This window comes from Silurus meridionalis, chromosome 14 (genome assembly GCF_014805685.1).
Source record: "Silurus meridionalis isolate SWU-2019-XX chromosome 14, ASM1480568v1, whole genome shotgun sequence".
Classification (NCBI taxonomy): domain Eukaryota; kingdom Metazoa; phylum Chordata; class Actinopteri; order Siluriformes; family Siluridae; genus Silurus; species Silurus meridionalis.
Genome location: NC_060897.1, coordinates 5,724,709 through 6,013,066, shown reverse-complemented (window position 1 = coordinate 6,013,066; position 288,358 = coordinate 5,724,709). Strand labels below are relative to the sequence as shown.

The 288,358-nt window shown below is 37.7% G+C and overlaps 19 protein-coding genes and 5 pseudogenes across 24 annotated transcripts; 9 read left to right on the top strand and 15 right to left on the bottom strand.

Annotated features, from left to right (window-relative positions):
- Window positions 1-2,995: 2,995 nt before the first annotated feature.
- nkiras2 (NFKB inhibitor interacting Ras-like 2) lies at window positions 2,996-6,835 on the bottom strand. 2 transcript variants are annotated; one of them, XM_046866885.1, is made up of 4 exons: window positions 6,699-6,835; window positions 5,441-5,566; window positions 5,115-5,356; window positions 2,996-3,604 (listed from the first exon to the last, which is right to left on the bottom strand). In XM_046866885.1, exons 2-4 carry the CDS (start codon window positions 5,532-5,534, stop codon window positions 3,362-3,364), a joined length of 579 nt encoding a protein of 192 aa, XP_046722841.1. In that variant the 5' UTR covers window positions 5,535-5,566; window positions 6,699-6,835; the 3' UTR covers window positions 2,996-3,361. The 2 variants fall into 2 exon arrangements, with proteins under 2 accessions (XP_046722841.1, XP_046722842.1); XM_046866886.1 differs by having other exon boundaries at window positions 6,695-6,783.
- Window positions 6,836-10,593: 3,758 nt separating this feature from the next.
- dnajc7 (DnaJ (Hsp40) homolog, subfamily C, member 7) lies at window positions 10,594-27,168 on the top strand. The gene is made up of 14 exons (XM_046866879.1): window positions 10,594-10,742; window positions 19,936-20,024; window positions 20,191-20,315; window positions 21,467-21,580; window positions 21,933-22,007; window positions 22,126-22,244; window positions 22,382-22,535; window positions 23,449-23,613; window positions 23,924-24,015; window positions 24,099-24,172; window positions 24,306-24,452; window positions 24,635-24,784; window positions 25,182-25,244; window positions 25,442-27,168. Exons 1-14 carry the CDS (start codon window positions 10,672-10,674, stop codon window positions 25,477-25,479), a joined length of 1,476 nt encoding a protein of 491 aa, XP_046722835.1. The 5' UTR covers window positions 10,594-10,671; the 3' UTR covers window positions 25,480-27,168.
- Window positions 27,169-28,848: 1,680 nt separating this feature from the next.
- Window positions 28,849-35,558, top strand: odad4 (outer dynein arm docking complex subunit 4). Its single transcript, XM_046866880.1, has 12 exons — window positions 28,849-29,064; window positions 29,230-29,361; window positions 31,258-31,411; window positions 31,932-31,993; window positions 32,156-32,300; window positions 32,671-32,895; window positions 33,690-33,818; window positions 33,918-33,996; window positions 34,089-34,175; window positions 34,277-34,473; window positions 34,599-34,699; window positions 34,874-35,558. Exons 1-12 carry the CDS (start codon window positions 28,948-28,950, stop codon window positions 34,907-34,909), a joined length of 1,464 nt encoding a protein of 487 aa, XP_046722836.1. The 5' UTR covers window positions 28,849-28,947; the 3' UTR covers window positions 34,910-35,558.
- A 163-nt stretch (window positions 35,559-35,721) lies between these two features.
- LOC124397326 (2',3'-cyclic nucleotide 3' phosphodiesterase) lies at window positions 35,722-44,115 on the top strand. 3 transcript variants are annotated; one of them, XM_046866883.1, is made up of 4 exons: window positions 35,722-35,871; window positions 41,884-42,606; window positions 42,686-42,813; window positions 42,956-44,115. In XM_046866883.1, exons 2-4 carry the CDS (start codon window positions 41,904-41,906, stop codon window positions 43,430-43,432), a joined length of 1,308 nt encoding a protein of 435 aa, XP_046722839.1. In that variant the 5' UTR covers window positions 35,722-35,871; window positions 41,884-41,903; the 3' UTR covers window positions 43,433-44,115. The 3 variants fall into 3 exon arrangements, with proteins under 3 accessions (XP_046722839.1, XP_046722837.1, XP_046722838.1); XM_046866881.1 differs by lacking the exon at window positions 35,722-35,871 and adding an exon at window positions 39,734-39,972; XM_046866882.1 differs by lacking the exon at window positions 35,722-35,871 and adding an exon at window positions 39,734-39,972 and having other exon boundaries at window positions 41,783-42,606.
- Window positions 44,116-51,438: 7,323 nt separating this feature from the next.
- aclya (ATP citrate lyase a) lies at window positions 51,439-73,142 on the top strand. The gene is made up of 28 exons (XM_046866013.1): window positions 51,439-51,567; window positions 54,705-54,892; window positions 55,789-55,911; window positions 56,602-56,664; window positions 57,099-57,289; window positions 58,475-58,554; window positions 60,089-60,219; window positions 61,653-61,771; window positions 62,691-62,827; window positions 63,397-63,458; window positions 64,441-64,558; window positions 64,747-64,901; window positions 65,508-65,601; window positions 66,309-66,450; window positions 67,286-67,454; window positions 67,641-67,745; window positions 67,951-68,147; window positions 68,426-68,507; window positions 68,635-68,745; window positions 68,861-68,988; window positions 69,076-69,169; window positions 69,318-69,472; window positions 69,599-69,749; window positions 69,838-69,981; window positions 70,683-70,796; window positions 71,637-71,719; window positions 71,804-71,880; window positions 72,352-73,142. The coding sequence occupies exons 2-28, from the start codon at window positions 54,734-54,736 to the stop codon at window positions 72,444-72,446; spliced, it is 3,279 nt and encodes a 1,092-aa protein (XP_046721969.1). The 5' UTR covers window positions 51,439-51,567; window positions 54,705-54,733; the 3' UTR covers window positions 72,447-73,142.
- On the bottom strand, window positions 72,351-78,245 carry si:ch73-141c7.1 (coenzyme Q-binding protein COQ10 homolog, mitochondrial). The gene is made up of 5 exons (XM_046866014.1): window positions 78,020-78,245; window positions 76,167-76,316; window positions 75,874-76,066; window positions 75,243-75,344; window positions 72,351-74,004 (listed from the first exon to the last, which is right to left on the bottom strand). The coding sequence occupies exons 1-5, from the start codon at window positions 78,121-78,123 to the stop codon at window positions 73,864-73,866; spliced, it is 690 nt and encodes a 229-aa protein (XP_046721970.1). The 5' UTR covers window positions 78,124-78,245; the 3' UTR covers window positions 72,351-73,863.
- Window positions 78,246-80,737: 2,492 nt separating this feature from the next.
- Window positions 80,738-83,644, bottom strand: hsd17b1 (hydroxysteroid (17-beta) dehydrogenase 1). Its single transcript, XM_046865777.1, has 6 exons — window positions 83,265-83,644; window positions 83,009-83,170; window positions 82,419-82,598; window positions 81,932-82,025; window positions 81,284-81,464; window positions 80,738-81,154 (listed from the first exon to the last, which is right to left on the bottom strand). Exons 1-6 carry the CDS (start codon window positions 83,359-83,361, stop codon window positions 80,987-80,989), a joined length of 882 nt encoding a protein of 293 aa, XP_046721733.1. The 5' UTR covers window positions 83,362-83,644; the 3' UTR covers window positions 80,738-80,986.
- Window positions 83,645-86,100: 2,456 nt separating this feature from the next.
- LOC124396619 lies at window positions 86,101-88,821 on the bottom strand (annotated as a pseudogene).
- Window positions 88,822-92,769: 3,948 nt separating this feature from the next.
- On the bottom strand, window positions 92,770-95,423 carry LOC124397269 (annotated as a pseudogene).
- A 3,062-nt stretch (window positions 95,424-98,485) lies between these two features.
- LOC124397268 lies at window positions 98,486-101,140 on the bottom strand (annotated as a pseudogene).
- Window positions 101,141-101,966: 826 nt separating this feature from the next.
- Window positions 101,967-104,630, top strand: LOC124397271 (annotated as a pseudogene).
- A 3,073-nt stretch (window positions 104,631-107,703) lies between these two features.
- Window positions 107,704-110,404, top strand: LOC124397266 (heat shock 70 kDa protein-like). Its single transcript, XM_046866799.1, is given in 3 exon segments — window positions 107,704-107,853; window positions 108,209-109,877; window positions 109,880-110,404. Coding segments are annotated over 2 exon segments (1,929 nt in total). The 5' UTR covers window positions 107,704-107,853; window positions 108,209-108,229; the 3' UTR covers window positions 110,161-110,404.
- Window positions 110,405-113,478: 3,074 nt separating this feature from the next.
- On the top strand, window positions 113,479-116,103 carry LOC124397267 (annotated as a pseudogene).
- Window positions 116,104-124,073: 7,970 nt separating this feature from the next.
- atp2a1 (ATPase sarcoplasmic/endoplasmic reticulum Ca2+ transporting 1) lies at window positions 124,074-136,985 on the top strand. Its single transcript, XM_046866798.1, is given in 25 exon segments — window positions 124,074-124,187; window positions 124,322-124,459; window positions 125,014-125,031; window positions 125,575-125,657; window positions 127,096-127,200; window positions 127,981-128,119; window positions 128,720-128,800; window positions 128,916-129,001; window positions 129,169-129,304; window positions 129,307-129,465; window positions 130,003-130,169; window positions 131,462-131,550; window positions 131,639-131,741; window positions 131,914-132,045; window positions 132,253-132,378; window positions 132,465-132,683; window positions 132,911-133,022; window positions 133,196-133,419; window positions 133,651-133,871; window positions 133,980-134,182; window positions 134,290-134,375; window positions 134,612-134,745; window positions 135,326-135,443; window positions 135,529-135,646; window positions 136,649-136,985. Coding segments are annotated over 24 exon segments (3,015 nt in total). The 5' UTR covers window positions 124,074-124,187; window positions 124,322-124,341; the 3' UTR covers window positions 136,687-136,985.
- A 681-nt stretch (window positions 136,986-137,666) lies between these two features.
- Window positions 137,667-143,900, bottom strand: rabep2 (rabaptin, RAB GTPase binding effector protein 2). The gene is given in 14 exon segments (XM_046866800.1): window positions 137,667-138,462; window positions 138,464-138,513; window positions 139,138-139,254; window positions 139,650-139,748; window positions 139,842-139,897; window positions 139,990-140,001; window positions 140,091-140,169; window positions 140,251-140,364; window positions 140,511-140,609; window positions 140,826-140,921; window positions 141,766-142,107; window positions 142,672-142,760; window positions 142,903-143,073; window positions 143,658-143,900. Coding segments are annotated over 14 exon segments (1,410 nt in total). The 5' UTR covers window positions 143,695-143,900; the 3' UTR covers window positions 137,667-138,413.
- Window positions 143,901-145,657: 1,757 nt separating this feature from the next.
- On the bottom strand, window positions 145,658-153,396 carry LOC124396408. 3 transcript variants are annotated; one of them, XM_046865528.1, is made up of 12 exons: window positions 153,183-153,396; window positions 150,610-150,721; window positions 150,392-150,485; window positions 150,247-150,301; window positions 149,780-149,920; window positions 149,508-149,668; window positions 149,344-149,424; window positions 148,156-148,301; window positions 147,860-148,025; window positions 146,823-146,935; window positions 146,648-146,732; window positions 145,658-146,554 (listed from the first exon to the last, which is right to left on the bottom strand). In XM_046865528.1, exons 1-12 carry the CDS (start codon window positions 153,274-153,276, stop codon window positions 146,498-146,500), a joined length of 1,305 nt encoding a protein of 434 aa, XP_046721484.1. In that variant the 5' UTR covers window positions 153,277-153,396; the 3' UTR covers window positions 145,658-146,497. The 3 variants fall into 3 exon arrangements, with proteins under 3 accessions (XP_046721484.1, XP_046721486.1, XP_046721485.1); XM_046865530.1 differs by having other exon boundaries at window positions 150,610-150,672; window positions 153,183-153,281; XM_046865529.1 differs by lacking the exon at window positions 150,247-150,301 and having other exon boundaries at window positions 149,780-149,923; window positions 150,394-150,485.
- Window positions 153,397-154,442: 1,046 nt separating this feature from the next.
- si:ch211-11k18.4 lies at window positions 154,443-161,368 on the bottom strand. Its single transcript, XM_046865452.1, has 12 exons — window positions 161,044-161,368; window positions 158,997-159,108; window positions 158,818-158,911; window positions 158,662-158,716; window positions 157,732-157,872; window positions 157,404-157,564; window positions 157,222-157,320; window positions 156,398-156,543; window positions 156,119-156,290; window positions 155,916-156,028; window positions 155,245-155,329; window positions 154,443-155,151 (listed from the first exon to the last, which is right to left on the bottom strand). Exons 1-12 carry the CDS (start codon window positions 161,159-161,161, stop codon window positions 155,095-155,097), a joined length of 1,353 nt encoding a protein of 450 aa, XP_046721408.1. The 5' UTR covers window positions 161,162-161,368; the 3' UTR covers window positions 154,443-155,094.
- Window positions 161,369-164,133: 2,765 nt separating this feature from the next.
- ypel3 (yippee-like 3) lies at window positions 164,134-168,174 on the bottom strand. The gene is made up of 5 exons (XM_046866923.1): window positions 167,925-168,174; window positions 166,522-166,640; window positions 166,400-166,443; window positions 166,200-166,308; window positions 164,134-165,028 (listed from the first exon to the last, which is right to left on the bottom strand). The coding sequence occupies exons 2-5, from the start codon at window positions 166,636-166,638 to the stop codon at window positions 164,939-164,941; spliced, it is 360 nt and encodes a 119-aa protein (XP_046722879.1). The 5' UTR covers window positions 166,639-166,640; window positions 167,925-168,174; the 3' UTR covers window positions 164,134-164,938.
- A 2,819-nt stretch (window positions 168,175-170,993) lies between these two features.
- gdpd3a (glycerophosphodiester phosphodiesterase domain containing 3a) lies at window positions 170,994-179,779 on the bottom strand. The gene is made up of 11 exons (XM_046866916.1): window positions 179,064-179,779; window positions 178,802-178,988; window positions 176,030-176,072; window positions 175,731-175,866; window positions 175,154-175,199; window positions 174,920-175,038; window positions 174,610-174,699; window positions 174,177-174,310; window positions 173,564-173,623; window positions 171,808-171,859; window positions 170,994-171,672 (listed from the first exon to the last, which is right to left on the bottom strand). Exons 2-11 carry the CDS (start codon window positions 178,947-178,949, stop codon window positions 171,544-171,546), a joined length of 957 nt encoding a protein of 318 aa, XP_046722872.1. The 5' UTR covers window positions 178,950-178,988; window positions 179,064-179,779; the 3' UTR covers window positions 170,994-171,543.
- Window positions 179,780-186,730: 6,951 nt separating this feature from the next.
- mapk3 (mitogen-activated protein kinase 3) lies at window positions 186,731-199,853 on the bottom strand. The gene is made up of 9 exons (XM_046865899.1): window positions 199,356-199,853; window positions 197,948-198,130; window positions 197,417-197,606; window positions 195,020-195,136; window positions 194,800-194,914; window positions 192,444-192,575; window positions 189,542-189,651; window positions 188,783-188,912; window positions 186,731-187,716 (listed from the first exon to the last, which is right to left on the bottom strand). Exons 1-8 carry the CDS (start codon window positions 199,577-199,579, stop codon window positions 188,793-188,795), a joined length of 1,191 nt encoding a protein of 396 aa, XP_046721855.1. The 5' UTR covers window positions 199,580-199,853; the 3' UTR covers window positions 186,731-187,716; window positions 188,783-188,792.
- A 3,042-nt stretch (window positions 199,854-202,895) lies between these two features.
- On the top strand, window positions 202,896-208,059 carry nudt9 (nudix (nucleoside diphosphate linked moiety X)-type motif 9). The gene is made up of 8 exons (XM_046865380.1): window positions 202,896-203,075; window positions 204,034-204,264; window positions 204,350-204,439; window positions 204,537-204,623; window positions 205,663-205,774; window positions 205,877-206,023; window positions 206,115-206,199; window positions 207,451-208,059. Exons 1-8 carry the CDS (start codon window positions 202,984-202,986, stop codon window positions 207,594-207,596), a joined length of 990 nt encoding a protein of 329 aa, XP_046721336.1. The 5' UTR covers window positions 202,896-202,983; the 3' UTR covers window positions 207,597-208,059.
- Window positions 208,060-210,229: 2,170 nt separating this feature from the next.
- cln3 (CLN3 lysosomal/endosomal transmembrane protein, battenin) lies at window positions 210,230-219,134 on the bottom strand. The gene is made up of 15 exons (XM_046866866.1): window positions 218,897-219,134; window positions 218,766-218,802; window positions 216,132-216,228; window positions 215,868-215,945; window positions 215,546-215,625; window positions 215,150-215,235; window positions 214,953-215,025; window positions 214,628-214,771; window positions 214,370-214,512; window positions 214,240-214,292; window positions 213,798-213,866; window positions 213,616-213,671; window positions 213,387-213,480; window positions 212,406-212,546; window positions 210,230-212,311 (listed from the first exon to the last, which is right to left on the bottom strand). The coding sequence occupies exons 1-15, from the start codon at window positions 218,943-218,945 to the stop codon at window positions 212,195-212,197; spliced, it is 1,317 nt and encodes a 438-aa protein (XP_046722822.1). The 5' UTR covers window positions 218,946-219,134; the 3' UTR covers window positions 210,230-212,194.
- Window positions 219,135-220,746: 1,612 nt separating this feature from the next.
- Window positions 220,747-223,434, bottom strand: si:ch211-198p11.6 (guanine nucleotide-binding protein subunit gamma 4). Its single transcript, XM_046866402.1, has 4 exons — window positions 223,237-223,434; window positions 222,354-222,464; window positions 221,877-222,014; window positions 220,747-221,471 (listed from the first exon to the last, which is right to left on the bottom strand). The coding sequence occupies exons 1-4, from the start codon at window positions 223,243-223,245 to the stop codon at window positions 221,385-221,387; spliced, it is 345 nt and encodes a 114-aa protein (XP_046722358.1). The 5' UTR covers window positions 223,246-223,434; the 3' UTR covers window positions 220,747-221,384.
- Window positions 223,435-226,201: 2,767 nt separating this feature from the next.
- On the bottom strand, window positions 226,202-234,166 carry zgc:100868 (uncharacterized protein LOC554458 homolog). The gene is given in 11 exon segments (XM_046866829.1): window positions 226,202-228,045; window positions 228,134-228,231; window positions 228,359-228,612; window positions 229,245-229,416; window positions 229,701-229,968; window positions 230,067-230,212; window positions 230,409-230,615; window positions 230,618-230,676; window positions 230,789-230,951; window positions 231,345-231,365; window positions 234,018-234,166. Coding segments are annotated over 11 exon segments (1,965 nt in total). The 5' UTR covers window positions 234,088-234,166; the 3' UTR covers window positions 226,202-227,538.
- Between the last annotated feature and the right edge of the window lie 54,192 nt (window positions 234,167-288,358).

Here is a 288,358-nt window from a genome sequence, read left to right as displayed (position 1 = left end):
TTTGTCTATGTTTACAGTTTTACTAATAATAAACATACATTTGCATGAAGCATCATTATTTAAAAAACTTGAAAAGTATTAATATAATTCATTTAGAACAGAAAAAATGTGTGATTAAGTTGTGATTAATCATGAGTTAACTCCTGACAATCATGCGATCCCAATTCCAATCATATTGTGTTTATATAGATAGAGATGTCCATTAAGGGGCTGAATTTAGGTTTTTTTTGTTTGTTTTTTTCAAATTTCCCCCAAGTCATGTTTATTACTTCTTGCTATTAGCCTGACACTAATTGGTCTGTGCTATGTTGGCTGCAATTAACGATGTCCATTTATTTATTTAATAACTTGTTGTTTTAATGATTTATTAATATACTTATTTAATTCTATAGATATCCTACTATTCTAACTCTAAGCCTAAAATGGCTGTTTAAAACCTTTTAAAGTTTAAAATGGTGGTTATAGATCCAGACCCTAATCAGGGACCACATGCCATTCACTCAGAAAGCATACAGAATAAAACTTTGTGTACCATTGAAACAGTCTTTCCCACATCATGATGAGAAAGTGACGGTGTTGGTTATTACACTTGGTTATTATAACACCAAACAAAATTAAATTTACAATGGAAATTTACAATCATTTTATTATCTCATTGACTCTGCTTTCTTTCTGTCCTCAATTTTAATATCTTCTGCTGTATATGCAGTATTACTTAAACCATTTTAGAACATTTTTCTCTCTACTTCTCTCTCTCTTTCTGACTGTCTCTCTCTGTCTCTCTCTGACACACACATACAGTACAAGGACATTTTTATCAGACACATACTGCCAGGTGTGAGCAGCCCCCATTTTAAGGTCACTGCAGGATTAGCCAAGAATGAAATGAAATACCCACCCCATAAAAAAAACGAGATAAAGGGCAAACAGAAAGCAATTCTGCTGCTTTGTCTGCTCAAAAATAACGCTGACAGGCTCACGACAGGGTTCAGAGCCAAATGGACTCAGTTGAAGCAAATGACTGGAATAAGAAAGACAATCTTAGCTGGGATTTGCTGGCAGGGTGTAAAACAGATCTATATAATTACATAAGATTTGCTAAATGTAAAAAAAAAAGTGTGAGGATATGGTGTTTTATATATATATATATATATATATATATATATATATATATATATATATATATATATATATATATATATATAGTTTTATGCCTTTTTCATTTTTTGTAGGCATATTTTGTTGCGATATCCCCTTTTTTTAGAATGCAACTTATTTATATATTTGTTTCTGTATAGTGTAGCTTTAATATAAAAACATTTATATTATCTTTAAGTGTATGATTTTTTGCCATTTCTAATTAGTTGTTTTCAGGTTACTAAAGTTGTGTTTCAGGAAGGTGATGTGTGCATTTAATTCTCTGAAGTAGAAATGATGATAGGACATGATAGCTCTAATAAATCATAATACTTTGGATACTTAAGTACATTTAAAGGAAAATATTTTGTACTTTTACTCAAATGAAATTTTAAAGGGAGCACTTTTACTTTTACTGGAGTCATATTTAACCTACTGTATCTCTACTTTTACTCAACCACATGGTTTGTGTACGTACCAGTAGAGGCGTGGAGATGTTTAGGAGAGATGGCAGTGGAGTTTTTTTATGATTGTTTAAGAAGATTTTGAAAGGTGAGAGGATGCCTGAGAATGGAGAAGGAGTGTGCTGGTACCGATCTTTAGAATAAGGGAGATGTGCAGACCTGCAGTAACTAAAGGGGAATAAAGTTGAAGAGGTGACTATCTGTGAGCAGCAGTATGGTTTCATGCCGAGGAAGAGCACCACAGACACATTATTTGCTTTAAAAATGTTGATAGAAAATAGAAAAGTATTAAGAAGGTCAGAAAGAGTTGCATTGTGTGTTTGTGGATTTAGAGAAAGCGTACGACAGGGTGGCGAGAGAGGAGTTGTGGTATTGTATGAGGAAGTCAGGTGTGTAAGAGAAGTATGTGAGGGTGGTGCAGGACATGTATAAGGACAGTGTAACAGCATTGAAGTGTGCAGTAAGTATGACAAACTGGTTTAAGGTGGAGGTTGGACTTCATCAAAGATCGGCTCTGAGCCCTTTTCTGTTTGCAGTGGTGATGGACAGATTGATGGAGCAGGTCAGACAGAAGTCTCCATAGACTATAATGTTTGCGGATTATATTATGATTTGGAGATAAGTGGGTGGGAAGAGTAATATCAGGAATGATTTGTGATAGAAGGGTGTCTGCAAGAGTGAAAGGGAAAGTTTATAGGACTGTGGTGAGACCCGGATGTTTGGTTGTATGGTTTAGAGACAGTGGCATTGAGTAAAAGACAGGAGGTGGAGCTGGAAGTAGCTGAAGATGTTGGGATTTTCATTAGGAGTGACGAGGATAAACAGGATTAGAAACAAGTTATTAAAGGAACAGCACACGTTTTTGGAGACAAAGTGAGAGAGGCGAGATTAAGATTGTTTGGACATGTGCAGAGGAGGGACATAGGGTAAATCGGTAGGAGAATGCTGAGGATGGAGCCACCAGGAAGGAGGAAAAGAGGGAGGCCAAGGAGGAGGTTCATAGACGTGGTGAGGGAAGACATACAGGTAGTTGGTTTGAAAGAGGCAGATGTAAAGGACAGACTAATATGGAGACCCCCTAACGGGTACAGCCAAAAGAAGAAGATGGTTTGTGTACTTTATCCAGCACTGCATTTTGAACAGGAAATGACACGCTACAGTAGGACAGTGTATATCCTGAAGGGCTGTAGCATGTCAAAGCTTTCATTTGTTAGCCAAAGTATGTGTTCTGAACTCCTCACACACACACACACACACACACACACACACACACACACACACACACACACACACACACACAAGGATGCACTGTAAAATATCTCCTTTTTATTCTAAGTAGCAACAGCAGTTAGGTGAGGGTGAGAATGGGATATCATTGTACAAAACTAACTGCATTCCTTCACAAAGCATTTAATAGCAAGTAAAAGCACAGGAAATATGTACAGTACATTTGATAATGAAATATCAAGAATGGGCAAAACATGTAATGCTTTTTTCACTCAGTAACAGTATTCTATTTTCCCCAGACATCTCTAATTTGGTTCGAACATGTCCCTTATACAGCAGAATAAAATGCTTGAAGTATAAACACCTCTGTCCTTCACTAGTTTGTACAGAAAAACACAAAAAAGTGATAAAAATGTGCATAAAATACAATTAATTAACGAGCTAATATATTGAAATTGTGAACAGTTCAGACAAAATCAGTTCTTGTTCCTGTCCAGTGTTTCTCCTCCTTCTCGGGTTGCCTCTGTCCCTGTCTAGCTGTCCTGAGAGCCGCTGCTCTTGTTCTTGTTGCGGCTCAAAGGGAAAGTGGATTTGCTCTGTGGTTGGGTCATCTTGCTGGCCAGGTGCACGAAGGGCTCAATGAGAGAACGCCTGTCGGTCACAGAAACCTCCCAGAGCCTGACTTTCTCCTGACGAGCCCACTGCTGAGCCGTCTCGCTGTCCACTCTCCTCTGCTCCGCCATGTCCAGCTTATTCCCCAAAACCACTATCGTCACCTGCATAGACAACAGAGACAATGTGGACATGAGGACCGAGAGGAAGGATATAGAAATCTTGTAAGGGATACAATAAATAGACTTTGGTTTAATACTGACAGTTTTTTTGGCCGTCTCATAAATACACGCATTCATATTTGAAGCAAGCAAATAGCTAAAAACAAAGCATTAGAAGTGTGGTGACCATGTTGCCTTATGTTGCCTTTCCATGATTTTCTTAAAGAAATGTTAAACTAAAGGGGTAGCTCAATGATTGAGATGTAGGACTTCTGATCAGAAGGTCATGAGTTCAAATCCCACCACCACTAAGATGCCACTGCTGGGCCCTTGAGCAAGACCCGTAACCCTCATCTGCTCAGTTGGATGAATGAGGTCACTGTAAGTCACTCTGGATAAGGGTTTCTGCCAAATTAATGTAAATATAAATTTCCTGCTTTGGAGTACAGAGACTGTTAAATGTTTGGAAACACCTGGTCTTTTTTGAGGTACATGCATGATCCGAGGTAAAAACGCAAGAATTGGACTGCAAATGAATGACCGGAAGAAAGTTCTGAAGAGCAGTGGTCCCCAACCTTTTTTTCGCCACGGACCGGATTAATGTCGGACAATCTTTTCACGGATCGGCCTTTAAGGTGTGGCGGATAAATACAACAAAATAAAATAATGCGACCGGCATAAGACTGGTATTTTCTACATATTATAATAAACATGAATCCACTGTGTTGTTTTTTTTGTTTATTTTGCTCGCTTGGGGGTTTCAATTTAGCGGTAATGTATTACGTGTTAGCAGCCGGAGCCCCTTTAAGAAGGTAGAGGATGGAGGTAAGACGTGACTGAGGCGTCTTCATATGCATCAAGAGTCATAGACAGATGTGGCGGAGAGAATCCGGTAATTTTCCAAAATAAAACATAGTTCAGAATCAGATAATAAATAAAACGGAAATAATGTAAATTATGTATTCTTTCTGTGCGGCCCGGTACCAATTGGCCCGGGGGTTGGGGACCACTGCTGTAGAAATTGGACAAATTCTGGCTCTTCTGTAAGACAGAGAACCGGAGTGAAGATATTAGCAGACTGCCTCACCCCTACACTCAAACATGGAGGTGAAATTGTAATGGGTCGGGGTTGTTTTGGCGCAGGGAATGTTGGAGACTTTTTCTGGGTAAAATCCCAAACCCACGGCAAGGCAATGTATATCAGCTGCATGTTTGGAGTAACAAACTATCCAGATGTCAAGAGTGTGTAAAACTGTTATTCATGCTAAGGGAGGATTTATGGATGAAAATAAAGTTTTACATGTGTACATTTCTATATTTGTTTGGTCAAAGTAAATCTTCATACTGTTAAATGGTCTAGTTTGTTGCACTAGGAACATGTGTTTATCAAAAAACAATTATATAGACTAGGGCTTTATTTCAATTTCGAACACAAGACTTTGCATAAGGAGGGATTTTGATGGAATTAAACACGATCACTTAACGTTCATGATTCAAAGATTCACACTCTGACCTCTTTCTTGTCACGGCAGCGGTCGATCTCTTTCTTCAGAATCTCCATGCGCTTGAAGGACTCTTTGCTGTCGATGCTGTAGACGAGCACGAAGCCATCAGCGAAGCCAAAATAATGTCGTGGGAACTCGACGCCTTCACGCAAACCCCGCGTGTCGTAGAAACGCACCTGCTCCCTTGTACCTCGGTCTGTCTCCACCGAGCCGATATAGATGTCCTCCAACGTCTCCATGGGCTCAGAACCTACCACAAAAAAAACCCCATAAAAATTCATAAAAAAAAAATCATATAACTCCTGAAACATTTGAAATTGATCCTTTGGCTCACCAGCAACGTGATTCCCGTACAGTAACTGTTCAAGGACAGCCGTCTTTCCCACAGACGCCTGGCCACACACCACCACCTTACAGCTCTTTCCCATGATCACTCAAACGCTCGTTTACCTAATTTACACTGAAACAAAGAGGCACACAGCAGGAATTATACAGGATTATTTCCAAAATGTTATCTAGATTTCACCCCTGAATCGAATGTGTTTGTATTACATTTATGGCACTTGGCAGATGCCCTCATCCAGAGTAACTTACATTTATCTAATTTATACAACTGAGCAGCAATCGGGTTAAGGGCCTTGCTCAGGGGCCCAGATGCTTGGTGTGGCTGGAATTTGAACTCACAGCCTTCAGATCCAAAGTCCAATGCCCTAACCACCTTCCCACGCTTTGTTATTAAAGCGGCAATATATTATTTATATTTCGATATTTCAGAGCCCCTTGATGACTTTGGGATCAGCTTTTGCCCAGCTAGATGTTTTTTTTATTCGTGGTGTTAAAAAGAACAAATTTGCCTGGCCACATTGCAAATCACAAGTCCAAGTCCGTTGGACATCCGAACCTCTGCAGGTTATGAGTTCAAATCCCAACCACAGCAAGCTGCCACTCCTGGGTCTCTGTAGCTTAGCTGTATGAAAAATAAATGTAAAAATGTGAAAGGTCGCCCTAGACAAGGGCGTCTGCCAAATGCAAATAATAATGGAAATGGATTTGGACTGCACATAATGAATGGACATTTGGTGCCACCCAGATGAGGATGAGGTTCCCTTTGAGTCTGGTTCCTCCTAAGGTTTCTTCTTCATACCATCTCAGGGAGGTTTTTCTAACCACTGTCACCACTGGCTGAACTAAACTTGAAAATATATATTTTATAACCTATTTATCTTATTAAAGCTGCTTTGGGAGAATGTCTATTGTTAATCAGTTAATTGAACTGAATTGAACACCAGGTTTTATGTAGAAGGTTATGCATGCACAGAGAGCATTACTGTTTAAATATATGAGGCTGAAGCTGATGTGAAACCAGTCTGGGGTTTCTAAACGTGTTCCATGACACTTTTGTTTACAGCCAACGTTTCTGTCCAGCACACACTGCGGGTTTCTGCTAAGCTGTTAGCTCGCACACATCTGCATTGAGATGTGACATGAACAGCTGTATGTATAAAATAAAACTCGTATTATCTCGCTGCTCGTTTCACATCCAGTCACTCCTGGGTTTATTAAAGAAAAACCAGAAAACACAAAATACCTACAGTGGAGAAGGTGTGAAAGGTGTGAAAGCTTCCTAGCTTTCCTCATCATCAGCACTTCCTGTTTACTCCAGCCGGGTTGCCAGGTCTTCTTTAAAATTCCTCACGATTGGACTCTGGAAATTCCTGACACGGCTCTATAGTAGTTAAACTACAATACATATGTTATAACACATTAAACACATTTCCTGAATTTCGCTATAACAACTGCCCAGAAAGTATAATGTACGATGATAATGTCTGTATAATGTATAATGTAATACAAGTCTAGTGTATTAACATAAATCTGTAATTTGCCTTGCTTATAAAATTAATCAACACTCTTAAAACCCATCATATTTGAAAATATCAAGAAAAGTTCTTTGGAACAAATTCTAATAACCAATTAATAAATTAAGGATTATTTTCACCCAAATGCAAACCTGGCAACACGGTAACTCTACCCACTCAGCTGCAGGAGAAATAATGCTGATAAAGAAGTACATAGCGCCATCTGGTGCCAGCATCAGTGAATGTAATTACCAAGTAGGTTTTTAAAGTCATTCCAAACATATAGTACAGTATACATTGAAATAAAAAAATTTAAAAAACATATATATATATATATATATATATATATATATATATATATATATATATATATACAGTGGTGTGAAAAAGTGTTTGCCCCTTCCTGGTGTCTTTTTTTGTTTGCATGTTTGTCACACTTTGTTTCAGATCATCCAACTAATTTAAATATTAGTAAAAGATAACATAAGTGAACACAACACTCAGTCTTTAAATAAAGGTTATTATTATTGAGGGAAAACAAAATCCAAAACTACATGGCCCTGTGTGAAAAAGTGTTTGCCCCCATGTTAAAACTGTGGTTTATCACACCAGAGTTTAATTTCTCTAGCCACACCCAGGCCTGATTACTGCCACACCTGTTCGCAATCAGAAAAATTAAATAAACACTGATTATCTCTTCATCATGGCACCTGTTAATGGGTAAGATATATATTACGCAACAAATGAACATTTTGTCCTCAAAGTTGATGTGTTAGATCCAGGAAAAAAGGAAAAGGGTCAAATTGTGATGGCTAGACGACTGGGTCAGTGCATCTCCAAAACTGCAGCTCTTGTGGAATGTTCCTGGTCTGCAGTGGTCAGTGTCCATCAAAAGTGGTCCAAGGAAGGAACAGTGGTGAACTGGCCAAGGCTCATTGATGCACGTGGGGAGTAAAGGCTGGTCCGTGTGGTCCGATTTAACAGACGAGCTCCTGCAGCTCAAATTGCTGAAGAAGTAAATGCTGTTAATGCTAAATGGATCAGGACTGTTTTGGCAGCAAAAGGGGGGCCAACACAATATTAGGCATGTGGTCATAATGTTATGCCTGATCTGTTTTTTTATGTGTGTGTGTGTGTGTGTGTGTGTGTGTGTGTGTGTGTGTGTGTGTGTGTGTAAATGTGTGTGTATGTATCAGTCTAGTCCCTTTATGCAATATTTAATAATTTAATGGTTTGCGGAAAGAAATTGTTACACAGTCTGAGGGCCCAAATTCTATGGGACCTTTTTCCAAGAGCGGGAGAGTGTGTGTGATTTGCAGATGCAGCGTTTGGTGAAAATGTCCATGATGGAGGGAAGAGAGACCATGATGATCTTCTGAGCCGTCCTCACTATACATTGTAGGGCCTTGCGATCCGAGACGGTGCAGTTTTCAAACCAGGCAGTGATGCAGCTGCTCAGGATGCACTCAATCGTCTGTCTTTCTTATGTTTAAGTTAAGTTATGATTGTAATGTCTTACAACAAGTAAACAACTTTTTACGAGAGACTTTATGAAGTTACAGCACAACACCTAGAATCTACTGAGCCCACAAAGAAAGTATACTGTCTGGTTATTTGCTATACTGAACATCTGCATATAACTCACAGTGGCAGGCCGTGCATTTGGTACCTGGGCCTTCTGAGGGGACTTACCCGACTTAATCCACCTCTTAATACCACCACTATCACGTCGCAATTATAGAAACTATCAATACTATACAAAAACGTGATACAACAACGAGTGGCATTACAGAGAGAGAGAGAGAGAGAGAGAGAGAGAGAGAGAGGCATTTCACATATGGAGGGTGAATACCATTTTACTCAAGCAAGAAAAGACTCCAAAACTCCAAACCTCTACACTACAACGGCAACTGTGCCACCTACATCATCTGGTGCAGTTCAGAATCAATAATGGTCTAATAACATGACAAAAAAATAAACATTTTTAAAAAAAAATACACCCTACTAACCAGAGATTCAGACTCATAATTTGCACCGCTCCTCAGAGGCTGTAATCCAGTGGTACCGCTCGTATTCACTGGTCTGGAAGGGGAGAACAATCTAGCTTTTCTTGAAAATTGATTTTTAAATATGTCCGAGACCAAATTAATTGATTTTCCTCTGTAGGCATAAAAAAGTCTTACTCATATATATCAATGTGTGCAGAGCTACACACCTGTTTTGCCAGTCGAACTTGGCTGTAACAGTTTCCCTCTGACCAACCAATCAGACGACGGAAAAATGCTGACACTATTCTGGGCCAGCTAGCTGCCCTGTGGGGTGAATATGAAATCTGATTAGTTAAAGAAACAGACGCATTGATAATATTTTCTATGGTAAAAAGGCCAGCAGTACTGACTTTGAAGGCCCTGGGTAGATTAGATTGACATGGCAGCACATAGAGGCTGAAATCTGATTGGACAAAAAAATCTAACATCCACATACACGTACTGAAAGCAGTGCAGCCACAAGAAACACTACGAAATAAAGAGAATAAACTGTTGGGAATAAATGAATACAATTTCATGGAACAAATATTAGAAATTTAGGTTGTAAATGTAGGTCAGTGCTTCTGATAGTGTTTAGGCCAGCAGAAAAGGCCTTGCTGGCCCTGACCGTGTCGCCACTGATAACTCACCAAAAGATTTAATGACATAATTTAATTTTAATTTTATGTTTTATGAGTGAGCAAACCTTTGGACTTTATAAATATACTTATGGCACTGGAATTATAATGATCTGATTAAACTGTATGAATAAAACAAATGTTAAAAGTGCAAGTGTATTTACATGTAGGCAAGGAACTGAATTCTCTAAATAGGAAAACATAATTAACACGATTCTTTTTTCACTGTAGCCACAGCTGTGCAGCCCATATACATCATCTCTATATAGAAGCATTAATAATTAATCTCATAAAATGAGTCTGAGTTTTCTGTGCATTTTTCTGCATTTTTTTCCAGGCATTACAGTTTTCCTGGGGATTTAAAATGAAGACAAATTGTGAACAGGAAACAAATGGTAAATGGTTAATAAAAACTGTTTTGAGTGACCTTTCCTCATGATGTCCAGCTGTCCATCTTGAAAACGGCCTTGTGATTATATCTGAGACCAAACCAAAGTCTGCATCTCTGTCAGCCATTGTGAAATGAAGAAGACAGCTATTTAATATACCATACGAATATATATTTGAGCTTGTGCACCACTTTGCTATAGATGCGGTTTGCAAGCTCTGACTAGTGCGCTTTCTAACCATCCAATCTAAGGATGTAAAAATGATACATGATGTTACTGTACACCTGCTAAGATGGCCATGAAGTCGGCAACTTAAAATCTAACTCGAGCAACATGTACAATTTACTAATAGTACAATCAATATCTTTATTAATTTGTCTTTTTTCCTAGTTTTAATAGCATCAGCACACCATGACAAATCCAGTGTACATGTGACCCATAATACTTGATTGTCATTGTGATTCACTGATATAGGGAATTATTGCCCTTTCCAACATGGCGGACACGTTGACGGGTCACAGATGCAAGACTCCCACTTCTCCCACTTCCGGAGCTTGTATTCCGAGAAGGCGGAGCTTACGTGTAACCGGGGGCGTGGTCGAGCGACGTGCGTCAAAGCGCTCGCACGCCGTTCGTGGTGCTTGACAGCAAAATGGCGGCGGCTGCATACAACGCGACTGCGGAGCCGGAGATGGACTCGCTCAGCGACGAAGAGCTGGAAAGGTATTATTTTTTTTAGATTTATAGAGAAAGGGGAAAAAGAAAACAAACACATGCAACATGCGTATGATACGTGACATTGCAAAAAAAAAAAAAGACACGCCATTAATTAAAACACACGTCCCAATGGACATTTCTGAGCTGCTGTTTTTGTTGGCCTAAAAGGCTAAACCGCGTATTAGCATGATTTATAGGGTCTTTATATAATCCATCTTTTTTAATTCTGCTTTTAAATATTACATAATAATGATTCCAACTTGGTTTTCAGCGCAATCTGTTGTTATTTTTATTTTGAGTGCTAGCTAAAGCGATCTGAATTGGATTAGCCATGAGCACAGCCATGATGCTCCTTATATGCTTTGTTAGACACTTTGAAACGATTTTCATTAATGGAGTGAGTTAATCGTGATATTTCAGATTAATTTCCTCCATGGTATGTTGATGTGAATCGTGTAAACACGTGCTAATCAGCATGCCGGGCTGCGCGTCGCCGTCCGCATTTAGCCCATCATTCACCGCGCGATATCACGTCTTTAAATAGTTCACACGCCTCCACTGTTCAGTTCGCTATAAAAAGAAGCGATGACCTTTTTAATTGGAGTCCAGTCTCTCTGTTTTTTTCTTTCTTTTTTTTCTTTCTTTTTTGCAAAAGTTTCGATTTGCTGTTTGCCGGTTATTTAATGTCGGCTGAATTTAAATAGCAACGGGGAAAAAATGTGTGCACTCAATCTACATTTATAATATTTATTTGGGAAAAAAAATAATATTCTTCTTTGCGCGTGAAAAAAAAAAATGAATATGACGTCATAAACCGGCGCCCCCTTTTTTTGCTTGCGTCACTCGCGTGTCGGTGAGCGATCCCTTTAAGAGGAAGTGCACCTTTAAATAAGACACCGCTTATAAACTTCTGGAAGTTTCTGTCTTGCTACGTTTTCCCGAAGCAATCACACACACACACACCTTAACATGCCAATCCGTTTTGGGAGTGTAACCCTATGCACAGGAAGTGTGTGTGTGTGAGAGAGATAGAGAGACTCAACTGGGGTCAGTATTTAGGGCGAATTTCCATCCCCAAAATAAAAACCCAGGATATTTAGAGATTTTTATACCTGTCCCTTAGTGTTATTGTCTATAAAAAAGGAAATTCAATTAATTAAGAAAAAAAAGTAAATGTTAATTGTCAATGCCCAGTGCTGTACCAATCTTGTGCTCAGCCAATCAAATTCTCCATACCAGACATGCCAATGTCGAAAACCTTCTTCCGGCACACAGAGCCGTTATGTCCAGGCAGTGAAGTAATATTACATTTCTGTTTTAATTGATAAAGTTTGACAGAGTTTCCACACTATTTTTATTTGACCCCATTTTTATCTACAGGCTGCTCAAACACTACGTGTTTTGGAAATCCAAATGTCTGAGCAACTAGTCTGTGTTCTGAAGATGAACTAAAGCGAACGCAGGCGCCTCGTCTCACCTTACACTACACCTCTCCAATTAGGGATCCCCTCAGCATCTCCATACCCCCACATCCGTCTCCATACCCCCCTGTCCTCTACATCTACCTCTTTCAAACCAACTACCTCACCACATCCATAAACCTCCTCCTTGGTCTTCCTCTTTTCCTGCTTCCTGAGGGCTCCATCTTCAGCATTCTCCTACTGATATACCCCATGTCCAAACCATCTCAGTCACACCTCTCTCACCGTGTCTTCAAAATGTCCTACATGCGCTGTCCCTCTAATAAACTAATTTCTAATCCTGACCATCGTCCTCACTGCCAACGAAAACCTTAACATCTTCAGATCTGCTACCTCCAGCTCCACTTCCTGTCTGCACAAAACCTATACCCAAACTTTAATGAGCTGACAGCCTAGAAAAAATGCCAAGCATCTCGTTTGGGCAAATGGACTGCTTTTACATACTGTTATTTTCTAAATTTATCTTATCCTCTCGGTCTAGTTCATTAAATGTTGCCTGTGTTTGGCCCTCTTCTTAGACAGTGTGTCATTTATTCCCCCTCTGTTTTTGACTCCACTGTTCAATACAGTGTACATGCCCCACCCTGGGAATATCTTTCTCTTTACAATATTAAGCACATTACATTGGCAACAAATATGGTTGTGTTTTTTGTTGTTGTTTTTTTGTTGGTTTTCCTTCAAGAAATTCCCAAGAAAGTCTAGTTGTTGGTTATGTGATGGGTGTTTTGAGGGCTGCTCAGTGCTGGAATGGGTCGGACAGATTGAGAGTGCTACAGTAGGTGCGTTTGCATAGAGCATTGTAATCGGTTTAAAAGTCCAACCCGAATAAAAATGCTCAATATAAACACCTCATTTGGAATAAAGCGGGATGGGATTAAACCTTTCAATAAACCGAACATGATCAAAAACTTTTATTTGAGACAAAATGCGCTTCCTCAAATCTCTTTACGGTTCCGGATGCCGCCTCTTCTCATTCAGCACTTGATTTGCCACAAACTTCCGGGTTTGTATAAAACATCTGCGACATGCATTATTAGGGGAATAGGATTTCTCATGGCCTCTTCATTTCAAACCATAAATCCCTCGACCAGTCCATTTTTCATTCCAGGTCACTAAATTCCAACAATACAACCCACCAGTTCTCACTACCGACCTTCATTCACACGCTTCTGCTTTTCAAAGGCGGGAGGGGGTAGTATTGAGAACCACAAAAAAGCTCATCTTTCTGGTCCCGTCTTTTCCTTATACATTTCAGCAGCCTACAAATTCACGCTATACTATTAAAAAATTGTACGCATAAGAAATAATGAATCTCCATGTTAATGGGAATAAGAGGCTGTTGGTACTCACAAATTACAACTAGAAATTAATGTAAATGAAGAAAACATTGAATAAATTGCCTTTGTTGGCAAATAGCTGTGTTTATAAGAGGAATAAAACAATATAATCGGGGGAAAAATGTAACCACTTCACAGTAAAGGTAACTCAGCCTTGCTCTGGGTCACATCACACTAGAGCTGTAATGATTCTACGAATAATTTAGTCTATTTATCAAAACATGGAGCACTGTGTTTCCCACGGACTATTATTACTGATGCACCACCCGCTAAACTCTGAAGAGCTCTGGACACAGAAGACGCTGCAGAATGAAAAATGGAGGAACAGCGAGGGGTGAGGAGAAGGTTCAGGCCAAAAAACGGCAGAAAGTTTACGATCATTTCAAACCAAAATGTAAAATTACTGTACAGTGCGGTTACCGCTTTAAAAACTAATTTGAAATTGAATTTATTTTTATTAATAAGTCCCTGCTTAGAGCAGGTAGTGGAGCACGTTTTTAAAGCTGGCGATAAACACACACATTTAGTTCGTGGGGAGCAGCCTTTACGGAGACGAGAAAACCACATTGCGATACTGTGCGGGATTTTAATAAATAAAAACATGAGTTTGAATTGTTGAGTTTCAGTAAACGAATAGTCAATGCAATAGGCAATGCATTTGAATTTTAATGTAATATGGCTATTAAATGCAGAAAATCAATTTGTTTTTTTAACAATATTCTCTTATGCTATTTCAGCAACGTACATAAAAAAAAGCAAAACAAAAATTGTTCGATTTAAGAGACCCGTCTTATTTTCTCTCTCATATTTAGTATCGCTCTTTTTAATAAAGAACAAGAACCTCATATCCGATTATTCGATTGAATGATTGTTAGAATAATCTATTACTAAAATAATCAGTAGCAGCAGTCCTACATCACACGATGATCGATAAACTCCAGAAGGATGGAAGGTATTCAGATTTTCGGTAACAATTTGAGGTGCAAGTATTTGCATACTTTATTCGTTATGACCAAAAACCACAATAATGTAAGAAATCGTGAAATAAATGTAACTACATTTGCCATTTTTATAACTTCGAGATGGTTTCTGGCATTTTGTTTGGCACCTAACGAAAAACCGAAATACTTATTTAACCGTATCATGATACTTGAAGGTATGTCTATATTACTCAATTCTGTATAAACCCTTCCTTTCAGTTTCAGCAAGTGTTTGTGTATAATGTATTCTGAAATATCATCTGCAGTATCTCTAAACTTGTCATATCCTCCGGTTCTTTTCACAAGTACACAGGATGTAATATCTACCGTCGACTTCAAGAGTGAGTGACCTATATGCATTTACTTTCCCGCAGTGCAGTTCTCTTTTCAATCCCCCCTTTTTTTTTTCCAGAGTAACTCTCTTCTGAAGCACTTGAACCTGGCCCAGGTGTACCTGCACCTTTACTTCCTATCGTAGTCTAAAGCTAAATGTTGTTAATTGGGTTAATGTCGGCTGGGTTTTTCGCCACTGTTCGCTTTCCTGCAACCGTGTTGATGATAAGAACAGTGTGCAGTGGTGAAAAAGGACCGTAGCAGGGACATTGCTGCTATTTTAATAAGAATAAGAGAAAATTCCAGAGATAAACTGTTCCCAGGCTTCCTGTCAGTTTGATGTATAGCAGGCTCTTAGTCAGGATCGGATCAGGAGATTTCCGATTCAGCGTGAGGTAGCCCCAAACGCAAGGTGATTTTTGGGTTCTTTATTGTCCTTCAGTTAAATCCGTCCAGGATTCTTCTCAGAGACGTTACAGAAACGATCAGATTACAAAAGGTACCATAAACGTATGGAAAGGAATAATGATCCTTGAACAAGAATGACGTCATTGTATTTTTTTTGTCTATTTAAAAATGTAAAAATGGAGAGGAAATGTTTTATTTTGCAGCAGTTTGAGTTTACATAAAATCTGTAAACGGTCACTTTTCATACCCGAGGCATCGAGTTTTGTTAAAAATAAGCGTCCTCTTTGTTCTGAAAGCCTGATTTAGTTTTTCGTACCTCAGTCCGAACACAGGAACAGTCTTTTGTTTAAGCATCATGTCTTGCCTTCACATGCTTCTTTTCATATCTGCTTATGGCATCCCCTGAGGTATCAATGCATGATAAAACGGACTTTATGCAAATTTGAGTTGGACGGTTGAAGAGGCACATCTTTAACCCGTGTTCAGTATCGACACCGAGTGTGTTCACCTCACACGTAGTGGTGTTTTTAAGCTCCTAATCTTCACATGAACTAGGAGACCCAGACCTGTTCCAGCATGAGGATTCCCCTGTACACAAAGCCAGCCGCATGAAGATATGGTTTGGAGTAAAAGATCATGAGTGGCTTCCTTTAGAGTTCAGCGTGTTGGGATACTTGGTTTTTAAGATTGTTAGCTCGCTGACAACCAACGGCAAATCTTTTGTGTAATTTATATATAGAGGACGTGATTAGGAGATGCCTAAATGAATTTTCTGTACAGTACGTGGAGTTGTGTTTGGCCAGGGTCACCAGACTGAATTCTGGAGCCTAACGCTAAAACGCTGCATCATGAGTAAATTAATTTTTCATGACAGATTTTTTTGCTGTTTGGGCCTCAAGTTTTTGGTTCTCTTGAAGACAATGGATTTATATATATTATTTTCACTACATGGGGAATAATGTAACTCGCCACTTCAAATTACTTTGTTTCAAAGGTTTCTTGGTTGCTATTAAAAAAAATAATAATAATTCAGGTTTTCATGGGACTGCAGCATTGTGTGAGCGCTTGTGTGGAAAAAGTCGCGTCTCATGCGACCCGAGCAGCTAAAAACAGTGCTTTTTGGATACATGATTGTACAGGAATACCTGCAAACAATGAGGCAAGACTGTGTCTAAGAGAACAGCTCACTGTTTGCAGGTATTCCTGTACAATGTGTCACGTATCCAAAAACCACTTCTGTTCACACTGCTTGTTTGTTGGTATCAGTCAAGTCAAGATGCTTTTGTCATTTCTACCATATATAGCTGACGCAGTACACAGCGAAATGAGACAACGTTCCTCCAGAAACCCCGGTGCTACATTAAACAAACACAAAGCAACATCACACTACATAAAACTACACAACAGAAGACAAAGCAAGGACTAAAGTGTCCTTGGCACATAAAGTGCAAACAGTGCAGACAAAAAAAAAACAGTGCAGACAGACAACACAAAATAGCGCCGACCAGTAAACCGATCGAGAGGTGTAAAAAACGGCATGTAAACATGGTATAATATGATTAAATATAGCCAACCCCCGATAATTTGCGTGATGAGAGTGTGTTGATCTCGGGTTGTACAGTTCAGTAATACAAAGTGAAGTGTGTGTGTGTGTGTGTGTGTGTGCGCGCTATGTAGAGTTCAGTTCTGTGTGATGAGGAGCCTGATGGTTTGGGGGGGGAAGCTTTTGCACAGTCTTGATGTGACGGCCCGAATGCTTTATAACCTCCGTCCTGATGGTAGATAATAAACGAAAGCAATAAAAAACGCAGGAAATGTGGCGCTTACTGTTTAGCACACTTACATGAACTCAAAGGTGGCAAGGAATTGCCTGATCAATCCATGCTTATAAGGAATTCCCCATGAAGTAGGAACATGATTGTTTGAGCCACGCCATGAAAGCGGCCAGTATCGGTCCCGAGTGCAGACTTGGGTAGTTAAAAAATGGCACTTTTGTCGCGACGCATCCAGTGCCTCCTTAATCAATTCTGGTTTGCTTATTGTTATTGAATGTTTTGTATTAATGATTCTGTCCCGGTTATGTAAATCCGACCCCACCTGTAATAGTGCCATTTTGTTCATACGAATGCGAACCAGAGTCGCTCTGTCGTTTCTCATAGTTCGATCCTGCTACATTTTGCGCAACACCCAGCAAAGCATTTCATTGACCTGATCATAATACTTACAAAAAAAATTATAATAATACTAATAATAAAATATATACTGTAGCATATAAGATATAGAAAATTGTATATTTCTTTTTAACATGATCCACATAAATCACAGTTATATAAATGATTTAGCTTTTCATGGGACTGCAGCATTGTGTGAGCGCTTGTGTGGAAAAAGTCGCGTCTCATGCGACCCGAGCAGCTAAAAACAGTGCTTTTTGGATACATGATTGTACAGGAATACCTGCAAACAATGAGGCAAGACTGTGTCTAAGAGAACAGCTCACTGTTTGCAGGTATTCCTGTACAATGTGTCACGATCCAAAACCACTTCTGTTCACACTGCTTTTTGTTGGTATCAGTCAAGTCAAGATGCTTTTGTCATTTCTACCATATATAGCTGACGAGTACACAGCGAAATGAGACAACGTTCCTCCAGAAACCCCGTGCTACATTGAACAAACACAAAGCAACATCACACTACATAAAACTACACAACAGAAGACAAAGCAAGGACTAAAGTGTCCTTGGCACATAAAGTGCAAACAGTGCAGACAAAAAAAAAACAGTGCAGACAGACAACACAAAATAGCGCCGACCAGTAAACCGATCGAGAGGTGTAAAAAACGGCATGTAAACATGGTATAATATGATTAAATATAGCCAACCCCCGATAATTTGCGTGATGAGAGTGTGTTGATCTCGGGTTGTACAGTTCAGTAACACAAAGTGAAGTGTGTGTGTGTGTGTGTGTGTGTGTGTGTGCGCGCTATGTAGAGTTCAGTTCTGTGTGATGAGGAGCCTGATGGTTTGGGGGGGAAGCTTTTGCACAGTCTTGATGTGACGGCCCGAATGCTTTATAACCTCCGTCCTGATGGTAGATAATAAACGAAAGCAATAAAAAACGCAGGAAATGTGGCGCTTACTGTTTAGCACACTTACATGAACTCAAAGGTGGCAAGGAATTGCCTGATCAATCCATGCTTATAAGGAATTCCCCATGAAGTAGGAACATGATTGTTTGAGCCACGCCATGAAAGCGGCCAGTATCGGTCCCGAGTGCAGACTTGGGTAGTTAAAAAATGGCACTTTTGTCGCGACGCATCCAGTGCCTCCTTAATCAATTCTGGTTTGCTTATTGTTATTGAATGTTTTGTATTAATGATTCTGTCCCGGTTATGTAAATCCGACCCCACCTGTAATAGTGCCATTTTGTTCATACGAATGCGAACCAGAGTCGCTCTGTCGTTTCTCATAGTTCGATCCTGCTACATTTTGCGCAACACCCAGCAAAGCATTTCATTGACCTGATCATAATACTTACAAAAAAAATTATAATAATACTAATAATAAAATATATACTGTAGCATATAAGATATAGAGAAAATTGTATATTTCTTTTTTAACATGATCCACATAAATCACAGTTATATAAATGATTTAGCTTATGGCAGCTCTTTGGAGCAGAGAATAGACTCAGGGCTGTGAAATACACCCTCGCTATGATTAGCGAAGCGCCATTATGAAACAAACCATAGCCACCTTCACTTGCCTTATTTATAACTTAATTGTGATTATTGGGGAAAAGTAAATGTTGTAACCGTTCAGTTATACTAGTTTCATAGTTGTACCGAATCTTATTTGAAGTGACCTGGAAATATTGACATCATTTGGAACACCAGGTTAAAGACCAAACGAAACATTATGAATGCTATGAACACGTCATAAACTAGTGAAATCCTTATATGACTCCAAATACAGCATTTGTCAAGTGCGATGTTTAATAAATATTCAGGAACTAATTTATTTTCAGGATCTTTTTTCGAAATATTTGTTTCTGCAAAGTAAACTTTGTATACAAATACATGGATATTGCTAATAAACTTAATGTCTTTGAGTGGTGACGCTGTGGTTACTCATTGAGCAAATGGGTGATCGACATCGTGGGTGTTCTGTTAATGTTTGTGATGCAGTTGCCATGTTCGAACAGCAGAGGTTGCAATCTGTGCAACTCGGATCAGAATAGAATGCAAGGATGCTAGTCGGCGATCAAAGTTTTTGTCTGCAATGACCAACAAGCATCATGTGTTAAAAAGAGATTGTTTATAGTGATTAGAGCTCTGCAGTAGCTTTCAATCCACACCACAGGCCAAAGGAAATGGCCCTTTTAGCCACCTTTGGAGCTCTATTTCTGCTACAGAATGAATTATGTTTGTCCTGAAGGCACATTTATTTAGTAGTTTATTGTTTTGGGGGGCAATTTATTTATTTTTGTTATAGTGATTGTTTTTTAGTTATTTAATTTGTTTAAAGCCAGTATCTTAAATTGAATTGTAAAATACTTGAATCATTATTGTTTTGTATTGAGCCTTGTCCTTGAAAGGTGTGTGTGTGTGTGTGTGTGTGTGTGTGTGTGTGTGTGTGTGTGTGTGTGTGTATTGTCTTCCCAGGGAAGCTGAAGGTTGCAAAGAGCAGGGAAATGCTTATTATGTTAAAAAGGACTACGCTGAAGCGTTCAACTACTACACCAAGGCTATTGGTAATTGTCTGTGCATGCTGATTTTACTTGTACCACATGTTTTGTTTATGATTTTGAAACGATGACTGAGCAGGTTAACTATTTAATTTTTTTTTAATCATTTTTCTTTATAATTTGTTTCCTAGTTGAATTACCTGGAGCTTACTTTTTGCTTTGATTTGAACAGATTTGTGCCCAAAGAATGCCAGTTACTATGGCAACCGCGCAGCTACACTGATGATGCTAAGCCGCTACAGGGAAGCTCTGGAGGACTCCCAGCAAGCTGTGCGACTAGACGACACCTTCATGAAGGTAAGGGGTCACCTAGTGGACTGAAATATTCTAAGAACGTCCACAAAGAAAGTGTGAAGGGCTTGTCTGTGAGGTAACACCCGCCGTGGAAATAACCGGACTAGCTGTGGTACTTTTGTGTTTCAAAAGCCCTCTGATTAAACCAACAGTAATCTGGATCAGTACACAGTGATTCACACTAATTGTCTGTTCTGAGGCTCTTGGAGGATCTTGATGGTGAGAAAAGTTAACCTAGATCAATTTTCTGCTACTGTGGGTTTTTGAGCAAAGGGCCACATTTGCATTACCTTTTCTAGGTTTTGGATATCTGGTCTTCGTCTCATCTGAGACTAGAAATAATATTTATCTTCTCTTCATTACACAAAGTCTGACTGGAAAAATGTGTTGTCTATTGGCTTTTGGTGGCTTGCTTTCATTTTCCATGATCTTGACATGACCCCAGTCCACTGAAGACTCTCTTAATTATTTATATTTGATGAATTGATTAATCAATCTGACTTAGGGAAAGCAAAAAGAAACCCTGTATATATGCATGCTGGATCTTTCAGGGAACAAGTGTGTTCTTGTTAGACAGACATGAGTTATTTGTGAATTATAGTCAGCCATCACTGTGTTGTAGACAGAGCCAAAAAAACTTGGCAATTGTGCAACCAAGCTTGCAATGTGATCAGTCAGATATTTTCACTGTCTATCTTTCTCAGCACTGCAATATAACTAGAGGTAACATTAATCAATGGTATCTGATTTCACGATCCAGTTGTGCTTTAACAGCTGGCTAAATGCCAAGTCAAAACTCGAGCAAATTGTCTCCTTTTTAAAATCTAAATATTGAAACGCAAATCTTGGCGTAAATAATTTGATTTTGTATTTTTGATGTTTGTTTTATACATTGCTTTTGTTTTATTATTTACCCTTTGGATGTGTTTTTTATTTTTTACACATTGATAAATTGCTGACTAGTGGTTTTAACAGGGTGTATGTGGGTAAGGGGTAAACACCCCCTTCTGTCTGTCTGTCTTTGACCTCACCATTGTGTGGTGCCACCAGAGATCTGAATTAATTCCCTGATCATCCCATGGATGATGTAATGGAAAGATTTTAGTTAATGCCTACATCTGTGTTTGCTCACATTTATTCTCCCCCCGCATCAGGGTCACTTACGGGAGGGCAAGTGCCACCTGTTACTCGGTAATGCAATGGCTGCCAGTCGATGCTTCCAGAAGGTTCTGGAGCTGGAATCTGACAACAGTCAAGCGCAGCAAGAGGTAAGGCATGCAGTCACAGCAGGTTTTTTTTTTCTTCTTGGTGGATTAAAATGTCAGATTCTTTCTTCATTGAGTAAATGTTTCTTCGAAAATCCTAAAATGGCACCGCTGGCTCTCTAGCTAGATTTAATGTAAATTTCAACATGACCTAAACAGTTGCTGCTTTATTAGCAGTTTATTTTACTGCAGCCTGCAATTTAGTTTTAATTCATTTCACAATATAGAGGCTTCCTAAATGGCAGGTTACAGTGTTTAACCCAACCGTAAAGATTTGCTGTTGGAACCGATATCGAAGGACTATGACCCGCAGAGTTTTATGTACGTCGACAACGTGTACGGTTTTGTGTTCCAGCTAAAGAATGCAGAGTCAATTTTGGAATACGAGCGCATGGCTGAGATCGGATTCGACAAACGAGACTTCAGGATGGTCAGTGAGACTCCCGGCGACGAATATAAAATAAACTGAGCGATATAAAGATGCTTTTAGAGCGATGCAGTTACTGCAGAGAGACTCGAACTGTTCTGCGATGCGTGTCTGTGTGTAGGTGGTGTTCTGTATGGATCGAGCGCTGGAGTCGGCCTCTGCGTGTCACAGATTTAAGGTGCTGAAGGCGGAATGCCTGGCGCTGCTCGGCCGCTACCCAGAAGCTCAGTCTGTTGCCAGGTAACCATATAATAATGATGAATACATAAATAAAGCCAGAGAAAAGACTGTATGATTTACTGCTATGAAAAATTTCATTTACATCATGAAAAAAATTTAGTTAACGCCCTGGTTTTCTGCTTACCTCTGCCTTGCAGTGATATCTTACGGATGGACTCTACTAACGGCGATGCCCTGTATGTAAGGGGTTTGTGTTTATATTATGAAGACTGTATCGACAAGGCCGTGCAGTTCTTCGTTCAGGCACTGCGCATGGCACCGGATCATGAGAAGGCTCGTCTGGCCTGCAGAGTGAGTCAGAGTTAATGCCTCTAATCAACTGTGCACATAGTGTTTTATTACATTGAACACAGTGAGTTCTGTATTAACCGAAAATGATCTGTTGGAGCCATTCAAATCTGACATTGGCCTGACTGAGTTTTGGGACACCTTATTTTCCCAGCCATGTGTGGTTCTTTCACAAACTGTTATCCCAAGCTGAAGGCACACAGTTATATAAGACTTATTTGGATGCAGTAGCATGAGATTTTCCCTTCATTTGAACTAGGAGACCCAAGCCTGTTCCAGCATGACAATACCCCTGTGCACAAAGAAAACTCAATGAAAATAGAAAGCTCTGACCTCAACCCTATTGAACACCTTTGGGATGAATTAGAATGCTGACTGCACCCCAGGCCTCCTCACCTCACCTACATCAGTACCGGCTTTACTAACACCCTTGTGAGTGAATGAGCACAAATCTTCACAAGCACATTCCAAAATCTAGTGGAACATCTTTCTAGAAGAGTGAAAGGAATTATAAGAGTAAATTGAGACAATGTGGAGAGCAATGCTCAAAAAGCACAACATAGTTATGACCAGGTGACACAGTGTACGTGTTCCTGTAGCATCCCATACTGAGCTATTTATTTAATAAAGAAATGACACCAGGCACATGGCCCAATGCTTCCATATTTCTAAATGGCTGTAATTTGCAGATCTTGTTTGACTCAAGTTCTCTGCTTTGTAGTTTGCGTGCACTGTATATATGTTTCAGATCCAGTCCTGATGATTTTCCAGGAATTGTACATTTCTATCACATTTTTGTCCTTTGCTATGTCAGCTCTGAGAGATCCCCTCCTCCAACAGTCAACTAGACTTAAAGACCTATAGACCCACACCCCCCAATTACTAAACCTGCATTTTTGTTTTTCTGCCACTGCAGAATGCCAAAGCCCTGAAGGCGAAGAAAGAAGAAGGAAACCAGGCGTTCAAAGAGGGCAATTTTGAGGATGCTTATAATCTCTACTCAGAGGCCCTGACCATCGATCCGAACAACATCAAAACCAATGCCAAGCTTTACTGCAACCGAGCCACCGTTGGCTCCAAGGTGAGACTTTATACATCTTCAATATTAAGAGTTGCAGCAAAACCTCTTCCTTTCAATTTAGCCAGAAGTGTTTGCATAACGAATGTTTATTTGTCATTAAGTAAGACACATGCATGTTTCTTAAATACTGCATTTCAGCATACATACAATATATATGCTTTTAGTATTTGTTACAAAACATTATGCTGACAATGTATTTTTCCTTAATCTTTGTATCTAAACTAGTGTGTTAATCATGATGATATTTTGTGTTTGTGCAGATATTTACATATTACATATATAAACATGTATTTCTCAAATTGTGTCTTAGTTAAAGAAACTGGAGCAGGCCATAGAAGACTGCACAAAAGCCATTAAACTGGATGAATCCTATATTAAAGCATACTTACGAAGAGCCCAATGGTATGGTGTGTGTGTGTCTCTATCTGTCCGTCTGTGTGTTTTATGCAAATGTTTGCACTCATGACTGCATTTGTCTCCTGCAGTTATATGGACACAGAGCAGTACGAAGAAGCTGTGAGGGACTACGAAAAGGTCTATCAGACAGAGAAAACTAAAGGTATGTGTGCTCATCACCTTTTCAGTGCTGAGAATAAAGGTGGGTTCAACCAAAATCACTTGTTGCACCTTTTAAAGCCTGGAGCTAATATGCCATTTATTGCTGCTTTACAACAGTTTGTCCTGTCCCTTAGAACATAAGACTTTATTGAAGAACGCTCAGCTGGAGCTGAAGAAGAGTAAACGGAAAGATTACTATAAAGTTCTAGGAGTGGATAAAAATGCTACAGAAGACGAGATCAAGAAAGCTTATCGCAAACGAGCCCTTATGCACCATCCAGGTACAGTACTAGATATTCATACACTTCATAATATATTAGCTGTTTAGTATAACCTGTGGGCTATATAGTAATGTTATGTTTAGAAATAAATGCTAGAAATTTCCCCACTGTTGGATGAATTAAGTATCTCATCTATAGTTACTATAGGACTTATTTTTTCAAATCTTCTCTGTCTGGCACAGATCGACACAGTGGTGCGAGTGCAGAGATACAGAAAGAGGAGGAAAAGAAATTTAAAGAAGTGGGTGAGGCCTTCACTGTGCTCTCGGATCCCAAAAAGAAATCTCGTTACGATAGCGGCCACGATCTGGAGGATGACGACATGAACATGGGTCTGTATCTCTCTCAACAAATACAAAAGCTGTATTCACTTAGTTATACATTTTTAATGGTATATGACACCAGCAATTCAATTAAATCTATAAATAACCATTTTTTATATATTCTTCTTCTAGTGGTAACTGATGGTCAGTTAGATTAGTCGTTTTAAATTATCAGCATTACATTAAATAATTATTTTTTTTTGCATATGCAAACTGTAATTTGTTAAATGTCTGTGCGAGTATGCTGCAAGCATACTTTTCCAACGCGGATAAATAAACTGAACTGTGAAAGCTTTAATTTGATTCACATTTAAAACAGTCTTGTGTTCTATATGCATAACTGCTTTTCAATTAAAAATGTCAGTCGAAAATTTTAATAAAAAAAAATAAATTATTCTTTCTTCAGATTTCGATGCCAATAATATATTCAAAGCATTCTTTGGTGGCCCTAGTGGTTTCAGTTTTGAAGGTGAGGCATGCAACAAAGAACTGTATTCAGTTTGAGAATTTGCTCCTATTACAGTCAATTAGGCATTATTACATATTCCTTATGCAACTTTTTACATATTCGCTCCGATTACAGTCATAATTAGGCATGATGATAAATGATTTAAAGATGTGAATTCTGACACGTCTCTCTCTGATTTTGTTTTCTTTGTCCCATAGCATCTGGACCTGGAAATTTCTTTTTCCAGTTTGGCTAATTGTCCATTCTCCCGCATGTATGCAGCAGCCCCATACGGCCTCCAGAATCAACTCCAACACAGACTCTCACCAGTCTCTCTCTCTCTCTCACACACACACACACACACACACACACACACACACACACACACACCTCTGTACAACAGCGTGTTGTACTGCAGTGTGCCAGGTCTAGGACCCGCATATGGTCATTCTACAAAATGGTTTTAAACACCGTGACAAGTCCAGCAGTCCTTTCGGACTACACTTTTGACTGCAATTGTTTTTCCCTCCTGGGTGGCATCATGAACAGCTGCACATATGTTTCAACATTGTTTTTCTTTCTTTAAATTAAAAATAATCCTAGTTAATTAACCACTCTGGCGTAATGGCTTTCCCCGGTTTTGTTTGGTCGTGGAATCAAGATTGGGTTCTCCCAATGTAGAAGGTGCTACATTTTGACTGAAATCATCATTTGCAGCTTTCGTTGTACCAATCCAGGATCTGTTTTTGCTCAACACTTTGCTGATTTCAGTGCCAGTTATTGTCAAGGTTTGTGCTTTTGACCTTGTGATGCCGGTAGGAAGGGATGTATTATACGTACCTCATCTCCAAATGTACAAAAATGTTCCCAGTCATTGCAGTTCGCTCTTTTTTTTTTTTATTCTCATTTGCTGATCCATTCTATGCCAAATTTTAATGCTAATCGAGTTACGCATTCTGCGACTAGGATTAAGTCCCAGCTTGTTGAACCACTGCATACACAAGTGTGGAGATTATGATTAAAAATCTGGTGTTCCAGTTCCCTCTGGTGGTTCCCTCCAAACATACAAGCGCTACAAATTCACCATCGCCATTCAACCATTGCTGCATTGTACATTTTAATGGAATGTAAAGTGTTTCTCTTCGTGTTGATAGTTGATGACTGTTTAATTTTTTTAACTATAAAATGTATTCTGGGTTTTTTTTTTTTTTTGATAATCAATATTTATTGTAAATTCTCAAGCCAGGCATGAGCCTTTTGAGATGTTTTGTGAATGTTCATTAGCTACGCTACACGAGGATCTTAGACGGTGATCTTTGAGGCACTAACTGAATTTGCTGAGCCTGATTGGAGAGCACAGCTGTTTGTTTATCTGTGTAGAGTTGCTGGAGGACCTGAGTGTAAATCCCTACACTGCTACTAAGATGTTCTAGGATGGGTTTTTCATTTCTTGTTTTGGAGAACCAAGTTCCAGCCCAGGTTCCTCTGCTTTGTACACATGGTTCAATGTACACCCCGTTTATACATGTTTAACAGCAAGGTGGACAGTGACCAAACTGTGCTAGGCTTTGGATTTAAAGAACCCAGTTCTAAGCTCACTGGTTGGGATGTTGTCTGTATGGATTTTGGAAACTGGAACTCTGGATGTTTAAATGTCTACCCTGCATGCATGCTTACTTGAATTTTATTCCACGATTAAGTAGCTATACAAGGCAGATTCCTGGGTGTAAAAAAAAAAAACGGCTTTTGTTCTCCAACAACTTGAATTACACGTTAAAATGACTCATGTTGCCTGTGCTAAGATCCTCATGGTGCAGTCAGAAGAGAAACATTCACATTGCTCTGGCTAATGCTAAAGGAACAGTCTTGACTATGGACCGTTTTTAAGACAAAAAAAGAAATAACCATGTAAATAAACTTAGCCTGTTTTCTGTTTCTCCCCATGTATCTGACTCTTGGGATTTATTTAAAGTAGTTCTTCTATTTTATGCTAGGGGATTTGGATGAGTAAATGTACAGTACTGTGCAGATGTTTTAGGCACTTGGGGGAACAGTGCTTTCAGAAATAGAAGCATTGAGTGCATTGAAGCAAAGTAATTCAGAAATCAAATCAATATTTCAAGTGAAATTAATTCTTATAGGTACACTCGCATTTCTAGCAATAGAAGCAGGACCTTGACAGGTAGGATGTTCCAAACATTTTGGAGAACTAACCACAACTCTTGTGGATGTAGTAGGCTGCCTCAAAGTCTTCTGTCTCCAAGTAAGCCCAGACAGACTTCATGCTGAGATCAGGGGTTTGTGGGGGCCAATCAGATGCCTCGCTGATGATATTGCGAAATTGATAAGTATCTGCCTGTTGTTGTGTGGGTGTTTCTTTATTAAGTGTTTATATACAGGGTTTGTTTGTTTATATATTCAGGGTTGGCATTGACGATACCATTAATTCTGACCAAATATCCAACTCCATTTGCAGTAATTCTTCCTCATGCTTCAATGTTGCCTGTAGACACTCATTGTGTTGCTCTCCAGCCTTTTGGCAAACGTCTATTACAGCCAAATATTTCAACTTTTAGCACCTTTTTGCACACCGGTTCCTTTTTTTTTTTTCTTTCAGGAATAGTTGGGTCAGTTGACATTGTTTCCACATCAGGGGTATGGCTTTATAGCTGCACTTCTTCCTTAAAGACTATTTCTGGCCAGACTTTTAAATGGGACAGTAATTAGGTCTACCAATGTCCCACTGCTTTTCGTCAGTTCTTTTGCTGGACTCCATCATGCTAAAGGGAAGTATGTATGATGTGTCTGTCAGCTGATTTAGGTTTCCTTGTTGAGATTCTTTCGGGTTCTACAAATTAGCTTAAACAGCACTTCTTAAAAACTTTTTAAATCTGATTTGGGAGAGAGTTTATTGCTATGGTGTATGACCTTTGACATGAAGCTGTCTTCCTCACCCAGTATAGGCCTCCCATACAGCTGTTTGTTTCAGTTCAGTCATTAACTGAAGGTTCAAAGTTTGGATACACCTTTACCTTTGTTTTATATTTATTTCAAATTGTAAATTAATACTGAAGACATAAAAACAATGAAACACGTATAGGATTTTGTAGTAAAGAAATTTGGGGATTCCTAAAAGTTCCTAAAATCATTTTGGTGAATACCGCATGAGGTTGAGAGAATGATAAGAAAGGAAAAAGTGGCTGTTTTGAAGAATGGGAAAATATAAAACATTTTCGAGGTTGTTGAACACGTTTTTGTTTACCATGTAATACCATGCATGCTCTATAGTTTGGATGTCTTCAGTATAATGTTGAAAATTATAAAAAAAAACACTGAAGGAGAAGGCGTGTCCAAGCGTTGACTGGTAGTGTGTGTGTGTGTGTGTGTGTGTGTGTACACATCTCCATCCATCCATCCCTTGGTATAATAACCAAAGAATGAACACACCAAATATTGATTAGATTTAAATTTCTGCTCATTTACTTTCCATTTTGTTACTAGATTAAAAAACCTTTTGTAAAGTTTTATATATTGTACTGTTTGGCATCCTTGCTAAACGCTAGCTAGTTAGCGTAAAGCGGAAGTGTCGGCGTTTTTTTTTTTTTTTTTTTTTTGTATGTACCTGTTGCTAGGATACCAGAGCTAGGACAGTCGTGCCTGTTAAATAGAGCTAGCAGTGCGCGTCTAAGTAAGTTCTGAGTTCGGTACTTACTTAAATGTAAAAATGTCAGACAATGAGGGAGAAACGGCTCCAAAAAGCTCGTTTTCCACCTACATGGCTGAAGCCGACCAGCTGTTTCAAAAAGGAGACTATAGCAAAGCTGTTGAAATCTACTCTACGGTAAGATCTGTGTGCAAGTTTACTTTATCAAAGCCAAAATACAAAAACTCGATATTCCAAGCAAAACTTTGCACTCACAGGCTTTTTCACCTGTTTTAATTGAAATAAATCGTTTTAAAGCGAAACAAAACCAAGGTAATTAAGTAGTGTTTGTGTATGTGTCAGGCTCTGCTATTACAGCCAGGAGACAGGAGCTGTTTGGTTGCCAGATCCAGATGTTTTGTGAAAATGGGTGAAGCTGAAAATGCTCTTAGGGACGCAGAAGATTCTCTCAAAGATGACAAAAACTTCTTCAAGGTAGGCTTTTTGCATTCCATCCATCCATCCATCCATCCTCTCAAAAGTGAATACACTCCTCACATTTAGACAGTACTAGTCAAGTCAAGCGGCTTTTGTCATTTCTACTATACACGGTGGTACACAGTACAGACTAAAAATGAGACAACATAGAGCTACATAAAGTGCATCTAGTGCAAACAGTGCAGACGAAAAACAGTGCAGACAGACAGCACAAGACAAAAACCATAACCCAAGATAGCGCCGACCAGTAAACCTACTGTATACTCTGAGCTGTTACACATACTATAGAAATGAAGTAGCTTTAGAGATGTCAATCTGCAGTTTGTAAAGCAGTACAGGTTTAAAATACAGCCATTGTTTTCTAAATAGCTGCCAACAAAAGAGACTACACCTTAAGTACACTTTCAACATTGTACATTGATTATGAATACATCCAAATATAAATGGAAGAAATAAACACTGAAGGAAAGGGTGTGCTCATACTTTTGCTCTGTACTGTATGTTCTTCATACTTGCTCAGCAGCTTCTGCACATTTTTCACTGCCCGGAGCATTTATATTTATTTGTTGTACATGTATTTACATATTTATCTACACTTGTCAGTTTGCACAATGCTAATATTTGCATTTTTTTGTTGCTGTGTACCTGTACTGTGCAATGACAGTTCTATCTGTCTGTATGTCTGTCTGTCATCTGTCAAATGGCAATATTCAAGTGGTTTCAAATTCTTACATAATTCTTCATGGACACAAACAAAACAAAGCAAATGTTACTAACATACTGCAAATAGAGTTCATTTGGTGCTTAAACATATGTGCAGTTTTATAATTATAAAAAAAAAAATCCACAAACATCCATTTTTATGTATATGTTTTCAAGGTCCTTATTCAAATCCCAATACTTTTTGCAAAAAATGTTAATGTTGATTCATTTAATGCACACATGCATATGTTAACGAACGCCGATCGGCAAGTGCAAAGCACGTTCACAGTACAGCTCATTTTGCACTTAGTGCTGGCCACAATACTCCATAAAAGCACACTGAGAGCTCAAAGTGAGAAATAAGGACAGCACTGTGAAAGAAAAGGAGACAGAAGTGGATGTGTATATTTGTAAGCGTCTTTGTGAGTCTCCTACACTGATGTTCTCTTATGACTTATGCACCCTGTTGCACTGTCCCCAATGCTGTGTTGTAAACGAAGGGAAGCTTGGGTCAAAATGACAACTGATGTATTCAAGATGCTCAATGATGGCATGCTGCACATTACCAGACATACCAGACTGGTCACTTATGTTCCTAGCAGAAGTGTTGCACAGCTTACACGAGTTGAGCTCAAACTGTGAAGCAGCAATTCTGTTAACATGCTGACTGTTATACATATAAAAAGTTATACAGCATAAGAAAGCAAACACAAATGAAAGAAAATGTTGTGGCAAACTGTAACCAACTTACATGCCAGCCGAGCTGCAGCACATCCTTCTTTTATTTGTGTTTGCTGTCTATGATATCTTTTTTTTAATATATTTATTTAGGTAAACTTGTTGGCACAGTTGGTAGCATTGCGGCCTCACAGTTCGAACTCAACTCTGAGCTTGGGCTCCTGTGTGTTCTTGAATAGGAAATGTGCTATTTGATATGATATTGAAACATGATAGTGTAATCAGTGGCTGTAACTTATTTCCAATTATACAAGTTTAAAACAAGCAATCTATGTTCACATCATCATTCTCCAAAAAGACAATGCAGTAGCTCTCATAGGATACCTTTATCCAAACTAACACGTCCTAATTTATGTATTTAGGTTTAATTTTTTAGCCTTGTCTTTCAGTCAAGTGAGTCTTTAGCACATTAGGCTGTAATACTGACTGAAACATTTCTCTCGCCTTGCTCAGGGTGTGTATCAGAAGGCAGAGGCTCTGTACACCATGGGGGATTTTGAGTTTGCGTTGGTCTTTTACCACAGAGGCCACAAACTGCGACCAGAGCTGCAGGAGTTCAGACTGGGTATACAGAAAGCTGAGGAAGCTATCAACAACTGTGTGGGAAGTGAGTGCTTTATGAAGAATTGTCGTGCATTACGAAATAGCAAGATTTGCAGTTATATCAAGCAGTAAATAAAGCAATTTTATACAACGTAATGCTTATAGTTCAAGTTATTTATGGCTACTCATACAGTTGGATCCAAACAGCATAATCTGCAGTTCACTACAGTGATTTTTATTATGTACACTGTAAATGTAACTACTCAACTACAAATCCACCATAATTACATCAAGGAAAAAACACCTTTTATTGTAATTTCATTATTACTGCAATGTCATAAATGTCTAGTGCCAAATATTTTTCAATTTCACTACAGTCTGTGAAAAGGCCCTGGCTTTTGTACATTATCAATAATTTCTGTGTCTATTATAATCTTTTTTTTTTTTTTTAGGGCTCAACAACTGATGTACATTTGCATGTTTGCTGATGATATAAACAACTTACTCATATAAGCAAATGTACAACTGTGGTCTATATAATGGTTTTAATGTATTAAAAAAGAACAAACCTTTTACCTTTCTAGGTCCTTCATCTGTAAAGCTGGAGAATAAGGGTGATCTGTCTTTCTTCTATAAGTTGGATGAGGTAAGTCTGTGTTTTCCCAAAGCAGCTTTGAAAAAGAATGAACACTTGCAAACAAAATATATGCAACTCTGTTTATCTAATTAATCACCATAGAAATAAACCCAGCTGGAATTACCTTCTACAGCAGTCAGTTTGAGCTTGTCACGAATTGTTTTTCGACAGCACAAAAAGGCTCAACCAAAAACTTTTATGCATCCTGTAAAGGAGCAAAGCCAAAAGACACCCAAACGTGAGAGAACAGCAAAACAGCTCCTGGGACAGCTGTACACTGACAAAGAATACCTGGAAAAGCTGCTCAAAGATGAAGGTGCGTTTTATGTACGGTTTATTTGCATATGAGAAATAAAATATGCAATAGAACAAAGACACACACTCATCATCGCCGGTTCTGCATGTCAGTGGCAAGTGGCATTGGTAAGATTGAACAATCATTGAATATAGACAAACCTGAATCATGTTTCAAGGTAAAGTAATCCAAAAGTGCATAAATTAAATTCAGAAATGTGTTTACCATGATTTATTTGACATTTCTAATGTTTAAATGCTGGATTTAAACCTTATGGAAAATCTCCACTTGTCATTAACTTTTTATAAACTCTTACCACGCACACCCCTGACCCCCAGAGTAGGTGGCGATAAATTTAAAGTGGACACATTTTGCTGCTGTCTTGTTTCAGATCTAATAAAAGGTAAGACGCGCTCTGGTGAGAGGCTGCAGGACGTAATCATGAGCTGCATCTCTTATCTGGATACACGCACTGAGTTTTGGCAGCAGCAGAAACCTATCTACGCCCGTGAGCGCGAACAAAAGCTCATACAGCAGCAGTGGAAGCACACACGGAGTCGTCCTCCCACAGAGTCCACCATCTACATCCTTAAAAGCCTGGAGGAGCTAGACACAGGTGACATATTGAGCCAGAACTCACTGGTTGAAGTACAACAAGTATCCTAAATGTCTAAGCATTTACTAGTGAGAGAACTAGTAAACCATTCCATGGCATTCTGTCATTTCATCATGGCATCACCTGACAAACCTGATATTTAGTGTCACAATATTGAAATTATGCAACAGTCTCATTCACCTTGACCTACTACTGTTAGACAGTTCAGTCAACTTAACAGTTCAATGAATTTCATAGCACAACAATATCGTATTAACCAAAATTTAAATGTGTCCTTTTAGAGAATTGGACTGTTTTTTTTTCCAGAGGGATTTGTTTTTTGTTCTGCTAATGTAGTGGATCTGGTCACACACACATATACCCCAGAACCTTTTGTAAAAGCTGAAAGCTTAAATAAACAATATGCACTGTATTGCTGTAATTACTGTACCGGGAGATTTTCCTTGGCACAGTCCCCACCGGCACAGCCATTAGAGATAAACATACATTTATAAGAAACAAATTTATAGCCACTAAACTTATACATTCTTTATAGAAATTTATCAACTTTTTATCTCTGTGAAGCTGTTTTGAGAGAATGTCCAATGTTAAAAGTGCTATACTAATAAAAATGAATAGAAAATTTAATTTAATTAAACATGCAACATCTTTGGTAAGACTTTCTCTCGTGATTGTCTTATTTTAAGTCTGGAAATGTTGCTTTTTTTTTGTACGTTATTAACATACTTAAACAAGAGTCTTCACTGATTTTGTCCATAACCACTTGTTTTTTTTTTGTTTTTTTTTACGTGTAGAACTGACTGCAGGAAGCGCAGCGAATAGCTTAAGGAAGGCCCGAGAGGTGCTGAAGGTGGTTAAAAGCCGGTCTGCCAAAGATCTGCCCAATAAGACCGAAGTAATGGGAAGCCTATACAGCTACATTGGTACGATTTGTTATCTGGTTTCAGATTTCTAATTCACATACATTTCCAAACAAATGTCTGGCAGGAACTTCAGGCACTCATTCTCTGTTTTGTCATCAGGTAATGCACTGATAGATCTGGGAAACATGGACAAGGCCCTGGAGAACCACCTTAAAGATCTGGAGCTGGCCCAGCAAGGGTATGGTGTTTCGGATTCAGTTTTTGCTTACTGTATAGCATGATAAAAATGATAAACAATGTTTTTTGTATTATTATTATTTTTTTTTTTAGTAAATTGACTGACAGTAAATCCAGGGCTCTGGACAACGTCGGCCGAGTGTATGCACGCATTGGCAAATTTCATCAAGCTATAAAAGTGTGAGTATAGCTATTTTAGATTTTTTACACTCGAAGTAGGTAACTGTTATATAAAAAATAAAAACCGTATAAAATTTTTTTTTTTCTTTGCATATGTGTAGCTGGGAGGAAAAGATCCCTTTGGTGCAAAGTGGTCTGGAGAAGGCCTGGCTGTTCCATGAGATCGGTCATTGTTATCTAGAACTGAAGCATCACATCAAGGCCAGAGACTATGGCATGCGTTCGCTCAGTGCTGCAAATGACATCGGCGATGAGAAATGGCTGCTCAATGCCAACGTGCTTGTGGCGCAGGCTGAGTGTGAGTCCATATTGCATTACTTCATTACGCACAGGAAAGTAATACGAGTGATAAAATTACGCGTGATATGCTGAGGTAAGAAATAGGACTCGGGAGCGTGTAATGGTCTTTTCCATCTTTTTCAGTAAAACTAGGGAACTATAGGTCAAGCGTGTTACACTTTGAGACGGCACTGGAACAGGCTAAACTGCTGCAGGACAACGATTCCAAAGATGCCATTCAGAAGGTCAACACAGACATTCTTTCTCTCTTCTATTGTTTGTTTGTGCCTTTGTATCTGTTTATTTTTTTTCACTGTTACACTTTTTGGAGAAATGGATCATCTACATGATCGATTCTCCAACTTTGGTCCTTGAACACTGTGCCGTCATTTCATTTCTCATACTTTCTTATCCTGCAGGCTCTTCAAGAAGCAAGACAGCAGATGTCCCAGTGAGTGAAGACTGACTGCATTAGTGTCCCCCTTCCAAAGGATGTTTCAGTGACCATGAAAATAAATGTACAGTAACGAATCATAATTATCACTTGTACTCATCCCTGCATCCACTAGAATACATTTTGAGTCTGTGTTGTAGCAGGAGGACGTCGTCATGCGTCAACTTCGTTTTCAAAAGTTTGAGGAACATCTGACAGCATTTACAGTAAGAGGTCAATACTTGACTAATAAGGTTAAGGTCGTCATGAAAACTGTTGGACATTAATTGCGTAATTGTTGCTCACATTAAATTAGGTAATGGCTGTGAGGACAGAAATTGTATTTAGCGTTTTTAAAGAAAAGACTTTCTGATGTGGCTAATGAGCAATTTACGCTTCCTTTGTTCATGTGTGTTGCAATATCAAGACTTGTGAGAAACAATTGTGTAACACCAGAATTTTTATTATCTACCTACTTGTGAGAGAGTTATGCAAGAACCTGACAAGCTGTTTTAGCTTGTCTGTATTTGTCCTGAAGATGTTTGCTAACCCCATAGTCGAGTTTGCATAATTTACCTAAGTGCAGTACTTTATTTATGTCAAAATACTAGAACAAAATAACCAGAACAGTAAATGAAATTAAGTATTTTAAATAAATTCACTTCAATGAATGACTATTCTTTGTCATTTCCTCATTCTAAGAAACATCCTGTTCATTTCCATGATGACAACAGGGTGATGCTTGAGTCATCAGTCACATGCCATTATGCATATGGCGAAATAAGGCAGCTGATATTGTATAGTATAGTGTGCACGTGTGATGGGCCAGAACAAGTTGCTTAAAAGAAAAAGAGAGGCGTCGTTTCTGTTTTTGCAACTTGTTTGCCTGTCCTATAATATATTCAAGCCTGTGTGTTTTTGGATTTCTAAACGACAACACACTGACGACTGTAAGCTACAGTGTTTTCAGTAATCGGAATAAAAGTAAGTGAAGAAAGTATTGTTTTCATATGCTATTTGCATTGCTATACTATATTCTGTTTTTTGTAAGACCCTGTGTTCTAGTAAAACTGTGTTTTGTAAAGATAACTCAAGGGAAATGTGCAGTTGACTCCTCCAGTCCTCTCACAGCATCACTGAAGTGGTTAAAGCACTGATGTAGCTATGTTTTCTGGGAACTTTTTCCCTCCCTACCCACTCACTGGATCTCTTCTCCTTCGCTATTCCGTCTTTTCTCACGTTTTTTACAAATTGCTTTTTAGCATAATCTCAGCATAATCTATATCTATGGAATCTGTTCAAAGTCCTTCTTCTGAGGGCTCAATGGATAATTATGTTCTCGGCTTCTTCAAAGCGGTTTCTCATTAAGACTCGATGTTGTATGGTGTTCTACAACAAAAAACATGTTTGAGAGCTTTTTTTTTTAAAGGAAAACCAAAGCACGCCTACGGATGTGATTATACTAGGGGAAAACATTCAGAAGAAAAAGAACAAAATCACATTCACTAAAAACTCACTTATAAAGGCATTTGTATTAAACATGTTTAACATGTCCAAAAAATATTTTACTGTTGGCAGACTCTTTTCCTTTACTCGTACTCTGGTCATTTTATATCCTTTATGATTCGAGGATTATGAGAACGAGGGTTATTCAAGAGTGTCAAGGTTTTGTGCTTTATATGCAGCACAGCGGGAACTTACACATTGAAAAGCAATGACCTTGTTGCTGGGTTGGTATCTTCATTGGGGCGTCTTTGCGCTTTTAAGATGCATGTAGTGAGCTCTGAAGAGAAGATATGACTACAGGAGAGTTTTTTTTTTCTTCACAATGCATGCAGTGTTTTCGGTTTCAGGTTTAAGCAAAGTGTTTGAGGTCTCAAGATTTTGATTTTATATAATATTGGTTGGGTATTTTTTTTCTTTAAATTTGGACAATTATTTATTATTGTTAGACCTTAAACCACCCACACTGGTGCGAGATATATTTTCACATGGAAGGACATGGCTCAAGGTTGCTTATCTGAGGTCGGTTACCTACATTTCCTGTATTAAAAAATGCACCACGTGTATGACAGAGTGGATCAACTACACTGGTTCTCCTCCAGTTACACAAAAGTATACATCTAACAAAGAAATTTGTCACCATGAAAACTATATATAAAAAAAAAAAGAGAAACGCACACGAACGCACGTATATTTCAGCCTGAAGATATAAAAGAAGACGTGCCGTGTATGGGCGTGGTCACAAAGCGTCTTCTTCAGATGAACAGGGGTGGTCTCGATGCGTCTTCCTAAAGAAATGGGTGTGGTCTCGATGCGTCTTCTCTAAAGAAAATGGGTGTGGTCTCGATGCGCCTTCTTGAAAAGAATGGGCGTGGTCTCGATGCGCCTTCTTCAGAAGAGTGGGCGTGATTTATAAGTGGCTACTGTGCTACATTCAAAGGCTCCTGTACAAAGCCCTGTTTTTGATTCCTGGTATACTTTCTGCAGTCACACCTATATATAATATAAGGCTTCATCACTTACAGTTATGAGTATGAAATACAGAAATCATGTACTTTAGGTAAAGTAGTGATATACTCCGTAAAATGTTACTCCAGTAAAAGTGCTTCCTTTAAACTTTCACTTTAATAAAAGTACATTATGGCTTTATGGCTCTGTCATATCATTTTTGTCACAAGACTGCTTAATCAACTCAGTTTACGTGAAAATACTAATATCACTCTTTGCACACCAGTCTGTTTATAGAATGAATGAGTTAAACACTGATTGAAATCTATTAAGCTATCCCAAACCTTCTTTTCAACTACTTCCTAAAAAAAAAAATCATGCAAGAAGAAACAAAGCCTCAGGTGTTGTGACGAGGTTCGAGTCAGGAGTTTCTTCCATTTATTCCTCTCAAAATGTTCTGCTTGCTGTTGAACTGATGCTGAACTGAATGTTGGTGATGAGTAGATACACCAAGCGCCAATCAAAACAAGTGTTTTTATACAGAAAGCATGCTCTACACTGATTGGTGGCCTGCTGTGTGTTTGACCAGTTTTAATCCGCTCATAAATAAAAAAGTAATGACTGATTTTGCAAAATGTAGCTGAGTATGATTTTTGACTTTGAAATGTGAAGTTAAAATCTCCCCAAATGGAAAATATATGCTCTCTTTTTTGCATTATAAGTATATAAATACTATTAAATTGCAGTGGCGGGCTTTGCATTTGGTTCCTGGGCCTTCAGTGGGGACTTGCTTAGTGTTTAGTGTAGCACCAGGGTTCCGGAGGAACGTTGTCTCGTTTTAACTGTGTACTGTGTACCACTGTGTATAGTAGAAATGACACTAAAAGCCACTTGACTTGACTTGACTTGACTTGACTTACCGACTTTATCCACCTCTTAATACCACCACTATCACATCACAATTATAGAAACCATCAAAACAATTATACAACAAAAGTGCAATATAACAACATGTGGCATTACAGAGAGAGAAACCAAACCTCTACATTACAGCCGCAACTGTGCCACCTACATACATCAGCTGGAGCAGTTCAGAATCAATATTTGTCTAATAACATGACAAAAACATTACAAATTTACATAAAATACAACCTACTCACCAAAGATGCATACTCATAATATGCACCGCTCTTCAGAGGTTGTAATCCAGTGGTACCGCTCGTAGGCACTGGTCTGGAAGTGGCGATCAAACCTTTTCCTGGGTTGAGACGAGCTAGCTAGGTTTGGGGTTGTCCGCCCTTCTCACGATGTTTAGCTTTTCTTGAAAATGTATTGTTAAGTATTTCCAAAATCAAATCACTTTCTCTTCCTCCATCAGCCATTGTAGGCATAAAAAAAAAGTCTAACTCTGATGTATTAATGTGTGCAGAGCGCTACAGACGTATTTTGCTAGTCGAACTTGGACAGAAAAAATGCTGATGCTATTCTCGGCCAGTTAGCCGGCCCTGTAAGGTGAATTTGAAATCTGATTTGTTAAAGAAACAGTCCCGTTGCTAATATTGTCAAAGGTACAAAGGCCAGCACTACTGATTCTGAAGGCTCTAGGCAGATTGGATTGACATGGCAGCACATAGAGGCTGAAACCTGATTGGACAAAAAATCTAACATCCGCATACACGTACTGGAAACAATGCAGCCAAGAGAAACGCTACGAAATAAAGAGAATAAACTGTTAGGATTAAATTAATACAATTTCATGGAACAAATATTAGAATATAAGTTGTAAATTTAGGTCAGTGCTTCTAATAGTGTTTAGGCCAGCAGAGAAGGCCTTGCTGGCCCTGATGGCCCACCACTGTTACATTGAATGAAATTAAATATGGTGGCCTGTGATTGACTAAGATCAGTGTTCCTGGGATAGACTCTGGAGCCATCCTGACATTATTGTTCTCACTGTTGCAGTCTTTCGAACCAGAATGATCATCAAAAAGTGATATATATCAGGATCATCCCCAAAGCAGTCAACTTGGAACACGTTCGGATCAGGAACCGCTCTTTGCTAAGGTTCCCCAAAAAAACCTTTCCAGAGGTGCATTGAAGTTAAGGGGTCTGCATATATTTGTGGTTGTATTGCTAAAAAGAAAAAGAATGGGAAGGGAACTGAACTGAATTAAGGTACATAAACATCTCCAGAAATGATCCACTAGGCCCATCACAGAAGGGCACTTATGATTAAAGCCTGGAAAATAACTCCATTCCATTTCCAAGCATGTTTATTTGAACTTTAAAACATTGCATCAGAAAAAAAAATCCCCGGTTTCCCCTCCACTGGCATTTACAAGTAGGGTTGGTTTGGTTTGCTCGTAACTCGTATTTAAGGTCATTTCTTTGGTGTGCATGTGAACGCTGCATCACCAGACAGCTGTCGTGCTCGCGCCCGATCTCGTGAACGCGCTCTTGTGTACTGCGAAAAGCGGGTTCAAGAAGCAGAAGGAGAAGAGTGTGTCTTGGTGCTTGTGTTTCTCCTGATCGCTGCTCAGGCAGGAGGGCGCTTCAGCTTTCAGCTTCAGTCTCAGCCCAGGACTTCATCGGATTCATCTGAATCTTTCTCGACGAATTCATACACACACAGAGGTACGAGTTTGTTTGGGATTTGGTTTTGTTGTTTTTGGGATGTGTAAATATGTGTTGGTGGATTTTGCTCTTGCATGGTGGCACATGGCTGAGTTCACATCAGGGCCCGGTTCCCTTCAATCTGGCACATGTCGTGTCGTTGGCGTGTGTTCAGTGACACGCAGCATTTTTGTCTGCTGCTGTTGTGTATTTTTTTTTTGTTTTGTTTGCATGCATGCAATGTGCCCATGCTTCAGCCACTCCTTAAATCTCCCTCCATGCTTCTATTGCAATCTTTTATTCTCATTTCACATTTAAAACAAATGTATTTGTTTGTTTTTTTGTTTGCTGGATGACTTCCAGGTGCGAATATTTTCTCTCTTCCGTCTTTTTTTTTTGAGCGTGCATGCAAATAATGACACGGATGTTAAAATTAAGGAAGTTTTTTTTTTTTTTTTGACTGGTCTTTTTCCTCGATTTATTTAAAAAAAAAAAAAAAAGGTGGAAAAAAAAAAGCTGGGCCCGGTTTTTCTTTTTATTTCCTTTGTCTGTAAGGGATCAGATGGCGTGGCTGTGTCCTGCTTCCTATCACACTAAATAGTATGCTGAATCCGAAAAGTCGTGGAGCTGTCACTGGGGTTTTAGTGCACACTATTTAGTACGTGAGTATGCAATGCGTTTTTGGGGCGCGTGCACAAAGGAGCGGCCCAGACCCATTTTGCAGGTGCTCGTAATCTCCTCACTCTGGTTCCAAAATCTTTTGAAAATTTCGACCTCATACAGATTGACCTCGTATGATATGCATTTCAAAAAGTTAGACCTTGATTTTAAAAAATCTAAGTGGAAAAAATGCTCTATTGATCTGTTCCTTTGTCTGATTTTTTTTTTTTTTTTCCCTCATGCATTCACAGTGTGCATGGATAATATTTAGTGCAATGATCTGGGTATTAACTAATTGACCACAATTCCTGATTTTAGGGACAAAAGAGCCACCAACCCTGCCTCAACACTGCTGAAGTTTGCTCTTTGCTCGATAACAGGAACATGTCAGCTGATGTCCATGTTTTAGAACCACAAGTTGTGTTTGTGCAATCCTGACTAACAGCCAGTGCATCTGAGCTGAGCTGAAGAGATCAAAAAAATAAAACAAGCCGGCTGCTTTTTAACAACGGACATGTTCTAGATAAAAGGGGTTGTATGTGAACGAGTGAAGGGAGGGAACAAGGTACACATGGAGATAGGGACAGGGAAGGAAGGAGAGAAAGAAAGGAAGAAAGGGAGGGGGAGACGGACACCAGGGCGAGAGCAGACATCATCGTACAGTCATCGGGTAAGTATGGGTGGATCCTAGGATTTCGGGACCAAATCTCTTGGGAGTTGAAGAAAATCGCTTGACTTGACTTGAGTGGTTGGTGGTGTGTTCGAGGCCGAGTGAGTGGAAGAGCCACGTGAAATGCTTGGAGATTTTAGAAACTCATGTGAAACAAGATCATATTTTTCTGGTTTCTTCATTGTGTTTCTTGTTTAATTGGAGACCATGCTGAATCTTTTCTTACATGACTGTTGGAAAGCTCTGATAATCTTAGCATGGAGGTTTGTTTAGCTTCTTGGATGGTATTCAGAATTTGATACTATTTAAGTAAATAAGCTCAATGCCAAATCAGAAGAACGAGTTGAGATTAACTCTTATAAAACCATTTAAGAACTCATGGTAGAGATATAAATCGATGGAAATATTCTTGGCACTTGGAAAAACAGGCCTGTAATGCATGAACTATTTAATCTTCAGGCTTATCAGACACTCTTTTTTTTTTTTTTTATGTTGCTGCAGGTCAGCGTATCAGACGTGCCACAACACGGCCTGAGCACTGGACTGGGTCTCATCTGTGAAGCCGGTATACTGATAGCTATCGCATGTTTGTGTGTTTCTAGAGACAGGCTGCTGTTGAGGAATGGAAGCTGATCAGAATCAGGAAGTGCCCGAGGCTGTTTCTCAGACCCATGTGGAAGAGACCGAGCCGCCCAAATCCGAAGAGGTGAGCGAGACGCCCTTGGCTCAGGACCCTCCCGAGCCAGAGAAGCCATCAGTAAATGATTCTAAACCAGAGATGGAGTGCACAGAGCAAACACCCGAAGTAAAGCCTGAAAAGGAGAACGTTTGCCCTGAGACAGCCAAGGAGCCAGAGAAATTGCCTGAGAAGGAGGAAGTTGCAGAGGAAGTTGCAGTGAAAGCTGTTGAAGTGGAAAAATCTGCTGAGGAACCAGCAGAGGTTGAGAAAAAGCCAGAGATCGAAGTAGTGGAGCAGCAAATCACTGAAACAGCAGAGCCTGAAAAGAAAGCAGAAGCTGAACAAAAGGCAGAACCTGCGGGATTGGAGCCTCCTGCTGCAAGTGAAACTGCACCAAACGAACCGGTGAAGGAGGCAGAGAAAGCAGAAGACAAACCAACTGAGTCAGAGGCAGAAAAGCCCACCGAGGCTCAAGCAGTTCAAGCTGAGGCCCCAAAAGAAGAGACACAACCAAAAGAACCAGCGCTTCCCCTGTTCTATGGTTGGTTCCTGCTGTCTGAAGTTGAAGAGAAGATCAAATGTTCCACGATGGAGTTTCTGAAGACACTGGACACTCTGGAGGCCTTCAAGAAACATGCCAATGAATGTAAGTAAATAGCAGGTCTGTGCTTTATGCTATGCGCCAGATGCTTGTCTTTTTAAACCTCTCATTTTTGTGTTTTCAGTCACTGGAGCAGCGGACAAGGAAGTGGATTTGGAGCAGTACTTTCAGATCCAAACGCCACTCCACTGCACTACTCGGTTCTGTGACTATGGAAAGGCAGAGGGTGCAAAAGAATATGCTGAACTGCAGGTTAGTCATTCTTAGGAGGAAAGCATGAGTGGAAAGTTTTAATTATGGTTTATAATCTATAATTATTAATATTAATTTAAAAGTCTGTGTAAAACATTCTAAGCAGTAATAAAGAACTTGTATATCGTTTTTTTTAATGTAGGTTGTCAAAGATTCTTACGACACAGCAACGGAGCTATCAGTTGTCGGTCTTATAGTGACCCCCCGCACCTTCGGTGCCCGTGTGTCACTGACGACTGAGCAGCTGGCGCTGTGGCCCACAGGAGCTGATAAAGAGGGGATTCCCGAAGCCGACCTCCCTGGTGTCGAGGCTCTCCCAGAAGGCAGTCGTGCTCATGTGACCCTAGGCTGTGCAGCAGGTGTAGAAGCTGTTCAAACCGGTATAGATCTACTGGAGATCCTGATCCTCCAGCAAGGAGAAGAGAAAGCAGCCTCTGTGGAGGAGCTGGAGCTGGGCACACTCTCATACCTGGGCGAGGGTCGTTGGTACCTGCAGTTTAGGGAGGCGGTCACATGTGACGCCACGTTCTCAAGCTTCTCTGAAGAGCAGCCTCCTGCTGAACCAGGCAAGAAGGAGGGTGGAGAGAAAAAGAAGAAGCTAAAGTGCTCAATCCTGTGAGGAGATGGAAAGGGGTGATGACGACGGGTGATTGTGTTGTAGGGCTAAGACTGGTTTTGTGTACGTGTGGTTGTGTGTGAATGTTTTTCAGCTTTAGGCCTGGGTGTAGGCGACTGGTATGCGCAAAACCAATTTACCATCCCAAAGCGACCTTTCTTAGCAGGTGCCTTCTCATTTCGCTTGGCAGCACCAGCACCAAGGCCTTAGAATTTGCCTTATGGTCGAGAATCACCTTGCTGTAGCATGTAGTTCATTCTGCGCTAGATCCTCCCTCACTCGCCCTTACTCCTGTTTTTCTCCTGCACTTCAACGTTCGGTCTTCCTTGCACTTAAAGCAAATAAATTGCTTATCTCAATTTATTGATCTATTTGGTTGAATGCAGAAGTAGCAGTAGTCAGAGTTCTTGGTTTTTCAGGAAGACTGAAACAATTTGACACCTTTTACATATTTGCCAAATTATTTGTTTGGTACGAAGTGTGTATGACGATTGGCCTTGGTGTATGTGCGTGTGTGTGTGTTTGAGTTTCTTTTTTTTTTTTTTTTCTTTCTCTACTTTTTTCCCTTCCAACATTTATGAAATTCAATCCGATTGCATGCTGTTCGTGTCACACCCACTTCATATCCATCTTTAACCCTGTAAGACCCAATTATAGAAAAAAAATAAAATGTTTTTTCACCTGTCGAATGTTGTAGGAAGCCTCTGATGCAGGTATTTCTTTTTCTGGAAATGTAATATTGCAACGTTGGGCCTATTTGGGAGCAGAATTGTAGCATTTACACTTGCTGAAAACAAATACAGACCAATTAATGGTTCATTTGGCGCATGGAATGCTTACATACCACTATAACACTAAATATCATCATAATCACCCAACAGTCATATTTTTATGAATTAGAATTTATCAAAAAAAAAAAAACCCATAAAATATTAGACAAACCGGAATTAAAACATTTTGTCAAAGAACCGGTGTTCGCTTGTCCGACTGCACTTCTCCATTTTGGAGAGCGTCAATGACATGAGAAGCTCTGATGGAATCACCTCTTGCTGGTGTGATTCTGAAGTGGAACTGATAGTTGTAAGAGTTAGAATACATTCAAGAATCCTATTTATGGATTCCCCCAGAACATTAACACAGTCTCTAAACAATGCACCACGCCATCCCCTATATATCTAAACTATCACACACATGTTCACACACATTCTTGATGAACCATTTTCCAAAGCATTCCACAGTGTATGAATTGCAACAAGCAGATTTGGGCAAACAAATATATATAAAAAAAAAATAATTTTACTTCTAACATATGGGAACAATTTTAAATACTGGTACTGAAAGATCTTAAAATACTGCAACCAGAAATGAGTTCATTTACAGTGATTAACTGATCTAAGCTGAAAATTATAAACATTTAGAAATTGTGAATCATCAAATACATTATACTTCTGTATTTCTCCCCTATGCAAACTTTCGAGGAGTGCAACGTATCAATGTAATCCAAAGTGCACATGCTATTTTGACTACCATTCTCTCCCAACGTTGTCAAATTACAACACGTATAACTTAAGCTGAAAATCGAATCTTGGTGCGTTTATTTTGACAATAACCAAGTATTACATGAACTAGACATCACAAAATATTTCAGGGGTTTTACTTCAATTTTGAGATATCCAGTTAACTGTTACGATGAGATGCCCTTGGATTCATGGCCTTATGGCAAGACCTACACACACACGTACTATCCATTGGTATTGCAAGGCTAAACAATTGATGTGTTTTTACAATCCTGAGGTAAATTTGATGTAGTTTTACAACTATGGGCCTTACAGGGTTAATATATACAGTTCCAGACCTGTTAACAGTTTCTCTCCTTTCCTACTAATTTCCTCTCTATAGTCAGTATAGATGGCTGTTTGCCCGTGGGAGTGAAACAAAGCGTCTTGCCTAACTCTCGTGTTCATACAGTGTTGCAGTCTTTCCATTGCAGCTCAGTTCTGATGCTTCTCATGTTGTAAAACTTGTATTATTCTTTCCTTTAGCTTTTGAGCTAGTCTCACTTGTGCTCTTTCCAGTCACTTTTGACAAGCTGCACTCAGAATACTGTGACCAGCCACTGCCTTGATGCCTTTGTCTCTAAAGCCGGGGGTCCAAGGCAGAAGCCGTGCTTATGTAGGCCTCGTATGTCGAGGTGCTGTATTTTTGCACTTATTCTTTTTTTTGTACACTTAATAAAAAATTTGCTTGGCTCTGACAATCGCTTGCTTGGTCTTATTAAAATGTCGACTGTCACTTCCTTTTTTTTTGGTCTGTTTCGATATGCCTTCTATGGACAGTGTGTGTTTTTGTAACCATTTGTCACAAACTTAGTTGCACCAAGATAAACCTCAGGCCATTATTCTGTGTTAGATGGGGTCATGGGAGGTTGTAGATACAGTTTTCTTCAATGCAAAAACAAAAAGCATGAAGTAGTACGCCTCCCCTTTATTTTTACACAGAAATTTAGTATTTCTGTATCTCTGTATTGTATACAAATGTGTAGAAGACGTTACTTGATCATATTTATAGAACCAATTATGCAAATAAATTGCAGGTGTATTTACAATGAGGCATTATCAAGCGTCAAAGTCAGTACTGCTGGATAAATGTATAACTATTTACAAAGAGGCCACAAGGGGGCACTGTACTAAAGCAGCAGAGTTCACTTTGGGTAACTTCAGGGTTGCCAGATAGCGTTTATTATAGACGTTTGTAATGTTTTTGTTTATAATAGCATGTTTAAGCATGATGGTATGTAGTGATTTAAATCAGTTAGCAACTCACTTTTCAGTCAAAAAATCTGGGGGTCATACCTGCCTGAGCTAAGTGAAGTAACTCAAAAATACCCCACAGATGTGGGACAAACAGCATAAAAACAGCTGGCTAAATGTTTATCAGGGATTCAATGCCAATCAAGCCCGTGTATTTGGGATGATTCGGAAAAAATATATAGCACGTATGACGGATGCATAGCATCTTGAAACGCCACACCACTGTTTTACCCACTAAACATGTTATCCTCTGTTTATCTGTATTATTTAGGGTTGGAAATAAATGCTATTCCTTTTCAATAGACAAAGGAATAATGTGTGTATAGATGGTGTGTAAGGATATCCTATGACTTCCTTATGCTTCATATGTCTAAAAAGCTCCCAAAAGTCATAGCTAGCGTAACATTAAAACAGGGAAAGTTCTATGAAATATGGCAGTGCTACAAAATATATTAGTAGCTAACAACAGCTAATAGCGAACAAGAAGAAATCTTGTGTTAGTTATCCAAAATACTGTGAATGTAAAAAATGTTTGCCACACAGTTCATTCACTGCGGCCAGGGAATAGTTTGCTTCCATGTTATCTGACTGAATTTGCTTGTTCCTGTACAACATTCAACATTTTGTAATTTCAAACCAGATTATCACACCAAGAAGTTGTTCAGCACTGATTAATGATAACCATTATAATAACACTAAGTCTAAAGTAACCCTGGTCACCCCTTAGCACCAACCATAGCGTTCCTTCTCTCCACCTCCTACGCCTCTTTTTTTGTAAAGTTAATTCTGGTAAAACACATTATTTAATCTACTCATGTTAAACTGTTCTATCATGGTGAAAAGAGAGAGATGGTTTAGGGGTGATTCTGAATGAAAGAGTGTAGTGGAGGTGAAGAGAGTTTCTGATAGGGTGATGAACGTGAAGCTGGAAGTTGAAGGGGCGATGATAATTTCATCACTGCTTCCACAAGTGGGTTGTGAGAGGATTAGATGAAGTGGTGGAGAGTGTAACTAGGAAAGAAAGATTAGTGATTGGGGCAGACTTTAATGGGCATGTTGGTGAAGGGAGCAGAGGTAATAATGAAGGTGATGGAGAGGAATGTGGAAGGGCAGATGGTGGTAGATTTTGCTGAAAGGATGGAAATAGCAGTGGTGAATGCTAATTTTAAGAAGAAGGAAGATCATAGGGTGACATAAGAGTGGAGGAGGGTGCACACAGGTGGACTATGTTCTTTGTAGGAGATGCAACCTGAAGGAGATTGAAACCTGTAAGGTGTTGGCAGGGAACAGTGTAGATAAACAGCATTGGATGGTGGCCTGTAGGATGGTTTTGGAGGTGAAGAAGAAGAGGAGGAAAATGAGGACTGAAAGAAGAATAAGATGGTGGAAACTGAAAGAGGAAGACTGTAGTGTGAGATTCAGGGAAGAGGTCAGACAGGGGCTCAGTGGTAGTGAAGAGGTGCTGGATGATTGAGCTGGAGGAAGCAGAGCTGATGTTAAGATTTTCATTGAGAGTGACGAGAATGGACAGGATTAGAAACGAGTTTATTAGAGGGCCAGTGCATGTAGGACGTTTTGGAGACAAAGTGAGAGAAGGCCGATTGAAATGTTTTGGACACGTGCAAAGGAGGGACATGGGGTATATCGGTAGGAGAATGCTGAGGATGAAGTCACCAGGATAGTGAAAAAGGGGAAGACCAAGGAGGAGGTTTACAGATTTGGCGAGGGAAGACATGCGTGTTGGTTTGAAAGAGGCAGATGTAGAGGACGGGGGTATGGAGACGGATGACACTGTGGCGACCCCTAATGGGAGAAACTGAAATTAGAAGAAGTCTAATCCGCTCAAGAAAGCTGCAATTAAAATGTTTAATCTCAGTATTTCATCAGTCAGTGCCTTTCCACAGTGATCAGTAGGAACATTTTCCTTTAAAGCTGTTTAATCTTTGACTTATGTCTCCAGGCTGGAGATCTCAGACCACATTAGGTAATCCAACTGGAACCAAAGAGCCAGATTTGCTCACTTTTATGGGCCAAACTTGACCTTGTTGTGTCTATATGCTTATAATAATAATTCAGATCATTCAGATCACTATTAATTAAAAGTACTTATAGGACATACATTGTTTCCAATCCTGACTTAAATTAGATCAGTTGTGTTTTTTTCCTGAAGCATTTTCCACTGTACTTGCAGCTTTCAAGTATATGCAAGTTAATTCTTTTAGCTTTTATACCAGTCCTCATCATGAATATGCACATACAAGCGACATTTTGATTGAGAAAGCATTATTGATTTTGATTATCTAATTCTGGCACAGCTGAGATGATTGCAGAAGATTTTTGGAAATCATTGATTCCAACACTGACTGTATTTCAGTATCATTACAGCACAAATTTCATGGTAATTCCTAAACACTGAAAAAGGAGGTGCTCCATTAGAAAGATTAGATTGATTGTGGCATATTGTGCATCATATTTATAATTATTTTTGAAAACCAGTTTATAAATAAAAAATGTATATTGGCTTGAATACTTAAAACCTATACATTTACCAGTGGCTGGTCATGCATTTTACACTCAGTCCTTCAGTCATGTCTACCTGCATCAATCCACCTTTTAATACCATCTTTATGACACCACCATCAACGTATTACATTTTTTAAAAATGTAATTAATCAAATTATGGCAAATTGTGTGTTTTTTTGTGCAAAGTCTACAGGGGAAAAAAACAAAAGTATAAATGGTTCATGAAAAAGCTTAACAGCTGTTTTGGCTGATGTTTCCTCAAGATAACCAGCTTGGTTTAAAAACACATCTTGCAAATGTGTTTGTATGTCTGTGACCAAATCGATTTCTTCTCCATTGTTGTGGAATTAAAAAGCTATTAAATCTACATTAATATATTTCTAGTGCAAATACCAACATTACTGTACTACTGCTGGATGGCCCCGGTGTCATCTACTTAAAATCTAATTAGTTAAAAAGATTAAGTTTTTGTCTTTGAAGCTTACAGGCACCTGTTCTGTTGATTATGAAGGCCCTTAAGGCAGATTTCTGTGACCCTGCCAACACATATAGGCTGAAAAATGATTGGATAGGAACTCAATAAACATAAATCAAGGCAGGACTTTATGGCCACCGATCAGGTATAACATTATGACCACCTGTCTAATTTTGTGATGGTCCCTATTTCTGCCAAAACTGTCCTGACGTGTCGAGCATTACCAGAATTAACTTCTTCAGCAAATTGAGCTTGTCTGTTGGAATCGGACCACACGAACCAGCCTTCACTCCGCCCCTGATGCTGTCTCCGGTTCACCCCTGTTCCTTCCTCTGAGCACTTTTGATAGATACTGACCACTGCAGACCAGGAACATCGCACAAGAGCTTTTGAAGATGCTTTATAATGAGATAATTTAATGTTTCAGATCATCAAACCAATTTGAATATTAGTAAACAACAAGTGAACACAACATGCAGTTTTTTAATGAAGGTTTTTATTATTGAGGGAAAACAAAATCCAAAGCTCCATGGCCCTGTGTGAAAAAGTGTTTGCCCCTAAACCTAATAACTGGTTGCAATAACTTGCAATAAGTCCGTTACAGCGCTGTGGAGGAATTTTGGTCGACTCATCTATGCAGTTTTTCCTCCATTTAGAGGTGGACTTGGTGCGTTTTGGATCAGAACCCAAGTTCACTTCAGCATGGGGTCACAAACAGATGGCCGGACATTCCATTTTTAGGATTTTTTTGGTAAACAGCAGAATTTCTGCTTCCATTTATCACAGCAAGTCTTCCAGGTCCTGAAGCAGCAAAACAGCCCCAGACCATCACACTACCACCACCATATTTTACTGTTGGTATGATGTTCTTTTTCTGAAATGCGGTCTGTCTTTTACGCCAGACGTAAACACACCATCCAAAAAGTTCAGCTTTTGTCTTGTCAGTCCACAGAGTATTTTCCCAAAAGTTGGGGATCATCAAGATGTTTTCTGGCAAAACTGAGACGAGCCTTAATGTTCTTTTTGCTCAGCAGTGGTTTTCCTCTTGGAACTCTGCCATGCAGTCCATTTTGCCCAGTCTCTTTTTTATGATGGAGTCATTAACACCGACCTTAACTAAGGCAAGTGAGGCCTGCAGTTCTTTGGATGTTGTTGTGGAGTCTTTTGTGACCTTTTGGATGAGTTCTCGCTGTGCTCTTGAGGTAATATTGGTCGGCTGGCCACTCCTGGGAAGGTTCTCCACTGTTCCATGTTTTTGCCATTTGTGAATAATGGCTCTCACTGTGGTTCACTGGAGTCCCAAAGCTTTAGAAACGGCTTTCCAGATTGATAGATCTAAATTACTTTCTTTCTCATTTGTTTCTGAATTCCTTTGGATCTCAGCATGATGTCTAGTTTTTGAGGATATTTTGGTCTACTTTACTTTGTCAGGCAGGTCCTATTTAAGAGATTTCTTGATTGTAAACAGGTGTGCCAATAATCAGGCTTGGGTGTGTCTGGAGAAATTGAATTCCAGTGTAATAAACCAGTTTTACTTTTTTTTTTTAGTTTTACTTTTTCACACAGGGCCATGTAGTTTTGGATTTTGTTTTCCTACATTTAAAAACTGCATGAAGTGTTCACGTGTTATCTTTTGCTAATATTTTAATTAGTTTGATGATCTGAAACATTAAAGTGTGACAAACATGCAAAATAAATTAAGAATTTAGGAAGGGGGTAAACACTTTTTCACACCATTGTACAAGAACATTAAATCATTATGCTTACAGGATCTCTAATGTCTTCCAGACTTTAGCTATTTCACTAGTAATGCTAATTTTAAAAGGGAAGCCACAGAAAGATTCAGTCTTTAGGCCAAGAATACTAACCACTGAACAAAGACTTTTGTCTAGTAAAGGGGGAAAGTCATTTGGAGAGAAGAATAGAGAGCCGGATGATTTGAGGCAGAAATCCCATTTATACAACCTTCTGCAGTGTGCATACTACAATAAATATATTTCTGTAGTGTTGGTTTGATCATACATTGGGTTTTCATCAGGATTTATATTATTATTTGTACTTTAGTACCCTGTATCTTCATCTGGAGTCACGCCTGACAAGGCCACCATTAAGCAACACGAGTCAGTCGCCAGAATGGAGTGGAGCTAAGAACACGTTGGACAAAACGGACCAATCAGAGCACAGACAATTCGGACCAGCCCATCGTGTGATGAAGGGGGGGGAAGAAAACAGAGGCGCTGAAACAGAGCGCTCAGACGGGACCTGGGGAAAGCTGTGTCTGTTTTCAGGAGCTGAAAAACCTCAAATATTTCAATTATATATATAAAAGGGTGAGTATCTTGTCAGGTGGTCGGAAGTCTATTTCTTTTTACGTAATACCCTTTAATTAGAAGTTTATTTTTATGCTTGTATTTGATTCATAATTAAAATAGACTGTTCCGATGTAAATTGGTTCGTCAATTATTACATTAGTAGGAGAAATAACGCTGTTTGGGAGAAGCGCATCATTCATTGTAAAAGCGCAGGATCTGGGCGTGTTTGCAAACATGCTTTACCGGTCTGGCACTTCTTAAAGCAAAAGTAAATGTTTCCTGGTGTTTATTGTTACATCCTTTTTATGCAACATCTTCAAACATCTTTCATTTCTCTATAAGACTATAGTACTTATAATACCACTCATTCTACCATCTGGGCTTATTTATAGGCTTATAATGTATTACCCTGTCTTATAATAATGTTACTTATGCATAGGAAGGAGCTAGAGCCTAGTCATATAGCTGATCAATACTGGTCTAATTGAACTAAGTGTTTTGTTCTCCTTAGAACTACTTTTTCTTTGTTACCCTCCAATTGCCTCCCTGTTGTAAATCAGTGATTAAACACACAATAGATGAGACTAGTTTGAGATGTTATTCTGATGTTCTGATTGACATGTTTTGAACCTTTCTCATTTAACAGTGCTAATGATGTATCCAAGTGGTACATGTGCATGGTGTGTGTGTGCGCGTTTGCCATGAAGAGAATGAAGGAAGAGGTGGTGGTGTTTACATTTGTTGCGTTCGGGAGACACCCTTATCCAGAGCGACTTACAATTATATCATTTATACAATGAGCACTTGAAGATCAGGGGCCTTGCTGGGATTTGAACACAACAGGATACATTTTTAACCCTGTCTTTATTAGAGATATTGTATCATTTTGCCAAACATTTCGATGATTACAGTTTATTACACTTACTTGTTATGACAAGCAAAGCATTTGCAAATGTTTCCCTTCCTTTACTGGACCCCACCCCTCTACTGAAATAACATATTTCTTGCAAGGTGTCATTTGAGGAAATCAGGTACGGTTGAAGTCGGAGTTTATTTCAAGGCCATTAAAATGTAAACAAAAACCTGTAATACAAGTTAATACCTAAGGTATCTCGGGAATTAGATTATTCCCACAGAGGGAAAAATGTTCTTTCATTTATTTTCAGTTTTTTTTTTACCCTGGTCATGGTGTTTTCTAAAACCACTGAGTGGAAGGTGAGATTACAATCTGAATGGAATACCAATCAATTACAGCCCACCGTATATACAAACGCATTCACACACCCATCACACCTGGGGACAGTGTAACAAAGACAGTTTTCTTATTTCATAGTAGGAGGAAACCCATGCAAAATCCTTCACAAGCAGTATATGAGCTCAACTGATCCACAAAACGCTTTAAAACATTTAAAAACAAAATCCATCTTTAGCGCATCGACAGTCAGGTTGAGGGATAGAAAAAGCCGAATGTGAAAATGGGCTCAGATTGAATATTCGTTTCCTCTGACACATTGAGACAGGCACACAAAACACACACCCGTTTTCTGCATATGAATGTCTGTGACCTTTCTGTTTGCTGTTTTTCTGTCATATTTGGGCAGCTCTAATTGCTCTATGCATATGAGAAGGGTTCACTTCTCACTGACAGGTTGTTGTTGTTCTCATTTTTTGATGGAGCCAATGACAGGGTTCAGGAGTATCAAAAGAAACAACAGAGGGTCATGCAGAAGCTCTGGGATTTGTCAAAGAGATACCAGCAGTAGTATTGATTCTTATACAGACTATAAGATATTTATGTTTACCTCAGAATCTGTTAATGAACTACCATTAAACCTGAAAGGTATTTTTGACATGTGTTGTAAGATTTGTATTAAAGGTGCAATCTATACATTTATATTTTTTTACAGTTATGATTAATTTGTATTTGATTCAGCCAAGAAAAGGGAGAATTTTTTTTTTTTTAATGCCAGCATTCAAATAATCAGGGCATGTTAACATGTCCGTCATGATGCACAGTAAATTACAAAGCTCCACCTCCAAAACTAGTTTTCAGCTGTTTTTGCAAAGACAGAATAGATGTTCATATTTTGTCTTCGGTGGATTGTGGAATTCGGTCAAAATCACAGACCATACTTTTAGCTACGCGAGTCATATTTTATTTCAACACCTTTTGATTCATGCATATGGAAAGGGAGTTGGTTTGTTGTAAGCATTACAGTGTAAAGATTAATATTTAGAGAGGGCATCACATTGGACAGATTGTTTCTCAGTCATCAGTCCTGCATGTTGCCTCTGCTGTGCCACTGATTGCATCGATCAAGTCTTTCAGCACACACAGGTCCCTTGCAGAGCTGGACTTGGGCACTAATCATGTTAACAATCACGACTTTTTGTGCAGTCATCTGCTTTTTGTCTTAAGAGAACTTAGGATACAGATTAGAAGGGAGACGGGAAATGGACGAAGCTCAAGTTAAGCAAGTTAAGAAGTGACATCTGGAAGAGGAATATGAAAATATGTTTAACATTTATTGATATGCACCAAGTTGTTCTGTCCCTTACCAATGCCTCATGGAACCATTAGAAATTTCAAGTGGCGTGAGTCTGCGTCAGTAACCCATGCAGAGTTAAGATTTCCACCGGAAAAACATTATCCTACTATCCCAAAATGTATATACAGGAAAAATATAATTATTACATATAGGCTGTGCTGGCACACACATCAACGTAACATACGACTGCACCCTGTCTAACATGTTTTTTTAAATCAATAATAAAGATGTATAAATAAACATTTATAATACAAGAACAAGAAAATATACTGTATATTCATAATAAGATACATATTCTATGCAGACACTCAAATTATCACTGGGGGTGAGCCTGGGTGGCTGTATTGACTATGTGTGGTGACCTGAGGTACCTTGAGGGTGAATGTTGCGCCTTTATTTGCAAAAAAATAAAGTAGCAGGATCCCCATTTAAAAGGTCTTTTGGAATGAATGATGGTATTTGTATTAAACTCATAATTCTTCAGTTGGCAGAATTAGTAGGTGTATTACAGCAGGAACATCACCAAAATTGTTCATGTATGAGGGGAGATACAAGGTCAAAGTTGAGCTTTTTTTAACAGCCACCTAAAAGTGTTATTTTATACAGGTTCCTCCAGTTGTGCGTGACTCAGAAGCATGTCAGCAAAGGCGGTCTCTGAGCAGACGGGGAAGGAGTTCTTGTACAAGCATATCTGCACTACCGCCGTCGTGCAGAACCGTTTCCGCTACGCCAATGTCACAACAGCCACCGACTGGGACCGACTGTTTCAGGAGCATCCATGGCTGCTGACTGAGGTGGGCAGAAGAAGCTGGCATCTTTTGTAAACGACACTAGTCATTAGTATATAAATCGATTCATTATGCTTCATTTCTCATGTTTTTCAGGCCCAATAAAGGAACTGTAGTGTGTTCATTGTAGTGTTGTGTAAGCCAGCAGCAGTCTGCCGCAGAATCTAAATGTGTGGAGTGTGCAAATAATACACTGTTGTGTAGGCTACAGTTTTGGTGAGCTATCAGGTTTGGCTCAGAATAATTACTGCTGGTGCACGAATATTCCTCAGAGACATTCTAATGTGAGGCCACTGAGAAGTAAAGCGCTAAGTAAGCAAATTGTTAAGATGGATTTTATGTATAATAAAAGATTTAGAAGTGTAAATATAAATCGCTGTCTGCCAGGGGCATGTAAAATTAGTCAGTGACAGGTAATTAATATCAGGCCGTGATGGCAGGCACTGATATGTTGCTGTTCATCTGGAAAAAAGTTATGTTTTGAGTACACAGGAATTCTAATACATATGAAATAGGTTTCAGTATTAGGTCATAGTATGTAATTAGGGACGCAGCTTATGAGGCACTGAGACATCTACCCAGAGTCTGACACTAAAAGCACTCTTAATCACCATTATGGTGAGGAGTTCAGTATTATTATACATGATTTACCTCTCTCTCTCTCTCTCTCTCTCTCTCTCTCTCTCTCTCTCTCTCTCTCCTCCCCAGTCTTTCTCTTCTCTCATCCACTTAAAGAGGGGAAACAGGTCACAGGCAAAGAACTGATTAAAAAAAACCCACTCATGTCCACCCTAGACACTTATTTTCTTCTGGTCTCCTCAGTATTCACTATACACTGCTATACTGCATTTTTCTCTTTCACATATTACTGTTTGATTTAATAAAAAATGTCATATTTTCAGAGATTGGTTGTGAAGCCGGATCAGCTGATCAAACGCCGAGGGAAGCTAGGACTCGTAGGCGTCAATCTTGATATACAGGGCGTCAAAGAATGGCTCAAATCCCACCTTATGAAAGAGACCACGGTGAGATCATGCAATCACGTCATCAGAAAGTCTATTCAGCACACAGGAAACCAGCTGATGTGTTTCATATTAAATATCGGAATAGAAATAAGTAAGATGAGAAAATCCTTCTGGATTCGTAGAATTGTTCCTCTGTTATAATACAGAGGATCTGCACTTTATTTGCCTTCTTCTGTGTAAATCTTAGATATTTTAAATTCTTATCCTTGTTAGATTTTTTTTCTCTCACTCTAATTTCTATGAGTCGAGGCTTGGTGTTTAAATGAACTCATGTCTTAACAGCTATAGACTCTGAGCTCTCTTTTCATTTTTTCCACCTCGTCATCCTCCTTTTTTCATCCTCCTCTTAGTCATTTTTTTCTCCCCTCTCGCTTGCTCTGAAATGTCATTTCTCCTGGCTGCCCTACCCCTGTTGATTTATATCTGGTGACTGCACAGCAAGTGTGTGTGTGTGTGTGTGTGTGTGTGTGTGTGTGTGTGTGTGTGTGTTGTGTACTTGAGTGCTTTTCAATGTTCCTTCACCAGTTTCATTTCTTTAAAATGCCCTGAGGTTCACTAATTAAGTTTAAAGTCTTTGGGTCAATTTGTGGCTGCTCTTGTGTATTTGTTCCAGACTTTGTCTTTGGTTCGGTTATTATTCTCATTTTCCAGAGATGAAGCTGATTGCTCATTCGTTTTGTTCTGTTTTAGGTGGGAAAGGCAAAAGGTATTCTGAAGAACTTCCTTATAGAGCCTTTCGTCGCCCATAAGCAGGTAAAATGTCAATTTAATTTATTTTGAAATGAGTTTGTAAGAATATAACTCTACAATTATTCCACAAAAGCAAATACCAAAAATTGTTATCTTATTTTAACTGTGCTTTCATTTTTGGCATTTTTCTACTTTTAAACCTTGGAAGTAAAATGAACCTGATTTGGATTTTTATATCAGAAATCTACACAACATAGCGTAATATAGATTTTTGGGAAAAACATGGTTGGAATGTCAAATCTTCAGTGTTTAGTCATTATTTAAACTAACATAAGGCTTTGCTGGTGAAACTGCTTAGTAGTTTTTTTAACCAGCAATGAATCAGAAAACGAAGCAATATTAATATTAATATTCTTCCATGCTGAATTTTACATGCTGTTCATTCATTGATTGAAGATTTCCATATTGCTTTTCTTTTGTGTGTCATGTCCCTTCAGAAGGAAGAGTTTTATGCGTGCATCTATGCGGCTCGTGAGGGCGACTACGTGCTCTTCCATCACGAGGGAGGCGTTGATGTAGGGGATGTGGATTCTAAAGCTCAGAAGCTCCTGGTGGGTGTAGAAGAGAAACTAGATCTGGACACAGTGAGACAGAAACTCCTCACACATGTTCCAGAAGACAAAAAAGAGTGAGTGTAAGAAGTGGGGGAAATATTAAAGGAAAGAGAGATGGGTGAGCTTGTTAAATGGTCACATTGTTTCTGTTGACTTCTCTCTGTGTCCGTGTGTGTGTGTGTGTGTGTGTGTGTGTGTGTGTGTGTGTGTGTGTGTGTGTGTGTGTGTGTGTGTTCGTGTCCATTAGACAAATTAAATCATCCCTCCTTTTCTCTTCCTCCATCCATTTACCTCGGCATTATTCCAGTCACGTTTCCTGTTTAGTTCACACACACACACACACACACACACACACACACACACACACACACACACACACCCTGGCTGTACTCACTGTCTTGGCTGACTTTGAGATCGACGGTTTGATAGTCCAGGCCAACATTTATGCTTCTCTATTCTTTCTCATCATTCTTATTTCTCTTAAGTTATTGCTCTCTCTCTCTGTCTTTCATTCTCTCTCCATTTCTCTCCCTCCTCTGTTCTGTAGCATCTTTTGTTTGCCTTGTAAAAAAAAAACACTCTCTGTTGATCTTTCATGGGGACTATTGAAGACAAAATGCCACTTTGTTCATGGTTGGTGGCTTCTGCCTATCTATTCTCTCTCTCTCTCTCTCTCTCTCTCTCTCAATCACACTCACTCACTCACACACACACACACACACACACACACACACACACACACACACACACACACACACACACACAATTCTGTGAAAGTGGTGGTGTGGAATAAATGTACTCCTCCACCACATGCCCTCACATTCCTACAGTAGAAAATATAAAGAGGGATAAATATACAGAAACATTAGTAATATATCTTTTTCATTATTTACCACACCACATTGTTCAGGCTTCAGGTTTCTGCCTCTTCTTCCTCCTCCTCACTCATTCATTCGTCTTGTCTCCATGACTTGTCTCCATCACCATTTTCCATTTTAAATCCATATCAAACACTTTCAAACTAACTAAACTGAAGAAATAGCTTTAAATTCTTTTCACAATTTCACTTCACTTATAAGAAATATTTAATATAAGATATAAAAATATATTATAGATGGCAACGATGGGCCTGATGATGCTGTACAACTTTTATTTTAGCACTTGCCAGCTTATTTCTTATGTCTGATTACATCTTCTGGCATGAAATCTGTGTACTGCATGTAATCTAACATTGGTATTCTGTGTTTGCGCATGGTCAGGGTTCTGGCTAATTTCCTGGTGGGTTTGTTTAACCTGTACGAAGACTTGTACTTCACCTACCTGGAGATCAACCCACTGGGTGAGTGGAGAGAAGTTTGCTTGGTTTGTCCTTACCATAACTCTCTATGACCATTTACTCTACTTGAGTCTGTAAATGTTATAATGTTATCCAGATGCTTGTGGTTATATTATAGTACGTAAAATATTATAATAATAAACTTTGCTTTTCTGGTGCATAGCAACTTACAGGTTTATATTAATGCATTTGCACCTAACTTAGAAGGACTCATTATGATTTCAGAAACAACTATTAGATTACGTATGTGTTACTTAAATTTTTTATATTTATAAAAAAACATTTGTTTATATGGTGAATTTTAGAGATGCTTATTTAACATTTAGGTAATCTCTAGTGTCATTGCTTTGCAAACTGTGGGTTTTTTCTTATGAGTCTCAAGAGAAATTAAAGAGAGAAGTTGGTTAGAAAACAACTATTTATAGCTGATATATAGCTGTAACTACACTGTATGGACATACAAATTTGGACACCCAACTTTTCCAGTCATAGTTGGAGGTATGTAGTTGTATAGGATGACTTTGGACATGGTAGCATTAAATATCATAAAATTTCTCATCATGTGAACTTGGAGATCCAAAACTGTTCTATGACGATGCCTTACAATCTGACAAAGCACATATAAATTGTTTGGCCAGGTTTCCACGACGTTTGTCTACATAGTGTACAACTTTAAATATAACCATGAACAGGTAAAAAGTTAGACATGTTCTTGAATTAATAAAAGAAATGTACTATTTAATTTCTTTGGCAAAGTCCTATACTAGAAAAAGAATAAAACACTTAAAGAGATGTTTATGTATGCATATTGCAAGGTTAATGGTTGTGCTTAAGCATCATGTTGTCTTAGTCTCTCATTGAATTTAACCAATTTCTGGTAAAGATAAATAATGCATTAAACTACTTTTTATAAATAAAATTTAGTGATCAACTATATATAAAGCAATCAGTGGTAAACAAATTTACATCATTACATTGCAACTGTATTGCATTACATTACAACAGATGTCATATTTTACCGCTAGATCAAAGTGAATGAAGAAAGACTGCAAGTGCTTCTGAGTCCTGTGCCAGATTTGTGTGTGTGTGTGTGTGTGTGTGTGTGTGTGTGTGTGTGTGTGTGTGTGTGTGTGTGTGTGTGTGAGAGAGAGAGAGAGAAAGAGAGAGAGAGAGTGAGTAATACGTGATTGGTTTGTGTCCCATAGCATCTGCTTCTGTATCTCCTTCAGTTCTATTGATGTTTCCTACCAAGTAAACACACAAGGCCAAACCATTAATGCTTTATTTTCCTGCCTTGAACATCTTTGAGGTTTTGAGTTATATATTTGAGTAGAATTTAAAAGGAGGAAAAATATACATTGATTATAATCTGTGCTTTATGTATATGTGTTTAAATTTATTTATACTGTACTACTTAAGCAATAGCCCTGTGCATTAAAATTTTTATATATATATATATATATATATATATATATATATATATATATATATATAAATTCTTTTTCTTTCTCTCTCTCCCTCCCCCTTTCCCTCTCAGTGGTGACTAAGGATGGAGTGTATGTGCTGGACATGGCTGCTAAGATCGATGCTACTGCTGATTATCTGTGCAAGGCTAAGTGGGGTGATGTGGAGTTTCCTCCTCCTTTTGGCAGAGAGGCGTATCCTGAAGTAAGATTCTGGATAAGCAATAATTCTGATTCACACGTTGCATAAAATTTTTTTAATGTATGCAAATGTATTAGTTGCATTTTATAGTCAGGGAAATGAAAATCAATATATCATTTGGATCATTTTGCTTTTGTAGTTTCCCTTTGGCAATTGACTCTCTGGTGATCATGACGGATTTTATGTCAGAAAATTCATTTTTTCGGTAGAATCCACAATAGAGTTGGTGAACTACAAGTGCTTTTTCATACAGTTGGCTTTGCTACAGTATTTCTTATGATTGGTCAGTTTGATCCACTGAAATTATTTCCAGACTGTGATGAACACATTTTATCATTTTGCATATGCATAAGTCTCTTTTGTACTGTGTATAAATACGTGTTTAGGTTTTGATAGAGGTAGGATATTTATATTCGGTTATAGATTGTCACTCACAGCTATACCTTCCTAAAATGCATGTAAAACATTTTCAATTGCTCTTATACAGGAATATGATTTTAATATTTAATTGGAAGCCTATGAATTATAAAAAATTCATATTGCCACCCATGCATGGGGAACATGGGGTGTGTGCGGTTGTATTACAGATGGAAGGAGACTGAGCTGTCATTCTGTCTGCTATTAAAAACCATGATGTATACACCATGTTAGCCTTCTCGAGGATCGTCGAGTGTTTTATTGCAGCCTATACACACACTTAAGATCTAGAGAGAAAATAGAGGCCAATAAAACAATATATTCAGTATGCAGTGACAAGCTGTTTACTAAAAGATGGGAGGTGGAGCTGGAGGTAGCAGAGCTAAAGATGTTGAGATTTTTGAATTTGAGTGACGAGAATGAACAGGATTAGAAACGAGTTTATTAGATGGACAGCACATGTGGGACATTTTGGAGACAAAGTGAGGGAGGAAAAGAGGAAGGCCAAGGAGGAGGTTTATGGATATGGTGAGGGAAGACCTGCAGGTAGTTGGTTTGAAAGAGGCAAATGTAGAGGACAGGGGGGTATGGAGACGGATGATCCATTGTGGCGACCCCTAATGGGAGAAGCCAAAGAAGAAGAAGAAGAAGCAGTGACAAGCTGACAGAATTAATAAGGCATCATTTTAAATTTACATCCAAATGTTCTATCAAACACACTCCCACATACACAGACATGTTAATGAGGTTTTGGTTGTGTATCAGACAAAGGTCTTTCATTCTTTGTGCACCTTCCCTCCTGTCCCATCTGGCTGTACAGAAATCTTTGATGAACAGCAGAGGCACAGCTGAGAGAGCTTAGCTAATCATGTGGAGTGTCATATTGAACTGTTGGACTCAATAATTTGCATTAAGTTCTAATATTTCAGAACCTCATTATATTATATTGACCAATTATATTCATATGCAATATCAGCAAATTTTAGTATTACCAACATAATGTGCTACCTTGTCATTAGGAGGCATACATAGCAGACTTGGATGCGAAAAGTGGTGCAAGTCTGAAACTCACTCTTCTCAACCCTCGAGGACGCATCTGGACCATGGTGGCAGGCGGTGGAGCCTCAGTTGTTTACAGGTACAGTACATTCGCATTCTGCTGTCTGCATAATAACCAGCATTAGAACTATATGATGGATGAAATAATCATGGGTATGACTTTACACTAGAGGTGGTCTCTATAAAAATTTTATTACAAACTATTCAAGGGAGGCGGTAACTCGGTTCGGAAGGTTAATGAGTTTAAATCTCAGCACCACCAAGCTACCACTGCTGGGTTTTTGAGCAAGGCCCTCACCTTCAATTGCTCAGTTAAAAGTCGATCTGGATAAGTGTGTCTGCCATATACCATAATTCAAAATGTCATGGTTAGTGACCTTACTTGTATCATAATTGAACAGTATTGATGATCTATTGAAAGCATTTAATCGATCTACAGTTACAGTACAGTATGTTACAGTAGTATGCTATTTAGGCAGTTCCACCGAAGTAAGTAAAATCCCTTCAGGCGTCCCTAAATGCAAAGCTTTCTATAGATTGTGGCTAAATTTACTTCAAAACAGTGTTGATTTGTTGTGCTGGAAGCTTCCAGACTGGTGGAGTGTGAGCAGTACCTCTGAAATATAGAGATTGGCCTGTGCTAACTGCTGGTGCCCATTAGAGCTGAACAACATTAGCCAGCTGTGTCTGAGGAAAGACTGTCTGGAGGAATAAAGTTCACTTTTTCAGAAGGAGCTCTCTCGTTTTCTTCCATCTGTCACGGGAGCAAATGCAAGAGCATTAATTAGCGTGTTTGTGTGTGTGTCTCTCAGAGGAATTGGATTGCTTTACATGTAAAAAAAATAACACCAGCCTTGATGTTTGTGCTTAATGTCCTCACCCAATTGCATCAAACATTACCCCACATCTTTTATTTTTTTCCCCCCATGTTTTTCTTCCTTTTTTTTTTTTTTTACAGATCTTATGTGAAAATAATTGTTTACTTCCTCTCTTCATAGCGATACAATCTGTGACCTAGGAGGAGTTAATGAGCTGGCCAATTATGGAGAGTATTCAGGAGCTCCAAGCGAGCAGCAGACCTATGACTATGCCAAGACTATACTGTCCCTAATGACTCGTGAGAAACATCCTGATGGTACGTCCTAACGTTTGGTTATATCAAATTTATTTCAGCTATTCATGAGCAGACATTTCTAACTGATAAATATTTATAAGTGGCATTCTGGGAAATTCCAATTTCTTAAACTGAAAGTTTCCACTTATTTTAACCACTGGTTCATCATTTGAGATATACATATACAGTGGTGTGAAAAAGTGTTTGCCCCTTCCTGATTTTTTTGCATGTTTGTCAGACTTTAATGTTTCAGATCATCAAAACTATTTAAATATTATTAACAGATAACACAAGTGAACACACCATGCAGTTTTTAAATGTGTTTTTTTATATTTAGAGGGAAAACAGAACCAGACTCTACATTTACATATAATATACATATCAAGATTCTGACTTTACTGAGAGACTTGAGAGAACACAAATTTCTCTTAGAAATCTAATTCATTTGCATACATCTGTTTATAGACTGCCACTTTTTTTTTTACCACTTTAGAAGCTTCACTCGTTCAATAGAACTGACATCTGTGAGTTATTTGAAGTTATAATATTTTAATTATAAATGATTATATGATCTGTTCTCTTTTGTGTAGGGAAGGTGCTGATCATTGGAGGAAGCATTGCAAACTTCACTAATGTAGCTGCTACATTTAAAGTAGGAAAAACTGTTTATTGGTACCTACATGTGAAAAAACTTATTGATTTAACACTCCTCCTGCTAAAGATGCCTGTGATTTTGTAGAAATATCTTGCCTCTTACATTGGCAAGAATTTTTAAGTGTATATGTATATCTGCATACAGTACTGCCTCCTATTAGTGATACTATACTGACAAAAGTTTGTGGACACCTGACTATGAAGACAGATTTATATGTGCATATTGAACATCTTTTTCCACATGTAGTCCCGATTAGCTTTTATAATAAGCTCCACACTTCTGGGAAGATGTTCCACTAGATGTTGGAGTGTTTGTGGAGATTTGTGCTCATTCAGCTAGAAGGCTATTGGTAAAGTCAGATACTTTGTGCACAGGGGCATTGTCGTGCTGAAAAAGGGTGTAAGTCAGGTTTGAGTTGTACCAGTAAATTTGTCCATAAAGTGTATGATCCAGCCTGCACATATAATCATGCATGCTGGTTAAATGGGTCTTTACAATAGGATAGTTTATATTCTTAAAATGCAGCATTCTCATTCAATGTTTCGTTGTCTGTAAATAACTAAGTGAGCTGTTTTATCTGTGTATTCCTTAGTCATTCAACATTAGATGTTGCCAAATATTTCCGCTTTACCCTATGACCTTACACAATTTAATTGTCTGGGTTTATAGACTAAGCAACCTTTTAATTGCTGTCTGAATGTAAGAGGTTTATCACAGAGGAGATTAAACAGCTTTTACCCAAATAGGACTTTGGACATTCTCATGTAGATCACCATCATGAACATCAAATTCCATGTCAAAATGACCATTTATACTTTTGTATAAATATAGTAAGCTGCAGAATTGTTTAGAAGAGGATTTCATCTATTTGTTTTTAGCTTTTGTGCACATAGATGTGAGTCTTAATTTCAAGATTTAAATCTACCAAATGCTCTTAAACATTAGCATGTGACACTGTCAATATGTTTTGTGTTTTTAGGGTATTGTTCGGGCAATCAAAGACTATCAGGAGCCTCTGAAGGAACATGAAGTCAGCATTTTTGTACGACGTGGTGGTCCAAATTATCAGGAGGGTCTGAGAGTGATGGGAGAAGTGGGTATGTGTATGAGTTAGTAGTAAGAGGATGAACGATTAAGACTGTATTTCAGCTTGCATGCTTCTTTTTTTTAATTAGCTTGTTATTATAAAGGTTATGACAGTAGGAAGAAAGATAAGAGAGATTTTACTAGCTATTTTTAGGTCATAAATGCTGTAAGATAACTTTGTGCGTGTGTGTGTTTGTAGGTAAAACCACAGGCATCCCTATTCATGTCTTTGGCACTGAGACCCATATGACTGCTATTGTTGGTATGGCACTGGGCCATCGACCAATCGCTTGTGAGCCACGGGTTGCTGCTCACACTGCCAACTTCCTGCTTAATACCAGCGGCAGCTTTTCGGTGTGTTTGATTGGATTTTTGTTCATCGTTTTAACAGCAACAAAAAATGCAATTAATTTATCATAGTCATTATGTATTGTCATGTCTGATCAATTCAACAGACACATCTGTGTCTTCGGAAAGAAATTCCTTAATGTATCTGTTTGCCCTCTGGAAGCAGTGCCTTTTTAATTAAAATGGTGCATTAGCAATAAGCCATGCAATAGCCTGGAGTCAAGGCCTTTACTAAAGTGCACACGCAATATTCTTTTTTCATTTCCTCTTTTATGGGATTTTTAGGCTGCTCTGTGCTCTTTACTTAGATTGTGGAATCTGTGTACTCATAAATCAGCAATTTTGAGTTTGTCAGACATGTGGAAATCAGATACTCTTGCATCAAAAGCTTATTATACACTTGGATATATCTGAAAGGATTGAGTGTACTATTTATATACACCAAAGACAAAACACTAATTTAATAGATATATTCAATCAGGCTGCATAAAATTTGACTAATTTACTCATTGCTTAGGGTATTAACAGAGATCTCACTATATAAAAAGTATATATATAAACTCATATAGATCTCACTGGACACATTTTTTTTTTTTTTTTTTTGGTTTTCAGACTCCTACATCCACTAGAACTGCATCTTTCTCTGAAGTCAAGAGTGAAACAGAGGTCTCGCCTGCTAAAAAAGCTAAGCCGGGGGCTCCACCAGGTCTTTTTCTGACACACACACACACACACACACACACACACACACACACACACACACACACACACGGGTCTATATTTGCAGAGACATGAGCTAAAACACAGACACATGCTGGTTTGTGTCCCCACTGCTGACCACTAGATGTCTCTCTAATGCTTTTTAAATGCTTTTTCCAGGAACACTAGACACTTTGAACGATCTTTACGAAGTCATTTTAGTTGTCAGTATCTTTCATATTCCTTGTTAGAAAAGGCAACTTTCAAGACTATTATCCGGCATCCATGTAGGGCAGAGCAATATGATTATATCAGATTACAAATTAAATGCAGTGTTCATTACATTGAAATGTCTATAATAGTCATCAATAAAAATCTATTCTGCTTTGGTTTACATTTATCGCACAACCTCTTTGTTTTTAAAAAAAAGTACACATACAGTATAGAATGAATGGTCGTTTTGCTGTATTACTCTTTGGGAACATTGCTGTTTTCTTCTAAATAATATAAATAATCAAGTCATGTGAGATGTCTTGATTGTGTCTCAAATTGCTTTCCCTGCTAAAAATTTGGTTCTATATTGTCAGCATGATCAATGTGCCGGGTGCCGGATACATTTACCAAACATGGTTTAAAAAATTCCTTGTTATATTTTTGTTACAGAAAACATCTGAGTTAAATGTTTTTTTTTCTGTCTGTGTTTAATCTTCATAGTGAAGGCCACTACCTTGTTCAGCAAGCACACGAAGGCCATTGTGTGGGGCATGCAGACCCGTGCAGTACAAGGAATGCTGGACTTCGACTATGTGTGCTCTCGTGAGCAACCCTCAGTAGCAGCCATGATCTATCCATTCACGTAAGTATCCTGTTCTCTGGACCATGCAGAAGCTTTGTGTTTTATTGTATATGGCTCCTGCCAGTCAGATTCATACACAGGAAACATACATACATACATTATATATATATATATATATATATATATATATACACACACATACACAGACAGACACTGATCAGGCATAACATTATGACCAGTGAGTGAATAACACTGATTATTTCTTTATCAAGGCATCTGTTACTGGGTGGGATAAATTGGGCAGCAAGTGAACATTTGTCCTCAGATTTGAGGATTGATGCACGTGTGGAGCGAATGCTGGCCGTGTGGTCCGATCCAACAGGCGAGTTACTGTAGTTTAAATTGCTGAAGAAGTTCAGCAATGTTAATGTTAATGTTTGATGGGTCAGGACTGTTTGAAAGCAAAAGGGGACCAACACAATATTAGGCAGGTGGTCATAAGATTGTGTGTGTGTGTGTGTGTGTGTGTGTGTGTAAATAATCACAAAAGTTAGTACAACCCTCACATTTTAGCAACCATTTTAATATTTCTTCTCAAGGGACAATACTATAGAAATGAAAATTGGATGATATACACAGCATATCCCATGTTTAATTTCTATAGCATTGTCCCTTGAGAATTGGGAAGAAATACTAGAATGGTTGCTGAAATGTGAGGGGCGTATTCACTTTTGTGAGTGTGTGTGTATTATTTATATATATATATATATATATATATATATATATATATATATATATATATATATATATATATATATATATATATATATATATAAATAATGAAAAATACAGTGCAATGCAATAGTACTATACTATACTGTACTTTTTCTTACAGGGGAGACCACAAGCAGAAGTTTTATTGGGGTCACAAGGAAATTTTATTGCCAGTCTACAAAAACATGTCGGATGCTATGAAGAAACACCCAGAAGTGGACGTTTTGATTAGCTTTGCTTCTCTTCGTTCTGCCTTTGACAGCACTATGGAGACTTTACAATACCCACAGGTGTGCAAATCGGGCACACTTTTCAGTATAAATGTTTATTAATGTTTATTGTATAATGCTATTTAATACTTTAATACTAGACATTCTGAATACTAGATATCGGTATAGGTGCTGACATCTCTAGTTAATGATTGGTTTGAACAAGAATCCCAATGCTGTAGTGTCACCTTTTCATGTGTTTTTCAGATTCACACTATTGCTATTATAGCTGAAGGAATCCCTGAGGCTCTGACACGCAAGATCATAAAGAAAGCAGATGAGCAGGGAGTCACCATCATAGGGCCAGCAACGGTACGCCACCGACACACATATTTACGTATATTGTGCTATTTTTGTTTTTGTGTACAGGTATATATTAAATTTTTCAGTTCATTATATTTGAGTATATTCAGGCTGTATGCTCTTTTGAATTTAAGATTATTCTGTTATTTGTCTATGTGTGTGTGTGTGTGTGTGTGTGTGTGTGTGTGTGTGTGTGTGTGTGTGTGTGTGTTAGGTTGGAGGAATAAAGCCAGGCTGTTTTAAGATAGGTAACACAGGTGGAATGCTAGACAACATCCTGGCATCGAAGCTGTACAGGCCAGGCAGCGTGGCTTACGTTTCCCGATCTGGGGGAATGTCCAATGAGCTCAACAACATCATCTCCCGCACCACTGATGGAGTTTACGAGGGTGTCGCCATTGGAGGAGACAGGTCTGTGTGTGCATCGTAAAGAAGAGTGTCATAAAGAGACATATTGTCATAAAGCCTTTACAAGTCACACAAGACACAACTTAATCTAATTTCTGGAAATGCCCTGGAGGGATGAACACTGATCTTAACTCATTCGGGAGATGATGGTGGTGTAGAGAGAACACATCAATATCAAAATCTTCCATAGATGTTTATTTGGGTTGAGAACATTTAGTTTGAATGGGTTTTCAAGACCACGACTGTATAAAATGTGTGTATACTGTTTGTTTATGCTACAGGTACCCAGGTTCAGTATTCACTGATCATGTTTTGAGGTATCAGGACACACCGGATGTGAAGATGATTGTTGTGCTTGGAGAGGTGAGAATCTCACATACATGATCCTCAGTTCTGCTCTTTAGTTGTACCGCATTTTGTTTCAAGCAAAAGCGTTATCACTATAAAAGCATTTATTAATATATTCTAACACTGTTCTCACTCTGTGCAGATCGGAGGTACAGAAGAATATAAAATCTGTCAGGGCATTAAAGAAGGAAGAATAACTAAGCCTGTGGTTTGCTGGTGCATTGGCACTTGTGCTACTATGTTTTCCTCTGAGGTGAGCAGGCTGGCAGTACTGATTTGTTTTATCTAATAATTTAGATACAGTAAATGAATTAAATTAGCCAAAGAAATTCTTCTTATTTTGGTTTTTGGCTTATTTATGAATACAGGTGCAGTTTGGTCATGCAGGGGCATGTGCAAACCAGGCTTCTGAGACAGCAGTGGCTAAGAACAAGGCTCTCCAAGAGGCTGGAGCTTTTGTCCCCAAGAGTTTTGATGAGCTGGGAGAAGTCATAAAGTAAAACTGAACATAAATGTTCTGGATCTTTTGATTTGTTGCTGATTAATTAAATATAATGGAACGCTGTACATTTGTATGTTTTAGATCAGTTTATGATGACTTGGTGAACCATGGTGTGATTGTGCCAGCTAAAGAAGTTCCCCCTCCCACTGTTCCAATGGACTATTCTTGGGCAAGAGTAAGTAAATGGAAAAAAGTGGGGCTTTCAGCTACGTCCAGAATTTAACCTAAGAGTTGTACATTTGTATAGATTCCGTTCCTTTTTTCTAGACCGAGCCACGTGTCTACATATATGTCCTAGACCTTTGCTCTCTGTCTTTCTGCAGGAACTTGGTCTGATCCGTAAGCCAGCATCGTTCATGACCAGTATCTGTGATGAAAGAGGGCAGGAGCTGATCTATGCTGGGATGCCCATTACAGAGGTCTTCAAGTCAGAGATTGGTCTGGGAGGGACCTTGGGCCTTCTCTGGTTCCAGAGAAGGTATGACTAAACCAAAAAGAGTTTTTATTATTATTATTTTTTGCTAGATTCATGTTGTAGAGTTGATATTATTACCTTGTTATTTTTCAACTATATCACAGTTAAATGCTTGTGTGTGTGTGGCAGATTACCCAGATACGCATGTCAGTTCATAGAGATGTGTTTGATGGTGACTGCGGATCACGGTCCTGCCGTTTCCGGAGCTCATAATACCATTGTGTGCGCTCGAGCAGGAAAGGATCTTATCTCTAGCCTCACCTCTGGCCTTCTTACCATTGTAAGACCATTTCCGTTTATTTTTCTTCATAGTTTCAGCTCTTACAGTATGTGGCTACATTTGCTACATTTATGTTCTATGTGTTTAGGGTGACCGGTTCGGTGGGGCACTGGATGCTGCTGCTAAGCAGTTCAGCAAGGCTTTTGACAGCGGCATGCTGCCCATGGAGTTTGTCAACAAGATGAAGAAAGATGGCAAACTGATTATGGGCATTGGCCACAGAGTCAAATCTGTAAGTAAACACAGTGTAGGAAATGTTACCCAGTTACAGCTGCTTTTGTAGCATTGATTCTGCAGTCCCGATCTTTGGTTTTCTTGCATGGTTTTACTTTCATTTGTTCATATTCAGTAGGTGATTTTTCCAGATCAGTGTCATTGTGGAACTGGAGCAAAAACTGGAAACACTGGGCTGGAATAAACCCTGTATATGACTTCAGTCCAATCATGCAAATTATCCATAAACTTCAGAATAATATCTGTAGATTTATTAAACAGCAAACAGTAGCAAAGTGAATATACTACAAAATAGCATACCTTTTATTTTATGTAATATTTTTTATGAGCTGCTTGTAAATCAAATATAAATTTAATAGTAGGCCAGTTTGTGATCATTTGACTAATTTAAGCTTTAAATAGTTTTATTTCAATTATGCCAAAGGTGCCTTTTTGTGAACATTTTTCATTTTTATTACAGTCCTATGATAAACACGTCTGCACTTATAGACATTGTCACAGCAGGTTTACAGAACACCACACATAAATTTATAATTAGATCCTTAAAATAAGCAAGGTATAAGTAACCAGATTAAAAATAAAATCCAACAGAAGTAACTTAAATTTTTAAAGAATACAGAAAAAAGAGGAAAGGCATACAGTAAGGAAATACAGCATTTGGTATGATCATATTAAGAATTATGGTTATGTTTATTTCAGATCAATAATCCTGACATGAGGGTTCAGATCCTGAAGGACTTCGTAAAACAGCACTTTCCCTCTACCCAGCTACTTGACTACGCACTAGATGTAGAAAAAATCACCACCTCCAAGGTACAATGCCAGCATTTTTTTAAATGTCCTTATTCATCAGAATTCTTCTACAGGGTTCCCCCGAGTCATGGAATTTCTGGAATATCATGGAATTTTAAAAAGGTCTATTCCAGACATTAAAAGTCTGGGAAATGCCCACGTGATGTCCACGTGATGAAATATCAAAGATTTTTCTTTGTCGCTTTAAATTTTTGTTTCCATTTAGTAAAATTAAATTCTTCTTACTGAATTTTTTTTAATCATGTTGTTTAATGCATTTTGCCTATTTTTATAGTTATTCTATTTTTTCAGAGCAATTTTATTCCCTTCCCACTCATTAACTGGCAATCACCAGCCTGTACCTGTATGTAGCTATAACTTTAGCTAGCTACTTATTATTAAAAATTATTTTTAAAGTGTAGGCTATGTAAGGTAGCATAATTGTTCATTGACCAAATTGAAATTGTAGCTAATTAGGTTGCGAGTTAATTACTGTTACCTGTTGACAATTTCTTTTGCCTCTGCAACTGGTATTTGGTTTTGTATTTAAACTCATAGATTTGTGTAAATTAATCGTTTTATTTTTATTTTTAATTATTTTTATTATTTTTATTTATTTTTTATATATTAATGGACAAGGCCCTTGCAAAAAAATGGATTTAGAATACGGTCTGTGGCTGTTTTCAGCACAACAGTGGCCTGTTTTTCTGTTAATTATAGGTCATTGAAATTCAGATTTTTAGTCAGTGAAAGTCAATGAATTTGACAATTGGCTTAGAGTGGGAACCCTGCTTTTAAGACTCCTGATTGTGTAAATCATGTTAACAACTTATAAAATCTCTGTACGTCTCTCTTCCTCAGAAACCCAACCTCATTCTGAATGTAGACGGCTTTATTGGCGTGGCCTTCGTGGATCTGCTCAGAACGTGTGGAGGCTTTACACGGTCAGCATTAAAGACACACACGTCAGAGCAGTGATTGCTGTGATCCTTTATATGTGCTCTTTCTCACGTTTTCTCTCGTTACAGGGACGAGGCAGATGAATTTGTCGAGATTGGAGCATTGAATGGGATCTTCGTCTTAGGACGCAGTATGGGCTTTATTGGTCAGTGCTATATTGTTTTTTATATAAAACCTTGTCCAAAAAAAAAACCAGTCAACACCACAATTATTGCTACCCTTTATATATATATTTTTTGTTTTTTCTCTCCAAAATATTGTTCTTTCTGTATTTTCAGTAGTGCAATTGCATCTGCAAAATCTTATTATCCGCCATGGTGGTGGCATATTGTATATTTATAAATACTTTTAAACAGAAAATGGTTGTAGGCAACAATATATTTTCTGAACTAAGATCAGCTAAAACCAGTTGTCTTTTCGATTTTTATTTATTTATTTATTTATTTATTTTTTTTGCCATAAATATTTTTTTAGATGCCAGTGTATTCAAGAAAACTATTGAAATAAAGCGATGACATTTTGTGGAGTTAGTTTTTCCTGGTGTTTCAAGCAAAAATTCAGAACCGATCAGCAGTTTTGCTAACTCCCGCTCTTTCTCTCACCTCGCTGCCTTCAGGCCATTATCTGGACCAGAAGCGGCTGAAGCAGGGTCTATACCGTCACCCATGGGATGACATCTCATACGTGCTGCCCGAACACATGTCTATGTAACCATGGAAACAACACCAACAACCAATAATCACTATTTCGATCAGTTTTGACATCTGGGGGAAGGGTCATGTCTTTTTGTCTTAAACATTCTGTCTGTGTTTGTGGTGTTCTGCTTTATTACACAGTCCCTTAGTCTGGTGATAGCAAATGTGATTAAATGCCCTGTAGTGCTGATTTAATGCTGTGAAAATCTTAATATTAGATGTTAAAAAATTATTATTAACACATCAAATAACAGTTGTATTGAAATCGTCTACAGTTCTCCAAGGCTGTTGATCTTTCAACCATTCTCAAATATTCTGCAGCTGCCAATTTGTCATTAACAGTCAACTAGTGCAATAACTAACTATGTTTAGAGGTGAATGTTGTTTTTTTAATAGCTAAAACTATTTTTTTGATGTATTTCTAGAAGTGCCAGGGCATTGTTTATAAAGTTTACGTCACCTGTCGTTAGCCAGCACTGCTCTCTAAATGTAATATTGATGTTGTGCTGTTTGGATGTTTTACAACAACAAAAAACCCTGTGTATATGTGGTGTGTTCCATTCCATTCAATTATTTATTTTTTTACACCTTAATTAAGGTCCAAAAGAAGCAGAAAGCATATATAAAGCCAACCTCCTGATATAACGTTGAAAAAAGTGTGTTTGATTGATTGAACAAAATAAATAGATTTCAGTTCCTGAATTGCACTGCACCCCCTTTGTGCATTTTATTTGTACTTTTTGAGTTATGAAATTCAAAAGTATATAGAAAGTACATGTCGGCAGAGATTTATAATAGCAATTATGTATTTGTTATTTTGTGCTCACTCTTAAATCACTCAATTCCTGATCTAGGCATAATGCAAGTTTCTTGGAACACCAACAGGTAGCTGAAGTGTTGAAGTTATAATACATTTCTAATAAAAAATTATCTTATAAACATAAATACACTTTATGGAGATAAATAAGTTTTTGTAAAAGTAAAAAAGTGCCGCACAGCTTTGTGCTATTACCTTCACAAAACATTTGATGATTATATACAGAAAAAGTATACATTTGTCTTTTAAATACAGTGAAATACATTAACAGTCAGAGCAACTTCAAGGCAAAATTCTTAATTTCTTGAAAATCATTTCAAATTAAAATAGCATTCTTCATGCCCACATGTTCACTTCATTCTCACATTATAATACAATCTAACACTGAATAAAATAAATCTTTTAATTAAAATAATAAATAATTTTTGGTGCATTCATGTGTGCGTTTGTGTGTGTGTGTAAATATATAAAAGTACACACAAGAGAGCAGCAGTTGTATAATATCCGGTACAATATGACAAAAAAGAGCCTCTTTTGGGGGTAAAACACCATGATTTTGATACGTCTTTTATGAAGTTCCCTGAGAGAGTTACACAGCAGTGCTCTCATGTTGTGCTCACCATGCTGTTGTCTCCTGATTGCAGCCGTAAAGCTTAGCTGCTCGGTTCTCAAAAGCGTTCACCATCTGTTTAACCACCTCGTCGAAAAACACCACTGCTAACTGAGTGTGGAGCAAGGACTTGAACTCGAATGACACCTTCAGAGGGGAAAAAAAGAGAGTGCAAACATTAAAAGGTGCTGTTTGTTGTTTTTGTAGAGCCCTTTGTATCTGTCTGTGATGAAAAAGAATGGTGTGTTTTCTTTTTAGGAGAAAAATGCTGAGATAAGCTGAGCAGTTGTTCTGGCATGTGGGCCAAATGTTTAGTAACGTAGTTTGCATGGGAAAACAGAAATATAGTTCTTAAAGACACATTTGATATAATCTGATTGTAACACATAATTAAATAAACATGAAAAAAATAATATTTTGCAACCTTCTGATAAATCGGTTAACCACAAATATTTCCAAAATATAATAAAAAAATATTTGTATTATAATTTGATTAAACCCTCACTGCATATTTCTTCAGTTACAAAATCATTCATGGCTTTGATCATATTTCATAAAAGCCAGGAACGAACCCCAGAAATCCCTTACAAATCCCTAGTGCGCTGTCTTCTGTCCCCAGATTCCCGAAAGTGAGTCAGAAATGTCAGTAATCCTACTTATAATTAGGTCACAGAGTCTCCATCAGTGGGGACACATACTTCCACTGTCGGTTATTTCTGGAGCAGCCAAATTAAAAAAAAAACCCACCAGGTAAAAAATAACCACTTAATCTCTTCTAATCTGTACAACCACTTCAGCAATGAGCTCATAGATCAATGTCTGAGAGCAGGAAACAGAGGCAAGGGTCAAACATGTACCAGTGTTATAATTCTTCTATTTATTGGCAATTAAATAAAGAAGAAATGTAAAATTCTAGAAAAAAATTAGAAAAATTAATTTTCTACTTTTAGTACTCTAATGAGAATTTAAATTACTTTCCTATTACAGCATTAGTTAGGTGAAGACTACTGGTATATTAATTTGATAAATTACAAATGACTATAATCTGAGATTTGCTCAAGTTGATACTAGACAGTATTAGTGTTAAATTTAATATTATTTTTGGGAAAAAGTCCAAGAAATCTGGTTCATCTTTCGAGAACTTTGAGGTAGCAAAGTGCCTTTTTTTTTTAAATAAACCAGATTGGATTTTCTTGTATTTTTTTCCAGCACACTCAAAAATATGTCTCTGGAAACCATTTCTTGAAATTCAACCACTAATACAATAACAACAGTGTGTGTGTGTGTGTGTGTGTGTGTGTGTGTGTGTGTGTGTGTAAACATAATGTCCTAAATAAATAAAGCAGCAGAAAAGAGAACAGCTTGTTTCAAATTACAAAACTTACAGAGAACTCCACGTTACAGCAATCTCCTCGGTTCCCAGAAGCAGGTGTGAACCTCCACAACATCTCGAAGTGACTAAAGAGTGATGAGTCTGTACATACGGCCTGAAATGTAATCATACACAAAGCCACAATAAAAATCAATACCATAAAGTCTGGGATCAGATTGACACTATATAGTGTCAATTATAATTTGATATACTGCACATGGGATTTCATTTTCAGTACTTTTGCAATTACGGTGACTCACAATGTCCACTGTCCGCGGTTAAAGTCAAACAAGGACAGAGGGGGGAAATGTTTCAATAACCGATAAATAAATCAATGGTTTACTTGTTAAAAGAACTGATCGAAAAGAAAATATTTTTCCTTTTATTTATACAAAAGATTTGCATATAAAATATAAAATAATGTAACTATAAAATCCAGTTTACTGATTATAAAGGATTATAAAGATTGATCACATTATCATTGGTTAATCATTATACAGAAATCATCTGATCTGCCACCTAACAATGCTTCTGATTTGGCTACACAAAACATCCAGCATGTTTATCATACCAGTGTTCCAAAATCAGTCTCAACTCTGAAGTGTGAGGATTTTAAATGCCCATATTTAAGCACTTGTACTTACATTGACTTGGTAGTTAGGAATTACTGTGACCTCAGACACATAACGTTCAATGACAGGAGGGAATCCAATTTCCAATTGGGCCAGCATATTCCCATTCCTCCGCTTTATAACGTTTGACCTCGTGCACCAAGGCACAAACTGGTGATACTGGTCCACGTTGGCAACGATATTGTACATCTGAGACGCTGAGTACCTGGTGAGAAACACTTCATTATTTCTATTTTGTTAAAGATTGCAGAATACAGTTCTTTGTGCTTTTGTGTGTGTGTTTGTATGTGTGTGTACACACTCACCCAATAGTCCTATTCTCAGAGTACTTTATTCTTTGTGCTAAAATTGGGCCAGCCAGGCTAATGAAACTACGTTTGGGGATGGACTGAAACTTGACAGGAAATGGCACTAAGCTGCAGCGTTGTGTCAACACACCACATGAACTCAGATGTCTGGGAGGAAAGAAAAATAATAAAGTATATAGTATGACTACACAGTAAACCATAGAGTTTCCACAATATAATATATAATTTCATTTACAGCCACTTGAGTACAAAGGTGTCTACACCTCAGGTTAAATATGTATGACACAGATGTTTAATAAAAATCAACAAGACTATATGGTGCTTTTCTTGTTTGTGCATGATTATGTGTTTTTATTATTTATTGCATGTGTTTTTGTGGTGCATAGGCAAATCCGTATATTACAAATAAAGTGATTAATGTGAGATTAGAATCAGCATATTGGAAGCATCAGTGAGCACAGTGCACCTTAATTCACTGAGAATAATAAATGTGACAGAAAAATCAATGGTCACAGTTTGCGGTGGTTTCCATTTTAGATGGTCACAAACAGGCCAAGGCCTGGACCATGTATAAATCACAAATAGTGATGGATTGGTTTTGCCACTATTATTCTCTGTGGTTCGAAAGAACATAGGTATTTAGACATATTAGTCACGGACAAGGTTGCAATATACAGGTTGCTGTAGACGGTTTGAAAGGATTGTGTATTGACTATGGTTAAAGGCGCTTCCATGGAACTGCAAATATTTTTTTTTTTTTGCTGAATAAAGTCTATATTTTTTGACACCACAACCCTGGATCCTGATCCTGATCTTGTTTCGTTTGACTTTATTATTCAATATGTTACTTATTAAATTATTATTATTAATTGACCACGACAATATTGGTTTGAAAATGTCAAAAGATCAAAAGATCCAGAAGATCCAGAAATCTAATGCGTTACAAATAAATCCCTTCTCTACTGTTTTGGATCACTACATACTTTAGTCAGAAAAGTTTTTTTTATTAGTATTATTTGCAAAATTCATGTGCACACTCTTAAAAACCTCAGGACCAAAACACATCCGGGGAATTTAGTAGTGGAAAAACACTAAGAGCAAACAATGCATCATACCGGCGGCAAGGCGGAGGCATCAAAGAGCGCACAGCCAATCAGAGCTTACCTTCATCACCGTACAGCCAATCACAATTCACTTGCTTAATAGTATTTAAGTTTTCCGAAACCATGGATACGTGGAATGCAGTTTTAACCGAGAGACGCCTGATGGCAATATAGATATCCATGAAATGGCACTAATTACATAATCTAGACCAGCAATCAGAGGGGAATGTGGAAAAGGGTACATGTAGCATACATAAAAACACTACAATTTCTGGTGATCCAAATACATTCATATTAAAAATTCAACTTAAGACTTGTATAGGTTTTAGATGAATTACTAACAAACACCAGATCCTTATTTGTATATGTTAGAATACAAGCAAAAATGTGCAGACACTCAGAGAATGAAAATGCAAACATTCTAAACATATAGAAACATATGACATATAGAAATGAGATATAGAAATATAGAAATATATATATATATATATATATATATATATATATATATATATATATATACACACACATGTATATATATATATATATACATATATATACATATATATATGTGTGTTATATATAACATTTTTTTTTTTTATAAATAGACGTTTTAACATTAAACCAATAAAATAAATCTTATGTAGCCTGTATAAGTAGTTCTAATAATAATAATAATAATAATAATATAAAAAAACAAGTTATTTATATATAAATCACATGTCTATGAAGGTAAAACGCTCATACCTGATGGAGTTTTGGACTGAGTTTTTTCTCCAAATGCTGGAACACCGGCTTTCAGATATCTCAGTAAACACTCGAAAAAATAGTTGAACAGTTTTTTTTGCCATTGTTTCAGTGTATTTCAGTGGAGTAAATGAAAATCAGTCCTGCTTTATTACTGCCGGCTGAAGCGAAAAAGAACGTGAGTTTAACATACACTGTGACATATTACACATTGTGACGCACAGTAACACACACTATACAAACCGACAGGAAAAGGGGAGTCACAATAAAACACCCCGCCCTAGAATTTAACCCGGTATATTATCACCGCTAGAGGGCGCTCAAACTAGAACCCAAAATCGATACATTATATATATATATATATATATATATATATATATATATATATATATAAAACATGCAAACTCCTTGTACTCTTTGTACTCCTTGTTTACATACATACATACATACATACATATATATATATATATATATATATATATATATAAGGAGTATAAAGACTACAAGGAGTTTGCATGTTCTCCTGTTCTCCCCATGTTACAAGGGTTTCCTCTGTGTACTTCGCTTTCCTCCCCCAGTCCAAAGATGTCTTGTAGACTAAATGATATTTGATGGGTTGCCGTCTTGTCCATTATGATCCCCCGTCCTGTGCCCTAGAAAAAAAAAATATCAGGCTCCTCTGCCACCTTGTGTTCAATAAGGAGGGTGGATAGAATTATTATTATTATTATTTTTTCTAACTTTTCTACTTTTTATATTCCAATATTTATTTTGAGTTTTTGGTTTGATAAATGGGTAAGTTCCATAATAACTTCAAATGTATGTAAGCATGTTTTCATGGAGAACTAAATGTTATCAACACAGGAATATGTTAAGAAAATGGTGCCAGTGACAGCAGAAGGAAACAAGAAGAAAGAAAGAAACACTGAAATCTAAATAAATTGTGTTTAAATAAATATTTTGGTCTTTACATACAGAATTACATTTAAAAATAAAATCAAGCACAAATACATAATCTAATACTATAATAATGACAATGTTAATAAACAACTATTTTTTTTATTTTTATACAGAAACAAAACATAACATTTTTTATGTATTACAAAACATTATATAAAGAATAAAACAAACATGATACAGTATTTACTATTAAAAGAGGCCCCAGACAAACAGATAGTTTAGGTGTGTTTCTCACTCCTCCTCTCTCTCTGATTCGAGGACCCTATATAATTTTCAGACTAAACCTTTAGAAGTGCACTAGTAATTTTACGTCTATGGCACTTTTCTAACGATAGACAATTGCAAAATGTTCAAAGTGTTCTTAGTAAAAGTGCACATTGTGCTTCAGGGCTCTTTCAAAGTTAGTAAGTAAATACTCCACAACTAGAACAGAGAAAGACTCAAATTTTTCCCTGTAATTAAGCAGATACCTTTCTGGCTGGTGTGTCAAATATCAGTGGGGTGTATATTTTCAAAAGCATTCAATATGCACTGAACAAACACAAATCCCTAGTGCTGTAATTTACTGATATTCTATTCACTGCTAATTCTCTATAGTGCTGTTTGTAATCTTATGAATAGATCAAATCAAATCAAATTTTATTTGTCATCAGAGTGAAATTATAATTGTCAGAACTGAACATATAACATGTTAGATCATTAGAAATATAGTTATCACCAGATACAAGCTGTTCTTGATTTTATACATATAAATATGTAGACCAAAGATAGAGTAAGAGTGACTAAGAAAAACTCTTCCCATCTCTATAATGGAAAATTCCACAGACAAAACAATAGTAGTTGGTTATGAGATACGGAGAACAAGTTACATTTGATTGTGTTCAGACGCTGAGTCAAAACATACTGATTCCCATGGATCTGACCTTTCTTTCTGGGAAATAGGACCAAAACAATCAAGTAAATAAAAAAATGTGAGCAACAAAATGAAAGTTTCTGAAGATCTACGAGTACAAGCATGTTCTCCGCATGCTACAGGTGTTTCTTCTGGGTAGTTTGGTTTCCTCTCCCAGTCCAAAAACATAACTTGTAGACTGATTGGTATTTTCATATGTACAGGAGTGTGTGTGCAATAGTGCCCCTGTACTGTGCTCCAAGTTCCCTGGAAAAATGTGTTGAATAAGAAGGTAGATTCTTTGTAATACCTTCAATATTCTAATATTTAGTTTAAGTTTTTGGTATGATAAATGGGTAAGTTCCAAAATAATTTGAAATGTATGTAAGAATGTTTCATGGGGAATACATTTTAAAGAATGTAATTTTCCTTGGATTCTTAATGTTGTCAGCATAGAAAGATGGTAAGTAAGATGCCAAGAAAATAATGGTGTCAACAGAAAATTATTTATTCTAAGTATTTACATTCATAGCTTTCGGAGACTTGTTCAAACTATGGCACTTAGTATTGCTTTGGAGAAATCAATTTCTCAAATCTTCCAGGGGAAAAATTACAGTACACACTACAGTCTTGTTTCTAAAAGACAATGAGCGATCAGGTTTGTGTACGAGAGTGAAAGAGGTACTTTTATGTTGTTCATTCTGGCTGGTGGCAAGTGAAGGCTTAATGGCTCATATCTAAATGACCTTGAATGATCATCATTCTAAAGTCTCACTTTAAAGTACAGTAATATGACTTTTCATTTGACTAAATTTGCTCTTGTTGGCCACCTTTATGTCATACATACATATAAAGAAACAGCTGAATCACTGAACACACTGTGCCCCTTGTTTATTTTTATTGCAGTAAGAAAACCTTTTAATTATACATTTTCTTTCATATAGAACATGACCTTTTATTTCAACATGCTAGACAACGCACATACAGTTTAGTTTATTTATATGTGTCCGCAGTATAATGATTATATCCAAGCAATTAGAGCTGAAATAAACTAATACAATATGTAACTTCACTGAATAAAATGAACATTTTCACCTTGGTATTGAAGTGTGTTGTTATTTCTGTGTTTCTGCATTCTCAGAAGAGAATATAAGCTTACTCATGGCTCGGATGTATTGTGAGCCATCAAGCGCTGTCAGCTTAAGGCTACTCAGAGGGAGAAGAGTGCCGTTAGTATAGTACCGGAAGACTGGACACTGAGATTGGATCACCTCCATAAAGACCTAAGGGACAAGCAGAGCAGCTGTAGAATAAAATAAATACTATGCAGGTAGTATCAATTATATAAAATCAGTAACACATCCATATCCATATACAGTACATAATCTGCCTCTATGGTGTTAGCTGCTCACCTGAATGATGTCTTCAGTGTCCTGTGCTGCGTTCTGGAACATCTTCTCACAGTGCTGCAGGTACATCTCATACAGATGGAGGGTGTGTGCGTCCACTTCCACAGACTCATCACTCACCTCTGTTTTCTTCAGGTTCCTCAGGAAGTCTGTGTTCACTGGCCCACACTCTATCAGACTCACACTGCATCGTGGAAAAGGGTGTTAGCATATATAGAGTATTTTTTTAAAAAAACAGCATATTTGCATCTAATATCTCAATGTATTATTATTATTTTTTTTTAGAAAACCTTTAGATTGTCATTTAACTACAGAGTTTAAGACTGTAATCTGATACCTGAAGTATACATCTTAACCTGGCATAATAGTGATGATATTTATAATAATGCAACTCATTTGCCATTTTCTCTTTAGAGAAATGCTTTACAGGTAAAAATGTCAAATGTTTCCTTCTGTCAAACTAGATAGACTATTGATCATTAAAGTAATATTTGACAGGAGAGTGTTTTTGCCATCTATCATAGTGTCTTGCCGCTTTGGAGATAAATATATATTTTTTAATTGCTCATTTAGGTAAATAACTATATTTAATATCTAGCTATAGTGTTCTAGCTTGTGAGTGACGATTCTGAATACAGCCAGAGAACTAACTGGATATTGAAGTGTTGCAGCAAGATGGCCAGACTCTCACAGACTCCCTCTACTGCAAATTTGCTGGCACAGTATACCTCATTAAACGGAAGACCTGGAATATACACACACAAACACACAGCTATAATACCACCATCAAAAGAGAGAAATCACTACAAAATTAATATCATATACAAACACTTTATCTTTAATATATAAAAATTTAGCTAAAATGTTTGCGGTTATTAGACTTTCAATAAAAGAACATGTTAATCAAGCCTATTTATAGATTTAGTTTTTTTCTTGTTTACAGCTTAGAAAGATTATACATTTTATTATTAGTTTCTTTTATATTCTATTCAGTCTGTGTGTAGGATTATATATATTTACTGTAAAAAAAAAAAAAAAAAAAAAAAAGTGGATTTTTTGGAAAAAATCTAATACGCATGGTAAAAACAAAAGGTTTCTTCCTCAAAAAGACCCTAAAATCTTTGTTTTAAATTCTTACCTTGTAGGCCTCCCATGCTGCCAGTGACCAGGATTCGCCCTTGTCTCCTTCTCTTCATTTCGGGTAGGAATGTTTGGATGGTGCGGATTGTACCCAGCAGATTCACCTCTAAGATTCCTCTCATGATGTTTTCTGATTGGGCTTCCAGGGGACCCATAAGCCCCACACCTGCATTACATACTGAAAAAGAAAGAGAGAGAGAAAAAAAGAGATGGAAGAGGGTCAGATATAAAGTAAAATCAATTAAATTAAATTCACAAAATGAATTGTGTTTCTTAAGACGCCAAGACTTTTTGTAAATTTGTTATTTACAGAAAAACATCTTGTTATAATCAAACTGTACACTGTTAGAAAAAAAAGTTCTTTCAAAAAGTTACATTTTTTCAAGGGTATAAAATAAACACATTTCAAAACATTATCAATAGTCATTTAATATGGTTATGACCATGAAATATGTTCATAAGTAGGTTTTTGAAATCATGAAGGTATACTGTAGATGTAGTGCTGTATATTGAAATCTGTTTTTCAGGAAGTTTTATTTTATTTTAATTGTATTTATTTTAAGACTTTGAGACATTTTTTTCATTCACCCAGTATGTCTACTCGGCCCTCTGTGATGCTTCCCTGGACCGTTGTTATGGACTGCTGGTCTGTGATGTCCATTTGCAGAATGGCCATGGTCTCATTGTGTAGATCTCTCACACTCTCCAGCAAGCGCTGCTTCTTATCCAGATTACGCATGGTGGCATACACTAAACAAAAGCAAAATGCAATCCAAATTGGGTTATTTTAACAATTAATCACCATACAAATTAAGTAAGTACAACAGATCATTAATGTACCTACCTTTGTATGTTTTAGAAGGATCTGATGCAAGATGGATGGCCAGACTTAGTCCGATTCCTGACGAGCAGCCGGTGATGAGAACTACCTTCTGCTCCATCAGAACAATTCAGTCTCAGTCCAAAGAGCTGGAGAAAAAAAAAGAGAGCACCACTGGGCCGAGGATGAGAGCAGGAATGGTGTTAATGTTCTTGCAGAAGGTAAGACACTTTTCACAGCTGCTTGCTGTTGTGTCTTTTACTTTGAACCATTTGGGAGGGTGTTTTAGGATTCCTTATGATCACAAGGTCAGCTTGAAAGCAAACATTTTGGTTCCTGCGTTCCCGCTTAAATAGGTACACAGGTGCACTGAGACTGCATGCTACCAAACACACGGAGTCACATGAAATTTACAACATTTTAATGACCTTATGACCTCAAAATACATCAATAATAAAAAATATTTATAATTATAAAAGCTTCCAAAACAACTAATCAATTAAATGAAACAATTGTGAAGCATGACTTTGAAACCTTACTCAAGCTTGATTTTAACTGAATCTAAACAACTTTTGGCTGTATTTTTTTTTTTTTAAGTGTTTTTTTGGTCCAGTGTGAACCAAAGCTTGAACAAAAGTACCTAAGACCAGCTTAAGACAAGTTTCTATCATTTATTATTTTTTTTTTTTAAGGATTTTTGTGTTTTGTGTTTACTGTTTCTATGATGTAGTTTGAATTTTTAATTGCATAGACATATTACAGAATTTAACACACTTGTAAATGTGCATTTGTTTTCAGTACAAGAAAGTGCCTCTAAATTGGAAGTGTATAGTGCAGGGGTCACCAACCTTTTTGACACTGAGAGCCACTTCTTGGGTACCGACTAATGTGAAGGGCTACCAGTTTGATGCACACTTCTGAAATAACAAATTTGCTCAATTTACCTTTAATTACATGTTTTTATTAATAATTAATGATATTCATCTATGTCAGGGGTGACAACCTCAATTGCACAGGGGGCCAAAACTCAAAGCACACTTTAGGTCACGGGCTGAACAGGATAAACATTTACATTGAACACACTAAAACAATGTTTTTTGGACATAAATATGAATAAAAACAGACAGGAATATTATTCCAGAATAAATAAACTTTGAATATCTCCTGTCAAAATTATACAAGTTATGAAAATTATACAACATATGAACATGCTGCGAAAAACCCTGAACAAATCAATAGAAATGGTGCTTTTAATGTTAAAATAACAACAAATCAAAACAATCAGATTCCTTTGCTCTTATGCCATTTTATAAAAAATAATCTTAATCTTAAAATAACTTAAAATATTTTGCTCTCCATAGAAATATCTCCAGTCAAACACCAGACATCTCACACCTTCATCATGCAGCTCTTCAGAAACTCTCCCTCTGTAAATAACCGGCTGATGTGCCTCTGATTTCTCCTCTGTTTTCACACCAGCTTCACTTTGTGATTTTGCTCTGGTGAAATGTCAGATTCTTCTTTAAATCTTCTACTTTCTGTATCTTCTGCTCTGCATTCAGGTTTTTCATCTTATCCTTGTTTTGTCTCGTAGTTTCGTCTTAGATTAAATTCCTTAATTACAGCCACATTAACTCCATTAATAAGACACACATGTTTACCCGCAGTGTCAGTAAACATCTATTCAGAATCCCATCGTTTTTGAAAGGCTCTGTTTTCAGAATCAACTTTTCTCTTCGCCACTGTGAGGCGCTGTTTCACAATAACTTCACAATAGGGTTAAATACATCAACAGAAGCTCGACTTGATTGACGCTGGAATGTTCCCAGGTAGTCTAGCGTTCGGTAAGGCAGCTGAAGCGATGCATTATGGGATCAGTAGTTTGTGTTATCATCTGATTCAGATAATCAAACCAAACTAAATATTAGTAAAAGATAACACAAGTGAACACAACATGCAGTTTTTAAATGAAGGGTGTTATTATTGAGGGAAAACTAAATCCAAGACTACATGCACCTGTGTGAAAAAGTGTTTGACCCCCTGTTAAAAATGTGGTTTAACACACCTGAGTTTAATTTCTCCAGACACACCTAGGCCTGATTACTGCCACACCTGTTCACAATCAAGAAATCTCTTAAATAGGACCTGCCTGACAAAGTGAAGTAGACCAAAAGATCATCAAAAGCTAGACAGCATGCTGAAACACAAATTCAGAAACAAAAGAGCAAGAAAGTAATTGAGATCGAGCAGTCTGGAAAAGGTTATAAAGTCATTTCTAAAGCTTTGGGACTCCATCAAACCTCAGTAAGGGCCATTATTCACAAATGGCAAAAACATGGAACAGTGGAGAACCTTTCCAGGAGTTGCCGGTCGAACAAAATGACCCTGAGAGCACAGCAACGACTCATCCAAGAGATAAAAACACTTTTTCACACCACTGTATGTGACAAATTCCTATGAATTTTTCGGTTAATTTGTTTACAGGTATTTTTACAAAATGCTTAAGACTGGAGGACTGTAATTCAACAGCAGATTCTTGTGGATCAAAATATTTCACAGCTTTGTTAGATTAAATTCTGTTCAATCAAGGCGTTTGTAGTGCAAATGTGCTGAAAAGGCTCTAAGTCAGCTAATACTGACCTCTGCTGTCCAACTTGAGGATCGCACAAGTAGATAACCTGTAACTCTAAACTGGACTACATAATCAATAAAATGATACAATGATTCACAATTCTCTACATTTTAGAATTTTTATTGTTTCAACTAATCGCACTTAAGGCTATTTTAATAAACAAAATTATTTCCTTGTCTTATAGTTTGTCTTATTTAAATTCAGGATTCAACAAGACAACAGATTGGATTCAATTCTGTAAAATATTGACTTTATTAACAAACATTTATTAAAATCTATTTATACAAATAATCTTTTCAGCATTTGTGTCTATTATATCTTATCTCTCAAACTGACAATAAATACGTAAATGAAAGAATATATACACCAGCATTTACAGCATAAATCCTGTTTAAAATTTGCCAAAAGACTGATACAGTATTAAACATGAATCTTATCTGGTTACATTGACAAAAATTATCACCCCAAAATTGTCCAGAGAATAATTTAATATTTTGACGAATCAGTAAAAGTAAAGTCCATTTTTTAATCCACTTCTTCAATAGTTGGTCCCTGGGAGTTTGTTCCTGATGCGGATCGTGCCTGAGCTCCACAGCTTCCAGCTGGCATGCCTCCCTGGTACAGCTTAGTGATGATGGGGTTGCAGACTTTCTCCAGTTCCTTCAGCTCATGTTCAAACTCCTCCTTTTCAGCCAGCTGGTTGTTCTCCAGCCAGCTAATGGCTTTGTTGCACCTCTCAATGACTTTCTTCTTGTCCTCTTCACTGATTTTTGCTTTCATGTTTTCATCTTCCACGCTGTTTTTCATATTAAAGGCGTACGACTCCAGAGAGTTCTTGGCTGCAATCTTCTCTCTCTGGAGATCGTCCTCTGCTTTGTACTGATCTGCTTCCTGCACCATCCTCTCAATCTCCTCCTTGCTCAGCCTGCCCTTGTCATTGGTGATGGTGATCTTGTTCTCTTTGCCGGTGCTTTTGTCCACAGCAGACACGTTCAGGATGCCGTTGGCGTCGATGTCAAAAGTCACCTCAATCTGAGGAACTCCACGCGGTGCAGGTGGAATCCCCGTCAGATCGAACTTCCCGAGTAGATTGTTGTCTTTGGTCATGGCTCTCTCACCTTCAAACACCTGGATCAGAACTCCGGGCTGGTTGTCTGCGTAGGTGCTGAAGATTTGTGTCTGCTTGGTGGGGATGGTGGTGTTGCGTTTGATCAGAGTGGTCATGACTCCTCCTGCTGTCTCGATGCCCAGTGACAGTGGAGCCACATCCAGCAGCAGCAAGTCCTGGACGTTTCCGGAGGTGTCGCCCATGAGGATGGCGGCCTGAACTGCAGCACCGTAAGCTACCGCCTCGTCTGGGTTGATGCTTTTGTTCAGTTCCCGTCCGTTAAAGAAGTCCTGCAGGAGTTTCTGGATTTTGGGGATTCTTGTAGACCCTCCAACCAGGACAATTTCATGGACCTGGGATTTGTCCATCTTGGCATCTCTCAGGGCTTTCTCCACCGGCTCTAGTGTTCCTCTGAACAGGTCCGAACACATCTCTTCAAATCGTGCTCTGGTGATGGAAGTGTAAAAGTCAGTGCCCTCATACAGGGAGTCGATTTCAATGCTGGCTTGTGAGCTGGAGGAGAGGGTTCTTTGGCTCTCTCACAGGCTGTCGCAGCCTCCTCAGGGCTCGCTTGTTCTGGCTGATGTCTTTCTTGTGCTTCCTCTTAAATTCCTCCACAAAGTGGTTGACCAGGCGGTTGTCAAAGTCCTCTCCACCCAGGTGAGTGTCTCCTGCTGTGGACTTCACTTCAAAGATGCCATCTTCAATGGTCAGGATCGAAACATCGAAAGTACCACCTCCTAGGTCAAAGATCAGGACGTTGCGCTCTCCTTTCTTGCCTTTGTCCAGGCCGTAGGCGATCGCTGCAGCTGTGGGCTCGTTGATGATCCTCAGTACGTTCAGTCCAGCAATCACTCCAGCATCTTTAGTGGCCTGTCTCTGAGAGTCATTGAAGTAGGCAGGAACAGTAATGACAGCATTTGTTACCTTCTGTCCAAGATAAGCTTCTGCGATTTCCTTCATTTTCACCAGAACCATGGAGGAGATCTCTTCAGGGTAAAAGGACTTTGTCTCCCCTTTGTACTCCACTTGAACCTTTGGCTTTCCTCCATCGCTGATCACTTGGAAAGGCCAATGCTTCATGTCAGACTGTACGATCGGATCGTCGAACTTCCTGCCGATCAGCCGCTTGGCGTCAAACACCGTGTTGTTGGGGTTCATGGCCACTTGGTTTTTCGCAGCATCTCCAATGAGCCTCTCTGTGTCTGTGAAGGCCACGTAGCTGGGTGTTGTTCTGTTTCCCTGGTCATTAGCAATGATCTCCACCTTTCCATGCTGAAACACCCCCACACAGGAGTAGGTGGTGCCCAAGTCAATTCCAATAGCAATTCCTTTAGCAGAAGACATCGTAATTGTTTTGTCCGATATCTATAAATGACAGACACAAAACAATGACAGAAGTTAATACAGGTACATTTTACAGCTGTACGATTAATTAAACCAGTGAATTATTCATTACAAACAATTAACAACTAACAAGAATACAGAATTACACATGCATATGTCAATTATTGTTAAAGATCTTCAATTTAACTCTAGTTATTACAAATGAAATTATTTATTCTCTGATTGGAAAAATTATTTTTCCTCCCCAGTTACTGAAAACAATTTGTCCTTGAAAGTGATTATAAATACTGCTATATAATGACAGTGGTACTGGAGATAAATGTTGGTACTTACAGTTATTATTCTTCTGAAATATATGAAGATTAAGTGTTATCTCTTGTTAAATGTGTGTCTTTGCTCCTCTTCGGTGGTGCAGCTCTCACTACTCGTTGACGGCTGTTTGGTGAACACGCTTTCATTCTCTCTTTTATATTCACCAGCGGACTCGCTCTTTCTCTTCTCGCTCTTTCTACCCGCTTCTCCACAGCGCCTGCAAAACCGACCAATCAGAGGAGAGAACCAGCTGAATAAACCCCGCCCACCTCTGAGTCAGGAACATACCATTCTGCCTAGAAAAGAGGAGCAACTTCTAGTGAGTTCTGGATCATTTCTCCACTTCCTCCACTACATGATCCACAGATCAAACTCTGAAACTTAAAGTACTGAAATGAGGCTTTCTTAAAATGAGGAAAAATAGATTGGAGAGCGTATTAAAATGTTTTAGAAAGATAAAGTGACTATAGTTTTTTTAAAATATCATCATTTATTGATTAAATATAAACACTGACCTGCACTGAAAGAATGCAATATCATAATATAATCATCATATATAATAGTAACTGTCTGTATATTATCCACCTTTCTGTACAATATTAGAATTAAATGGAAAAGTAAATATTAATCTGCCCCTAACACATGTACATGAGGAACAGTGCACAGTGTGTTCGGTGATGAAGAGAAACTCAAATGTGTGTAAATGAATTATTACTCATGAAATCACAGCCTGGGAGAATTTGACAGTAGACTGTAATATAGTCTAATAGTTAATAGTTAATTATCATACAAAGTCAACATATTTTTTTCTTTTTTTCTATTCCTGTTATGACCCTTAGTGAAGTTCAGAAACTAAAACGCTGGAGAATATTTATTCAGTTCATTCTGCACCTTGCTATTTGGGAATGATATCCTCCAGATTATCCAACCATTCTAATGGTCCAATAAATGTTGTGAGAGTAATTATGTCAGACTGGTGTTCAGTTATATATTGTATCTTTGCAAACCAGAAATTTAAAGTTTGGGTGTTCAAATCACAGCACCACCAGGCTCAACTGTTTGCTTGAGCAAGGCCTTTAAACTTCAACTGCACAGTTGTATAAATGAGATAATATTATGTTGCTCTGGATATGGGCATCTGTCAAATACCATAAATGTAGATACTGTTTTTAAATGGATTTATAAAGCTCTCAAACTGGTTATCAGTATGTCAATATATAATCTACGCTAGGCCATATGAGACTTGATTCTAAATGGTGTGTGTGACTTGCAGAAAAAAATTATCTGTGCATTATTCTAAAAAGAAATAAGAAGTAATGTGCATAAATTATTTTAACCACCAAACCAATTATTGCTCAGATAATGGACATTACAGACCAGATTATTACTGAATTAAATTTGTACAAATGTCACACCAAACATAACAGAGTGAAGTAATGACTTGTGCAGGAAAACTCACAGGTTATGATACAAACATAGAAAACAAGGACATTTATTAATCTTTGTTGACTGATTTTCCCTGATTGTACTGTGTAGCTTAATAATTTGCCATCATTTATAATAGTATAACACAAAAAATAAAAATAGAGGGCTTCAAACAACGTGGAGGCAAGAAAGGCCAATCCTTCTCCCAGTGCCAGGTGCTCCGTCTATCCATAGCTGAAGTGAGGAAAACTCTATAAAGAGTCAACCCACGGAGGTCTCCTAGACCAGACAATGTTCCTGGCAGAGTGCTTAGGGAATGTGCTGAACAGCTAGCAGATGTCTTCACTGACATCTTCAACATCTGAGCAGCAATGTTGTTCCTACGTGCCTCAAGACAATGACCATCGTCCACGTGCTGAATAAATCTACAGTCTCCTGCCTCAATAACTATCGCCCCGTCGCTCTCACACTCATCGTAATGAAGTGCTTTCAGAGGCTCGTCATGAGGCACATCAAGACCCAGCTCCCACCCTCACTGGACCCCAAGCAGTTTGCGTATCATCCGAACCATTCCATGGACGATGCTATCTCCACTACCCTCCATCTGGCCCTCACCTACCTGGACAATAAGGACACTTACATATGACTGTTGTTCATAGACTTCAGTACAGTATTCAACACAAGCAGCCCTCAGCACCTGTTTGAGAAGCTGAGCCTACTAGGCCTGAACACCTCCCTCCTCAACTGGATCCTGGGCTTCCTGACTGGGAGACCTTAGTTAGTCCAGATCTGGAACAGCATATCCAGCACCACCACACTGAGCACTGTTGCCCCCTCTGGGATGTGTGCTCAGCCCACTGCTGTTCACTCTTCTGACTCATGACTGTGTAGCAACGCAAAACTCGAACCACATCATCAAGTTCGCAGATGACATGATCGTGGTGGGTCTCATCAGCAAGAACAACAAGTCAGCATACAGAGAGGAGGTGAAACAGTTAACAGCCTGGTGTGGACCCAACAACCTGTCTCTGAACGTTGACAAAACCAAGGAGATGGTTGTTGACTTTAGGAGAGCACAGAGCGGCCATTCTCCACTGATCATCGATGGATCCTACGTGGAGATCGTCAAGAGCACTATATTTCTTGGTGTATATCTGGCAGAGGAACTTCACCTGGTCACTCAACACCAGCTCGATCACCAAGAACCATCAAGCGCATCCTTAGCAGCTGTATCACTGCCTGGTTTGGGAACTGCACCGTCTCAGATTGCAAAACCCTACAGAGGATAGAAGATCATCGGAGTCTCTCTCCCCTCCATCCCAGACATTTAAACCACACGCTGCATCCACAAAGCCATCTGCATTGTGGACGACCACACACACCCCTCACACACACTCTTCACCCTCCTGCTATACGGAAATAGGTTCCGAAGCATTTGGGCCGTCCAATCCAGTCTGTGCAACAGATTTTTTTTTAACCTTAAGCCATGCTGCTACTGCTTTTTTTTGCACTGCAATGTTGTTGTTTAATGTAGCACCAGGGTTCTGGAGGAACGCTGTCTCATTTCACTGTGTACTGCGTCAGATATATATGGTAGAAATGACAATAAAAGCTTCTTGACTTGGCATCTTGAGGGTTAATTTTGCTCTTCCTACTGTACATAATCTATTGCTTAAATTAAGATATATAATGTAGTGAAATGAGAATTTCTATAAATGGGCAAAAAAATTTATTGGAAAGCAAATGAATATGTATTAGAAACATAAAGCGATTACAATTGCTCCTATCAAATGTAATCATGTTTGATGATATAAAAACACGGCACTGAAAGCCTACAATATCATAATGTAATCATAATTTAGATTTGATGAAATAGGTTCTATTTTGTGCATTTTCAAGTACAGAAAAAACTTTGAAACTTTGTATTGTAGATGTGATTCATGTAGAGATTATTCTGAAAATCTGGATTATTTTGTCACTAAAGTAATTGACTATTCATATAAAGTGAAATATACAAGCATATTCCTTTTATGAGAGCCATTAACATAAAATAAGTGCTACAATGAGAATCGTGCTATTCATAAAAAAAATATATATATATATTTGCTTTAAGGCTGGAAGTTTAAGCAGGACATACATTCAACAACAGGTTCTTGTAAACCAGATTCAGCATTCTGACCTTATGTTCAATTTAATCATTACTTAAAATACTGTGGAAAAAAATTGTCAAACAGACGAATAGGGGGAAAAAACTGTAAACGGCAACCTAAAGTCACTGACTGTAGTCTAATATTGACCTCTGCTGGCCAAATTGAATATAACACTTATTACTGTGTACTTGGTACTGAATATAGCAAACTTCTACACTGAACTTTACAATCACTTTAATAATTTGAACAATGATTCACAATTCTGGTTAAGACATTTTAGTATTTTTACTGTTTCAACTAATTACTACATTAATGTAAGGATTTGATTAGAGAGAGGGTAAAAATATTGAAGTGCAGAGTATTTCAAATGAAAAAAGCATGCTATTGTATTACGCCTAAATTTAATTGTATTTTTCGTCCACAATATATTTACATTTGTCCAAATCTGTTTATGCAAATAAATATTTTCAGCATTTGTTTTTAATATTTCTAATCTCTCTTTAAGTGCAAATGTGTTTATTATCAGTAATGTATGCTAAGACAACAAAATCCAACTTTTTCTGTTGAACCAAACATTTTATTCACAATAAATACCCATATGAAAGAATATATACACCAGTATTTACAGCAGAAATTTTTGCACAACTGTTTAAATAATTTGCCTGATACAGTATTAAACATGAATCTAATTTGGCCACATTGACAACAATTATCACCCCAGAATTATCCAGAGAATAATTATTATATTATAATTATATAATATAATATTTTGATGAATCAGTAAAAGTAAAGTCCATTTTTTAATCCACTTCTTCAATAGTTGGTCCCTGGGAGTTTGTTCCTGAAGCGGATCGTGCCTGAGCTCCACAGCTTCCAGCTGGCATGCCTCCCTGGTACAGCTTAGTGATGATGGGGTTGCAGACTTTCTCCAGTTCCTTCAGCTCATGTTCAAACTCCTCCTTTTCAGCCAACTGGTTGTTCTCCAGCCAGCTAATGGCCTGGTTGCACCTCTCAATGACTTTCTTCTTGTCATCTTCACTGATTTTTGCTTTCATGTTTTCATCTTCCACGCTGTTTTTCATATTAAAGGCGTCGACTCAGGAGTTCTTGGCTGCAATCTTCTCTCTCTGGAGATCGTCCTCTGCTTTGTACTGATCTGCTTCCTGCACCATCCTCTCAATCTCCTCCTTGCTCAGCCTGCCCTTGTCATTGGTGATGGTGATCTTGTTCTCTTTGCCGGTGCTTTTGTCCACAGCAGACACGTTCAGGATGCCGTTGGCGTCGATGTCAAAAGTCACCTCAATCTGAGGAACTCCACGCGGTGCAGGTGGGATCCCCGTCAGATCGAACTTCCCGAGTAGATTGTTGTCTTTGGTCATGGCTCTCTCACCTTCAAACACCTGGATCAGGACTCCGGGCTGGTTGTCTGCGTAGGTGCTGAAGATTTGTGTCTGCTTGGTGGGGATGGTGGTGTTGCGTTTGATCAGAGTGGTCATGACTCCTCCTGCTGTCTCGATGCCCAGTGACAGTGGAGCCACATCCAGCAGCAGCAAGTCCTGGACGTTTCGGAGGTGTCGCCCATGAGGATGGCGGCCTGAACTGCAGCACCGTAGCTACCGCCTCGTCTGGGTTGATGCTTTTGTTCAGTTCCCGTCCGTTAAAGAAGTCCTGCAGGAGTTTCTGGATTTTGGGGATTCTTGTAGACCCTCCAACCAGGACAATTTCATGGACCTGGGATTTGTCCATCTTGGCATCTCTCAGGGCTTTCTCCACCGGCTCTAGTGTTCCTCTGAACAGGTCCGAACACATCTCTTCAAAGCGTGCTCTGGTGATGGAAGTGTAAAGTCAGTGCCCTCATACAGGAGTCGATTTCAATGCTGGCTTGTGAGCTGGAGAGGGTTCTCTTGGCTCTCTCACAGGCTGTCGCAGCCTCCTCAGGGCTCGCTTGTTCTGGCTGATGTCTTTCTTGTGCTTCCTCTTAAATTCCTCCACAAAGTGGTTGACCAGGCGGTTGTCAAAGTCCTCTCCACCCAGGTGAGTGTCTCCTGCTGTGGACTTCACTTCAAAGATGCCATCTTCAATGGTCAGGATCGAAACATCAGTACCACCTCCTAGGTCAAAGATCAGGACGTTGCGCTCTCCTTTCTTGCCTTTGTCCAGGCCGTGGCGATCGCTGCAGCTGTTGGCTCGTTGATGATCCTCAGTACGTTCAGTCCAGCAATCACTCCAGCATCTTTAGTGGCCTGTCTCTGAGAGTCATTGAAGTAGGCAGGAACAGTAATGACAGCATTTGTTACCTTCTGTCCAAGATAAGCTTCTGCGATTTCCTTCATTTTCACCAGAACCATGGAGGAGATCTCTTCAGGGTAAAAGGACTTTGTCTCCCTTTGTACTCCACTTGAACCTTTGGCTTTCCTCCATCGCTGATCACTTGGAAGGCCAATGCTTCATGTCAGACTGTACGATCGGATCGTCGAACTTCCTGCCGATCAGCCGCTTGGCGTCAAACACCGTGTTGTTGGGGTTCATGGCCACTTGGTTTTTCGCAGCATCTCCAATGAGCCTCTCTGTGTCTGTGAAGGCCACGTAGCTGGGTGTTGTTCTGTTTCCCTGGTCATTAGCAATGATCTCCACCTTTCCATGCTGAAACACCCCCACACAGGAGTAGGTGGTGCCCAAGTCAATTCCAATAGCAATTCCTTTAGCAGAAGACATCGTAATTGTTTTGTCCGATATCTATAAATGACAGACACAAAACAATGACAGAAGTTAATACAGGTACATTTTACATCTGTACAATCAATTAAACCAGTGAATTATTCATTACAAACAATTAACAACTAACAAGAATACAGAATTACACATGCATATGTCAATTATTGTTAAAGATCTTTAATTTAATTCCAGTTATTACAAATTAAATGATTTATTCTCTGATTAGAAAAACTTTATTATTTTTTCTCCCCAGTTACTGAGAACAATTTGTCCTTGAAAGTGATTATAAATACTGCTATATAATGACAGTCGTACTGGAGATAAATGTTGGTACTTACAGTTATTATTCTTCTGAAATATATGAAGATTAAGTGTTATCTCTTGTTAAATGTGTGTCTTTGCTCCTCTTCGGTGGTGCAGCTCTCACTACTCGTTGACGGCTGTTTGGTGAACACGCTTTCATTCTCTCTTTTATATTCACCAGCGGACTCGCTCTTTCTCTTCTCGCTCTTTCTACCCGCTTCTCCACAGCGCCTGCAAAACCGACCAATCAGAGGAGAGAACCAGCTGAATAAACCCCGCCCACCTCTGAGTCAGGAACATACCATTCTGCCTAGAAAAGAGGAGCAGCTTCTAGTGAGTTCTGGATCATTTCTCCACTTCCTCCACTACATGATTCACAGATCAAACTCTGATACTTAAAGTACTGAAATGAGGCTTTCTTAAAATGAGGAAAAATAGATTGAAGCGCGTATTAAAATGTTTTAGAAAGATAAAGTAACTATAGTTGCTTCTTTAAAACTATCATCACTTTTTAATTAAATATGAACTCTGACCTGCACTGAAAAAAATGCAATATCATAATATAATCATCATATATAATTGTAAATGTCTGTATATTATCCACCTTTCTGTACAAAATTAGAAGTCAATGGAAAAGTAAATATTAATCTGCCCCTAACACATGTACATGAGGAACAGTGCACAGTGCGTTCGGTGATGAAGAGAAACTCAAATGTGTTTTCTCTTTTCTATTCCTGTTTTGACACTTAGTGAAGTTCAGAAACTAAAACGCTGGAGAATATTTATTCAGTTCATTCTGCACTTTGCTATTTGGGAATATCATCCTCCAGATTATCCAACCATTCTAATGGTCCAAAAAGTAACAAATTGTAACATTTCAAGGATGTTTTAAAAATGTTTTTGAGGAAACAGCTCATACAATGTACTTAATAAAACTTTGACACACTGTTTCTTGAAAAAGAAGAACATATTATTAATCTCTAGCCATATTAAGAAAACATTATAAGTATATTATTGAGGTCTGAGATGACTGAATCATGTGCATTCTGGGGGCCGTGTGCTGTGGCGTGTGCATGCGTATTGATAGTAATGAATTCATCTTCTAATGACCTGATTCAGCACATGAAACTCAACAATTGTAACTATTAACAAAAACAATTGTTCATACCACAGTGCATGCTAGGTGCTAGTGTAGTAATAAACTCCCAGCGTGCATTGCAATAATCAATTATGCAGCTGAAAGTTTTTAATAATTTCTTGATTTGCTTTTTTGTGTGTTGTTTGGTTTGTTGTGACTTTTAGTAGACTGTTCTTGGATGTTCATAATTGATTTTTTCCCCAGTTTGTGATCATCGCTAATGTTAAAAATCCTTGTGCATTTTGTGGATTGATAGCTGTTCTATCCATGGTACAATTGTATTAGTAATGTATTAGACTTTTTAAAAGAGTTTAAGCATTGAATGAGATTCATGAACAAGACCAGGGCATAAATAATTTGACTTCACAGGCCTGTAACCAGCTTCATCTAACCATATATTCTTTTGGCTTTTCTTGCTATAAAAAGGGTGATTGATAAACACAACTATTAAAGCAACTACAGAAAAAAAAAAAGAGCTCAACTTCAGTAAACACTGATCTCCATTATGTTGACTTAAGATGAACGTACAACACCTAAAATCTGTTTTTGTGCTCAGTTTTGTACACATGGCAGAAATAAAGTAATACATTGAGCTGGCTCTGCTGTTTGTTTGTTTGTTTGTTTGTTTGTTTAATATTTTTTTGCTGAGATTTTGAGATATAATTGTAACTGTCTGTATTTTTTCCACCTTTCTGTACAATATTAGTCAACGGAAATGTAAATATTAATCTGCCCCTAACACATGTACATGAGGAACAGTGCACAGTGCATTCGGTCTCTTACAAACTCAAATGTGTGTAAATGAATTATTACTCATGAAATCACAGCCTGGGAGAATTTGACAGTAGACTATAATATAGTCTAATAGTTAATAGCTAATTATCATACAAAGTCAACATATTTTTTTCTCTTTTCTATTCCTGTTATGACACTTAGTGAAGTACAGAAACTAAACTGCTGGAGAATATTTATTCAGTTCATTCTGCACCTTGCTATTTGGGAATGATATCCTCCAGATTATCCAACCATTCTAATGGTCAAAAAAGTGTTGTGAGAGTAATTATGTCAGACTGGTGTTCAGTTATATATCATATCTTTGCAAACCAGAAATTTGAAGGTTGGGTGTTCAAATCACAGCACCACCAGGCTCAACTGTTTGCTTGAGCAAGGCCTTTAAACTTCAACTGCACAGTTGTATAAATAAGATGCTTTTATGCACTGCACTCAAAGCCTATAATATCTTAATGTAATCATCGTCATTTAGATTTGATGAAATAGGTTCTATTTTGTGCATTTTCCAGTACAGGAAAAACTTTGAAACTTTTGTATTGTAGATGTGATTCATTTAAAGATTATTCTGAAAATGTCTGGAATATTTTGTCACTAAAGTAATTGACTATTAATATAAAGTAAAATATACAAGCATATTCCTTTTATGAGAGCCATGAACATAAAATAAGTGCAAACAACGAGAATCGTGCTATTCATAAAAATATATATATATATTTGCTGTAAGGCTGGAAGTTTGAGCAGAAAAAAAATTCAACAACAGGTTCTTGTAAACCAGATTCAACATTCTGACCTTATGTTCAATTTAATCATTACTTAAAATACTGTGGAAAAAAATTGTCAAACAGACGAATAGGGGGAAAAACCTGTAAACGGCAACCTAAAGTCACTGACTGTAGTCTAATATTGACCTCTGCTGGCCAAATTGAATATAACACTTATTACTGTGTACTTGGTACTGAATATAGCAAACTTCTACACTGAACTTTACAATCACTCTAATAATTTGAACAATGATTCACAATTCTGGTTAAGACATTTTAGTATTTTTACTGTTTCAACTAATTGTACTACATTAATGTCAGGATTTGATTAGAGAGAGGGTAAAAATATTGAAGTGCAGAGTATTGCAAATGAAAAAAAAAAGCATGCTTTTGTATTAAACCTAAATTTAATTGTATTTTTCATCCACAACATATTTACATTGGTCCATATCTGTTTATGCAAATCAATATTTACAGCATTTGTTTTTATTATTATTTCTTATCTCTCTAAGTGCAAATGTGTTTATTATCAGTAATGTATGCTAAGACAACAAAATCCAACTTTTTCTGTTGAACCAAACATTTTATTCACAATAAATACCCATATGAAAAATATATACACCAGTATTTACAGCAGAAATCTTTGCACAATTGTTTAAATAATTTGCCTGATACAGTATTAAACATGAATCTAATTTGGCCACATTGACAACAATTATCACCCCAGAATTATCCAGAGAATAATTATTATATTATAATTATATAATAAAATATTTTGATGAATCAGTAAACGTAAAGTCCATTTTTTAATCCACTTCTTCAATAGTTGGTCCCTGGGAGTTTGTTCCTGAAGCGGATCGTGCCTGAGCTCCACAGCTTCCAGCTGGCATGCCTCCCTGGTACAGCTTAGTGATGATGGGGTTGCAGACTTTCTCCAGTTCCTTCAGCTCATGTTCAAACTCCTCCTTTTCAGCCAGCTGGTTGTTCTCCAGCCAGCTAATGGCCTGGTTGCACCTCTCAATGACTTTCTTCTTGTCCTCTTCACTGATTTTTGCTTTCATGTTTTCATCTTCCACGCTGTTTTCATATTAAAGGCGTCGACTCAGGAGTTCTTGGCTGCAATCTTCTCTCTCTGGAGATCGTCCTCTGCTTTGTACTGATCTGCTTCCTGCACCATCCTCTCAATCTCCTCCTTGCTCAGCCTGCCCTTGTCATTGGTGATGGTGATCTTGTTCTCTTTGCGGTGCTTTTGTCCACAGCAGACACGTTCAGGATGCCGTTGGCGTCGATGTCAAAGTCACCTCAATCTGAGGAACTCCAGCGGTGCAGGTGGGATCCCGTCAGATCGAACTTCCGAGTAGATTGTTGTCTTTGGTCATGGCTCTCTCACCTTCAAACACCTGGATCAGGACTCCGGGCTGGTTGTCTGCGTGGGTGCTGAAGATTTGTGTCTGCTTGGTGGGGATGGTGGTGTTGCGTTTGATCAGAGTGGTCATGACTCCTCCTGCTGTCTCGATGCCCAGTGACAGTGGAGCCACATCCAGCAGCAGCAAGTCCTGGGCGTTTCCGGAGGTGTCGCCCATGAGGATGGCGGCCTGAACTGCAGCACCGTAGCTACCGCCTCGTCTGGGTTGATGCTTTTGTTCAGTTCCGTCCGTTAAAGAAGTCCTGCAGGAGTTTCTGGATTTTGGGGATTCTTGTAGACCCTCCAACCAGGACAATTTCATGGACCTGGGATTTGTCCATCTTGGCATCTCTCAGGGCTTTCTCCACGGCTCTAGTGTTCCTCTGAACAGGTCCGAACACATCTCTTCAAAGCGTGCTCTGGTGATGGAAGTGTAAAGTCAGTGCCCTCATACAGGAGTCGATTTCAATGCTGGCTTGTGAGCTGGAGGAGAGGGTTCTCTTGGCTCTCTCACAGGCTGTCGCAGCCTCCTCAGGGCTCGCTTGTTCTGGCTGATGTCTTTCTTGTGCTTCCTTTTAAATTCCTCCACAAAGTGGTTGACCAGGCGGTTGTCAAAGTCCTCTCCACCCAGGTGAGTGTCTCCTGCTGTGGACTTCACTTCAAAGATGCCATCTTCAATGGTCAGGATCGAAACATCGAAAGTACCACCTCCTGGGTCAAAGATCAGGACGTTGCGCTCTCCTTTCTTGCCTTTGTCCAGGCCGTGGCGATCGCTGCAGCTGTTGGCTCGTTGATGATCCTCAATGCGTTCAGTCCAGCAATCACTCCAGCATCTTTAGTGGCCTGTCTCTGAGAGTCATTGAAGTAGGCAGGAACAGTAATGACAGCATTTGTTACCTTCTGTCCAAGGTAAGCTTCTGCGATTTCCTTCATTTTCACCAGAACCATGGAGGAGATCTCTTCAGGGTAAAGGACTTTGTCTCCCTTTGTACTCCACTTGAACCTTTGGCTTTCCTCCATCGCTGATCACTTGGAAGGCCAATGCTTCATGTCAGACTGTCTGATCGGATCGTCGAACTTCCTGCCGATCAGCCGCTTGGCGTCAAACACCGTGTTGTTGGGGTTCATGGCCACTTGGTTTTTCGCAGCATCTCCAATGAGCCTCTCTGTGTCTGTGAAGGCCACGTAGCTGGGTGTTGTTCTGTTTCCCTGGTCATTAGCAATGATCTCCACCTTTCCATGCTGAAACACCCCTACACAGGAGTAGGTGGTGCCCAGGTCAATTCCAATAGCAATTCCTTTAGCAGAAGACATCGTAATTGTTTTGTCCGATATCTATAAATGACAGACACAAAACAATGACAGAAGTTAATACAGGTACATTTTACATCTGTACGATCAAATTAAACCAGTGAATTATTTATTACAAACAATTAACAACTAACAAGAATACAGAATTACACATGCATATGTCAATTATTGTTAAAGATCTTTAATTTAATTCCAGTTATTAAAAATTTAATGATTTATTCTCTGATTGGAAAAACTTTATTATTTTTTCTCCCCAGTTACTGAGAACAATTTGTCCTTGAAAGTGATTATAAACACTGCTATATAATGACAGTGGTACTGGAGATAAATGTTGGTACTTACAGTTATTATTCTTCTGAAATATATGAAGATTAAGTGTTATCTCTTGTTAAATGTGTGTCTTTGCTCCTCTTCGGTGGTGCAGCTCTCACTACTCGTTGACGGCTGTTTGGTGAACACGCTTTCATTCTCTCTTTTATATTCACCAGCGGACTCTCGCTCTTTCTACCCGCTTCTCCACAGCGCCTGCAAAACCGACCAATCAGAGGAGAGAACCAGCTGAATAAACCCCGCCCACCTCTGAGTCAGGAACATACCATTCTGCCTAGAAAAGAGGAGCAGCTTCTAGTAAATTCTGGATCATTTCTCCACTTCCTCCACTACACGATTTACTATTCTAATACAACAAATAATACACCAATAATTCAAACCAAAAAGTGAAAGTGAAATTGTGTGTTTTGTAAACATGTTGCGCTATTATGTATATGTGTATTTATTTATATCAGTATCTGATATAAATAAATTGTGGTTTGGTGGCTGAAGTTGTTCATTTAACATCGTCAAACTAAATTTCATTTATTCTAATTTAACATTTGACATTGTACTGTTTGAGGTAAAATTAGAATAAAAGGAATTTAGTTCAGCCGTTCAGCCACCAAACCACAATTATAACTTTTATTTTATAGTTTACATTCATTTTATATACATTTATGACCATTTAAATTTTTAAGTGTGCAGAAACAGGGTAAGTAAAAGGCGAAGATACTGATATAAATAAATACACATATACATAATAGCGCAACATGTTTACAAAACACACAATTTCACTTTCACTTTTTGGTTTGAATTATTGGTGTATTATTTGTTGTATTAGAATAGTAAATCGTGTAGTGGAGGAAGTGGAGAAATGATCCAGAACTCACTAGAAGCTGCTCCTCTTTTCTAGGCAGAATGGTATGTTCCTGACTCAGAGGTGGGCGGGGTTTATTCAGCTGGTTCTCTCCTCTGATTGGTCGGTTTTGCAGGCGCTGTGGAGAAGCGGGTAGAAAGAGCGAGAGTCCGCTGGTGAATATAAAAGAGAGAATGAAAGCGTGTTCACCAAACAGCCGTCAACGAGTAGTGAGAGCTGCACCACCGAAGAGGAGCAAAGACACACATTTAACAAGAGATAACACTTAATCTTCATATATTTCAGAAGAATAATAACTGTAAGTACCAACATTTATCTCCAGTACCACTGTCATTATATAGCAGTGTTTATAATCACTTTCAAGGACAAATTGTTCTCAGTAACTGGGGAGAAAAAATAATAAAGTTTTTCCAATCAGAGAATAAATCATTAAATTTTAATAACTGGAATTAAATTAAAGATCTTTAACAATAATTGACATATGCATGTGTAATTCTGTATTCTTGTTAGTTGTTAATTGTTTGTAATAAATAATTCACTGGTTTAATTTGATCGTACAGATGTAAAATGTACCTGTATTAACTTCTGTCATTGTTTTGTGTCTGTCATTTATAGATATCGGACAAAACAATTACGATGTCTTCTGCTAAAGGAATTGCTATTGGAATTGACCTGGGCACCACCTACTCCTGTGTAGGGGTGTTTCAGCATGGAAAGGTGGAGATCATTGCTAATGACCAGGGAAACAGAACAACACCCAGCTACGTGGCCTTCACAGACACAGAGAGGCTCATTGGAGATGCTGCGAAAAACCAAGTGGCCATGAACCCCAACAACACGGTGTTTGACGCCAAGCGGCTGATCGGCAGGAAGTTCGACGATCCGATCGTACAGTCTGACATGAAGCATTGGCCTTTCCAAGTGATCAGCGATGGAGGAAAGCCAAAGGTTCAAGTGGAGTACAAAGGGGAGACAAAGTCCTTTTACCCTGAAGAGATCTCCTCCATGGTTCTGGTGAAAATGAAGGAAATCGCAGAAGCTTACCTTGGACAGAAGGTAACAAATGCTGTCATTACTGTTCCTGCCTACTTCAATGACTCTCAGAGACAGGCCACTAAAGATGCTGGAGTGATTGCTGGACTGAACGTACTGAGGATCATCAACGAGCCAACAGCTGCAGCGATCGCCTACGGCCTGGACAAAGGCAAGAAAGGAGAGCGCAACGTCCTGATCTTTGACCTAGGAGGTGGTACTTTCGATGTTTCGATCCTGACCATTGAAGATGGCATCTTTGAAGTGAAGTCCACAGCAGGAGACACTCACCTGGGTGGAGAGGACTTTGACAACCGCCTGGTCAACCACTTTGTGGAGGAATTTAAAAGGAAGCACAAGAAAGACATCAGCCAGAACAAGCGAGCCCTGAGGAGGCTGCGTACAGCCTGTGAGAGAGCCAAGAGAACCCTCTCCTCCAGCTCACAAGCCAGCATTGAAATCGACTCCTGTATGAGGGCACTGACTTTACACTTCCATCACCAGAGCACGCTTTGAAGAGATGTGTTCGGACCTGTTCAGAGGAACACTAGAGCCGGTGGAGAAAGCCCTGAGAGATGCCAAGATGGACAAATCCCAGGTCCATGAAATTGTCCTGGTTGGAGGGTCTACAAGAATCCCCAAAATCCAGAAACTCCTGCAGGACTTCTTTAACGGACGGAACTGAACAAAAGCATCAACCCAGACGAGGCGGTAGCTACGGTGCTGCAGTTCAGGCCGCCATCCTCATGGGCGACACCTCCGAAACGTCCAGGACTTGCTGCTGCTGGATGTGGCTCCACTGTCACTGGGCATCGAGACAGCAGGAGGAGTCATGACCACTCTGATCAAACGCAACACCACCATCCCCACCAAGCAGACACAAATCTTCAGCACCCACGCAGACAACCAGCCCGGAGTCCTGATCCAGGTGTTTGAAGGTGAGAGAGCCATGACCAAAGACAACAATCTACTCGGGAAGTTCGATCTGACGGGGATCCCACCTGCACCGCGTGGAGTTCCTCAGATTGAGGTGACTTTGACATCGACGCCAACGGCATCCTGAACGTGTCTGCTGTGGACAAAAGCACCGCAAAGAGAACAAGATCACCATCACCAATGACAAGGGCAGGCTGAGCAAGGAGGAGATTGAGAGGATGGTGCAGGAAGCAGATCAGTACAAAGCAGAGGACGATCTCCAGAGAGAGAAGATTGCAGCCAAGAACTCCCTTGAGTCGTACGCCTTTAATATGAAAAACAGCGTGGAAGATGAAAACATGAAAGCAAAAATCAGTGAAGAGGACAAGAAGAAAGTCATTGAGAGGTGCAACCAGGCCATTAGCTGGCTGGAGAACAACCAGCTGGCTGAAAAGGAGGAGTTTGAACATGAGCTGAAGGAACTGGAGAAAGTCTGCAACCATCATCACTAAGCTGTACCAGGAGGCATGCCAGCTGGAAGCTGTGGAGCTCAGGCACGATCCGCTTCAGGAACAAACTCCCAGGGACCAACTATTGAAGAAGTGGATTAAAAAATGGACTTTACGTTTACTGATTCATCAAAATATTTTATTATATAATTATAATATAATAATTATTCTCTGGATAATTCTGGGGTGATAATTGTTGTCAATGTGGCCAAATTAGATTCATGTTTAATACTGTATCAGGCAAATTATTTAAACAATTGTGCAAAGATTTCTGCTGTAAATACTGGTGTATATATTTTTCATATGGGTATTTATTGTGAATAAAATGTTTGGTTCAACAGAAAAAGTTGGATTTTGTTGTCTTAGCATACATTACTGATAATAAACACATTTGCACTTAGAGAGATAAGAAATAATAATAAAAACAAATGCTGTAAATATTGATTTGCATAAACAGATATGGACCAATGTAAATATGTTGTGGATGAAAAATACAATTAAATTTAGGTTTAATACAAAAGCATGCTTTTTTTTTTCATTTGCAATACTCTGCACTTCAATATTTTTACCCTCTCTCTAATCAAATCCTGACATTAATGTAGTACAATTAGTTGAAACAGTAAAAATACTAAAATGTCTTAACCAGAATTGTGAATCATTGTTCAAATTATTAGAGTGATTGTAAAGTTCAGTGTAGAAGTTTGCTATATTCAGTACCAAGTACACAGTAATAAGTGTTATATTCAATTTGGCCAGCAGAGGTCAATATTAGACTACAGTCAGTGACTTTAGGTTGCCGTTTACAGTTTTTTCCCCCTATTCGTCTGTTTGACAATTTTTTTCCACAGTATTTTAAGTAATGATTAAATTGAACATAAGGTCAGAATGTTGAATCTGGTTTACAAGAACCTGTTGTTGAATTTTTTTTCTGCTCAAACTTCCAGCCTTACAGCAAATATATATATATATTTTTATGAATAGCACGATTCTCGTTGTTTGCACTTATTTTATGTTCATGGCTCTCATAAAAGGAATATGCTTGTATATTTTACTTTATATTAATAGTCAATTACTTTAGTGACAAAATATTCCAGACATTTTCAGAATAATCTTTAAATGAATCACATCTACAATACAAAGTTTCAAAGTTTTTCCTGTACTGTAAAATGCACAAAATAGAACCTATTTCATCAAATCTAAATGATGATGATTACATTAAGATATTATAGGCTTTGAGTGCAGTGCATAAAATCATCTTATTTATACAACTGTGCAGTTGAAGTTTAAAGGCCTTGCTCAAGCAAACAGTTGAGCCTGGTGGTGCTGTGATTTGAACACCCAACCTTCAAATTTCTGGTTTGCAAAGATATGATATATAACTGAACACCAGTCTGACATAATTACTCTCACAACACTTTTTTGACCATTAGAATGGTTGGATAATCTGGAGGATATCATTCCCAAATAGCAAGGTGCAGAATGAACTGAATAAATATTCTCCAGCAGTTTAGTTTCTGTACTTCACTAAGTGTCATAACAGGAATAGAAAAGAGAAAAATATGTTGACTTTGTATGATAATTAGTTATTAACTATTAGACTATATTATAGTCTACTGTCAAATTCTCCCAGGCTGTGATTTCATGAGTAATAATTCATTTACACATTTGAGTTTCTCTTCATCACCGAACGCACTGTGCACTGTTCCTCATGTACATGTGTTAGGGGCAGATTAATATTTACATTTCCGTTGACTAATATTGTACAGAAAGGTGGAAAAATACAGACAGTTACAATTATATCTCAAAATCTCAGCAAAAACATTAAACAAACAAACAAACAAACAAACAAACAAACAAACAAACAAACAGCAGAGCCAGCTCAATGTATTACTTTATTTCTGCCATGTGTACAAAACTGAGCACAAAAACAGATTTTAGGTGTTGTATGTTCATCTTAAGTCAACATAATGAAGATCAGTGTTTACTGAAGTTGAGCTCTTTTTTTTTCTGTAGTTGCTTTAATAGTTGTGTTTATCAATCACCCTTTTATAGCAAGAAAAGCCAAAAGAATATATGGTTAGATGAAGCTGGTTACAGGCCTGTGAAGTCAAACTATTTATGCCCTGGTCTTGTTCATGAATCTCATTCAATGCTTAAACTCTTTTAAAAGTCTAATACATTACTAATACAATTGTACCATGGATAGAACAGCTATCAATCCACAAAATGCACAAGGATTTTTAACATTAGCGATGATCACAAACTGGGGAAAAATCAATTATGAACATCCAAGAACAGTCTACTAAAAGTCACAACAAACCAAACAACACACAAAAAAGCAAATCAAGAAATTATTAAAAACTTTCAGCTGCATAATTGATTATTGCAATGCACGCTGGGAGTTTATTACTACACTAGCACCTAGCATGCACTGTGGTATGAACAATTGTTTTGTTAATAGTTACAATTGTTGAGTTTCATGTGCTGAATCAGGTCATTAGAAGATGAATTCATTACTATCAATACGCATGCACACGCGCGCGCACACGGCCCCCCAGAATGCACATGATTCAGTCATCTCAGACCTCAATAATATACTTATAATGTTTTCTTAATATGGCTAGAGATTAATTATATGTTCTTCTTTTTCAAGAAACAGTGTGTCAAAGTTTTATTAAGTACATTGTATGAGCTGTTTCCTCAAAAACATTCTTAAAACATCCTTGAAATGTTACAATTTGTTACTTTTTGGACCATTAGAATGGTTGGATAATCTGGAGGATGATATTCCCAAATAGCAAAGTGCAGAATGAACTGAATAAATATTCTCCAGCGTTTTAGTTTCTGAACTTCACTAAGTGTCATAACAGGAATAGAAAAGAGAAAACACATTTGAGTTTCTCTTCATCACCGAACGCACTGTGCACTGTTCCTCATGTACATGTGTTAGGGGCAGATTAATATTTACTTTTCCATTGACTTCTAATTTTGTACAGAAAGGTGGATAATATACAGACATTTACAATTATATATGATGATTATATTATGATATTGCATTTTTTTCAGTGCAGGTCAGAGTTCATATTTAATTAAAAAGTGATGATAGTTTTAAAGAAGCAACTATAGTTACTTTATCTTTCTAAAACATTTTAATACGCGCTTCAATCTATTTTTCCTCATTTTAAGAAAGCCTCATTTCAGTACTTTAAGTATCAGAGTTTGATCTGTGAATCATGTAGTGGAGGAAGTGGAGAAATGATCCAGAACTCACTAGAAGCTGCTCCTCTTTTCTAGGCAGAATGGTATGTTCCTGACTCAGAGGTGGGCGGGGTTTATTCAGCTGGTTCTCTCCTCTGATTGGTCGGTTTTGCAGGCGCTGTGGAGAAGCGGGTAGAAAGAGCGAGAAGAGAAAGAGCGAGTCCGCTGGTGAATATAAAAGAGAGAATGAAAGCGTGTTCACCAAACAGCCGTCAACGAGTAGTGAGAGCTGCACCACCGAAGAGGAGCAAAGACACACATTTAACAAGAGATAACACTTAATCTTCATATATTTCAGAAGAATAATAACTGTAAGTACCAACATTTATCTCCAGTACCACTGTCATTATATAGCAGTATTTATAATCACTTTCAAGGACAAATTGTTTTCAGTAACTGGGGAGAAAAAATAATAAAGTTTTTAAAATTCAGATCTTAGATATTATAACTTTACAGAATGTCCAATCAGAGAATAAATCATTTAATTTGTAATAACTGGAATTAAATTAAAGATCTTTAACAATAATTGACATATGCATGTGTAATTCTGTATTCTTGTTAGTTGTTAATTGTTTGTAATGAATAATTCACTGGTTTAATTGATCGTACAGATGTAAAATATACCTGTATTAACTTCTGTCATTGTTTTGTGTCTGTCATTTATAGATATCGGACAAAACAATTACGATGTCTTCTGCTAAAGGAATTGCTATTGGAATTGACCTGGGCACCACCTACTCCTGTGTGGGGGTGTTTCAGCATGGAAAGGTGGAGATCATTGCTAATGACCAGGGAAACAGAACAACACCCAGCTACGTGGCCTTCACAGACACAGAGAGGCTCATTGGAGATGCTGCGAAAAACCAAGTGGCCATGAACCCCAACAACACGGTGTTTGACGCCAAGCGGCTGATCGGCAGGAAGTTCGACGATCCGATCGTACAGTCTGACATGAAGCATTGGCCTTTCCAAGTGATCAGCGATGGAGGAAAGCCAAAGGTTCAAGTGGAGTACAAAGGGGAGACAAAGTCCTTTTACCCTGAAGAGATCTCCTCCATGGTTCTGGTGAAAATGAAGGAAATCGCAGAAGCTTACCTTGGACAGAAGGTAACAAATGCTGTCATTACTGTTCCTGCCTACTTCAATGACTCTCAGAGACAGGCCACTAAAGATGCTGGAGTGATTGCTGGACTGAACGTACTGAGGATCATCAACGAGCCAACAGCTGCAGCGATCGCCTACGGCCTGGACAAAGGCAAGAAAGGAGAGCGCAACGTCCTGATCTTTGACCTAGGAGGTGGTACTTTCGATGTTTCGATCCTGACCATTGAAGATGGCATCTTTGAAGTGAAGTCCACAGCAGGAGACACTCACCTGGGTGGAGAGGACTTTGACAACCGCCTGGTCAACCACTTTGTGGAGGAATTCAAGAGGAAGCACAAGAAAGACATCAGCCAGAACAAGCGAGCCCTGAGGAGGCTGCGTACAGCCTGTGAGAGAGCCAAGAGAACCCTCTCCTCCAGCTCACAAGCCAGCATTGAAATCGACTCCCTGTATGAGGGCACTGACTTTTACACTTCCATCACCAGAGCACGCTTTGAAGAGATGTGTTCGGACCTGTTCAGAGGAACACTAGAGCCGGTGGAGAAAGCCCTGAGAGATGCCAAGATGGACAAATCCCAGGTCCATGAAATTGTCCTGGTTGGAGGGTCTACAAGAATCCCCAAAATCCAGAAACTCCTGCAGGACTTCTTTAACGGACGGGAACTGAACAAAAGCATCAACCCAGACGAGGCGGTAGCTTACGGTGCTGCAGTTCAGGCCGCCATCCTCATGGGCGACACCTCCGGAAACGTCCAGGACTTGCTGCTGCTGGATGTGGCTCCACTGTCACTGGGCATCGAGACAGCAGGAGGAGTCATGACCACTCTGATCAAACGCAACACCACCATCCCCACCAAGCAGACACAAATCTTCAGCACCTACGCAGACAACCAGCCCGGAGTCCTGATCCAGGTGTTTGAAGGTGAGAGAGCCATGACCAAAGACAACAATCTACTCGGGAAGTTCGATCTGACGGGGATCCCACCTGCACCGCGTGGAGTTCCTCAGATTGAGGTGACTTTTGACATCGACGCCAACGGCATCCTGAACGTGTCTGCTGTGGACAAAAGCACCGGCAAAGAGAACAAGATCACCATCACCAATGACAAGGGCAGGCTGAGCAAGGAGGAGATTGAGAGGATGGTGCAGGAAGCAGATCAGTACAAAGCAGAGGACGATCTCCAGAGAGAGAAGATTGCAGCCAAGAACTCCCTGGAGTCGTACGCCTTTAATATGAAAACAGCGTGGAAGATGAAAACATGAAAGCAAAAATCAGTGAAGAGGACAAGAAGAAAGTCATTGAGAGGTGCAACCAGGCCATTAGCTGGCTGGAGAACAACCAGTTGGCTGAAAAGGAGGAGTTTGAACATGAGCTGAAGGAACTGGAGAAAGTCTGCAACCCCATCATCACTAAGCTGTACCAGGGAGGCATGCCAGCTGGAAGCTGTGGAGCTCAGGCACGATCCGCTTCAGGAACAAACTCCCAGGGACCAACTATTGAAGAAGTGGATTAAAAAATGGACTTTACTTTTACTGATTCATCAAAATATTATATTATATAATTATAATATAATAATTATTCTCTGGATAATTCTGGGGTGATAATTGTTGTCAATGTGGCCAAATTAGAGTCATGTTTATTACTGTATTAGGCAAATTATTTAAACAGTTGTGCAAAGATTTCTGCTGTAAATACTGGTGTATATATTTTTCATATGTGTATTTATTATGAATAAAATGTTTGGTTCAACAGAAAAAGTTGGATTTTGTTGTCTTAGCATACATTACTGATAATAAACACATTTGCACTTAAAGAGAGATAAGAAATAATAATAAAAACAAATGCTGAAAATATTTATTTGCATAAACAGATTTGGACCAATGTAAATATGTTGTGGATGAAAAATACAATTAAATTTAGGTTTAATACAAAAGCATGCTTTTTTTTTTCATTTGCAATACTCTGCACTTCAATATTTTTACCCTCTCTCTAATCAAATCCTGACAATGTAGTAATTAGTTGAAACAGTAAAAATACTAAAATGTCTTAACCAGAATTGTGAATCATTGTTCAAATTATTAGTGTAGAAGTTTGCTATATTCAGTACCAAGTACACAGTAATAAGTGTTATATTCAATTTGGCCAGCAGAGGTCAATATTAGACTACAATCAGTGACTTTAGGTTGCCCTTTACAGTTTTTTCCCCCTATTCGTCTGTTTGACAATTTTTTTCCACAGTATTTTAAGTAATGATTAAATTGAACATAAGGTCAGAATGCTGAATCTGGTTTACAAGAACCTGTTGTTGAATTTATTTTCTGCTCAAACTTCCAGCCTTACAGCAAATATATATATATATTTTTATGAATAGCACGATTCTCGTTGTTTGCACTTATTTTATGTTCATGGCTCTCATAAAAGGAATATGCTTGTATATTACACTTTATATTAATAGTCAATTACTTTAGTGACAAAATATTCCAGACATTTTCAGAATAATCTTTAAATGAATCACATCTACAATACAAAGTTTCAAAGTTTTTCCTGTACTGGAAAATGCACAAAATAGAACCTATTTCATCAAATCTAAATGATGATGATTACATTAAGATATTATAGGCTTTGAGTGCAGTGCATAAAATCAGCTTATTTATACAACTGTGCAGTTGAAGTTTAAAGGCCTTGCTCAAGCAAACAGTTGAGCCTGGTGGTGCTGTGATTTGAACACCCAACCTTCAAATTTCTGGTTTGCAAAGATATGATATATAACTGAACACCAGTCTGACATAATTACTCTCACAACACTTTTTTGACCATTAGAATGGTTGGATAATCTGGAGGATATCATTCCCAAATAGCAAGGTGCAGAATGAACTGAATAAATATTCTCCAGCAGTTTAGTTTCTGTACTTCACTAAGTGTCATAACAGGAATAGAAAAGAGAAAAAAATATGTTGACTTTGTATGATAATTAGCTATTAACTATTAGACTATATTATAGTCTACTGTCAAATTCTCCCAGGCTGTGATTTCATGAGTAATGATTCATTTACACACATTTGAGTTTCTCCTCATCACCGAATGCACCGTGCACTGTTCCTCATGTACATGTGTTAGGGGTAGATTAATATTTACATTTCCGTTGACTAATATTGTACAGAAAGGTGGAAAAAATACAGACAGTTACTATTATATCTCAAAATCTCAGCAAAAAAACATTAAACAAACAAACAAACAAACAAACAAACAAACAAACAAACAGCAGAGCCAGCTCAATGTATTACTTTATTTCTGCCATGTGTACAAAACTGAGCACAAAAACAGATTTTAGGTGTTGTATGTTCATCTTAAGTCAACATAATGAAGATCAGTGTTTACTGAAGTTGAGCTCTTTTTTTTTTTCTGTAGTTGCTTTATTAGTTGTGTTTATCAATCACCCTTTTTATAGCAAGAAAAGCCAAAAGAATATATGGTTAGATGAAGCTGGTTACAGGCCTGTGAAGTCAAACTATTTATGCCCTGGTCTTGTTCATGAATCTCATTCAATGCTTAAACTCTTTTAAAAAGTCTAATACATTACTAATACAATTGTACCATGGATAGAACAGCTATCAATCCACAAAATGCACAAGGATTTTTAACATTAGCGATGATCACAAACTGGGGAAAAAATCAATTATGAACATCCAAGAACAGTCTACTAAAAGTCACAACAAACCAAACAACACACAAAAAAGCAAATCAAGAAATTATTAAAAACTTTCAGCTGCATAATTGATTATTGCAATGCACGCTGGGAGTTTATTACTACACTAGCACCTAGCATGCACTGTGGTATGAACAATTGTTTTTGTTAATAGTTACAATTGTTGAGTTTCATGTGCTGAATCAGGTCATTAGAAGATGAATTCATTACTATCAATACGCATGCACACGCGCGCGCACACGGCCCCCCAGAATGCACATGATTCAGTCATCTCAGACCTCAATAATATACTTATAATGTTTTCTTAATATGGCTAGAGATTAATTATATGTTCTTCTTTTTCAAGAAACAGTGTGTCAAAGTTTTATTAAGTACATTGTATGAGCTGTTTCCTCAAAACATTCTTAAAACATCCTTGAAATGTTACAATTTGTTACTTTTTGGACCATTAGAATGGTTGGATAATCTGGAGGATGATATTCCCAAATAGCAAAGTGCAGAATGAACTGAATAAATATTCTCCAGCGTTTTAGTTTCTGAACTTCACTAAGTGTCATAACAGGAATAGAAAAGAGAAAACACATTTGAGTTTCTCTTCATCACCGAACGCACTGTGCACTGTTCCTCATGTACATGTGTTAGGGGCAGATTAATATTTACTTTTCCATTGACTTCTAATTTTGTACAGAAAGGTGGATAATATACAGACATTTACAATTATATATGATGATTATATTATGATATTGCATTTTTTTCAGTGCAGGTCAGAGTTCATATTTAATTAAAAGTGATGATAGTTTTAAAGAAGCAACTATAGTTACTTTATCTTTCTAAAACATTTTAATACGCGCTTCAATCTATTTTTCCTCATTTTAAGAAAGCCTCATTTCAGTACTTTAAGTATCAGAGTTTGATCTGTGAATCATGTAGTGGAGGAAGTGGAGAAATGATCCAGAACTCACTAGAAGCTGCTCCTCTTTTCTAGGCAGAATGGTATGTTCCTGACTCAGAGGTGGGCGGGGTTTATTCAGCTGGTTCTCTCCTCTGATTGGTCGGTTTTGCAGGCGCTGTGGAGAAGCGGGTAGAAAGAGCGAGAAGAGAAAGAGCGAGTCCGCTGGTGAATATAAAGAGAGAATGAAAGCGTGTTCACCAAACAGCCGTCAACGAGTAGTGAGAGCTGCACCACCGAAGAGGAGCAAAGACACACATTTAACAAGAGATAACACTTAATCTTCATATATTTCAGAAGAATAATAACTGTAAGTACCAACATTTATCTCCAGTACCAGTGTCATTATATAGCAGTGTTTATAATCACTTTCAAGGACAAATTGTTCTCAGTAACTGGGGAGAAAAAATAATAAAGTTTTTCTAATCAGAGAATAAATCATTTAATTTGTAATAACTGGAATTAAATTAAAGATCTTTAACAATAATTGACATATGCATGTGTAATTCTGTATTCTTGTTAGTTGTTAATTGTTTGTAATGAATAATTCACTGGTTAAATTGATCGTACAGATGTAAAATATACCTGTATTAACTTCTGTCATTGTTTTGTGTCTGTCATTTATAGATATCGGACAAAACAATTACGATGTCTTCTGATAAAGGAATTGCTATTGGAATTGACCTGGGCACCACCTACTCCTGTGTGGGGGTGTTTCAGCATGGAAAGGTGGAGATCATTGCTAATGACCAGGGAAACAGAACAACACCCAGCTACGTGGCCTTCACAGACACAGAGAGGCTCATTGGAGATGCTGCGAAAAACCAAGTGGCCATGAACCCCAACAACACGGTGTTTGACGCCAAGCGGCTGATCGGCAGGAAGTTCGACGATCCGATCGTACAGTCTGACATGAAGCACTGGCCTTTCCAAGTGATCAGCGATGGAGGAAAGCCAAAGGTTCAAGTGGAGTACAAAGGGGAGACAAAGTCCTTTTACCCTGAAGAGATCTCCTCCATGGTTCTGGTGAAAATGAAGGAAATCGCAGAAGCTTATCTTGGACAGAAGGTAACAAATGCTGTCATTACTGTTCCTGCCTACTTCAATGACTCTCAGAGACAGGCCACTAAAGATGCTGGAGTGATTGCTGGACTGAACGTACTGAGGATCATCAATGAGCCCACAGCTGCAGCGATCGCCTACGGCCTGGACAAAGGGAAGAAAGGAGAGCGCAACGTTCTGATCTTTGACCTAGGAGGTGGTACTTTCGATGTTTCGATCCTGACCATTGAAGATGGCATCTTTGAAGTGAAGTCCACAGCAGGAGACACTCACCTGGGTGGAGAGGACTTTGACAACCGCCTGGTCAACCACTTTATGGAGGAATTCAAGAGGAAGCACAAGAAAGACATCAGCCAGAACAAGCGAGCCCTGAGGAGGCTGCGTACAGCCTGTGAGAGAGCCAAGAGAACCCTCTCCTCCAGCTCACAAGCCAGCATTGAAATCGACTCCCTGTATGAGGGCACTGACTTTACACTTCCATCACCAGAGCACGCTTTGAAGAGATGTGTTCGGACCTGTTCAGAGGAACACTAGAGCCGTGGAGAAAGCCCTGAGAGATGCCAAGATGGACAAATCCCAGGTCCATGAAATTGTCCTGGTTGGAGGGTCTACAAGAATCCCTAAAATCCAGAAACTCCTGCAGGACTTCTTTAACGGACGGGAACTGAACAAAAGCATCAACCCAGACGAGGCGGTAGCTTACGGTGCTGCAGTTCAGGCCGCCATCCTCATGGGCGACACCTCCGGAAATGTCCAGGACTTGCTGCTGCTGGATGTGGCTCCACTGTCACTGGGCATCGAGACAGCAGGAGGAGTCATGACCACTCTGATCAAACGCAACACCACCATCCCCACCAAGCAGACACAAATCTTCAGCACCTATGCAGACAACCAGCCCGGAGTCCTGATCCAGGTGTTTGAAGGTGAGAGAGCCATGACCAAAGACAACAATCTACTCGGGAAGTTCGATCTGACGGGGATCCCACCTGCACCGCGTGGAGTTCCTCAGATTGAGGTGACTTTTGACATCGACGCCAACGGCATCCTGAACGTGTCTGCTGTGGACAAAAGCACCGGCAAAGAGAACAAGATCACCATCACCAATGACAAGGGCAGGCTGAGCAAGGAGGAGATTGAGAGGATGGTGCAGGAAGCAGATCAGTACAAAGCAGAAGACGATCTCCAGAGAGAGAAGATTGCAGCCAAGAACTCCCTGGAGTCGTACGCCTTCAATATGAAAAACAGCGTGGAAGATGAAAACATGAAAGCAAAAATCAGTGAAGAGGACAAGAAGAAAGTCATTGAGAGGTGCAACCAGGCCATTAGCTGGCTGGAGAACAACCAGCTGGCTGAAAAGGAGGAGTTTGAACATGAGCTGAAGGAACTGGAGAAAGTCTGCAACCCCATCATCACTAAGCTGTACCAGGGAGGCATGCCAGCTGGAAGCTGTGGAGCTCAGGCACGATCCGCTTCAGGAACAAACTCCCAGGGACCAACTATTGAAGAAGTGGATTAAAATGAACTTCAAAACCAAAATATATTTATTGTCTTTCTACTTTTTATTAATATTTTAATTAATTATAGCATTAATATTTTTCATAAATTGCCAATTTGGTGAACCACTTGATATTTTGCACATAATGCATTCTTTTATACTCATTGGTACTGCATACCAGTGTTCCCAAAATTGTTAAATAAATCTAAGTATTGGCAATTATATTTCTGAAAAAAATCTATTATTTATGCTTTTCTGTAGTATTCAGTCATTTTTTCTTTTAGTCTGAGGGGCCAATGAAATAATTGTTTACACTTACCAGATAACTTAATTTTTTTTATGAAAATCTAGCATGCTGAATATTAAACATGCAGTATAATGAACCCATTAATTCCAGTATTCACCAGCAGAGGTCAGTATTACTCTGAATTAAAAAAACCCTTCACGTTCAGGCTACCAATAAAGTGCATTCTGTTGTAGTTTATTTTCTAAAACTATTTGACACCGACAACATGTCCATATTAAATTTCTTAAAAATTGAAAACCACCTGTTGTGAAGCACGTCATTGCAAAGCAGAGTTGCTGATACCAACTCAAAGCTAATTCTTTTCCTATAAAGGCACAGTTTTTTACTTCTACTATACAGTGATAGTTTACTAACGATTATAATATAAATGCTTTTCGAATCCATTTATACACTGGTTTCCAAAATATTATGTAAAAGTCTAGTAGGATTTCAGTAAAAATAAACATTTAGGTTCCAGTTTTTTAAAGAAAGCATTTGTTTTTTCATCATATTTTGAGAAACTGGTATCCATATCACAGATAGGTTTGTTAGTTAGCTTGCCAGGTGATTTTAGTTAAAGAAGAAAGATCACCACATTATGAAGCAAGTTAGAGTTCTCGTGCAATATAAGAAGGAAGAAAGATCTTTCTGAAGATGAAAAGCATGAAATAGTGGAATGTCTTAAAAAAAGGGATGAAAACAATTTATATATTGCAGAAAGTAAACAGAGATCAACGAACTATCAAAGAATTTGTGGGTGATTCACAACACAGAAGAACTCCCACTGTTGAGCAGCAAATCGATATTTGAAGCTACTGGTGTCTCTTGTAGTCCCAAGAACCTTTTGATGCAGGATCCTTCAGAGGTTGGCAGTTGTGCATAAAGCTGTATTTTGCCCACCTCCTAACCAAAGCTCACACCATCTCACTCTGCAAAAACTTTGAAATCATTGACTTTTTGGTTGCTATTGGCATTAAAAAAAGAAAACATCAATGGTGTGGCATCATCTCTTGACCTTAACTCAATTGAGAACCTGTGGAGTATCCTCAAAAGGAAGATCTATAAGGGTGGGTGGGTGGGTGGTGGTATACCTCCAAACAACAACAAATACATGCAGAAACTTTACATGGACTTATAAGTTCAAGAGTTGGTAAAATCATCTTTATGAAGGGCTCAAATATTAATATGTAACATGAAATGTAAATGGTTTTCTTGTTTTTAAATTGTATGAAAATGTATTTGGAACAACATCTTTTTCAATTTTTCTAAAATGTCAATAAAGCTGTAGGCATCGTCAGTTCTTTTACACATAATGACATCCATGTTGTGATATAATTGTTGGGGATTAAAGAAAATCTTTAGACATACTGACTGTTTTGGAAAAACATCCAAAAATATTATGTGCAAAATAGTTTGAACACAATGTAGTTACATACAGTGACATTCGTTTTATATTTTGCTTAGATTTTTGTAGTGTCCACCACAAATCCTGAGAACTAACCGTTATCATACAAAGAATAATATTGGGGTAAGCATTTTAATTATTCCTGTGATTTGCATGGGCATCCAATATAAAAAAAAGAAGAAAAAACTAACTCAGACAGCAATTTTAGACAAAACTGTACATGCATTTCTTTTTTTGTGACATAAAATGAACACAGAATCTTGGATCTCTAAACAAGTGCGAGTGCCTTGTTCTTTACTGCCATGTGATTCTTGCTAGCACACTCCATGTGTCTCTAAATTAGAGCGCTGTGAGATCATCCTCGCCAGCTTTAGCCAAACATTGTGTGAGCCCACGGATACTAATTAGTTGGCTTCCTCTTGGAGAATGCATATGCACAAGAGGGACATTTATTAATAGCTGTATCATTTAAATGCCAAATGACTGAAGACATACTGCTACTGAATGTTATATCAAACTTTTTTACATTTTAAGATAGAAAAGGGTCATTTTGAATCTTTGACTGCGCCTCCTTATCTGGAAGAATTATTATTCCCATTTAAGAACACAGCAACCATAAAATTGCTGTGGCTAATTTACAATAAGTGACCCTTCCCAGAATCAGGTGTACAAAGGACTGCAGGGAATCTTGTGGTGTTCGTCTCGCTTGCAAATGCTGCGAGAAGAAACTCTTGGCTCTGGCCAAGTATGCAAGGTATGAAGTGTAAAGTATATTCTCTTTGTCCTCTCGTAAACCCCCCCTTAAGAAATTTCTCTCCATGTCTAAAGTTGTTTTAACATGAGTGGCCTTCTCCTCATGGAATGCCAACCCTGAAATAAAACCCTGTCAAGGAAAACAAAACTCTTGAGGAATAAAACAATAAGACCAGCTAGCACTTTGACACAGCTAGTAAAGTGTATTCCTCTGTGCACGCCTTTATGACACGGACATATGATCCTTCCTGAACAGGTGGTCCTTTTATATCTAAAAATGCCTGCATACATAAGCTTTGGCCTCTAATTATTATTAGAAAATTAGTTAGGATGTATATATACAAGGCGTAATTCTATTCACATAGGCAGACACAATGTTCCATCTGGGCTGTGGTTCTCATCCGCTGTTATCTAAAGAACGCAAAGCAAAGTGGAGCACAGGTGTATATATCTTTGTAGGACAACAGCGTAAACAATATCCTAGTTTCCATCTCGACATCTTGACACATCCGAACAATACACTGTTGCTGGACTTGCAGGAACATAAAATGATGTCGCATAATCTCATATTTAAATATATTGATATTTATATATAAATATATATATTTGTCAGATAAAGTCACAGTTATGCGTGTACTCTAAGATCACAATTTAAAACCACTTTGCTGTGAATCAAATTGAACTACAAGGTAAAAAGGTCGTTTTGGACGTAATCTATTTATTCACATATTGAGCCTATTATTTAAATGTGTACAGTAATATTCTTGAACTGTTCACTGAGCTCAGGAAAGTCAAATAAGCTAATACCTGTAAAAAGTAATAAAATAATAATTACTAAATTAATAATAACATTGGTTTTGATCATTGTGATTCAACTGATTTAGCTGTTCCTTTTCTTTTTTTTTTTTTTTAAATAAATATGCTTTTGTGCACTACAAAATCAATGGAAAAAATAAAGCATGAGCAGAAATCTTATGTATACCAATAAGACAATGTTGTGTCCCTGTGTCTTCTTCACATATCAATTCAAAAAATTTTCAATCAGAATATGATTTACGATGTTATATGCAAGACAAATGCTCATTTTTCCAAAGCATCCAAATCAGAAATGCTTTATTACTATATTTCATGTAAAAACCATAGACGATGCAAACTTTTGCACCTGACAGCACATTGCTACAGCTGCTGAATCCTAAGCATTGATCAAATCAGAGATAAGATGTCCTGCATTTTTTGTGTCAGTGATTGATATGTTTGTGTTTCCTGTTACTTCGCAGTAAACAATTCCCCCACCCTCCAGCCATAGTCCTGCAGCTGTTACTTCTTACTGAGCTTCTTTGTGACCTCTGTCACACATTGTCTTCTTCCTGATACTCTTTCTCCCGATCATGTGCTCAAAGCAATTAAAACAAAGAATAACCAAACAAACTGTCGCATTAGAAAAAAACTGTCTAGAAACAGACAGTTGGAATAGTGCAGTGTGAAGGAGGAAAAAAAAAAAGGGTTTCTTAATGACCTGTAGTGGCGATAATGCTCCTGGGGCGGTGATGAGAAAATAATTAGTCCATTAAGCGAGGTTGATTAATGAACTCTCTCTGATTCAGTTAAAACACAGAGTAGCCAGGCAACAAAGACATGGGGCCTTGTAAGGCTTGATACTCAAAGCAAGGGGTCGAAAAGCAAGCCTGTCTAAAAATAACCCACAATGAGAGAGAGACAGAGAGAGAGAGAGAGTGTGAAAGAGAGAAAGAGAGAGAGAGAGAGAGAGAGAGAGAGTTATGGATGGTGCTTTCTTTGGGATACCCTCCACCCTCTCCTCTTTTAAGAATACCCAAGGACATCCCTCACTATAATTAACTAGTGTTAGCAACTGCCCCATCAGAAATGCTCTCTTACAGTCTATTCCTAACAGTCCATTCCCTCCCTCCTCAAACACCTGATCAGTTCACTCACACACGCTTATAAAGCCTTCTGCATTCCACAGTGCCATCTGATCCTCCTCTGTCTTTCAGCAGCAGTGGAATTATGAAATGTCCATACTCTTAACGGTGTGGTAACGTAATGTCCAGTGACTCCCGGATCATAGTTTTTGTCTCCCATGCCAACGCACACGTAATAAAGTTTGTTATGTCCAGTGCTGTTACAGTTTGAAGTTATCTAATCAACACACTCTGCACATTGTTTAACATCATTGAAAAGGGTATTATTTTTTTCTCCCACAGACTGATATATTTCTCAGTGAGCTAAAATTCAATGTCAATAAATAAATAAAATTATGTTCTCTTGTGCTTGTTTTAGACTAGATTGGCCACTTCGTACTTTAGAGCTGTGTTTGGATTTTTTATTACTTTCTCACATCTTATAGGACCATATAAACATCAATCATTTAAATTTTTCCTTTTTTTATAAACTCTTGGAAACACTTGGGTTTTAACTCTTAGAAATTTCTTTAACCAGTCATACAAATAATATTTTACTGAGCCAGCTCTTACAATCCAACACAATGACTTATGTACAATTTCACGACAGCAAAAATGACAAAACGTATTTATTCTATCATTTATTTTCAGTAACTAATCTATAATGATCAGGAGTGAATTGAATCTATAATATAACACAGGAACACTTGACATTAGGTTGAGATGGGAATAAATCCTGCATAGGACTTCAGCCCATGGCAGCTCAGGGCATGGTGCACCCATCCTCACATATACTCACACACTCAGAGTTGCCATTTCTACATACATACATTGATTGGAGGTACCTGGAAAATCCCCACAAAGTCAATATAGCTAAATTAAAACAGGGACTTAGAAACAAAACATACACTGTTAATTTTTAATATTCTGTTGCTGCATTTTATAACTTCAGATTACAAAATGTGGATTATTTACTTACTATAATAACATAATAACACAATATATTTTCAGTCAAGGCTATATTATATGCATACTTATATACACATTACTGAATACTGTTTAAGTATACATTTAGAAATTTGCTCCTGGTAAATTCTTCAAATCAATAATTCTTCAAAAATTACCTAAGCAATATTACTGAGATTGACATCAAATAAAAAATTGGAATGTCAGCAGGGGAAAAACTCTTGACTCGTCAACTGGCAGAAGTCGCTTATGACTTGACTTTCATTAAAAGCCTCTGTCAAGTTCTAGTGTAAGATCAAGAACACTTTGGGTCTCGAAGTCTGTGGTCTCAAAGTTTAAATAAGTGTACACTCTTGTGGCCCTGTGAGTGAACTTTACAAAGAGTCAATGTTTCATTCAATGCTAAGGGCTACAGATATTTAATGGTTGGCCGAATTTATTTGTGAACCCAGAAATGATTTTATGTTGAATTCTACATGAAAAATGTAATGTTTTTTCTTTTTTGTACAAAAAGACTACACAAATGAAATTAGCCGTTTCTAGCTTTTCTCCCAAACACTTCACTGAGTCTCAAGACGATGAGCAAAAAGTGGTGCAAGAAGGTGTTTGGAGTGCATATGCTCTTTTCTTGATCATTTTCTGACCAATTATGTGAGGCAATCAAACACTTTATATATATGGCAATTTTGTTTACAGGGTTCACATGTTAAAGTTTATAAAGAAGTGACAATAAAGAACAAGAAAACAATCTTTCTTGTTTTTTTACCAAAAAGAAAAGCTAAATATTGTGCCCTAAATAAATAAATAATTAAAAATTCAAAAATTATTATTTTTTAAAGATTATGCATTTAATGATCAATTTATTTTTACAAATTATGTAAGTTGCAAGTGTGCTAGCAAGTGAAAGCAGGTACCGTTCTAATACTACAATAGATTATTTAGACAGAAAGGGTCTTTAAATGTTCCGCAGTCAAAAAAACAATTTCACACTGATGTATGAATTTCATGAATGTTGTATTACATGAGGCTCTGAACACATTTTCCACCCCTGAAATGTAAACACACAAAAAAAAAGACAATTGGGCTGAGCTGCTGTCTGCCCGCATCACATAAGTTCTATTTATACTGGACAGACACGACTGCTGCTCAAAAAATACTGACACGGGACCCAAGCTGAAGTACCTGTTCTGAATACGCACTGCCATTCATACAACTGCACCAAGACTGGGAGTGATTTATTATCTGAGGATGATGACCTGTGAGGCTGAAGGTGAAAGGCAGAAAATGGAAGACGCACAGAAAGAAACAACACAACACGTAGTATGTATAATACATGATAAGGTATATACTAAACAAAAAACTTACAGAGTGTAAAACATACTAAAAGTACTAAAAGTACCAGGCAACATTACATTACATTTACAGCATTTAGCAGACACCTTTATCCAGAGCGACGTACAAAAGTGCGTTGATTTTCTATCAATGAATAAATCAACACTGGTTCACTAGATTACAAATTTAAGACACTATCTCTAAAAGGAACAAATACAACATTTTGAAAGAATTAAGACTGTCTTGAGGAAAGTCTGCTCGGAGATCATTGCACGTGTGCGGTGTAGGAGCGTGTGAAGCAGCAAGTGGCTTCTATGGAGTGTGTAGGAGCGCATTATCATTGATCAATGTGTGTATGTATGTGTGTTGTGAGTCTGTAAGTTGATCTTGGGGGATATTGAGTTAAATGTCATTGAACCTCTGTGAGGTACACGTTGACAGATCAGGCTGTGTTAAGGTCAAAGGTTAAAGTACAGTACAGCAGCTGAACATGTCTGAAAGAATAAAAGAAAGAAAGAAAGAAAGAAAGAAAGAAAGAAAGAAAGAAAGAAAGAAAGAAAGAAAGAAAGAAAGAATGAATGAATTTCACATGCATAGTGTTTTCCCCCTTGATAGTTTCTCACCATGCATTTTTCTTTAATACATTTTAATCATTAGCATTTGTCAAGAATTCCTGTGAACCATCTTGAGATGACTATCATGCAGGTGTGCTATATAAAAAGGTCCATTAATTTATAAAAGACTCCTGAGATACTCATGACGGGTTCACATTAAGTCCTGGTTTATGTCTTCTATTTTTTTAACATTATAGACAAAACCCATAATAGTTCATATTTCACATCCTTTGATTGGAGATATGTGGATGCAGTTATCTTGTAGCTTCACACTGACTGGATAGGGCACTCAGACTTTCATGCTTCTCTCTCTACCTTAACCTCTTTTTACACAGACTTGTATTTTATGTCATATTGTTTTTGAAATCCTGATGAGAACTCTTAATGCTTCTCAATTTCACACACTCACATACGGATGTGCACAAATTTTTCCATGCCTTGTCATTTGGACCGTTAATCCCCTGAACAGAATGTCCTTACTTATTCTCAGCTATCTCTCTTTCTATCACCCAGGAGTTACAGTTATTACATACAAGCTCCCTGATGGTAAGCTGGGGTGACCTCTTTCTGCCCCTGTAAGACCAATAAGACACTTGAGCCATCACTCACTATGCCTCCTATCCCTCACCACTCAATACCACAATCCCTGACTCCATGCCTTCCATCCTATACTGACCATGTATGTTCCAAAAACAGACACCATTTTCAGACCCCTGCTTCAAGGCTAACCCCCTCACACACACATACACACACACAAATACACACAAATACACTCAGGCCCACAGTTGCTGCCAAATTACTCTTGCCACCTCTCTCCATCAGAGACCCTGCCCCTTTTCCAAATACGTGCCACCTCAGCCAATAGGGGGTCTTGCAAGGGTGCGCCTCTAGGCAAGAGGCTTTGGGGTGTCTTTATAAAACCGTATGAAAATGATCAAAGGTTAGCACTTTCTGTCAGCCCAGGGAGGAGAGGAGGCGAGAGAGATAGGGGGAGAGAAAGAACGACTGGGGCTGTTGATTTTGTCCCAACTTCCACACGTTTAGAAAGTGTTGGTGGGTAAAACATTTTTAAACTCTCTGTCCTCAAACGGAATTAGACAATTTTTTTTTCTACTTCATGGTGAACTTTTCTGAGCTCTGAAACTTTGGGATCTGACCTTTGGTTGTTGGTTTTTTTTTTTGTGAAGCCTCCCCTTGAGCTGAAAGGATGGAGAATGCTCATATTCAGGAGCCGGCCACATGCCTGTCCTACTTTGGTGTCAATGAGAGCACAGGCCTATCACCTGACCAGGTCAAGAGGAACCTGGCCAAGTTTGGCTTTAATGGTGAGAGAACATGAACGCATAGATGGATGGGTGGATGAATTGGATGGATGGATGAATGGATGGACTAACAAACAATATGTTTATATGAGGAGAAAGAGTATGTGTAGCCAGGTTGACTAAGAGTTACTGAAAAGTGCAGAAAAAGAAGAACAAAGTATTTAGATACTTTGAAGTAAAAAAAATAAAAATTTAATAAAAAAAAGGTTGACCTCTCGGTCTTGTAGGTCAGGTGGGCAAAAGAGAAAAGGCACAGCAAATATTGAATAAGGCCAAAATAATTTGAAAGTGTATGCTTTAGTATATATAATGGAACATCTGTTTGCATGCTATTATTGACTTTTCTTGTATTTATTTTATGATCTAGTCTTTAGGCCTTGATGTCTGGAGGTCAAATTAATTGCTGATGTTTTTTGTGTGTGTGTGTCTCATATTAAGATGATTAAAATGTTTTTGTAATTACTCAACAATGAATATGACTATAATGTACACATTAATATCCTTATTTTGCATTATTTCCTTTATCCTGCCTCCTGGACTGAACTGACCAATCACAGAGCTGCCTGCTGAGGAAGGTGAATCTTTTTTCCGCTCTCTCTTTCCGGTTTTTGCATGTGTTTGCTCTGCTCGCTCTCACAAGCAAGTTATTTGCTGATATATAAACCGAGGAATGAATAAAACATGACACGCCATGCTGTCATAGGAATATAATTATTGTTATATGAAGTTATGGTTAGTGGTGCAGAACATCCGCAAAACAACCCAGGTCCTATTATTACTTTATATATATATTTCCAAATATTATGAATGAGCTGTTACTATAGAAATGATGCATTATTATTAGTAGTAGTATTTTATACGGTGCTATTAAATTAACCTATGATTTTAAGTACAAAGGTACTACTGTCAGAGTCTTTGTTACAAAAACATAATTGATACCATCTGACCAATCAGAATCAATCAGCAAAATATGGTACTGCAAAATATAATAAATACACAAAATAAGCATGCTACACGGTACACTACCAGAACTGGAATCATCTAAGGTTTTACACACTCAACCACTCCAGCATTCACAAATACAAACATTGCATTTATATTTTCTTACTTTCTCTCAGGTAAATCAATCTGGGAATTAGTGCTGGAGCAGTTTGAGGATTTGTTGGTCAGGATCCTGCTGTTAGCTGCCTGCATCTCATTTGTAAGTAAAATCTAAATAATTTATTAAGAATATTAAGACTATAACAATGATGTGATTGAGTGGGCTGTATCTGAATATGTCAGAGCCTATAGTCCTCACCCCCACACCCCCCTCTTGTTTTTCCCCCTTAAATAGAATACAAACTACCTTTACCCATCCTTTACTGGTTGCAAAGAAAGGGTCTATTGTTGCAAGTGAGGTGCCAAATGTGGGTGTGTAGTGCACTTAAAAGGAAGCAGAACTTCATACTGAGACACAGATAGGCATAGTTAACACTGTTCTAAATGGCAGGGACACATTTCTTGCATGCCCAAGCCCCCCTTGTCTATCAAAAAGTGACCTCTTCACCCTTTAGCCCTGAGCAATGTATTGTGGGTAAACTGCAAATTCAGAGGTGTGATGTATGGCAGAAGTGTTGGACTTCACAGGGATATAGTTCCACACGTGCCACCTACTATTTTTAACAGATCTGAGAATTTTAGAATTTGAAATGATATTTTTGCTTGTAAAGCTTTTAAAAATAGTAAGTTTTTGCATGTTAGAGACAAACAACATTTTTTTATTGTCTTTATAGAAGTCTATAGGAATTTTTGTCAGCTTCTAGAGTAGAAAGGAGAGCTGGAAAACTATTCTAAAGTCAGCTAACATGAATTTAACATTCGTTCACTTGCCAGCGTTGATACATTTCAATGCATTTCGCAATTTGTTTATAGGGTATATATGCTGAAAAACTACTATATACTATATATATACTATATACTATAAATCAGATTTGTGGTGCTGCAAAATGGTCACCAATTGGGGTGATCAGTTTATTCTCTAACACTCTCTGTCACTTCTAATTTATTTTTAAGTGCCACCATGGGGCAACACTCATTCTTCTGTATGTCACAACAGCTATCATTGTGGCTTTAAATGGCTGGAGAAAGAAAGACAGAGAGAGAGAGAGAGAGAGAGAGAGAGAGAGAGAGAGAGAGAGAGAGAAGGGAAAAGGTCAGGGACGGAATATACGAGGATTACTTGGTAGAGAGACAGAGATAGAAGCAAAAAAGAGAGAAAAGGAGAGAAAGAATGTCAGAGAGCTGGTGTTAATGTGCCATAAAGCAAGTGCTGCGTGTGAGAGATTCAGAAGGAAGACACAATAGACCGAGGCAGCTGTTCTCACACCATCTCTCCATTACAGACAGACAGACATAGAAAGACAGGCAGGAATTAGGAGGGACTATCCAATGCATGATGAGGGAGCCAAGATGATAAAACAGATATGAATGATGACTGTTAAATAACATTCAGGATCGAATGTCTTCTCTTGTTTGTTGTTTTACTGGGCTGGGAAAATAATACGGTTACACTATGACACAAACACATTTATTATATTTATTACATACATGTTATTATTGCCGTTATGAGGTTATTAGTTCTTCTTACTCTATTTCAGGTTCTGGCTTGGTTTGAGGAGGGTGAGGAAACTGTAACTGCCTTCGTTGAACCTTTCGTTATTCTGCTCATCCTTATTGCCAATGCTGTGGTTGGTGTGTGGCAAGTGAGTGACAACATACACAAATTAATGTTTGTAGTGTGACTGTAAAAGGACCTTGCAGGGTGGCTGAAAGAAACTTTCATGCATCCAATTAATGAATATTAGTTGCTTTTTAATTTAAAATTATTTTACCAGAATTATTGCTAATTAAAGAAACAGCAAAAATGGATGTATAAAATAGATATTATTTAAACTTATAATCAGTTATAATACCATTTAGCACAATCAGACCTGTGATCAAAAAAAAGAAGGAGGACCCAGTCATATACATACTGCCATCATTAATGTTCCAGCCAATGCTCACATTGTTCATAGTACCATCTTGGTCATTAATACCAGTGCTAAATGTCAGAGTGGATTATTAATTATTTTTCAGCATGACATAATTTCCCCACGAAAACCTTTCTGCCTTTGGTAGGAGGTTAATACTTGACCATAGATTAATCAAATAAACAGTACATCCAAATCAACACAGAAATACCAGTAAGACTGTAAAATATTAACAATAGCAACTTTAGTCGTGGCATATTTCATAATGTTCTGCATGAAGATTGATTTTCACAATGGGGCCAAGGTTAATCCCTGTAGAGCCATATGATCTTGAAGGCTTGTAATAATATAGCCTTATTATCATGGTACAGAAGGCTGGTCAGGTTACAGCAACATCTATACGTACACAACAATGTTCATCTGTAAACTATGCATGCCAGGGGAAGAAGAAAGGATGTAAAGAAATGGAATGGAAAATAAAAACTAACTTTGCAGGAATACTGACTTCCTCAGGAGCGCAATGCTGAGAGTGCCATTGAGGCTCTGAAGGAATATGAGCCAGAAATGGGCAAGGTGTACCGAGCTGACAGGAAGAGTGTGCAGAGGATCAAGGCCAGGGAAATCGTCCCTGGAGACATTGTTGAAGTGTCAGGTACACACACACACACACACACACACACACTGGAAAAAACAAATACCACTATGGCCTCCCTTTAAATTTAAACAAAAGAAAGTGAGAGGGGGGGAATAAAGGGATCAGAGAAGGTCAGGAGACCTCAACAAGAGCACAGTTAAAGAAACACTGGTGTATAAATATGGCTCAGCACCTGTCTTCTACTTGCCCCCACCTCAATCCCTCACTCCCCCACCCCCCTTTATCCTTCTCTCCAACTTTTTTTTATTGTCCCACCTGTTCAGTCCTCATAACTGCTTTCTCTCTGCAGTCAGTTGGTTTATGGCGTTTTGCAGACTCAGTGTTCTCCTTCTCTGTCTATACCTCAGTCTTACTATTCATTAGAGATTATTATAGGATCATGATGCCATACTTCGGCTCAACCTGTTTGTCAATCTCCAAAAATTGTGAAATATTGTCAAATTTGTGTAACATTATATACACTTAGAATGATTTTAAGAGTGAACACCTCTGAGGATGATTATTATTAATAGCATTATTATTATTTAAATAATTATTATTTTTATTATTGTAGTAGTAGCAGCACTTATAGTAATGTGTGTGTTCTCTATCCTGCAGTTGGTGATAAAGTGCCTGCTGATATCAGAATCACTTCAATCAAATCCACAACTCTGCGTGTTGACCAATCAATTCTTACTGGTACAGGCTTCTAGACATATACCATTAATAACCTTAATGGTTATAAATAGTTTTAAACACAAAATAAAATAAGATTATTATTAACCACCAATAAACACCATTTACTGTGTCATAGGTGAGTCCGTGAGTGTGATTAAGCACACAGAGGCTGTACCTGACCCCAGAGCGGTCAATCAGGACAAGAAGAACATGCTCTTCTCTGTGAGTCTCTCTTTCATTACCATTCACTTTGCTATCTGCTATCTCACATCATCCATTATTGCCCATTTTAAACAGCTTTCATTATCTATCCATGCATCTTCCTTTCTATAGTCTAGCACCATTATCAGTTATATATTAACTCACCCAATTGTGTCCATCCTGTACAGGGCACCAACATCGCTGCAGGAAAAGCCATCGGTGTAGCTGTGGCTACCGGCATTGCCACTGAGATTGGAAAAATCCGTGACCAGATGGCAGCCACAGAGCAGGAGAGGACCCCACTGCAGCAGAAGCTGGATGAGTTCGAGAGCAGCTTTCCAAGGTCATCTCGCTCATCTGTGTGGCTGTGTGGCTCATCAACATTGGTCACTTCAACGATCCTGTGCATGGTGGCTCCTGGATCCGCGGCGCAATTTACTATTTCAAAATCGCTGTGGCCCTGGCTGTGGCTGCCATCCCTGAGGGTGAGAAACTAATGACTACTATACAGATATACAGAATTCTTAAATTTGATTAAAAAGACAGTTGCAACTGAAACAAAAGCGGCAAATCACAAGTTTATATTAATGCAATTTTTCTAATAATTATATTTTTATATATATTTTGTAGTACTAGCTAATTTACATGGACTCGTAGGCCAGATAATTCACATAACCGAAGCCTAATAAAAAAAAAAATTAAAAATCTGTTATTTAACAAAGAAAAAAGATGCCATTGTTGATATGGTTCTCTGTTGGGATACTCAGGACAATGGAGTTTGCACTTTTAGGTTTTGCAGTAACACACTGGCTGCTGAGGGAACAACTAAATTTTTAGCTGCTACAATAGAACTAACTAGTTTCACACATGTTCCACAATAAATAATACATCTTAGAACGTGTTGTTATAAGAAAAATATTGATGCCAAGGAGGTAACAGCAGCTCTGCTTCATATCAGGCTGCATGTAGTCTTGTTTAGTGCACTTGATTAATGCACACCTTATCTGACTGGGTATTGGTAGGTCTTCCAGCTGTGATTACAACATGCTTGGCTCTGGGCACACGCCGTATGGCCAAAAAAAATGCCATAGTTCGCTCTCTGCCCTCTGTGGAGACTCTGGGCTGCACCTCAGTCATCTGCTCTGACAAGACCGGCACTCTGACCACCAATCAGATGTGTGTGACCAAGGTGGGTAATGGATATAAGCACTGCAAACACATAAAGGTTAGGCCTGGTATGATTTCGTTTAGAAAAGTGAGGCCTGATTAGTTAAATATGATTAGGTTCAGTATTATTACAAGCAAAAAGTATAGAGTATGCTCAGGTGGTTTATTTTCCACAGGGATAGACTGGACAATTCAAGAGTGCATAAAGCATAACAGGTTTAATAGGAGTTGTATTTGAAACACTTTGTTATAAGGTACTTGAAGGACAAAACAAATAACTATTTAGGGAATTAATTTTCTTTTCATAAATTAATCCCAATGTTGCTTTCGAGTGGGGTAAATTGGGATTGATTCCTTTCCACACATACATGGTTTTCGAACTCTAATTACACAGACAAAGCAACAAATCCTTTATTTCCTACATGGAACGTTTTTCTTTTTTCTTTTCATTGAACTAACAAATGCAGTGTTATTGTTTGGATTTTTCTCTGTTCAGGTAGATTTAATAGCATATCCTTGGGAAAAAACATTCCTCATTCCAATGACCAAGAAGTAGAATAAAGCATAGATTTAAGAAATGATTGGTGTCTTGGGTCATAACATTAGTCCTGTTGGATGGTTCATTTTGGAAGTATCATCTGTACACCTGGTGGTTTGGTTGCTATTGGGTACTTGGTAAAGCAACTGGTTTGCATACTATATTAAAATTAGTTAGACACCCTCAGCAGGGGACAGGCAAACAACATGAAGTGCTCCAAGTTTTAGATTTGTTTTAGACGCATTTATAGAAAAATCTGTTCAATTTGATTTCACTTGAGGTTCACCAGTTGTACTGTATGCTGATTAAAAAGGTAACATGAGTATCGAGTCTTCTATACAGAGAACAGAGATCTAGCAAAGACAGACATTCTGATAAATGGAATAAGGTTCAAAATAGTGATGGATCATTCATGAACAATTCATTTTGGATGAGTCTTTAATGTGACTCACAGTACTGTACATGAGCAAAGCATCGCAAAATCGCTGTAGGTTATGTACAGGAAAAAGAATTGTGTAGTTCATCTCATGTGTCCTCTGGTCGGAGTTGTTCGTTCTTTTGTCACATGACTCCAATATACAATATTCAGTTTATATATATATATATATATATATATATATATATATATATATATATATATATATATATATATATCTATATATCATATTTTGCAGATTAATATGCTTTTGCAGATGAACTGCATTTACACACTGCAATAATACTGTTTTGTTGTGTCTATTTTCAAATGAGTTACTATAAAATATAATATTTTTTAGATGTTCATTGTTGACAAAGTGGAAGGGGACAGTGTGACTCTTGACCGATATGATATCTCTGGCTCAAAATACACTCCTGAAGGAGAAGTGTAAGTAGACAACAGATTACTGAGCAGCTATAAGCAAAAGAAAATCTATAAACACATACTGAATATGGAGATATACTCACTTTTACAGAACTAAAGACGGTCTTCCAGTGAATTGTGGCCAGTATGATGGGCTGGTTGAGCTGGCTACCATCTGTGCCCTGTGTAACGACTCCTCTCTGGATTACAACGAGGTCAGCAATTTCTCACACACACATTCATGTTCCTAAATACATTTTTAAAATTTCCTTGGTAAAGGGACTATAAAGTGTCTTTATTGGTAATGTTTTGTCTTAATTTTTGGTCTCCATCTGTTTACAAATATACAGTACATTACTACAAAAATATATTCTTTCCCTCTGATAGTCTAAAGGAATTTATGAGAAGGTGGGTGAAGCCACTGAGACCGCCCTCTGCTGCCTGGTGGAAAAGATGAATGTGTTCAACACTGAGGTCCGTGGCCTGTCCGAGGTGGAGAGAGCCAATGCCTGTTGTGCTGTAAGTACAATTACAATACAATACAAGTTCATCTCTTCAAGGCTTATAACAATACCAAATGATCCACTAAGCCTCGGTTTTCCAAATTCCTCATTATCTACAACAGTTTTATTTGGTTGGTTGGATTTACAAAAGATTTCTTCAGAAAGATTCAAAAAAGGGATCTACTTGGTCTAACATCGTTATCTCTGCATATATTTTTTTCAGGTAGTTAAGCAGCTGATGAAGAAAGAGTTCACACTGGAGTTCTCCCGTGACAGGAAGTCCATGTCTGTCTACTGCTGTCCCGCCAAGACCTCAAAGGCGTCTCTCAGCAACAAGATGTTTGTCAAGGTAAGTGTACCATTCAACAGACATTTACAGTCAAATTATAAAGAAACTTGCATTTATGAACCTCCATTGAACAAACCATCATGCAGGGTGCTCCAGAGGGTGTGATTGACAGATGTGCGTATGTGCGTGTGGGAACTACCCGCTTACCCCTGTCTGGCCCTGTGAAAGAAAAGATCATGGCTGTGATTAAGGAATGGGGAACTGGCCGTGACACCCTACGATGCCTGGCTTTGGCCACTCGAGACTCCCCTCTGAGGAAAGAGGAAATGAAACTGGAGGATTCCACCAAGTTTGCTGAGTATGAGGTGAATAGATGAATGGATAGAAAGATGTACAAGTTCTACCCAAAAGGGATAAAATGTTATACAAGACACCTACAAAGTGTTTCTTTTTACTATAGTCATTAAGGAGAAACTCTACAGAAAATTGACCCAAAAAACCTTTGAGAGTACCTTTATTCAAAATTGTAGTTTTAGAGGCTAATAAGTTCCACTCTCCTCCAACCTATTTATGTTTTTTCTGTGCTCCAAAGACTGATCTCACCTTTGTGGGCTGTGTTGGCATGCTGGATCCTCCACGTAAGGAGGTCATGGGCTCCATCCAGTTGTGCAGAGCTGCTGGCATTCGGGTCATTATGATCACTGGTTAGAGGCATTACTTCCTTCATATCGTCTTCTGAATTTTTTTTTTTATCTGTACTAGGTCTTGCACCAGATTTCCTTCACTACCCCTCACTCTTTAACATGTTGTCCTGTTTCTCTTAAGTTCTCATTTCCTTATCAGCTCTGTATAATTACATCTTTTCCCTCACTTACAGGTGATAACAAGGGCACTGCTGTGGCTATCTGCCGTCGCATTGGCATCTTTGGAGAGGATGAAGATGTCACTGGGCGTGCTTTCACAGGTCGTGAGTTTGACGACCTGCCCCTGGCACAGCAGAGAGAGGCGGTTCGCAAGGCTTGCTGCTATGCCCGTGTTGAGCCTTCCCACAAGAGCAAGATTGTGGAATTCCTGCAGAGTTATGATGAGATTACAGCCATGGTAAGAAGACTATAATACTCTCAGGACTTTCTCAACAATACCCATTTCCTAGGTTACACCTACAATGTATTAATTTATAGATTTCTTTTAATTACCATGTTCTAACAATAAATCCTCATAGACTGTGGATTGCTGACTATGTCCACTGCCTGTTCTGATTGTTTTGAAAGATTTTTTATTCCAGGAATAATCCACATTGATGAAAACTAACATTTCAATGCCCTTTAACAGACTGGTGATGGTGTGAATGATGCCCCTGCCTTGAAGAAGGCTGAGATTGGTATTGCCATGGGCTCTGGCACAGCTGTTGCCAAGTCAGCCTCGGAGATGGTCCTGGCAGATGACAACTTCTCTTCTATTGTGTCTGCCGTTGAGGAAGGCAGAGCCATTTACAACAACATGAAGCAGTTCATCCGCTACCTCATCTCCTCCAATGTGGGAGAGGTTGTCTGGTGAGTAATCTCATTTCTAATTTTGACCTGTTCCTGTGCTCTGCCACTGTCCTCACAGTCACATCTTGAAACTATTAGAATCCTTTCTTTCCTCTTTCTTCCCCCCAGTATATTCCTGACTGCTGCTCTTGGTCTGCCTGAGGCCCTGATCCCTGTGCAGTTGTTGTGGGTGAATCTGGTCACTGACGGTCTTCCTGCCACTGCTCTGGGTTTTAATCCTCCTGATCTGGATATCATGGGAAAGGCTCCCCGATCTCCCAAAGAACCACTCATTTCTGGATGGCTTTTCTTCAGATACCTGGCCATTGGAGGTACAATAAAGCAGTTACCAATAATATATACATACAGATAATCGAATAAAAGGAATGACATACTTCATTAACTTATCTTTGGGTGATTTTTTGTTCTTCTCCTTTAGGTTATGTTGGAGCTGCTACTGTGGCTGCCGCCGCATGGTGGTTTATTTACTCTGAGGACGGCCCAATGGTGACCTTCTACCAGCTGGTGGGTCCAGTCCTCCTAAATAGAGACCACATAGGCTCAAACTTTGTTTTCTAATAAATAAGTAACCCTTTACAACAAATAAGAGTTGCTTACTTTATTCCAACATTATAAACTCATTAAACGGCAAAAGCTAAACATGTTTACATCTTGAAATATTGACATAGTTTATTTGAGATTGGTTTTGAATCGGATGATTAACTCCAATAGTACTTACTGGATGGCACTGTGTTTCCCAGACGCACTTCATGCAGTGTACCGAAGAGAACGAGGAATTCGCCGACATTCGCTGTGAGGTGTTCGAGTCCGCTCCCCCGATGACTATGGCCCTGTCTGTTCTGGTCACCATCGAGATGTGCAATGCCCTTAACAGGTCAGACAGAAACCACCTCTTGATGCTTTTTTTTCTGCCACCAAGCTACTTAATTGTCCTAATAATGAGGGGGAAAAAGGAACTCATTCCACACAAAGTATCAGAGAATTATTCAGGAATAAATCCATGTCAGCACTGATATAATCTGTGCAGCACCTTGTTCATATTAGATGCAGGAGTTTTCATCGATAAAGCACATAATCATATACATATAGGTTTCAGAGGAGTGGGCATATCATACAAATGATAGACAATGAGTTGAAATGACCCATACTATGGGTTTTGAATTTGACTTAGGTATGGATTAAATTTTTTATGATAGTGTCAATTTTCTTTGTATGCAAATATTTTTGTATTTTGATTATTTAATTATTTTTACCTTAACAATAAAACTATTACAGCAAGTGTGGGTAAAGTGTGTAAAAAAATCTGTTTCTCTAGCATTCATACTGTAAATGGGAGTGCTCGAGCAGGAAAACATAAAAGTGTATTGCTAGATGGTCCTAAGAACCTGTGCTTTTAATAACTTGCTATCTTGATGGTTTTTCAGTACTAGCATAACCTTTGTTTGTATGTGTAGCTTGTCAGAGAACCAGTCCCTGGTGCGAATGCCTCCCTGGAGCAACCTCTGGCTGGTGGCTGCCATGTCCCTGTCCATGTCCTTGCACTTTATGATCATCTATATTGATCCTCTGCCTGTGAGTCCCATTAGAGATTAATTCCCCAAATCTTTTACTTCTTTTACATCTACAATACTAATCTTTTACCTCGACTTCACTTTAGATGATTTTCAAGTTGACTCATCTGAATCTGGAGAAGTGGATTGTGGTACTACAGCTCTCTTTCCCCGTTATCCTCATCGACGAGGTGCTCAAGTATGTCTCTCGCACCTACTTGGAACGTAAGTCAACATGTACACTCCTTTACAGTGAACATGAATCTTTAAAAACTGATTTTAAACATTTCTATTAGTCTTGATTGGATCTGAATATGTTTTAAATGTATATAGTTTATAGTTTATAGACCCGCCCTCTCCCACAAAAATACGTAATTTTCTCCCTCTCCGGATCGCAAAAGCCAGTGAAATGTATAAGTAGTTCTATTTTAAATGTATTGACTGCTTCTACCCGCTATTCCGCCCCTTTTTTTGTTTCACTCGTTTCCCTTTTAAATATGAATAAAAAGTTACAGAAAATAAACACCCCCATTCCTCCATCAAATCTTGTCGCGATCGTTCGCAGTATTCCCGCGGGAGTGCAGGTCTCTAGTTTAAGGGTTCTGTAATAATGCTTCTTAACTAGGATGCTTCTTTCCTACCTTCACAAAATTGCACCGAATGCACCAATTCCTCTTCCTATACCTGAACATCTCACCTTAACTACCTCACTTCCCTTCCTTTCCTTCTCCCTTCATTTCCTTCACAATTTTATTCCATCCTAATCCTGTTCCCTTCACAATTCTTGTAACAAAGCAAGGTATCCCACAATCCTCCCTGTCCTTTTTCTTAAACTTAAGATCTGTCTGTGTTCCTCTGTGTTAAAAAAAGACTGCTATGCGAGTATGTGTTTTAGTGTTGTGTGTTTTACTGTTGAATTTCTTTCGCAGTAGCGCATCAAATATTGTCACTTGACAAACATATAGTCTGGCTGATGTGAACTTTAGAAATGCCAATTCATATCCAACAAACAAAAGGATATGAAAATGTGCTTGAGTTAATAAATACTAAGGCTCGTAATAGATTTTGAGATATGCATTATTTTAATGCATTGAGGATCAAAAGGCAATTTAATTACTCAGTGCTTATATACATACTTGGTTGTCTGAAGTTGATGGCAATGATCACTGCCTCCGAGCTGGATCTCCTTTACACTCTGTCTCATATGTGTGTGTTTTGCCTCTCCAGAGAAAGATGACAACTTGGTGGCTAAGAAATGGGACTAAGAGATGCAAGCTGACAAGTATATGAAATGAGAAAGAACTGGCTATAAAATAAGCACAAAAAAAACCACCATGAATGGGATTACAACAAACATTCAAGCAACAAACAGTGAACAAGTCAACATATCTGAAAATACCAAAAAGAAAAAAGAAAAAACAAGAAAATGTAAAAAAAAAATAAAAAAATAAAACCCCACAATGTTCTGTGAATATGAATGTGATCTAAGTTTATGTATTTAAATAAATTAACATTATAACCAGATAACTAACATTTTAAGGATTCTATTACTAAAAAATACAAATATATTTCTTAATAAAGATATATATTTAAAAAATACACTTGTCTTTTGAAGTGTTTAAATGCTAATACATGGACAAAAGCGATAAATATATGGATTTCCAGTGTTCATTTGTGTCCAACAATATTTACATAAATTTTTTTCTGCATTAGTTGAATGCAGCTAATTTTTGTGCTCAAATCTGAATGCTCACATTGTATAACACAGGATCTACAGCTGAGCTCAAAGGTTTTAGAGGCAAATAAAAATTCTCATAGTTTATATATTCAAGATATTTCACAATGATCTCATAAGTAACGTGCAAAAAGCACTTTTGTACGTCACTTAGGACAAGGGTGGCCGCTAATGCTGCAAATGTGTAACGACATAAAATAAAGATAATTATGACCTTAAATAAAAGACAATTAATGAATATATGGCACGGTTGTATCATAACAACCTGTAAGTCAAGAAAAATGGGCAAAAACAAGCCAAGCAATCTGGAAGAATTAAAAGAAATGTCTGGAAGAAATACTTAAAATATTAAAATTATTGGATGAAAATGCAAATGGTGGGTAAACAAATCAAAAATCATATTTTTTTTTAGAAAGGGGTGCACAAATATTTACTTAAATGAATATTTCAAACATTTATTATCCTGTATATACCCGAGAACATGAAAGATCAATAAAGACAAATCCAGGATTGGGCAAAAGTTTTTTTTTTTTTAATAAAACATGTCCAAGTGGAAGACAAAGCCCGAGAGAAAACTCTTGCTGCGAATCCAAATGTTAATTTACATTTGTATGACTTCTAAAGCTGTTAATGGCAGACATGATAAATATTATCATGAGACTAGAGGAGTGGTTAATGAACGCCAAGACTGGTGTCTTGGTCCCAGATTAAATCTAGTGTTTAATTTATTTTCACATAGAGTCATAAGATTACACAGGGTCAGAGTCTAGAAAAGTTCATATATAAAATATATAATAGTTCCCTCAGTTCCACAGATTTAAAAGTTTCGATAATTTAGCTGGTGACCAAAACACAGAATATATGAACGACTATGTTTATGTAAAATTTAGCAGGAGTTATCATGTATACTGGCCAAGTGATCATCCACCACCCTTTACTGTACAGCTACTATAAATGGGTTTTGGGGTTAGAGGACACATTGTCGAAGACTTGCGTTGGTCATCTTATAGCTCTAAATCGCTGAGCTTGCAACCTACACTGCAAAATGCTTCAGATAGTTAGTTGAGATGAAAGATGAATATCCACTGAAAAATATGTCAGTATTCTAAATTTACCACGGTTAATAATAATAATAATAATTGGTAAGAGTTTGCTGCACTCTTAATTTGACAAATTCTTGAGCTTGATCCTGGTTCACTTCTGTGGCCTTAACATAAAGCGCTCCGTTTCGCTTTAGTCCAGAGACAGGGTTTAGGGTTAGAAACTGTTGTGCTGGTCACTTTCTACTTCAAGTTGTTCTCCAAGGATGCTTGACTTGGTCCAGAGATTCAGCCTGACGAATTTGCTCCATCTTTACCTGAAAAGGTAAAGCTTTTATGCTTATGTGGAAAAATGCTAACCTTCGTAGACAGAATATTTATTCGTTTAAACAGCCAATAGGCAGACAATCCAAGAAGTGCTCCTTGCTGGCTTAATCCCTTATGCGCATTAAATCAGTGGTGGATGAAGTACACAAACCATGCACTTGAGTTAAAAACAGAGCTGGTGCTCTACCCTGATTGGTGGCTTGCTGCATGTTTGACCAGTTAAGATGTTATCCACTCATGAATAAAAAGGAACAAAAGATTTTGCAAAAATGCAGTTGAGTAGAAAGTAAGATATTTGATTTTGAAATGTAGTAAAAGTCTCCCCAAATGGAAATACTTCAGTAAAGTACAGATACACGAAAAAGCGACTTAAGTACAGTAACGAATTACATTTACTTTGTTACTGTCCACCACTGCATTAAAAGTATAAACTTGGAATAGGAGTGCTTTAAATTGGCCCATGGTTTGCTGTTAACAAAGTAAAAGAAAAAAAAAAAGAAAAGGATTCATCGCATTGTTCGAGTTTCAGCTTCAAACTGTAGCACAGATATAAAAAATAACCTGCGTGTAAACAAAAAAAAAAAAAAAATAATTAGAAGTTTGGGTCTGTGTACCTGTAGTGACTGTGAGAGCTGTACGAAGTCTCTCTGTACAGCCTGGCTTGTGTCCAACTGACTGCGCAGACTGATCACCTGACTGCGCAGCTCTAAATACTGTTCATGAAGCGCAGCCTACGAGAACGATAGAGAAAAAGAGATTAAAATCAAGAGGCTTCATTAAGTGCATCAACATCAGCAAGAGGTTTATTTCCCGTAACACACGTAAAACAGAATACACTTTGGTCAATGCGGAAGGCTGCTATATGTATATATAAATATACTTAATATAAATGTAAGTATCCTAAAGGTGACCAAAAGAAGCATTTGGGGGAAAAAAAAAAACATTTCATTAGAAAAATTTACCAAATATTTCAGATATACTTCGTGCTTTTAAACTTTTATTCCATGATTTCAAACAATCCTCAATTGGCGTGTATGTTCAAAGAGAGCAGGCAGGTGGAGAGCTGCTGGCGATATAAACACACGTTTCCCATGCAAATACTCGCATCAAAGCCGACTCTTATTACCTTGTCACGGCTCTGGACCTTGCTGTCACTCTGGAGATGTGACAGTGCCACCCGGAGGCCTTGCACCTCAGTGAGACATTCCTGCAGCTCTCTTTCCAACTATATAATACAAAGACACACACATGATGAACCTACATCTCTTCAATAATCTGGAGAACGGTGTTTTCGTCTTTTTAATTCCTTCACACGCACCTTTTCTTTTTCACTTTGGATGCGGTCAGTCTCTGTCTTAAGGCTGGAGAGTTTGACTGAGAAACACACACACACACACATATATACATACATATACATACATATTTATGAAACTGTACTGCAAATGTGTAGGAACAATTCAACTCACCCTCCAGGACCTCTGTAGGAGCAGAGAAAGTGCAACAAGTTATTACAAGCACCAAAGAACTCAACTTGCAAAGAGCATCAGAAACGAATAAACATACTAACCGCTCTCTTCTGTTCGCATCGCCAGCTGCTCTCTCAAGTTCACGATTTCAATACGCAGCCTTTCTTCCGTGTGCGCTCCCTACACAGACACAGGATGAGTACATTCATCTTACGCTCGTACACACAAACACGCTGAGGATACACATAAGCAGCGTCTCACCTGTAAAGTAAACAGCTCTGGGTGTTTATCTCCGGCTGCGTTATCTTCCGTCTCTCCACCTTTTAACCTGGACAGCTCATTACACACTTTCCTCTGAGACAAGGACAGCTCTTTCTGCAGATGAGAAGAGCAGATTAACCATGCAATAAAAACACACACAACATATTGCTACGAGTCACTCTGAATAAGATTATCTCCAAATCATACAATGTAAATTCACACTGCCAGTTTATCTGAAAGGAGCGTTTTGCTTTACTCACCAATCGGCTCTGTACAGCACTCTGCGATTGGCTAAAGGATTTCTGTAGCTCTTGGAGAAGAGTCTCAGAGGTCTGCACTTGTGACTGGAGCACTGCTGCCTGTATTTCCCACACAAACACACTCAACTGATTCAAAGTATGACCTTGAATTTTGAACAAAGATCAGATTTTTACCCTTGATATCCAAATGTGCAGACTTACAAATTATAAGCAGTTACAGGAAACAATATATAAAACAATTAAATGAATTCAGCTTTTAAATGTGGCTGTATCATGTTATTCCTCCTACAACTTTTACTCTGGAGAGTCAACTACCTGTTTCTGGGTTTCTGTCGTCTGAGTGTCCAGCTCTTTCTCAAGTTCTGCCTTCTGCTCTTTTAACTGGGTCAGTTCTCTCTGAAGTTCAACCACCTGATGTTCATAGTAACACAGTGAGCAACGATTACCAGATATTATATACTCGACACCACAGATATTAGTAACAACAAGTGGCATACTGAAATGAGGCCACAGAAGTGCAAAATAACACGTCAGGATTATTTCTAACGTTTACTAAACAGTGTAAAACAGTCTCTCATAGACTTATTACTGCAAATTAAATGCACAGTTATTGGGGTTTATCAAACAGAAAAGGATGTCAATTCCTGTGGACATGAACTAATTCATTCTGAGAAAGAAAAACCCCGCACTTCCTGGTATTTGCTGCCAAGTAGACGGGCGGTTGAGAAATACAACCACAGCACTCTTGACCTAGTAGCAGACTGGTGATGACCTGAAAAAACTGGCTAGGCATTAGATCAAATTTGAAACCCAATTTTCCAAAATAGCATGCACTGTGGATGTTTAATTTCCTTTATAAAACATCAATTTACCAGTAGTTGCACTTATTAACAAAAAAGAATGGCATCATACTTTTTTTAATCGATGTATAGTTGTAGAAAAGATACAGAACAATTTAGTTCCTGTTTCCACTTACACTATAACAGCTACCACACAGCCATTCCCTCCTCAGCTTCTCTTTTTAATAATGTAAAAAATTAAATAAAAAAAAAAACAGCTTGTCTTGGTATATGAAAGTCTGATCTTGGTCAAACCACCTCCTTTTAAACCTATGCACAATATCAAAATCAACAGCTGATTATAACAATGACTATAGCTGATATATAAATACTGTTCCATAAAATTGTTGTCCACTATATATAATATAGTCCTATAATATATATTGCTTACTAACAACTAACACTGCGATACTGACTTGTGTTTGGAGTCCTTCCCACTCTGTGTGTGTGATCAGCCGATGTCCTGATGGGGGCAGGTAGATAGCTTCAGGCACCAGAGTTCCTGTTGAGACCAGGGAAGCGGTGTCATCCTGAGGGGGAGTGCGCCGGGAGAGTAACGGGGTATCCAGAGAGAAGCACGACAGAGAGGAGGTGTCACACTGCTGCATGTAGAATCCCTCCATATGTAGTCCAGTGCTCTCGCTGTCAGAGGGTTCAGCCAACAGATCCTGAGGCTCAACGTCTTCTGCCACACCCTCATTCTTCAGCCTCTCACTAGGCGGAGAGGTGTTCTCTATCCTTCCTTTTTTTATGCTGTCCTACAATCAAAAAGGGTTTGAGGAGAGAAAATAGAGAGACTGTAGGGTTACACAAAGTGCTGACAGAAGCAAAGTTTGTCCGTAGGAACCAAATAGAGAAACGATACACCATGCTTTGCATTAAAGAATCGCAACAGCGTTTTTTCAAACTATACTCTATCTTCGTCTGTTGCAACTAATGTCATGAATTTTATCACACGCATGCAACATGAATTTCAGCATGTACAGAGGAAAGAACAGAAAACAGTCAACATGCACCTGTAATTAAATACACAATAGTTTTGTAAAATCCCTTTATGAGTTCTTGAGTGATGGGCATATTGAAATGACGTTTTACATGTAAATAATTTATACGCTTCATAATTGGAATTAAACTGAAGAAATCCTAAGTAGATTGAAGTACTTTTCACTGTATAGCTTCAATGGTGGATCAGATTTTTTTAACATGTAATGGTTCTAACCTTTAATCTGTGAAGTGTGAACCATACTTTTAAGAATTTCGCCTTCACGTCAAAAACATTGCTTACACAAACAAACAAGCAAAAGCCTCCTAAAAACACACACCCTGTTTTCTGGGCTGAACCCTGCTCTCCTCCACTGAGCACGCTCTGCTTGAAGCGCAGATATTCTGGCTTCATACTGAGAGGCTGTTTCTAAAAAAAAAAAGGAAGTGAGAAATCAAGTCAGCGTGGAAAAAAGCAGTTGTTTGCGTTCTTATTTGAATCGATCTGACCATAGTGAAACTGTGAAATCTACAAAAAAAAGGTCTCTTTCACTTTCTTTTCTGCTCCTCACCTCTGAGTGCCTCATGGAGTGATTGTATCTCCTGGTCACACTGTCTCTGCAGATCCTGCAACTCCTCCTGTTTGCTCAGCTCACAAATCTTTGCCACTCCCTGCCAGTGCTCCAACTGTGCCCGGCACTCGAGCAGCTGGAGCTGAACGTTCACTTCATCGTCAGCCGATGCTGATAAGAAAGAAAAAAGAAAACAAGACAAGGTCATAGATGGATCCTTTTTTACACCTTTTCGAAAGCAAACCTCTTGAGCACTATTTGAGCATGCGAAGCTGATGGGTTTGAGATTTGTAGGTCAGGGTCAGTGCCTTATGATTAAGACTGATATGACAGATTCGAATGAAGACAAAATGATGCAGAATGTCTCTGGCTCGGTCTATACAGTTTTAAAGCACTACCATAATTGGATTGAAGCAGATTTTTGGTTAATGATGGGGCGTAACTCAAAGACACCTGTTGATCCAAGGAGGGGAAAAAAAGCTTCTCTAGATGCCAGACAACACATTAAACCTAGTTATATAGTCGACAATGTCTATTATTAAGATGGACTTCCTAGGTGCAATGTGACACATGTCAAAGAAGGGCAATACTGCCAATGGACAAAACTTTACAGCTTGAACTTCTTGCTATGCAGCAAATATCCACCCCAAACAAACAAAAAGCGTTAAATATGAATTATAACCTAGCCTGAAGGACGACAAAGCAACTTTGTCTTCAACAATAAGCGCTTTGTTTACTAGTTGGCGTTTACATACCAGCAGACTGGCTGTCCTCCTTGCTCGTCACCTCCATGCTCTAAAAGTCGTTCAACGCGACACTTCCTGTTCGTTTCAGCATTATTATAAGTCTACAGCCATGTGCTTCGACTGCCTACTAAAAGTCCGTGTTGACGAGTTCAGCTGTGGGGGAAAAAAACACATGAAACGAGAAGAAAACGTCCACGACTGCAAAAGCTTCAGGAAACAACTTTCCCCGGTTTAACCCTGCGGAAGTGACGTCACCATCCTTCCTGTAGGCTCGAGAGCAGGCAGGGAAGATTAGGAAGGGAAGCAAGTTTGGGTTGTGCGCAGTCAGAGAGCTAGTTTTTATTTCTCAGCTTATCTTATTAAAAAAAAAAGCTGAATTCTTGCCAACAGACTAATCTAACCTGTGTAAATATTAACAACTTGAACATTGCAGGGTCATTCAAACCTTGTGCATGCATGAAGTACACACACACAGAGAACTATTGCTGTTTGTGTCATTATAAACATCCCTGGTGTAATATGGTGAAAAATCGAATATACACAGTGTTCATTATTAAAATACTACCAAATCCAATAGAAAGCATAGAAACTATGCAACCCAATTCATTTATCTACAAAACTCTACATGTTCAAAACAGGGCAATCGCCATTTGTTGATCTGCCAGCATTTTTCCTCTAACCAAGCAGAAATCTACGCCAACAGCACTGCCAACAATTTCTTCTCATTGTTCGTTTGCCTGAAGTACACCTTAAATTATATTTCAAACAAGGTGAAAGCCAATGAAGTCATATTTCGTTTGACCTTGCTGTGAGCTTATCTGTGTTCGGATCGATTCTCAAAGCTTTTTTTAAGAATACTGTGGTAGTATTTCAGTAATTAATATTTTGTATATTTGATTTTTCACCATACTACACCGAAAAAATATCTCTGTATGACAAGCTAGAAGAAAGCAAATAAAGCGATAAAAGTTCCCAGTGTAATATGGTCAAAAGTCAAATATACAAAATATTCATTATTCTCAATAGTTTTAAAAAAGGGCACTCACTATGTGTTTATCTACCAGCGTTTTTCTTCCTCAATAACCAAGTAGAAGTCTATGCCAAGAGTGCTGCCAACAAGTCTATTCCTTTATATAAATTAATCTGTATATTATGAACATAGTACACATATATTCATCTGTATAGTATGTACATAGTACATACACGTCTGTTAATTGCTGTTTATAGTTCTTTTAATACCATTTTATTACATTTTATTTAATTTATGTAACTCATGTAAACACTGTATATCCTGCACTTGCTGCTATTGCACTCTGGTTAAATCCAAACTGCATTTCGTTGCCTTGTAATGACAATAAAGTTGAATCTAATCTAATCTAATCTTATGTTGTTCAGCCAGAAGGATCTTTAAATTATATTTCAAACCAGGTGAATGCTATTGAAGTCAGATTTTAATTTGACATTGCTGTGCGCTTAACCGTGTTCGGATCGATTTCAAAATCAGTTTATCTGCTGGTTACGGTGCTGATTACGTATAAAACATACATTCATTTGCTCGTTCTTGAGACTTACACACATCTTAAGACAGACACATGCATAGTTGGACAGGCAGGCTAAAATAAATGGACAGATGGCAAAAAATAAGTAACTTCTTTCTAGCAGGAAGGAAACCAATAAAGAAAACATACTTCAGGCACATGTACTTACTGTGACCTTCACCCTTTTTGAATCGATTTCAAAACTTTATCAGTTCATCTATTAATTACAGTGTTAGGTCTATATAAACTGGTTGCAGTGGTATAAAAATCCAAAATAAATCCACAATTGCTCCTTTTTTATTGATAGTATAAATAAATACAGTGTACAAAAAAAAACATTTTTTTCAAGACAATAAGTCATAAGTATGTTTGTGCTTTTTGAGCATCACATTTCAACATTTAACCCCAATTTGCTCTTATAATTCCCTCCACTCTTTTGGGAAGATGTTCCTCTAGATTTTGGAGTGAGCTTGTGGAGATTTCTGCTCATTCAGCCACCAGAGTGTTAGTAAAGTCAGGTACTGATGTTGGTGAGGTAAGGAGGCCTGGGGTGCAGTCAATGTTTCAATTCATCTCAAAGGTGTTCTATAGGGTCAAGGAAAAAGCTCTATATCTTCCACTTCTACCCATGCAAAGCATATCGTCATATATTTGCCTGTGCAAAGGGGCATTGTCATGCTGGAACAGCTTTGGTTCTCCTAGTTCAAGTGAATGGGAAATTTCATACTACCACATCCTATATAACTGTGTGCTTTCAACTTTGCAATAACAGTTTGGGAAAGAAGCACATATGGCTGAGAAAGTCAGGTGTCCCAATACGTTTGTCCATAGTGTACATCCTACTCAAACTGTATCATGAATAAGGAGAATCCTGCTGAAAAATCCAGCTTGGTTTCAGCACCAGTGAGCTTCCACAATACAGGCCATACTGTTTAAGCTGAAAGACCTTTTTGACAGCTGGGGAATGTTATTCCAGATGTTATATTGTCATATTATTGTCTTAAAACTATACAATAAACATGTATCATTTTCTAATTCCAATATTTTCTGTTTCTGTGATCAATAGCATCAATTAAAACTTTGTACCAGCACTTAAACTTAAACTATGCATAATGAAATTTGTTGTATCTTTTTTATTAAGTTAAAAACATACAATAATAGAGTGAGGAAAATTAATATGATATTAATGACAAATGTTTTACAGTCACATGTTGTAATGCTATAAGTGTGTATCAAAGTATTGTAAATTATATTATTTTTCTAATGTTTCTTTCCATTCATTGCTTCAGTAGATTTTTTTTAACAAAAACTTTAGTCCGTATCCTGATCACCAATACTCTGTTGGTGGTAAATCACATGCAGCTTCTTCTGTGGATTCGTACAAATTATATCACATTTATTATGCATTATTATTTTCTCGAGCAATCTTTATATATTATCATATTAACTCACACACACTACCTTTTTAGGTTTCACCATCTCCTGCACATACTCCAGTTTTTCCTGCAACTCTATCTTTTGTTTTCCAGACAGAGTCGGCTTTGAGCTGCAGAAAGAGAGATACAGATAAGCTTGAAAATGACATGAAACAATACACACATTTCACAAACACACATGCACATACAGGTTTACTAACTTAAAGAGAAGGTAAGCCAGGATGTGGAGAATTACAGAGAGTTGCATCAAGAAACCACAAATAATAAGTTGAATTTGCATTGGCAGAGAATCAAGTGCCCTCATAAATGGATCCTACAAAAAAAGAGAGAAATGGCACATAATTTATATATAAAGTTACACATGGATAAAAACAGCAGCACATGCACTTTATTCATATTATTCCATTCATATTCATATATACCAAAAAAGCTAGATATTTACTAGATATTTTCATTAGTCCCAAAATAAAAAAAAAACATTGCATTCATTCTAGACATGCCCAAAATACCCACTGCTAGAATGGCCTAGATAGGAAGTGGCCTTTTTTTTATTAACCTTTTCTCACTGTACACTGGTGTTCCACTTTGCTGGTGTAATAGAAATAGAAATGAGCATATCAGACATTTTTAATCAGTGTAAACAAATGAATTCTTTAACTGCAGCACATATTTTATAAAGAATGCTCAGACTCCTGGGATCTGTTTGTAAAAGAGTGCTGGGTTCCTGTTTGCAGAGTGTGTTAAGCTGATCAGCAGGCAAACAATTCACACCTCTCCAAATGTACATAATTTAGTATCTAGTAGGCTAGGTAAAAAAAGTACTTATGAAAACACATTAAGCTATGATGTGTGACATGGAAAAAAAATCAGTGTTGAACACGGGTGCTTCCAAAATAGGTTTAAAAAATAAAATTTTTTTGGCCTCTAATAACAAAATCTAAATGTTGTTATCAGACACTGACACCTGCTGCTGCAGGAAACATAGAAAAATACTGGGGAAAGCATGCATGGTCTTAATGTAAGCGTGTGAGCCTTGTGTCAGACCACTCAGTCATGCCAGCTTGCAAGAAAAAAAAAGGTTTTCTTTCATTGGTATGGGTCTCAGGCCCTCTGAAGCTTCCTGGCAAGCTTTCTTATAAAGAATAGTGCTTCTCCTAATTGTATGTATGTACTAATGTTTGTTTAAAGCACAAAGCCCATGTTTGTTTAAATACTTATGTATTACAACTACACTCACCAGATATAGCAACAGTGTCTCAATGCCATAAGCAGACAGTAACACCACCAGAAACTCCCAGTAGATGTTGCTTATAAACAGGATAAAGAGCAGCATCACACTGAAGCCCAGCAGGGTCAGGGCACAGCTCAAATTGCAGACACTTGAGTTCTCCTTGTAACACAACCTATTTCAATGATATATGGGTTTGTGTTTAATCAGTTTTACATGCAGTTTTAATTGTGTTTTACCTGAAGTAGCTCTCAATTTCAAAAAGTTTGGTGACCCCTGATATAGAATATACAAATCTGTCCTACCGGTCATTGTTGAGTGTATCAATAACAGCCTCACAGATGACTTCACAGTCCTTCCCCAGGGTGTTCAAGGTGTTCTGCACTGTCTGGTCGATGGTCTTCTGTATAGTGTGACACACCTCCTCGATCTGATTGACACACCGACTAGGCTGTAAGTGAGAAAATAAGCCAAACAAACAAGATATTAAAACTATATACTATATATTTAATATAAAAAGACTTTTCCACCATTTTATATTTCTGCATTGGTAGACTTTTAATATATACACCGACCACGCATAACATTGACCCCCTGCCTAATATTGTATTGGTCCCCTTTTTGACACCAAAACAGTACTTATTTTTCAGCAATTTGAGCTACAGGAGCTCGTCTATTGGCTCGGACCACACGGGCCAGCTTTCACCCACCACGTGTATCAATGATCCTTGGCCGCACAACACCTTGTTGCCGGATCACTACTGTACCTTCCTTGGACCACTTTTAATAGATACTGATCACTGCAGACCGGGAACATCCCACAAGAGCTGCAGTTTTGGAGATGCTCTGACCCAGTCATCTAGCCACCACAATTTAGCCCTTGACAAACTATCTCAAATCCTTGCCCATTTTTTCTGCTTCTACTTTGAGGACTTCTTCTTCTTTTCTTTCGGCTGCTCCCATTAGGGGTCGCCACAGCGGATCATCCGTCTCCATACCACCCTGTCCTCTAAATCTGCCTCTTTCACACCAACTACCTGCATGTCTTTCCTCACCACATCCATAAACCTCCTCCTTGGCCTTCCTCTTTTCCTCCTACCTGGTGGCTCCATCCTTAGCATTCTTCTACCAATATAATTCATGTCCCTCCTCTGCACATGTCCAAACCATCTCAATCTTGCCTCCCTCACCTTGTCACCAAAACATCCTAGATGTGCTGTCCCTCTAATAAACTCATTTCTAATCTTGTCCATCCTCAAACATCTTCAGCTCTGCTACCTCCAGCTCCGCCTCCTGCTTCTACTTTGAGGACAAAATGTTTATTTGCTGCCTAATATATCCCACCCACTAACAGGTGCCATGATGAAGAGATATCATGCCGTGAATCAGTGATATTCACTCACCGTTCATAATGATATAAGGTCATAATTTTATGCCTAGTTGGTGTATATGTCAGTTATCCAAACAAAAGTGATTTTAACACCTTGGTTTACCTTGTTGGGATTGGGGATATAGATAGTAGGCATGTCAAAGTCGTGTATCCCTAACTCCTGTGCAATCTGCATCATCGCTTTCTGAAATGAACAGTTATTAGGTTTGACAAATTGTGACTCAAATATCATAAAGAAATACAAAGACTAGCATTAACGCCTCACACCTGTCGGTCTGACTCTCCCCTGGCCTCATCAGCTTTGCTGAGATAGAAATTAACTCTGTCCCCATGCTTTACTTTAAGTTGCTCCACAATGTTGAGTGTGCGTTTGCACAAAGCCTGTCCTATCGGGTCAAAGAAGACCAGGATCAAATCACACACATCACCTGAAGAAGAGAAACATCACACATTATTGTAATTCATGAAGCTAACACTAAATGGGTTAACAATTTAACAAAGCCAGACAAGACACACGCTAGTTAGACAATAATACACACCTAGCTGGAGGATGGTCTGATCCACATCAAATGGATACTTCATGTCACCATCCACCAGCCCAGGAGTGTCCACAAAAGTCACCAAACTGAATTGCTTCTGCCGAGAAGTGCAGATCTCCGTGCTAATGTATTCAGACACACCTGAGACGCAAAGTGAGAGAGAGAGAGAGACAGACAGACAGACAGACAGACAGACAGACAGACAGACAAAGAAACAGACAGACAGACAAAGAGTTTCATTTAAAAGCCCTTTATTAGATGATTTATTTATCAAAATGTAATTTAAAATGTGGTTTGGAAGCATGTTGCTAAAATGTAAGCATGTTTAGGCATTATTTATGTCCCAGATAATGTCCATAAACATTTTCAATCAGCCTTTAAATGTGCCCTTTATTATGAACAATGAAACTTTATTACCTATTATTTAAATTGCATTGCATTTCGAATACAATAAAGATTTTACTGACCTTTGACCTTCTGAAACTGCTTAAATTGAGGATACAATTGGAAGGTTGCTTTACCCTAAAACGGTAGAGGCGAAAGGTCAAATGAGAGGCAAACGTGTAATGCACAAGGCCCAAATTTAAACATGAAGATAATAAACACATTTACTGTTAGGGACGTTCTCTTGCATCCACTAGTGACAAAAGTGAAGCCATGTGTCCCAATCGCACCTCCAGGTTTTTGGATATGTTCCTCTACATACCTACAACAAAAAAGTCAATTCACAATCCAAATCCTGCACTTCTGAACACTTAAAATGTGTAAAACAAAAAATAAATTATAATATATATATTTGTGTGTGTGTGTGTGTGTACATATATTTGTACCAGTTAATGAAGGAGCTTTTTCCAACTGAGTGGCCTCCAATCAGCATCACAGTGATCTTTTTCCTGGGAGGCAGTAAAGTCATGCCAACAGACTGAGCAATTGTTATTAATCCTACAAAGAGAACCAACTGTATTTTAGTAGTAGTTATCTTTTTTGCCTTGTTGATTGCTGATATTCTTAAGACATTTTATAGAAAGGTTAATATTAATAAAATCCTTTAATTTATTGTTAAATTAATCATAATTACTATGTACTGCTTATGTCATTAGGGATAAGAATGAACAAAGTAAAAGAAAGATTGAACACCAAGGCTTTTGCTAGTGGTGTGAGTGCTGACAATTAAGCAACTAAATATGAAATTCAAAATGTTTGAGATCAGAACAATATTCTTCAGACGGTTCAGAATTCCTACCTGCATTTTAAACACTTTCAGTGACATGTGCTACTCTACGTGTACTGCAATGCAAAGAGTTGTTTTGGTATTCAAATGTGGCTCGGAGACACAAATACACCTTTTTGTAGTTTTGAGACAGACTTCACTTGTACTAGAGAGACTTATATATTTTCTTATTTTCAAAGTTGCAGCCATCAAAATTCTGAACTACGTGTAAACAGTATCTGAGATCTTTGGCATAGGGTTTTTCACTAACTGCAAATTTTAACATCTATAAAACTTTTGTCTTTTGAAGAGTTGCTCAGATCCAGTGATCAGATTTATATGTTCTAAGTGTATTTCGGCTATATTCACACCTGCAGACATTAACAGAAAACTGCAGCATCACTTGAACTCTGCATATAGTCTTCATATATAAAAAGTTGTACAGTGAACTGTAACCCACTGCATATGTACTACAGAGATGTTATTTTTGTCATTCATCACTGATCAAGATTTTGCAACATGTGGCCTGCTCTGTGCAATATTAACCAAGTGAAAAAAACAGGAACAGGGAATGTTTGTAATATTAATATTATATATTATTATTTTTTACAGCTTTTATTCAATGCTACTAGTTAAAATGTGCTTACTATACAATTAACTCGAAAACGCATGCATGGACAAACATTAAAGTAAGATAAATTTTTATTAATATTAGTATGTATTTTGGGTTAGTTGTAATACTACTAATTTTCTATATATAGGTGGAAGATTATTACACAAGATTTTCAGAAACAGCTTGTTCACAAAGTGGATTCACAATGAAGAAATTGGGAAAGAAAGAGAACGGTAAGATATTTATAAAGCAAAAGGCGCTGAATCCCATATTATTAAAGGTTTTTCTGCCCTCTTCCTTCTTTGTACTTGGCTACCTGTCATGGGCATAAGCTGCATTATAATTATAATAATGCATGCATTAGCTCTGCATTATCATTCCACATTCTTGGTTTATTGTGTACAGCAATAAAACAAGCAAATTGTGTGGGAGAAAAAAAAAAATACAAATCAAACCCTGCCTAAATCAAGCACATTTGCATGTGGCCTATTGAAATTTGCATTGGAAATAACCTTTTAAAGTCAAATGTGTCTGACACAAGTCACAGAAAGGCACCAGACACTCACAGGATTGTGAAGCCTGGTCAAAAAAAAAACAGTGGGTCTGTTATTATTTTGTTATTCACTTTATTATTATTCACCTACATCATTGAATTAAACAGCTTTGATCCAAACCGTTATTGATTTCTTGATTTATCCTGGTTTTGGTTGCGGTGAATTCGGAGCCTATTCCGTTAACACTCAGTCTGAAATATTATAATACACCCTGGACGGCAAACCCATTCAGACACAGGAAGAACATGCAAAACACTACACAGAGAGTGCTTAGCTAAGGACTGAACTGGGAATCATGGACCCATGCTATACCAGAGTGCTGCTTATTTAAAACAAATAAATCGAATTCAACTTATATCTAATAAGAATTTGAATCATGTGACTCTGTCTTTCGTTATAAATAAGCAAATTCTACTTGTACTTGTATACTCTAATACTGTAGTTTGATAATGGTTTAAAACAATAGGTGTCCTGTTTATAAACTTCTTACCTTCTTTATCAGACTTGGTTAGTGTACAATCCAGGTGCTACCGTATGTGAAATATTTTTGGGGGAATGTATACATTCACTTTTCTATTCTTGTTAAACATAAAAGCATGATAATGCATTATCATGATAAACATGATAATGATTCATTTTGTTTTAATATAAATTGTGACACAGAAAACAAAAATCACATGTCTGGGTGTACCAGATTTTTGTAAAATCTTCTGGAATTTTTGTCAAATATTTTTTTCCACCTTTGTTGATTACCTTATCTCATCAAGGACCTAAGAAAAAAGAAGCTCATACACAAAACCTGGACTGCAAGAGCAGGAATTTTAAGGATCCACTGGATGAAAAAAAAAAAAAAGATAAAAAATGACTAATTTCTTGACCTATAATTTGTTGTTACGACAAACTAATTTCCAGTTTATCTATCACCTTTTTTTTCATTGGAGTGTAAGTATGAAATAAAGAGCACTAGAAGGAATCTATAGGTCTAGACTTAAGTCAGTAGAATAATAGTAGTTGATGATTTATTACCTCTGTCTGAATCCGTGTACATCTGATGGCAGTCATTCAGGACGCGCTCATTGCAGCACTTCGGGTCCACATTCAGCGCGTACCTGCTCTTCATTTTCCTGGACGTTTCTAAAACAATCTCAGTCCAAACAGTGATGCAAGGTGAACCCAGTAAAGCTCTCGAAGTCACGTGATCAAGTCCTACCCAAAAAAGCGCTCACTTTTCTTTTCTTCTTGTTTTGGAGCAGGTTGAGGCTGAGGGGGGGTGGAGATATTGTCCTGCAGTGAAGTTCTTGACATTATTCTCAACCTGCTTGGTTTTTTTTTTTTTTTACTGTTTTTGTGATCCATCTTAATAATTGTAGAAACCTGCACCTATGCACAGGGTTACTATACACTCCTTTATTAACTTTATTTATTGTACACACTAACTCTTCCAAGCTGATAAAAACTGCTTGCCTGTTGTTCTTGAAGTCATTGGGAACGCATATTAGATACACAGCAAAAAATTAATAAAAATGCATTCACAATATTTATAAACACTTAAAATTGCTTAAGAATCTATATTTCATAAATGTTGTTTAAAGCATGGATTTCATATCACTAATTTAACCATCTTGCAGGTGTTCAGAATAGAAAATAACCGCAGGAGTAGTGACGTGTCGCTCTCCAAAGAGTCGGCTCATAGAATCGGCTAGTCAGAAGAGGACTCGTTTTCGTGAGTCGATTCTCTCTCACTTGAATTTCAATTATCAATTTACAGGCATGATTCTTTACATAATGTGTTTTCCAAAGACGTTAAAAAGAAAAGTGACAAAGATGCCGGTGTAGAAAGAGATATTGTTACTTTTTTCCTACACTGGCATCTTGCTTATATTAAGTCAGAAACACAATTCTGAGCTGCTTATTGAATGAAGGGAAAGACATTTCACTCAACATGACCCACTGCAGTATAATTGAATTTGACACCACTTACATAGTGGATCTGCAGCTTGTTTACAGTAGATATTAGGATAAAGAAAACATTCTTACAAATAGTAAAGACAACATAGAACAGTACTTACGAGTTCAAGAGTTCCAAGTAGAAATATTTGTTCGATAATGCAAAAACCCCACATCAATCAAGCTCTATTTCCACTTTACACATGTGCACTATGTCCAGTGCACAATTTAGGATTCTGCAAACAGCCTCCACAGGACATTGTAAAGAAATCAGAGATATGGCATCATTAATGCATAGGAACATTTAAAAAAAAAAAAAATCAATAAAGAGGCAGCATGTTTAACCAGATTGTATATTTCACTTTATTGTGAGAGGTACATTAAGAAAACAGTAAAAAAATGACAAAGGCATACAAATAGTTTATTCATGTTTAGTAAAATTCATCCTTGCACAGCTTTAGTGTACGCTTAATTTGGATGTTATACTGTAAACTATAACAATAAGTGACTCCTTTTTTGTACCGTACAGTGGAAACAATGAGGTACAAGTTTTCAATGAAATGACAGTCAAAAAGTGTACAACGTGATGCACATGAAGGCGGTGCAAGGCATTCCACTCAAAACAAAACATGATGCAAAGCTGTAAGGTTGAAGTGGAGAGAATTTGGCATGTAACATTAATACGATTAAGCTAAAAAAAAATACTGAACAGTGCCTTTGTTAGGACATCAGGCATAAGTGCATGCCATAACAGCAACCTTTAAATACACTGTGTGTTCACAATGGACATTATTAATATTTATTTCTTCATAAATAGTTTAGCATAATTTGACTTCCTCCCCACAAGTGGTGAACGATGCTGGTGCGTATCTGCTAAATAGTGATCCTGGAAAACTGGACTTTAACTCGTTGAAGGGTTGTTTAGTGGCTATTGCGATTTGTTTACTGCTCTTGCAACTCATCACTCCCAGCAGACCTTCAGCCAAAAACTTTAGTCCATATCATGATCACCAACACTCTGCCGGAGGTACTCTTCATAAAGCTTCTTCTGTGGATGCATACAAAGTGTAAATGATACTGTATTAAATACCACTCCTTCATATGGTCTTATTAAAAAAACAAAAACAAAAAAACGCAGTACCTTTTTGTTCTTTACCACCTCCTGCACATAATCCAGTTTTTCCTTCAACTGCCTCTTTTGTTTTCCAGACAGAGTCGGCCTTGTGCTGTAGACACAAAGAACAAGATAAGCATTATAATGCTACAGACACAACGAATACACACACACACACATACACAATTACAGGACATTTCTCTGAGTCTCTAGTGCCAGTGCTTTGTAACAGATAGAGATAAAGCAATAACTTTAATATACAAGTCTTAAGAATGGAGCATTTTTGTGGTTTCTTTAAAAAATAATGCCTTTCCCCCCCCACTTTTGCTTCAGTGCTTGTCAGGGACATAATCATTCTTGTAGTCTTTGAAATCTGGGAATGTTTATATATTCAAGAGAACTGGAAAGAAATACAGGAGGCTCCTAAAAATATTTTTAAGAGAGACATCCCTCTAGACAGCAAATTGCAGTATTTTGGCATTGTATGTCTTGATATAGTATCAGTAGATAAGTGTGTGATGTGTGTTTCTGGCAACCAGAATAAAAAAAAAAAAAAAAAAAAAAGGTAATTGGTTAAAACAAGAGATCATTGTACATGTCATTAAATTTTAATTGTGTGTATGACTGCATGCCAGTGAATTTTGTATTTTTTTAATAAAACAAAGTTAAAACAGCCTTAAAAGAACAGATTTAAATACCGGGAAGAGACCCGAGCGAGGATAAGGAGGATGAAGGAGAGCAGCACGAGGCCACCACAAATATACAGCTGTGTTTCCCCAGACAGAGATTCAGACGCCTTCACGACTGGAGCCTGAAGAAAGGGAGGTAGAAAACAAATCAGTACTAATTAGCGTACACACTCTTTAAATGTAGACACACACATGCTTATGCACACACTCACCAGATATAGCGAGAGTGACTCAGTGCCCTCAGCACCCAGTGCTAGATCCAGCATGTCTCTGGATAGAGTGCCGAGAACCAGAGCGAAGAGTAGCAATAAGGGTACGCTGAAGCCCAACAGGCCCAAAAAACAGCTCTTACAGCGGGCACGCCTGTTCGCCATAGTGCACTCCCTGTGGGTTTTAATGCACAAGAAGCATAACCGCATGTTACCTCTGTATCCTTTGTGCAGAGGGTTCATATTACACCCTTTAGAACACCCAAATGATTATTTATTTACCAGTCGTTGTTCAGGGTATCGCTAATCGCCTCGGAGATGAGCTCGCAATCCTTCTCCAGTGTGTTCAGTGTATTCTGCACTGTCTGATTGATTGTCTTCTCTATGGTCCGACACACATCCTCAATCTGATTAACACATCGACTGGGCTGTGGACAAAACGGGTCCAAAGAAGATACACAGCAGATTGCAAATGAGAATTTCTGTACACTAAAATAAAAAGTTAATCATTCATTATTTTTTTCCTTCAAAACGTGCTACTCGTGTGCCAGCAGTAAATGAGGTAAATACTGAATGCCTTGTTCAGCATCCCGAGGTCAACCGATTGATCAGCCGGCCGATTGTCATTTTTTAATTAATCGACATCATCCGACTGTGCTGCAAATTAGGCTAATTTTAAAGCAGGTGCATCTGATTGGATGAGGAAGAGCTAGAACGGAAAATGAATCTGCTGTGGTTTAGACTACAGGTCGGCACGAACATCAAAATCTGGTAACAAGTGCACTAATTGGAAAGGCTCTAATAGCACTAATAGTGCATTTCGGTGCAATTTACACCCATTATGTGGTTTTAAGACGCTTAACTATCAGACTGTCGATCATTTATGCCTTATTATCTTACATGAAATAACTTCTATAAAATAGAATAAATATTGGGGAAGATATCAAGGTCGGTTGAACTGAGCAGAAACACTATTCCCAAAAATATTTTGTGAAGTGATTTTCTGCAGTGAATCACTAGAGGGCATCAGAGGCATTTCAAATATTAACAGAGCAGTGTATTACTGATACATCCTACTTCATTTACTCAATGTGTGTTGATGGTACCTTGTTGGGATTGGGGATGTAAATAGTAGGCATGTCAAAGCCACACTTGTTCAGTCCTGGACGTTTGCACAACTCCTGCACAATCTGCATCATCACTCTCTGTAACAAGCAATCACAACTGTCCATTAGGTCTGACCTATATAAGAGAAACAAGGAGTTGCAATAATTCCACCAACACACACCTGTCTGTCCGACTCTCCCCCAGCCTCGTCCGCTTTGCTGAGGTAGAAGCGGAGACGATCTCCCTGCCTGTCGTTGAGTTGCTCCACAATGTTGAGCGTGCGCTTGCACAGAGCCTGTCCCATCGGGTCGAAGAAGACCAGGATCAAATCGCACACATCACCTGAAGAGGAGAATCATCACTATAAACACATGCAGCTAACATTGTATGGGTTAAAAAGTGAACAAAGGATACTAGGAAATTAATTGGTTTAAGTGCCACATTAACTTTTATGCACAACTGTTGTGGCAGGAAACTAGTTTTCAGGTGTCTCGTAACATAAATCCTACCTAGCCAAAGGATGGCCTCGTCCACGTTGAAAGGATACTTCATATCACCGTCCACCAGTCCAGGAGAGTCCACAAACGTCACCAAACTGAAACGTTTCTGCCGAGATGTGCAGATCTCGGTTCCAACATATTCAGACACACCTGAGACACACAAGTTGGAAGAGAGTCAGAAAACCACCACCAGGATCCTGATCAGGATAAAGTGGTTACCGAAAGTGACAAAACACAGGCGAATTTGCGGTCACTTTTTAAGAACTTGTATTGAAACTAATGTGTCCGAAAAGAGACATTTTCTCTGTTTAATGAGTGTGTGTGTATGAGGAAGTCAGGTGTGTCAAGTCTGCGAGGGTGGTGCAGGACATGTATGAAGACAGTGTGACAGCAGTTAAGTGTGCAGTAGGAACAACAGACTGGTTCAAGATGAAGGTTGGACTGCATCAAGGATCGGCTCTGGGCCCTTTGGGGTTTGGCCTTTTTGGCCTTTCTGATTGGCGGTCACTTTTCAAGAACTTGTATTGAATGTGTTTCACAAGACACATTTTCTCTGTTTAAAGTGTATATATTAAACACACTACATGGACAAAAGTATTGGGACACCTGACTTTTCCTATTTTAATATGTGGTTCATTTCCAAACTGTTACCACAAAGTCAGAGGCATACAACCGTTTTGGATGCAATTGGATGCGGTAGAATGAACTTTTTACTTCACAGACTCAAACCTGTTCCAGCATGACAATACCATATGAATAAATGCTTTAAATGGGTTGGAGTGGAAGATCTTGAGTGGCCTGCTGTCAATCCTACTGAACACTTTTACATGAATGAACTGGAATGCTGACTGCACCCCAGGCCTCCTCACCTCACCTACATCAGTACCTGACTTTAGTAACACCCTTGTATCCTGCGTTAAACAAGTGCTGATTACTCACCTTTAAACTCCTGAAGTTGCTTAAAGTGAGGATACAGGTGGAGTGTTGCATTACCCTGAAAAGTAGAGGTTAAAGGTTGAAACAACGCTGATCATTTCACAAGTTCGCATTAAGCTTTAAGAATTTCTGCATTTCATTCCAAGGTGTTTTATGTACCGTGAGCGACTCCCTCTTACGCCCACTAGTGACAAAAGTGAAGCCCTGCGTCTCAATCGCAACTCCGGTCCTCTGGATGTGCTCCTCTATGTACCTAAAAGAAAACGACTGACATGAGCAAGTAGCATAAACGAAATACTTTCAGATTTTTCCAGAACATGGATAATATGCAAACATACCAGTTAATAAAGGAGCTTTTTCCAGCAGAGTGGTTTCCCATCAGCATCACAGTGATCTTCTTCCTGGGAGGCAGCAAAGTCACGCCGACAGACTGAGCAATCGTTATTAATCCTACAAAAGCAGAAAACATGGCGTGGTTATTTCTACAAACCACAGCAGCTACGTGCTATTAACATATATACAAAACTATTATTGGAACGATCCTGATTTTATTATTGTTGGAAGGATCCTGAACTCAGATTAGCTGCGTTTCTTCCAGTTTCTTCGTTTTAGTGAGCCGGTGGCTATTTTGGCAAGGAATAACTCCAATATGGCATAGGGAAGAAACCTTAAGGGGAACCCGACTCAAGAGGGAAGCAACCTCATCCGGGTGGCACCGAATTTCCTGAATCAGGATCAAAGTTATTGAAGTGCAGACAGACTTAAGGAAAGGAGGACAGTCGGGCAAACAAATGGATTGAAAGAAATTTTGGATGTGTTTCTTTGAAGATGTTCCTGGAATATGATTCTCCACTTTTTCATTCAGATCTTGTGAATTTTCCCAGACCCACATTTCAGAAGTATATCCTCTATATAAGGTTTTTTCCCCCCCTAGAGCAGTGTGTGCATGCATGCAAGCAGACAGACAGGTAGACAGGCAAACACACAGACAGGCAGGCAGACAGGCACACAGGCAGGCAGGCAGGCACACAGGCACACAGGCAGGCAGACAGGCACGCAGGCAGGCACGCAGGCAGGCAGGCAGGCACGCAGGCACACAGGCAGGCAGACAGGCACGCAGGCAGGCAGGCAGGCACACAGACAGGCAGGCAGGCAGGCAGGCACACAGACAGGCAGGCAGGCAGGCAGGCACACAGACAGGCAGGCAGGCAGGCAGGCACACAGACAGGCAGGCAGGCAGGCACACAGACAGGCAGGCAGGCAGGCACACAGACAGGCAGGCAGGCAGGCAGGCAGGCACGCAGACAGACAGGCAGGCAGGCAGGCAGGCACACAGACAGGCAGGCAGGCAGGCACACAGACAGGCAGGCACACAGACAGGCAGGCACACAGACAGGCAGGCACACAGACAGGCAGGCACACAGACAGGCAGGCACACAGACAGGCAGGCACACAGACAGACAGACAGACAGACAGACAGACAGACAGACAGACAGGCAGGCACACAGACAGACAGGCAGGCAGGCAGGCAGGCAGGCGGGCACACAGACAGGCAGGCAGGCGGGCAGGCAGGCAGGCAGGCAGGCACACAGACAGGCAGGCAGGCAGGCACACAGACAGGCAGGCAGGCAGGCACACAGACAGGCAGGCAGGCAGGCACACAGACAGGCAGGCAGGCAGGCAGGCACACAGACAGGCAGGCAGGCAGGCACACAGACAGGCAGGCACACAGACAGGCAGGCAGGCAGGCACACAGACAGGCAGGCACACAGACATTTATTCCTCCCAATGTGAAATGTACAGCTTCCACTAGTATTCACAAACATGGACAATAAGACCTGCAATAAATACTAAGACACTAAATACTAAAAATGTAAAGGAGTATTAAAGAAAACAATTAAAATGATTTTAGACTAAACCAAAAAAAAGGTCATGAATTAATTTCTTGCCTTTCTGATTTTTTCTGTATCAAATGAATATAATAATTTGAGAATAATCCTGTATTTTGCAGTTTTGTTGTTTTTTTTTTTATCTTCTATAGTAATTTAGAAGGAGGATAGAAACATGGCCTGCTTCCCAAAAACCTCCTTATCTTTAAATAAGGAGGTTTTAATCTCGAACCAATTTTAAAGAGTTTAAAATAAATAAACCAAAAAGTGTCAGAAACAACATCAATACAGATAAATAACGCGAATCAATAAAGAAAAATTCAGATTAAATTCATGAGTTTCAGTGGAAACCAATGCACTTTTGCCCAAACCAACTTCAGCCCAGTTTCAGGCTGCTGTTAGCCGTTAGCACTGAAGCTAAAGTGCAGAAGACTGGAGCAGATAAAACTCAGTGTTGGGTGATTTTATATATTTCCTGTGATGTTTTATTTCATACCGCTGTCTGTATCCGTGTACATCTGATGGCAGTCCTTCAGGATGCGCTCGTCGCAGGAGACGCTGCCCGACACCGAGTCCGCGTTCGCCGCGCTCCTGCTCTTCATCTTCCCCGACATCCTTTTCTTTTTTCTTCACTTAAGAATGAGAAATTACCGGTGTGACTTCGGGAACACACAGCGGACAATCAGGAGCGTGGCTTTTGTTCACTCGTTTGTTGTTGTTTTAACCGGCGGAACGGAGAAAGGACGCCACTGAACGCCCGGTTCGAGTTTGAATCGGCCCGGTTATGCTCAACAACGCCGGCCACGTCAACCGAGCCGCGCAAAGCATTCTGGTATTTGTAGTTTCTCAAGATCGGAAACGAGGAATCAATTATCACGTCTCAGTGAAACTCCAGTTCGGATGGTGGTGGTAATGAGCCAGAAGAAGAAGAAGAAGAAGAACGAGGAGGAGGAGGAACAAATTAAGAAGATAAGTATGGTGATGATGAGGAGGAGGAGGGATAAGGAAGAAGAAGAACGGAGGAAGAGAATGGAGAATAGGTGGAAGAAAAAGTGAGCAGAATAAGAGGAAACAGAAGAAGAGCAGAAGGAAAACAGGAAGAAGAAGAAGGGTAAGAAAAGAGGATAAAGAAGAGGAAGAAAAGAAGTGTAAAAATAAGAGGAGGAGGACAAATAAAAAGAAAAATAGAAGAAGAAGAAGAAGAAAAGAAAAGGAAAAGAGGAGCAGGAGAAAAAGGAATAAGCAGGAAAAAGGAAAGTTGAGGAGGAAAAGCAGGATGCAGAAGAAGAGAAAAATAAGAAGTGGAGGAGGAAAATAAAGAAGAAGAAGAAAAAGAAGAAGAGAAAGGAAAAAGAGGAGCAGGAGGAAAAAAAAGGAGAAGAGTGCAGGCAGGGTTTAGTGGGTGGAGAAGAGTGATAGCAGGAGTGATTTGTGATAGAAGAGTATCTGTGAGAGTGGAGGGGAAAGTTTATAGGACTGTGGTGAGACCTGAGATGTTGTATAGTTTAGACCAGGGGTCACCAACGTGGTGCTCGCGGGCGCCAGGTCGCCCGCAAGGACCACATGAGTAGCCCGCGGGCCTTTTCTAAAAATAGCTGTTTCCTACTTTGTTAAATCATTGTTGATAATTATTATGAGAAATCATTAACATGATCAGTGTCTTCACATAGATGAATATCATTAATTATTAATAATAACATATAATAAAAGGTAAATTGAGCAAATTTGTTATTTCAGATTAAACTGAAAACTGTGTGTATCAAACTGGTAGCCCTTCACATTAATCGGTACCCAAGAAGTAGCTCTTAGTTTCAAAAAGGTTGGTGACCCCTGATTTAGAGACAGTGGCATTGAGTAAAAGACAGGAGGTGGAGCTGGAGGTAGGAGAGCTGAAGATGTTAAGGATTTCATTGGGAGTGATGACGATGGACAGTATTAGAAATGAGTTTATTAGAGGGACAGCGCATGTAGGACGTTTTGGAGACAAAGTGAGGAAGGTGTGGTTGAGATGGTTTGGACATGTTTTGGAGACAAAGTGAGGAAGGTGTGATTGAGATGGTTTGGACATGTTTTGGAGACAAAGTGAGGAAGGTGTGGTTGAGATGGTTTGGACATGTTTTGGAGACAAAGCGAGGAAGGTGTGATTGAGATGGTTGGAAAGAAAACGCAATAGTATAAATGGTCCATGAAGAAGCAAAGAAGGCCTTGCTGGCCCTGGAGGCCAACACAGTTATCATATAAATCCTAATATACGAACACATTGAATATAAGTCATTGTGTTATTAGGCCATCTTGATAGTGGAATAGTGTTGTAGTGGCCTGTTAGTTTAACCAGTAACTGTAGATCATTTCAAGGTTATGGACTAATGTTAGGAAACAAAATGGCATCATGGGATGCATGAACAGAAAAAACCTACCGTTTACTGTAGCTGATGTTATTCCGTATTTCATTATTATTATTATTATTAATACACATTCATTATTATTATTATTGTACATTCGCAGATGAAGTAATTTTATGCTTTTCGAAAGAGTAAATAAATGCCATTATGCTTTGGCCTTGAAATTTAGTCTACCAGAAAAATAACTCTGCTCTTATACAATATCCAGGAAACAGGATGCTGCCAGTAAAAGGTTGGCTGCCTTGCAAAAAAAAAAAAAAAAGATTTTATATCGAGTTTCTCTTTGTGTTCAGGTTTGCATGTGCAGGCATAAAGCAAAATGTTGTGTACCACAATTTGGAGATGAACCTAAATCAAAACTCTTTGAAACTGATTTTAAATAAATTCAAATCAATAAAAAAAACCCACCAAATTTAATATTTATGGATTTAACCACATACACTATATGAACAGAAGTAATAAGACACCAGACGTTTCTTTTTTCATATGTGGTTGATCCCCAAACTGTTACTACAATGTCTTTGGCTGCAGTAGCATAAAATTGTCCCTTTACTTGAACTAGGAGACTCAAACTTGTTTAAGCATGACAAATCCCCTGTGCACAAAACCAGCTCCATGAAGATGCTTTACAGGGGTTGAAGTGAAAGATCTTGAGTGGCCTGCTATAGAGCCCTGGTCACAACCCTACTGAACACCTTTGTGATTAAGTGGAATGCTGACTGCACCCCCAGACTTCATCTCGCCTACATCAGTACCCAACGTTACCAACACCCTTGTAGCTTAATGAGAACAAATCTATACAAATTTAGTGGAACATCTCCCCAGAAAAGTGGAGGTTAATTATAAGAGCAAATGGATATTTAATGTGGAATGGAATGTGTAAAAAGTACATATGAATCTTTTGCCGAATCAGGGAGACGGCAGATGTACACCAGTCTAATTTTTGCACACCCCCTTTAAAGAATTTGTTTACCAATCCATCTACCAGCATTAAGGAAACAGGAGAACCCATGGGAAACCCACATGGACATAATGAATAAAAACTACACACTGAGTAACTGGAGCCCAGGACCAAATCCAGTCATTTGGAGCCGCAAGACTGCCGTGTTCCCCACTGCCACACAAAATGCATACCACAGCTTTAAAAAAATTATTTCATAATGCATTCATTCCACCACAACATGTAACAATTCTTATTTTTATTTATATATTTTGTATTTACATACACAAGTCAACATTCATTCACCACAATTTAATACACACTGACTGATAAAAAATAAACCTAAAGGATTTACCATTTACAAACACTGGGTCTAACAAAGATCACATTCCCTTAAGCAAAACGTAACAATTACATCGTAAATTAAGTTGTAACTGATCTTTCTAAGGAGACGACGTACACCAGCCTACATGCTACAACCCATTAAACGAAGCTGGATGTTCTTTATGCCTTTAAACATTTAAAAGAAAACAACACAAACACTTTAACAAAATGTTTTCACCCATACACACAAACATTGCACATTGCCTTCAGTCTTCACACTCAAATAAAAATGATACCTCACATGGTAGATACCATGAAATAACATAGTAAAACGTGTATACAAAAAAAGAAGAAAAGGAAAATCTGCTACCTCGTGCTTTTAAACCTGAACCTAAAACAAACGAAAAGAAGAAAGAAATTCACCAAACCTTTCAATAAAAGGTCTATTTTTCCCAGCCTTGTGAATTACTCAAAATAAACATTTTCCATTTCCATCCATTTTTGGAGATCAAAATTAGCTCCCAAGTTTTTTTTTTTTGTGATTAATACATTGGAGTATAATTTAATTTGATTTTAACCACACATTTAAATGTAAAACTCAAACTGGGTTCTCAAGAATGGGTGGAAAAAAAAAAAAAAAAAAAAAAAAGTGCTCGAAGATGATTATAATAATGCAGAAATGGTGAATTTAAAGTGTATCATGCTGATTGAAGGCCCTGAAAGCTTCAGTCCCAGCCATTGTCCTTAATCATGTGGGAAAGTTCAATGATGTACTTTCCCTCTTTATACTTCTGACTCAACTCGAATGCTTGCTCCTGTACAGAGAGAGAAATCAAGTCTTCACATGGTAAAAACCACTCACATAGTGTCTAAGCTCATAAAAAAAAATCAATCACTCAATCATCTGAATTATTTAAGTAATTCTGTATTTAAATATTTAATATTTATTTACTTCCTAAAATCATGTAGCATGTAAGCAATTTTATATTAGACAACTAATAGCCGGATTATTTCCAAACTAAATTCCCCAAATCATGATATACATTTTAATGCAAGCACATTTCCAGTAAAACGATTATTAGACACCATCAGGAACGTTCGACAGTAACGTTCACCAGAGGAAGTTTCTGCACTTATATGCAGATAACTAATTCAATTTCTCTTCATAAAACAACATACTGTTCAATTCAAATCAGGGACACTTTTGTGGTTATTTAGAATACTGTGCTTCCTTGTTTACACTGATTTTTATCCAAATACACAACCTGATATTTTTTTTTTTTTTACCTTCCTGAAATCCAATCACAGAGATCACAGGACATTGTTTATAGGAGCAATCTAGTAACTGTAGGAAATAAAACTTGGGCTTAGGTCGCGCTGTGATTAGTACACGGACATCTCAAACGCCATGTTTAATAGTTCTTATACTAATATATGACTGAATACTAGCTTTAATGTATTAATGAACAAGATCATTGTACATTTAACAGGTTCTAGTTACATTCAAAGTTGCAAAACAACAACAACAAAAACAAGCAAGTTCCTGTTAATCATGTATATCGATCAAGCATAACTTTATTACCACCTGCCTAATATTGTGTTTGTCCCTCAAAAAACGGTCCTGACCTATAAAGCATTAAAAGCATTAACTTCTTCAGCAATTTGAGTTACGCTTGCCCATTTTTCCTGCTTTTAACACGTCAATTTTGAGGACAAAATGTTCACTTGCTGCCTTGTATATCCCATCCACTAACAGCTGCCATGATGAAGACAGTGTTATTCACTTTACCGGTCATGATGTTCTAATGTCAATGTTATGCCTGATCAGTGCATGTAGAAGAAAAACAATCCTTCCTTCATCAGCATATTCATTCCCCCTCCCTTGCTTGTCCAAAAAAAAATAAATAAATAAACAAAAGCCAGACTGTTGCACATTCAGATTACAAGACATGACAACACTCGGAGTGTGTTTAAGGGTCTGCTTACATATTTCCAGCCCAAGGTGGTGTGACAGTTCTCACAGTAAATGTCAGCAACAGCATGAAGTCCAGTCAGCAGCAGCCTTTCCTGAGCCGGACCGCAGCCCACATTCACCCTGAAATCATCAAACGGCACTGAATAAAACACCAACCAAGACGAAAGCATGTACAAGTTTTATTCCTTTACTGAACAGATCACATACTCACACCGAGTTGAACAGATAGGCACGGCCCTGGCTTCCTTGAAAAGACTGGAAAACGGAAAGACTCTCAATTTCATGTTCACAAATTTGAATTTGTATATTAGATATAATAGCAAATGGCTTCACCTTGGAGATAAGCTCGTCATGGTTGGCTAGGTGAGCGCGGCAATGAACACAGCTGTAACGGCGGTGACAGGAGTCGAGGTACGCTTGGAAAGTTTTGGCTTTAGTCTCTTTCACCATGGCTAAAAAAGCAAAAGCGAAAAAGGATCAACAGATCAAATTCCAGAGTGACTACAGGAGCACCCACACCTACAGAGCAACGTTCACTGGTTCTGGAAGCATGGTTGGTCACAGTCCTATTATCAAGGCGTAAGAAATGATAGTTATTAACCTGCTCGACTGGTTACATCAAGAACAATCCAAGAGTCACTAGAAAATGAGCATTTTTTACAAAAAAGGTGCATAACTCATTAAAATGTGTAGCCAACAAATAATATTGAACCTAAATGGCTCTTAATGCACACAAAATTACTGTATAATTGATCATAATAAAAACCTTTTACTATTACTGAAAAAAACAAAATCACTGTTCACACCTTAACACGTTCGACCGGTCACATGAACAACAACCTAAATTATATATTAATGGCACCACGATAACCGCAAACAACACCATAAAACACGCAGTCTATAAATAATGGCACCCAACATTAATGGGTCAAATAAACAACCATAATGTTACTGTATAATAGAGTTCAATAAAATGGTCAACCGACCTGAACTCATGTCCTCTTAGAATCACTATTCTTATAATAATAATAATAAGAATAATAATTTGATATTATATGATAATTACTGAAACCATTAACCAGTCTAACAAGTAAATAATTTTTATATACATGTTTAGAAAATAACTTCGTGCTAAACAAATGTGGAAATAAAGAGAAGTGTGTAGAAATCGAGATGATTTACAGCCTACAAAAAAAAGTTATGATCGTTGAAGCCTTTGTTGTGTTTGTGTTTTTATATCAGCAGCATGTCGAAATCATTTGAGACACACTTCCGGGTTTGAGGACGCGACCGTGTGTATACATACACACGCACGAGCACGCGCGCTCGTACACGCGCACACATACACATACATATATATACACACACAAGGTCTGACCGACATGGCATGGCATTCTTTAATGCTACACGACATTAATGTTATATCGAAATAAAGTGCATTTTTATGTTTTATGCACTAAAACACGTCGTAAAAAAGTGTACAGGCCTCAACGGTGTAGCCAAAACCAAACAATGCAACGCAAACAGGAATAAAACTAAACATGAACCCCGGATCTGGATGACAGATCTTTTTATGGTATATATGAAAAAGATAAAGCTGATAATGGTAATTATTAAAAAAATAAAATCGAGCTTAGTAACGTGGAAATCAACAAGTAAACAACCAGCGCGTGCACGAGGCAGCTAGTCAACATACTGAACAACGAGCATCTGGAGAATAAAACACTCGGACTCACCTATTAATGTATTAATCTGCGATGGGATTCAGTTTATTTTTTTGTATAACTAGACAAAATAAAATAAAAAGCAACCAGTCAGCTGAAAGACATCGGAAGTGCACGTTGTTACGCAAAGGCTGCGTGTCGCTCCGCCCACCCTAAAAAAAACAAAACAAGCAAAACAAACAACTACTCTTCCTCCTATCTCTCTTCTGTGTCTCTCTCTACTTCTCTATTTCAGTCTCTTCTGTATCAATATTGACGTCCGCTTGCCGCGCTGCCTTAAATAAGCTAAGCGGGTCACGTGACATGAAAGTGACAAACTCTGGAGGAGGTTATAGCCAATCAATGCATGTGGCTTTATACATAATATATATTATACATATTCTCATTCTCACTCTCTCTCTCTCTCTATCTCTCTCTCTCTCTCTATATATATATATATATATATACCTCTCTCTCTCTCTCTCTCTCTCTCTCACACACACACACACACACACACACACACACACACACACACACACACACACATATATATATATATATATATATATATATATACAGTGAGGAAAATAAGTATTTGAACACCCTGCTATTTTGCAAGTTCTCCCACTTAGAAATCATGGAGGGGTCTAAAATTGTCATCGTAGGTGCATGTCCACTGTGAGAGACATAATCTAAAAATAAAATAACCCAAAAATCACAATGTATGATTTTTTAACTATTTATCTGTATGATACAGCTGCAAATAAGTATTTGAACACCTGAGAAAGTCAATGTTAATTTTTGGTACAGTAGCTTTTGTTTGCAATTACAGAGGTCAAACGTTTCCTGTAGTTTTTCACCAGGTTTGCACACACTGCAGGAGGGATTTTGGCCCACTCCTCCACACAGACCTTCTCTAGATCAGTCAGGTCGCTGAGAAACACGGAGTTTGAGCTCCCTTCAAAGATTCTCTATTGGGTTTAGGTCTGGAGACTGGCTAGGCCACACCAGAACCTTGATATGCTTCTTACAGAGTCACTTCTTGGTTATTCTGGCTGTGTGCTTCGGGTCATTGTCATGATGGAAGGCCCAACCTCGACCCATCTTCAATGCTCTAACTGAGGGAAGGAGGTTGTTCACCAAAATCTCGCAATACATGGCCCCGGTCATCCTCTCCTTAATACAGTGCAGTCGCCCTGTCCCATGTGCAGAAAAACACCCCCAAAGCATGATGATACCACCGCCATGCTTCACAGTAGGGATGGTGTTCATGGGATGGTACTCATCATTCTTCTTCCTCCAAACATGTTTAGTGGAATTATGACCCAAAAGTTCTATTTTGGTCTCATTTGATCACATGACTTTCTCCCATGACTCCTCTGGATCATCCAAATGGTCATTGGCAAACTTAAGACGTGCCTGGACATGTGCTGGTTTAAACAGGGGAACCTTCCGTGCCATGCATGATTTCAAACCATGACGTCTTAGTGTATTACCAACAGTAACCTTGGAAATGGTGGTCCCAGCTCTTTTCAGGTCATTGACCAGCTCCTCCTGTGTAGTTCTGGGCTGATTTCTCACCTTCCTTAGGATCATTGAGACCCCACGGTGAGATCTTGCATGGAGCCCCAGTCCGAGGAGATTGACAGTCATGTTTAGCTTCTTCCATTTTCTAATGATTGCTCCAACAGGGGACCTTTTTTCACCAAGCTGCTTGGCAACTTTCCCAAAGCCCTTTCCAGCCTTGTGGAGATGTACAATTTTGTCTCTAGTGTCTTTGGACAGCTCTTTGGTCTTGGCCATGTTAGTAGTTGGATTCTTACTGATTGTATGGGGTGGACAGGTGTCTTTATGCAGCTAACGACCTCAAACAGGTGCATCTAATTTAGGATAATAAATGTAGTGGAGGTGGACATTTTAAAGGCAGACTAACAGGTCTTTGAGGGTCAGAATTCTAGCTGATAGACAGGTGTTCAAATACTTATTTGCAGCTGTATCATACAAATAAATAGTTTAAAATTATATATTGTGATTTCTGGATTTTTTTTTTAGATTATGTCTCTCACAGTGGACATGCACCTACGATGACAATTTCAGACCCCTCCATGATTTTTAAGTGGGAGAACTTGCAAAATAGCAGGGTGTTCAAATACTTATTTTCCTCACTGTATATATATATATATATATATATATATATATATATATATATATATATATATAGAGAGAGAGAGAGAGAGAGAGAGAGAGAGAGAGAGAGAGAGAGAGAGAGAGAGAGAGAGAGCAGTGTATATATAAATTACCCATTGCCACAGCATCACAGACAGGTATCTCATACAGTGAAAATAAATGCCATTACTAAAGCAAAATACTCAATGAACACAATTTAACAAGTCTCTTTTCACTGCAGCCACACCTGCACATACAGTATATCATCTCTATGAGAAGCATCAATATTAACTTAATAAAATTACCCTTTTTTTTTTTTGTGCATTTTGTCTATGTCCAAATATAAACAGAATAAAAATACAAATCAAGGCAATATACACTCTTTGGCTTTTCAGTTCTTACTTTTGCACACTTTGAACACTTTTTCAGGTGTATGATTATTGCATTGTAATGTAATATGGAAACGATTTAAACCTCTTAGTTTCAGTAAAGGGAAATTGTAATGCTACCATTTGTGGTAATAGTTTGGGGAAAACCACATCAGGGTTTATCAAAAGGAGTGCACAAAATCCTCTTTCTTGTATGTACAAGCATACTGATTGTTACAAAGCACTGAACCTGGAGACTCATTATGTAGGTATACCTTTGATGAACATCTCCGTACAGAAAACTTCACCATCTCAGATGATATGATCTAATCGTATATTTCATATATTATTAGAATTAAATGATAAAGATTGTTTGCCCTACAAGTAGAATTGTAACATTATACATATGAAAAATTATACATTATACAAAATTCTACATTTTCTTATTTTAAATATTTGATATAAACCTGGTATAAACCAAGTATTCAAACTTAGCATTCGAATTACAGTCAAAACTGCTGTTACTGAAAATCAATGAATATCTTCATATTCAAGTATTCAACAGCACTGTGGTATAAATCTATTTATTTGACAATAACGATACAATATAACCTTATTACACAAAATGTACCACATGTAATGTAATTAGATCTAGTGTCCCTGATTAGTGTTTTATGGAGAAAAAAAATTACAATAGAAGACATATTTTGATTGTTGTTAAAGTCAGTGTTTTTCTCCTGTAAAAGTATGATGTAACTGAATGCCTTTTTGCAGAACAGTATGTTGAGTTTATTAAAAATTATGTGAAGTGCTTTTGTGATTTGTTTAAATAAATGTTCCAATAATATTCCCCAGAACCCAATGTACTCACAAAAATGATGAAATCTTTAGCAAAAAAAATACACTCTCTAATAATTTAATAATCCAGAAACAGGGTTTGATTTGTTGTTTGATATGAACAATTCCATTGTTGTAGTTCTAAAATTATACATTATGTATTATTATAATTGGCTTACAGTCATTTAATAGAATCAGTTCTGTTCTGTGTCTATGATTATTATTATTATTATTATTATTATGATTATTATTATTATTATACATTGCATTCAATTTATTATTCATGTGACCGGTCTGTGCCTCCTAATGTAGTCTGATAACAGAGTAGGATAATCAGTCATGACTCCGGTTGCTCCTGCTGCAAAAGCGGCCTTAATATGGCGTTCTTCATTACAAACAAACAGATGGATCTAAATGACACAAAAAAGAAAGAAAGTGAAAAAAGAGAGGCAGAGAGAGAAAATGCTGAAACTCTGCCAGAAACTGTAGACTGTTTTATTTTGTCTATAATCTGAGGCATTTAATAAAATTGAAAGTATTTCTACCTGAATTCCTCTGTCTTTAAGATGCTGAAACAAACCTTTCCTCAAAGTCAGCCTGTATCACAAATAAAATGATCATAAAAATCTTGCATGAAAAATACAACTGTCTGTTTTTTTTTTTTAAATAATTAAATCAATCAATCAATAAATCAATAAATAAATATAGGTATTAGGGGTAAAGGTACACAAAATTCATGGTTTGGTAGGTACCTCAGTTTTTAGTACGGTTAGGGGGAAGAGATGGAAAACATAACATTTCTTGTTGTTTTTAATAATGCAGATTATTATTATTAACATTTGTGGACATCAACAGTTTACATTTTAAAAACATTTTCAATAAAAAGGCTGCTTGGTTAATATAGAAAATAATATTGTATAATGTTTATAAAAAAGTAAATTGAATAAATCAAATTAATGCATTACACTTTTTAATTATGTTGAATAATTGAATAATCAATTAAATTGGCACAAATTAAATTGATTGAATTAAATTAAATAAAAAGGAAAATACCCTATTTGGGTAATACAGATGTGTATGTGTGTGTATTATATTCCATATTATATTTAATCAATTTTATATTTTATATCTTTAAACAATGGCTTAATTCATTCCATCTTTCATTCATTCACTCAATCGATAAGCACAACTGTCAGGAATTTCTCTTTTTAGGAGAAATTCTTGAAACTGTACATGAAACGATAAAAATTTGCGATCCAGCACATTAAACATTCCTGAAGGATATGTGAACTGTTACACCCCTAACATATATATATCAGTACAGTTTTTCTGTTTTCTGAAAATAACTCAACATACAGCCATTATTGTCAAAATAGCTGGCAACAAAAGTGAGTACACCCTAAGCAAACATGTCAAAACTGTGTCCAATATTTTGTGTAAGCACCATTGTTATCTAGCACTGCCTGATTTCACCTAGGCATGGAATTCACCAGAGCTGCACAAGTTGTTGCAGGGATCCTTTTCCACTTCTCCATAATGACATCAGGAAATGACAAATGGTGCTTTTCCAGCTTCTAATTGAGGATGCCCCACAGGTGCACAATTGGGTTAAGGTCTGGAGACATACTTGGCCACTCCCTTCATCTTCACCTTCAGCTTTCTCAGCACGGTTTGGGGTCACATGTCTGGCAGTTTTTAAAGGCATCATGTTTTGCTTAAGAATGTCAAAGTACATTTGAAATCCCCTTAATAAACTGCAGCTTCTGAGCCAGCTTCAGAAAGGGCTTCCTTCTGGGACGATGACCATGCAAACCGACTTCTTTGATCGACTCTTGTGAGGTCTGTTTCGAGTGGAACCTGTCTTGGAAAACCTCTGTATGACCCTGGCCAATGCAGTGTAACTCAGTTTCAGGGTGTAACCAATCTTCTTATAGATTCAGCCATCTTTGTGGAGAGCAACAATTTTAAGTCTTAAATTCTCACAGAGTCTTTGCCATAAGGTGCCCGGTTGAACATCCAGTGTTCAGTATGAAAGAATTGTACTCAATTTATCCAAGTTTAATTTCTATAGTATTGTCCCTTTGCTGAAATGTGAGGGGTGTACTCACTTTTGTGAGATAAAAAAAAACTATTAAAAAAACGCAATAATTTATATATATATATATATATATATATATATATATATATATATATATATATATATAAATTATTGCTCAATTCATAGTTGGAACTATTAAGAAAGTGCAAATTTGTAAAAATAAATAAATAAATAAATAAATAAATAAATAAATCTTAACATACTTTTGGATTAGTGAGATGACCCATGTGTTCCTCAGAATGCCAGGCTCGGGGATGTAAGTCCTGAAGAAAAATTCAAATTGATAAATGAATAAAACCTTAAAACCTTCTGCTTTGTTTAAAGTTACGCATGATGCTGCCACATATATTGCTTTACACACACCACGCACACATTTAAAAATACACAGAAAACAATATACACATACACATTTATGCAGTTATCCAATCAGCCAGACATGTGGCAAGTGCATACAATCACACAGATACAGGTCAATAGCTTCAATTAATGAATGAGAGGCAAACTATGATCTTTTTAAGTTTATCCAGTGATACCAAATAGACTGGTTTTGATCTTCTTAGAATTTCACACAAGTCTTTAGCGTTTACTGTATATACACTTAAAAAGAAAAACTACTTTATTTATCCTAGAGAGAAATTTACAAATGAGTATATAGGTGTATAGATGTTCCTATTAAAGAGGACAGTGTGTGTGTGTGTGTGTGTGTGTGTGTGTGTGTGTGTGTGTGTGTGTGTGTGTGTGTGTGTGTGCAAACACTATGAATAACGAATGAGTTACTAATAGCAGATGAAAGATCTTAATAAATAAAACACATACGTGTTGATGACTTGGGGCAGGTAGTACTGCAGGAAGCTTTCTCCTAATGCAATAAAAGGCAGAAGGCCTGTGTAGTAAAGCAGAAGCAGCTGGAGGCCACGCATATATGTGAACATGTAAGGCATTGTGGAGTTCTAATCAACACAAAAAGTAAGAGATGAAAACAAAATACATGAGTGAGACAGTCAGTAATACATGGTACAAAAAATCAAGTCAGAAATTTTCTAACCTTCTCAATTCAAGTGATTGTCAGTGTCAAATTTCACACCCTTGAAACATCACCCAGGCTTTGACATGTCATTTCTTTTCCCAAAAGGTGTTTTCTGAATTAATTGTTATGATATTCATCTAGAGATTCTTCCTTGTCTTGACTGATGCTACACATCATTTATCTTTTCTCCATATTGTTACAGAAGTATAAATGCATACAAACCACTTTACGGCAGTCCTTCATGATAGACGAGTCCACAGAGGCCCAAACTGTGATGTCCTCCCGATGATACTTCTTCACAAGAGCAGATACCTGAATCAAAAATAAAGTTGAAAAAATAGAAAAATGAACACAGAAAAGTGAACACATTAAAGAGTTAGGTGTTGTGTGGGATGTAAAGAATCATGTAAAAGTCGTACATAAACAAAACAGAAGGTGTAAACTAGAAACGTTAATTATTAGGGAAAGACATTAAGTTATAGTTGGAATGAGCTCCTTAAAACTGAAATCCAACTTTAATAAAAGCGCTCACCTTTTCAATCAGCTCGAGGTTTTTTTCTTTCACCTCAATGTTCACAGGCATCCTAGGAAACTTCTTGAAGACGTCTTCTAACAGGGCAAACTTTCTGTCTGAGCCAGTGCCATAGTGACCTGTTTGCAGTGTGAGTTGCAAATGATTTACAATTACGACTTACATACAAACTGTGTGTGTTTGTGTGTTTGTGTGTGTGTGTGTGTGTGTGTGTGTGTGTGATTGGAAACCCACCTGTGTAAAATGTGACCTCCAGTCGTTCCTTATACAGCGGTAGCTCCTGGAGAACAAAAATTAGAAATAGTTAGTAGCCACAATGACAATAGTTTATTCCTAAAATTACAAGTAGTTACAGTATTTTATTAGTTATAACCTGACAATCGGACATTATGCAAACAAAATAAAATGTCTGTCGATCTTTGCTGTCTCTTTTTTGTCATTTTTTGAGGTGATAAATCAGTTCCACAGGGTTACATAGGTTATACATAGATTGTTATTACTTCTAAGCCATGTCTCATTAAATTGTTGAGATCTAGTATATGTGGAAAACTGCATTTCTGCTTTATAATAGCACACTGTATATCATTTAGTTAACCTCCATCAAGTTTTCACTTATTTTATTGTGTTGAAAATTAGTTTTCTTACATGTCATGTTACAGAATCAGAAAATGTATGCAATAAACCTAAAAACCTACAACAAATACTGTACTTTTATAATTTAATACTATTCAGTAGTTTTGGCCATTATGAGCAGATTCATGACATTTATCATTGCATAATAATAGAATCGACAATAATTTAAAGTCTAAACCTCTAGGTTTAGATCAGAGATGTTGGCGTCTAGCCCGGTCTGCCGCAGAAGGTTCTCGTCATGCGATACAACCACGTAACCATCTCGAGTATAATGGCAGTCCAGCTCGAGCATCTCTGTACCCACTTCCACTGCACTGAGAGAGAAGAGGGAATTTCAGAGTAATGGAAAATAGAAGAAAGTGATAGATATAGTATAATTATTATGAAGGCTGTCAGAAGTAAAAATAATGTTATAAAAAGTGGAAGGAAAAAGGTTAGTAAATGTGTGTAAATGATCTGAGGTTAAATATTACTCACTGTGTAAAAGCCTCTATGGTGCTTTCAATTCTTTCTCCAGAACCTGGAAATAAAACAATGAGTCAGAGACCATGCATAGATAAAGAATGTAGTGTGTAAATGGGGGGTGGAGGTAACAGAAGCCTCAGTACATCCACAATGGATCATTACATCTATTTATACTTTATCTATTTTTACTATATACACTATCTATTTATTGTAATGTGAACAAAGATGTACTGATTATATTCTCTCAATTAGGCATTTTACAGTTCAAATATACAGGTACATACCTTTGTTTGCACAATAACCAATTATTAAATCAGATGAACCAAACAAACAGATGAACATTGTAAGTACATAATGTCTGTAGTGACTATAACCTGCACACTGTCTTCCTATGGTACACAATTAACTAAATGAATAAGAAAATGTGCATGGAAACTATTATATTGTTTACATTTTCACTAAAACAAACCAGTGGCAGATTATTTTGCTAAGTGTTGTAAAATGCTAAAATTCTTTGTCCATTTATACTAGAATTAGTATCGGAAAAAGCTTTATTGCCAACTGTGTTTGCATTTACTGAAATACGAATTCGTTTTGGTGACAGTTTCCAGTTACACATTGATTTTTAAATAAGTAACTAAAAAAGGTATTGCACAGAAAATTTTAAAAGTTAATAAAAAGCTGTATTGCCCTATAAAGTGGTATTTCCCTAAATAACAAATTTCAAAGCGGGTATACATTCATTTTCATGTACTACAGTCTGTGGTTGATCTGTACACATTACATCATGTCATATATGTCTGTTATTCTGATAAGAGAGCAGAGAATACAGTCATAAACTCTATAACCCGTGTGCAAACACAGCCTCGGTATCCTGTTCACCATAAGATCACAGAGTAAACATATTTTATAGGGGAGTGGTTTTTAGTCTTAACGTTAACACTCTCATGGATTACTTTCCAGCTTCTGCTACCTCTGACCTGACTAACAAGATATCATTTCTTAATGTCTCTTGTTTAAAGTACTATGCAAATAAAATAGAATTCAGTTGTAAAACATGCTGTCAGAGTGGTGGTTCATCTTTGCATGTTTCTGTCTACAAGGCTTGAGAAAATGCACATTGCTTTCAGTTGCTGGATATGAGGTTTCTGAGCTAAATAACCCGAACCCTGAGCAGAACATATATGTTGCATTCCGTCATGCTAGAATCATGTGTCTCTGTTACTGAAAAGGCAAGTCAGGACAAAGTAAAACCAGGTGAAGCATCAGACAAAATGAACCCATGTGAGACTTCAGAGAACAAACACTGTGCAGAATCTTTCAACAGAAAAACTGGTAGAAAACAGTTTCTATGCATCACATCATTTGTTAGGATAAATCTCTTTACTTGCATGTAAACATTGTTAAGACAAGACTATCAAAGCTGATTTGGAATTTTTTTAGGCAATTTTTCAGTTAACTATATATAGAATAAATAATAAACATTAATATTTAGCTATCAAGTCTATCTTAATATTTATTTATTTATAACAACTCTAATGATCCACCTCTCCATTATAATGGAATGTTTGGATTGTGTTCACATATAAATCTGTGGTGGTATGTAAATCGGGTCTTTTGTATCCGACAGAGGTAGCAAGTAACGAGTACAAATAGTTAGCGTACTTAAGTAGATTTTTCTGCTATCTGTACTTTAATTCACTATTTATTTTTTAGACAACTTTTTACTTTTTCTCATTACATGTATACACAGATATCTGTACTTTCTACTTCTTACATTTTCAAAACAGACTCGTTACTTTAGTTTTAATCTTTTTGTTGACGTCAATATTTTTCTTCTAATTGCACCCAAATATAAACCGCACCCACTGAATTTTACAAAGATTTTTATTTTGAACATAAATAAGCCGCACCTGTCTATAAGACGCAGGTGCCAAATTAAAACTAATGAACTTAACACAGGCTTTAACGAAAGAGAGTATCTGTTACACAGTGTAACGGGTGAAATATGTTGTGGCTCCTTTAAGAGCAGAGCGACATTTTGGGAATAGCCTGCCGCCGAATTTTTCCGGTATTACTGCATGTGTGCAAGGCCGAGGAATATGTCCTTATTATTTTCTGATGCTCATTTCTAAGTTTCTTTGACTAACCCGTAACGCTGTTGCCAAGAAAAATAAAAAAGCATAAGTTTTGGAAAACCTGTCTGTGCTTATATGATTTCTGTTGCAACTGGAGTTAGCGAGCTATCTCTTGACCCAGACTCAACGCATTACAATGGCTTGTATCTAAACAGTAGCGTACTAAGAAAGTCATTGTTCACTGTCTTCCTCCTTCCTTTCACAACAATTTCTCTGGAGAGTTTATTTTGCTTTTGCCACCTCTGGTATAAGAGAATGTCATTTCCTAGTGCCATATAAAATATTATCATGATTCCAGTCCTGGATTGGACACTGGACAGGACAGTAACTAAAGTTGAATTAAAACAGTTCCATAGTGCGCGTGTTATGAAGAGTATACAAATAATGAAACCTAACCCTAATGCCCTGAATTTTGGTTAATTTGTGTGCACGTTTATTGAGAAACACAGTGAGATACAAGAGCAACATCCATCTGAAGGGAGTGACAGACAGAATGTGATTACTGTCTTGTGTAATATGTTCTGTAAATCTTTAACCCTAATCACAAACTCTGTTTCCTTTAACAGGGAACTTTCATGTACTGCTCTTAGTTATAAAGTAGTGGGAATTGGGCACAGCGGTGGACTGGAAGGGCGTGACACCTTACCTCCTCTGTGCGAGATGTGTGTGCAGTGGAAGGCAGTCTGCTTCTTCTTGTGCAGGATGTGTGGGTTCTTCAGCAGGTAGAGGGACGCTAAAGTGTACCCCCCTACGGCTGGAAAGAGGTAATACATAAAACTGGACATAGTTTCCATCAGCTGTCAACCTCAAGGAATCCACAGAGTGGCAAGTCACTGCAAGAGAAGAATTCAGAAGTCAAAGCCAAAGGCTGCTCCGTGTCTGGCATTAAGAAGGTATTTTCAGATTACCTGACACTGATTTATCCGTTGTGAATTCACTTGTTGCTTGATCCTCATGGGAGGAGAAAATAGAAAAAATAGAAAGGTAAGTTAGTCACCGTGCCCACAGACTTTCCCCACTCTCTTTCACTGCTGACCTGCTTGCCGTCTTTCTGTACACCTTCCTTTTCCCCTGTATAACTCCCCTCCCTTTCTGTCACCTCTCCTGTAGCTAATAAGCCCAGAACTAGTCAAACCGGACCAAACAGGCAAAAGGCTGAGAAAAGGTAAAACCACAGTCATTTCTCATGTAGACCATAAAACCTAAGTGTTGCAACAGTTCTCCTCCTCTCCAGTCATTTTTTATCTGGAGGTGTGTCTGTGATTAATGTAACTTGTGTTTGTGGTTAGTCAGTGAAGGCCAGCAGCTTTTTCTCTCCTTTTGTTGTCCCCTTGTTGAAGTTTTATTGCCCGCGTTGAAATGTTTGTCCCAGTTCAGTGTTGCATGTGTGAATATCAAATAAAAATGCTAAGCTAATGCTAAAAATGTAAGCTCTCTTCTGAGCTGTAGATTTGGTTCCAAAAATTCTAGTGTTGGCTGAGTTATTATTTTTACATTCAGTTTTATAGCCGAACTACACACATACATAATATTCTTTTAGTTTTCTAAACAAATAAATAAAAAAAGGAAGAACAAGATGATTTATATAAGGATTTCACTCACATCATCAGAATGTTTCAATTGTCCTCAATTCTTCTGCATATTGTTATTGGCACTTTTGTTCTTTACTCATGGCTAAAACATCCCTATATTCACACACACACACACACACACACACACACACACACACACACACACACACACACACAAATAACAGGCATACAAGGCAACATTTCCAAAGTGAAACTTCTGTTTGTCAGCAGATGTTTTCTGTTGTGTGGATTTGTATAGAAAAGCTGACAGGCATTATATACAGAAAGACACACGCACAAACACACACAAACACACACACACACACACACACACACACACACACACACACTATATATATATATATATATATATATATATATATATATATATATATATATATATATATATACACACAGTCAGAGAGACTGAGAGAGAGAGAGAGAGAGAGAGAGAGAGAGAGAGAGAGAGAATGAGAGAGAGAGAGAGAGAGAGAGAGAGATAGCTAACATATCTATGCATAGTTAACTATGCTAGTTAGTTAGCAAGTTAACATATATTTTGTTACATACAGTAGCTAGCAAGGAAACATAAGCCACTAGCTAACATCGCTATTGTTGGCCAGCTGACTAATAAAAAAGGAAACATCAACTTTTTACTGTATGTAAAATCTACATACAGTACTGCATACTCACCAAACAGTTTTACAAAGTCAAACATTATTGACAAACATTGACAAATGAATCATTTACTTCCTCCTCCTTTCTTCTGTGTTTACATTTTAACCTCGCCACAATAACTCACACTATTATTCAACTTGTGGCTTGGGTATAGACAATTTTTTTTAAGTTAATAATAAAAACAATAATTTGCTAATTTACATGTTAACGACGTGGTAGAGCCCCAACTCTGTTCAACCCTCAGCTCATTTCTTTGTATCTTATCTTTGTGTACACATGGGGATGGGACCAAATATGAACACATTTTTTGTGTTAAAAATAAACAGATAATGTGTTCTTAACAGATGCACATACAGATATAAATAGAAAACACTGTATTTGTGTGTTTTCTTAAGTTTGCCATAAAGTCTTTCAGGTCATTAAATTAAGACTAGCGGTGTTTATCAGGACTTGGAAATGTCACATGATCAGGAGCTTTCTATTTCTATGTCGGGAAGAACGAGTGGTCAGGTATAAAAAGCAAACATTAATATGAATTTGTGGTGCTGTGCACATTTACAAAGTTATTTATTCTTCCTTAGCAGCTATCACAGTGGCTTAAATACAACTACTAAATAGTTTATATTTGAAATTCACAACATTTGAACAAAATATAATGCTAAAATAATAAACGCAAAATGAAAAGAAAAATCCTGCACACATCTGGAATTTAGACTGTTTATGAACTGGGATGATGTAGCTGAGGTTGAGGAACTGTCAGAGCCAGAATGCACACACCATGCTGGCATTTCCACCTGTGTGTTAATTCCTCAGTCTTTTCCAGTGTAGGATGTCCATATTGGCATGATTAATATTTATATTAACAAAATAAAAAAGAGAAAAGAAGAAAATATATCTAATATAATCTAATATATAATTAAGAAAAAAACAACAACAACAACAGCTAACTGATTACACGAATACTAAAAAAAGTATGTGTTGCACTTGTAGTCTTCCGTTTGGTTTCTCTGGTTTCCATCCCACCTCCGAAAAGCATGCAAGCAAGTGGATTAGCTATGTTAAATTGCCCCTATATCTGAATGAGAATGTGGATGTGTGCAAGATATCACATCTAGAGTGCCCATTTTTGGTTTTGTATTGTTTAATTTTTTATTTTTTAGGAAGGAGAATCATGACAAAATATCAATGAATGACATGCATGAGGGTTAGATGACATTCTCTTACATTCTCTTACATGACCCTTAGATTTGTACTTTTTGCTAGGTTTCAGTGTGGGTCTTAACGTTCATGCTCACTTAATTGTCACAAAAATGAAGAAATCTACAGAAAGTTGATGTAATACACACTGGTACTTCCTGCATCTTTTATGGTTATTGAGCTTTACATGTACAACATTGTGACTTTTTTTTTGGAGAATGTATTTTTTTGTTGAACATCCTTGAAACCTTACACAAGGAGTACAACTTTGCCAGAACATGCCTTCGATGCTAAAGAGTGGTTGAACCGGGTAAACTACCCCAAGAGCAACTGGAGTACATGAATCCTGAGGTAAACTCATGGACAGACTGTTTTGTCAGCTCAAAACACTGCAAAGAGTAACTAACCATTGATTAGTAATTAATGTAAAATGTAAAATAAATAAACTAAAATGATAAAATACATCATAAAAAAAATTGCTGGTTGAAGGTTGATTAATCTGAAAATCGCCTTAAAAAGTATTAACTTCTCAGCACAGCTATCAGCAGCTGTTGGGACATGCCGAGGATTTGAAAAAAGGGCAAATTCCCCAGCCTAAAAGACAATGCAAACTAACCAAGCAATGATGTAGTTCCTTGTTGAGCACAGCAATGCCAAAACATACCACTCCTCAAGAAGGAGAGCACACCAGGATGTCCAGCCATTTCAACAAAATCATTAGCATATTACCCAACATTCACTGTTGCTAATAGGCTTGGGAATGCAAGGCTGATAAGCAGAATTTCCTGCAAGAAATCAATCCAGGAAGATACAAATAAAATAAAGCAACTAAAGTAGACAAATCAGAAGAAATTTGACAGTGAATGACTGGAAGGAAGCTCTGTGGGCAGATAAGTCCAAATTTGACATTTTTGGTTCTAATGGAAGAACCTATGTAAGACACTTATGATAACAGACTCCCACCCACAGTCACCCACCCACAGTCATAAATGGAGCTGGAAGCGTAATGGTTTGGGGTTTTGTTTAGAGCAGAGAAGGTTGAAGACTTATTCCAGGTAAAAGGAATACTGACCCAACATGGTTACCATTCCATACTTCAACACTATTGATTTTCATCTGGATTGAGACTAATTGGAACCAACATCACTGTACAAAGAGACAATCCGGCTGCAGAGGATAGGTTTATTAGAATTACCTGCATCAGTAATGGATGATTTACACATTTCAGATTAGAAACCACATAACTGCTTCTCAGAGTTCAATTATGAGATATTTCAGAATCCACTATTTAAAGGAGACTGGTCTAAGGGCATTTATGTGCAAATTGTGGGAAAGAAACATTAAGAAAAAAGAAAAACTAAGCAGGAGGGACTTGCTTGGGCCAAGAAATACATAGAATTAATATTATATCAGAAGAAAAATTGCCGTGTTTATTGTGTTTATTAAACAGAGGGTGAATGGATGTTCCTGAATGTGTGGTTCCCACTGTGAAGCATTGAGGAGGAGGTGTGATGGTGTGATGATGCTTTCTTGCTGACACTATTGGTGATTTACTCATAATTGAGGGCACACTTAACCAGCATGGCTACCACCGCATTTTGCAACATGCCATCCCATATGGTTTGCTCTTAGTGGGACCATAGTTTGTTTTCCAAATGGGCAATAACCCCAAACACGCTTCTGAGTTACATAAGAGCTATTTGTTCAGGCAGAAGAGTGATGGAGCGCTGCAACAGATCGCCTGTCAACACATCTGGGAACTCCTCAAGATTGTTTGAAAAGCATTCTAGATGACTAGCTTATGCGGCTGACCAAAATAATGCCAAGAGTGTGCAAAGCTGTCATCAAAGCAAGTTGGCTACTTTGAAGATTCAAAAATACATTTTCTTCTTCTTTCGGCTGCTCCCATTAGGGGTCGCCACAGCGGATCATCCGTCTCCATACCCCCCTGTCCTCTTCATCTGCCTCTTTAAACCCAACTACCTGCATGTCTTCCCTCACCACATCCATAAACCTCCTCCTTGGCTTTCCTATTTTCCTCCTTCCTGGTGGCTCCATTCTCAGCATTCTCCTACCAGTATAACCCATGTCCCTCCTCTGCACATGTCCAAACCATCTCAATCTCGACTTCCTCACCTTGTCTCCAAAACATCCAACATGCGCTGTCCCACCTAATAAACTCGTTTTCTAATCCTGTCCATCTTCTGGGTCACTCCCAACGAAAACTTCAACATCTTCAGCTCTGCTACCTCCAGCTCCACCTCCTGTCTTTTACTCAATGCCACTGTCTCCAAACCATACAACATCGCAGGTCTCACCACAATCTTATAAACTTTCCCTTTCACTCTTGCAGATACTCTTCTCCACCCTGCCTTCATTTTTTTTCTTCACTTCTCTAATACACTCTGCATTACTTTGCACTGTTGACCCCAGGTACCTAAACTCCTTCACCTCTTCTCTCTGCAACCGCACCACACCACTGCCCTCCCTCTCATTCACACACATGTACTCTGTCTTACTCCTACTGAATTTCATTCCCCTTCTCTCCAGCGTGTACCTCCACCTCTCCAGGCTCTTCTCAACCTGCTCCCTACTCTCACCACAAATAACAATATCATCCACAAACATCGTAGTCCATGGAGACTCCTGTCTGACCTCGTCCGTCAACCTGTCCATCACCACTGCAAACAGGAAAGGGCTCGAAGCCGATCCTTGATGCAGTCCAACCTTCACCTCAATCCAGTCTGTCGTTTCTACTGCACACTTCACTGCTGCCACACTGTCCTCATAGATGTCCTGCACCACCCTCACATACTTGACACACCTGACTTCCTCATACAGTACCACAATTCCTCTCTCGGCACCCTGTTGTACGCTTTCTCTAAATCCACAAACACACAATGCAACTCCTTCTGACCTTCTCTATACTTCATACATCAACATTCTCAAAGCAATAATGCGTCTGTGGTGCTCTTTCTCAGCATGAAACAATACTGTTGCTCACAGATGGTCACTTCTTCTCTCAGCCTGGCTTCCACTACTCTTTCCCATAACTTCATGGTGTGACTGATCAACTTTATTCCCCTGTAGTTACTGCAGGTCTGCACATCTCCCTTATTCTTAAAGATCGCCACCAGCACACTCCTTCTCCATTGTGGGTTGTTTAAACATGTTTTTGTTTAATACATAATTCCATGTGTGGTTTTTATAGTTTGGATGTCTTCTGTATTAATGTACAATGGTGGGGGGTATGAAGGAAAAACACTAAAGGGAAGGTGTGTCCCAGCGTTTGACTGGTGTGTGTGTGTGTATATATATTATACACATACATACAGTACATACACAGGTTTAGACGTGTTGAATCATGTGACCAGGGTGAAGGTTTGTTGAAACTTAACAATATGCAAATACTCAGTTCCCTGCAACACACACTTTCAGTTTTAATGTTAACGTCTAAACGAGGTCTTTTTTAATAAAGATAAAATAAGAAAGTGAACAAAAATTCCACACACAAACAAATTACAGTATCAGGAATTTTATTTCATATATGTATATAAGTCTGTTTCTTTGTTAATTTTTTTTAAATTCATAATACCCATAAGCATGTACATACACTAAAACCATCCATAGTTCATATCTCTTGACAATCTACTCATAGCTTTAAATCATCTTTTAAAATAAATCCATAAAAGATTTAGGGGAGGAAAAAAAAAATAGATTTCTGATAGAGTGACAACACACCCAATTAATTTTCACACAGAGAGAAATGAAAGAGAAAAAATTGACAAGTATTACATCCCTTTTTCAGTTCTTAAAAAAGTACTCAAAATAACAGCAACAATTATAAGAACAGCCATTAAAAGGACATTATTAAATCTGCGTCATTTGTAGGTTTCAAATCAAACTATTTTGTGTGAGCAATGAATATCTGAAGTTGTGTTGTGTGATTGTTTAGTCCTTATAGTCCCTTTTGTAAATAAGCAATACAGTAACAACAATGCGGCATATATTTTCCCTTGGTAACCTTTCGTTCCTCTCGGCTCAGCGAGTGGCGTGTTGTCACTCTCAGCGAGAAGACGCGGAGAAAAAGCTGAAACAGGCAGACATGCAGACAGAGACATGGGGATGCAGCCTAACCATCTGTGTCTTTCTGTCCCACAATGCACCAACAAAGCATGAGGAAAAAAAGCAGAGTAGAGGAGGAAAAGAAAGTGGGACCCAGATGGAGCGAGTACTACTAGAGTTGTGTCTCCATCGATCTAAAACTTTGCAATTAAGAGAACACAGGAAACAGGACAAAGCAAAACTGCACAAAAAAATAAAAAATACAACAAAGCATTTGGTCATGAGACACAAAGTGCAGGTGCACAGATTGAAGAACGTCATTCGACCGATGTACAAAAACGTGCTGTAGGGTGCAGTTTTGTCCACCCCTCCCCAACACTGGAATATCAACAACATTAACATCGTTGTAAAAATCAAGCCAGGATTTTATTCAAAGACAAACACACCCCACTATTTAAAAAACAAAACCAAAAACACCACTCTATTCCACCCCCATCAAGAGCTAGCTTTCCTCGTCCGCGACTGGGGGAATGAAAAGAAAAAAAAGAAGAAGAAAAGGAGCATATATCTGCGTTGTAAAAGGCGTTAAGTCATTTGCAGGAAACAAACGAGGCAATAATACTTCTTCAAACGAGCAGGAAAATAGAAAACACTACCTGTGATTTGGTGCATGCAAAGTCAGCCAGTCACAGACTACATTATCACAAAGTCAGCTAATCACAGACGAGAGAGGCGTTGAGGTCAGCGAGCCCCGTGGAAAAAAAGCCCTTTTTTTTTTTTTTTTTTGAAGAACTTGTGACATCACCAGAGGGGAAAGGAGTGTGTGCTATGGCTCTGAAAGCGTTCGGCTTGGCTATGCCTCCTCAAATGGCAAAGTGTGAGGAGAAAGAATGCGAAGGAATGCTGCAGTAAAATGGTGACAAGGGATCAGCAGTTAAAATGTGACATAAAATATGTTTGCACTTTGCTGGAGAAAAAGAACAAAAAAGGGGCGGGTGGTGGTGGGGGGGTTCGTTGATGAGCACTTCTGAAAGAATAAAACCAACATAAGCCAAAATACCAACTGGGAGAAAATGCACACTTTATCAAAACGTCAAAGAAATGAACATTGAATGTGTAGAGTGTAATTGCAGCAGCAAAAATGAACGTAGATACACAGGGGGAAAAATGAAAAAGAAAAGAATGTGGGGATGATATTCGAGGTTTGATGATACTGATGGCTTTATTTTCCAAGAGTACTGGCGAGAGAGTTTCCAAAAAAAAAGTTAAAAATCAACGGAATCAGATATGGTAAAATAAAGCAAGACTGAGTTCTATACATTTTCATCCTGTATATTTTTCTCAATCACCAGCATTGGTTTTTCACCATGTGGAGCAGAAATGCTTGAAGGGAAAACCAGGATTCTAATATGTATACATGTATTTTGTTTAAAAAAAAAAAAAAAAAAAATCTAACATATAACTCAAATATAAACTCTCCAAATACAAAACACATTGCGCAAAGGATCATAACATTCAAATTACAGTGTACAAACGGATCTCGAACATACAATACTCAGAGAGAATGCAAAAAAAAACCCCTCCAAATTACTTATACATATATATGTACACACCCAGACAGAGCCTATAGTAATGATATGCTCGCTCGGTCCATCCCTCGCTATTTTTTCCCTCCGTTTTAATGGTGTAAATAGACCAACAACGGGCCGATTGTGGTGAGATGAGAGCGAGGGAGAGTGCGCGAAAGGACAAGGAGAAGAAGATAAAGTTTTAGAAAGATAAGCATTAGGTGGTGAAAGAGTGGAGGCTCGTGTACAGCATGGAGTGACACGGTGGAGACAGCTGCCTCCACTCGATGGCGTTAACATAGCGGGTTTAAAACCCAAACAGAGCCTCCAGGCAAGAAAGAAAAGAAACACTCAAGTTTTCCATTTACATTTTTTTTCTTTAAATTTTTTTTTTCCGGATACCACGTGTGTACATCTTTTGTAGCTTGTTTGGAGTTATCTTGTTCTTAGCCTTAGCATGGCTTGGTCACTCGCCGTGGGTGCTGAATAAAAAAAACAAGGATAAAAAGTTAAAACGTGTACACAGACTCAGCAAAGATTTCGTTTTCTAAGAATTATAGGTTAAAAAGGTAGATTGAGTCATGGCTTTTCCTGTGCGTTGCATTAAGATGGAGCAATGCAAGCTGGTTGGGGATTTTGTATAATGCCATCAAACAGCAGGAAAGCAGAAAATCAGACAAAAAAAATCCCAGCGTCATTCCATCAAGAGTTCAATGCTCTAGCCGTAGGAAAAAACGGAAGTTGGTTTAGAAAACATGAGATACAGTATTTAAAGCTCACTGATTGCTAGTAATTGCTAGCTAACAACTGGTAATATAACTTGATACGCTACAATGCCTGCGATTTCAGCATGGACAGCAAGCAAGAACAAAGAGCAAACGTGAAATTCTGCGTGAAAACTGGGCGAATATGCCAAAGACACGTTAGACATGACGTACGGCGATGCTGAGTTGTTCGAGGTGTTTTGATTGGCACACGCCGCTTCAAGAGCGGAAGGACATCACTGGAAGATGACGAAAGGATGAGGAAGACCTTTAAATGAGCTCAACCCCCGAAAATGTCTAAACCATTCAGCACTCGTCTGAGAACAATCCATGTTCTAATTTCTGCACCCACCCCACTCGCCAGATTTGGCTCCTGCAGGACCTCTTCTTGTAGATGAAGATCCAGCTCAAAAGTCGCTGTTTTGAAACCATTGTGAAGACCCAGAGTAAATAGCAGAAGGTGCTTGACACGCTTTGAAAAGAAGACTTTCAGGACACATTCCAGAAGTGTCAGGAACGCTGGGAGCGCTGTTTTGCTGTGCAAGGGGACTATTTTGAAGATGAAAGTGTGCAAATGTGTATAAAATATGCTAACATTATAATATGCTTTAAATGTTGATACATTATATAACATTATATTGCAGGTGCAACATGCTATGGAAATACAAACATACTATTATAGTGATAATTCATTTAAAAAATTTATTTAAAGGAGTTTTTATGTCTGCACTCAAGCCAAATCGGTGCAGGCTTTCTGAGTGAATGTTTTTAATTTCAAGTTTACCTTGTTTCCCTCAGGAGCCTTGATAGTTGGCCTGGAATCGTGCTGTCTCCTCATAGATGAGTTCCTTCAGCCTCTCTTTAGGAAGGTCATCTAGCTCCATGTTAAAAGTAAAGGGCTCCTCAGCCACCGGCTACACACACACACACACACACACACACACACACACACACACACACACACACACACACACACACACACACACACACACACACACACACACACACGCAAAAAAAAATTCCCCACATACATTATTCAAACATCTGGATTTCCGAGTATAATGAAATATGTTACACTTATCTTACAGGCTTTAATGTTACAAAACTGTTCATGGACAAAAATATATTAACTTCTAAAGACCTTTTAAGAAAATATATCTTGTTTGTTCTGTTTGATCATTTTGTATTGTATTTTTTTCCTCCAATGTAAATGAGCTCTGCTTCCTGTTTAAGCAAATCTGCTCACCTATGTTACTTTTCCTTCAAAGGTAAAGAGGTGGTGCTTTTCTGAATTAGATCATATTTCCACTGGTATTGCAGATCACCATTTCAGGCAGCAAATGATTCTAAACTTTATGAAAAAGGAAACCTTTGAAGTAATCTGATCAATAGAACGCATTCCCCCACATTCATTTTCAGTTCGGTTTGAGTGCAGGATGAAGGACAGTCACGTTATAGCCTCCACAAATCTTTTTTTTTTACTTTGTAAGATTAGAGAGTGAGAGATATGGGGTGTACACAACAGAGAAAACAGTGAGAGTACCTCATCACTGGGGTCATAGTACTGCTCCAGGTAAGGGTGTGCCAGTGCTTCCTCCACATTTATACGCTTGATGGGGTTGAAGGTCAACATGCGGTCCAACAAATCCAGAGCTAAACAGGCAACAATGATACGTTTTTAACATCAACACACAGAGACAGGGATTTTATATAATATATATATATATATATATATATATATATATATATATATATATATATTAAAAAACAACAAATTCATTGTAGCATAATCAGAAATGGTAAATTTTAGGGAAGTAGACTTTTTTTTTTTTTAAAGAAATGTACAAATAAAACCCAGTACAATTTAAATACATAAACATATCATTTAAAATCCCTCCTATTGTCACTGGTTGCCACAACTGTTCCCTGCAGTCCTGCTTTAATCGACTGCCAACCTTCCACCAAGGAAAAAACAAAAGCATAGAGATTATCCGTGGCAAAAATGATCATCCTTGCCAGTGCATTGCCATCAATGTTTAAAAACCAAATAAAGTAAATCATATTTGTAAATACGTTTGATTACCTCTCAGTTCTAATATAAATATACGGATGCACAACATAAAATACCACTAAACCTTATGCAATCTGCACTATATTCGGCAGTCGTGTGCTGCCACATCCAGCTCACACTCCTACGCATGCCCACACACAAGCCGACCAGATAATGAACAAAAGACCACTCTAAGACCTGGAATGTTAATCTTATTTATTTTTTAACATTTAAACACTTCATAAGCTTTTACTATGATCTTACGAACCCTAACATTAAAACCACCTGTCAAATATTGTGTAGGTCCCACTCGTGTCACCAAAACAGCAAGACATGGACTCCACAAGACCTCTGAAATTGTGCTTTGGTATCTGATAGCAAGAAGTTAGCAGGAGATCCTTTGCAGGATGCCAGGACCCACGGTATCCCAGCAGAAAGTTGCTCAGGTTCATCATACCAGTCCACCTCCTTTCATTTCACTGATGCTTACATGCTTAGTGTTAGACAGGAGTCAAAATGGCACCACATTATGAATCTGCACCTACATCATTACAATCTAACTCTCTTCAGTCATTCGGGTTCTTACCCTTGACCATTTTTCCAGCTTCCAACACATTAACTGACTAATATATTCCATGTCTGCCACTAACACAATAATCAATGTTCTTCATGTTACCTGTCAGTGGGTTTAATGTTAAAACGCTATGTATATGTGCACACACACCGCACAGATGCCTCGAGTGGCCGCAGCCGAATAGAACTCGCAAAAGTAGAGAAACAGCAGCAGGCTTTTAATACTGCTCTACCTCGAATATTAAAGCTCCCTTTTGCATTAGCGTGAGCGCCACTGAAGCGTGATGATGTAACTGTAATGCTAGTCATATTGTAAGCACTCTTAAATACAATAGCATGATTCACTAAAACTAGAGGGGGGGGGGAACCTCCATGTAGAATGTTGCCACGATACAACCATCTTATCCAAATGCCATCCATTAAAGAAAACCTGTTTGTACATGTTACACTCAGCAACTCGTGCAACAAAATCACAGTGGCAAAGAGTGAAACGGTTTGGTTTCTAATCTCCATTTAACAAAATATGAACTTGAAAGCAACACTGACATTTTTTAACAATGATAACTTTTTATTTTTACTATAATCAAAGATCTGCCAAACTCAAAGACACTCACTGAACACTTTATTAGGAACCCCTGTGCAACTTTTAATAACTCTACATTAGATTAACCAATCGTATGGCAGCAATGCAATGCATAAATTAATGCAGATACAAGCCAGCTGCTTTGTTTAAAGTTCAATCATCAGAAAGTAGAAATAAAAAATCTTAATACTTTCAACCAAACTGTTGATGCCAGACAAGCTTGTTTTCACAAACAAACGTTTCTAGAGGGGTCATAAGCAAACATGAACACAAATGCCACGCTAAGAGAAGTGAACAGAAAATGTTGTATGAGCTACAACAGCTGAAGCCCACAATGGGCTCCAGTTCTTGCCAGCCAAGAACGGAAAGCTGAGAATGCAATGGGCACAATGTTACCTAAAAACTGGAAAGATTAGAGAACTGAAAAATTGTAGCCTGTTTTAATGAATCTGAATTTCCACTGAGGAACCAGAATTTCTCGCTAACAGCACAAATCCATGAACACAACCTGCCTTCCAGGTAACCATCTTCTGATGGTCTATGTACATTATAATGCATTGTCACAAAGCAATTGTCACCTCAAACTGGTATCATGAATATGACAAGGATTTCCCTATTCATTGTGACCTTAATAGTCACCAGATCAAAATCCAACTTGGTATGTGGCTGAACAGATTTGTAGCATACAAGTACAGCTGAAAAAGGTCCAGGGATTGCATGATGCAATCATGTGGAACAAAACATCTTGTTGAACCCATTGCACAAAAATTCCAGGCTTTTTTTTTTTCTTCAGGATTCCAGGTTTTAAGAGCAAAGAGATTCCACTCAGGATAAATCTAGTTTTCCTAATAAACTGCATAGTGAGTGTATTTTATAACGAATATCACAGACAGGTGCACATCAGTTTGATTTCTTAACTATTATAAAAATCTGCCTATTTTGGTTTAAAATGTATTAAAAGCTCTGGTCTGATACTAGTCATGCAAAACATGCACTGAATGTTCACAACGAATTGAAAATATTCTCCAATTCTATGACAGCATGGTTATGGACTGTTTCTAAAATCATACACTCAACTCATACCCTAAGCTTGCTCTATGATTACTCTATTTACTGGATTTACTGAATGTACATTTTGTACATTTGCCAAAGAGCATTATAGAGTTTTAGATCTGGATCAATTTTTAGAAAACAATTTAACTAATTTTCATTATATGTGAATGCATGTACAAAATATACCTTTGCTATCCGCCTTGGGGTAGAGTTTGGTCCATGGAACTTTGGGCTTCGATGGGAGGGACTGCAAGTAGTTTCTGGCTTTCATGTTGATTATACAGTGTAGATCTTCCATAGTAGGAGAGCCAAGAACACCTAGAAATACAAACATAATACAAAGGGCTTTAAACACACCTGCACCATTCATTATTATTAAATTTCGACTTGTCATTCCAAAGGACAGTTTTCCACTGATCTAAAGTCCATTATTTGTGTTTCTTGGCCCAAGCAAGTCTCCTCCTCTTGTTGTTCTCCTGAAGTAATGGTTTCTTTGCCACACTTTGACCACAAAGGCAGTCTCCTATGAACAGTGAATGTTGAAATATATGTCTGCGGTTTGAATGCCGAAAAACATTTATGTAAATCGGTGGATCTAAAGCTGGTAATTCTAATAGACTTATCCTCAGCAGCAGAGGTAGCTCTTGGTCTTTCTTTACTAGGGCAGTCTTCATGAGGGCCTGTTTCCTCATAGCATTTGATGGCTTCTTGAGATTTTTTTAGATTCACTGACCTTCATTTCTTAAAATAATGATGAACTATCTTTTCTCTTTACTTAATTGAGTGTTCTGTGCCACAATATGGATTTGTACACTATATAACCAGTATAACTGATGAGACCATTAACTCTGTACTCACCCTTTCCACTGTTCATGGACAACTGATGGTCTACAGATAATATTATCAAGTCGAGAAATGCCATAAATGAACTCTTGACAAGGCGAACCTGTGAATTTAAAACCATTTCAGAAGATTACCTCCTAAATCTTATGAGAGAATGCCATGAGCTTGCCGAGTTGTCATCAAAGCTAAATGTAGCTACTTTGGACAATTTATGTTAAAAAATGTTCTGGGTTCTTTAACATGTTTTTGTTTACTGCATAATTCCATACATGTTCCTTCATAATTTTGATCTCTTCAGTATTAATGTTCAATGTTGAAAATAATAACAATATAATAATAAAGTCTGATGTGTCCAAACTTTTGAGTAGCACTGTATTTATGCGGTAAAATCGTGCATTGCCGCTACGATGTTCTCAGTGATTGAAGGTTAGACTTTGCAGTTTAAAAATTAAATTAAATAAAAACACTAATTTTAGCATAGAAAAAAATGATCATATGTTTACATTCATATACAGATTGTATATCTACATACTTAAAATATTATTTAATTAATATGTAATAATACATTTAAGTAAAAGGGTTTTAAATACATGTACGCTGAATCAAGCATTTGTAAGATTGAATTCCAGCCACAACATCGTTGTTCTCTTTTATAAAGTGTCAGAAACCACAAGCCAGTTTGAGGTTATCTAACATCTCGGTGTGGTTTAAGAAAAGTGTTTAACATTTGCATGCAGTTTGCACATCGGTAACATGCAGTCATGACATTCAACTACTCGATAGCGGCATTAACCTTGTACCAGCAATGCAAAGCTAACGTAGCAAAATATGGTTGAAACCATGTTTTTACTGAATGTATTTAAAGCAAATGGAAAAACGTGTGTAAATTGTTCCACCTTAACCATGACATTAAAAGCATAAAAGCAGCAAACCAACAGCAGCTGCGTTTGTCTCACGGTCGAGAGATTGAACTCTCGTTTACGGTTGGGTGCAAGAGTTTGCATGGCCTTAATGCAAAATCAGAACAAAATTCATTTACAGCAAAAAGAGATTGGCGTGTTTTCCATGTAATGAAACAGATCAATAGAAATGTATGTTGTAATATTAATAGTAAAACACGAAATAAAATAATCTTAAGTTTCTTTCTAAATGTAATCAGAATTTTATCTTAAACTTTTAATATCACACAGTGCAAGAACTCTGTCAGGTTGCGTTTGCAGCAGTTTTTCACTTGTGATTTCCTCACATTAGGTCTGGAGACCATGGTGTTGAGATGTACTCCATATCCCTGATCCTGACATTCTTGTACCACTTTCACCTTTCATCTTCAGTGTGAAGCTTTCTGCATCGCTCACCTTCTTCTGCATTCTTTCAGTTGATGATTTCAGTTTGATAACTTCTAAAACCTCGTAAACTGTCCTGCACTCATCCAAGGACGATTATTTACTAAATTTCATTTGAAATATCCAGTGCCACCCAAAACAGTTTTTGCTGCCAATTCCGTAAAAATGTTTCTTTCTTGTGTAGTTTCTACGAAGATACGATGACCATTGTGTAACACTGAATTCAACTAAAACTGTTGCTTTGGATTGTTGACTTATTAAAGGGTCCATATTTTTGTGTTTTGTATTTTTGTGTAAACAACTGAAGTATAACTTTCTTTCACAGAAAATTGTGAGGTGGTAACACACTGCCTTACTAAGTATATGATTGAGCTGGTCCAGATAGTGCTTTCCTGGGAAAATGGGACGATTGGACAACATCTCAGCCAGGATGCAACCCACTGACCAGATATCAATGGACTTTGTGTAGCCCTGAGACAGAGAAAACGAGAGTAACAAAGAGAGAGACAAATTACAAAACACATTCATTTAGATTCCTTGAATATACATAGAAATTAATGCAATATTCTAATTTACCTTGGAGTTAAGCATGATCTCAGGAGCACGGTACCAGCGAGTAGCCACGTACTCTGTGAGGAACCCAGTGTGGTCATGCTCTGGGTCAGCTATCCGTGCCAACCCAAAGTCACAGATCTGGGAAGACAGAAATCATAATACGATACAATATTCAATCTCTTGATTTATCTGAGTAACACAATCTCAAAGGAACTAAACAGGAACCCAAGACATCAAGGCTGTAATACAAAACGCAGCCAAATACAAAATGTTCTCGATATAAAAGAAGGCATCTGTGGTATGTTAAAAAACAGTTTGCGAATCGTTTTAACATGATATAGAAGGATGGACGAATCACTAAATCCGGCTCTCGGGACAAAGCAGATTTATACGAGGTGGATTCATTATTGTGCAGAAACGATAGGTGGTGTTTTCAGAATCGGGAACAAGCAGTTCTTAGGAAACCCTAATTAAACCCAAGCAATAGGTTATATAACTGTTCTGCTGGGTTCATGCAGTAACCTCATGGTTAAACATATTGGGAGAAAATAAAGACACTAGTCAGCATCCGACTGTTCTTTTGTTGTAGACACAAACACAATGCTACAGAAGAGGATACGTGTTTATCTTAGCTTGTACTGATGCAGTAAAATGTTTCGTGATCTTATCTTAAGGATAAACCGAAGGGCTTTTTACTGGTCACATGTACAGCACAGTGAAATTCTTTCTTCTCGTATCCCAGCGATGTTAGGAAGCTGTGGTCAGAGCGCATGGTCAGCAGTCATACAGCACCCCTGGAGCTTAGAGAGTTAAGGGCCTTGCTCAAGGACCCAACAATGACTGCTTGGTGATAATAGGGCTTGAACCCCTGACCTTCCAATCAGTAACCCAGAGCCTTAAGCACTGAGCTACCACTTCACACGTTCCACTACAGAAGAGTTTTCCAAGCAAACAAAATGTAAGACTGGGCAGCACTGTGGAGCTGTGTATGGTTTGTCCACACCCGACACTTCCCTCTTAATGTTGGGATTGACGATTAAGTAATGAGAGTTGAACTCTCTTTAGAAAATCACAGCCTTCAGCACTAAGCCACTCCCTGGTTATTGCTTTCAGCTTGTCTCAGTATCCAGTATTAATATGTTCTAACATAAAATGGCAGAAGCTGGAGAAAAAAAAAAAAATTTAAGACTGCTGTATTGAATGCATATTACATAACACCTTTGTGTGTTTAGTTTTAATGTTGTAAATCAATGAGGTTAGCAGAGAGGTAATGTTTGGTGCCATAACCACGAAACAAGACAAGGCTTGAACATCTGAACGCTCATGCAAAAGACAGAACTTTTGGAATTGATGGCCAAATCAAGATGCCGTCTCGTCCTGAAATTGTGGGATTGTGCTGGTACGAATTTGTTTATTATGAACTCCCTTTTGTTTACAAAAACTGCAGAGACCAGAGTCTGACAAGTACACAAATATTATACAGTAACTCACAAAAGTGAGTACACCCCTCACATTTTAGCAGCCATTTTATTATGTTCTCAAGGGTCAAAAGAAATAAAACTTGGATATATTTTAAAGTAGTCAACGTGCAGCAGTACAGATTTACTGTCCTCTAAAAATTGTCTTAAAAAAAGGCAACAAAAGTGAGTACACCCTACATGAACATGTCAAAATTGTCTCCAAAGTGTGACTATTTTGTGTGAGCACCATTGTTACAGAATGTCACAGTACAGGTTGGAATCCATGTTCACCTAAATAACCCACACAATTTTCTTGCTACTCCTCACCAGGATGTCACCATCTGAGCCAAACAAGTTTATCTTAAGTCTTATCAGACCACAGGACATGGTTCCAGTAATTCATGCTCTTGGAAGGTTTAGCACAGCATGAAGACTCATCATCTTTGATCGACTCTTGTGAGGTCTGTTTCAAGTGGAACCCGTCTTGAAAAACCTCTGTATGACCCTGGTCACTGTTCTGTAACTCAGTTTCAGGGTCATACAGATCTTATAACCTAGGCATCTTTGTGGAGAGCAACAATTCTAATTCTCAAATCCTCTTTGCCATGAGGTGCCATGTTAAACATCCAGTGTTCAGTATGAGAGAATTGTACTCAAAGCACCAAATTTTAACTGCTCTTATACAAGATACACAAATATGTATGGTCCTGTATGTTGAGTTATTTTCAGAGGACACTAAATCTGTACTGCAATACAAGCCCCCCATTTCTATAGTATTGTCCCTTGAGAAGATACTAAAATGGTTGCTGAAATGTGAGGGGTGTACTCATTTGTGTGAGTTACTATATATTTCAATGCATGTAAAAGTAAAAAAAATAAAATAAATAAATAAATAAATAAATAAATAAATATATTATAAAGAAGAAGAAAAAAACACTCTTTATCGACTGGCTCTGACCTTGAGGTCACAGGTGGTGTTGATGAGCAGGTTAGAGGGCTTCAGATCTCTGTGGAGGACGTTGGCAGAGTGAATGTACTTCAGCCCACGCAGGATCTGGTACAGAAAGTAGCAGATGTGATCATTGCTGAGCTGCTGGGTCTTTAGCAACTTGTACAGGTCTGTCTCCATCAGGTCTTGGACAATGTAGCTACAGGCAGTCAAGGAATTAATGGACTTTACAGCAGCTCACAGGGATAATCCCGGAGCAAAACAAGGGGCGCGTGCGCCCAACTACTATTTTAAACGTGTTAAAAGTGCAAGTTGATATTTAGACATGAATGCAAATGATACGGGGTGGATAAAAAACGCAAAGCAATTATATTTGATTTTCAGACCTCGCTGAAGTGCTGCATAAATCTATCACACAGCTCTCTAGAGCGCAACCCTCAGGGGCTTCGCTGCTCTTTAGGACAATGGTTAGAAACCTGACTCCACATCGCAGTGCAGACAGGCTCTCCAGGCGTGGCCGTCTGCTCGGGTTAAGGATACACGTCGCGCATGTAGTCGATGCGGCGCGCTCTCAGGATGTCGTTGATGCCGATGATGTTCTCATGACGGAAGCGCAGCAGGATCTTGATTTCTCGCAGCGTGCGCTGGCAGTACGTCTGGTGCTCAAACGGGCTGATCTTCTTAATGGCCACTCGGACCTTGTTCACATGGTCCAAAGCAGAGCTAAATGCGTCGGCGACGGAGGGGAGAAAGAGATACATTTCATACAATCAGACGAGTGAGAAAGTTAGGAAAACGTATTCACGACAGAATTTCCACGTCAACCATAACATACAATAAACAAACATGGTCATTTTGCATGGGAGGATTTTCGTTCAGAATCGATGGAAGACCACATCACTCTAAACAACGGGACTATAGACGTCGGCCAGTACGATTTAGAAAATTAAATCCTCCCTAATCCCTAAAACTGCTTGACAAAATATCGATCACTCATCTTAGACATCAGGTTTATGTTATCTGACTAACCAACAACTCAGCCAAACATCTCCAACCTCCTGATCACCTCCCGCATCTTCTCAAAACACCATGGGAATTATGAATTTATAGCATCTAACAACGTAGTCGTCTACCAACATGCATTAATCCCTCATCCCCCCCTAAAAAATCTTAGGTTTCAATCATTTTTTGCCATAAAATCAACCTAAAAAGTTTGAATATAACCCCAGCATCAGTGGCATCACAGCCACGCCTATATTACAGCCTCGACATAATGACATGTAAAAGAGCTAATGCATTAGCATGCAGTTTGGACTTCCTATGCCTTGTTAGCAAACTGGATGTACATCTTGAGCATCCAAAAATAATAATAACAACAATAAAAAGTGCAGTTATCATCTGTGGGTGTTGATAAACAGACAGAGCATATGAAATAGAGTCCTAGGTTAAGAGTCGGTTTAGGTGAATATCTACACAATATTTACAAGATATTTACATGTGGTGTATTCGAGTAAAATATTGTTCACTGTTTGAACATTATCCTGATATCGCATCTCGTTTGCTTTTATAAAGGGCTTTTACAGGAGATTTTCTGGAGAGCTTCAATCCTGGGGTTAGACGCACACAGCGAACTTGTTGAGCCGCCCAATATTTGCTGCATTATACTTAAACGACTTTTTTTTTTTTTTATCCACCTGAAAATGTCGTTTTGCTCCATTTTACGTGTAAAAATATTAAAGTCAATTGTTTCCTTTTTCATTATTATTACTTTCTCAAATAACACACACCACTGTATGTTTTTTTTCATACATTTTTGCACACGGTAATGGAGGTAAGTTAGCTAAGCAAGTGATTAGCATCAGGAGCTCGCCTGTGTTTTTGTGTTGTTTTGTATTGTAGGAGTGGAACAAAAATTAATACGTTAAAATTATTAAAATTCGCCCCCTACCAGACCATCCCGTAGGCCCCCTCCCCGATGTACTGGAGGTCGGTGTATCGCGGGCCCACGTCGAAATTCTGCCCCTTCACCATCTCCAGGCCGGGTTTGGATCCCGCGGCTCCAGTGACTACTCCGGGCGCGGCTGTTCCTCCAGCATCGGCGGTGTTGACGTTCGAGCCCGCTGCTCCCACTGCCGCCGCCACTACTTCTACGCTGTTGTCCGACTCCGCCATCGTTTCGCTTCAAAAATCCGCTCGGTTCCGGTGCTCGGTCGTGGTAGGGGAGGGTTAAGGAGGGGGGACCTGCTACCGATTTCAGCTTCAACGACAAGCGCCGCGTATTTCCGTGAACGAGCCTCCTCTGGACGTCGCACTTGAACTGACAGTAAAAAGAGAGTCGATAAAGCGCCCCCTTGCTTCTAGGTTGAGTGTGTGTGTGTGTGTTTGTGTGTCGAACGTGAACGCGGATTTCTTTCCTACTCCGTACTACCATACAGCTCGAGAACGCGAATGCGGGGGCGCGCTTCGTGAACAACGTACTCCTCAGGCCACAGGCGAGTTGCTGTACTGCGCATGCGCGGCACACTGTACAAGGCACTCCTGGTGGCTGCAGAAAAGTGATCTGTTTATTGATGTGAGAAGAGGCCTTGTGTGTGTTTCCTAACCAAGCCTGGCCTCATATCCTCATATACATATTACTCTGTTAGGCTAAAACCTCAGTCTTATCTCAAAAAACAACCGGGGAATGGATTTCCAAACCTTTCAAAAATCTTATACACACCATCAATTCAAGTCCATCACAAGTAGGTGACAAAAAGGTGCCCTGTACTAATAACACACACACACACACACACACACACACACACACACACACACAGGCAATGTAGGCATTTCACAGTCATCTTCAGAGTGATGACAGCATCTCTGTTCCATCGTTGATATTTATTTCCATTTAATAGCACACACAGGCACTTTATATTTCATTGTTTTCTACAGTGTATATTTATACTGAGGACAACAAAATTGTTTTATATTTCTGCTTCTTCAAAAGTAGCCGCCTTTTGCTTCGAAGACAGCTGTGCACACTCTTGTCACTCTTCTCTCACTCAGCTGCAAGAGGTACTTACCTGGAACGGTTTTACAACCATCTTGAGGAGTTCCATGGTGGTTGAGTACTTGTTGGCTGCTTTTCCTTCACTTTCCAGTCCAACTCTTTCCAAACCATTTGAACTGAATTTAGATCAAGGGATTGTGAAGGCCAGGTCATCTGATGCACCATTTCCAGGTGTGTTTGGGGTCATTGTCCTGGAATGGAAAACAAATGATGTCCCCATTATGCGCATATGGGATGGCATGTCACTGCAAAATGCTCTGTTAGCCATGCTGGTTTAGTTTGCCCTCAGTTTTGACTAAATCTGCAATAGTGTCACTTGCAAATTATCCCCACACCCCCACACCACCTCCTCCATGCTTCACAGTGGAAACCACACACTTAGAAACCATCTGTTCACCTTCTGTACATATAACAAAAACACAGCGGTTAGAATAAAAAATCTCAACTTTGGACTTATCAGATCACACACACACACACACACACACACACACACACACACACACACACACACACACACACACACACACCCTTAAGGGCAATTTAAGTAGTTCACAATGTACTTCAGAGTGATTACAGCATCTCTGTTCGATGTTTGATATTTTTTTATGTAACAGCATGTGCTTTATCACTTATCGCTCAATAACCAACTAATCAGAGGCCACAATTTACCTTTGGAATAAATAGTAGTTTTGTCTGGATTGTCTGGATCTGAGTTTTAATTACTCATGATTCAGCCATAATAACAAAGATAGTTGGCCTAAATTGTGTACATATTAAACGTGCACTTTTTCTTTTTCTTTTCATTGAACAAATGTAATTAATTATTCACAATCTAGACTGGAAGTCTGTGAGTCATTGTATTTGCTAAGTAATAGAAGCTCCTTTAACACCAATAACACCCATAAGACATTTCCTGTAGCTGCTTAGTAGATTTGCACAATAGCGAGGAGGAATTGTAGATGCAGATGTTTCTTCATTTCCACTGCAATGTATTAATTATTTAACATGCTTATATATAATGACTAAGTGCAGTAAAATTATTTCAAGTGGTATAAATAAATGATCACTCCAGCTTATCATGCATGACAGATGACATCAGCCAAATGAGTAAATGTAAATGCACCAGTACAGTCATTATTGGGCCTGTGCATTCATTTTTAAAATGATCTCAGAATTAGTAACAGTGCCTCTTCCTTGACTGAAATGCATCTATTCACCAGTAGGCGTCGCCACTGGCCATTTATTAAGGTAAACTTATTTCAATTATGATGTTTTTGGTGTATCTTTCGATGTACAGTACCAGTCAAAAGTTCTTTTTTTAACATTGTACAATAATACAGACTACATCCAAACTATGAAAGAACAAATATGGAATTATGTAGTAAATATAAAAGTGTTAAACAAGCAAAAAGAGACTTGCTTGGGCCAAGAAACAAAATTACATTAGACATTAGAAGAGAAATGTCCTTTGGTTTATATTTGGTTTTAACCTCTGTGTCATTGTTCCTGAATGTGCAGTTCCCACTATGAAGCATAGAGGAGAAAGTGTGATGGTGTGGGTATGTTTTGCTGGTGACACTGTTGGTAATTAAGTGGAAACTAAGTGCACATGTAACCAGCATTGCTACCAGAGCATTTTACAACGGACATGTTATCCCATCTGGTTTGGACTTAGTTGGACCATAATTTGTTTTCCAACATGACAGTGACCCCACACCTCTAGGTTATGTAAGAGCTATTAGTCCAAGATGGAGAATGATGGATCGGTGCATCAGATTGCCTGGCCTTCTCAATTACCCATCATCATCATCATCATCATCATCATCATCAGAGCAAAAGGTGGCTACATTGGAGATTAAAAATATAAAATTTCTTGGCTATTTAATACGATTTTGTTAACTACACCATTCCATATTTCTTCTGTGATTATTCCAGTATTAATATACACTGTGGAAATAATATACAATGTGGGAAACAATAAAAATAATGAAAAACCATCAATAAGAGGGTTTGTCCAATTTTCTGACTCATAAATGTTATTTTGTACAAATTGCAATTGGTTTACAGCAAATCTATGATGGTTATATTGATAGATGTAACAAAACTTTATAAATCAATTCTTGAAAAATAAATTATGTGTAAGATAGGATTCCAATTCAGTTGTATTTCCACGCTTCACCACTAGAGGCAGACATACAGGGATTCAGGGAGATATCAATAAAGTCTCCATCCCTCTTATTACTGCAGGTGAAATTGTTTCTTATCCAAAAACCGTATTCGAAAACGAGATATTCTAGACCCATCTTCCAGAAGAAAGAAACGTCTGTTCCATACGCACTACAGTATTCTTTTAAAGTCGGTTGGCCTACACGCATGCGTGGTAGAAACCAGGATTCGTTATAGGGCGTAATACAACTTTGCGCATGCGCAGTTCAGCCCTACTCGTCACCCTTCAGCTGGAGGGAGGAGTATCGGTGCTGCTGTTCACTTCCTGGATACTGCAGGCGGTTTTGGGAGTTTTGTAATGAAATCAGTGTTAGGAAACTGGGATCGGTCTGTACACATCGCTCTTACACTTGTAACGTTTCCTTTCGCCATACGAGCGAGTGGATTTTGGTAAGTTTATTGAATTAGATGCTTCGTACAGCACTGTGAGCTCTAAGATATCTTATTTTTCTGTTATAGATGGTGCACGCCTGTGGACTTTTATTCTCACAATCAATAAGGAAGGAAGGAAGAAAAAAAATAGTATTTTCTATCTGTTCTAAATGAACCTTAAATTAATACTTTTCATTAATACTCCAATCAACATGGGCTAGACAAATATGGATGCTTTGTGCAAATGTATTTTTATTATTAAAGAAACCAAACTCAACATAGAGCATGAAGACAAAATGGTATTGTAAATGTTTTAAAGTAATTATGGTGTTTTACATTACGTAAATCACAAGGGTACTAAAAAGAACTTTCGCTATGTTTCCACACGGACGGTTTTAATTGCCGAATCTGTGCATCATGGCGGTTTTTTGGTCTGGGGATAGGAATAGAGATGGCGGTAATGCTCTACTTAAGAAGGCGAATCGCCAATGAAGAAGAATCGTGACGTTTCTTTTTTTTAGTGCTTGATTTGAGACTTGGCGCAAAACAAATGTTTAGTGATTAAAATGATTTTTAATGAGGATTTTTTTTTTTTTTTAAACTTCTAATTCAAGAAAGGACGTCATGAATAAATGTGTGTTGCATTTAAGGTTTTGATATATTATAATATGTTTAGTATATATTACTGTGGTTACCATACTAGCCAGTTCTTAGAATAGTTGTGCTGCAGTAAGAGGGAATCAATATAAACAGCTGGATTTGTTGTCAAAGTTACATATTAGAAAAATAATCAATACATCCTGACCAATTTTGTTTACTTAAGAGCCTGTGTTTTGTACCGCACGTATATAATCATGCATATGTCAATTGTGCAACAAATCCTAGAAAACGTAAATTGTTCATTCTGTGTTTGAGTCAAATTGTTTGTATTAGCATGCTCTAATCTTGACTGTTGTGCACCTCTGTCTATGCACAGTAAATCCAACAACACCAGAGCTTCAAGTGTCTGTACGTTAGGTTCTGTCTCCATGTCGCCTACAACACATATCAAGGCCCGTTGTACAGTGTACCCAAGTTCAGACCAACATCGCTTCCCTGTTCCAGATAATAATGTGAGCTGGGAGACTCACTGGCCCGACTACAATCCTGTGAACTACACTGCACCATCTGTGCTAAAGAATCCTGATTGGGCAGATCCAGACATTGGGTGACATTGTTTCTACTGCTCTTTTATCTTCACTAAATGTGCTGAAAATCCAGAGCATGAGTTAATCGATATGTTTTACTTTCAGTTCTTTTTCTCCACGGTTTAATTCACTTGATGGGCCTGTGGATAGGCGGAGCCATGAAGGAGATTACAGCATACAGGATGGCCGTCCACTGTAAGACGAGAACTCAATCGTTAGCCCCTTGCTTTTACATGGCCTCGCTTTCCTTTACAGTTATTTTAGCCTGCAATTCCATTCTAACCTTTTTCAGTAACCCCAGAGGAAGAACTGGTCTGAATGGGCGAGGCCTTCTTGGCAGGTGGGGGCCTAACCATGCTGCAGATCCCATAGTTACCAGGTACAATGCCTCTGCAAGAGACGTTTTTAGAGACACCCTTCTGTTCTTTAAGTTGACTTTGAGCTCAGCTACACACTTGGGAAAAGAACAAATAATCCATTTGATTTAAATAGTTTTGTATTTTTTCCCTGACTATAAACTAAAGCTAGTAGAAAAATCATTGAATGATGTCTACTGACTAATTGACTATACCATTGACTATAGTATAGTATTAAAGGTAATAATAATCAGAATGCTATGGAGAATCTATCTATCTATCTATCTATCTATCTATCTATCTATCTATCTATCTATCTATCTATCTATCTATCTATCTATCTATCTATCTATCTTTTAAAAAAGTCATAAACACCATTATAAACCACTGATGGATCAATCTGCTGATCACATTGCAAATTACCACAGCAAACACTTGAAGTAATGGTTCCACACCAGAAAGATAATTTAGTAAGCTTTCTTTCTGAGTGCAGTGCCATACAGTGTGAGAGATTAGTTACATTAGTGGCTCACCACAAGATTTTTGTAATTAGGTCTGCACCATAAAACCAGAAGCCCTCAGGAATGGTTTCAGTTTTTAAAGCTAGTTAATGACATTGATAATGATCCAAAGCTGCTATTCTCACCAGTCTATAGAGCTATTGATTGACTGAATTATCAAAGCACCACCATCGATCTGTACAGAGTTCACCATGCACTCTGAATGCTTTTAGGAGGATAATCATATCAGAACTCACATTATTATCCCATTAACTTCCAGTTACATTGCTCCCCATGCTGCACTGGGCATATTGATCTTATACCCATCATTTGCTTCTGAGAAGTGTTAGTCTACCTTCTCTACATTAGTCTGCAAAAGTACAACTTGTACAATTACACTTCTTTTAATATACCAAAAAATAAATAAAAGCCAAGAAAAAGGAGCACATGACTGTACTAAAATAGTTTTATTTTCCATAAGAAGTATATAGTAGAAGTCTTTACCTTCTCAAGCTTCAGCTCATCTGTAAACATTTCTCCTCCCTTTTCTCTTTTGTCCCAGGTGGAAGCGGGACTCTTCAGGCAAGAATGTTTTTCATGCCGTCTCTAAACGACCTGTGCTGCAGTTTGTGTCAATTAAGAGGAAAGACTGTGGAGAATGGGCCATCCCAGGGGTCAGTATATATCTAATAAACTCATTCAGTTTAGAAATGGATGCTACCAAATATTTTGAGTTTATTGTGAGTTTCATAGTTGGTAACACACTGTGTGTTCAGGGCATGGTCGACCCAGAAGAGTTGGTGTCTCTGACCCTTCAGCGAGAATTCTCAGAGGAGGCTTTGAACTGTCTCCAAGCTTCTCTGGAAGAGCGCAAAAATATCCACGAGCGGATCTCAAAGCTGTTCAGTTCACCTGGTTTTCAGGTTAGAAATAATCCATTTAGGGAAAGAATGACAGCAGAACAAAAATCTTTTTTGCACTGTGCTCCAGACTTATACTGTGTCTTTTGTTTAGGTGTATAAAGGTTATGTAGATGATCCAAGAAACACAGACAATTCCTGGATGGAAACAGTTGCTGTAAACTTTCATGATGAAACGGGTAATAAACGATTTGCATGTCCTAAAATACATATGATGCATAATGCGTTTAATTACAGGCTCTTATTACAAGCAGATCCTTTTTTTCAATATATATTTTCCCAGCATTGTTCAGAAATCAAACAAAGGACTTCAACACGAAAACAGGATTAAATCTTTAGATATTTTATGTATAATATTAATTCTTTATATGGACCTTCATGCACTGCATAACTAAGCAAGGGGCTGATATTTACTGAATAGTTATTGAAGTACTGTTTATTTTCCAGTTATTTCTTTTTAACTTATTTTAACTGTTTTCCCCTTGCTATTGCAATATAAATGAGTAAGTGTTAAATCGCCATTTGACTAAAAATCTCTGATTTTTATACAGTACTGTATGAATTATGTGGTATGTGTACATACTTATAATAAAGGGCGAAAAATCTGCGAATTTTGTACGCAGCCCCTATGGTTCCTTCTAGACATCTAGACATTGTCACTTTAATACAATAATGTGTTTTTAAAATATTGTATGAAATTTTAGTGAAAACAGTTTAAAATGTTATTCCTAACGTTCCTGAACATTCGGTCCCGCTGCGTATTCCTGCGAATTTTAAGATAATTGAATAATTTAGGATAAGAATTATCAGGGCTTGACTGTAAATTTGGAAAGGAGATTTTATAGTTCTATGCTGTTGTAAAAAAAAAAAAAAAAACCCACATGAATCTAATCATTTCACATTGTAGCTGTTTAAATTGTAAGCCATGAAATCTAAATGTATTTTTAAAAAAAATCCTTTTTCACTTTTGGGATTCACCAGAATTAAAATGCTAGTTGTTTCGTTCATTTAAAAAATAGTTGCACTTTTTTATTCCTTCTGTTTTATTAAAAAATTTTTATTGACGTTTATCCTCGTCTCTGTGTTTTAAAACTAGGTTTTAACACGCACTTCAATGTTTCAATCCCAGGCATTAAAATACAAGGGTCAAAATGTGGCATTTATGCTGTTCACAGATAACTAACTATGATATAATAACCTAGTGAAAGACAAACTCTGAACCTCTCTCTGTCTTAACTCATTAACTAGTTGATCTTGGAATGATTGTATTGGTCCTGTTGCACTATTGAGACTGGGATAATTGATTTTAACCTTCTACAAACCCATGATTAGACTTCATACAGTAAGCTTGATGAATGTTAAGTAACCTTGCTATCAAATATAACAACTTAAAAAATTGTCTGAATTGCATTTTTTTTCTTGTTATTCAGGCGACAGTGTGAGCGAGCTGCCTCTGGAAGCAGGTGATGATGCAGGACAGGTGAGCTGGCATGACGTGGATTCTTCTCAGCCACTGTATGCCAGTCACTCACTTTTTCTCCAGAGAGTAGCAGAGGAAAGACAAGCACACTGGTAACAGGAAGGAAACAGCAAAATGCTTTTGGGGATGCAATAAAATAAATATCATGCTTGAACCCAGTTATGATTCTTTGTACATATTAATTATAAATAACCAAGATTGTGCAGCGTTGCCTGGATTTTCATCCTTGTTTTTAAAAAAATATATTAAACAGCATTATTCTTGAAGTACTTACCTACAGAAAGAAACACTCAGGCGGTTCTGACTGGTTTTTGACCAATGCAATTCAATCGACAGCAGTTTCAGTCTGAATTTGTATAATTAAAGTCAAAACACACCCCAGTAATCACTTTCATGTATTGTTATATGCTATATGTGTGAACGTGTTTTTTTTTTTTTTTTTTTTTAGAAACTAGAAATAATCATTCAACTTTGTTTGCTTTGTTTCATTGAAGCCTTTTTATTTCAGTTGTGCATGTCAGAATGCAGAAGGAAAAAATAAATGTACATGTGGTGTCCAGACCATGAGTGAGATGTAAATAATTTTATTAAATTTATTTAATTTTTACCTGCATTGCTTTGCAGGTTATCAAAAAATGTACTGTAATTCTAAAATTAACCATTTTATCTGTATTTAGTACAGTGCATACTGAAAATATTCCCAGCACTTCACTTTTTCACTTCATTATTTTCCTCAAAATTCGATAAACAATTACCCCATAATGACGTGAAGTTTGTTTGAAATCATTGCAAATTTATATAAAAAAAAATACATACTGTAAGTTTTCGCAGCCTTTGCTTTATACATTGTTGAAGCATCGTTGACAACAATTACAGCCTCAAGTCATTGAGTATGATGCTGCAAGCTTGTCACACCTATTTTTGGGCAGTTTCTTCCATTCTTCTTTGCTGAACCTTTCAAGCTCTGTGCACAGCCATTTTCAGATCTCTCCAGAGCAGTTCTCAGGCTTAAGTCTGGGTTCTGGATGGGCCACTCAAGGATATTTACAGATATTTACCCTTTGCCACTCCTTTGATATCTTGGCTGTGTGCTTTTAGTCATTGTCCTATTCGAAGGTGAAGCATCCCCCCCAGTCTGAGGTCCAAAACGCTCTGGAGCAGGTTTTTAAGGACGTCTCTGTACATTGCTGCAATCATCTTTTTTTCGATCCTGACTAGTCGCCCAGTTCCTGCCACTGAAAAACATCCACACAGCATGATGCTGCCACCACCATGCTTCACTGTAGGGATGGTAATGTCCAGGTGATGAGCGGCGCCTGGTTTCCTCCAGACATGACACGTAGCATTTAGGCTAAAAAGTTCAATCTTTGTTTTATCAGACTACAGAATTTTGTTTCTCTGAGGGGCCACTCTACCATACAGGCCTGATTGGTGGAGTGCTGCAGAGATGGTTGTTTTTCTGGAAGGTTCTCCTTTCTCCACAGAAAAACGCTGGAGCTCTTTCAGAGAGACCATCAGGTTCTTGGTCACCTTCCTGACTGAAACCCTTCTCCCCTGATCGCTCAGTTTGTCTAGGCAGCCTGATCTAGGAAGAGTTCTGGTGGTTCCAGACTTCTTCCATTTACAGATAATGGAGGCCACTGTGCTCACTGGGACCTTCATTGCTGCAGAAATATTTCTTTACCTTTCCTCAGATCTGTGCCTCGATACAATCCTGCCTGAGGTCTACAGACAATACCTTGGATTCATGGCTTGGTTATGTGCTCTGAATTGCACTGTTAACTGTGGGAATTTATATAGACAGGTGTGTGCCTTTTGCAAATCATGTCCAATCAACTGAATTTACCACAGGATGCACCTAAACTTAATTTTAAGGGTCATGGCAAAGGCTGTGAATTGAAATTTCAAACAAACCTGATAATAATGAATCTAATCCATTCTGAAATAAGGCTGTAGCATAACAAAACGAGGAAAAAGTAAATACTTTTTACACTGTATACAGTAATGTATTTCCTTGCAAATGCATTTAAGTCTGCATGAATATTTTGGGGTTCAGATTTGAGACATCACCTGTGAAAAAATGCGAAATGCAAAAGATTTTAATTGTATACAGTACAGACCATAAGTTTGGACACACCTTCTCATTCAAAGAGTTTTCTTTATTTTCATGACTATGAAAATTGTAGAGTCACACTGAAGGCATCAAGGGCTATTTGACCAAGAAGGAGAGTGATGGGGTGCTGCGCCAGATGACCTGGCCTCCACAGTCACCGGACCTGAACCCAATCAAGATGGTTTAGGGGTGAGCTGGACCGCAGAGTGAAGGCAAAAGGGCCAACAAGTGCCAAGCATCTCTTGGGGAACTCCTTCAAGACTGTTGGAAGACCATTTCAGGTGACTACCTCTTGAAGCTCATCAGGAGAATGCCAAGAGTGTGCAAAGCAGTAATCAAAGCAAAAGGTGGCTACTTTGAAGAACCTAGAATATGACATTTTTCAGTTGTTTGACACTTTTTTATGTATATAATTCCATATATAATTCCACGTGTTAATTCATAGTTTTGATGCCTTCAGTGTGAATCTACTATTTTCATAGTCATGAAAATAAAGAAAACTCTTTGAATGAGAAGGTGTGTCCAAACTTTTGGTCTGTACTGTATATCTATATGTAAGAAATTGCTCTGTGGTGGTGGTGATGATGATAATGACAACAATAGTTATACTTAAAAATGTTTTTATATTAAATTTATTTACGAAACAAATATTACAGAACCTTGGAACAAAGCTGAATCAGAATTACATTAAACCATTGAATGATTGTTTTAGCTCATTTAATTCTGATTCTATTTTACAACCAATTTCATTTCAATCATGTCTTTTTTTAAATGTGGAAAAACTGTTGACAAATCTAATTTAGATTGAAATTAATCCTGTTTCAATATTTTTGGTCATTAGAGACCAATACAGTCTCTCAGAATTCACTAAAATCTTGATTAGCTATAAACAAGTTTAAACCGCTTTTCTTGCTATTGCAGCCCTACTATATACTAATACTATATATAGAACTTTACATTCCTCATATAATCATCAGTTACTGTTATAATAAGCGCCACTCTTCTGGGAACACATTCTACTAGATTTTGCAATGTGCTCATGGAGATTTGTACTCGTACAGCTATAAGAATGTTAATAAAGTCAAGTACCGATGTAGGGTAGGTGAGGAAGCTTGAGGTGCAGTCAGTATACCAATTCATTCCAAAGGTGTTCAGTAGGGTTTGAGGTCAGATCTCTATGACAGGCCACTGAAGATCTTCCACTCCAACCCATTTAAACCTTATTCTCATGCTGGAACAGGTTTGGGTCTCTTAGTTCATAATGCTAACGCACTCAGGCATTTGATACAATTGTGTGCCTTCAACTTTGTGCTAACAGATTGGGGAAGAACCACATATGGTGCTCAGGTTTCCCAAAACCTGTGTCCATATAGTGTATTAATGTGTAAACAAGAACATTAAATAAGGCTTCTAATGACCGTAATTTTATTCTAATGATATTAGAATAGGTATGTTTAAAATAACAATTAGAAAAATGTGCTAGGAAATGGGCCAAAGCAAGATAACGCATAAACAATTTGTCAGTATATCAGTATAATGCCTCCATAATGTCTTTTACTCCAGTTCTCACTGCTTAAAGCTCACTGGTATACTTTAAACAGTCCTCATTTGCATAATTGTCATTAATCCTAAGCTCAATACATAAAGTAAATTACTTTGTATTGCATTTTATGAAATATTAAAGGTTTTCCTGCAGAATGTACCCAACTGACATTTCTGTCTCAAGCTGATTTTGTTTGCTAATTAAATTTGATGTGGTTGCCAGGTTGCTTTTAAACATGAAATATTTGAATTAATACTTAAAATAAGCCTCTTCCAATATTTACACATCATCTTTCACAGTTTAACATCATGGCTAGTATTGCAAAATGCATGCAATATTTTAACAAGCATATCGTTCTCCATAACTGAGCTCAAAATTGCAAAAGTCTGTCACCAGGAGCTTGTTAGTCCTTTCTCCTAGTCAATCACAAGCTAACCAAGTGTACACTCATGTATTTGCAAGTGGATTGATACAGCTTCTCTCAAGAGTGTTTTATTATTTTGTTTATATAAAATATAAAATTGTATCATGCAAAATAAACCAACTGAGATTTCTGTCTGAAGATTTGGTTTAATGTGGTTGCCAGGTCTGCTTTAAAACACCCAATTCCTGGAATAATGATTCACTATAATGTAGAATGAGGAGAAGTAAAAAAAAAAAAGGGAGGCTTGACATGCCTCGGAAGAAGCATATGCTAGTCTTTACCCTATGGAGTTAGTAGTTGAGGGGTTATTGTCCAAACAGTGTTGTCTGTAGGAAATATGAACTGGCAGCACTCCAGAAAAACACAGTATATGCGTTTTGTTTTTTTTTTGTTTTTTTTGTTTGATGTATACCACCAACTTCATCTGTGAGAATCGTGTGGAGATTTTTTTTTTTTACAGGCTAAACTCACATACCCAAAGTAGTTTGTTGGTTTCTCCTCAAAATCACACATCTTAGACATATTTAGTAAGTGATAATGTTTGCGAAGGCCAGCTGAACGTTGTCTTCACGTCAACCACTTCTGCTTTTCCTCAGTCCGTGTCTGACGCTCTCTCACAATGAGCAGAGATAGTTGTGTATTGGGATGGCTGGTGCTGCAGAGAGAGCAATGCCTAAACTGTCTCCCACGCTCGCCGCCGCCATCGCAAATTCCCTCTCACGCTCCACGGTCTGCAACAAAACCAAAAAAATTACTGTCTAAAAGTGCAAATAAACAAAGCGCCTTCACAGCTCGTGATTTGCTTACGAAAAAAAGTGCACGCACCTCAACTCTGATCAAGTAGAAGATGTTAATGTAGGCGGCTCCTCCCAGCAAGCCTTCATACAAAACGATCAGAAACACAACCCAAACGTTCGGCCAGAACTGGTAATACACCGAAATGAGCAGCACAGCTGCGTTCACACACTGAAAGACAAGAAGAATCGGTTATTTAATTACTAGAGTAGATAAATTACTGCTCTCTGACTTCATACTCCTCAGGCTTGTGAGTTGTGCATGCACTTAGTAAAGGCTTTTTAATCAATTTATCATCGCCATAATCCTGATTTAATTCTGATCTAAAGTCCATTTAATTGCACGCAGTGTAAAACTTAAACAAACCAATAAAATCAATTTCACTCTGGTTCAGAGTCTTTTTAAAGACCAAACATACTAGGACACTCTGGTCCCGCCTCTAATGTCTTTATACACATTAAAATGACACGTCAGCCCATATGTGTAAAAGTATAATGATCATATATGTGGCATCACTTCCCCTGGAGCTATCACATGTTTGTGAGTGAATAATTAAGTAAAAGAGAAAGAGAGATTTTGTGTGTGTGTGTGTGTGTGTGTGTGTGTGTGTGTGTATTTGTGTGTGTGAAAAGTTTAGGGTATCGAGCCCAGCATCACCAAGATGCCACACTTGAGCCCCTGAGCGCTTTGACCCCTAACATCACTGTTCTGTAAGGTATATGTGATAAGTAAAGTTTCTTCCTTAAACTGCACATTTTGTTTGATCGGGCATAAATAAATAAATAATCTGAGCACATTTTGTTCGATAGGATTATTTGGGATTGATCAGGTTTTATAGAGATCATCCAAAATCTTTGCAAAAAAAAAAAAAAATGTTAAAATGCTTTATACTTTTGCATAATTTTTTTGGAACTGGGAGTCTCTTATTTGTTCTTCATTCCTATGTTTTTTCTACTTATGTTACTTCATTGTCTGGTAACGCCTATTGTGTTGTTGTAGGAGAAAACACACCTGCAACAAAGAGAGCACCCAGATTTTCCTGATCTTAAAGCAGTACAGCGAGCTGCGTGATATGAACACGCCGATCTGGTACAGAGTCTGATACCTGAAACAAACACACCGCTCAATCATACACAAGAATGGTGAAAATCTGGATTGTTTTTTCAATTTCATTCAGACATTTGGATTTAATAAAAATAAAAACAATATATATATATATATATATATATAAATATATTACCAACGATACTGTTCTGCATGAGACAAACTGGAAGCAGGAAAGTAGAGCAACTCCAGCTGAGAAATGAGGGAAATATTTATTCTCCTAATATCAAGGTTTCTATAGGATGAGTATCTATGGGAATAAAGTATTGGAAAATATACATTTATTTCCAACAAAGTGCTACTATATAAGGCACTTACCAATCCCTGGTTAATGAAATATTCCGCAAAGTAGACCAGGCATAAAGGCACAGTAAACTTTAGCAGACCCTGAAATGGCAAAACACACACACACACACACACACACAGTTAGTTCTGAAGGTCCATTCAAGTTGTGGTTTAATTGGAGATATGTTGATATTTCTGGCAAAAAATACATAAAAATATGCAGATGTTCTCAAGAAACAATTACGTTGACCAAATGGACAAGAGGTTTTCTAGACCCTACCCAGGTTTCACACTTGACCAAAATAACCACAAATTAATAAAAAAATGGTTACAAATGTTCTCAAACACAAACAAGAGTAAGTTAATGCAGGACCGAGACTAAATGTACATGCAAGCAAAGAAATACAATAAGTAGTGGACTGCATTAAAACACACGCACATGCACACGCACAAACACACACACACACACACTTACTTTCAGTATATGCAGTCTGTCTGAGAAGGTCAGGGGTTCGGGGCGTTGGTTCTCTATCAGGAGAGAAAAAGCATTTTCAGCACAGTTATCTCAACAAGTTTACTAGGAAAATCTAATTACACACATCCACCTCTTTTTTTCTCATCTTCAACAAAGGCTTCATCACTATCCACTATTAAGGGCCGCCGTTCCTGAAAGTCTCTCTCAGAGGACAAACCAGACCCAGACCTCCACTGTGGGAATGACGCAGGAAAGACTAGAAGGAGGAAGTAACTGGAAAGAAGAAAAAGCATAGGGAAGCAGGGTCCTGATATGCATGAGAAATAAAAGACTGAGATGAACATGCAAGTAGTGATGAACAAATGGACTTGGAAAGACCTGCTCTTACCTTATCGTCATGAGAGCGGGGACAAGCAGCATGAGCAGCAGCGTAGTTCTGGGTGAAAGTCCCGCCTGTGTAAAGGCCGAATAAAGCAAAGCACCGGCGACTCCTGCTCCTCCTGTACCCGATCCCCATCCATTCAGCACATCACTTATAAAGAGATGGAGAAAAGACTATTTAAAAAAATAGGGAATGAGACCAGGAACGGATTATGACTGTTTTACCAAAAACCCTTATTACAAAAAAAAAAAAAATCGATAGTATGAAATAACACACAAATGTATTAATTAACATTGAATTTTGTGGCGTGTCCGTGTACAAGGAGCCATACCTACTGAAATAGACCGTGAGGGAGAGGAAGGACAGCTCACCCAGTCCTGAGCTCACGCTAGCAAAGATCACACCTACAGACACAACCAGTAACATTATTTATTACATATAAGTACAAGAGTAACACACACACACACACACACACACACACACACACACACACACACACACACACACATATACTGATGTACACGTTACCTAATATGCTCATCCATACAGTTGTAGAAAACGACACTACCAGGAAGCTTGTGGTTGCCGTAGCGACACACACCAGAATACGGACACTGTCAATCAAAAATACAAGGAGATTAAATCTATTACGTTCTTACATCCATAATTTACAGCAATAACGTATTCGTTTTCTACTGAATTAAGAAGTTAAATTCTAACGTGATGATTTTGTCAGTGTTAGAGCTTCTAGAGACCAGACACAATACGAACAAAGAAGTTATCAAGAAAAACAAAGGCCTGAATCGAGACAAAGCATTAAGTAGCATTGCATGGCAGCAATAACAAAGGTGATATAATAGAATTATAAACTGCACTTTCACACTAACTAACAATATATATACATATATAAATGCAAAGCAATACCCATAAGGCACTTTGTGTATGACAAACGGTGCTGTCAGTTTGATAAGTAGAGTTGGTAAGATGTCAGCCAGAAGAACTGCCTAAAAACAGAGAAAAATAATGAAGACAACGAGCAGTTATAATTCTATAAAACTGATTTGTTCTTTTTTTTGGAAGTGAAAAATTGATAAAAGGCATATTTAAGGTTTCCAAATATTGATGTTTCTACAAGGCGAGAAAACTGCAAATCTGAATGTCAAACTGCCGAATGATGTTTGGACCAATCACAGAAAAGGAGAATTGTCAATAAAAAAGTGCAGAAATCGGCATGTTAAAAACTTACTGCAGTGGAAACAGGGTTGCAGTCATAGCGGCTGCTGTTGCTGCTGTTTTCACTGTGCGCGTGTAGCAGGCCTGGAGTCTATGAAAAAAAATAAAAAACTAATATAATACGTACAATTGTTTTTCACTTTCATAGCAGTTTTGCTTCAAACTCAGATTTATTACTGTATTACTGTATTAGTGACACTGACACTCATTTCCAGACACGAGCAACAACAAACACAAAAAATTTTTTTGATAAATTCCAAGAAAAATGTAAACATACTGTCACTGTTGCATTCGAAGACTCCTGTTGTTTTAAAATGTCATTAGCGGCACTCAGCATCACCACGTAGGCAAAGTTGTTACACAAACCAAGCAACCTAGATGGAAAAACAATGGACAATGAGAGATGTGCAAGAGAGAAAAACTGCCATGTACAGTGTGGCATTCTAATAATTATTCTATAGATCTAATGGATTACCTTCCAGTGTCTGCCAAAGCCTGGCATTCTTTTACATACATTTATATGAAAATTTTTTGTATATCTATATACCGGATTTTCCAGACTATAAGCCGCTACTTTTTTCCCACGCTTTGAACCCCACGGCTTAAACAACGAAGCGGCTAATTTATGGATTTTTCCTGTTTTTTTCCCGGTTTCACAAACTTCAAGCCAAAAAAACTGAGCCCCATAACATTAGACCAATGAAATTGCGAACTGGTTCAGGTGAACCAATGAAACTCTTTATATTAAAACAGATGCGCGCCCACTGAATCGCGCCGCACCACATCATAAATATGGATGATGTTCCTCTGATGTTTGACCTGCCGCTCACTCGGACTGTCTACAGGAAATGCGAATCATTCGTCACGCTGAAAACAACCGGGCATGAAAACACACACTTCACCTGTGTTCTGAGCTGCACGGCATCGGGAGAAAAGCTTCACTGATGGTGATTTTTAAACGCACGACGATGCCAAAAGATAAACTCTCGAGAGAAATTGTAACAAAGTAAATGTAATTCGTTACTGTACTTGAGTAACTTTTTTACGTATTTGTACTTTACTAAAGTTTTTCTATTTGGGGAAACTTTTAGTTGTCTACATTTCAAAGCCAAATATCGTACTTTTTACTCAACTTCATTTTGCAAAATCAGTCATTCCTGGTGAAACACACAGCAAGCCACAGCTCAGTGTAAAGAGCGCGCTCGGTTTTAAACTTGTTTTGATTTCTTGGCGCTTGGTGGTATCTACTTATCATCAACATACAGTTCAGTTCAACAGCAAGCAGAACATTTTGACAGTAAAAAAATGATGGAAGAAACTACTGACTCAAACTCGCCACAACACCTGTGGCCTTATTTAACAGTTGAAAAGAAGGTTTTGGGCTCATGATAATATCAATCAGTGTTTGACTCATTAATATAATTCTATTAATAGATTGGTGTGCTGAGAGTAACAGAGTCTTTTCACATACAATGACCTAAATAAGTAACAAGTCTTGAAAATGATAATAGGAACATTATAGCCATAATAAATCAGTACTTTGTATACTTAAGTACATTTGAAGGCAAATATTTTTCTACTTTTACTAAAGTGGAAGTTTAAAAGGAGCACAATTACTTTTACTGAATTAACATTGTATGAGTGGATCTCTACAGTAACTCAAAAACATGGTTTGTTTACTTCGGCCACAACTGATACTAAGGTCCAAAAAAAGGCATATGTTGATGTTGATTTTGATTACAGCATCAGCTGCCATGCATCACATCATTAACTTTTAAGCTGAAGCACTGATGCGAATCAATTAATTGTACTATCCCTAATCTGTAGTGTATTAATATGTAGTTATATGACATACTATTTACTTGTACAGTATTTATTCTACTATTATATATTCTATTTACATGTACAATATTTATTATATTATTATACATATATTCGATTTACATGTACAGTATTTATTCTATTTATTTATTACACTATTATACACATTCTATTTAGATGTAGTGTTTATTATACTATTATACATATATTCGATTTACATGTACAGTATTTATTATACTATTATACATGTTCTATTTAGATGTACAGTATTTATTATATTATTATACATGTTCTATATAGATGTACAGTATTTATTATATTATACATGTTCTATATAGATGTACAGTATTTATTACACTATTATTAATATATTCTATATAATATATATTCTATGAATAACAAACCTTCTGTACTGTACTGCTCAGTGCTACAGTGTCGCCCTGTGTTTACTGTCTCTTTGTATTGTGTTGTCCCTTTTTGTCTGCACTAAATGTTGCACATGTGCATTTTATATTGAGTAGTTCCATGTTCCTTTCCTGGTAATTTATGTTGTCTGGTGTAGCACCTTGTTCCTTGGGGAACATTGTTTCACTGCACAGTGTATGGTTGAAATGACAATAAAACTTTGACTGATTGACTTATTAGTATCTATTGTGTATTTTATAGATCTGTTATGTGATTAAGGGTCTGTAGGTCTTTATTTTGTGTTCCTGGTACATATTTGTGTCTGAAGTGCTTTATATGGGCCTGTAATAAATGATATGTTGTTCTGTAATGCACTAGTATGTGTTCACACAGCATACAATCTGGATCTATTGTATATTTTATAGATCTGAATTGTGATATATGGTCTGAAGGTATAATATTTCAATCTGGAGTGCATTATGTGGGACTGTAATGGATAATATTGATCTGTAGTGCACTAGTATGTGGTCATGTGACACACTGTTTGGATCTATAGCATAATTAAAGGTCAGTGGGTCTTCATTATGTGTTCCTGTAGCATTATATTTGAATCTGTAGTATATTATGTGGGTCTGTGGTGAACGATATGGGTTTGTTTATTATATTGTTTACATATGACACTCACCAGAACCCGCTTTGATTCCTCCATCGCAGCCTGCGGCCTAAATGCAAAAAATGAAAGTTGAAGGAAAAATAAAAAGGAAAAATGACAGTTTGCAATAAATGTTAAACATATTAATTTGTTCCGACTCTTACCTTCAAAGCCAGTCGACACATCAGGATCAGTGTTAACACTGTGATCCATGATAAATACCACACAAAACTATAAACTCCACTGATGTATAAACTAGAACATATCACCGTGTTTAGGTTAAACACCGTGTCAGAGAACCAATACCTCCAATAAACGTTGTTCCTGTTTCATGATCTCCAAAAGTTGCACTTTAACAGCTGCAGAAGCGTTTCATGTTTTCCAAACCCGATTCTCCGTTAATGCCCGCCTCCTGCGCGATGATTGGGTAACAGCTCGTATTTACAAACCCTGAACCAATAGTAGCTAAGGTTTCAAAACAGTTAGCCAATCACAGCGCGGACGGTCTGACTACATGTAGGGGAAAGAATAACGTTTCCGCTATACGTAGTGCAACAAAAAAACACTTCCTGACTAATCCTGAATAAGAGAAACTCTGTTCCGCATTTAAGAGCCCGGAAGCGGATGGTCGTGCAATTTAAGCAAAAAACAAAACAAACAACAACAACAAAAACACAGTACAAATGCAGTTTAATAGATCATGCAAATAAATATTGCAAATATCAATATTAAAATCAGAAATAGCCTTATTACCAAGTATGCTTACACACACAAGGAATATAATAATAATAATAATATACTAATTATATACTAATATACATAATATACTAATGAGGGCATTTTTCTTCCTCTGAAGCCTAAAAATGTACACATTTTCACATTCAAGAATGTTTATCAAAACGAAGTGAATATTATTAGAATTTTTTTTAATATATGTTTTGTTCTTTTGAACAGAATAACACATTAGGATCGATAATATGAAAACATGAGATGAAGTGCTGAGAGTCTATTTAAAGTAGGGATACAGTAGGATTTTTCTTTGGTTGCATGTTAAAATAGAAACTATAAAAAAATCTGTGTCACCTCGGTTCACCACTTTGTGCCAAAATGACACATACAATTAATACATACCCATCAATCAAATGAATTTAATAACGTTATTAAACCGAAGGCGGTGAATTGTTATTTCAAGATCGAATAACCAGACAAAACAGGTCAGATCACACAGCACAAGAAACTACAGTCTGTTATGTGAAACCTAACAAACTTGTTCTTTCTCTTCCTCTTCTCTTACACATGTGATGACTTCAGTCTTGAGGAGATAAGAGAGAAAAAATAGAAGCAGCAGCAAAGTGAAATGCAATGTAAGCAAGATGAAATCTCACCTACCTGTTTGGCAGGTTAAAGATAAATATCTGTGTCCTGAGTCTTTAAAAAAGTCTTTACAAATATATATATATATTCTATAACATTATGGTGCAGACCTACTACATCAGAATTTCATTATTGGAATGTTAGAATGAAATAAACTGTATGTTGTCATGTTACTTACTACAAGGGTTGAGGTAAGAAAGATTTGTTCCAGCAAATGTGATGTTAGATATAAGATCTGACTGTTGACGTGTTGAAATGAAAGATCAAGGAACAAGGTTAACAAACCAGATTCCTTACTACACACAATTAGAATGTGATGTCTCGCATGCATAAATAGATAAATGTGCATATATTAAGGCCTGAATAGCAAATAGCAAGTCAAACCTGTGGCTGCAGTGCAGTGCAATAAAGATACAAATATAGGTCAAGAACTTAATGTTTATATCAGATATCGAAAAGACAAGACAATGTCACCAGGATTTCTGTTCTGTGCTGACAGATTTGAGCTTCGAGTTTTCAAATAATTAAAATTCATTTTGTACATTGTGTACTGTAACTTGTTCTAATGGCATCTTGTGGGAGGAAATCTTCACATGAAATGTTACAGTAAGCAAGAAGTCAACTGGTCCACACATTTAAAAACATTTTAAAAAGTTTATTTCCCTGTGTAAAAGACTATACAGTTTTTATTATTTTTAGACAAATACAAAAATAAAAGAAACTGCTGAAATACACTCGACCTATTATAATTATAGAAAACCCAAGTAACTAGTGCAATTATTTTTTTCTAGAGAGAGAAAAAAAAAGTGTCAGAACTACAAAAATATGGTTTACAATGTGAGTCCAGTTTTCATGCCTGAATAAATGTAAAAAAAAATAATAATAATAATAATAATAATTCAGTGAGAACTATCATCACTCTCAGTCACATGGCCAAATTTAAAAAGACTGGATATGCCCTTATTTTGATATTTTATGCTGGTATCAATGGTAGGAAATGTAGCATGGATAATATATCATTAGTAAACATTGCAAAAAATGGCACTGAATTTAAAAACGGGCAAAAAAACTCCAAAAAAACAATGTCGGTAAACATAAGACATGAAGGCATTTTAAACTAAAAGGTAACTGAATGTGCAATAAATGGGACGAAGTACATATTTGCTGTAAACATAAGTGTAAACGCACTACGGGAACGCAAGACCACGTACACAACTCTGTCTGGACTCTCGTATGCAAACCTTTTGTACAAAGAGATACAAATTCGACATTTCGTGTCTATTTGAACTTGATCTCGCAGCATATGCAGTTGATGGAGTCACACTGAGGCGGCTCGGGGTTGCAGGTGCAGTCCCACATGGCACACTACAGAATACAAGGTCATATCATCAGCACAAGGTCATAAAATATGAGGTCAAATAAAATCAGAGGTTAAAATTTTACTCATCAACTCATCAGTGTTATAATGAGATCATGTGTGTTATAACTGAGCACATGAGGGTTAAGGGCCTTGCTCAAGGGGCCCAATAGTGGGATTTGAACTCATGACCTTTTGATCAGAAGTCCACTATCTGAACCACTGAGCTACCCCTTCACTGCTTCACTCTCTGCGAATCCCTCCTACTCCCTTCAGTGTTATTTTTATACGTGCTTGGCACCATTATCTTTAATATTCCTTATCAACATCTAATACATCACATTGAATTTCAATACAAGATTTAGCGTCCATATTTCTGACATTTCTGAAAGAAAAATGAACTTTTTTCTTACATTTGAAGAGGGGCAGGAATGGTCAAGGCACGTGTGAAGAGACGGTGGGCGGCAATCACATGACTGAGCGCACACGTGACAGTACTCAAAAGGAGAGACACTCGGGCAGCAGTCTGTGCACTGCGGATTGCACTGGGTCTGTGAAAAAAAATAAATCAGTACGAAACTACATACAGTCATGTAGCCATTATGTACAATATTGTACTCCATTTTTTAAGAGAGTAAAGATCACATCAACATCACTGCCAAGCTGAGAAACTTCCACCAGCCCAAAAAACGTGTACCATATAGTGGAAAAACAAATGGCACAATAACGTCAATAACGCAGTCATGCCACAGTCGGTGCTTGTCCATGTAATACACTTACAACAGTGCAACAGAAACAGCTCTTTCATATTAAAACTTGTATTATACATTATTTAACTTTTTGCCCTGTATTAGTTGCTAAACAATCAGAAATGTAAAAACATTGCCCACCTTGATGCAGTGATGGCACCATAAGACCCCTGCAAGGAACAGCATATAAAGTCCAACAGAGATCAGGATGATGGCAGGGAGTGGGAGCGAGAGAGCCCATAAGGGTGTGGCCTGAGAAATAACCACAGACAACATTATCGAATTCCTGTTCTGATTGGTCAGAAGGTGTTTGAAAACAGGAGCTCTGACAAAAAAAATCTCTCGCTCTCTCTCTCTCTCTCTCTCTCTCTCTCTCTCTTTCATCTATCAGTTCAACCATCTCTCTCGCTCTCTCTTTCTCTCTCTTTTTCTCTCTTTCATCTATCAGTTCAACCATTTCTCTCTCTCTCTCTCTCTCTCTCTCTCTCCCTATCTCTCACTATCTATCTATCTATCTATCTATCTATCTATCTATCTATCTATCTATCTAGCTAGCTAGCTAGCTATCTCTCTTTCATTCATCAGTTCAACCCTCTCTCTCTCTCTCTCTCTCAATATCTATCTATCTATCTATCTATCTATCTATCATCTATCTATCTATCTATCTATCTATCTATCTAGCTATCTAGCTATCTATCGTATCACTCTCTCCTTTGATCATCCATCAGTTCAACCATATCTCTCTCTCTCTTTCGCGCTCTCTCTCTCTTTCACCTATCTATCTATCTATCTGTCTGTCTGTCTGTCTGTCTGTCTGTCTGTCTGTCTATCTATCTATCTATCTATCTATCTGTCTGTCTATCTATCTATCTATCTATCTATCTATCTATCTATCTATCTATCTACTAGCCATCAACTCACTCTATCTATCGACCTATTCATCCATCTAGATATCCATCAATCACTACCCAGTTAACTAGCTACAACAGCTAACGTAGCTGACAATGCTGTAATTCATACACACCTCCATCATCACACTCGCGTCTGTATGATCACCGCATTACATCTCCGTGTTTTATCGTCGCGGATAAAACAATAAAATGTACAAAATTAACTTTCCATTAAATCAATTCGCAATAACAATAACGACGCCTTTCTTTAGCGTTGTCCTGGTAACCGGGTAGCTGCTTGATTTTCTTCTTCGTTGTTTCAATGCGTACTAAAAAAAAAAAAAAGCTTTATATGTTCAACACTGCCACCTGCTGTCCTGGGGGAGAGTACAGCTATTCACTGCCACGTGGAAAGATCTGAAATATCTGACCGAATTTGTTACATTAAAAATGTACATTAAACATTTTTGTTTATTAAAAATAAACAACTTTACATGATCACACTGCAATACAGGGATGGGCAGCATTTCTGATACATTTCTTTCAAATATATAATATGATTTAGTATTTTGTATTTGATAGGGTTGATGAAAATGGCTTCATTGTTTGTATCAAAATACTTAAGTTTTTCTGTATTTTTGTAGTTAAAAAAAACTGTAAAATACTCTGTAAGAAGTCTACATGATGACCATAAATGTGCGGCCTCTGATTGGTGCCTACTCAGTAATTTGTTGAGATCAGAACAGAAAATTGATCCATAATCAAAGAAGATGGTGAAGGTAAGAATCTTGCAGGCTGCCAGCTTTCAAACAGGTGTCTGATGATAAATAAATAAATATTTGATTGCTAAATATTAAATCCTAATTGAAGTAGCTGTTTAGTAGGACCATGATTTTCCAAACCAATACATGAATGACTGCCTGACACATATTTGATTATATTTATGATTAAAAATCAAACGATTAATAGTTAAAAACTAGTTGCTATGAAAACAGGTGCCATCAGTTATGTTCTTATGAATGACTCGTCAGTGACTCAGTGTTGCCGATGCAAAGTAGTATTTCTTTACCAAACACCAAGTAACTAAATTAGGATACAATTACGAGTCATTCGCAAACTGTTAAAACATTAAACTGTTTGTTACTTCAACTTTCATCTATGAGATCACAGGGATTATGTGTGGGAATATTTGATCTGTTAACTGGTTGGTGTAGGTCAGATTTATTGCGTGACTCGTCCAGAGAAAAGATGTTGCTATCAAACATTGTTTACTTAATCAACTGAGTCGGTGTAATCGTGAAGGAACAGATCAAATGGGACAATTAATGAAAAGTTTCCAAAGAAATTTTCCTTCTCCCTTGTAAAAGTATTTTTTGTCTTTTTGTAGTTTATTTCAATAAATGTAAAGTTAAGGGTTTTGGTATTTTATTTAAAAAAACATTTGGATGTATCTTTGCCCAACACTGCTGCAATACAACACCAAACCTAGTGTTTCTATACTTATTGTACAAAAATTTCTATGGAGTTTCAAAGATTTTCAATGCACCTGTTTGGGTTTCCTTTTGAGATCTTCAGTTTTCTCCCAACTCCCAATTACATACAAGTGGCAACGTTAGAATGATGTTAAATTAAACATAGGACTGAATAATTGTGTAAAATGCAAATTCCATATGCCCAGCATTCTCAGAATAGACCTGGCAACTCTTACACAGACAGACCATTTACTGAAGAGGACATTTCAACATACCTACTGTAGAAATAATCTTCATAATCTTAATCTTCAAATTGGAGTATGTCAGGATCTGAGGGATTCCTGCAAGGTATCCAGCCTGTTTGTGTGTTTTTCTTTGTACTTTGTAATATTTCATTATTTAAAGAGTGTTATGCTGTAGTCTGGGGCTTGGACCTCGAAGTTGTGTGGTCTGGGATTTTGTTTTCCGGAGTCGCATACCTTATTAGAGATTTTGCCATGCTTTTTCTGTGAAGACTTTCTGTCTAGACCAGTGGTTCTTAACCTGGGTTCGATCGAACCCCAGGGGTTCGGTGAGTCAATCTCAGGGGTTCGGCGGAGGTCAAGACACACACCCGACTCATATGATTCGTGAGCAGAAGTCACACTGATTTGCAGTAAATATTCATTATTATGTTTTTGTGTGAAAATCATGTTTTAATGGTTTTGTTCTTTGAACACAGTGATGTTGATGCATGGTTAATTTTGTGCACCAGTAAAATATATACCTATGTTTTGAATTTGAAAAAAAATCATATTTTATTTTTCCAATTAAGAAGGGTTCGGTGGATGCGCATATGAAACTGGTGGGGGTCAGTACCTCCAACAAGGTAAAGAACCACTGGTCTAGACATTCTGTCTATTTTGCCATTACTGGATAAAGACTCAAATAAATTTTAAAGCTTTCAAAATAATAATAAAAATTTACATAAAAAATACTTTTCTTTAAAAGTTTATGATATGGGGTTTTTTTACCTTCTATTTTTTAAACAGATTTTTGGGACCTAAATTTCTGGAATTTATTTTTGGTGCCTTTTTTAATTTTTTGTTTCTTTTTTTTCCTCTAATGTTTTAAATTTGATCTGCATTTGGGTTTACACACCTTTAAGTCCCTTCCCTGACGGTGTATATTATATTTTGTTGATTCTTAAATTAATTTAATAACAAATAGGTTGGGTCTTATTTTTGCCTTAACTATTTAATGTTCATTAATTTTTGTTAATTACTTTATTTCAAAGTTCCCCCTTAGTTCCAGCTTACAGCTGTTATACAGTTAGTGCATGGGTTATTAACTCCTAAGTACTTAACTAGTATATGTGGTTGTGAGAATGAGGAATTCAATTTTTGCTGATGAGTTTCAGGAATTTAGGATTTGCCAGTGACTATCTTATGTTGGAGTTAGATTTAAACATTTGTAATACTATATACAGTTTTGTGCATCGTTTATATCTAAAAAAAAACCTATTTTCATTTAAAACCTTGTCACGCATTGTAAAATGTGTGCGGCAAGTGGGAAAATGGCCCGATGGGCATGAGGAAATTTTAAAACAAATCCCTAAAGCAAAAAAAGACAAATTCCACCAAACATGTTTTCTTTAGTAGCTTATATTTAGTTTGTCAGAGGACACTTTTGAAGTAAAAGCAATATCATAAAATAGATCTGTAGCAAAATATGAATTGCAAACCTGTACAGTTTCATAGTCATATTTAATATTCATGTACTCAACCTGTACAGTGTGTCATTTCATTATTTAAATATATATATATAATATAAACACAACAATCGTGCTCACAGAATAGGAGCAAAGTTCCATTAGTAGGGAAAACCAACAACCACAAAAACCTTGAAAGTCTTTTAAGGCAGCATTGATGTTTCTACACCGTAAGTTTTGCACATTAGTGAACTTCTGGGAGAAAAATCATGCTTGAAACTTCTTAACATCGAATTCATTTGCGTTACTTTCCCTACTCGTTCTGCACTAACAAACTTTTCTTTAAGTCTTACTGTTCTTGAAGGTCAGGCTGTTGAGAGCAAGGTGGAAGCTAAAGTTTTTAAAACTTCCACAATCCATTTTTAGGTCATTTAGCTAAATAAATACTCCCTAATTATGACACACTTTGTTACACAAAGTAACAAAATATATTTCTCTTCAGTTAAAAATGTTAATATTGTTACTGTGCTGTGTAATTATTTTTTTTACATTTATTCATATATTTTGCCAGATATTTTTCCCAAAACTTTTCTCATGATTGTTTTATTCCCATCAACTCCTTCTGCTTATTGAATGCAACAGGTGACCAATCATACACTGTGCAAAACAATAATTACTATAACAGCATTTTACTGGCCAGTGTTTGCAGTGCATGAAAGATACATTTCACAGTAAATAATTGTAGAACATAATGATGTTCTTTTAACAGTATATGACTATGATGGTTGAAGATAGACTTGATGGTTCCAGGAATATATGGAGAAATGTAAAATTAAATATAACCTGCTACATTTGTCTGATTCTTTTTCATCAGTAACTTACAGTTGAGGCAGGATACAGCAGAGCAGTAAAACTGTATTAAAGTCCTTTTACTGTGTGCTTGGAGTAGAGCATTGCTGTATTATTTCAGCTACATGAGCATTCAGATGCCTATAATTGGCTGGTCTTGTTTTCTAATCTTAAACTCTGTCTGTGATTGGTTACGGATTTTAGCTTGGCTAATCCCATAGTGGATAGCACTTAGTGGTTTGCATTACAAAAGGCAGGTAAAAAGTGCAGTAGTATTTCTACATATACATTGTTTCTTAGATTCATAAGTTTCTCTGTAAAGGTAATATATGAATGAATGAACATATAGTAAACTTTTCCGTAGATAATGTGTAACTTCCCTGAGCACTTACTGTATATTGTTATTATTATTAAGGATGCTCATGCTAAACTAATGTTTGGATAAGGGCAGAAATGGACAGTATAAGGACTGAGACAACTGAAAGGAATGATAACGGTCCAGAGCCTGAAAATGCTATAATGCTGGCTGCTGAGGAAGGGAGGGAACCTGTTGTAGCCTTCAAGAAATCTGCAAAACTTGCTACCTTAGTGAAGATCGTTATGTTTGTGGCACGTGTTGTCAAGTCTGTGGTTTTAGTAGAGCCACTAGTGCTGTTTGAACTGTTGGTAGAATTGGTGCTGCTGTTCGAGCTGTTGTTGGATCCAGCAGAAACCTGCGAGCTGTTATTTGTGCCGTTCGAGGCAGTGCCGTTGGAGGCCGTGCCATTGGAGGCCGTGCCGTTCGATGTATTGCCATTCGAGGTAGTGCCGTTTGAGGTAGTGCTGTTCGAGGTAGTGCTGTTCGAGGTGGTGGTGGTGTTGGCGACAATTAAAACTGCAACTTGGAACCATACCTGCCCACTCTGACACATTAAAGGACCTCCTTTTACAGTCTGATAAAGAGAAAAAAAACCACAGGTAAGTTTTCCTTATTGAGGAATTGAAATGTAAAAAGAGTAAACAACAAAAAGTCTCAGAGACCTGTTCAATCGTCATGGCTACTGTGCAGATGCTGTTTAATGAAGACGAATTTCCACAATCGGCTATATTTGTGGTGAAATGCTGAAGTGTTTGTTGATCTATAGCAGACACATAACACAGGTGAGAAGGAAAAGATCAGTGAGAGCCTATAAAGCTGAAATTTACTAATTCATTATAAATGCTGACATTAACTAGTTTGGTATTCACACACAAATAAACCCATACCTCCTCCTCCTGAGCCCCAGCCAGCTGCCCAACACTGAGTGCCAATGCCAAAGTTTGAGCTCCCCGTGTCTGTGCATATGGGCTGGATGAAGTTGGAAAGCGTAGGCTTAGCAGATAACTGCAGCACTGCAATATTATTGGTGGAACCACTGCTGAATGTAATATTAGTCACATTTATAGACACCTCGTTGGGGTTTGCACCATTCTGGTTGAGCCGACCTAGTTTCACTACCCAGTCAGAAGGATTGGTTGAGCTGCAGAGGAAGGTAAACATGTTGCATTAAAATCTGGCTAAGAACATGCATGTGTCTCAAAAAATCTGAAATATTTTAAAATCACACATGCACACATGCATGTTCTTTTTGTTTCTATGTAACAATCTAGGTAAAAGGCAAAAACACAAACGAATTAGATAGTGAATGAATGGAGGAAAGTTCTGTTGACAGATGGGTCCAAATTTGACATTCTGACATTTTGAAGAACAGGAGAGAAGATGTTAGCAGACTGCCTCATACCCGCAATCAAACAGGTTTTGGAACAAGGAAGGTTGGACACTTATTCCGGATAAAAAAAGTACTGGAGCTACATTGCTACCATTCCATTCAAGTAAGAAATATCTAGCAAAGAACACCTTTGGCGATTTTTACAAGAAGCATGGCAAAGCATTTCAGCTGAATGTTCCTAAATGTCTGAATGACAAAAGTGTGTAAAGCTTTTATTCAAGCTACAGGAGGTTTGTATTTGTACATATGTATTTGTTTGGTCAAAGTTAATCTTCATACTGTTACATAGTGTTGCTTATGAATAAAAGGAAAAGGTATATACAGTAAAGTGTGTGTGTGTGTGTGTGTGTGTGTGTGTGTGTGTGTGTGTGTGTGTGTTTTACCTAGAGAAGCAATCAGCCGAGCTCAAAACAAATTGCGTGGCTATCAGTGTTCCACCACAAACGTGAATACCATTGCGTTGCAGGCTGGCCATCCATGGCCACGTACCCGCTGAAGCCAGGGAGCTTCCTGATCCTGAGAGACTATTGAGAACGGCGTTTCCACACACCACAGCTAAAAAAGAAAGTAAATTAATTTTATTTTAGCACAGTAAATTACACTCTATGCTTCTGGTAACTTTATCAGGAATAGTAAATGCACAAATATCTATTCTTATGCAAAAAGGACCAATGTGGGTGCAGGTTTTCATTCCAATCAGGCACAAACCATACCTGATAGTCTACTGAAAGCCCATATTAACAAATTAAATGTGTTAGAATTAGTATGATTGGAATGAAAACCTTCACCGAAACTGGCCCTATTAAGTTAATAACCATTCCTGGTTTTGATTGGCTTACGTGGTGCAGTAGTCGTTGCAACAGTTGTTGGTGCAGCTGGAAGACCACTGCAGGTCACTTGAAGATCACTGTCAGTGCCAGTGGGTGTATATGTAATAAAGCCTGGCTGGTTTGTGGTGATTGTTTGAGAGATCCAATTCTGATACTGAGAAACTCTCGTATACACACCAGGGTAATTTGCAAGAGCACATTGGTTACCAAAGCTCACAATGCCAGCCTGGATCCACTGAGAGCCCTGTTTAATGACCAGTGGACCGCCGGAATCACCCTGTACAGTGCAGACAGACATTTATATTGTCTAATTGTACAAATCATCAAACAGAAAAGGCTACAATAAAATAAATTAACTGATTAAGATAATGTTACCTGACAGGAGTCCTTGCCGCCTTGCAAGAGCCCAGCACACACCATATTGTTGGTGATAGATCCAACTCCATATAAACAGTTACACTTCCTGTTTCCAACAATTGGTATTTGAACTTCCTGTAATGTCCCAGGAGATGGTAGACTTACTGAGAAAATATAAGTTAAACCTCATTAAAACTACTTGCTTTCTCAATGGTCCAAGCATAACTCTATGACACATTAAAGAATAGTTAAATTTGAATAATATATGTTCTGGTCAACATACATATTTTTCTACACATCGACTACAGTACTTTGCTTTAAAGTTATAACAACAGCTACAAAAACAACAATAATTCTTACCTCCTGTGTTAATATTTCCCCAGCCAGTGACCCATGTTAAATTGCCACTGAAAAAACTGCTTCCTGTTGCAGCCAGGCAGATAGGAGTGATATAAGTATTTATAGTTACTGCAGAAGACAACTGCAGTAGAGCAAGGTCGTTGTCATTTGTTTTACTACTGTAATCTGGATGTATGAAGATCGAAGTGAGAGACTTTTCACACTGTTAGAGTTGGTTCCTTGCAAAGTATAAAGACCGAGTACAACAGTCACTTGGGAAGCTGTGTACCTGAAAAAAAAGAAGAAGCAGAAACTCGTTCTGTCACCATTACCTCAGCACTATTACACTAACATCATGTCAAAACCCATTTAAGTTGTTTAAAGTTTTTGTTATTCTATACTTTGAAAAGCAGTGAGCAGCCGACAGGACCCAGCCACTATTGATGAGGGATCCCCCACAAAAATGGCTTAATGACACTTGCAAGCTGACCTGCCAAGGCCAAGACCCTGCTACAGCATTATCTCCTCCTACTATCCTGGTGTTGAGAGAAGCCTTTCCACAAACTGATAAACAAAAAGGCAGAAAAACAGTGTTTCAGTTACATTGAAGACTATGACCTATTTTTTTTTTTTTCAGATCAAATCAATCTATGTAGTTTTTGTTATACTGTATTATGTTACCAGGTGCTCTACCAGAGAAATCATGGTAAACATGTTAGGTAACACTTAGTAAAATACTTCAAATTCACCAAAATTCACCCAATTCATTCCACTAGTAATGCAGTTCATATTTATCATGAGGGTACATCAGTTCACCAGTGAAAAGAAGAAAAATAAATGAAACGTAAAACTTGCTGAATCACCTACTAGCAAAAAACGACTAGGACATTTTTTTCGTCCACCTATATTCCTGAATTATTATTAGTCAAAAATGTCAAATGTTTTAAAATAACTTACCATCCAGCTGTGAGAGGCATCCTAAAAACACAAAAGAATGTGTTAGTAAAACATTAATCATTACTACAACCAGATTTCATTAATTGTTGTTGAACAGATGTTTTGCTGATATCATTAGCATCTTTTCATTTATGACTAATGTCATTTTATTTTATCGTTGATCAGCATGACTCATCAACAAACTTATGTGCTTTTTGCTGTTGAATTCATTTAATGAGGTAAGTAGATTTCATAGATGTCTGGCCAGTTATCCAAACAATAGTACTAGAAACTAAACTGATCTGATTGACTTAGTTGCAATGGGCCTTATAATGGCTAAGCTCAATAATAATAACAAATTAGCAAAGGTGCATCCATCTTAGTGTTTGTTTTTAGCAAATTATTGTGATCTTTCCGGGATATAGCGCTGGCCTGTGATTCCCATAATCTACCGCACCATCACATGACTGTCACATGCATACATTTATCAGCTTTTTACCTGACAATTATAAATCTATGTCTAAAATAGGTTATTTTAGAGGCTCTTACAGCAGATTTGAGCTTGTGGGTGGGTGACTCGACTAATAGGGTCAGTATTAGGGCATTACATTTTTTTTTTGTGTAATCAGTATACGTGAAATATAATATGTTAACTCTTGCATTAGTCTTCATAATGTGCAATGAAACAATCATGCAGATCAAAGTCCCGATGACTGCTTGATCACAGGACCAAAATAGCACAATCGTGTGTAAACGTATGGCATTTTCTGTTTATTTTTCGCTTCTCTCGGTTTTTTGTTCTCGGTGCTGCGCTTTCTGTTGTACACTCTGCTTTTAGTTTCCAGTTTGTCCTGTTCGTTAAGACCTTTCTGTGGTTTGAATGCCGCATGTTTAACTAGTGGTTATTGAAAGTCTTAACCTGCCACCACCCATGTCAGAAATGTGAAGTCATGGTACGCGCACAATTAGAAATACGACAAGGTCATTCATGTTAGATTTTATTAACTGCTATCCTGGACATTGTGGTTAACGCAAATTATAATGTTATTTGACACCATCTAAACTAAACCAAAACGTATATACATGGTATTCTGAGAAATCCTTTCACATGGTAATTCCATATGCTAGTGGAAATGCATACATTTTGACAGCCTAATTAATTTATGTCCATGTTGATATGATACAGCGGTATCTATATACTGCATATTTACTTTTTAAAGAAATCACACTTATTTACAATGTCTTTATACATCTTTCAGCAGACTGAACATTGTTACTATTAAGTTTTTAAAACTGGCTCCTTGCTCATTAAATGATCTTTGCAGAGAGATAGCTTTGCTAACATTATAAAGTAAATGTCAACATTTCAAGGTAATTTTGATTAAATATATTTAAAGTTGTCTAAGAGTATTGTGGATTGGGAAATTGTGTGTTAAATAATAATTACTCAACAAATCTTTAACATTTAAAAGAGACATTATCAAAGGCACAAATCATTCATTTGACTAGTGGTCAATCAGTTTCCTTAAAAAGTTTTGAACTGGAGCCGCTCAACTTTCTATTTCTGAAATTTGAAAACTGGAAACTATCCAAGCTAACATAATACGTAACATGTTAAAGTGCAAAATTTTGATACTTAAGAACCATCCCCAGCCACTTTCAGTGCCGGTCCCAAGCCCGGATAAATTGGGGAGGGTTGCGTTAAAGGGCATCCAGCGTAAAAACATGTCCCAAATCAAAAACGTGCGGAGGATCCGCTGTGGCGACCCCTAACGGGAGAAGCCGAAAGAAATACATACAAAAAGAAATAACTATTAAAAAGTGTATTTAATTTCAGAAACCCTTCAGAAAACGTAATTCATTTCACATGTAATAGGATGTAATGCTTTAATGTTTTTAGCACCAAAGTACAATCACATTTGCATTTCCTTAACATGCTCCAGAGGTATCATACACAGGGGTTCCTAAAATCGCATCATATACCATATTTAACCCAAACAATTTATATCCTTACTTCCATATCTGATAACAATATATTTGAATGAACAGTAATATATTGATGCCTAAATTATTGTTTAGTAGAAAAGTAAATAATGGGTAATTACTCACTAAGCAACTAATCACTAATGACAGAGCTATCTACTAATTATATGTTCTGTGGTTGTATGCATGTTTTTGAACACATGCCTTCTAGCCAATGAGAATTTATTATATACTCTTTAAGTATTTTATACTCCCATTTATACTTACATTTATACTTACAAATATACAATTTTATTTGTAAAGCTTAAAACAGACAATATCACGAAGCTGTTATGCAAAAATAAATAGAGTTTGATCAACTAGATCAAACTCCCTAAGAGGAAACTACAAAGAAGAACCAAACTTAAAAGGGACCCGATCCTAAACTGGGTGACACCAGACGAGGTGACACCAGAGATACATTCATTATACAATAGTTTCATCATTGTTGAATTTATCTGCAGTTCACTACGTTGCATTCATAACCCCAATCAAGCCAGGATTTAAAAACACCATTAAGCCAAAACCTTATTAATTAGTAAATAACCAACACAAACTAAACATCTTGACCCATAAACTGGTACATTCTGATTGCTGGTTCCAGAAAACAAACAATTGTAAGAGTAAAGAATTGTTGTGTGCTGAGGAAATCAATGCACGTTAAAAGCTTACCTTTGGTGAAGATTGCAAGCACCACACACAACGTCCTGAACACCATCATTGTCAAATGCTTTTGTGCCATTTAACAACATTATCTGTGGATATACCTTCTATATGTACCTGTTTCTCTGATCATCCAATAAGCCCCACCTCTTAAAATCTGTATTTCTCTCTCTACCCCATCTCTCTCTCTCTCTCTCTCTCTCTCTCTCTCTCTCTCTCTCATATACACATACTCATATTACCCTAAATGAACAATGCTAATCTGGGTTTAAAAAAAAAAAAAAAAAAAAAGAAAAAAGTTAATGTAAGACTCTCGTTACCTTCTGACCGGAATTCTTCAAAAACAAGCTTTTCCTCATGCCTCCCTCGCGACGGAAAGATTTAATCTGTACACCACTTGGCACTATTATTATTGTTTCTGACACAGTTTTAAAGTAAAAAAAACATACATAAGCATATTTAACAAATTTGAATACACTTTAACAAAACTAAATGATTTTTGTCCTTAGAATTATGGCATTGTGGTTATTTACATGCTTAGCCTTAGATCAAGTGTAATGACTAATCTTAAGTAAATATGATGAAGATAATGAAGAATATTTAACAATTTACATTAACGGCCTTTTAGCAATAATTAAGGTATGACTGGCTGGTCTAATGCAAAAAATATCCCTCTATTTATAAGAGTAATTGTAGGATTTATTCTCAATTCACAAACTCGTTTAATAAAATTATTTAATGATAAAATGACACAAATGGAAATATTTTTATTCTTATACCCTAAGATTTTTATTTGTATCCTGTCTATTTATTGTGTTTATTAAGAATGCCTGAACAGTAACATTTACATATACGGCCTGGAAAGTATCTGCATTTCTGCATTTACCTGAACTGCAGATTGACTGGTTAGACCGCACCTACAGGATTTGTAGGAAACACAGAAAGTATTTGTTTCTGTCTTGGGGTGTTTTACTAGCAGGTTTAGTTGTGACTGGAAGTCCAGAGTGAATTAAACCTGAGTGAACCGTTGTGATCCTTTATAACAGATACCACCCCACCTAATGAAATTATAATAGTTTTCCTCCAATTTCCTTTCAGATGCTCTAAATTCATTCAACTTTCTGTTTTTATTTCTTTAACATTCCAGGCAGGAATGTCCTTACCTTACCGAACACCTTGGAACATTGCAGGTATCCAAAAACACATTGGAAGTGCAGAGAATAAGCTTGATTCCTTCATGGTTACAGGTATGGTTGTTTATGCCGCTACGATCCAAAACTACAAATCAATATGTCTGGGTTGTGACAGACATATACAGGACGTGTAGGTTTTGGTGAGAAGAACAGTGATGTTTGGAGATAAATTAAGACCTTATAATACTACATATGTTATGAATGAATGATCATTCACTCTAAAGGAATTTTTTGAAATGATCATTCACTCTAAAGGAATTTTTCCTAGTAAAACATTTAGATTCATTTACAACAGTAAAACAACAAGTTGTAGAAATACCCCATGCATTCACACTTATTTATATATAAGCGATTCATGTTCAGAAGGTAAGCTGCTGGTGCTTTTTGAAAGGTGGGAGGAAACCACAGAAGCAAGAGAAAAGCTTAAACAGGAAGAACATCAATTCACACTGTAAATCTGGGGGCCCTGGGGCTGTGTTGTGATGATTCTAAATTCTGTACCAGTGCACCACCCATGTTTCCACCAACACATATAAATAGGCCACTTATACACTTCTACTTAGATGCTAAATGCATTTTAATGGCTCTTAACATGTACCTTGCACAATGACAATAAAGTTGAATCCAATCTAATCTAATCTAAATATATAATCAATTTAATAAAATTGTATTTGTATAGTGCTTTTTACAATGGACATTGTCTTAAAGTATCTTTACACAGATAAAGCGGTAATAGTCTATTGCATATTAAGTAGTTCCTTATAATTGTTTATCCGTGATTAGCAAGCAACTGTGCGAGGAAAAACTCCCTGAGATGAAGGTATAGAGTATCCATCCATACATACAGTATATACACTTTGGATCTAGGGTGACGTTCTCTAGACATTTTCTAGACATTGTGTCTTTTGTAGGGAGTGAATATTTTTTAGTATTTCGTATTTAGTTGAATTATGCTATAAAGAAACTATGGAAAGTATTTTTTAATTACAGTGTTCGAAGAAATTATTATTAGGCCTCTAATTTTGACCTTTCAATAATGACTGCTATTTTCTTCTTCTAAAATTCTTTATTTTGACTCGCATTTATGTTCTTGGTTGTGAATATTTTTCCTAATCCTTAGCTGTCTAACAGAAGCCTGCAGGCTTTGAGGCAAACTAGATTGGTATTGAGCTCACAAATCCCACAATCTTGACTAGTGCCCCAGCTGCAGTGTGAAGAGCAGGCTCATAGCAGGATGCTTCCACCACCATGCTTTTTTTTTCATGGGTATGGTATTTACTAGATGATGAGCTGTATTTGTTTTGTGTCAAAAGTATCTTTTAGAATAATGTTTAACACCTTTGTCTCATCAGAGGAACATTTTAGACCTAAAGGTCTTGTTAGTTCTCCCCCACTGGATACCCCACCACCACCTTTCTGACTGTATGAGCGAGGGAACTTCTCCGGGTGGTGGGTGCACTCTCCGAGTCCCGACCAGGTTCATTGACCGTAACATGATTTTATAGTTGACGTGACTGTTTTGTAAAAAGTTTTTTACAATTACATTTACTTTGTTACTGTCCTCCACTGGTTTAGCCAGCTTTCCCATAGCCGACACGTGAGATTGTTGTCACAATACTTTACAATAGTTTTCCTCTTTGTCTTTTAAACAATTTTTGAGAAATGTATTGTTCTTTGAAATGTCATGCTTTGTTAATGATGGCTTTTACAGTGTATTGTGGCTCACCTATGTTTTTGAAATCCTTTTTTTCCCCCTCTTCACTGCTACTTTTCAGAAATCAGATAAATGCTCTGTAAGCTCTCAAGAGGTGTATTTATGGTTAACCAAAATCACTTCATTAATAGTGGGTGTCGGATGACTTTCGTACCTGAGTTTGAATGTGATTGCTTCATTGCACAGACACATGCCACATTTTTGCATCACGAGCTGAAACTATTTATCTTGCTTTCAAATTTCACAGCACAAATACCCAAGGTCTAGACATTTAATATTGACTGTAACAACAGTGAAAAGCCAGTTTATATTGACATAATTTACAAGAAAAAATATCACAAATTCAACCTGGCATGCATCGCTTACAAAATGTTAAATGTAGGAATCCATAGATATCACATCATTTCACCTGAAATCTAACATATGAATTTAAATGAATTGGACCGAGATCATTATAAAAATACACGTGGCAAAAAACAACAACAAAAGGAAACATGTACACTTATTTTTTGGTGTAAATAAAATAAAAAACACGTGTAAATTTATTCACAATGCATGATTTTTTTCCTTAAACAATATTTGTACATGCCAAAAGCCTAACACTAAGTACAGGATAGTTTGCAATGTTAGAAATAAGATAGCTTGGACTAATTAAATTATTCTATTTTAGATAATGAGAGTGTAATTAATTATAAATGATATATTAACACAGATAACATTTTAAGCAAAGTATTTCAAGTTTTATTAACTTGTCTGTTTGCTTTTTTAAGAATTGTTCCAACATATCTTATTTTTGAATTTATTTATTTTATAATAGTGATATTATAGGATTGTAGGATATATTTTTTGAGCTGGGATATGTTGTTCTCTTCACTTATTAAAATAATTCTTATTACAATTATAATTTCTTATAAAAATCTCTTATTAGAAAACCTTTTTTTTATTATTCATTTCATGTATTCTCCTAGTTTCTTTCTATATTTACTGTTTTCTTTGACATAATTGACAATGTTTTCTCAGTGGCAAGTGAAAATAAAGCATATGTCATAAAGAGGGTGCATATGCTTAAGCATCCCGGAACCGTCTTATTGTGTGACAGTAAAAACTGAATCAGGTGACACAGGTTTCAGTTCAAACTTTATAAACCAAACACTGTACCTTGCATTAAAAAAAGAATGCAAGTGTTGTCTGTTGACTTGACACGAACCAACCAGTCGTTCTAGTTGTTCTTATACGTATGCACCTAAAAATATTCCAAATTCACAGAATTTCTTAAACTGTTGCTGAAAGAACATTTCTTTCTAAGCTGATGATCTGCAATGGGTATTTCCATTTAAATTTGTTAAGCCATGTTGGCTTACAGTATGTGGCCCGTCAAGCCGGTTTTGTCACTGTGACTTTGCAAAATATTCCCATTACTTGTTTCACACACAAAAATAATAAGTCTGTCAAATGTATAAACACACTGATTAGCCATATAGTTAAAATCTCCTGCTTAATATTGTTTAGGTCTACCCGTGCCCTACTAGCGCTCTGATGGATCCCATAAAGAGTGGAGACTCCACAAGATGTGTTCTAGTTTCTGGCTTCCGTCAATCGTATTTGTTTCGCACGTAATCACATTGAGATCTGGAGAATTTTTAGGTCAACACTTTGAACTTAGTGTTATTTCTGTCAAACTATTCCTTGCCATTCAAACTAAACATAATCCAACAGCTTCCATGTGTGAACCAAGACTGAAAACTAATTTTTTGTTTTAGTCAAGCAATTTGGTAACAGTTTTTTATAGGTAAAGGATCTGGCAGGCTGTTTTTGTGAACTAGGATGTCTGAATGCTGTCGTCTCCCCATTCTCACTCATTCACTTAAGTTTGGTGATGGTGCAGTGGCTGGCAATGTCTCATGGCACTCGGGCTTGTTACATTTTTGTCCTTCAGTTTAATTGCGCTGTTATTGCTTGTCTTGCTGGAGTCCCTGCTTGCAGTCTGCACATAGTGTCCTTAACAATTATGTGACAATGAGCATGATAAAAATCTGTTTCTCTTTCACGCATTAACACATTATCCCACTTTCCATTCTAGAATTGATTTGAATTGCTCAGTCAAATAACGATAAATGACAATACTGAGCAGACATGACACACCTTTTACTTTAAAGTATTCTAAGTACAGGACAGGTGCTTTTGACCAAGAAAAGCAAACGTTTTTGTGTGTCATTTTGTATTGTAAATTTCTAATAAACATTTTTTAGCTTTTAACCAAGCTTTTTGGAATTCCAGATTTATATCTAGTTCAATTCTAATTATGCGAAAACTAGTAAACATTATAACAGAATAATAGAGTATAAGGTATTTTTTCTATTTTATAAAAATTGTTAGTTCTCCTCTCTTAATCTATCTACATTGGCTAGCAATTTAATCTCTCAATGATTATAAAATACTACTGCTAATGTATAACGCACTGAATAGTCTTGCGCTGCTGCAAAAACAAATTTTGTTCCTTATAATTCACCACGCCTACTTTGATCAAAAGGTGCAGGCTATTTGTTGGTACCTCAAATAATTAAGGCTACACTAGGGGCCAGAGCTTTCTCTTGTAAAGCCCCACAGTTATGGAAGACATGGGCGTAAATTTCATTTAAGAGTAGGGGGGGGGGCAATAAATATAAAAATGTCTCATGAGCAATTTTTGAAGGGGACAAAAATAATACAGTCAAATTGTACTTATAAAAATATGGTTTAGGTGCACTGAAAAATAATCTTATGTCCATTTTCCTTTTCTCCGTCATTGTATCTAGTCTATGAAACTGCAAGGCAAGTTTATTTATACTGTAGCACATTTCATACACAATGTGCTAAAGTGCTTTACATAAAGAAAGTAAAACTATCATAAAAAAAATTATCACAACAATAAAAACAAGGGATTAAAAAAAGGTTTAAAATTTTATTTAAAATTAATTAAGACACTTAAGAACAGAATAGAAATTGATTATACAAAAAAATACAGTGGGGTCAGTTCGGATGTAGCACAGTGCTCATTTAGTAAATGCACAGATAAACAATATGCTTATTGCGTGTTAATGTAAATTAACATTATTCCAGGTCGTCCCAAATAAAACACTGCATGGGAAACGGCTTTGGTGTGTTAGTGTCAGTGGACTATGTCCCCTTCGTCTCCCCCCGGGATTTACGCCTATGATGGAACAGCCTTTAAATTAGTGTTTAGGACTCAGGCACAGTCTCAGTGTTTAAATATAGGTTGAAAACATATTTGTTTAGTCATTTTTTTTTTTTGTCAATAGGTTTTTTTTAGGTAAAGGAACAGATCTGGAGGGATCATGGATAAAGGGTGTTTTGGTAACCTTTGGATGCTGTCATTCCCCACTCTCATGTGTTCACTCAGGTTTGTTGATGGTGGTGTGGTGGTCCATCTCTTATCCCAGTGATTCCTTATGTCTGTGTTATACTTCTGGCTCTCTCTTTTAGTTATGCTTCCATAGCTAGTCTTTCCAGAGTCGGTGCTCACACCCGTGCTCTTGTAACATTTATGTAACAATAAGTATCCTTAATCCTTCTTTCTCTCTTCCTGTCACCACTTTACTCTCCTTTTCTCTCTCTCTCTGTCTGTCAGCGATCAAGTGATGCTGTCTCATTCTTCTTTTTGGATCTGCCTAATTCATGCCGATGCCCGTGGATACCTCTGGATAGTGTTTTCTTTAATTAGAGGCCACTCTGTGCAGCTGGGGATGGTTCCAAATGAACTACCTAAAGATCCAGGATTAATCCCATCCAGGACACCAAGCCATCCAGGACTGTCTGTGCCACTCCCACTATGCAAAGGATACAGGACAATTAAGACACACACAAACAGACTGAGGAACAGCTTGTTCACCAGAGCTTTAGCCTGTATTACCTCATCCCACAAGCATCACCACACGCACACGCACACACACAAGTGCACGCACACACACAACAAACCAAGCTGTTAACCCACCCTCTTTTTTTTTTTGCTAATGCACTGAACACTTTACATGCAGAACTGTATAATTATTATTGTTGTTATTGTTATTATTATTACTTGTACAATACTTTCCCATTTCTGATAATACTATATAATATAATATTGTTTATATTTATATTTCAGAGCGTTTATATTTTGCTTATTCTTTGTGTAATCTTTTTTTCTTGTGTATTTTATATATTTATATTTCCTAATTGCTGCTGGTCTTTGAAAGCTACTAAACAAATGTAGCTGTATCACTACAATGACATCCATGAAAAGAACAGGGGATTCCCCTTTGAGTCTGGTTCCTTTTAAATGTTCTTCCTCATGCCATCTCAGGGAGCTTTTCCTTGCCACTGTTGCCGCTGGCTCGCTTATTAAACCTAAAGGCTAAACTTTATAGGCACTAACCTATAAATTCACATTTTAGAACCTCTTAATCTCTGTAAAACTGCTTTATGACAATGTCTGTTATTTAGCACAATGTTTGCTGTTCAACGTGCTATACAATAACATTGAATTGAATTATCCCTGTTTAAAAAACAGACAAACTGGGATAAATAAATGTAAGTTTAATGCATATTGCATAAATGTTACAAAAGAATCACTACCGAATATCAATATTGTTTTCTTTATTTTAAATGGAAAATCTTCCTAACCTAATGTGGAACTTTGTTAGGTTTGCTTGAGTGTGTTTGTTTAAGCTTGTCCTTTGGTCTAATTAGAAAAATAAGTAAAAATGTGTGTCTTACATTACCAGTACAATTATGGTAACTCCAATAATAATAATAAATACTCCACATTGTTTCTAGGGCCAAGGCTTAATTACATTTGCACAATCAAATTTGATTCTCAGCCAAAAATAACAATTTTGCTTTTAATGTTTCTGTGTCAAAATATTAAGAACAAGATTATTAATTTGAGAAAATATAAAAGTGAAAGTATGGCTCAAATGAATGTGTAAATGTTTTAAGTTAGTACGTTTAGCATTTTGTGAAAGCAATTAAGTAAATGAGCAGAAAATAATTTTGAATGTCTTAAGATTTTTTTTAAGTTTAGTTAAGTTAAGCTAAAGTTGAAACTTTTGTTATTTAATTGTAGTTAAACAAGACTTCCAAAATTTATCACAGTCTTGAAAACATTTTGATAACATAAGTTCCAAAAACAAGCATAATAATTACTGCATTTATGATTCAAGTAATCATTGTTATAGATTATAAAATTATGGCAAATAATGATGTACATTATAAATATTTTTTAAATAGTTGTGAATTAAATATATTATACATTAATTAAAATAAAATAAAAAATTATATATTTTTTGAAAATATAATTTCAACAATAAAAATATTCAGAAAGTAGGTTCATCTAAAAAAAGGACATATATTATATTATGTCTCTCTCTCTCTCTCTCTCTCTCTCTCTCTCTCTCTCTCTCTATATATATATATATATATATATATATATATATATATATATATATATATATATATATATTCTCACTTTCCACTTTATTAGGTACACCTTACTAGTACCAGGTTGGACCCCTTTTGCCTTCAGAACTGCCTTAATCCTTAGATTCAACAAGGTACTGGAAACATTCCTCAGAGATTTTGGTCCATATTGACATGATAGCATTACGCAGTTGCTGCAGATTTGTTGGCTGCACATCTAAGATGAGAATCTCCCGTTCCACTACATTCCAAAGGTGCTCTATTGGATTGAGATCTGGTGACTGTGGAGGCCATTTGAGTACAGTGAGCTCATTGTCCTGTTTAAGAAACCAGTCTGAGATGATTCGCGCTTTATGACATGGTGCATTACCCTGCTGGAAGTAGCCATCAGAAGATGGGTACACTGTGGTCATAAAGGGATGGACATGGTCAGCAACAATACTCAGGTAGGCTGTGGCGTTGACACGATGTTCAATTGGTACTAATGGGCCCAAAGTGTGCCAAGAAAATATCGCCCACACCATTACACCACCACCACCAGCCTGAACCGTTGATACAAGGCAGGATGGATCCATGCTTTCATGTTGTTGACGCCAAATTCTGACCCTACCATCCGAATGTCGCAGCAGAAATTGAGACTCATCAGACCAGGCAACGTTTTTTCAATCTTCTATTGTCCAATTTGGGTGAACTTGTGTGAATTGTAGCCTCAGTTTCCTGTTCTTAGCTGTCAGGAGTGGCGCCCGGTGTGGTCTTCTGCTGCTGTAGCCCATCTGCCTCAAGGTTCGACATACCTCGGTTGTAACGAGTTGTTATTTGAGTTACTGTTGCTTTTCTATCAGCTCGAACCAGTCTGGCCATTCTCCTCTGACCTCTGGCATCAACAAGGCATTTGTGCCCACAGAACTGCCGCTCACTGGATATTTTCCCTTTTTGGACCATTCTCTGTAAACCCTAGAGATGGCTGTGCGTGAAAATCCCAGTAGATCAGCAGTTTCTGAAATACTCAGACCAGCCCGTTTGGCACCAACAACCATGCCAAGTTCATTCTTATTCTGACGCTCGGTTTGAACTGCAGCAGATCGTCTTGACCATGTCTACATGTCTAAATGCATTGAGTTGCTGCCATGTGATTGGCTGATTAGAAATTTGCGTTAACGAGCAGTTGGACAGGTGTACCTGATAAAGTGACGGTGAGAGTGTATATATATATATATATATATATTTGTGTGTGTATATGTGGAAAGATATCCGGAGATCGGAGTTCAAATTACTTTACCACTGAGGTTATATTTGGAGCGCAGGAGAGCATACCATATCGTTGTGACATGAGGAGGAAGAAGATTCAGGAAGAAACAAATGCATATTTTACATATTTAAATGTTTTTTTTTATGTACAATATTACACTGTGCCAATTTCCATTTATTTTTCTAAGTAGACACTTCCTTGACAGTGGTTTTTAACAACATTTACACATTTTACCTTAAGCACTAACTGTCCCTGAAAATAAAATTAAAATAAAATTATACAAATTAATCTAGACAATAAAAATTAAAGACAAAATGTGATCCAACATAAAATACCACATGAATAGAAAAACACAAATATGATGATTATATGAAAGAGTAGAAAGCAAGCTTGTTGTTTTATTTACATTTTAAACTTCATATTTCACACTTCCTGGTTTATTTCTATTGTATACTAACAGTTTATTGTCAACATTAAATCTAAATACTAAATTATGTCAATTAAATTATTTGCTTTGACAAGTTCATACAACAGTTTTTTTTTTCTTAATACAAAAAGTACTTTTTAATGGAAAATAAATATCTCTGAGGTTTAAATGGACTAATTTATCCATAGACATTTGGTCCTTGATTAGTGACCACTGATTAAGATGTTGTCTCCTCTAGTTTTATAAAATAAAAAACATAAACCTTTTTGTGGACGTTGACAGCATGATGTTATCCAAAACTTACATATAATATAGACATTAAATGCCATTCCACATTTCTGTGTGTATTCACGATCCAAAACATGAATGTAGAAATAACATATATGATGGTTACATCAAACTTCCAGACAATTACGTTTCTTTACGTTTTTAAGTTTACAGACTTAAAGCTCCTTATGGATACCTGGCAAGATAAAATGAGACAGAATTACAGAATTTTCAAAAAACGCTGTTTGCAAAGGGCGAGGGGCATCATCAAAGATCCCTTTCACCCCAACCACAGACTGTTTACACTTCTCCCATCGGGCAGATGCTACCGTTGTCTCAGAGCCAGAACAAATAGACTGAAAAATAGCTTCTTTCCCGTGGCTGTTTCTGCACTGAACAGCTGATATGGTGTTAACAATCACCACTGCACTGTCACTTTTTTTCTGTGTTTTGCACTATTTTGCACCACTTTAAAATAATGCATCCTTGCACCACCATAATTACACTTCTGTATGTCCATCCATATTTATTCTGTTTATTCTGTGTGTGTATATACTGTATATATAGATGTATATATTCATAATGACATTCCTTTTGTACAGCTATATCTGTCATACCACTTTATACTGTATCATACGTATATAAAAAACACACCCTTATTCAGTTATATGTACATATTACTACACCTTCTGTATAACCTCATACCCTTATTTATTACAGTGCCACTTGTAAATAAGCTATCTATGCACTTCTGGTTAGATGCTAACTGCATTTCATTGGCTCTGTACATGTACCCTGCACAATGACAATAAAGTTGAATCTAATCTAATCTAATTTAATAAAACATTAAATGAAACATTCTCTTGAAGTATTACAGTATGAGTAGTCTTGAAGTATGTATATTATATGTATATCTCTAAATTTCCATAGTTAATACAGTTAAAACAATTGGATAGATCTGAGGACCAGAAAAACAAAACAGAAATTTGATCCAGATTCAAAATACAGTTAAGTTGATGTCAGATGCTTAAATCTTAAAATCAACACAGAAACCTTTTGCTTTCCTGGATACTGAACTTAACATTTATAATTTCTCAAATTATTAAAATGAATATGCCTTTTTTAAAATAGAAAGATCAAAATAATCTCATCAGCATCAGTCTTACGATAAATCATCCATTTGTATTTTTCTATTAGTCTGGTTCATTGCATTGTATGCCTTTTCGTTTTGTAATGACCTCAGGATATGAAAGTGATGTATAATTAAACTTGTCATGTGTTTTCGTAAACCCTGTGCCACCTCGGCACAAAGTAATCAAACCAGACCTGTTTTCTTTAGGCATCCATCCAGTATTTTTTCAGGCCATTAAGTCAAAGTTTAACGAGTGCATTATGTTTTAAAGATCTACAAGTATTCTTTATGACTCATATTTCAGGGTGGAGTTCGAAATTGTGTGTGTGTGTGTGTGTGTGTGTGTGTGTGTGTGTGTGTGTGTGTGTGTGTGTGTGTGTGTGTGTGTGTGTGTTCTCCAGCTTCAAATTAATAATTAAAATAAAAAGATTTTTGTTTATCTTCAGAATTCACTTTATTGAACATTCATCCTCCCAGATATGTATGCGGATAATATTTTTACACTGTAAAAGCTTAATAATGGTTTATGTCATAGTGGAACCCAGAAAAAACCCACCTCAAGTTTGATGATTTTTTGTCCTACTGCGATGTGATCGGCTGATTAGAAAATGGCATGAATGTGTAGATCAGCGGTTGTTGTTAGTGAATTAAATGGTAAATGTATGCTACACAATTTTATTATCATTTCTTTTTTGCTGGTGCGGGTTAAGGGGTTCGAAATGAACAATAACAATAAAAAGCAACCACTGGCAAGAATAACTGGCTCTTGCTAAAGTTCTTCCAAATAAAAATTGATTTCCTTCTCATGTTCTCTTAGTTGACTGAAGAAGATGTGTATTGAAAGGGTTGTGATGTGTAAATAATCAGATTAGTGTTCTTTTACTATCAGCTTTGGTTACACTTTTTGGTCAATCGGGTTGTCAACAATATTTTCATTTCAGTTTCAACAACTACACATTTGACCACAAGCACTCATTGTGATTATTTGTAATTGCACATCAAATTATACAAATTCAACTAAAAAATAAAAACTTAAGACAAAATTGTGATGTAACATAAACTACCACATAAATAAAAAAGCACAAACATGATGATTATATCTTCAGATTTCACTTTATTGGACATTCATCCTAATAGATATGTATACATATAATACTTTTACACTGTAATAGCTGCAGGCATTATATTTTACACTGTGCTACTGCTGAATGGAAAACTGCATAAATGTGTAGATGAGCAGGTGTTGCTAATTAAGTGAATGGCAATTGTATGTTGAACAATTTAATTAAGGGTTTAAGCATGAAATGCTGAAACCCTATTGAGATTTTTTATTATGATTAAATTTTTTTCAGTTGTTTCAGAGTGTTTCTCATATCAGAAATGAAATTCTCAAAATTACTTGTTCAACCTACACATCATTTAGTCATTTGTGCTCATCATAAGAACATTTCTTGTTGCTTTGATCAAATTGCGAATGCTTTGGTACATTCATTTAATCGATTGTGTACAAGTGTCTGCTGTTTCCTACATTATCAGTTGTTTATGTTCATGTTTATCAAAATATATTATACTGGTTTCACATGAATAGTTCAAGAAAAAGGATAAAAGGTGAATCTTGTGAACCTTCAATTGAAGAGTGTATACAGATAGAGCAAAGCAAAGAATTATAAATTCTAAAAATGGATGAACAACTAAGAAACAAACAAACACTAGTACAATACAGTAAAGTGTGAATCCTGTCTGATCTCTTGCTATCAACTTAAATCATATATACAATCAAATATATTAATTTGCTGCTAAGATTAAAAGATGCCGTACAGAAGGAATTCAAAAATCCATTTTCAATCATTGTGATCCAAACCATAGTTTATATCAAGAAAACCTGAAACTGTGCAGCGTCATACTGACAACGTGACTAAACATTTTGATGATCTTGTTTGTGAACAGTGACAAAGGTATTTAATTCTGATGGGAATGACATGCTCTTTGACACAAATACTTACTTTTGAGAGATGAACTAAGGATTTTGAGAAAAGTGCAGGCTTTTGAAAGAAATTCAACTGAGAAAAACTGTATTATTATTATTATTATTATTATTATTATTATTATTATTATTATTATTATTCCGCTATAAAAATGATCGTGCAGACCAAACCGTAAAGCCTAGAGAGTTGAAACTTGGCTAGATGGTAGAGCTCAATTTGGGGAGAGGCTGACAATGTATAAACCCAATTGGCCAAAGGGGGCGCTACAGTCCAAAAAACTTTCACACATTTTTTAGACATAGCTTTATCGAAGACTCAAAACTTCGCGAAAATTGAGTAATATTAAAAACATACTTTTGCAAACTAGTCCTAGGTTTTTCACACCATCAGAATGAAACCAGTGTAGCAATGTTAATTTGACAGGAATTGTTAATAATTATAAAAAAAATTTTGAACTTTCATCTCACCATCACAAAAGTAGAAGGGGCCACTTTTACAAAAATGGCTATAACTCATGAACAAAATGAGATATCTTAATGAAAATTGGTATATGTGTCTATGTGCTCAATCTTTGGTCAAAGAATGAAAAAAAAGCATAGCTTTGTCTCTTGGTGGCGCTAAAAGGAAAAAAAAATAATGGCTGTAATTACACAACCGTTTGTTTGATTGACCTGAAACTTGGCATGTCGTGTCTCTGTCCAATGTGCCAGAAGGATTTATGAGGACATTTGCGTACCTTAAAGAACATGGTGATCACGTGGCCGATCAAAAAGTAACCCGGTGGGCATGTTAGACCCATGGCTCTAAAAGTCTGTAAGAATCGACCCATGGCCCTAAAAGTCTGTAAGAATTTTGAGTGAGATTGGCCACTAGGGGTGGTCGTGTTTTTCAAATCTATAAATGGTTGTATATTGCACAATTTTTCAAACATACACTACATTTTCATATGATTTGATAGATCTCCATCTTTGCCTAAAGGACCACTGCTCTCAATCAAATCCTTAATTCATTAATTTTAATTATGTTTAAAATTTACTTTGGCAAACTACCAAAAAACTTCTAGGTTTTTCATCTGATCGGAACCAAACCAGTGCAGAAATGTTCGCTGGACAGCGTCTATCAATAATTATCCAAAAAATTTTGCGCTACTTTCTCAGTGTCGAAATGGTCGGCAAAAATTTCAAAGAAGGCGTGGCTACTTTGACAAAAAAAAAAAAACCAGCTATAACCTAATGAACAGAATGAGATATGTTTACCAAGTTGTGGCGCTAAACATAGAAAAAATTGCTATACACAACCGTTTATTTGATCGACTTCATATTTGGCTGCCAGTGTCTCTGTCCAAATTAAATTAGACAACGTTACCAGGCGTTTTACAACGTAACTTGGTGGGCATGTTACTAATGTCTTTTTCTTTATGACCTTCAGTACATCAGTTGCTTGAACCTCGCTAATCGCTGGGGCTAACAACATTGCTAACAACATTGCAAAAAGTTCTTCCAAATAAGAATAAATTTGCTTCTCATGTTCCCAATATATTGGATTTATCAACAGATGATTTGTTTCAGAGGTAGAAATGTTTATAAATAAAATTAATTTATAAAGAAAATGTATCAATTGCTTAAAGTTAAAATATGAAATATTATGACTGGCACCCTGAGCCAATAATACATTTTCTTCATATGCAAATTAAACATAATTAACATAATTAGTAGCATATTATAAGGACATTGCGTTTAAGTAGCATTTTATCTATGCTGAAAACAACTTCTTTACTTTCTTGTCTTTTACACACAGGCAAAGGCAAAAATTGTTGGACATTTGAATTTTGCTGCCATCATCAGGACAGTCTCAAAAGTTCTCCTCAGGACCATGGAATGCACATTAATATTTTTACAGCTTTTCTCAGTTGCATTGGAGCGTATTTTTAAATTAGAAATGAAATTCCCAAAACTACTTGTTTAACCTCCACATCATTGAGTCACTTGTGCACATCATAAAACATTTCTCGTCGCTTTGATCGCGATTGCGAATGCTTTGGGACATTCATTTAATCAATTATGTACAATTGTCTGCTGTTTCCTACATTATCAGTTCTTTGTCAAGTTGATCAAAATGTATTATACTGGTTTCACCTGAGTAGTTTTAACCCCAAACATCTCGGCATCAGTTCAATGCATACGACATTGGATGCAAAACGGTTAAATCACTTGTCATTGTCGGCCTCTAATTATTATAATTTATTTTGTAAATGTGACTTGAATTGATGAATTGTACAAATACTTACTTTTGAGAGATGAACTAAGGATTTTGCAAGAAATCCAATGTGTTGTGCTGTTTGTACCAATTGTTTTGAGAAATGTACACACTGGATTGCAAATATTAAGAATGATTAGTGAGAGAAACTGAAAAAAATACTTCCCGAGAATAAATAAACAAATGTGTGCTGGTGAAATTCATAAATGCCATTTTCAATAATTGTAATTTACTATTTATTTGATTGCATATTTTATTTATACTGATTGCAAAAGACCGGACATGATTGACACTTTTACTGTACTAAACTAGTGTTCGTTCATTTCTTGGTTGTTTATTCATTTTCAGAAATTGCTATTCTGTGTTTTGCTCAGTCTGTATACGCTCACCAATTGAAGATGCACAAGATTCACCTATTTTAGAGAACTTGTTTATTATTGGTTGATCTGATGCCGTACAATCGCCTTCATTAGTGACATTCAAGATTCATCAACAAAATTCATCAATTCAAAAACACACAAAAAAAACCCAGTTTAATAGAAATTTAATGTTTACAGATTCTGACAACTTGGTTTTTTATTTATTTTAATTTTAATTTTATTTATTTATTTATTTTTTTATTTATTTATTTTTTTTTCCCGCGACATACTTGGGTTCCCTGGTGGTCTAGCGGTTAGGATGCAGCGCTCTCACTGCTGTGGCCCGGGTTCGATCCCAGGTCAGGGAACCAAACCCAGCCACTTTCAGTGCCGGTCCCAAGCCCGGATAAATTGGGGAGGGTTGCGTTAGGAAGGGCATCCAGTGTAAAAACATGTGCCAAATCAAACATGCGGAGGATCCACTGTGGCGACCCCTAATGGGAGAAGCCGAAAGAAAGTTTATTCTCGGTAATTACTTGACGGAAAATAACGGATAAAATACAGCCAGTTGTGTGGACTGCTGGTTGCTGGCTGCCCTTCATATGGTAATGTGTTCACTGATGTAAGTGAAGGTTGTTAGATGTCTGCTGTGATCTTAACGGGAGGGAAAAAGCAGCCTGTATTGTAGATTAAACAAACTACAGTATTACAGAAATAATTTCATACAAAGTTATTTAATCATAATGTTAAAATCAGTGGTAATTTATTAATAACTGCATAAGAAAAATAGCTATTTTTGAAACTGCACAAAATATCTGTTTTTTATAAAACAATCATTTTTTATCATAATCTGATATAATACCTAATACCTATCTAGCAAATAAAAATATCAAGCAAACAGCATTAATGAATATATTTATTTAAGTGTACATTTACAGTACAGGTAGTACACATTCTCAAAACAAGTATCCAATTAAAATAGAATAATAAAATTAAATATAAATGAAAAGAAATAGAAAGAAATATGAAAGGTTTCTTAACATTTTGTGTGAAAAACTTTAGTCAGTAAGAAAATAGTTCTAAATCTCAACCATTGTGCAACGTGGTATCACTACTAATACCTTCCTTTTTTTCTGATTTAATTACACAGCAGAGGTACTAAGTACACATCTGCTGCAGAGTCAAAGCGTGTGCCCTGTAAACTCCATACCTCCACAGGCCTCGCAAAAAAATATCTGTCTGGATGAGGGTGCAACCGTGTTCCCTTTGCAACGACATGCTAAAAATTACAGGACTGAGTTTTTACATTTATTACAAGAAACATTTCCATAATCCCAGTACGCAGCTCTGCATTTGAGTCTAGAACTGGTTTCTCGAAGCTGAACTCACTAAAACACCACTTAGCACACGCAGAACTTTCTTCCCTGCAATTACTTATAGAAAGCGTTACTCCAAGACTCATTGCTTTAGTGCAAATCCTGGCCAAAGAGCCCACTTGGGTAACAAAGTTGTTGGGATATATTTTATGGTACATTGATAACAGTATATCCCTGTCAGAGTCTCCTAGCACAATATTCTGGAATAGGGGCAGTGGGTCCACTTTGTAAAGTCCTCCAAAATAAGTATTTCAGATTAGATCTGACCACAATCTCTTATATACATCATGTCAGTAGTAGCGTTAAGTGAGAAAGAGCCTGCATGTTTGCTTGTCAAGATGTTAACAAATTCAGCAAAACAATTTGTACAAACAGCACAAAATATTTGATTTCTTGCAAAGCCTGTACTTTTTTTTCTTAATCCTTAGTTCATCTCTCAAAAGTAAGTATTTGTGTCAATGAACATTTCGTTCCCATCAGAATGAAAAGTCTCTTTGTCATTGTTTACAAACAAAATCATCAAAATGTTTAGTCAAGTTGTCAGAATGTTGCTGCACAGTTTCAGGATTTCTTGATATAAACTATGGTTTGGATTACTATGGATTTGCTATTTGGATTGCTAAACTATGGTTTGGAAAATGCAAACCATAGACTTCCTTCTGTGCATTGCATCTATGCATTTCAGCAGCACAAATTCATTTATTTGACTGCATATTTGATTTATATTGATTGCCAGAGACCAGACAGGATTCACACTTTTACTGTACTATACAAGTGTTTGTTTGTTTCTAAGTTGTTCATCCATTTTCAGAATGTATAATTCTTTGCTTTGCTCTGTCTGTATACACTCATCATTTGAAGTTTCACAAGATTCACCTTTGGCCTGTTTTAGAGAACTTGTTGATTATTGGTTGATCTGATGCTGTACATTTGGTACATGATTTGGTCATAAGTAGAGTAGGCTATATGTACAGTACTGTGAAATTTTGCCGGAAGATGGTACGCACTGTCGTACGCCGCGGCTAGCGATTGTGATCGTAAAGTCGAATGGTCAGAAATTTCTGATCTGAGAAACGCTCCAAAGCAACAGAGAAAAACTGTAAAAGAAATTCACCAAAATGGGACAGGTCCATAATCTAAAACACAGTCATTTAAACGTAAAAATGCAAATGCATGTTGGGTGTGCAGTTCAGTGGCCCATAGAGACTAAAAAAACTTTGTCAGAAATGATTGCAGATACCAGTCAGCTGTTTCTAGTAGGAGAGAACCCTTAAGCACATGATAATGGATGCTTGTAGAAAATCAAACCATACATCATATTGTTTCTTATCAATCTGTCCTTTTTGAACAAAATAGAGAATATATGGTTGTTCATTTTTTCCTTTGGTTAGCAGTAAATCCACTGAATTTTACAGGGGAATCCTGCCCACATCCTGAGGCACCTTAACAGAGTCTTTGTATTTTATTATGTTTTGGTGTTGTTAAATGACTAAGCTCAATCCATAATCTAAAAAATGTGTCTAGCTGCCCCAAGTAGAAGGATCAATTGTATTGAATCAATGACAACAAACTTTAAAGCTTCATAGTAATGCAGGTGAAAAAGATCAGACCATCTTTTCAGGGCTGCCTATGATGTCATTTTAACTTGTGTTCCTCAGAGGTGTGTGGTAACCAAGATGAACATTCACACCCAGATAAATCTGTTTTCCCTCCAAAAGTTGTCTTCTTGAATGTTTTGAGACATTTGTTACATCCTACAAAAACAATCAATGAATCTTATATTCATCATTTTGTAAAATTCTCCTAGACTCCATAACTAAATTATTTAACTCAAAGCTCCATGGCCCACAAAAACACCACATTTTCGAGAAGTTGGAATGCAGGATGAGATGCAGAGAAGAGCAGCTCTGTAAACTTGACACCCTAAAAGTGAGGAGTCCTTAATGACAACTCCTTCCCATAGCTCACAAAGCTCATCAACTAAATGTTTAAGATATGGATTAATGTTAATCTCAACTCTGTAGGTCCTTCTTGTGGAAGATATAAAACCACCAGATTAATCACCCTTATTGAATATGAGAAATGTTTAAAAGGCTGATACCAGTCAACATTTATCATGAGGGCAAAATTGTTTGGTTCTGCTAAAAATGGCTGCACATTTACATACTGAAAATCAGCCCAAATTCTTTCATCATATACATCTGCCATAACACCATTATTTTGTCTTTAAACTCTTCCAGGTCTTTTAATCAGTGTCTGCAGAGACTACATTCTTATAGCAATAGATTAATATTGGGTAGATATATTCTTTGGCACTTAAACTTATCATCTTAGTCATTAAGGGAGAGCTGCATTTCTTTCTCAGTGCAGATGTCTTGTGTGGATGTTTGTGAAATGGAACATATCCACATGTGTTACTGGTTGCTGATCAATCCCTGGTAGTGTGGTAACACTCAGCAAGTGTATGTCTTACCATACTCTTGGGACATACAACATATTGACAAAAGTTGTTTCTGTTTACGCTGGTTATTATTCTTAGTAAATCTAAGGTCTTAGGAATTATGCTGACAAAACTGCTAATACAAATAATGCAAATAATATTTCTCATGAGATTCATAAACTGTCTTAGGCATAGCAGCAGTGCTTTGCTGTGATGGTATTGTCAGATATATCAAATACAGCTTGCCAGTTCAAAAGCATCATGCCTGGAGCTATTTCCAGGTGTCTTTTCTGCATCCCTTTTATCTGTTGTTAAACCCAGATGTTCAATTTGTTGCTCCTCTATTAAGTCTGGCTCATGGTCATTATCACTGTCCTCCTCTGAAGACTTTCACTTGCCTCCAGGAAGAGTCTGAGCTCATCATCTTCAAAACACAAAGAATCGTGTCAGCAAGTACAAAAGATAAAAATAGAAACAACATAGACAACATAAAAAATTGATTGTATTACTTTTTGCACAAAAATATTATACATGTATACAATTATCTCTGCACACATTCAGTGTTTGACATATTAAGCATTCCTTATTGTGGATCTGAATCTTCAATCGCCTCCATATCTTCATTAGGAATGCATAAATTCCCCTCATGTGGACTGCCATAGTTTCCTGTAATTTTGAATAAGTGATTATTTAACTGTGACAAAAGATAACATCAGTTGTTAGCAGTCCTGGGTGAATACTTGGCTTAACTTAAACAGGGAGTGAGTGATTGCTTAAATATTTACTGAGAAAAACCTGGTAAAATGCCTGCACTTGAGCATCCTGTGCTGTATAGGCATGTACTGATGGGCCATTCACAACAATAAGTAAAAAGGTATGCATGTACTGATGGGCCATCCATGACAATAATTGAAATGTTGAACAGCTATTTTAAGGGCTTAACTTTTGTTTGGTATTCATGAATTTAGCAAACAAAGACCAGAAGAGCTTTAACCAAAACGCTCATAAAGGTATTCAGAATCTGCTATAGGACCAATATTTAATTTAAGTTTGGCCTAACTACATATTACATCATAATTCTTTATAATTGTGTAACACCAAAACAGTCGGTTTAGTAAGTTACCTTAAAAAAGTAATTACTTATTACCCTGTCTTAAAAAGCATGACCTTATTACTAATTATATTGTAATTACATTATTAGGCATACATTGTTCTGTTTGTTCTGTTTATATTTACTCCCAGTTATAGTTTTTACATTTTACATTTCACCTCGCACAGTACTGTATAACTTGAGTTTACAGTAGGTTTACTAGTCGGCGCTATATTGTTTTTTTTGTCTTGTCTTGTGTTGTCTTGTGTTTTCTGTCTGCACTGTCTGTCTGTACTGTTTTTTTGTCTGCACTGTTTGCACTAGGTTGCACTCGATGCACTTTATGTAGCTTGTGTTGTGTTGTAGCTTTATGTTGTCTAGTGTAGCACCAGGGTTCCGGAGGAACGTTGTCTCGTCTTTACTGTGTACTGTGTACCACTGTGTATAGTAGAAATGACAATAAAAGCCTCTTGACTTGACTTGATACAACACAAGTGCATAACCTATTCCTGGACTGAGAATACTCAAAGTATTTAAAGGGAGAAGGCTATATTAAACGTACATTATAACAAGTTACATCAACAACTAATTTCCATAGAACTGTTCAATAGTTTATACACTATTAAATTAAAGCATTTACACAACAGAATGTCATCTTCCAAGTCCTTGGAGATGGACAGACTCTTCACCACATGGACCGTGTTGTAACTCTTTGTCAAAGCTGGGTTTTTTTGCATGAAAACTTTCTTTTGTGCTCATAAAACAGGGTAAGCGATACAACTTTGTTAGCATTGTAAGCAGTGTAACAGCAAAGGATTTAATGGCATCGACGTGGCAGTGTGTATGGCTGTAAACAGTGGATAATGCATTTGTAAAGCAGATAAGATTGTTGTTAAAAGTTTTTTATTTTTTTGCCAAGGAGTCTATGTTTAAAAATAAACAATACGAATAAGCTTGCATCTGGATGCTCGAGGCCTTTATCTCATCTGTGGCGAACTATGGAATTTTCACATTCCTCTCTGAGGCCCAGGAAGCCCTGAATCATGCACATGCAAACACTTTGTGATCTTTTCTTCTTATCATACCCTTTAAACTACAGGTCCCTGCATGCACCATGGAGAGTCAGCCAACCAATGTCTTTGCCCCATTTCATCCTGAATCCTGTGCTCCATGGCAGCAGTTGTCAGTAACAACGGAGGTTCAAGCTGAAGCATGGAGCCAAGCAGCTGTCTCATGGCATCCCTCTGCCCAACCCCCTACTTCCTGTCCTCTCCTGTCCTCCTCACAATGTATACACACAAAGGGGGAGGGGAGAGACGAGGAGAAGGAGGAGGGGAGAAAACAGGGAGGGGTAAATCAGGGAGGAGAACTGGCAAAGAGCTAGTGTGAGACAGAAGAGAGCAGAAACAGAAAGTAGGAGTTGTATTTAGTGTGTGTGTGTGAGAAAGGGAGTCCTCTATCAGTGCTGAAGAGGAACATATCATAAACACAACTGCATATCCCTATTGTTTTCTGCTCTGAAAAGGAATAAACAGGAGGCGGATTAAGGCATGAAGATGATGGAGGATGAAGTGTGTGAATGAGTGGAGTATAGGTCACACTGTGTCTTTTTAGGCTCACATCTTGATGCTTGCTCAAAACCTCAAAGGTTCATGGAGATCTGCGGATGTACTCAAGCATTTTGGAATTAGGAACGCAGCTGTGGGAATACAGGAGCTGTAAGGCGATGATGAACAGGATCAGGAGACAGGAGGACTGCTGAAGCATGGAGCAGGTGAGGCAGAAGAAAAAAACACACACCAATATACCCACACAGAGAACTACAGTGTATAGACTTTCATTTCCAGAGAAAGAAAAAACATGCCACTACGATGCAGAGTGAGACACTTGGATGCACACAGTCAATCATTTCACACATTCGTGGAAACGCAAACAGCGCAGCAGGATTCTGTCTTTTCTCATACTTGCTTGGTCTGGCTAACATTTCTCACTGTGTGTGTTACATCATGCTGCATGCTCATCTCGGTGATGTATAATAGTGTGAATTGTTGATGATGAAATAATAAATTGGAAAAGGCAGACACTGGTGAGATGGCAAGAGACACAGACATCGATATTTGCTCTTATTTCGTAGCTCACATATTTCGAATCAGCCTTTTTAGTTTGTCGCTACAACAAATAGGCAGACAGGTGCATGGTAGTCTATAGGCAGCATCCTTCAACAATTGTAAGGAAAAATAAAATGTAGATGAAAATACAAATTATTTGCCTCTAATAAAGTATTCTCAACAGAACATCTTAATTGGAAGACCAAGAGTATTGTTCTCCTTGGATTTAAAGTTGTTGTGTTCTTAATTGACATATCGGTTGAATGAAAAATTTTTAATCTGATGCATGTGTTGCAATGTAAACATAAATTAAGAATGAATAATTTGTAAGACAAAGCATGCTTGCATATATTTAAGTTGTAATCTAAAACATTTCTCCCAAAGCCTAGAAAGAAATATGTTGATAAAGTAATGCCATTGTTTAGAAATACAGCAGAAAAGTAAGAACACACACTTTGTAAGGACACATCGTTAGCCATTCTAATTAGTAATGTAATTATTTATTTGCGACGAGTGTTGGATGTGAGACATTTTTTTTGTCCTTGTCTACTTTACTTTTGCTCATTTGGCTGACCTCTGAGACACTTGGGTCCAAGTCAGTGGTGCCAAGCTTTGCAACAAGTGCCAGAAGTCCAGGTTGAGGGTACCAATGAGTAAAGTTCAGAAACTGAAACAACTGAAAGTTGAGAATAGATTCTAACTTGACGGTACCAAGCTATATTGCCTGAGTCAAGTCAAATCAATTTTATTTCTATAGCACTTTTCACAACAGACATTGTCTCAGAGAAGCTTTACAGAATTTAAGAGTTAAAGTGAGTAATGTGTATTTATCCCTGATGAGCAGCCATGGCAACTATGGCAAGGAAAAACTCCCTTAGATGTTATGAGGAAGAAACCTTGAGAGGAACCAGACTAAAAAGGGGAACCCATCCTCAATTGGGTGATACCAAGAGTGTGATTATGAATCTTAAAAATAAATACAGAACACTGGAGCGTGAGAACTAACATGAGAATGTAAGATTATAAGTAATGTCCTTTCTACAGTATTATACAGTTATTTGAGGTTATGGAACCAGGAGCTACTAAGGAACTCATAAAATAGTTCAACAATTGAGATCATCATAGATACAACACCAGCTTCTCCATGCCAGAGCCTTTAAACACATTGGGCCTTAAAGAGGTCCAATGTCCAAACTCCAAATGGCACTGATACGTCTCTAGGTGGTTTGGGATGTTTGCAAGGTCGGCATCTACTTCTTTAAAGGTCCATAATCTTCATGAGGTGGGATGTACTGGAGCTGGTGAAACCTCAGGATGCCTCAGGAGGGGGTATAGAGAGAGAAGCAGCGAGAGGAATTAGCATAGCTACTGTTCATAATATTAACAAGAAGTCAATGGGACCAACCAATAGAATCTGAATCAAGGATACTAGGCTGTAGAAAATAAGTAAAGTCCAGTGTTCCAAGCAAAGAGTCTGTGTTGAGTCCAGAGTCCCCATTTTGATTTTCAGCCATGGATACCAATCTGTAAAGTCTGAGGTAAAGATCAAGATCAAGATGGAAATCAAGCCCATAATTTTAAACCAGTGAATGCTATTCATTTGTAGATTGAGAGTTGAGGGTACAAAAGGAAGTCCAAGCGTCTACCAGACTATAGAAACATACCATGGCCAGGCCATGTCATATACCTTATATTGCATGGCAATTGGCCAATGACAATATAGTGTTTTCACACTGTAGGTTCATGTAAATGCTTGGTTAAAAAATAGACTTTAACAGAGTACTGAACAATCTCAGGGAAAGTTGCATGTGAAGTGGGTTGGCAGAATAACTAGGAGCAAGCCTGAGCTGGAAAAGAATTTTTCTTTCTCCTTTCTTAATTCAATTAAGAATGAATACCCAGTCATAATAACAAAGCTGCCATGAAGATCATGTTGCTGCCTGTCCAAGTGCATAAAGATATGTCCTAATGTCTGTGTGCTGCTAAGACCATGTCCATGCATTGCCTGTGCACATTATTAGGTCTCCTCTAATTTATTTCCCCTTTTTCTTCTGCATCTCTCCATCTGTCACATGGCCATTCTGTATTTTATTATCATTATGCCCTCTCTGTGCTCTGTTCCCTCTTTTCTGCCTTATAGCGCATCACATGCTGATGTTTTTTTTCTCCCGCTGTATTCCTCTGATTATCAATTATTCATGGAATCCTTCACAGGGGAGTGTCACATCCACGGTAGGTCCGTTAGGGTGACATTAGCGCAGAGGAATAACACTGATGTCATTGTTATTATGGGGATTTTTTTGTGTCTAGCAGTGTGTGAGAAACCTGGGTTTGGAGTTCTCTTCTTGTGACTTATGACATGAGTATTACAAAATGTAGGGCATTTGGAGCGATCATGTGAGTGTGTGGCTGTGGATACAGACAGCTAGGCAGCAGAGCTCTGCTTTTATAATATCTGGATAAAATATTGTTTATTGTGTGGTTTAAAATAACAAAAAAGGCATTGAAGTCAATCACATTCTCACAAATTACATAATTCGTTGGTATAATTATTATTAACTATTACAGTACATAATTTTTTATTTTTTTATTATTATTGACTAATCCCTTTTTTTCCATAAGCATATAAGATGAATTAAGGAATGTGCAAAACATAAATATGTATCTTATTCAGATAGATTGCTGATTATTTTGATAATTCATAATAACCACAATAACATGGTTCATTGTTTTCCTCCAACAGCACACCCATAACTGTATTATTTCTTACTTACCCAATATACAGCCTGCTTAATGCACAATTCAAACAAACCAATAACATTAGTTATCCATAACTGGGTAAAAAAAGGGCATGTTTAAAGTACCCCATCTGAATGGTACAGATCTCAAAGATTTCTTTTCATCAAGAGATTCCAAGTCTGAATCTTATCGATGCTTTGAAAGTCCAATAGCCCTACATATAAAACTTTGTACAGTAAATAAAGACACAAAGGCAAATAAAAGGAAAAATCACCAGTGTACCCAGCTTGGAAACCAAACCTATGTATCATGAATATATGTCTTTCAATGCATGGACTCTTTCCAGGTTTCCAGTAGAAGCACCTGTAATGCTGAATCTCTTCTTTTAAAGAAATTGTTGTGTTTGGCATCCAGGAGTGCAGGAAAGTTATACAGACAGCTGCAAGTGTTCAAAGCCATGACATTGTATATAGACACAAAAATGTACGTGCGTGTGCACACACACACATTTTGTATTAAATGAGAAGTGTCTCCCTGGGATGAGTCAAAATTATAGTTATATAAAGCAGTAGTATGTACGGATATTGGCCAGGCTACTAAAGAAGGACAGAGACATTTTCCTCCTGGTGTGTGTGTGTGTGTGTGTGTGTGTGTGTGTGTGTGTGTGTGTGTGTGAATGTCTATGGACAAAATTCTACCTATTGGCAAATATCAGACTGACAGTAAATCAATACTCATTGAAAAAATGCACACACACACACACACACACACACACACACACACACACACACAATAGTGTCTCTGTTGCTGTTTGCCAGTTGCTTCAAAAAGCCAGAGGTGAAGAGATAAAAGTTCAAGGGGGTGCTGCCTGACAGACTTTGAAACATTTGCATTGTTTACAGTATGTTATTACTTTGACAGAACTTATAGCACATGGGAACAAAAACAATAGCATAGCAAACCATTCAAAATGATTCACTTACAACCACACACTTTTTAAGTGATCACTCATGTTGATTAAGGTTTAAACGCTTTAACAATTATAATGATCAAATCCATAGAAATATGGCATAGTGCTTTTCCATTGGTACAGCATGGCATGATTAGAACTAACCGTAGCCTGTATGATTGGCTGTGTCTGTTTCATATCACCTAATGCTAATGATAGAAGGGTACAGACTAGTGATGGTCTTTCCTGTTCACTTGAACTCCTGTCCCTTGTCTTAAAGCGTGATCTATTGAGTAAGAATAGAAAGAGATAAAAAAAAGTTTAAATAATATTAGCAAACAAGCTAAACATATACAGGTGTACTAAAAAAAACGGTATCTCCACATAAATGTCCAGCCCCGGCTTATATACAACTCTAGCACGTGTACTATAACATATACCTTTATTTGTTTCTAAAGTGTGTACATTTCTATAACTATATTCATTATGACTGTTTAAACTTAAGGTACATCAGGATAAGATGCCATGCCACACTGCCTGGTACAAAAACACAGAGCATAGGGGTGATGTGGTAGCATGAAGTGATACAATTTGCAAATGGACATGTACGGTAAACACAAATAGTAGTAAAATCCTACCATTCAATCAGATTTGTATTCAGTATGAGCAGTGAATAATATCCTGAACCACTTATAATAAAATGCTGTACAAAGGTTCAGCAAGACTCTACTTGTCTAATCCTGTGCCTGTAAAGGGGCTTTGATATATAAAAAAAAAAAGCATGATACTTGATGCATTTTTGGTGCACTTACTGTTGAAATCTTCTTGATGCCTTGTATGTGTGTATGTGTAGTGTCTGTGCATACAGTGTGCGTATAAATAAATGTGCATGCGAAGGTCATCTCATTGATCAGAACTGTAATAGTAGCTGATGCAGTCATGCTGTACTCAGTGCTGCCGCAGCACACTTTTAGAAAGTGCTGAAGACGACTAGAATCAGATTTTATACTAAAGAAATAGTTAACAGTAAAGCATTCAGATGTCAGTTTTATCAACTGAGTGCTCCTGCTTAGATCATGACCACGGAGAGGAAACATGCAAATTGCAATACTGATTCCTGACTGCCGTAGCACAGCGGAGTTTTCATTTTTTTTTTGCCATTTGCATGCAAACTCAAGATATATCGAGATAACTATCATTATAATTTAAAGCAACAGTTAAATCGAAACTCGTATCCTTTTCTTGCAAATTTTATTTCAAACAAAGTCAATCAGCCAAGACATGCTGTAGTTTGCTTTTTTAGATTTGCCCTGGAGCTATGAGTTTAATGCTGCTAAATATAATGGGAAGAATCAAGATTAGCATCTTGAAAACTGCCTTGGCAAAACCACACATGATTAAAACGGCATTGTACTCAGTCATACTATTTGTATTATTTTTAAAAGTTTGGTTTCTTTAAAAGTTTGTTAAAAAAAGATGTTGTCACAAAGCAGGAACAAGGCGGAAGCAGCTCCTAAGACAATATGAGGAAGAAACCTTGAGAAGAAGCAAGGTCAAAAGGAGAACCACCCTCTTCTAAATACCCTGTAATGGCAAAGTGATTCAATGTAGCTGCTTCACTGTGATTAGCTTGTTGTCTGGTTTTGTGATGATCTGTGGTACTAAACACACTGACACTGATTTACTCAAGTGTGTGATTTAAACCTGCAGCTTATCTGGTGCTTACCTTCAAACTGCAAAATGACTCAGTGACAATTAGTGTAAGAGGGAAAATGTCCCTATTGTTGGAAATGAATACAATTCTCAGGGCTCATCAGTTACTACACCTCCCTGAAACTTCAGTTTTGCACCTGGTGTCATGCTGCCAGATAATTAGCACTAGAATTCAAGCCTTAGTTTGCACTGCAATCACCGTCTCTTGTATGTCTTTCCTAGTCGTCCATGCTTCATGTCTCCCAGTTCAGGTTATGTTCCATGTTCCTTTGTCTCATTATTTTTTAATTGTGTTTATTTGTAATGTACACTTGCATCCGAAATCCTCCTTATGATATTATCACGCTAATTTTTTAACTTTTCATACCAAAAATAATCAAGCCATGTTTTGGAGTGTGTATGTCGAGTGGAATGTTCTGTGATATGCATGTATACATTTGTTCTTTCCTCAGAGCACTTTGTATTAGTTTATTAGGCATGTTATGCCCTGATTTCTGTTTATCTAGGTCTGGCTGTGTGCTGTTCATCTCGATAAAATAGATCTTTTCTTTCACTGCGGTGCCTCTTTTATCATATCATCTTACAGACGGTTCGGTTGAACTGATCTGCATCTTCGCCATTTTGAATACACCCTTGGTTCAAGCATTGTGAGGACTTATTTTGTTGTTGTGTGGTTTAGCATGACGGGTCACTGGATAGTTTGATGCGGAGTGTGTGGTTATATGATGCGTGATACATGCATTTAAATGTATTTTTACAAATCATTGACACTTCAAGGCTGGATGCAACCTTGCAAAGATCACCTTGATGTGTATATAAAAATGAATGATTACAGGTTGTAAAATAAAATCCAGTGAATTTTTCAGACACCACATTTTGGACATCATAAAACTGTTAAACAGCTGTTTGGTTGATGTTTCCTGTACTACTGCATTCTTACAACTTCCATTACCATTTCCATGAAGTATTTCAGTTTAGTTACACAGCAGGAAGCTGTGTGAATGATACAGAAAGCCAGTTTGTCTGGAATATTGCAATAAATGTAAGTCCTTCTACAGGCTCCATGCATAGCCCACATATGTTCTATAGATTAGATTTCAGCTTGTGATTTCTTTAACAGTCTCTTGTTGAAGTCAGATCCATTCTGATTGGTGTCTGGTGTCTGGAGTGGACAGGAAATGAGGATGTCTGACTGGCATTTCCTGGTAGATATCTGCCATTGAATTTCACAGGAGTGGAAATGTGGTGCGATGCGACATGACTTTTGACCCCAGTAGCGCAAGCAGACAGTGACTAAATAACATACTCCTGTTATTACTGCTGCTAATCCTGGTTCTTATTTTCAGTGCCACATTTAAACGTTTTGTGGGAAACAATCAATTCATGATAATACTAGACTTTTTTGCTTAGTGTGAACTGTTCAGCAGGACAGTTGGGGTGTTGGAGGGCATCTGCTTTTCTTCTTATCTCTTATATTTGAAAGGCAGTGAAGTAAACAGTGAGGAAATGGTGGTATGTGAAGTGCGGCCTTCAGAAGGTAAGAGGATATGGGAAATATGTGCAGCACAGCAAGAACCAGGAAACAAACTCTGGGATTAAGCACATGTCACATGCACATGTCTAGCCTCTGGTACAAAGGGGAATCAGTAGGCCACAGCACATATGTAAGATCATTTATGTTATTCCTTTGATATACATGTCACGTCTTGTCTTGATCTCATATAGTCACTTGATTAAAAAACTAAAATTTTTGTTGAAACTTCTTAAGTCAAAATCTAACAGACTCATATACACCACAGTGGTGCTTCCATGTCCTTTGGCTTACATGACCTCACCAAGAGTAACACGTCAGTTTTAAATGATCACCACAAACAGCTCCGTTTGGGAACATCTTTCAGAAAACTCTGACGTGTGACTTGTGGTCATGTTCACACTTCCAAAAATGGCAGAACAAACTAAGATACCATGTGGCACAGCAATTAGTATCACCACCTCATAGGTCCATGGGTCTTCATAGGGTCCTCTATTTTGGTGGTAGCTCAGGGGTTAAGGTTCTGGGTTACTGAACACTTTGGAGCCCCTGAGCAAGGCCTTTAATCTTCTGTGCTACATGGATATGCAAAGAGAAATTTCACTGTACATGTAACAAGTATAAATCATATATTTTCTTTTAACTGTCTGCACAAATTAAACTGCTTAGAATGATGTAATGACACTGGGTGCACATACCCAGCTGTTGTTTTTGGTTTTCATGAGACTATTGTGAAGTGAACTGAAAACAATAGTGTGAGGTCAAACATAGTTTTCAAAATAACACACAAAGCGAAACACATTAGCATTTAATAAAATATTCTAAAATATCCCCTGTGTGCAGCCTGCTGATTTAGATTCGGTAGTACAGGGGAGTCAGGTGATGTCCTATACTAATGTGTTCTAACTACAGTAATGCAGAGGACTTTAAATAGTCTTCGCAACATGCTCGGGTTTGTGTGTTCACACTGTTCACAGCTGTCAGTAAAGGTGATAAAGGGCAGTACAGATTTACGACAGGTTGTTGTATCCAATAGGGGTGCTGGAGGGTGTTCACAATCTCAGTGATCTTTTGTTTTTAGACATATACAAACACAAACACACTCACACACATTGTGTTTTCGAGTGTATTGTCAGTGGTAAAATGACGACATTTTCAGTTTTCTGTCTGTGTTTTTGTTTCTGTTTATATTCATACCTGTAAAAATCCCAGTATCTGGACAGTTTTGACAAAGGGATGCTGTTATTATAGTCATTTTAATGTAATTTTGCAAAACAGGAACAATATGTGTCCATCACAAATGCAGTGAGGAGTGTATTTTTTTTGTGGAGTTATACTGCTGCCTTCTGTTATGTCTCTTGGCTCTCACACACACACACACACACACACACACACACACACACACACACACACACACACACACAAACACACACGCGCAGGGACACTGTGCAGGTGTCCCTCAGTGTAAATAAAGCTTAATTTTACCTCACACCTTTTTTACAGTAGTTTGACCCTAACGTATTCTCCATCACCGAAACACACACACATCCATATTCCCTGTTTTATTGCTTCACTCTATCTTTTATAAATCACTTAAATGCATTTTCAAGATAAGAGCTGTTTAGTAAGTGTGTGTGTGTATCAAGCTATTTTTTTTTTTCATCATTATTGATCACAAATAGTCACTTAGGAACAAAGGCTTATTGATTTTCATAATTTAAAAACACATACATATTGTGAAAATTGAAAGGGGAACAATATAAGGGATTTAAATATCCTTTAAATCATTTCCTCTTGCTACCTTGATCCGAAATCGAGGTCATTTTTATACATGACACATGACGGGACGTTTGTTGCATAACATTTTATATATCTAATATATGTTATGCATCTCCACTTGATCGCATTTTCCACCCGTATTTGTGCTATATATTTCTTTTCGGTTTAAAGTGAAGTGTTAAAACTTGCAGTGTGGTAAATGAAGTTTCCGATATAAATAGACATGCATGAAGCCAACTTTTAAAACATGAATAAGGAGGTTGTGATTGAATCTACATATCTATTCCTTTAGTATAAACAGTATAGGTAAGTATAGGTATAACTGTTGATTATAGTCAATTGAAAATGTAAAAAGAGGTCAAAGCCTTAACAAATTGTGTTACAATAATATTTCCATATTGCCATTTTCACATACGGTATAAATACATATTTCCACATTGGTGTTTTCACAAACATTATAAACACATGCTTATGCATGCTCATTTACAACTAGTTTTCTGTTTTTCTCATATTTATACTCTTGTGTTTTGTATTTTATCTTTTCAACTCTCTTAAAATTCCCCATTTCATGTAATACAAAGTAGGTCACAGGTAATGAACATGTTATGACCTCATAAAAATACTGGCCTTTCAAGGGGCTTGTAAAGCAGACATGGAAAAAAAAAACGTTATTTGTGGGCATCTCCCTCGTTTTTTATATTATCTCTCCTTGGCTAATGGGAAGCACATGAATGCCATGTTCGCCCCTCCTTTATAACGTCCCTTTGCCTTCTCTTTTTTCTCTTTCTCTCTCCCTGTCTTTCAGCCCTCTTGCCCCCCTGAGAACATCATCACACTCAACCACAATTAATTCTGATTCAACACAACAGCTCAATCCACTTACGACAAATTCAGATCAATTAGTCGATTTGATTTGTATTATCGTGATTATCATGACTTCTTTGTCTGTAATTATATACCCTGGAGTATTTCAGGCTCCTGGCTTCATTTGAACTTTAACTGTATGTTTGTGTAACCATGCTTTGCCTCATATAAACTCATTCTGCCAACTAAAACAATAATCCCTTGATGGGACCACAGTCGACTGGAAAACGTCCCACAAAAACAAGACGACCAATTACAATAAAATAGAAACAAGTGATTCGCACAGAATTTTCGTTGCCATCATAACACAGATTATGTGTAATCCTAAACCAAAGTCTGTGTCTGGGAGTCATTCAAGTAACCGTAGTTCTGATAAGTGGTGTGGTGGAATTGTACTGTAATGCGCCTGGAATGTAAATAGCATAATTATGTTTATACTTTAATACTAAAGTCTGCCACTGTTTTGTTTTCCAGTATTGCAGTGATAAAGCTGAATAAAATCGCTCAAACTTAATGAACGCCACTGCATTTATGTCAATTAAAGTCCTGTTAAAAAATAATGATCTGCTGTTTGCGTTGCGTTGTTTGTGGTACTGCTGGTATGAAGGCCCTTGCACATACACACATTAATAAAGTTTATGTGACAAAAATTGTTAACCAAAATAAACTAATCTATGGATGGTGTAAAAATGGCGCACGTTAAAAAACAGGTTATAATTTTACCTTTAATTCAGTTTAGTTAAATTCAGTTTGATTGATGTATAAAGGCCATGCAGATAAGAACGAATATAACAGTCCCAAAGCAGAATTTTTATTTCAAATTCATACATTTATTTATATATGTTTATTAACTAAAAGACTGGCGCTGGAGGTGGCATGGCTAAAGATGTTGAGGTTTTCGTTGGAAGTGACGAGGATGGACAGAATTAGAAACGAGTTTATTAGAGAGACAGTGCATGTAGGACGTTTTGGAGACAAGGTGAGGGAGAAGCGATTGAGATGGTTTAGACATGTGCAGAGGAGGGTCAAGAAGGAGGTTTATGGATGTGGTGAGGGAAGACATGCAGGAAGTTGTTTGAAAGAGGCAGATGGAGGCAGACAGATGATCCGCTGTGGAGCCCCCTAATGGGAGAAGCTGAAAGAAGAAGAAGAAGATCCCTAATGAGTGAGCCATTAGCATTGGTATCAAGGAAAAACTTCCTCAGATGGTATGAGGAACCAGGCTTAATGGGGAACCTATCCTCATCTGGGTGTTGTCCATTCATTAAAATTCAATCAATGTTGAGGTTCTGAACTGTTTAGTGATGTCTGTTTGTGACAATTGTAGTCCTTGGACATTATAGCAGACAAAGTAATCTTGGGGAAAAAAACAAAATAATTTAATGACTGTTCCACATGTGAGTATTTATATCTATTTGATTCAATTCAATTTTATTTGTATAGCACATTTAACAGTGGACATTGGCCCAAAGCAGCTTCAGAGGAACCAGACTCAATGGGGAACTCATCCTCATTTGGGTTGCACCTAATGTCCGTTCATTATATTTTCATAATTGTTGAGGTGTACTGTTCAGTAAAGCTAAATTGCAGAACTATTCATGCAAATGCTGATAGGGTCCTCAAACTTTTTTTGAGTAAATTCTGAACAATAATTAAGCATGACAGAAGTATCTATGTTATTTTGAAACATTTCTATTCCTGAAATGTCCATCAACAGATGGAATATGATAAACATTATTTATAAACCTACTATGTTTTTAATTGGCTTACTAAAGTTTGGATTAAACCCATTACAGTCTAATTATAAATTTAATAAAGTGCTGTAACTCAATTAAAAACCCACAGAATGTCGGTATTGTAGTGATAAAATTCACTGTAATTTTTTTGCATCAATTTCTCTAAACATGACCTTTGGGTGACTGCTAATTATTTTCAGAGATTTGGGGTGTACAAATAATTACATCTGTTTCAGTCTTTAAAGGCTTTCAAGACTAATTCGGAAAATCCGCCGGGTGTGTGCTAATATCGTAGAGCATTTACACCACATCACGGCAGTGTGACGCAGGATGGAAAGAGCGAGCTCCCTCCTTCTCTCGTCATAGTTATGCACCCCCTTTGCTTTTCACCCTTTTTCTTTTTTCACTCCACTGTTTTGTATTTACTCCCTACCTACCTCTTTATCCACACACAAAGGGTTCTTTGTGTTTCGTAGCCCCAAAGTGAGGCTTTTTGCTTTTGAAATAGTGCATGTGCACAGAAATTAAATCAAGGAAAACACTAGAGACCATGGTTTCGCTAGAGCTTAAGTTTTGCTTCCTTAGAGTAATGTGGTGTAACAGAATAGTTATAAACCTTTCACTGACACCAAACACCCCATAAAGCATAGAGTTATTTCAGCAGTCTTTTTTGTGACGTTTGTACTTTGATGGTGTGTGCTAATGCACCTTCTCTTTCACGTATTAGGGCTGTGTGTGAAAAGTATCAACCCAAATCTAAATTGACAAACTCAAATAATTGACTGATATGACTTACTGATGTGGATGCCATAATTGCTTAATTCTACAGTGGTGTGAAAAAGTGCTTGTGGCCATGTAGTTTTGGATTAGTTTTTTATCTTTTACTAATATTTAAATTAGTTTGATGATCTGAAACGTTAAAGTGTGACAAGCATGCAAAAAAAAAAAAAAGAAATAAGGAAGGGGGCAAACACTTTTTCACACCACTGTATGTACTTTTAATGTGAGCTGCTAAACTGAGGTGAGCAACACAATCTGAGCAGTGCAGTACAAATGTGAGATATTCTGGATGACAAAGGGAGAACGTGAAGTTTTTTTAACTACTCATATACGATTATATTTAACGTAATCAGCAGTTAAAAAGGTGATTAGTGGAAGAGATGTGAAAAAAAGACACCTGGCATTAATGCTTGTCCTGGGTGATCTAATCCTAAATTAAAAGGACATTCCAGCTTGACAGCAAGCAAATGACAGCAGAAGACAAATGAGATAAATGTTCATGACACACAAGTATAAAATCTGATCACAAGTGATTACCAGAGGGTGGTGCAATCAGCTGAGCGTTCAATCCACATATAGTTTCGCAGACCTGCAGTCTATCTACAGCAAACTGTGCTGGAACTAAGTCAGGAACGAGCCTCAGCTATCCAAATAATAGGCTCTTCACTTTGTTGTGGTCTGGGAAGCGCTTGAAAATAAGAAGTCTCTTCGAGCAGGATTTACATTTACAGCATTTGGCATTTATCTCATTCATACAACTGAGCAGTTGGGGCTCTTGAGCTTGGTGGTGCAGGGATTTGAAACTCATGACCTTATGAGCAGAAGTCTAGGATCTTAACCACTGAGATACCACCAGCCTGGGTAACACATAGAATTAAACCTGGTGCTTGTTTGCACACTTACACCCCTTTACATACCCTGTTATCATACTCCTATTAGCCTAAATTCTGAAGAGTACTTCAGTAAACCCCAAAGGGAAATTGTAATTTTTGCTCAGAGCTCAGGGTCAGCCACGGCACGGTGCCTTTTGTACAGTGTACTTTTGTACAGTGCGGAAACAAGCATTTCACTGCATTTCAAGTCAAGTCAAGTCAAGTCAAGTGGCTTTTATTGTCATTTCTACTATACACAGTGGTACACAGTACACAGTAAAAACGAGACAACGTTCCTCCAGAACTCTGGTGCTTCACTAAACAACAACATAGAGCTACAACACAACACAAAGCTACATAAAGTGCATTGAATGCAACCTAGTGCAACCAGTGCAGATGAAAAACAGTGCAGACAGACAACACAAGACAAGACACAAAACCCAAGACCAGTAAACCTACTGTATACTTCGATTATACAGTACTGTGCGAAGAGAACTGTAAAAACTATAATTGGAAGTAAATATAAACAGACACAATGCAGTGCAAAAAATAGCAGTAGCAGCAGTCAGGAGGTGCAAAAAACATGTAAACAGTATAATACAGTCAAAGGTGCAAAAAAAAAAACACCTTATGTAAACAGTGTAATGCGGTCAATAAAAGAAATAATAATAAAAAATTATGGTGTAATGGATTGAGATGAGTAATGAGTGTGTGTTAAGTTCAGGTTGTAAGGTTGTAGTTCAGTGTCTTGTTGATCATCCCAGGACTGTTCTGGCTGTTTTGGCCTGCAGATGTGGGTGTTAAGAAAAAGTGAGGACCGGGCCTGAGAACCAAAGAGAGGTGAGATGCGTTCTTCTCGAAATACCGCTAGGGGGCGCTGCGTGCGTTCTGCCCCCTCCACACGCGGGACATCTGAACTACGGCAACCCAAGAGAGGACGAGGGAGGGAGGGGGTGATTTTATTTCTGCGCAGATTTGAGTCTAGGAGTCTCCCCTTGCCTGCTCAGAGCTTAGCCAGCCGTGGAGCCGTGGAGGATTTACAGTGCGGGGGAGAAGGAGGGAGGGAGGGAGGGAAGGAGGAACAGACACGAGCGCCAACAAACCAAACAACGGAGCAAAGCGAACCGAGCCGGAACACAGAAAGCTGAATGCGGACCTCTAAACTTTGCGGTTGTTCCTGCTGTGGTTCTTGCGCGCATTCTCAGCTGCACAGATCCTCCTGGAATCCGGCGGTCCAATGAATGGAGTGGCGTTTTGTCTGGTCGGAATTCCGCCGTGTTCTGAAAGCGAAGTAAGTTCCGAGTTCGGGTTCTTCCAGAACCGAAGTTCTGATGGTCTCATTGCTTATTGCTTTGATGTTTTTTTTTCTTCTTTTTTCTTTTTTTCTTTTTGCAGACCGTGATTTCTTTCTTAAGAGGATTAAATCGCCATGCTGTGTGTGTGTGTGTGTGCGTGCGTGCGTGCGCGCGCGCGTGTGTGTGCGCAACGTGTACAGAGCAGCTTGGCTTCATTAGTGTCTTTTCCTGCGCTCATTTTGGCGCTGATTTGCGCCACCACTTTCAGCACTCGAATCGGTTTAATCGATTGCGCAGCTGTTCCCTCCCTCGTGTGTGTGTGTGTGTGTGTGTGTGTCAGCCTCCCGCAGTCATCGCTCGAGTATCGCTAACGTTCCCAAAGCGCGCAAACCCGTGCGCCAGGACGGAACGCAGTCCTGCTCGCAGCAAAGGCGCGTCCTGCCGAGTGCCAAGTGCGCATTCTGTCACACCGAGGAGTGTGTTAGTGTTACTAACTAGTAGTTACAATTTATATAATATAATATAATTTACTTTATAATACAATAATTACATTATTATATAATATAATAATAATAATGAGCACCAAAATATGGGAGGTGGCAGCTCAATGTTAAATGCTTTGGACTTTGGATCTGAAGGTTGTGAGTTCAAATCCCACACCAAGCTGCCACCCCTGGGCCCCTGAGCAAATCTCTTTACCCCCTCAGTTGTATGAATGAGATCAGTTGTAAGTCGCTCTGGATAAGGGCGTCTGCCAAATGCCGTAAATGTAATGTAATAATAGCAACGTGGCATGGTGGTACAGAGAGAAGCCTTGCTGCCTTACAGTCTCTGGTTTTGTCCCCAAGTTCAGGTTACTTTTTTGGATTTTTTGCATGTTCTCACCATGTCTGTTTGAGCTTCTGAAAGCTCCTCAGATTTCATCTTTCAGTAGGTGGATTGACTGTGTAGAAATGCCTCTAGCTGTTAATGTGTGTTTGTGTGTTTATGTGTGTGTAGGCATGGTGCCCTGCAATGTACTGGTTTCCCATCCAGGGTGTGTTCCCACCTCGTGCTTAATGTAACTGGGATAGGCCGCGGATCCACTGCCAACCTGAATCCGGATGAGGCGGTTACTGAAGAGGAATAAAGAACGAGTGAATGATTGAATAAATGAGGGAAGGTTAATAGGACTGTGGTGAGACCTGCGATGTTGTATTGTTTAGAGACAGTGGCATTGAGTGAAAGACAGGAGGTGGAGCTGGATGTAGCAGAGCTGAAGATGTTGTGGTTTTCGTTGGGAGTGACGACGATGGACAGGATTATAAACAAGTTTATTAAAGGAACAGCGCATGTAGGACGTTTTGGAGACGAAGTGAGAGGCGCGATTGAGATGGTTTGGACATGTTCAGAGAAGGGACATGAGGTATATATCGGGAGGAGAATGCTGAGGATGGAGCCACCAGGAAGGAGGAAAAGAGGAAGACCAAGGAGGAGGTTTATGGATGTGGTGAGGGAAGACATGCAGGTAGTTGGGATGAAAGAGGCAGATGTAGAGGACAGGGGGGTATGGAGACAGATGATCCGCTGTGGCGACCCCTAATGGGAGCAGCCGAAAGAAGAAGAAGAAGAAGATAGTCCTCAATTCAAACAGATAATGTGGCCAGTGTGTTAGTAGGTATTTTGTCCAGGTTTTGTCCAGGTACCTCTGAGCATAGTGATGTACAGATTTGTACAGAGGATACAGGACTCCATGATCACTTTGACCTGGTTAAACCTCATTCCATCTGCCGAACAATATGGACGTCCTACTTAGACTAAACATGCTGCCTTTCATTTTTAATACAATCCAGATGTGATCAAATCATCTGCTGACACGCTGATCTGGGGCCGACATTATTTCTTTCATGTTGTTCAGCATCACATGTATAAACAGTGTAAAATACTACAGTGGATTAGAATACGTGTTGAATACGTGTCTCAGTTCAGTATCAGGCTTGACATCATTACCCAGCATCAGATCGGTTCACCCCGATCGCCTGTCAATTAAAAAAAAACCCATATGAAAACATGACTTTCTTCAATATCTAAGCAGTTTCTCTTTCTTTTTCTCCTTCCTTCCCTCTCTCACTCTCTCTTTCTCTCTCTCTCCTCAAGTACACTCAGTCTGTTTTCTTTAACAGTTAAAGGGAATCATTGACCCCAAAGAGGCGCCACATGTTTGTCAGCATCTGCATGCTTCTGCGATAAATTCCAGTTGTTTTAATTTCCTCTTTCTCCTTCCTTTCTGTGTTGCCTTGTTCTTTTTTTTTTTTACGCATATGTATTTCATTCATTGTTTTGTTTTCTTTAGCAATTCTGCACCAATTGAGGACCTGAAATGGGAATGAAAAAAGGAGCACGTGTTTGTTTTGGGTGTTTTGTTTGCCTAGAAATCTAACAGATCACGCTGAAAAATCGGTATCTAACGTAAAATATAATGTCAGAACATTTACATGCATTACGGTACATTAAGGCAAAAATTGCTGAAGTAGCACATCATGCTTGGGACTTCAGCAAAAAAGCTTGCAAGTCATTGGTCAGGGTTTTAGCTATTCGACTTGGTGTTCTGCCCTCGAATTCTTCACCAAACATGTTATATTCCTTTAAAAATGTTTTACTATATATGGAGAACTTTTCCCCCCCCCCAAAAGGTGTATCGAAGGTGCAGTATGAAATTCACTGCAATAGGTCAATACAGTATGCAATAGACGCCACACAATACCCACAGTGCATCCTGTCTTGTTCAGGGAATTGGCATCAGGGCACCATTTTGGACGTTTGGCTTTCAAACAGGAAGTTCGAAACGTAGTCATATCCTCTTATTAGACCAGAGCATCCCTTGAGGATGTACACTGAGTAATTGGGGGTAAAAAGTGTAAAAAAAAGTGATCCCAGGCATTTTGTATGTTATGCACCCTGTAGTATCTGACCGAGTTTTACTTTCTTTTGTTTTTGTTCTTTTCTTTTTTAATCAGTTGTAAATCTTTTTTGGAAATCTCAGTTCATTCCTAGTTCCTGTTTCGAGGCACGGTTCCTTTCAAGGTTCCTTTTCACACACAGTGACCGTCTGCTGTGAGAGTTCATTTGTTTAAGGACTATAAATAGATTTTGCATGAATTTTTTTAATAATTTTTTTCATACGTTTGACCTAAAATTGTGCTCTGTGTACAAAGCTGCTTTTTGTTAAAGCACTTCAAAACCACAGACTCAGTACAATCACAGTGCCGAGTCAGCAGTTTGGAGTTTGCAGTCACATCCTCAGCTTCAGCAGTTTGCGCTTTTGGCTTTTTAGGAAAGCCTTTCGGGAAGCTGTCTTGCACTGTGGATTAACTGGTCAGTAAAAAGGACTCTTAACGCGCCAAGGTAACGGGAGAATATTTGCTCTGCAGTGTAGCCGTCATTTTTAGCACGAGTTGAAAAACCGAAACCCGCTTTCAGAGGTGGAAAATCACATTTGGGTCTGTTAGTGCAGTCATACATTACTCAAGTCCTTGTGACCATGTGTGTGAGTGTTTTCACAAATGGTATTTGCAGTAATGGTATTAAACATCACATGGCTCTAAGTGAAGGCCCCTGACTAAATTAGAGAGAGAAAGAGAGAGAGGAGCTTGAAAAATTGAGAAACATGCTTCGGTTGATGCCTGCTGGTTTTAATTGTATTAATTTTTTTTATTGGATAAAGAGATTTGTGGGCAGATGAAAAGAAAGAGGAAGTATAAGGGCATAAGATGAGACGGTGGTCTGGATGGGACAGCGGTTGTGTAATAAATAAAAGGCAGCGCACATGCTTGTGTGTGTGCAGAAAAAAGACTGATAGAGTGAGATGAAGAATGAATGAAGAACAAATTAAGCCAGTGCCTGAGTGGGTCATTTGACTTTCATCCAAAAAAAAAGATAAAAAAATTCCTAAATAAAATCATGACTCTTGAATAACTTAAATATCGATTAAATCGAGGGTCTTGATGATGTGCACAGTTCTGGTATGCATGCAACTCAAACATAAAACAAGCTACATATATTAGCTAACTTTTGATAGATAAAGATGTCGTCTGATATTCATTTGCACATTTTTAACATCAACGTTGCTCAGATGTGAACTTGAATTCAGGAATTGGTGCACCTCAGTCTAGAATGCATTACAGAGAGTTTAAAGCATCTTTACAATCTTATTTGTTGTAAGGAACGTTTAACAAAGAGCAGATGTTCTAGGGAAAAAAATCTACTGTTAGAGACCAGATTAGTCCACTTACACCGACGTTTCCCCGAGACACGCTGTTTCAATTTGCACGCTCGTATCATAAACGTTCAGCCCGCTGCTTCTATTCGGATCACCGAATCTTAACTACAGAGCAGTAACTGCTGATCATCAAGAAGAAAAATACCAAACGTTTGTCTCTCTTGGTCCTCGTCTCCCTTTCTTACCTCGTCATCATTTCAGAAAATGGAGAAGGCATGTGAAAAAATGAGCTGCACTGTAAAATTCCACATTCGGTCGACCGAAAGCAATAGTTTCCAGCGAGTTAAAAATAAGTCATATGTGAGTCATGACTTGCTAAAGAGTTTATAAAACAAAGGACCTCTGAAAGGAAAAAAGTAGAGATTGGATATGGGATGCTTTGTTTCTGAACATAAATACAATACGGTGAACGATCCATTAGACAGACAAATACAATATATATGAAATAAGGAAATTTTCCTGTGACCCTTTATCTGGTTATTGGTTTGAAGAGACACACTGTACATGTATCCTTGGTTGTCTTTTCAACATATTATAATTCTACACACCAGGAAAGTAAATGGTGTTAAATAAAACAATGCAGTTTTTGAGGACAAAAATATTTGTGTTTCTATATTTTTTTCTCCATGGAATATTTGCTCTATTGTCCTCCGTGGTATGTTGTATAAAGTATTTATTTTCTTTTATTTTTTAGATTAAACTATGGTAAAGAGAGCATTCCTAATATTTTATGATCAAATGCCACCTTTGAAAACTGAGTCAATAGAATTATAATCTGGGTTGATTAATAAAAATCCATCTCGAGTAATGTACACTGCTGATATATGAGATCGATGGACTACACCCACTTCTATGGTTATTACGGTAGAGCACTTTAGGCCAAAGCACTAAAAAGACACCACCATTACCAGCTGAATCAAATGGAATGAACGACATATTATCTACACGTTAGCAGATAAACAGTGAAATAAGTGCTTCGGTGAGCCTGCTGGCTGACATTAATGTGCATAGAGTCCTGAACTGAATAGCTTTCAGATTTGTGTGTGTGTTTTGGGTGGATTCTTTGGTGGGATCCAGCTTCATAAATCCAGCTGTAAAACCATAACTACACCCTTGGCCTAAGCGTAATTATTCTGCATTTAGATCTCTTTATGCTGCAGTGTAAGGATTAGAGCTTTAATGATGAACAGATCTCAGTGATGTGAGCGGGCGTTGGCCCGAGGCAGTTTCCCCCAGAGGACTGGGAACATACACAGATAATGGCTGCTTATTGATCCATTCGCTCCCCCCATCCATTTTCCTCCGGCTCTCTTGCTCTCTTCTCCGCCTGATCTCTGTTACATTACTCAAGCTATTTTATTTCCCAGAAACGTCTGTTATCCAAAAAGTCGAGCATCTCCAGTAAAAGTGAGCTCCACGGCTTCTCATGTTTGTGGCGTTTGGAGGAAATTAAAAGCACGGCATGATTTCGACTTGGAAAAGTCAGTTTTTCATGCGTGATATCAAATCAGTGCCCCACTTTGTTGTTTATGTTGGAGACTGAATCATGATCTATTGATATGTAATAGTAAAGCAATCATATGGTGTTTATTTGATGCTGTTATCATCATTGGATTGGATTCTGACTGGATCATTTTGCAGTATTGCGTTTTTTTGTATTTTTTATTCAGATTAGAAGACTGATATGCCACATTTTTTGTAATCAGCTTATAATATCATTATCTAAAGTTGCAGAATGCCCATGAAAAACATTACTTCCTGTTATACCACAGCTGAATACTTGAATGTGATTGGCCAAAATGTTTGTATTAGTTTTATTTACTAGCACATGGTCATTCTGGCGCTAACATCTAACTTGTAATGTTTGTTCAAATAAGTTCTTGTTTTATGTAAATACTAAAGAGACTGATACAAATATTATTATGGAAAAAAATTATTATTATTAATATATTATTATTATATTATTGATGTAGTGAAGACTTTTGTCAGGAGAATTGTTTTTACATTTTTTAAAAAGAGTTTCGTTTGGAAAACACTGATGACTTAATGACCAGCTATAGCATAAGTGATAACAGGAACTATCTCGTCTCATGAAAGTTCCACAGCTTTAAATCTGACTGTAAACATTTATGTTAATGTATTGTAAATGTATTTACTGGCAAATCGCTATTATATAAGAGGACTAACACACTCCAGATGCTCCTGTGAAACAAAAATAATGCAAGTGTACACATATTTTTGTATGTCTTGTGTTAATCTATACAGATGACTAAAGTCATGTTAGACATCAAATGCTTCCTTACATAAGACATAAATTCAACTCTCGGAATTTATAGATAAGACATGAACTGACATAAATAAGATAATATATATATATATATATATATATATATATATATATATATATATATATATATATATATATGCCATACAAGTGCCTGCTCATCATATACGTTATTACTACACAACAAATTGCTGTACGGCCCACAGTTACACAAATTAACCCGTGCCAACCTTGATGGTGTGAGCCACACATGTCTTTTCAGCCCAGCAAATCCACTTAAGTATCTGCTTTGTGAAACTCTGAATATGGAGAACTTTCTTCGCATAAATATTGACACAAGTTACGTTACTGACCGTGCATGTATACTTTAAAGTTTGACTCATTTGTAAGCAATGTGACTTGTGTAAAGCACATTTTCTGCAGGGTTTTTTTTCTTGCTGAGAGTAAACAGGGTCAAGATTCTTAGTGGAGGAAAGGTTAAGGGGCATGTCTCTGAAATGTGCAAGATGCCAGTCAACCCACTGTGGCAGGATTCCTCAGAGTTGCAGAAGAAGAAAAATACAGAAAGAGAGAGATAGTTGGAGTGTGGGAGAGAGGAGAGAGAGAGAGAGAGAGAGAGAGGGAGGAAAGTTTTTCGGAAGCTGGGGCACAGGGACATGCAGAGGTGGTGTTTTGTGCTGCGTTGGACAAAGAAGAGAGACGAGGAATAAAATTTATCCGGATCCATATATTCACAGTCTCACTCTGTGTGCTGCAATTGTGTGGACTTCAGTTCAGAAAGGGTATGCCAGTGGTCTGGGGCTGGAGGAGGAGGAGGTATCATACATACGTGTGTGTGTGTGTGTGTGGGTCCTAAAAAAAGCTTTTCCTTTGTTAACATACTTTCTTCGTTCATCTCTTTGCTCTCAGTCAGTTGGACTAATTTGCATGCTTGAGTGTTTCTGGAATAATCTGTGTGTGTGTGTGTGTGTGTGTGTGTGTGTGTGTGTGTGTGTGTGTGTTAGTCTTTTTGCATACACATCTGGCTGTAAATGGGGCATGCTGTTATGGGAAAATAATCAACAGCGGCTTTGTGTGATGTGACTGTTACAATACACCCACAAGTGCTTTCCTTTTACAAAACAATTTGTCAGTCATCATTTTATCATTTCACAGTTTTTTTTTTCCATTTATGGTAACATTTACTATTGATTAACACCTGCAAAACTTTTAGTTCCTGTTATCACTTATCGTAGCTATTTATACCTCACTTGAAGTTAATGAGTAAAACTTCAAAAAATAAAATTCAGCTTGCCATGTTACGGTGAAAAAAAAAAAAAACAGAGTCTGAAGCACAAAGCTTTCCCATGTTGGAATAAACAGGGCATCATTATAAACCTGCAATTTGCCCTGTATCTGGAACTCCTATCAGATTACAGAAGTCAACTCCTTCCTTATTAAACTCAAAGCGCTATATATTTTCTACACAGAGCCTGTTGAGATCCTTGAGGATAAAAGTGAGGAAAGGAAGTAAAATAATCACCCAGAGTGATAATGCTGGCAATAGATTGATGCACAGAATACATTAAAATGTACATTTTTTTATGATTGATACTTTCAGATAAATTGACAAGGCTTGAAAGTGGCAATAGCATCGATGTGCGTGTATAATGATCAGAGCGAGTGTATGCAGTTTCTTTGAGGATCGTGTCCAGGCAGGCTGATACACAGATAGCTGGGCTGGGCCGAAAGAGAAGTCTCCCGGGGGCAGGGAGGGCTTCAGTTATCACTCTGCATCTCTATTCTCATCTCCTTCATATCCTTCCATGTTTCTCTCTCTCTCTCTCTCTCTCTCTCTCTCTCTCTCTCTCTCTCTCTCTCTCTCTGAACACCAGTGTTTAGTTTTTGTTTTTGTTTCCTTGCACGTGAGCCTTCGTTATCTGTGTTCAGGCTTTCTCTCATCCTGTGGCTTTTATTGTGCGCGGTATTTAGAACCTCGGGTACTTTATAACCTTTTTTTGTCTTGTTGTGTCCCCTTCAGCATTTTTCCTTCTCTCTTTTTTGTCTTTTGAGCCTCTGCCTTATTTGGTCAAGTCAATTCAAGGCTTCTCTCTCTCTCTCTCTCTCTCTCTCTCTCTCTCTCTCTCTCTCTCTCTCTCTCTCTCTCTCTGTCCTGCCTGCTTTGTTTAATGAATGCTTGGAGTAATGAATATGGGATCCAACAGTGACTTTTCCCTCTTTTTAAACGTGTTTTCAAATACATTGTAATTTTTTAAAATAAATATCACTGATCACCTTAAGCATAAGATGGTATGAACTTATCATAAGACACGCATCATGCTACACCCGCCTGCATTCGCTCTGTGCTCGCATACACCATGTTCCCAACTGTACAGATCATAAAAGTGTGATTGTCTGGAGATATGATGCTTTTTTCCTGCGTTTGCTCTCTTTGCGGGTTTTGAATCAGATTACAACTGCGCCGCTAGACTCTGTTCTTTAACCACTCCAAATTCCACACTTTGACTTTCGGCTTGAATGTTTTTACCAGGGATGCTTTGAGTGTGTGTGTGTGTGGGTGTAATCTTTTTTACACTCTTTCTGTGAATGATTCTGCTATGCTGTGACTGCTAGGGGCACAATATTGAAAAATCAATAATAATTAGCTTCATCTTCTGAGGAAATTTGGCTAATGCTTGTCGTTGCCACATAATTCTAATCAAAACCATGCGCTCACACTTGAACAAATGAGCAAATACTGAAAACAAGTATGCTAACTAACCTAGCATGCATTTTCCTTTGAGTTCTGAATGTGCAGTTGGTTCAATTAGCTACATTTATCAGTTTAGGCATGTTATCTATCTCTGAGTAATATTTATTAGTGACTTGAATAGGACTAATACTCCCTCAGAAATCCTCTCAGGTTAGCCCTTGTTAGCATCTTAACATTAATGAATAATCTCTATAAAAAAGACTTGTTAAAAACCCTGTTAGCTTTTGTTAGCTTGCTAGCTAGTGTTCTAATAAACAGTTGAGGGGTAATGGATATAAAAATAAAGAATTATCCCCCAAATCCTGTCAAGTTAGCACCAGGTTAACTATTTTATAACATTAATGGTTATGACTGAAAAGTTTGATTTATGTGAATGCATTAACAGATGCATGAACACTAGTGTTATATGTGATTATTATGGACAATTTAGATGATATGAAAACCCTCACAGAAATCTGCTGAGGCTAGCTCATGTGTGCTAACTGTCAGGGAACCACCAGCCTTCGCTTTCCTCCAAGTCTCACACTGTTCTCAGCCTTTACCTGCTCTAATCACCTACACCTGTTCCCCATTTACTTTTCCTCTTGATAAGGTTTCGATTCCCCCTCACTCACTGTCGCATCTACTCGGCTACAACAGCTACAATAGTTCGCTGTACTTCCATGCTCCTGGCAACGCTTCGGATGAAGCGCTCAAGATAAGTTTGTGTTTGCATGTTAAGTTTCAATAAAGACATTGTAGTTTACTCCTGGTTTCTGACGCCTGTGACAAAAACAGACTAGCTGCAAAAATACGTGCATATACAGTATATTATATGGCATAGCTAACACATTGTAGCTAGCAGACTAGCAGTAGGATTTATGCTTGTAAGTGTAGAATGTGTGCAATGTACCATCAGAGCATTGCAACCACATTCCTGTGTGTGTGTGTGTGTGTGTGTGTGTGTGTGTGTGTGTGTGTGTGTGTGTGTGAATAAATGAACAGGAATCATTTGTGTATTTGTCTTATGACTTAGAGTTAGAGTTCAGAGATGATGCATGTACCCCACACACACACACACACACACACACACACACACACACACACACACACACACACACAAGTTGACTCAACAGGAAACAGGGGGGGTGAACTAACAGTTATGGCTGTGGTTCCAAAACATTTGCTATCTTGCATACACAAAAAGCTCTTTTTGCCATCAAGAATGGACTCCGTGGCTGGGATGTAAACGGACATGCGTGATTTAAATCTCTGACACGGTCACTTTAATGATTTCGAAAGAGGAATTGCAGGATTAGATTACATTCCCAAGGCCGGGCAAATGTATGTAGTGATCCTGCCCTCTTTTTTTTTTTTTTTACTCGTATCCAGTGGAAACTTCGGTGGTTTAAATGACCAGAAAATGCTCCATGCTTTCTCATACTGCCTTTGATCTTCGAAACTCTCATTTTTTCTATTTTCCTCCTATGTGCTCACTGTCAACCTTTTTCTCGCATCGCTCCTGAGCGACAAGCATTCCAGCCACCACAGTCCCGCACACAGACAAGGAAAGAAGAACGTCATCTCTGCAGCTCGACATTATAATTTAAATGCTGCTAATTATACAGAGGCCGAGTGGATCAGAGCGGGGAGATGGAAAATCCGCACAGAGGACGAAGATGCATGTGATTAATGGGAAAGGAGAGCAGAGAGGATTGGTAGATGAGAAATCATGGGAATATTCTCTATTGTTGGCCTAGAGGAGAGCTTTTCCATCTTCAATTTATAGTCTGTAATTTATAATGATTATTATAGCTGGAATTTCTAGTAACCCTGTGTGTATGATAGGTCTATATGGATGTTGAAATTAATTTGTCCTCTGAATTCTTTTCAGAAGGATAATGATGATTTCTGGGGCACATACTTACTGCTATTTTCCATGATTTGCGTGTGACATTTGCACACGTGTCTGCCAACATACTTTATGTGAACTTGAGCAGTAGGGGGCAGTGTCACATGAACCAAAGAAGAATAGACAGAAAAGAGAGAGAAAAACACAAGAATGTTTTACTGTAGTACACAGAGAGAAAGAGAGAGATATGGATTTTATGCTACATACAAATAGATACAGTTTTATAATTAATTCAATTTGAGCACTGTTTTTTCTAAGGGCTTTCCCTGGCACAGTTAATTGGACGATGCAGCGGTTTATTCCTCTTCGCTGTCAGATTTCTGTGGTTTTGTAGTTGCAAGTGGTTATAGTGCATTTAAAAACAAACAAAGCCACAGCGAGTTGGCAGATTCCGTCGCGTTTCGTGCCCGTGTGGAAATCAATGTGTGAAAAGTCCTGATTGTGATGTTTCTCCAGAACCGATTAATCGCTATATGGATGACATCATCAGGACAGACACATGTGTATGCACATGCAGCTACTCAGAAAAAAAGACAAATGATCCTAATATAATGTAATCAGAGCAGACCTACTCCACCCTGAACAAACCTGGGCTTTAAACAGCCAGTCTTTTTTATTTTCAGCCAATCTTCTTGCTCAGCTCTTCAAAAAAAGACTCTTTAGTTCTTAAAATTACAATATGTGGTGTCTTAGTGGGACACAAATTACTATTTGGAGCACTCTTAGGTTAATTCTTTCCAAATAAACTTCCTTCTTAATGTTTTTTGTTGAATGTGAATGTCATTTGAACAGAATTTTGGGATCGCTCTCGCTGAGGAGAACATTTAAACAAAAACAAAAAAAAATCCGATCCTATATATTATAGCTGATTATGAGAGTATGCCTTGTATATCTATTTGTTTGTGTGTTATTTGTTGTACTGTGCGGCATTGTGTGTATGCCACATCTGGAAGCTCTTTGGTTTCTGCTTTAGATCATCAACTTTTCTACTCCCTTCTTTCTTCTCAACATTCAACAAGATAATTTGTACCTTCTGTCATTTCCTCCTTATTCTCCCCCAAAACACAATATTTTAAGCTACTTTACAAATCCAGCAGTCATTTTTCTAAGTGCCTCTTCAGCACTTTATTTGGCTGTAGTGCAGGTCGAGCATTCTTGTGGAAGCAGCAGCGCTTGAGTTCGACGTGGTAAATGCTAATGTTTTGGCATGTACAGACAGACCTGACCAGAAACCAGTGCTAAATGTGAGAGCAAATGAGCAAAAGTTCAATTATTTCATCTATCACACATATATATAAAACCAGCTAAAAGTTGAATTTCCTGTGCAGGAAGTCTATGTAGTATTTTATCACTGTATATGCAGGTGTGAGGAATTTCAATTATTCAGGGATTACATTAAGGATATGAAACTGCACCGTGAAAGTGAAATGTGCATTGAAAGGAACAATGGCAGGCTTAAGAGAGAGAAAGAAAAGCAACATCCTTTTATTTTTTCCCCTCTTTCTAAACGCTCTGTGTCACATGACTCAAAAACAAACAAACAAACAAACAAAAGTATAAAAGTTTTCTTGTTACACACACACACACACACACACACACACACACACACACACACACACACACACACACAGGTAACCCATCTCACCCAACACACACTCATTACTCATCTCAATCCATTCCACCACCATTTATTTATTTATATTTAACCATATTACACTGTTTAGAAAAGAAAACCGTAGAAAGAACATTACTGATAATACACTCCAGTGCTCATGTTAGTTCTCACTCTGTGTTCTGTATTGTTTGAAGACCATAATCACACTCTTGATGTCACCCAAATGAGGATGGGTTCCCCTTTTGAGTCTGGTTCCTCTCAAGGTTTCTTCCTTATAACATCTAAGGGAGTTTTTCCTTGCCACAGTCACCACGGCTGCTCATCAGGGATAAATACACATTGTTCACCTTAACTGTTGATTTCTGTAAAGCTGCTTTGAGACAATGCCTGTTGTGAAAAGCGCTATAGAAATAAACTTGACTTGACCGTTTACATGAAGATTTTTGCACCTCTTGACTGCTGTTTTTGCACTGCATTGTGTTTGTTTAAATATACTCTTGGTTATAGTCTTTACAGTCCTCTTTGCACAGTGTTGTATATATTTAGAGTATACGGTAGGTTTACTGGTTGGCGCTATCTTGTGTTATGTGTATTGTCCCACACTGTCTTGTGTTGTCTGCACTGTTTGCACTCGAATGCACGTTATGTAGCTTTATGTTGTGTGTTGTGGCTCTTTGTTGTTTAGTGTAGCACCAGGATTCTGGAGGAACGTTGTCTCGTTTTTACTATGTACTGTGTACCACTGTGTTTAGTAGAAATGACAATAAAAGCCTCTTGACTTGACTTGATGTGTAAAGATTCACTCATTACCCAATCATGCCCCTTTACTCTGCCTCCAATTCATACTGATTATTGACTGCATTTTGTCCAAACATGGCGATGTTGATTGGAGTATTAAAAACTAAACTAAAATCAAAATGGCGGCAATATATTAACGTGCTTGAAATTTCTTTATGTACATGATGTGCGTTAATAAATGAGAATGTGCATGCATGTGTTTTTGAAGGTTTTTTTTACACAACAGCGTTGACGCGATTTGTTTGATGAAGGCATGCTAGAAAAATACATACAGTACATGTTTATCTGTCACGCCCCCTTCGGCCCCCTTCAGCGTGGCAGGTGTTTTCTCGGCCACTTTCTCTGAAGCTCCCGGCTTCAATCGCGCACATATGGTGCTCGGTAATCATCATCACCAGCTCCTATTTAAACTTCCACACTCTCACTGTCCGTTATTGTTGGTATATGTTGGTTCACGGCGGTCGACTTAATAGGGTTGTTGAGTTAACCGAGGTCGAGATAAGCGGGTTCCACTGTATTAAGTTGCGATCATATATCGTTAATATAAAGCATCTTTTTTGGCGAGTTCAACGGTTTTAAGCTCCTAAATACGTGTACACACACTTGCTTTCATTGTGCATGCTGTGAGGTGGGATGTTTCTGTATGTTGACCTTCTAACTCAAAGCTCCGCGGGTCAGTGCTTTCTAAGAATCATTTACAGCTAAAGCGAACCAACTGAGAGACTGTTTTTTATCAAATCCCAACTGGAGTCAGATAAAAGATTTGCATTCAGCTAATGCTTTGTGGCTCTGCAGGTTTTTGTGCTCTGTTTAAACTGAAAAAAGGAGGTGTGTGTTTGTGTGAGTGATGAGAGAGAAATGATTTTACTCTCCAGCAGGGGTCAGGGTTCTTTATAACAACACATGCGAATTTCAACATCATGTGTATTTGTGTGTGTGTGTGTGTGTGTGTGTGTGTGTGTGTGTGTGTGTGTGTTCTCTGTAGTTCTTCCACCAGAATCATTACCAAGAGAAGGAATATTTTGTTAAATATTTAAGTATTCCCTAAATCAGTCCTGAAAGAAACAAACTGGAAAACTTTTGGGATGTCGGAGAAAACCTTCTTAGTAATAAAAGGCAAATCATTTTCAGTTTTTATGTCTCAGACATTTTACAGTGAAGTCATAATGTCAGTTTAATGACTTCTAGTTTATAGACTTATAGATTTGATGTTTTTTCCAGAATATGACATGTATTTTCAAAGAGACTTTTATGGTTATGTTCACAGGGAAACTTTGGCATCAGTGTTTTAGTGAAACATGGATGCTTTATGATTGTAATACAGTATGTGTGTGTGTGTGTGTGTGTGTGTGTGAGAGAGAAAGAGATACTGCATGACGTTATTGTTTTCAGTTCTTTATTACACATTTTTCCCGCTTGCTGTTTTCGTGTCGCCGCTTGTCCACTTGTGCGGCCGGTGAAACTCGTCCGACCTCTCGAGGCGCTGGAGCTTTGCCATGGCCACCCGTCTGTCTGTCTGCGTCTCGCGCACACACACACACACACCCACACACACATACACACCTGAGATGTGGCGGTTTGGTGAGAGTTTCCACAAACCTCTTTGTCTGTATGTGTTCATGCATCCTACAGACGTTTCTATAGACCTGTGTGTGTTTATGCATGTGTGTAATGTGTGAGATGGTCTGCTGCAGCTGTTGGCTGGCAGAATGGGCAGCTGTGAGGATGCATTTGTCTGGTATCGTTTCTTTGTGGTTTTCTTTCTGCCATAAGTTTTTCTCCATTTCGTTTGTTTTTCTCTTTTCATTTCAGAGTATGTCTGCGGCTGCGTCTGTGTTTGCTTACCTGGCAAATCCTCTTTTTTTTCCTTTTTTTTTTTAAGATGTGAGCAATACGCTAAGGCTTAAAGAAAGTAAAGAAAGAACAACTGGGTTTTAGAAAAGTGTAAATTTGTGAGGGGAGAATCTAAATCTATTATAGGAGATTCACAAGCGAAAAATATTAGTGCTGAATTTGATGAAAGAAAATAATCCGCTTTAAATACAGGCAGCAGCATGAATATAATTCCATTCTTTATGTATATTAATATACATCCTCTGATACAGTTCTTTGTTTATATAGTCTATAATAGTTTTTTCCCCTACTTAAAGCCTAAAAATAAAACCATCAGAATGTGCTGTTATAGGAAATTATTGAACGCTGCAGTGGTGTGATGTGACCTGACACAAAACAGACTCAAACAACTGATTGTTGAACAACTGATCAACCAAAATTGATTGTTTCCCATATTAGCACATCTGAAACTGTTGAAATTCCTCTGACATCACAGCGAAGGGATGTCATACGTTTTATCCGTTTAGAGTTACATGTAATGCGGTGGAACATCTACAAAACAACTTAACTCGCAAGGTTTCTTTACAAGTTTTCTTTATAAGTTTTGCCTTTTTTTTGTTTTATTTAATAAGACAAAAAATAAATAAATAAAAAAAGCATCTCATGTTATAGAGATGTCCTGCATCTTGAAGACTTTCCTGTAGCGGAATACCCGAAGCTATATATTTATCTATGACTGACAGCATTAACAATGGAGACTAATTCCCAATTTGTAATTAAAATTATTTAAAAAAACCTTTTGAAATCTCTTTAGCCAACTAATTGAGGTACCGTATTTTTCGCACTATAAGCCGCTACTTTTTTCCTACGTTTTGAACCCTGCGGCTTAAACAATGAATCGGCTAATTTATTAATTTTTCCTGGGTTTTTCCCAGTTTCACAAACTTCAAGCCAAAAAACTGAGCGACATAACATTAGACCAATGAAATTTCCGAACGGAAACGAAAAAACGCACCTCACCTGTGTTCTGAGCTGCACGACATCGGGAGAAAAAACGTTTTTTTAAACGCACGACGATGCCAAAAGATAAACTCCCGAGAGAAATTGTTGTGAAAGGAAGGAGGAAGACAGTGAACAATGACTTACTTGGTCGGCTACTGTTTAGATACAAGACGTTGTAACGCGTTGAGTCTGGGTGAAGGGAGAGCTCGCTAACTCCAGTTGCAACAGAAATCATATAAGCACAGACAGGTTTCCAAAATTTGTGTTTTTTTATTTTTCTTGGCAACAGCGTTACGGGTTAGACAAAGAAACTTAGAAATGAGCATCAGAAAATAATAAGGACATATTCCTCGGTCTTACACACACGCAGTAATACCGGAAGAATGCTGTGCCGGTCTTTTCCCGAAATACCGCTATGCTCCTAAAGGAAGCGCAACATATTTCAGCCTATGTAAAGTACATTAGTGTAGACAGTGTAGGCTTATTTATGTTTAAAATAAAAATATTTGTAAAATTCAGTGGGTGCGGCTTATATATGGCTGCGCTTTATAGTCCGGAAATTACGGTAAATTAATTAATTTAGTATCTAGAAACTAAACAAATAAGCGT

Excerpts from the sequence above, each read along its gene's own strand:
- nkiras2 (XM_046866885.1), bottom strand. The coding sequence starts at position 5,534 with ATGGGAAAGAGCTGTAAGGTGGTGGTGTGTGGCCAGGCGTCTGTGGGA. Across the intron at positions 5,357-5,440 it reads GTACGGGAATCACGTTGCTG|GTTCTGAGCCCATGGAGACG; the intron begins GTGAGCCAAAGG and ends TTTTTGTGGTAG. Across the intron at positions 3,605-5,114 it reads GCTGCCGTGACAAGAAAGAG|GTGACGATAGTGGTTTTGGG; the intron begins GTCAGAGTGTGA and ends TTGTCTATGCAG.
- dnajc7 (XM_046866879.1), top strand. The coding sequence starts at position 10,672 with ATGGCGGCGGCTGCATACAACGCGACTGCGGAGCCGGAGATGGACTCG. Across the intron at positions 10,743-19,935 it reads AGCGACGAAGAGCTGGAAAG|GGAAGCTGAAGGTTGCAAAG; the intron begins GTATTATTTTTT and ends TTGTCTTCCCAG. Across the intron at positions 22,008-22,125 it reads ACAAACGAGACTTCAGGATG|GTGGTGTTCTGTATGGATCG; the intron begins GTCAGTGAGACT and ends GTCTGTGTGTAG.
- odad4 (XM_046866880.1), top strand. The coding sequence starts at position 28,948 with ATGTCAGACAATGAGGGAGAAACGGCTCCAAAAAGCTCGTTTTCCACC. Across the intron at positions 31,994-32,155 it reads TCTTCTATAAGTTGGATGAG|CACAAAAAGGCTCAACCAAA; the intron begins GTAAGTCTGTGT and ends GTTTTTCGACAG. Across the intron at positions 34,176-34,276 it reads TTTCATCAAGCTATAAAAGT|CTGGGAGGAAAAGATCCCTT; the intron begins GTGAGTATAGCT and ends GCATATGTGTAG.
- LOC124397326 (XM_046866883.1), top strand. The coding sequence starts at position 41,904 with ATGGAAGCTGATCAGAATCAGGAAGTGCCCGAGGCTGTTTCTCAGACC. Across the intron at positions 42,607-42,685 it reads CAAGAAACATGCCAATGAAT|TCACTGGAGCAGCGGACAAG; the intron begins GTAAGTAAATAG and ends TTGTGTTTTCAG. Across the intron at positions 42,814-42,955 it reads AAGAATATGCTGAACTGCAG|GTTGTCAAAGATTCTTACGA; the intron begins GTTAGTCATTCT and ends TTTTTAATGTAG.
- aclya (XM_046866013.1), top strand. The coding sequence starts at position 54,734 with ATGTCAGCAAAGGCGGTCTCTGAGCAGACGGGGAAGGAGTTCTTGTAC. Across the intron at positions 69,473-69,598 it reads CTTCTCTGGTTCCAGAGAAG|ATTACCCAGATACGCATGTC; the intron begins GTATGACTAAAC and ends TGTGTGTGGCAG. Across the intron at positions 69,750-69,837 it reads CCTCTGGCCTTCTTACCATT|GGTGACCGGTTCGGTGGGGC; the intron begins GTAAGACCATTT and ends CTATGTGTTTAG.
- si:ch73-141c7.1 (XM_046866014.1), bottom strand. The coding sequence starts at position 78,123 with ATGGCAAAAAAAACTGTTCAACTATTTTTTCGAGTGTTTACTGAGATA. Across the intron at positions 76,067-76,166 it reads TCTGAGAATAGGACTATTGG|GTACTCAGCGTCTCAGATGT; the intron begins GTGAGTGTGTAC and ends GTTTCTCACCAG. Across the intron at positions 75,345-75,873 it reads TTCCTAACTACCAAGTCAAT|GCCGTATGTACAGACTCATC; the intron begins GTAAGTACAAGT and ends ATTACATTTCAG.
- hsd17b1 (XM_046865777.1), bottom strand. The coding sequence starts at position 83,361 with ATGGAGCAGAAGGTAGTTCTCATCACCGGCTGCTCGTCAGGAATCGGA. Across the intron at positions 83,171-83,264 it reads TCCTTCTAAAACATACAAAG|TGTATGCCACCATGCGTAAT; the intron begins GTAGGTACATTA and ends GCTTTTGTTTAG. Across the intron at positions 81,465-81,931 it reads CTGCAACACTTCAATATCCA|TGTGAGTCTGATAGAGTGTG; the intron begins GTTAGTTCTCTG and ends TCCACGATGCAG.
- LOC124396408 (XM_046865528.1), bottom strand. The coding sequence starts at position 153,276 with ATGAAGAGCAGGTACGCGCTGAATGTGGACCCGAAGTGCTGCAATGAG. Across the intron at positions 149,669-149,779 it reads TCAGACCATCCTCCAGCTAG|GTGATGTGTGTGATTTGATC; the intron begins GTGTGTATTATT and ends TCTCTTCTTCAG. Across the intron at positions 146,733-146,822 it reads CTGGCTTACCTTCTCTTTAA|CTCAAAGCCGACTCTGTCTG; the intron begins GTTAGTAAACCT and ends CTCTTTCTGCAG.
- si:ch211-11k18.4 (XM_046865452.1), bottom strand. The coding sequence starts at position 161,161 with ATGTCGGGGAAGATGAAGAGCAGGAGCGCGGCGAACGCGGACTCGGTG. Across the intron at positions 156,544-157,221 it reads ACATCCCCAATCCCAACAAG|CCCAGTCGATGTGTTAATCA; the intron begins GTACCATCAACA and ends TTTTGTCCACAG. Across the intron at positions 156,291-156,397 it reads GATACCCTGAACAACGACTG|GGAGTGCACTATGGCGAACA; the intron begins GTAAATAAATAA and ends TAAAACCCACAG.
- ypel3 (XM_046866923.1), bottom strand. The coding sequence starts at position 166,638 with ATGGTGAAAGAGACTAAAGCCAAAACTTTCCAAGCGTACCTCGACTCC. Across the intron at positions 166,444-166,521 it reads ATGACGAGCTTATCTCCAAG|TCTTTTCAAGGAAGCCAGGG; the intron begins GTGAAGCCATTT and ends TCCGTTTTCCAG. Across the intron at positions 166,309-166,399 it reads GCCTATCTGTTCAACTCGGT|GGTGAATGTGGGCTGCGGTC; the intron begins GTGAGTATGTGA and ends TGATGATTTCAG.
- gdpd3a (XM_046866916.1), bottom strand. The coding sequence starts at position 178,949 with ATGGAAACTATGTCCAGTTTTATGTATTACCTCTTTCCAGCCGTAGGG. Across the intron at positions 175,200-175,730 it reads TCTCTGATCTAAACCTAGAG|GAGCTACCGCTGTATAAGGA; the intron begins GTTTAGACTTTA and ends TTTGTTCTCCAG. Across the intron at positions 174,311-174,609 it reads TGAAGGACTGCCGTAAAGTG|AACTCCACAATGCCTTACAT; the intron begins GTTTGTATGCAT and ends TGTGTTGATTAG.
- mapk3 (XM_046865899.1), bottom strand. The coding sequence starts at position 199,579 with ATGGCGGAGTCGGACAACAGCGTAGAAGTAGTGGCGGCGGCAGTGGGA. Across the intron at positions 195,137-197,416 it reads ACACCACCTGTGACCTCAAG|ATCTGTGACTTTGGGTTGGC; the intron begins GTCAGAGCCAGT and ends CTGTCTTCCCAG. Across the intron at positions 188,913-189,541 it reads ACTATGACCCCAGTGATGAG|CCGGTGGCTGAGGAGCCCTT; the intron begins GTACTCTCACTG and ends GTGTGTGTGTAG.
- nudt9 (XM_046865380.1), top strand. The coding sequence starts at position 202,984 with ATGAAATCAGTGTTAGGAAACTGGGATCGGTCTGTACACATCGCTCTT. Across the intron at positions 204,624-205,662 it reads GCAGATCCCATAGTTACCAG|GTGGAAGCGGGACTCTTCAG; the intron begins GTACAATGCCTC and ends CTTTTGTCCCAG. Across the intron at positions 206,024-206,114 it reads TCAGTTCACCTGGTTTTCAG|GTGTATAAAGGTTATGTAGA; the intron begins GTTAGAAATAAT and ends TCTTTTGTTTAG.
- cln3 (XM_046866866.1), bottom strand. The coding sequence starts at position 218,945 with ATGGATCACAGTGTTAACACTGATCCTGATGTGTCGACTGGCTTTGAA. Across the intron at positions 215,236-215,545 it reads ATACACAAAGTGCCTTATGG|TGTCCGTATTCTGGTGTGTG; the intron begins GTATTGCTTTGC and ends TTTGATTGACAG. Across the intron at positions 215,026-215,149 it reads TGTATGGATGAGCATATTAG|GTGTGATCTTTGCTAGCGTG; the intron begins GTAACGTGTACA and ends TTGTGTCTGTAG.
- si:ch211-198p11.6 (XM_046866402.1), bottom strand. Across the intron at positions 222,015-222,353 it reads GGTGCCATCACTGCATCAAG|ACCCAGTGCAATCCGCAGTG; the intron begins GTGGGCAATGTT and ends TTTTTTTCACAG. Across the intron at positions 221,472-221,876 it reads ATTCCTGCCCCTCTTCAAAT|TGTGCCATGTGGGACTGCAC; the intron begins GTAAGAAAAAAG and ends TGTATTCTGTAG.